Source organism: Chiloscyllium punctatum, chromosome 37 (genome assembly GCF_047496795.1).
Source record: "Chiloscyllium punctatum isolate Juve2018m chromosome 37, sChiPun1.3, whole genome shotgun sequence".
NCBI lineage: Eukaryota > Metazoa > Chordata > Chondrichthyes > Orectolobiformes > Hemiscylliidae > Chiloscyllium > Chiloscyllium punctatum.
Genome location: NC_092775.1, coordinates 36655125 through 36900032, shown reverse-complemented (window position 1 = coordinate 36900032; position 244908 = coordinate 36655125). Strand labels below are relative to the sequence as shown.

Below are 244908 nucleotides of genomic sequence, written 5' to 3'. Positions count from 1 at the left end.
TTTTGAACGCCCCTGGTGCTCACCTTCCACCCTACAAACCTTCGCATAAACCAAATCATCCGCCGACATTTCCGCCACCTCTAAAAAGACCCCACCCCTTTCCGCCTTCCGCAAAGACCGTTCCCTCCGTGACTACCTGGTCAGGTCCACACCCCGCTACGACCCACCCTCCCATTCTGGCACTTTCCCCTGCCACCGCAGGAACTATAAAACCTGTGCCCACACCTCCTCCCTCACCTCTATCCAAGGCCCTAAAGGAGCCTTCCACATCCATCAAAGTTTCACCTGCACATCCACTAATATCATTTATTGTATCCGTTGCTCCCGATGTGGCCTCCTCTACATTGGGGAGACTGGGCGCCTCCTAGCAGAGCGCTTTAGGAAACATCTCCGAGACACCCGCACCAATCAACCAAACCGCCCCGTGGCCCAACATTTCAACTCCCCCTCCCACTCTGCCGAGGACATGGAGGTCCTGGGCCTCCTTCACCGCCGCTCCCTCACCACCAGACGCCTGGAGGAAGAACGCCTCATCTTCCGCCTCTGAACACTTCAACCCCAGGGCATCAATGTGGACTTCAACAGCTTCCTCATTTCCCCTTCCCCCACCTCATCCCAGTTTCAAACTTCCAGCTCAGCACTGTCTCCTTGACTTGTCCGGACTTGTCCGACCTGCCTATCTCCTTTTCCACCTATGCACTCCACCCTCTCCTCCTTGACCTATCACCTTCATCTCCTCCCCCACTCACCCATTGTACTCTATGCTACTCTCTCCCCACCCCCACCCTCCTCTAGCTTATCTCTCCACGCTTCAGGCTCACTGCCTTTATTCCTGATGAAGGGCTTTTGCCCGAAACATTGATTTCGCTGCTTGTTGGATACAGAAAGATGCCCATGTTTGTTGGAGGCCAGCCATCTCAGCTCCAGGACATTGCTGCAGGACCTCCTCAGGATGATGTCCTAGGCCGGACCATTTCAGCTGCTTCATCAATGACCTTCCCTCCATCATAAGGTCAGAAGAGTCACACCATTCGCGACTCGTCAGACACTAAAGCAGTCTGTGTCCAAATGCAGCAAGATCTGGACAATATCCAGGCTTGGGCTAACAAGTGGCAAGTATAATTCATGCCACACAAATGCCAGGCAATGCCTATCACCAATGAGAGACAATCTAACCACTGTCCCTTGACATTCAATGGTGTTACCATCACTGAATCCTCCACTATTAACATCCTGGGAGTTGTCATTGATCAAAAACTCAACTGGACTCACCATATAAATACAGTAGCGACAAGAATAGGTCAGAGGCTAGGAATACTGTGGCAAGTAATTCACTTCCTGACTCCCTAAAGCCTGTTCACCATCCATAAGGCACAAGTGAGGAGTGTGATGGAATATTCCGCACTTGCCTGGATGAATGCAGCCCCAGCACAAGAAGCTTGACACCATCCAGGACAATGCAGCCTGCTTGATTGACACTGCATCCACAAGCCTCCATTCCCTCCAGCACCGATGCTCAGTAGTAGCAGTTTGTACTAGCTCAAGATGCACTGCAGAAATTCACCAAAAATCCTCAGACAGCACCATCCAAACCCACATATCGCTTCCACCGAGAAGGACAAGGGCAGCAGAAAAATGAGAACACTACCACCTTCAAGTTCCACTCCAAGCCACTCACCATCCTGACTTGGGAACATATCACTGCTCCTTCACTGTCACTGGGTCAAAATCCTGGAATTCCCTCCCTAATGGTATTGTGGATCAACCCACAGCAGGTGGACTGCAGCAGTCCTAATCAGGGGTGGCATGGTGGCTCAATGATTAGCACTGCTGCTTCACAGCACTAGGGACCTGGGTTCGATTCCCGGCTCAGCCAACTGTCTGTGTGGTTTCCTCCAGGTACTCCGGTTTCCTCCCACAATCCAAAAATGTGCAGGTTAGATGAATTGGCCATGCTAAATTGCCTGTAGTGTTAGGTGAAAGGGTAAACATAGAGAAATGGGTCTGGGTGGGTAGCTGTTCGGAGGGTTGGTGTGGACTTGTTGGGCCGAAGGGCCTGTTTCCACACTGTAAGTAATCTAATCTAATCTACTTCAAGAAGGCAGCTCGTCACCACCTTCTCAAGGGCAACTAGGGACAGGCAATAAATGCTAGCCAGCCAGCGATGCCCACCTCCCACAAAATGGATTCATGTTAAAAAACCTGCATTCCCCGCCCTTCGCTGTGTTGTCACACATTTCAACCCAAACATATCTAAAAATTATATAGAAGAAAATTTGTGTGGGGGATATGATGAATAAGTCTGCGGTTGACACAAAGATTGGCCAGGTGATAAGCAGTAGGGAAGAAAGTCTTTGGTTACAGGAGGATATAGATGGATTGGTCACATGGACAGATCAATCACAAATGGAACTTAAACCTGAAATGTGCCCAGTTATGCACTTTGGAAGAAGTAACAAGATTAGACAGAACTCAATAAATGGCAGGACATTTGGAAGCTCAGAGGAAAGAGGGACCTTGGACTGTTTGTTGACAAATCCCTGAAGGCAGCAAGACAGGTTAATAGGGTAGTTAAGAAGGCATATGGAACAACTGCTTCTATCAGTTCATGGCATAAATTTTAAGATGAGAAGGTTATGTTGGAGTTGCATAGGACTTTGATTTGGTCATAGCTGGAGTACTGTGGACAGTTCTGGTCACCCACATCATAGAAAGGATGTGATTGCACAGGAGAGGGTTCAGAGAAGGTTCACCAGTGCTAACTTGCATGTAGCAGTTTAGCAATGAAGAGAAGCTGGATAGGCTCAGGCTGTTTTCTTTCGAGCAAAGAAGGCTGAGGAGGTTCCTGATAGAAGTGTCTAAGATTATAAGGGGCATGGACAGAAGGCTCAATAACAAGGAAGCATAATTTTAAGGTGAAAGGCAAGAGGTTTAGAGGGGATTTGAAGAAAAATGTTTTCACCCAGAAGCTGACATCTGGAATGCACTGCCTGGGAGGATTGTTGAGGCAGGAAACCTCACATCCTCTAAAAGGTATGTGGATGATTACTTGAAATGTCACACAGATCAAGGCTATGGGCTGAGTGCTGGAAAGTGTGACTTGTGTAGACGGAGAATAGATTTTGTTGGTACAGAGTCAATGGCAGAAGGGCCTCTTCTATAATGTATGATTCTATGACTATCCATCTAAGTTATCTATTTCATTTTACAAGAGTGGTCAGCAAGAGGACAGAGGACACCATACCTAATCAGTTCCCCTCCTGCCCTCAGCTTCAAAGAAGTCTGTTTACCAACTGCAATAGCATTGGCAAAATTTTGTTTGTAACATTTGTTGTTAATTTTGTTTATGAGTTATGCATGTTTCATTGGAGGAAGTTGTTTTACTAGCAAACAAACAAATAAGATATCAACATAAGGCAAAAAATAATCTAATCTAGGTGTTAAAATGGCAAAACTATATGCTCATGCACAATTACAGCAGATAAAAGCCATTCAGGCCTCGTAAATTATGTTAGTACTTCTGCTGTATTTAGGCAGGACCCACTTTTTTTATTTTCTCATGCCATTAGTGTATTGCTGTATTTCTTTCCCACCCTCACATGCAGCTAATTTCCTTTTAAATGCATTTATGTTATTTATTTCAACCACTCAATGTGGTAGCTGGCCCCAAATTTTCTCTACTTTGAATGCAAGTGCTTCCCTAAATTTCTGAATTGCTTGATTAACAACTTCCTTATATTTTTAGCCCGTAGTTGTCATCTCTTCTACAAGTGAGACATTTTTGTCACAAGCTCACAGAGCAAACTGTCTGGCTTCTACTGTGTTTTCACTGAACAGCCTGTAGGATGGATGCCAGCAGTAACTGTGCCTCCTTGTCTAGGTCACTTGATTACAGCAAGCCAAAGACACATCAGTATGGTATTGTGTTTCTATGTCAAATATATCCCTTCTCATACAAAAAAAGCAAATAATTCTTTGCATTTTCATTTCTACTGAGTCACCCACATTGCCACCATACACACAATTAACCTCATGCATTGGCAGTTTGTTTTTGTCATCAGTCATTACATATGCATTGCACTCATATGGCTGAATTTTACAAGAAACCAACTATGTGTCAATTTCTGGAAGTTACGTGGAGGACTTCTCTCATCGCGCTCCAGTGAGTTTCTCACAGCTTCATTCATTGACTATACATCATGTCTCTGTTACATCCCACTCGTACTCTCTTATATTTACCGGTGGCAGAATCACTCATCACTGCCAGGACCTCCTGGGATTCCCAATGCCAGCACCATATTTAAAATGCAATTGTGCACCAAGTCAAGTGCTGTCAATCTGGAGTTGCCCTTCATGGCTCCTGTGTGTGAAGAATTGCCCCAGAGGTGGCTGAGACTGAGACAGAGATGTTATCTCCCCACTTTGCTAGAGTAACCGAAGAGGTCCTGGTGGATGGAGTGGTGTAGACAAGGGCCATTCTCTTTCACAGGATTGACAGAGAAGACCACAAACCAGATCCTGGCAGCCTGGTCTGAATTTGCCATCCAGGCCAGTGCAGTATCCACAGTCTGGAGAAACACTCTGAAATGCTGCAAGATTTGTGACCTAAGACCACAAGACGTAGGAGCAGAAACCTGGTCATTCAGCCATCGAGTCTGCTCCACCACTCAATCATGGCTGGTAAGTTTCTCAACCTATTAGCCTGCTTTCTACCTATAACCCTTGATCCTCTTGATACTCAAGAACTTTTTTTTTTATCTCAGTCTTGAATATACTCAATGACCTGGCCTCCACAGACTTCTGTGGCAATGAATTCCATAGATTCACCATTCTCTGGATGAAGAAGTTTTTTCTAATCTCCTTTCTAAAAGATCTTCCCCTTACTCTAAGGCTGTGCCCTCGGGTCCCAGACTCTCGTACCAATGGAAATGTCTTCCCAACAGCTACTCTGTCCAGGTCATTCAGTATCCTGTAGGTTTCAATTAGACCCCCCCCCCATTATTCTAAACTCCATCGAGTATAGGCCCAGAGTCCTCAAATGTTCGTCATTTGTTAAGCTTTTCATTCCTGGGACCATTCTCGTGAACCTCTTCTGAACATGCTCTAGGGCCAGTAATATCCTTCTAGAGATATGGGGCCCAAAACTGCACACTATACTCAAATGTGGTCGAACCAGCGCCTTATAAAGCCTCAATGTACATCTCTGCTTTTATATTCAAGTCCTCTCAAAATAAATGCCATCATTGCATTTGCCTCCCTAGCTACAGACTCAACCTGCAAGTTTACCTTGAGAGAATCCTGAACTAGAACTCACAAGTCTCTTTGCATTTCAGACTTCTGAATTTTCTCCCCATTTAGAAAACAGTCTATGCCTCTATTGTTCCTATCAAAGTGCATGACCTCTTACTTTCCCACGTTGTACTCCATCTGCCACTTCTGTGCCCACTCTGTTAACTGTCCAAATCCTTCTGCAGTTCCCAGTTTCCTTAATGCTACCTGTCCCTCTACCTATCTTTGTATTTGTCTGCAAATGTAACCAGAATGCCCTCAGTTCCTTCATCTAGATCGTTAACGTAAAGTGAAAAGTTGTTGTTCCAACACTGAGCCTTGTGGAACACTACTTGTCACCACCTGCCTTTCTGAGAAAGACCCATTTATCCCCACTCTCTGCTTTCTGCCAGCCAGCCAAGCTTCTATCCATGCTAGCACATTGCCACTTACACCATGGGCCCTTCCCTTACTCAGTAATCGCCTGTGTGGCACCTTGTTAAAGGCCTTCTTGAAGTCCAGGTAGATAACAGCCATTGGCTCCACTTGATCTAACCTGACCATCACTTCCTCAAAAACCTGTTCACTCCACAAGGGTAAGTGACACTACATTCCCTCTGCTACCTTGCACTCATGTAATCACTGCTACTACACCGACCTCTCACCAAGGCTCCTGATCTACCACTTTCAAAACTGCATGTAACATCTTTCCAACTCATTCTCACCCACCCCAAAACATCCACACTACCAAGCCTACATGCCCTCTGCACTTCCCAGGTGCCACTCAGGACACCTTTCTCCACCTGAACCTACACTAAAAGGTGTGTCTCCCACTTATCTAACTCAATCCTTCCCTTTGTTTCATTTTGGAGGTAGTGGCCTAGTGTAGAGCATAGTGTGCCAAGCGGTGCAGTGCCTGGTGTCTTTCTCCTTGGTCCCTACAAAGGGAGAATCCATGCTTTAGCAGGAGAAGACAGAGACTGGTCATGAGATGATACCAAAAAACCCCATGGCCCAGCGAATAAGAATCATTATGCATTGCTGTGCTGCTCTCCTACTACCGCCACTGTAAGTGTACTCTTAACATGTTTAAATCTCTATTCCTATTTCACAACTCATTCTCTATTTAGTCTCCTATCGCTACCAGTGGCATCTGCCCAGGCTCCACCCTTAAGAGAGTGACCCCCATAAGACATCATTCTCTCCTCTACTTCTGACAAAGAAGCCACAGATCCCTCAATGAAGGCACCGACAAAGTTGCTTTCTACATCCTCCAACAGCTCAGATACTGACACCTTGATGGGTATGTTAGCTAGACTAGAGTAAGGAGTACCTGTTGGTGAGCACATTATTGCCATATCTCCTCAACTGGTCCAGGAAGAAACATCCCAAGTCGATGTCACTCAAAGTACAGCTGGAGACCAGGCAGCTGCTCAGACCTGGGTCAGAGATGACCCCATGATGTTATCATTAAGAACTTCATACAAATGCAAAGGCACACAAAAGCAGCAAATAGGTTTGCCAGAGGTACTGAGCAATGTATTCAAAGTTTGGAGAATTGTACCAATGCTCTGCCATGTTGCATCTGACATATGAGCATTGTCTGCTCCATGTACAGATTGTTGGCTGCCATGGACATCCAAGTTCAACATTCTCCGCACTGGGCTGGATCTGTGCACAGGAATGCAGTGAACAAGAGATCTTGACCTCACCAGTAGGGCCAAACCAAAACATAAGATTAAAAAAATTAGGTGACTGAAAACTAATGATATCTGTGACAAAGTAACAAAAATGACTTTGAAGATTTCCTTTTTGATAGTTAACAAAAGAGCAGGGATGGATGCTGAAACACATCGATTCAAAAAATGTTTCTCAGTTTCCTCCAAGTTTATTATATGGATGATTTAGACAGCAACAGTTCCAATTTGAGTTATTCCTCATGTTCCACTTACAGTGTTCAGCAAATTGGCTCATATGGGAGGTGAGGACCTCAATTCAATTGTTATCACTGAAGGGATAGTGTTGAGCAAACTTGAGGGTCTAAAGATAGATAAGTCCCCTGGCCATGATGGAATACATCCCAGGTAGCTGAAAGAAATAGCTGAAGTTATGGTAGATACGTTCGTGGTAATTTACCAAAATTCACTGGACTCTGGGCAAAGCGTGGTGTACTGCAGGACAGCAAATGTCACGCTGCTGTTTAAAAAAGGCAGGTAACTATAGGCCAGTTAGCTTACATCTGTAATCGGGGAAATGCCAGAGGTTATCATTAAAGAAGATATAGACACCTGGATGAAAAGGGCTCCATCAGGCAGACATAGCATGGATTCAGGAAGGGAAGATAATGTTTGAAAAACTTACTGGAGTTCTTTGAGGATGTAACAAGCATGGTGGATGGTGGGGAAAAGGTGGATGTTGTATATTTGGATTTCCAGAAGGCATTTGATAAGGTGTCGCATAAAAGACTCATCCATAAGAATGGATTAAGTTGCGGGGAATGTATTAGCATTGATAGAGGACTAGTTAACCAATAGAAAGCAGAGAGTTGGGATGAATGGGAGTTTCTCTGGTTGGAGATCAGTGGTGAGCAGGGTGCTGCAGGAATCATTGTTGGGCCCACAACAGTTCATGATATATGTAGATAATTTGGAAGAGGAGACTGTGTGTAACGTATCCAAGTTTACTGATGACACTTAATTGAGTGGAAAGACAAACTGTACAGGGGATGTGGAGGGTCTGCAGAGACATTTAGTTAGGTTAGGTGAGTGGGCAAGGGTCTGGCAAATGGAGTATACAATGTTGGTAAATGTGAAGTTATCCATTTTAGAAGTAAAAATAGTCAGTCAGAGTATTATTTAAATGGTGAAAAATTGCAGCATGCTCTTGTGCAGAGGGACTAGGGAATGCCTGTGCATGAATAGCGAAAAGCCGATTTGCAGGTGCAACAGGTAATAGGGAAGGCAAAACGGAATATTGGCTTTCAATACTAGAGGGATTGAATTGAAGAGCAGGGAAGTTCTGCTGAAATTGTACAAGGTGCTGGTGAGGCCACCCCTGGAGTATTGTGCACAGTTCGGGTCTCCTTACTTGAGGAAGGATATAGTGGCTTTAATGGCGGTGCAGAGGGGGTTCTCCAGATTGATTCTGGAAGTGAGGGGGAGAGGGGGTTACCCTTTGAGAGGTTGAACCGCCTGGGACTGTACTCACTAGGATTTAGAAGAATGAGAGGGGATCTTATAGAAATATGTAAAATGATTAAAGTAATAGATAAGATAGAGGCAGGCAAGTTGTTTCTACTGGTGGGTGAGACTAGGATAAGGTGACATGGCCTCAAGATTAGGGGGAGTAAATTAAGGACAGAGATGATGAGGAACTGCTTTACCCAGAGAGTAGTAAATCTATGGAATTCTCTGCCCAAGGAAGCAGTAGAGGCAGCTTCATTAAATATATTCAAGACAAACTTGGATGGGTTTTTGCATGGTAGGGGAATTAAGGGTTATGGGGATAATACAGGTAGGAAGAGCTGAGATGGTGAATAGATCAGCCATGATCTTAATGAATGGTGGAGCAGGCTCATTGGGCCAAATAGCCTACTCCTGCTTCTATTACTATGAAACTATAATTCCTTGGGCCAATCCTCAAGTGGCTCAAAGTTGTCTAAGTTTTTTAAAGTTTGAAACTTGGACCTTCACAACTTGGATCCATAACAAATGTTGCATTTTTACAATTTTTAATCAATTAAAAAATGTGCCCGTTGTCAGTTTTTGGGTGCAGAGTGTGTTCCAGTGATGGCTATTTTCAGAAAAATACAGTCAGTTCTTCTCTAATGCGATGGTTGTGTTCTTGTGCAACCCCGCATTATTGAATAATCGCACTTTAGAAATAGCTCTTAAAGTGCTAGCGCTGTAATCACATTACAGCCAACACATGCTTTAAACGTTTGCACTGTAGGAACAGTATCCCTAATTTGTCAATCGTGTTAAAGCAAATTTGCATTGATGAAATGCACGTTGTAACAGAATGACCTAAATGTGGCATTATTTCTGTATGAGGCACTCAATTGATTTAGGAATAAATGTCAAAGGAAAAGGGACACATCATGAAAGCTGCTACTGTGAAAACGCATTTTTGAGTCAAGATTGTGAGTTCAAGTATTCTGGCTAAAAACTATCTCTAAACCAATATCAATTGAAAGCAAATTTTCTTCACTGGTTGCACAATATTGTTATGCACATATTTCATGCTATGCTCCCACACTGCAACAATAACTTGACTTAAAATATTTTATTTAGAAGCAAGAACAGAAATTGCAAGGAAAACACAAGAAGTCTGGCAGAATCTGTGGAGAGAAAGCAGAGTTAACTTTTCGGGTCCAGGGACACTGCTCAAGTGCAAAGTGTGCCAGTTGTAAGGTTTAAAGAAGAATAAAGAAAGGTGGACTAAATTAAAGACCATCTTTCATCGTTCTTCTTAAAACTAACAACTGGTAACCTTTGCATTTTCAAAGGACTTCACAAACAAAAACGATGTTCCTGACCGTCTGGTCTCTGGATCATTGAACACCAGATATATGATCCAGGGTTCACGTCAAGGACCCTGCAGAAACCCCAATGATGCACGAACTTCACAAGGAAATACAAAGGACAATTGAAATTCCATTGGGCAATTGGCTCACTTCTTAGGAACCTCCAAAAAAGTACACTGATTGGAGCAGGGATGACTACCCACTTTGACCAGACTGGACCACTCTCCAACCACTCAACTAATAATAGAAAAGTACAGCACAGAACAGGCCCTTAGGCCCATGATGTTGTGCCAAGACTTAATCCTAATGTAAAATATAGTAACTTAACCTATGCACCCCTCAACTCACTGCTATCCATGTGCATGTCCAGCAGTCGCTTAAATGTCCCCAATGACTTCACTTCCACCACCTCAACTGGCAATGCATTCCATGCATTCACAACTCTCTGCATAAAGAACCTACCTCTGATGTCTCCGTTATACCTTCCTCCTAATATCTTCAAATTATGACTTTTTGTACCAGTCAATCCTGCCCTGGGAAAAGTCTCTGGCCATTGACTCTTTCTATTCCTCTCATTATTTTGTACACCTCGATCAGGTCTCCTCTCTTCCTCCTTCTCTCCAGAGAGAAAAGTCCGAGCTTATTCAATCTTTCTTCATACGGCAAGGCCTCCAATCCAGGCAGCATCCTGGTAAACCTTCTTTGCACCCTCTCCAAAGCCTCTGTATCTTTCCTATAGTAGGGCGACCAGAACTGGACACAATATTCCAAGTGTGGTCTCACCAGGGACTTGCAGACCTGTAGCAAAACCCTGCGACTCTTAAACTTGATACCCCTGTAAATGAAAGCCAAAACACCATATGCTTTCTTAACAACCCTATCCACTTGGGTGGCAACTTTGAGGGATCTATGTACTTGCACACCCAGATCCCTCTGTTCCTCCACTCTGCCAAGAATCCTGTCTTTAATCCTATATTCAGCATTCGAGTTCAGCCTTCCAAAATGCATCACTTCGCATTTATCCAGGTTGAACTCCATTTGCCATTTCTCAGCCCAGCTCTGCATCCTATGTGGTGTTGCAGCCTGCAATAGCCCTCCATACTATCGACGACACCTCCAACCTTTGTGTCATCTGCAAATTTACTAACCCACCCCTCAACCTCCTCATCCAAGTCATTTATATAAACTACAAAGAGCAGAGGGTCAAGAACAGAGCCCTGCGGAACACCACTCAACACTGACCTCCAGGCAGAATACATTCCATCTACAACCACTCCCTGCCTTCTGTCAGCCAGCCAATTCTGAATCCAGATAGCCAAATCTCCCTGTATCCCATACTTCCTGACTTTATGAATGAGCCTACCATGGGGAACCCTATCAAATGCCTTGCTGGAGTACATATACACCCCATCCACTGCTCTACTGTCATCGACCTGTCTTGACACCTCCTCAAAGAACTCAACAAGATTTGTGAGGCATGACCTGCCCCTCACAAAGCCATACTGACTGCCTTTAATCACACTATGCTTTGCCAAATAGTCATAAATCCTATCCCCCATAGTTCTTTCCACAACTTTGCTGACACAGACATGAGACTGACTGGTCTGTAATTGCCAGGGATTTCCCTATTACCCTTCTTGAAAAGTGGAACAACATTTGCCTCCTTCCAATCCTCCGGTACAACTCCCGTGGAGTGTGAGGAGGCAAATATCCTCACCAGCGGCTCAGCAACCTCCTTTCTCACTTCCCAGGGCAGCCTAGGATAAATCTGGTCTGACCCTGGGGACTTATCAATCTTAATGTTTTCAAAATTTCTAGCGCATCAATTTCATCAATCTTGATCTGGTCATGACTGTATCCCAGCTCCTCTAAGTTTTCATTTACAACAAGTTACCTTTCCTTGGTGAAAGCCGAAGCAAAAAACTCATTTAAGGCTCCCCCTATCTGCTCAGACTCCACGCACAAGTTCCCTCCACTATCCCTGATCGGCCCTACCTTCTCCATGAGCATTCTCTTATTCCTCACATATGAGTAAAATGCCTTTGGGTTCTTCCTAATACATCTTGCCAAGCCTTTTTCGTGCCCCCTCCTGGCTCTCCTCAGTCCATTTATGAGCTCCTTTCTAGCAAGCCTGTAATCCTCTAAAGCTGTGCTAGATCCTTGCTTCCTCCACCTTATGTAAGCTGCCTCCTTCATTTTGACGAGAAGTTCCTCTGTTCTCGTCATCCAAGGTTCCTTAATCTTACCCCTTCTCACCTGTCTCAGAGGAATAAATTTGTGCATCACTTGCAATAACTGCTCCTTAAATAGTCTCCACTAACCCAACTCAATTTCGCTAGCCCCCACTATTTGGCTAACATGACAACCCAACATAGTTAATCCCAACCCGCCAACCACCTCTGACCCAAACCAATTATTTTAAAGCCACCACATCACACATCTGCCACCCTACCCACTTACCATACCCATGTACAAACCTTACCCATTCAGTCATTCATCCAATCATGCATGAACCTTTGCTATGGACTTTTAACCTTACCTTAAAGGTAGCCTGTCTACTCATTACATCGAACACTCCAGCACTGTGATAAAGTTTTTTAGGGATTGTACACTCTGCATTTCGGAAGAAACCAGGATCGGAAGACCTGGCCAGATCTGCAAAGCAGAATCAAGGACTGATAAAAATTTGTGCTGAGTGGCTGTCTGATGAGGATTATTGTTTCATGGATAATCTGAACCATTATGCCATAATCTAGTTGCATGATGCAGCAGATTTACCTATTTCTATCTGAACTAGTATTTCAGGCACCACACATTTCTGGTTGCTCTGCTATAATGATCAGGAAATTTCTCATATATTGTGATTTTTCTCATGAAATACTTGGAGGAAATCTCAATTTCATAAAAAAAGAAAGTTAAAATTTAAAAGCTTGTTCCTGAAGTGGAACATTATTCTTCAGGGACTAATCGGAATAGCAGAGATGCAATGAGCTGACACATCTATTACATAAGTCTAATTTTATTGACACTTGTGAATATTTTCCAAAAATGAATATATTTTTGTGTTCAGGATCAGAAATATGAAGCTTACATACCAGCAGATATTCCTTATTTCTTTAAAAAGAGCAAAGTTTTTGTTTATCCATCTATTTGTTTCAGCTGTTAGAAGCTTTTCATTTGTCATCTGACAATGCTGGAAGATGAAGCTGTAATTTCCATATGGTTCAATTTTCTCACGGAACACAGCCTAATTATCACAGGCACTTACTTCAGTGAAGAATTTTCAGGAGACATCAGGCACTGAGACAGCCTGTCTCCTGCTATGGTAACTGTTCCCCAAGAGAATATCAGAGTGGGCAGAAATGAAACGAGAAAAGAAGATAGGTGAAAAGTGATGAGCAACGGTCCCTGGAGGGCTACTTAATCAATATTTTAATAGGTTTTTCACGTATGGTGACATTAAAATACTACACCCCACAAAATTATTGGAAATGCTTTATAATATGTATTTCTCACAAAAAGTGAATGCTTGAAAAAAATGGAATTACTTATAAATAGAATAATTGCATGACCATCACTCAAAAATAAGTTAATTTGTTATTTTAAAGTACTAAAATAGGGATAACATGATGCAGAAAAATCACAACCAGTAAAAGAAAACAGTAAAAAGATAAACTATTGATTGACAAATGGAACTGTTTATTCAATAGAATGTTTATGCTTTTCAAGATTTATATGTGAGTTATACATGTATCCCCTTTAATAATCACAGGTACCAGTTTTGCTACATACTGAGCACTTGTTCATTCGTCCAAATTGTGAATTAAATACTTTCCTGTTCAATTCATACAACTCAAAGACTTTCCCTGACATTCATCTGGCATAAGAAAATTATAGCTCATCATTATAGGTGATACAGTGGCTCAGTGGTTAGCACTGCTGCCCCACAGCGCCAGGGTTCAATTTCAGCCGTGGGCGACTGTCTGTGTTGAGTTTGCACATTCTCCCATGTCTATGTGAATTTCCTTCTGTTGCTCTGGTTTCCTCCCAAATTCAAAGATGTGCGGGTTAGGTGAATTGGCCATGCTAAAATGCCCATAGTGTTCAGGATGTGTAAGTTAAGTGCATTAGTCAGGCTTAAATGTAGAGTAGTAGGGGAATGGGTCTGGGTGGGTTACTCTTCAGAGGGTCAGTGTGGGCTTGTTGGGCCAAATCGCCTATTTCCATGGTGTAGGGATTCTATAGTTCTATTAAAGGGAGCCCATTAATATCATAGCTTTATTAGTTAGCTTTTAGTGTGATTTTTCATGGTCTTCTTGAGGATTCTATTTTTAACTGGAATTTCTCTTCTTATTGTTGTTATTGTAAATATACTTAGTCTCAAACAAAGTCTACTATGTGTACCAATTTGAATATTATAAAATTGTACAACTATTGATAAACCATTTTAAAATTTGGTAGAATTGCAATATAACAAACTGTGACAATCTGAATTTGACACCTTCTTCTTCCTAAATACAGATCATTTCTAATTTATTTGGCTCCAGATTTCACAGTAATTCGCAATTAAAAATATACAGAGATGAAATTTGAAATTAGAGACTGTAGGATACTGTAGCCTGAGTCCCATAAGGACAATCTCCTGAATTTCAGAACAAAGCAATGGCCTGAATTTCATCACATCAGCTAAGAGTCAATTTCAAGGCATTTCATAGAGGATTTAAACACTATGAAATCTAGCAAATTTTCAGGCAATTCACTGCTGCTCACCTTATTATGCACATTCCACACCCTTACAGCATACATTCACAGTTTTGTTTGCAGAGGAAATTCACACCACTATCAGGATCTTCTGGGACCCATGCAACTAGCACCATATTTAAGTCCCAGCTGTATACCAAGTCAGACACTGCCAGCCAGAGAGAGGCCTTTAAAATACACATGGTAGGAGGGAAACTAAAAATAAAAACCTCCGAGAACACATCAGTGGGAAGACTGACACTGCATTGGAAAAAGAATCTCAAATTGTAAATGTATTGCCCTTTTACATCATCACCTGTCTGACCAATTGGCATTGTAACTGCAACTCCAAGAATGAAGTTACACATCCTCAGCACCATTTCATAATAGGACCTTGACTGAGGGAGTGCGACTCTTTCCCTAACCCTCAGTGTAGCCTAACACCTTGTCATTGTTTAATGTGGGAGCATTACATGTTGGAAAGCCTTCAAATAATTTATAATGTACATTTTCATTGAATAACGGGAAAAATGAATTTAAAAAATGAATAATAAACAGCTACACTGGCTTCTGGGAATATATAGGGCTGCTTGCCTTTGAACAATGACAATTTTATAGTCAATACAAATAACCTCACCCAATTCACATCAATTGGAACCTCATAGTAGAAATGATGGAAAAAGCACAGCAGGTCAGGCAGCATCGAAGGAGCATGAAGGGCCCAGCCCGAAATGTTGACTCTCCTATTTCTTGGATGCTGCCTGACCTGCTGTGCTTTTTCCAGTGCCTTGCTTTTTAACTGTGACTCTCCCACATCTGCAGTCCTCACTGTCTCCTAAGTGGAACCTCATGTCAATTAAATCCCGTCTAGCTCATGGCACTTGATGGTGCACCACTATTATGCTGAAAGTGATATTTGTCTTGTTCAAGGTTCTCATCTTCCTGATGGGAATACTGCTGCCACCCTCCTAGCTCTTCAGTATCCATCACATGATTTGTTGTCTAGAGCACTGAATGCATGCATATTCAGCACACTCTGTTTGGAATGTACAGCAAGGCCCCTCCAGACTGATCCAAGCAACAGAACTTATCTTTAGGAGGCCAATCATCTGCTCTATGACAGTGAAGGAATTGACTGCAATGTATCTATGTCCCACCTCAGTCAAGAGGTTGTGTAATGGAGTCATCAACATGGTTGCCAAGTGTAGCCCTTGTCGCCCGATGGCCACCTTTGTAAAAAATGACCCTTGTGCATTCTCGAGGATGCACAAGGGTCTAAGATATTTGGCACAGACTTCTCAGGTGTGGTACTGAAGGTCACACATTTTTTGTATGTTTACTAAGTGGAAGCCTTTTCCAGTGATAATGTCTGCTGTATGGTGTTGTCAATACAACATGTGTATAGTCTATAGCTTCCTTTGGGAATCCAACTATATTGGCAAAACCTGCTCCCAAGTGGCAGCATTGACGTCAGCAATGGGAAACAATGTGAAGCAATGGAATCAGGCACATAACATCGGTAACAGACTTGATTGATTTGAGAGATCCATACAGGCCACTGATAGATCTTTTGAAGGAGCCATTTCCATAAAAATATAGCACAGGGAGGTTAGGATACTATCAGCTTGGGAGATCACCAGATGAAAGTGGTTTAAAGAACAACTTGCACTCCCAATAATTTGCTGCCATTGTACTTCTAAGTAGTATTGGTTACAGGTTTGAAAATCGTTTATGATGGCTAGAAAGTCATTGGTTTGGATATGAATATGAATATGGTTAGGCCTTGGATACTACCCTGAGAAACCCCTGCAGCCATGTCCTGTCACTAAAATGATTGACTTGCTACAACAACAACCAACTTCGTTTGTATTGGGTATAATTTCAACCAGTAGAGAGATTTCCCTCAGAATCCTATTGACATCCATTTTTCTAGGTCTCCTCAGTGGCACATTGGGTACCCTGATGTCAGGTTACTCTCATTCTACCTCTGATATTCAGCTCTTTTGTCCACACTTTGACCAAGCCAATGATGATGTCAAGAGCTGAAAACTCTTACGACCCCAAAAGTCATCCTTACTGAGGAGATATTATTATTGAGAAAGTACTGCTGGGTATACCTTTCCACAATGTTTGCTGATGGTCAAATTTATACTGATGAAGCTGGAATTGACCGGGTTGGATTTGTCTTCCTTCGTTTGTACAGGACATTCCTGATCAATTTCCCACTTTATCAGGTAAATGCCCATGTTGTAGTTATATCGCTTCAGCTTTTCTACAAGAACAGTGAATTATAGAGCATAAGTCTTCTGAACGATTGCCAGAATGTTGTCAGGATCTGTCATGGTGCTTTTCAAGCTTTTTCTCAATCGGATCCCATTTTGAGACTTTAACATTGTTGTGAATGCTTGGTGAGAACTGTTGTGGGGTGGGGAGGGAATAGCTGTGAGGGTGGCGGCCTGTTGGAAGGAGTACAGCTGTCACAAATCTGTTGGAGCTCCATAGCAACCATTGTTGTCTCAGACCTGGCAAAGCAAATCTTCACGTGTCAACATACCCATTTTGGGAATGTCTTCAACTATTTCTGAATAACCATGAGGAGTGAATCAAATCTGTGAGTAACAAACTACTGTGTTATTCATTAAATGCATGTTGGCATTTATTATATAGGTTGCTCGACTCATCATAATATTGACAGATCTTTAGTTGTGTTATTTTTGGGTGACCATTTTTTTATCTCCCCACCCTCAGACAATTAAAAAAATTGCAAAAGAATCATAGAACTGTAGATGCTAGAAATCAGAAATTTCTTGAAAAAACTCACCAAGTCTGGCAGCATCTGTGGAGAGAGAAAACAGAGTTAATGTTTTAGGTCCAGTGACCCTTTTTCAGGACCCATACTGTCAAGTCAGGTTAATTGCTCTGAAAGTGACCTGGGTGCAAGCATTAAATAGTTAATTAAGTCTTAAACAGCAACACATGATTGAAATCCAAGCACACAATTACAGATTAAAGTTGAGGTAGGTACATTTTTGACAGTCTATCCAGCTGTAAAATTTTGCAGTCTTTGGTTTTTGATGGATAATGCATTTTAAGATATGGCTGGAATGTCACTTCCCCTGCTAGGGTTGTTGCTGTGGAAACTCAGAGGCTTTTTCTGTAGAATGCACTTGCAGGAATGTAAACACAGGACAAGGCTCTGGCCACTCAAACCTCAGCTGTTAAACGGATGTGAGAGAAACAGCTATTTCTCACTTCTGCTATTGCATTTTAATAGAGAGAGCAGCTTCCCCTGATTTTTCTATATTTGATGTCGGGGAGCTATTGTTGGACTGGGGTGGAACAAGTTAAAAATCACACAATACCAGATTATAGTCCAACAGCTTTATTTGAAAGCACTAGCTATTGGAATGCTACCTAATGAAATAGCAGTGCTCCAAAAGCTAGTGCTTCCAAATAAACTTGTTGGACTATAACCTGGTGTTGTATAATTTTAAACTTTTTCCATACTTGATAGTAAAGATAGCTGCTGTCAGGTGGCTGGCTTTCAACCTGTACAGTCATGGTTCAAAATACTGTGTCACGGTCATCAAATAATTGGGTAATCTGCCACCTCATCTGACCTGAAACAATTGGTTCCTTTAGACAGATTTGCATTCTCTTCCAGTAAAGGAGTCAATGGAATTCTGTTTACCATATTAGGCATTGTGTCAATATCAGGAAAGTGTTTCCAGTGTTCTTGGAGTAGTCATTGATACAAGCAATTGTAGAAATCCACAGGATTATCTTGGTATGTCCATTTTGTAATTGAATTTGGAAACGTTCAAGAGACTTGTCCAACTTGAAGCTGCAAGATCTAGCAACTTAAGTATACAATGTCCATTTCAAAATGTTTAATATGTGAAACCAGTCCTTGAACTTAAAGATTAATTTTTATATAGTACATCTTCATAATAATTGAGATTTGCGCTTCTCTGTCCACCTTAAGCTTCATTCCTCTTGGTTTACCAACAGGATTCAATCCAGTTTGTTTGCCCTGCATTCATCACGTGCATTGTCATGTTATGGCATGTTGTGTAAAGCTGACGAGGATGCAACTGACTCCTGTTAATTTTGCACTGTTTCATTTGTTTTATGGACAACAAATGTTCTTTGAGTGAAGAATTAATTTGAATTAGCAGGAATAGATTGGAATTCAAAGATGCAGTTTTATATTATTTTTACTTAATATAAAATAGCACCTTATGTTTGATATTTGGTTGTAATCTGACTTTGTTTTCATTACCTTGCATTTCAGCCAGAGTGCAAGATCCTTTGTACCCATTTCTCTATCCCCTACACGATCATTCCATTTGCATTTGGTCTCAAAATGAAACATTATGAGTAGTAAATACTGTGTATATCTTGAGCGATTATTTCAAATCCTACTATGGCAGTTGAGGAATTTCATTTTTGTTTTGAAATTCCAAATTCTTTAATTAGGTTATCAGTAATGGTGATTATTCAATTGCTGGACTATCATAAAAAAGGAACATTTTCTTTCCCAATGCCATTTCATGAAGGAAAACAATTGTCCTGATCCAGTCCAGCTTGAGTATGGCCCTGGACTCACAGCAATGACCCACAAGGGCTGATTCTTACCTGCCCTCTGAAATGACCTAACAAAATATTCCGTTTAAGATTAGTCAAGAAATATGGCTTTACTTGTGATGCCCACATTCTTCAATTTTTAAAATGTCTACATTGAAAGAAGTATAAGTAATTTGCTGCTATTTGGAAGTAGGGTTTTGAGTTCTGGATGACTGGAAGAAAGAGGAGAAAGGACAGATAAAGACTGTAGGGAAATAGATGGCGGCATCTTGAAAAACCTCCATATTACAGAGGAGGAAGCGCTGGAAAACTTGAAATGCATAAAAGTGGATAAATCAAGTGTACCCCAGAAGTCTGTGGAAAGTTAGGGAAGTGATTGTTGGGGGCACTTACTGAAACGTTTGTATCATCGATAGTCACAGGTGAGGTGCTGGAAGACTGGAGGTTGGGTAATGTGGTGCCACTGTTTAAGAAAGGTGGTAAGGACAAGCCAGGGAACTATAGACCAGTGTGCCAGGCATCAGTGGTGGGCAAATTGTTGGAGGGAATCCTGAGGGACAGGATGTACATGTATTTAGAAAGGGAAGGACTGATTAGTGATAGTCAACATGGCTTTGTGCATGGGAAATCAAGTCTCACAAACTTGATCGAGTTTTTTGAAGAAGCAACAAAGAGGATTGATGAAGGCAGAGTGGTAAATGTGATCTATATGGACTTCAGTAAGGCTTTCGACAAGGTTCCCCATGGGAGGCTAGTTAGCAAGGTTAGATCTCACGGAATACAGGGAGAACTAGCCTTTTGGATACAGAACTGGCTCAAAGGTAGAAGACAGAGGATGGTAGTTGAGGGTTGTTTTTCAGACTGGAGGCCTGTGACCAGTGGAGTGTCACATGGATTGGTGCTGGATTCACTACTTTTCATCTTTTATATAAATTATTTGGATGTGAGCATAACAGGTATAGTTAGTAAGTTTGCAGATGACACCTAAATTAGAGGTGTAGTGGACACCGAAGAAGGTTACCTCAGATTACAACAGGATCTTGATCAAATGGGCTGCAAAGTGGCAGATGGAGTTTAATTTAGATAAATGCGAGATGCTACATTTTGTGAAAGCAAATCCGAACAGGACATATACACTTAACAGTAAGGTCCTAGGGAGTGTTGCTGAACAAAGAGACCTTGGAGTGCAGGTTCATAGCTCCTTCAACGTGGAGTCGCAGGTAGATAGGATAGTGAAGAAGGCGTTTGGTATGCTTTCCTTTATTGGTCAGAGTATTGAGTACAGGAGTTGGGAGGTAATGTTGCAGCTGTACAGGACATTGGTTAGGCCACTGTTGGAATACTGCAAGCAATTCTGGTCTCCTTCTTATTGGAGAGATGTTACGAAACTTGAAAGGGTTCAGAAAAGATTTAAAAGGATTTTGCCAGAGTTGGAGGATTTGAGCTATAGGGAGAGGTTGAATAGGCTAGGGCTGTTTTCCTTGGAGCGTCGGAGGCTGAGGGATGACCTTATTGAAGTTTATAAAATTATGAGGGTCATGGATAGGATAAATAGACAAAGTCTTTTCCCTGAGGTGAGGGAGCCCAGAACTAGAGGGCATAGGTTTAGGGTGAGAAGGGAAAGATATGAAAGAGACCTAAGGGGCAACATTTTCACACAGAGGGTGGTACGCACATGGAATGAGCTGTCAGAGGAAGTGGTGGAGGCTGGTACAATTGCAACATTTAAAAGACATCTGGATGGCTATATGAATAGGAAGGGTTTGGAGAGATATGGGCAGGGTGCTGGCAGTTGGGACTAGATTAGTTTAGGATATCTGGTCGGCATGGACGAGTTGGACCAAAGGGTCATTTTTCGTGCTGTACATCTCTATGTCTCTATTACAGATAATACATCTCCTGCACTTGCACAATAAAGTGCTGCGGAAAGGGGACCAGGTATGAAGGGCGATGGTATTGATTTGAATGGAACAGAACCTTTGAATTGCTGAAAATAGAATGGGAGGGGAGGATGTGTTGGGCTTTACACTGGAGATTGTCAAAGTGATGGAGGATCATCTGTTCAAAGTGAAGGCTGGTGGGAACTAGAATATGAATAAAGTGGACATCATATTCAGATTCTGGGTGGGGTTGGAGGGGATGAGTTGAGGGCAACAATGTGTAAAATGAGACAGACATGATTGAGGGCCCAGTCAACCATAGTACAGAGAATTGTTTTGTCAGACATCTATCCCATTCACAAGCTTGAGCCTGAAATTCTAAAATTTAATTTTAATTTTTGTCCCATCTCATTTTGGCCTTGCAGTCTTAAACCTCTTGCACCATTTCATTGAAGATTAAAAGGCATACCTTTGTTTTTGATTAGGTAGTTTACATTATTCCAGACTCAACAAAGTTCAATAATTTCAGGTCACAACCACTGCTTCCCTGTTAGGGAAGAGCAGGTGCTGGTTCTGCAATTGTCATTTACAGCTCCTCTCAAATTGTCCTTCCTTTCTATGTCCCATTACCACCTCCTTTGTCTAACAGCACAGCAGCAGGCTGCATCAGAAGAGCAGGAGAACCGATGTCTTTGGGGGCATAAGTCCTTCATCAGGAATGTGGGCATCTTCCCTTGGCCATATCAGAGATATCCCTTATCCTTTCCCTGTCTCTCTGCAGTTATCTGCCTCTGCATTGGTGCGATCACTGTTGCTCCTCTCATCTCTTCCAGCAGTTCTGAGGAAATATTGCTGACACGTTTCTGCCTGCACAGATATTGTTTGGCTGCTGAGAGCGAGAGTCTTTGGAATGGAGATTTAATCTGAAATAATATTTAACTTCGAGAAGCATCGGTACTTTCAACTGAGACACACTTACAGAAGTGAGTAAAAGAGATGATATATCAAACCATCCCATATATAAACACTACTCAGACCCCATGTAGATGTATCCATCCCCTTTGGATTTGTCTCCTCGCCTTTGCAAAGAAATCTGTTTGAGCCGAATGGCCAGGTACCAGGACACGCCATTGATTTCCAATTCACCTTTGGTTCAATTCCTCAATAAATTTCTCGTCCATGCGGATACGTTCTCAGTATATACTGGTTCTGTCCCGTCTAATACACCCCTTAAAAAGAAATAGTTTCCAAATCTGGTATGTGAGACACGATAAATGATGTCCCATGAAAGATACTCACTGACCTTTAGAAACCGCCCCGCACCATCTCCCAGAGGAGGGCTAGTCAACCGCGAGTAGTAAAAGTGTCAGAAACGGACAAAGACTCCAATTCCCATAAAGTTCGGCCTCCCTCATCCCTCCATCGACGTTCAGGAAAACGGGGGAATTCCATTTGTGCATGTCACAACGCAACTTCCTTCTTCCCCTTGACACAAACCTGGTGAATGAACGTGCCTGCTTTCAGAGAACTCCTGAGCATGACTCACACACCGTCATCAACTTATTTAAAAGGACAAGCCGGACCAGAAGGAATCCCAGAAGTGAATCAATTTGAATTAGCAGGAATAGATTGGAATTCAAAGATGCAGTTTTATATTATTTTTACTTAATATAAAATAGCACCTTATGTTTGATATTTGGTTGTAATCTGACTTTGTTTTCATTACCTTGCATTTCAGCCAGAGTGCAAGATCCTTTGTACCCATTTCTCTATCCCCTACACGATCATTCCATTTGCATTTGGTCTCAAAATGAAACACTATGAGTAGTGAATACTGTGTATATCTTGAGCGATTATTTCAAATCCTACTATGGCAGTTGAGGAATTTCATTTTTGTTTTGAAATTCCAAATTCTTTAATTAGGTTATCAGTAATGGTGATTATTCAATTGCTGGACTATCATAAGAAAGGAACATTTTCTTTCCCAATGCCATTTCATGAAGGAAAACAATTGTCCTGATCCAGTCCAGCTTGAATATGGCTCTGGAATCACAGCAATGACCCACAAGGGCTGATTCTTACCTGCCCTCTGAAATGACCTAACAAAATATTCCGTTTAAGATTAGTCAAGAAATATGGCTTTACTTGTGATGCCCACATTCTTCAATTTTTAAAATGTCTACCTTGAAAGAAGTATAAGTAATTTGCTGCTATTTGGAAGTAGTGTTTTGAGTTCTGGATAACTGGAAGAAAGAGGAGAAAGGACAGATAAAGACTGAAGGGAAATAGATGGCGGCATCTTGAAAAACGCCCATATTACAGAGGAGGAAGCGCTGGATATCTTGAAATGCATAAAAGTGGATAAATCCCCAGGACCTGATCAGGTGTACCCCAGAAGTCTGTGGAAGGTTAGGGAAGTGATTGTTGGGGGCACTTACTGAAACGTTTGTATCATCGATAGTCACAGGTGAGGTGCTGGAAGACTGGAGGTTGGGTAATGTGGTGCCACTGTTTAAGAAAGGTGGTAAGGACAAGCCAGGGAACTATAGACCAGTGTGCCAGGCATCAGTGGTGGGCAAATTGTTGGAGGGAATCCTGAGGGACAGGATGTACATGTATTTAGAAAGGGAAGGACTGATTAGTGATAGTCAACATGGCTTTGTGCATGGGAAATCAAGTCTCACAAACTTGATTGAGTTTTTTGAAGAAGCAACAAAGAGGATTGATGAGGGCAGAGTGGTAAATGAGATCTATATGGACTTCAGTAAGGCTTTCGACAAGGTTCCCCATGGGAGACTGGTTAGCAAGGTTAGGTCTCACGGAATACAGGGAGAACTAGCCATTTGGATACAGAACTGGCTCAAAGGTAGAAGACAGAGGGTGGTAGTGGAGGGCTGTTTTTCAGACTGGAGGCCTGTGACTAGTGGAGTGCCACATGAATTGGTGCTGGATCCACTACTTTTCATCTTTTATATAAATTATTTGGATGTGAGCATAACAGGTATAGTTAATAAGTTTGCAGATGACACCTAAATTAGAGGTGTAGTGGACACCGAAGAAGGTTACCTCAGATTACAACAGGATCATGATCAAATGGGCTACAGAGTGGCAGATGGAGTTTAATTTAGATAAATGCGAGATGCTACATTTTGGGAAAGCAAATCCTAACAGGACATATACACTTAACAGTAAGGTCCTAGGGAGTGTTGCTGAACAAAGAGACCTTGGAGTGCAGGTTCATAGCTCCTTCAAAGTGGAGTGAAGGCGGCGTTTGGTATGCTTTCCTTTATTGGTCAGAGTATTGAGTACAGGAGTTGGGAGGTAATGTTGCAGCTGTACAGGACATTGGTTAGGCCACTGTTGGAATACTGCAAGCAATTCTGGTCTCCTTCTTATTGGAGAGATGTTACGAAACTTGAAAGGGTTCAGAAAAGATTTAAAAGGATTTTGCCAGATTTGGAGGATTTGAGCTATAGGGAGAGGTTGAATAGGCTAGGGCTGTTTTCCTTGGAGCGTCGGAGGCTGAGGGATGACCTTATTGAAGTTTATAAAATCATGAGGGTCATGGATAGGATAAATAGACAAAGTCTTTTCCCTGAGGTGAGGGAGCCCAGAACTAGAGGGCATAGGTTTAGGGTGAGAAGGGAAAGATTGAAAGAGACCTAAGGGGCAACGTTTTCACACAGAGGGTGGTACGTACATGGAATGAGCTGTCAGAGGAAGTGGTGGAGGCTGGTACAATTGCAACATTTAAAAGACATCTGGATGGCTATATGAATAGGAAGGGTTTGGAGAGATATGGGCCGGGTGCTGGCAGTTGGGACTAGATTAGTTTAGGATATCTGGTCGGCATGGTCGAGTTGGACCAAAGGGTCAGTTTCTGTGCTGTACATCTCTATGTCTCTATTACAGATAATACATCTCCTGCACTTGCACAATAAAGTGCTGTGGAAAGGGGACCAGGTATGAAGGGCGATGGTATTGATTTGAGTGGAACAAAACCTTTGAATTGCTGAGAATAGAATGGGAGGGGAGGATGTGTTGGGCTTTACACTGGAGATTGTCAAAGTGAGGGAGGATCATCTGTTCAAAGTGAAGGCTGGTGGGAACTAGAATATGGATAAAGTGGACATCATATTCAGATTCTGGGTGGGGTTGGAGGGGATGAGTTGAGGACAACAATGTGTAAAATGAGACAGACATGATTGAGGGCCCAGTCAACCATAGTACAGAGAATTGTTTTGTCAGACGTCTATCCCATTCACAAGCTTGAGCCTGAAATTCTAAAATTTAATTTTAATTTTTGTCCCATCTCATTTTGGCCTCGCAGTCTTAAACCTCTTGCACCATTTCATTGAAGATTAAAAGGCATACCTTTGTTTTTGATTAGGTAGTTTACATTATTCCAGACTCAACAAAGTTCAATAATTTCAGGTCACAACCACTGCTTCCCTGTTGGGGAAGAGCAGGTGCTGGTTCTGCAATTGCCATTTACAGCTCCTCTCAAATTGTCCTTCCTTTCTATGTCCTATTACCACCTCCTTTGTCTAACAGCACAGCAGCAAGCTGCATCAGAAGAGCAGGAGAACCGATGTCTTTGGGGCATAAGTCCTTCATCAGGAATGTGGGCATCTTCCCTTGGCCATATCAGAGATATCCCTTATCCTTTCCCTGTCTCTCTGCAGTTATCTGCCTCTGCATTGGTGCGATCACTGTTGCTCCTCTCATCTCTTCCAGCAGTTCTGAGGAAATATTGCTGACACGTTTCTGCCTGCACAGATATTGTTTGGCTGCTGAGAGCGAGAAACATTGGAATGGAGATTTAATCTGAAATAATATTTAACTTCGAGAAGCATCGGTACTTTCAACTGAGACACACTTACAGAAGTGAGTAAAAGAGATGATATATCAAACCATCCCATATATAAACACTACTCAGACCCCATGTAGATGTATCCCTCCCCTTTGGATTTGTCTCCTCGCCTTTACAAAGAAATCTGTTTGAGCCGAATGGCCAGGTACCAGGACACGCCATTGATTTCCAATTCACCTTTGGTTCAATTCCTCAATAAATTTCTCGCCCATGCGGATACGTTCTCAGTATATACTGGTTCTGTCCCGTCTAATACACCCCTTAAAAAGAAATAGTTTCCAAATCTGGTATGTGAGACACGATAAATGATGTCCCATGAAAGATACTCACTGACCTTTAGAAACCGCCCCGCACCATCTCCCAGAGGAGGGCTAGTCAACCGCGAGTAGTAAAAGTGTTAGAAACGGTCAAAGACTCCAATTCCCATAAAATTAGCCCCCCCCCCAATCGACGTTCAGGAAAACGGGGGAATTCCATTTGTGCATGTCACAACGCAACTTCCTTCTTCCAGGTGACACAAACCTGGTGAATGAACGTGCCTGCTTTCAGAGAACTCCTGAGCATGACTCACACACCGCCTCTCCCGTCATCAACTTATTTAAAAGGACAAGCCGGACCAGAAGGAATCCCAGAAGATGAGAGGAGTCCCGAAGCTGTTCAACATGCTTTTCAAGCGAATAAACTGAATGAGTAGGCTTCGTCATGCAAGCCTTTGGAGAACTTATTTGCAAAAGTTCATCCCATCATCAAGATTTTGCATTTTGTCCTCTCACTTTCCTTCTCGATCCTGGGAGTCCAGATGCTCCCCAACATGCTTTTCAAGGTAAGTGGATAAACTGGATGAATGGTCTCCATTGTGCTGGAACCTATATTGTGTTGTCAGTACAAAGACAAAATATTGCCAATGCTGGAAATCTCTGTTTAAAAGCATGGAAATTGACAAAGACACACAAGTCTGGCAACATCTGGGGAGAGAGATGCAGAGTTAAAGGTTCAGGTCTGTGATATTTCCTGACTGGATATGTATTACGTTGACATTGGGAGTAGTGGAGTGGGATCCTGTGTTGCTCCCAGGAGTGAGAAGGAAGATGAGAGGACAAAATTCAAAATCACTTATTTCAATTAAACTCCATTTGCCATTTCTCAGCCCACTTCCCCAGCTGATCAAGGTCCTGTTACAATTTCTGACAACCTTCCTCACTGCCCCCGATACCACCTATTTTAGTGTAATCTGCAAACTTACTAATCATACCGTGTACATTCACACCCAAAACGTTGATATAGATAACAAATAGCAATGGGTCCAGTAATAACACCTTAGGCACTCCACTAGTCACAGGCCTCCAGTCTGACAAGCATCCTGCCACCATTACCTTTTGCTTCTTACCATCAAGCCAATTGTAGATCCAATTTGCTAGCTCGGCCTCGATTCAATGTGATCTAACCTTCCAGAGCAGCCTACCATGTGGAACCTTATCGAAGGCCTTACTGAAATCCATATAGACTATGTCTATCACCCTGCCCTCATCAACCTTCCTGGTCACTTCATCAAAGAACTCTTAACAAATTTGTGAGGCATGATCTCCCATTCACAAAGCCATGCTGACTATTCCTAATCAAACCCTGTCTTTCCAAATGCATGTATATCTTATCTCAGAATCTTCTTAAGTAACTTACTTATCATAGATGTTCAGCTTACTGGTCCATAGTTCCTAGGATTTTCTTTGCAGTCCTTCTTAAATAAGGGCACAACATTCGCTACCATTCGGTCTTCTGGGACCTCATCCGTGGTGAATGGTGCAAATGTATTAGCCAGGGCTCCCGCAATTTCTTCTCTCGCCCCTTGCAGTGTTCTTCCCCAAGTTCCCAAGTCTTCATGTCTTTCTTCACGGTAACCACAGAGGAGAAATATTCATTGAGAACCTCGCCAATCTCCTGTGGTTCTACTCATACATGTCCACTTGGGTCTTTGAGAAGCTCTATTCTCTCCCTAGCTATTTGTTTTCCTTTAATATACTTAAAGAACCTCTTTGGATTCATGCTGATCTCCTCAGCCAAGGCTATCTCTTATGTCATTTTGCCTTCCTGATTTCCTTCTCCAGTCACTCCTGTATCTTCTATGTATTCCCTTGATCCTAGCTGACTGTACCTGAGTCATACCTGCTTTTTTTCTTGTCAAAGCCTGAATATCTGTTGTCATCCATGGTTCCCTATTCCGATCAACCTTGCCTTTCACTCTCACAGGACCATATATACCTTGAACTCTAGCTATCTCACTTTTAAAGGCCTTCCACTTGCCAGAGGTCTCTTTGCCTGCAAACAAACTACTCCAAAGGTGGCTAGCCTTTTGTTTGTTTATCATTGTACAAATAAATTGGTATTTCACACTCTTTTCTATCCACTCCACAAGTACAACATAAGTACATTATTACTTTAAGACAAGGTGTATTTCATTTTGTGATGTACAAAATGCCAACCATCTTGTTACAAGATATTTTGGGCAAGGTAATCTAAGGTGGAGGACAGGAAAAACTTGTGGCTGTAAGAGCTGCTCCCTTTTTGAAGTATTTTGTGTTAGAGGTGATTTCCTTGAATTCCAGGAGCAGTAATACTGTTTTATAAGCTGTTGCATTGTTTTGGAACTTTGGTGGAGAAAAGATCAAAAAAACAGCACTTTTAAAAGGAGTAAGAGTGAAAGGCAGAGACCACATGGTCAGAGAAAGAAACCTATACTGCTATCTGACACAGCAGTGAATCTGCACAACTACTGCCTTTGCTGTTTGAGTTCAAATATGTATGGACATCATAGTGCATCAAAGAAAAATTAACGAACAGCTGACCTTGGAGGAACCTGTGTGGGAGAGCTCACAGCAGAAGCTAAGCGCATAGTTTTATAAGTGTAACATTACTGTAAATCTACAGTAGTGAGTAGAGTGGGTTCTTTTTTGATTATATGTTTTATTGAGATCTGTCACTTGATTAAATTTTTAATAAAGACAGGTACCAAGTTAGCCTGAAGCAGTGTTTTTTTTAGAGCAGTAAGACCGTGCTATTTTCTGGGGTCTGTAGATTGTGAAGGAGCAAAAATGGCCTTCAGTAGAGTGGTGTGCCTTTTCTGTCGAATGTGTGAAATTAGGGGAGTTTCCATGTTACTGATAATCATGTCTGCAGGAAGTGTCTTTGGTTGTGAATCCTATCATATTTTATGGATTGATTGGAGTGGCAGTTAGAGGCAATGAGGAATTTACAGGAGCTAGTGGGTGTGATGGATGGCAGTTATAGGAAGGGAGAAAAAACACAGATACAGTCAGGCAGATGGGTTACCTCCAGGAAAGATAGGAGAGGGGGGCAGGTAGTGCAGGAGTCTCCAGTGGCTATCCCAACTTGAATGAGTATGCTGTTTTGGAAGATGTACAGGGTGATGTACTCGCAGGGGAATGTAGCACAAACAGCCAAGTTTCTGGTACCAAAAATGGCTCTAATGTAATGAAGGGTATGCCAGGTTCCAAGTGATCGATTGTGATAGGGGACTCTCTAGTCAGAAAGATGTTTCTGCGGCTGGCAGCAAGAAATCAGAATGGTGTGTTGCCTCCTTGGAGGCAGGATCAAAGAAATCTCTGAGATGGTGCAGATGGTCCTTGAGGGTAGTAATATCTGGACTATTCCTGGTGTTATGAACTAGTGAGGGTAGGAATAGAAGGATAGAGAAGACTGAGGAGCTGGTGTACAGGACAAGAGTTAACATTTTTGGATCATTGGACTATCTTCTTGTGTAGAAGTGATCCGTATAAGAAGGATGGATTGCACCGGAATTGGAAGGGCACTAATATACTGGCAGGGAAATTTGCTAGAGCTGCTTGGGAGGATTTAATTATTGGGGGTAGGGGGGTGTTGGTGGGGGGCAGAAGGGGGACTCTGAGATGGTGAGGAAAGAGATCAGTCTGAGACTGGTACAGTTGGGAAAAGGAGCAAGTCAAACAGTCAGGGCAGGCAGGAACAAAGCAGAGAACAAGGTAGGACTGATAAATTAAACTGCATTTATGTCAATGTAAGAGGCCTAACAGGGAAGGCAGATGAACTCAGGGCATGGTTAGGAACATGTGAATGGGATATCATGGGAATTACAGAGGTGTGGCTCAGGAATGGATGATCTGGCAGCTTAATGTTCCAGGTTACAAATGTTATAGGAAGGTTAGAAAGCAGGGGCAAGAGAGGAGGCAGAGTGGCATTTTTGATGAGGGATAACATTACAGCTGTACTTAGGGAAGATATTTATGGGAATACGTCCAGGGAAGTTGTTTGGGTGGAACTGATAAATAGGAAAGGGATGATCACCTTATTGGGATTGTATTATAGACCTGGAGAAAATGAGATCTGCAGATGCTGGCGATTAGAGTCAAGAGTGTAGTGCTAGAAAAGCACAGCAGGTCAGGCAGCATCTGAGGAGCAGAAAAGTCAATGTTTTGGGCATGAGAGATTCCTGATGAAGGGCTAATGTCTGAAATGTTGATCTCCTGTTCCTCGGAAGCTGCCTGACATGCTGTGCTTTCCCAGCACCACACTCTTGTACAATAGACCCCCCCCCCCCCCAAAGTCAGCTGGAAATTGAGAAACAAATTTGATCTCAGTTATCTGTAAGAATAATACGGTGTTTATGACTGGGGATTTTAATTTTCCAAACATAGACTGGGACTGCCATAGTGTTAAGGGTTTAGATGGAGAGGAATTTGTTGGGTGTGTACAAGAAAATTGTTTGATTCAGTATGTGGATGTACCTACTAGAAAAATTGCAAAACTTGACCTACTCTTAGGAAATAAGACAGGGCAGGTGACTGAGGTGTCAGTGGGGAGTACTTTGAGGCCAGCGATCATAATGCTAAGAGTGATGGAAAAGGATAGACCAGATCTAAAAGTTGAAGTTCTAAATTGGAGGAAGGCTAATTTTTATGGTATTTGGCAAGAAATTTCAAAAGTTGATTGGGGGCAGATGTTCGCAGGTAAAGGGACAGCTGGAAAATGGGAAGCCTTCAAAAATGAGATAACTAGAATCGAGAGACTGTATGTTCCTATTAGGGTGAAAGCAAGGCTGGTAGGTGTAGGGAATGCTGGATGACTAGAGAAATTGAGGGTTTGGTCAGGGGAAAAAAAAGGAAGGAAACATATGTCAGGTATAGACAGCAGATATTGAGTGAATCCGTGGAAGATATAAAAGCAGTGGGAGTATACTTGAGAGAAACCAGGAAAGCAAAAAGGGGACATGACAGAGCTTTGGTCAATAAGATTAAGGAGAATCCAAAGGGATTCTATAAATACTTAAAAAACAAAAGGGTAACAAGCAAAGAATAGAGCCCCTCAACTATCAGCAAGGCAGCCTATGTGTAGAACTGCAGGAGATGGGCGAGATACTAAATGAGTATTTTGTATCAGTGTTTACTGTGAAGAAGGACATGGAAGATATAGCGTGTGAGGAAATAAATTGTGACATCTTGAAAAATGTCCATATTGCAGAAGAGGAGATGATGGATGCCTTAAAATGCATAAAGGTGGATAACTCCCCAGGACCTGACAACGTGTACCCTAGAACTCTGTGGGAAACTGGTGATTACTGGGCCCCTTGCGGAGATATTTGTATCATCAATAGTCCCAGGTGAGGTGCCTAACTAGAGGTTGGCTAACGTGGTGCCACTGTTTAAGAAAGGTGGTAAGGAAAAGTCAGGGAACTATAGACCAATGAGCTTGACATGATTGGTGGGTAAATTGTTGAAGGGAATCCTGAGGGACAGGATTTACATGTATTTGGGAAGGTAAGGATGGATTAGGGATAGTGCACATGGCTTTGTGCATGGGAAATCATATCTCACTAACTTGATTGAGTTTTTTGAAGAAGTAATAATGAGAATTGATGAGGGCAGAGCAGCGGATGTGATCTATATGGATTTCAGTAAGGCGTTCAACAAGAATCCTCATGTTAAACGGGTTAGCAAGATTAGATCACATGGAATACAGGGAGAACGAGCCATTTGGATGCAGAACTGGTTCAAAATTAGAAGACAAAAGATGGTGGTGGAGGGTTGCCTTTCAAACTGGAGGCTGTGACCAGTGATATGCCACAGGATAGGTGTTGGGTGCACTGCTTTTTACCATTTATATAAATGAGTTGGATGTGAATATAAGAGTAACTTTACAGATGACTCCAGAATTGGAGGTGTAGTGGACAGCAAAGGTTACGTCAGAGTACTACAGGATCTTGATCAGATGGGCCAATGGGCCGAGGAGTGGCAGATGGAGTTTAATTTAGATAAATGTTAGGTGCTGCATTTTGGAAAGGCAAATCAGGGCAGGATTTATACATTTAATGGTAAGGTCCTGGGGTGACCTTGGAGTGCAGGTCCTCAGTTCCTTGAAAGTGGAGTTGCAGGTAGATAGGACAGTGAAGGAAGTGTTTGGTATGCTTTCTTTATTGGTCAGATCATCAAGTATAAGAGTTGGAAGGTCATGTTGCAGCTGTAGTTGTGAAGCCACTATTGGAATATTGTGTGCAGTTCTGGTCTGCCTGCCATAGGAAGGAGGTTGTGAAACTTGAAAGGGCTCAGAAAAGATTTACAAGGATGTTGCCAACATTGGAGGATATGGGCTGGGTGCTGGCAGGTGGGACTAGATTGGATTGGGATATCTGGTCGGCATGGACAAGTTGGACCAAAGAGTCTGTTTCCGTGCTGTACATATCTATGACTTTGTGACTCATTAGACCCAACATGTTGGGATTATTGTTTGTATTTCCTTCAAATTCTGTCTAACATTATCAGAATAGTCCTCTATACTTTTCCCTCTAAATTACTAATCTAGTCTCGTCTTAACCACATTCATTCTGTTCACCTCAATCATTCTTTCTGGATAAAGTTAAAAATCACAGGTTAAAGTCCAACACCAGGTTCAAGTCCAACAAGTTTATTTGGAGACACTAGTTTTCGGAACGCTGCCCTGATGAAGGAGCAACATTCTGAAAATTAGTGCCTCAAAATAAACCTGTTGGACTATAACCTGGTGTTGTGTGATTCTTAACTTTGTCCATCCCAGTCCAACCCTGGCTTCTCCAAATCATTCTTTCTGGAGTAAGTTTTACATTGTAAGTACTCTTTGGATATCAAAGAAGTTCCACTGGAATTCTTTACAGAATTTGAGTGACCATTTTATCTTTGTCCCCTTTTGTTTTGGTCTGCCCCACAAATGTAAGCATGTGTATACCAACTCTAACAGCCTCTTTCATAACTTTAAAGATCTCTTTTAGGCAACCACTCTGTTCTAAAGAAAAGAACTAAGTCTGTTCACTGTAAATATGGGTTGCAGTTTCCCAGTGTGCAAATTACAATTTATCATAATTTGAACAATAGATTTGAGGAGAATTCCAGTTTATCTGTAGGAGGTTTGCTTAATTATGAATTTTGCAAAATTTTAAGTTGAATTTTTAATACAAGCAAAAATTGGGAGATACACTTTCCTTGAGTCTTACTGCAGCCTCCGCCTATCAAGAGACACAGTGGATGTGATTTTCAGTGTGACACATCCAAGGAAAGTATAGGGAAAAGCACCAACCTCTGTACATGGCCTTCTTCAATCACAAAGTCCTTCAACTCTGTCAGAAATATCCCCCTCAAAGTTGGTTGTCTGCAGAAAGTTGTCACCATTTTCTTCCTGCTTCACAATGGAATGCAAGGTGCGATCCTCACTAACAGATTCCCCACAGACTCAGTACAAATGTTGACTAGGGTGAAGCAGGACTGCAACAGCACACTGTCTTCCTTGTTGCAACATTCCATCCCATCTCCATGAAGCTCCCTGCCAGAGTGGAGTTAATCTACAGGATGAGCGGAAAACTGCTCAACCTTAGATGCCTGCAGGCCAGAACAGCGATCACGCCAACCTCTGACATTGTACTGTAGCTCAATGTCCCTGTGTGGGCAAACTCTGAAGACAACCTACAAATTATTGTCAACACATTCATTGGAGAGAATGGCCTTAGACCAAACATCCGTAAAGCAAAGGTTCTCTACCAGACTGGTCCTGCCACACAACACTGCCCTCCAATAATCAAAATTCACAGTAAGCCCTTGGTGAATGTGGATCATTCGGTTCGAGGAGTCATTGAGGATGAAATCTGGCATCAACTGCATTGCACAGTGCTGCCTTCGGATACCTGAGGAACACAGCGTTCAAAGTCCAAGACCTCAAACCCAGCATCAAACCCGTCTACAGCAGCTGTGGTCCCCACTCTCCTATATTCAGCAGAAACATGCCTCATGTACTGCAGATAACTCAACTCCTTGGAGATTTATTATCAGTGCTGCCTTTACAAAATGCTGCAATTCTACTAGCAGGATAGGCATACTAACATGAGCAACCTCTTCCAGGCCATTATCTCCAGTATCAAGGCATTGGTCACACATGATCAGCTGCAGTGGGCAGGCAACATTGTCTGTATACCAGACACAAGACTTATAAATAAGTGCTCTACTCTGAGCTACACAATGGTAAGCGTTCATCAGGAAGGTCGAGCAAACGCTACAAGGATACCCTGAAAGCCTCCCGAAACAAACTTAACATCTCGTCCGACATGTGGGAATTGCTTGCTATAAACTGTACAAACTGGAGAAGCATCTATGAAAACACCAACCACTTTGAGCATCACTGAGTGGAATATGTGGATGCCTAAAGCAAGCATTGGAAAAAGCATGAGGGATGCAAAGTGTTCTCCCATTTGCCTCCTCAAATACTAGGTAAAAACAAGGACTGCAGATGCTGGAAACTAGTCTACATTAGAGTGGTGCTGGAAAAGCACAGCAGGTCAGGCAGCATCCGAGGAGCGGGAAAATCGATGTTTCGGGCAAAAGTCCTTCATAAGGAATAGATTCTATTCCTCATGAAGGGCTTTTGCCCAAAACGTTGATTTTCCTGCCCCTCTGATGCTGCCTGACCCTCTCCTCAAATACTACCTGCCCCATTGGTGGCAAAGTTTGCAGCTCTAGGACTGGATATTCAGCCACTGCAGAATCCATTCCCTTCCTCCCTCTGTTATCCTTCCTGGGGTGGAAACTAGAGAGAAGAAGAAAGAGCCACGTTTCTCACCACAGCCCATGTTGTTTCGGCCACTATAAAATTCTTCCTTTAGGTTTTTTAAGTACAAAGTGATTTTTGCCTCATATCCAACATGAAAGGTTCAGAACGTTTGAACAAAGTATCTTTACATACACAGCTGTACTTGATATTCATTTAAACTGATTTTGAAGGGTTTGGATATCATGAGGTCTTATATCTTATGTTTATTGTAGGCAATAGTGTATATAAAGGAAAATTGTTTGTAATTGATCTTTTCTAAAGCACAAAAGATAGAAGCAGAAACTAAAATTATTGGATTTATCACCCAAACTGTACACGAGTAAATTCAGTTCCATAAGGCCACCTGAGATGTCTTGGATTAATGGAACCATAGAAGATTGGGATTGCTGATTTGACTGACAGTTGAGGGTTAACAATTATAGGTTTCAGACATCATATACATCATTGACTTCATCTCTTATACTAGATATGATGCGGGACTGCACAAATGAAAATCTAAAATTTCATTTTACTCTATTTACAAAAACCAAATTCCTGAAGTCAACTTGCAATATTAAGTAATCAAATTATTTATAACAGCAGTTGAAACTCAAGATTAAGTGTCATCTCACAAAGAAGCAGTGGTGGAAGATGAGAGGTAATTGTTTGCTCAGGGATGCAGACATAGTTCAGGCGTCATTTTAAAGTCACATATCTGCTCTCATCTTTGTGCAATGTATAATAAATTACATTGTGCACATTTTAATTGGAAATTGCCTTTGTAAATGTATCACTGTAATTACACCCTCACACCATACTGCAAAGGCTGCATGTGGCGGGATTGTAATTACAGTGTGACAAGTTTACATAAGTAGTTTCCATCATAAATGTGAACGTAGTGATTTATAATGCAAAATATTGCACAATGGTCTCCATGGTCAAAGTTTGTCCTATGGCTCCAAATCATTTCATGTTCTAAAGTCTTGTGCACATTGCTTATTACGATTTGACCATCATGCTCTCGAGATTTCTCTGTTTTGCAACTGGCCAGTCACTGACCTGCTTATGTCTGGACTGCTGTCCTTCACTGCAGTCATACAGCATGTAAATAGACCCTTCAGTCCCACTAATCCATGCCGACCAGTTTCCCAAACTAAACTAGTCCCATTTGCCTGTATTTGTACCTTATCGCTGAAAACATTTCCCATTATTTCACCTGTCCAAATGTCTTTTAAAAGTTGTAACTGTACCTGCATCTACAACTTCCTCTGGCAATCCATTCCATATATGCACCACTGTGTGAAGAAGTGCTCTCGGGAGCCTTTTACATCTTTCCCCTCTCACCTTGAAATTATGCCCTCTGGTGTTAAATTCCCCTAATCTAGGGAAAAGACCATTGTTAGTCACCTTATCTATGTCTGTCATGATTTTATAAATCTCTACAAGATCAACCCTTAACCTCTGATGCTGTGGGAAAGAAAAATCCCAGCCTATTCAGCCTATCCTTACAAATCAAACCCTCCAGTCCCACTAACATCTACTTAAATCTTTTCTGCACCATTTTCAATTTAATAAATGTCATTAGGTTGTGATAAAAGAAGGGATAGATTTATATAGACTGTAACTATGTAAGCATCGAAGGCACAGAAGGGGCAGGATATCAGTACACTACTGGGCAACTATGGAAGTGGGCAGATGTGAAAATCACACCAACTGGCATATCTGTTTGCTGGCTCCATCTTGCCATGAGTCATTTTCATGGATATTAGAGTGGTGGCTGAAGGGTTACCTGCCGGTACAGCATTGAAAATAGTTAATAATCTCTTCAGGTTTTTTATCAAAGGCTAACTGGAATTTTCACTTCTAGGAGGGGATTAGAGTGGTGCTGGAAAAGCACAGCAGGTCAGGCAGTATCTGAGGAGCAGGAAAATCGACGTTTTGGGCAAAAGCCCTTCATCAGGAATAGAAGCAGGGTGCCTGCAGATTGGAGAGATAAATGAGAGGGGGGTGGGGGAAGGTAGCAAAGAGTACAATAGGTGGGGATGAAGGTGATAGGTCAGAGAGGAGGGTGGAGTGGATAGGTGGAAAGGAAGATGGGCAGTTGGATAGGTCATGAGGGCAGTGCTGAGCTGGAAGGTTTGAGCTGGGGTGAGGTGGGAGAAGGGGAAATGAGGAAACTGGTGAAATCCACATTGATGCCATGGGGTTGAAGTGTTCCGAGACGGAAGATGTGTTCTTCCTCCAGGTGTCTGGTGGTGAAGGAGTGGTGGTGGAGGAGGCCCAGGAGCTGCATGTCCTCGGCAGAGTGGGAGTGGAAGTTGAAATGTTGGACCACAGGATGGTGTGGTTGATTGGTGCCGGTGTCCTGGAGATGTTCCCTAAAGTGCTCTGCAAGGAGGCATCCAGTCTCCCCAATGTAGAGGAGACCGCATCGGGAGCAACGGATACAATAAATGATAATGGTGGATGTGCAGGTAAAACTTTGATGGATGTGGAAGGCTCCTTTGGGGCCTTGGATGGAGCTAAGGGAGGAGGTGTGGGCGCAAGTTTTGCAATTCCTGCGATGGTAGGGAAGGGTGCCAGGAAGAGAGGGTGGTTTGTTGGGGGGGCGTGGACCTGACCAGGTAGTCACAGAGGGAACAGACTTTGCGGAAAGCGAAAATGGGTGGTGAGGGAAATATATTCCTGGTGGTGGGGTCCATTTGGAGGTGGTGTAAATGTCGTTGGATGATGTAGTTTATGCGAAGGTTGGTAGGGTGGAAGGTGAGCACCAGTGGGGTTCTGTCCTTGTTATGATTGGAGGGTGGGGTTTGAGGGCAGAGGGGCGGGATGTGGATGAGATGCGTTGGGAAGGGAAATTGTGGTCTCTAAAGAAGGAGGCCATCTGGTGTGTTCTGTGGTGGAACTGGTTCTCCTGGGAGCAGATACGGCAGAGACGGAGGAATTGGGAACACTGGATGGCATTTTTGCAGGAGGTAGGGTGGGAAGAGGTGTAACCCAGGTAGCTTTGGGAGTCAGTGGGTTTGTAAAAAATGTCAGAAGTGCTTTCACTTCTAGTCCCAGCTCAGCCACTTTGTGGAGGGGTTTTGCAAGATTAGTTTAAAGATTTAAAAAGTTGGGGACAGGGCACCTCAAACTGGAAGCATTCTCACTGTCCTTTATGTGAATCACAAGTTTTATCTCTTTCCTACCTGGAGTATGATATTTTGACATTTTAACTTAGCCCACTAACTGTCCTGAATTCAGTATCTTCTGGCTACTAATTGGTCAACACAGCAGAAATCACAACCAGGTGATCGGTACTTACCCTGTGCTGGTTATGACCACAATTTGACCTCAACACAAAAGGCAAAATCCTGCCCAAGTTTGCACAGTTTTTGATTTTTAGGTTTAAAATGTTCTCTTTCAATAAAAAACTCTTGATAAATAATTTGAGTTATTTTATGATGAATTGAGAATTATGTTGAATTTCAGCCAGAAGATGATATGTTTTATCCTTGCTTTCTGAATTAACAATTTTTGTTAGCCATAGAATGGTTACAGGACGAAAAGGGGCCATTCAATTCACAAGTTCTGTGCAAGAGTCATGGTGAAACAATTACACTTTTGGATGGATAGGAAAATCTGGTCAATGCTCCTGCTGAAATTGTATAAACTGGACCATAGTTTTCAAGTGATTCTTTTCCTCTTCTTCAAGAACATGACGTGAATCAGCTCAGACATGTTGAAATCAAACAGTTGAGTTACCAAATTGCTGAGGCCTTTGGAATTGTACACCATCAAGAAGGCAAAGTGCATTCAAAGTCCAGTCATGAGCTCCTCTTTTCAAGGAGATATATCTAGCAAGAGTACAAAGTCAACAGCTGAATACTAGAGTGCTGGAAGTCTGAAACAATGATGGTCAACTGTACTTGGTCAAGTGTATGGGGGATCTGCAAAACAAAATGTGGCATAAAAAAATTAGTAGTCACCAAGCACCGCTACCTCTTTGATCTTAGTGTGTGTGAGGGTTGTCTGAGGTTGTAGTACAATTTTTGTATGTATGTATGTATGCATGTAGGGTAAACTGAGCTGAGATTAAAAAGTATGTATATGGGGTGGTCTGAGTTTATATTAGAATGTATATGTGTGTGTGTGGTGATCTTGTATTAGATTGTGTGTGAAGTATGGTGTTTGAACTTGTATTAGAATGCGTGCAAGGTATGGTGGTCTGCACTTTTATTAAAATGTGTGTGGGTTGTGGTTTGAGCTTGCACTAATGTGTTTAAGGTGTGGTGTCTGAGGTTGTTGGGTGTGGGGAATGCTAGTGTGTGGTGGATAGTCTGAGTGTATTAGAATGTGTATGGAGGGTGGTTTGAACTGTTTGTTTGTGTGCATGTATGTGTGTGTGTAGTGCTATGGGCTTGTACTAAAATGTGTGTGTACAAGGTGTGGTGGTCTGATCTTGCATTAGAGAGAAAGTGTTTGTGTGTGTGTGTAAGAGAGAGGTGTGGTGATCTGATCTTGTATTAGAGTGTGTGTGCATGTAAGGTGTGGTGGTCTCCTCTTGTACTAGTGTATGTGGGGGTTGATCTGATCTTGCATGAGGGGGGGGGGGGGGGGTTAGTCTGATCTTGTATTAGTGTGCCTGTGTGTGAGGTGTGGTGGTCTGATCTTGTATTTGTGTGTGTGGTGGTCTGATTTTGTTTTATAGTGTGTGTGTGTGTGTGTGAGAGAGAGAGGGGTATGGTTGCCTGATCTTGCATTCCTGTGTGAGGTATGGTGGTCTGATCGTGTATTACAGAATGTGTGTGCATATGAGGTATGGTGGTCTGATTTTGTATTACAGAGTGTGTGGAGATATGAGAGAGGTGTGGTCTGATCTTACTTTATAGTGTTGAGGGGTTGGCCTGATCTCGCATTAGAGTGTGTGTCTGGAAATGTTCTGATCTTGTATGTGTGTGAGTTGGGGGTGTGTGGTGTGTATGTGAGGTGTGGTGGTCTCACCTTGTATTAGTGTGGGTGTGGGGGTTGGTCTGACCTTGTATTCCTATGTGTGTGAAGGGTGTGTAGGTAAGGTGTGGTGGTCTGAGCTGTCATCCCAGACACTGGGCTCAGCTGTCACCATGACTCCCTCTGCAGCTTCGATTCCCACCCGTGACGCACTGACGTCTATGTACGTCGCACTCCGGCGTGCGTCACGAGCTTGACGTGCCCTGCGCACCGCCCGCGCGCGCGCGCGCGTTCCAGAAACAGTTACGTCGTCGCCAGTGACCCGGTCGATGTTCGGTTTGGGTTTAATAAGAGGCTTTCCGGCGCCCCGCCACGCACAAGGTAATAAGTGACCGTTCCGGTGCGTTTCCATTGAAGATCGGGTCGTGTCGTCGCCGCGGAGAGTGCCGTCCGCTGGTGTCTGCGGGACGTCAGGACGCAGACGGGCTGGACGGCGTCGAGTGTTACGGACGGCGGCGTCAGCTGCGTCGCTGCAGATCGCGGGGCTGACCACCCCAACGCCTTTTGTTGCTTCAACCCAACTCGCTGGCGGATAATCCCCGCCCATAGTCACCACCGATAGGCCTTGTGGGCACACGGTGTTGGCACTTCTGCTTCTGATTGGTTTTGACGGTCGCCCATCAGCGTGTAGTCACACCGTCAAGTTTGGTTGCGGCGCCGCTGCTTGCATTTTTCGGCGGTCGATTGCGGCGGTTGTAAATAGAGTAGAATAAACCCTGAGAGCGGCTTTTCCTTCTGTTGATGCCGTAGGATTACACTGTCAGCGCAAAGGCATTAAAATACAGCACACGTGGTTTGGTGCGCTTTTTGAAACATGACGTGAACATGCTCATATTAAAAAAATAAGATGGCGCAGGCATGCCATGGAGCTGAAGGAGACAATTAACTACAAAGGAATGAAATCCTCCTGAAAAGATTATCTTAAATCCATTTAATGCTAGCATGCAATTATTCCCTCTGTCGCTGTTGGGTAATCTAATAAAGATTAGGAGCACAGAAGCTGAGATGGTGTTGATTTACCATATCTTTATATTCTTAGTAATGGCTGATAATTTTAAATTCCATTAATTTTGGAACTTTGTCTGTATGATATATATTTCCGTCCTCCCCAGTGAGTGGAAAATATTGAACCGATTTATTGAGGTTAAATGGAAAAGCTTTAATTAGCCTTTTCTATTAAAATGTGTAAATGATTAAGTATATACACCATGTCCCCAGTACGTTTTTGTATTCACATTGAAACATTTGGGACTAATCATTTGGAGAGGAAGGAAGGGACAGCTTGAATGAAATTTGGATTGACAGCTGTCTGGTTTGAGCTTCATGATTTGGAGATGCTGGTATTGGACTGCGGTGTACAAAGTTAAAAATCACTCAACACCAGGTTATAGTCCAACAGGTTTATTTGGAAGCATTAGCTTTTTGAGCGCTGCTCCTTCATCAGGTGGTTGTGGAGTATAAGATCATAAGACAGAATTTTATAGCAAAACCTTTGCTATAAATTGTGTCATGATCTTATACTCCACAACTAACTGATGAAAGAGCAGTGTTCCAAAAGCTCGTGCTTTCAAATAAACCTCTTGGACTATAACCTGGTGTTGTGTGATTCCTACCTTGGTTTGAGATCAGTGTCTTTTTTTAAGTATACGATCCATTATTTAAAAAAAAAATCCTCAACTTTTCTTTATTAATTCGACTTAATGTTTAACACATTACCTGATGAAGTGAAAGCCTTAACTTCCTCACGAAACTTTAATTATAAAAATAATTCCAAAGTTTGAACTCTGCTCTCATTTGATAGAACAACCTTATGCTAGTTGGATTTGAGTTTGGCAGAGTGTTTTTAGGTGGCACTTCTAAGTGGGAATTCTGTCAAACAGTCAATTAATAATAAAGTTGGTCAGGTAATTTGTTTCTTTAGAGGTTGGAAGGAGGCGTGCCAATTCTTGTTTAGAATGCAAGATTTTGAGTTTGGGAATACAATTTTTCAAAATTAAAGTGATGAACATTTAACAGTTAAAATGTTTTTGCATTGTTAAGTAGATACCATTTCTGCTGTAACAGTAATGATGTAATACAGTACATTAAAAAAAGTCCATATTCAGGCCAGCTTATGCATATTGTGGTTGCGATAACTGGCTGATGAAAATTTTACACATTGCTCCAGTCATGTAGAAAAACATTGCAACTAATTAGCATTAAAAAATCTAGGTGCTTAGATCTTTGCTTCAGTAGTTAATGAGTACTTGAATGTAAGCGTGTTCATTGGCTGCATGCCAATGAGTCAGTGATTCAGTGAGTCGAAGAATATTATGTTAATTTTACAATGCTACCAATTTCTCTATGCCATTATTATTTCAAAAACTTTTTTCAAATGTCTTTGTTCCCAGAGCCTTCTTTCTGATTTGTTAATCTAATACGCAACTGCCAAGCAAATGCTGGCTCGATCCATTGCTGATTTACTTGGGGAAGCCTGTTGAATTATGTATTCCATACTTTACCCAAACACCACAAAACTACCTAAGGATATTTCATTCCAGTGTGTTCAGAATGCTTTTGTTCATTTTCAGCAGCAATCTATCAGTAAGCATAAAATCTTTGGGACATATTACATTTCGCTGCTAGAAAGTCAAACTTTAATAGTGGATAGTTTATAATGGATAACTTCAACAAATATGCCCTTTTTCACAGCTGTAAATAGTTAATTCCATATTTATTTCCACAGCAAATTTAGAGAATAACGCAAATTTAAGTTGGGAAGCTTTCAATTCCCGCTGGAGAACATGACTTTGTGAGATAGCAGTCAAAAGATGAGTACATTTGCAAAATGTAAATTGCACAATTGTATTTAGGTTACACTGCTAATCTTACAAAGGAGGATAGTCTGCTCATAATGTAAAATGTTAGCATAACCAGTCAAATGCAACTGAAACTTGCACCAGAAGAATCACTGACAACATGAACATATATCCAGGTTCCATAGGCACATGATTGACCTTCTATGCTCAAACATTATCAAACCTCTTATATGCTGGAGGAAACTGAGCTTGATGTTAAGAGTCAAGGTGCTCTGGTTGTTATTGGGCATTTAATCTAGCAAGACCTAATTGCATGAAAAATTATGGATGTTGCTGTGTTGTCACTTTAGGTTTATAAAAAGAGGTTATTCAATTGTACAATATTCCAGCTACCAATTCTTTATTGCTGCTCATATAATTTAAAGAGTAAATACTCCATCTGATATGATAGTCAGCTGAACAGATCACATGTTTGCAAGTTCAGGTCCTGGTTGTGATGAGATGTCTGTCACCTACATGTCAGTAATATCCAATATTTATGGTGGACGAATGTCAGAGCCACTCGGAAATATAACAGTGCTGACAAACAGAATTTAATGTCAGTACCTTTATTTAAATTGTTGTTTCATTTCTCAGACATTCTGAGGCTGTTCAGGGGAAGCTGTATGGTACAAGTTGTGGGCATAGAGTCAAAGGAGGGAGAGATCGCAAGGGTTGGAGAAATAGAGACCGTGTGGAGGGCTGTGAAAGACATTGTGTGGGAGACGAGGCTGAAGATTGTGGGTCCTTGGGAATATCAGAATTGGGGTAATAGATAGCTTTGTTAAAGAATTGTGGTGATTTCTGATTAGCTTTTGGGTCTGGGTCTGCTGATGAACCAGGCGAAGAATTATAGCACCTTTTTACTCTTTCAGCACTATTTGTGAGTCGTTACTCTGGTGTTCTTGCTACCCTTCAGCTGCTGGTTTTCTTGAACATCTGTCATTAGGCGGACACGTTATATTTGTTCTTTTGATCTCCCATGTGATTTGTAAGTTGGGTTTCATATGGTGTCAATGAGTCGTTCAAGCTTCAAAACCACAGCAATCCACTGTCTATGATACCTGATTTGATATAATAAATTATACACTTGAATGTGAGGGTTATATGTTGAGCTTGTACTTTGCATTTGGTGGTATGCCACTTCTTCAATATGAAATTTTGGGACAGGTGGCTATCAAGATGTGTGAAGTGAGACCTTTTTCCAGTGCTTCATCAGGAATCTCAGTTGAAGGCATTGGATTTGTTACATTTCAGAGTGAGTTGTTGAAGGACTTTGATCTTCCAGGTATTTAGGGCAAATATCATGCTTTATTAGGTTTCAGAGAATACATGAATCTTCTGTTGTATTTGTTGTACATTGTCATCATGTTGCAGTTCTTTCAAGATGTAGTTATTGTCAGAGTTATGGCCTTTAGCTGATCTTGAATTTGAAGTGTTTAACACATACCACATAATATTGCATGGAGGGCGATGCAGCCAGTACTAAGATGCAAGAAATATTGAAAATAGTGTTAGTGCAATGACGCACCTATGTTCTTTGCTAATATTAGTTAGTGGTAGAAAATTTGCAGAGAATTGTTAGTTGTACGACATCATTTTGGAAACATAATATTTATGAACCTGGCTAGACATCGATATCGCCCTAATACCAATGATGGGGCTGTTCATTCCCCGAGTTGAAGGCTTTTGTGAGATGAAAAAAAAACCACGTACAAAGCAATGAGCTGCTATCTGCACTTATCTTTAGAGTGCTATGAAGTCTATGTTGTTCCTCCGATAGGTCTAAAACCATACTGGCACTGTGGAAAGACCTCCTGTACAATTGAGAGGTACTTGTGAAGTAACCTAGCCAGGACTTTGCCAACAGTTGATAACAATGCCATGCCCCTGAAATTACTATAGCTCATTTTATCTGCTTTCTTGAAGATTGTGTTCATCATACCACAAGGTCATGTGGAAATTCCATATTCTGCCAGACCTTCAGAAATCGGGTACATATGGCTGAGAGGTCAGTATGTCTCTGTCTCTCAATACTTTTCTCTTTATCAGGACTGGAAGCTTTGTTGTATTACATCCAGTGGACAGCTGTTATCACTTTTGTGAACTGGTTCATTGTGTAGTTCACTTTTGAATGTATGTTGTTAGAAGTTCACCAGTGGGTGCATGTCCACCATGGAGTTCTAATTGAGTAGATCTGTAAAGTGCTCTTTCCAGGAGGTGTTAATACTACCTGTGACTTTGAGGAGAGTCTCATTAAGAGACTGCATGATTCTCAGTTCAGATTCATGAGCAGGTCATGATACTTAACCTTATGTTCAAGGGCAGTCTGCCATCCACATCACTTCTGCACCTGCTTTGGACTCTCAAGGACAGTGAAACAAACCTTCCATTGCAGCTGAAATACATCTCTGCACAGCTATCATCATGGTCAAAGATCAGTACTTCACAGTGAATACAATGCTTGTGGCCAAGCAGAATTGGAAAGCTTGAACTTGGAAAGTCCAAGTCAAATGATGTACACCTCTTTACCAAGTATATTGAACACAATCTTGTAGATCAGGATATTTTGGTACAGTTTTCCAGAGCCAACAGGGAAGGTAGAAAAAGCTCTGTGTGGCCATTTAAGAGCCACCATGTTAATTGGTTGGAGAGTGAGATTTCCTCTCTTCACTTGGACATCATACCTGTTCCAATGAGCCGGTAGCCAATCCATGGGATGGGAAGTGAAGCTTGTGGATAGGTGTACCTAACTGGTTGTCAAAGTGTGGCTGTTGATGGAGAGGGTTGAATGGAGCATCCATAAGGCACAGGTCTTGTGGTAGGGCACTTAATGTTGGAAGGAGGCAGTTGCTGGTGATTTTCCTCATGATCCCTCTGCTTCTCTTCATCTCCATCCTGTCTTTGCAGGTTGTATTCTGGGTTTCTTGCGGATCCTGTTGGTCTGAAAATTGAGGCCAGAACTAACGTGGTTCTTAAGTAGTCAATTGTCCATTTAAAAGTCCCAGTTGGAGGGAGGCAAGTTGGCCAATATCAGCCAAGCCCCTCGTGTTATGAAATTCTACTCAGATTGTAACAGACCAGAGGGTGGTGGGAAGCACATATTAGAATTTTTTAGGTTACTGCATGTACACATCAGCTGCCACGATTGTAAAATTCATGCTATGATCTGTAACATCACATTTTTGACATAAAATGTTTGCAGCATCTAAGACTAAAGCACTGCCTCTTAATGGACTGTCTGATTATCAGGAGTAGGAACCCATTGACTTGTTCGTTCAGTATTGATACTCAAGAAGACAGCCAAAAACAATTAGCAGCCATGACAGGCACAGAAAAATTGAGGTTTTTGTCCTGTTCTGTCAAATAACATGATGATCCAAATTTCAGACAAATGATTGAAAAGGACAGTTATGGTCCTTGAGCAATGTCCACGAGGTCTGGTCGCATCTGTAAGGAGAGAAAAGAGCTGACATTTCGAGTCTAACTGACCCTTTGTCAAAGCTTTGAGTATTGTCAGAATATTGAGTACAGGAGTTGGGAGGCCATGTTGTGGCTGTACAGGGCATTGGTTAGACCACTGTTGGAATATTGCGTGCAATTCTGGTCTCCTTCCTATCAGAAAGATGTTGTAAAACTTGAAAGGGTTTAGAAAAGATTTGCGAGGATGTTGCCAGGGTTGGAGGATTTGAGCTATTGGGAGAGGCTGAACAGGCTGGGACTGTTTTCCCTGGAACGTCTGAGGTTGAGGGGTGACCTCATAGAGGTTTATGAGGGTCATGGATAGGATAAATAGACAAAGTCATTTTCCCGGAGCGGACGGGGGTGGGGGATCCAGATCTAGGGGGCATAGGTTTAGGGTGAGAGGAGAAAGATCTAAAAGAGACATAAGGGGCAACTTTTTCATGCAGAGGGTGGTTCGTATATAAAATGAGCTGCCAGAGGAAGTGATGGAGTACAATTGCAACATTTAAAAGGCATCTGAATGGGTATATGAATAGGAAGGTTTTGGAAGGATATGGGCAAGTGCTGGCAGGTGGGACTAGATTGGGTTGGGATATCTGGTCGGCATGGATGAGTTGGACCAAAGGGTCTGTTTCCATGCTGTACATCTATCTGATTTGGATGAGAATATAGGGGCATGGTTAGTAAGTTTTCAAGGGATCTTGATCAAATGGATCATTGGGCTGAAAATTGGCAGATGAGAGTTCAGTCTGGGTAAGTGAAAGGTATTGTATGCCTTAGTTTTTGTACCAATAGTAGGGCTTTGGATAGTATTGTACAACAGAGGGACCTAGGGATGCAGATGCATAATTCTTTGAAGTTTGCATCGCATTTGGACAGGGTGGCTAATAAGGCATTTAGCACACTTGCCTTTATTGTTCAGTCCTTTGAGTATAGGAGTTGGGAAGGCATGTTGAGGTTGTACAGGACATTAGTAGGCCTCTTTTGGAATACTGTGTCCAGTTCTAGTCATCTGGTTATAAGAAGGATATCATTAAGCTGGAGAGGGCTCCGAAGAGATTAACCAGGATGTTGCCCGGTATGGAAGGTTTGAGTTATAAAGAAAAGCTGGATAGATTGAGACTTCTTTCTCTGGAGGGTAGGAGGTTGAGAAGTGACCTGACAAAAGTTTATGAAATAATGAGAGATATAGATAGAGTTAATAATCATTGCCTTTTCCCTAGAATGAGGGAATTCAGACTCGGGGGCATATTTTTAAGGCGAGAGGATGGAGATTTAAAAAAAGATGGAGGGGCAAATTTTTTACATGTTTTGCATGTGGAATTAACTTTGAGGAATAATTTGGAGGTGCCGGTGTTGGTCTGGGATGGACAAAGTTAAAAATGACACAACACCAGGGTTATAGTCCACCAGGTTTATTTGAAAGTACAAGCTTTTGAGCGCTGTTCTTCTGTCAGGTGACAATGGGGCAGGATCATGGGTCACAACTATCACGTGCAAGTGTATGCATGCACACAGTCTTGCTCTCTCGCTGTGTGTGTGCCTCTTTCCTCCCCACACCCCCCCCCCCCCCCCCAAACGCACACACCTACACACAAACACTCATAAGTGTATGGGGTGAATTTCTATTTGCAGCTACATTCTATTTTTTTCAAAAAGCACACTACTTGTCAGCAATCAGTCCGTGTAATATTTTATAAATTCCTACTTTGGAAATAGAGCCAGTCTGATTCAAGGTTGGGGCAGACTCTAACCTTGCACCTTTAATGCATTGTCTGGACTGAGATGCCAGCTTTTTTTAAATCAATCCCTAAGTTATCTCTGGCCTGTGACTTAAAAGAAGTTCTGTGATTTACTTTTAATCACTCGAAACCCGCATCTCCATTCTAAGTGATTCTAAGCAATCTAGGTTCGTTCAATACGTTGCATCAGTTGTATGACACTTTGATCTTTTACTATAAATTCTGTGTCCTATGATCCTGCCCCATTATCTACCTGATAAAGGTGCAGCACTCTGAAAGTTTGTACTTTCAAATAAACCTGTTGGATTATAACCTGTGTTGTGTGATTTTTTAACTTCCCGAGGAAGTGGTGGATGTGGGTACAATAACAACATTTTAAAAGGCATTGGATAAGTTCATGAATATGAGAAGTTTGGAGGGATATGGGCCAGGAGCAGGCAGGGCTAGTTTAGTTTGGGATTATATTCAGCATGGACTGGTTGGACCGAAGGCTCTGTTTCTGTGCTGCGTGACCCTATGACCAAGGCAAAGCAGCTCACCCACTCAACATCAAAAGCTGAAAAAGGAATCTGCGACATGAAGAACAAACGTTGGACAGAGAAGGCCAAGGAAGTTGAACTTTTTGTTGATATTCATGACGTCAATATTTTTAAGGCAACCAAAGAGACCTTGGGGACCCTTAGTGCATTGATATTTGCTGGTGTCAAAACTCTGACACTTATGTCTGGGTTCCACCTTCACTTCCTGACCCACAGACCACAATCAGTGAAGATAGACAGCTGTGCCTCCTCCGTGATAACCCTCAACACTGGAGTTCTCAGCCCCCTGCTGTGCTCCCTGTACACCCACACTGTATAGCCAAATTCTAAGTGAGTGCCATCGGCAAGTTTACTGAAGACACCATGGTGGCAGGACAGATATCAAACAAATATTAGAATACCAAAAGGAGATAGAGGGCTTGAAGTCATGGTGCAATGATAACAACCTCTCAATGTCAGCAGAATGAAAGAACTGATCATTTCTTTCAAGAGAAAAGAGGAGAACATGACCCATCCACATCAATGGAGCGGAGGTTGAGAGCATCAAGTTCCTCGGACTGATGAACCACCAATCTGTCCTGGACGTCCCACGTGGATGTGATGGTCAAGAAGGCACAACAAAGCCTCTCCATTCTCAGGCAGTTTATGAAATTCAGCATGTCCATAAGGACCCTCACCGATTTTTATTGATGCACTATAGAAAGCATATTATCTGGATGCATAAAGGCCCGGTACGGTAACTGCTCTGCCCAGCATTGTAAGAAGCTACAGAAGGTGGTGTCCACAACTCAGACATCATGGAAGCCACCCTCTCCTCCACAGACTCCATTTACACTTCTCGTTGCAGTGGAAAGGCTGCCTACATCATCAAAGACCCCACCCACCCTGGTAATGCTCTCCTACACCCTCATCCGTCAGGAAGAAGATACAAAAACTTGAACACATGCACCAACACGTTCAAGAACAACTTCTTCCCTGCCATTATTAGACAGATGAGTAGACTGTCTAACTTCAAATAATGTTGATTTTGTTAATGTTGATCTTGCTTCATGCACCTCCTCTGCTGTGTAACCTGTATACCTTCCTTGTCTAAGCATCCTATGATCTGTATATCCTTGCTATGATCTGCCTGTACTGCTCACAAGCAAAGCTTTCCATTGTATTTATGTACACCTATCTATAATAACTTAAGTCAAATTAAAAAGTTATCCGAAGTCCATTGCCTTTTGTGGGGAACAGGCAGATATTTTCTAATCATCCTGTTCAGAGATGTTATTACTCACCTCTGGAGCAGATGGGACTTGAATCCCGGCCTCCTGGGAAAAGATACTTTTTTTTAAAAAATGAGAAGCCTTGAACCATATTTGTGCCCGCGGTTGTATGGCTATGGCACACCTACACTTTTGCTCTATTCGTTAATGTAGCTTCAAATTTTCCTCTAAGAGGACGTTTTCATTAAACCAATCTCAAAAATGTGTAGGGCAGCATTGTGGACTGAATTGTATTTGGTTTATACTCCTGTTACACATTCACAACTGTGAATTTGCACATCTGCAGATTTGGCATTAGTAAACTTAGCACAGACATGTGGCAACCGTAGTGTTGCATTTGGGAAAATACACTTTTCAGTTACTGTATTTGCAGTGGTTTCTGAATCTGAAGGCACATATGTGTGTTGGAATGCTTGCCAATATCATATTGCCAAAAGTAAGTCAATATTGAGGAGCTGTCAAAGTAAATAGAATTGCTTTTACATATAATAAATGAAACACTGAAAAATAGAATACACTTTTTCCACTGATGATTATAAATGTAGCCCAATCTCAGTAATAATTCCACAGAGTGAGCTCTGTGGAGTTGGGTGTGAACTGAAAAAATTAAAACTTAGTATAACACAATTATGTTTGATACTTTAAAAAAAAGGTTTCTTATTTCCAACATTGTGCATAGGGTGGCTGAAGTTATTTCTCAAATTTACTGGTTCAACTCAAATTCAAAATATAAATGCAGGAGTAGCTTTTCACAACTAGTTATGTTAGGAAGTTCCACAATGGATTATTTTCACTTCTGGGTGTGTAATTCAGGATTCCTATTTGTTAGCAAATTGATCTCTGGGCAGATTTTCTCTGTTTCAGAAAAAAAAATCACCAGTTGTTTCAGGAGATAAACCAATAAAAATAACTAATTTCTAAACTATATATATGGAACAATTTTTGTTTATACTATGCAGCTGCGCTGAGGATAGTAGCTATAGAGTTTGTACTGCAATTGGTAAATCTCATGCTAACCTACTTGGCTGTGGGCTGAATACTGAATTTGTCATGGTAGGGTTCTCTGGAGCATTCCAAACTGGATCATCTACTTAGTTCTTTTGACTGAAGGTCATTGTAAATCTGCAACCGAGTAGTTGGCATGCTGTGCTGGGCTGCCTGGGCTTTGAGGATAGATTGTTTGTTTGTTTGTGGAGCTACCTCTGCTGGTTTATTGCTCACCACTATTCGTGACTGGTTGTGGCAGGACTGCAGAGCTTAGGTTTGATCCATTGATTTTGTGATTGCTTAGTGTGAACTATTGCATGCTACATCTATTTGGTATGCAATCCTATATTGTAGTGTATTTGACATCTCAGTTTTAGATAAGTCTGGTGCAGACTCTGACATGCCTTCCTGCATTACTCCTAGAACCAGGGTTGAGCCCCTGGCTTGATAGTAATGGTTGAGTTAAGTTGTCATGGACTACAGGTGATTGATTGTAGTGAAGCAGTTTCACTGTTCATGTTCATGCAATCTCATGGATGTCCAGTTTTAAGCTGCTCAATTAATTCTGTATGATATTCTGTATAATTCTGTCACTTAGCGTGGTGGTACTGCCATCCAGCAAATGGACAATATCTCTGAAGACAGGACTGTATCTCCACAGAACTATTTGGTTGGTGTTCAGTTCTACTGATACTATTGTGTTTGGATGCATCTATGACATGCTGATGAGTAAGTGCAAGGTAATGTAGGTTCTTCCGTCAACCAGATATAGGCTTAGTCTTGTAATTATTCCTTTTCAGTTTTTGTCAGGTTTGTCAGCAGTAGTGCTACAAACCATTGATGATGTGAGATTGAAATCCCACAGCTATAGTATATTCTGTACCTCTTGTCACCTTCAGCACCTCTTCCAATTGACATTCAACATGGCGAAATACTGATTTATCAACTGAGGGAGGACAGTAGGCAATAATCATCGGAAGGTGTTTCCTTGTCAATTTTTAGCCTGATGCTATGAGATTGCTGAGTCTAGGATCAATGTTGAGAGCTCTTAGGTAATCATCTCCCTGCATCTGATATGGTACTGTAATGGTCTGTTCATTTTGTAGAAAAGACATACTCCAGAATCGTGAAGAACATAGCTGTGAGCATGATTCTGGCAGGCTACCGCGTGACTAGTCTATGGAACAGTTGTCTCAATTTTGTTACAAATCTCAGGACATGAGCAAAATGAGTTTGCAGGGTTGACAGGGTACAGCTCGTTGGTTCTGATACCTGAATTGATGCCCGTTCATTTGGTTTTATTACTTTTCTGCAGTTATTTAGTACAGCAAAGTGGTTGAAGGGTAGGCTAGAGTCACAGGCTAGAAGGCAACACCTTCAGATTTAATCATTTTTAAAATCATTTAAGGTTGTGGCTAGACCAAGATATATTGACCATCCCTCCTTGCATTTGAGAAGATTTCTGCATTCTTGAACCATTGCAGTTTATTTGTTGAAGATACGCCCACAATGCTGGTGGAGGGTGGGGAACTTCTAGGTTTTTGACTCGGTGATAGAGAAGGAATACAACATTGTTCCAAATCAGGATGATGATTGGTTTGCTGGGAAACTTGAGGTGAAGATGTTCTTCTACAATTTCAGCTCTTGACCTTCTAGGTTACAGTGATTGTGGGTTTGAAATATGCTTTCTGAGGAGCCTTGATGAATTTCTGTAGTGCATCTTTTAGATGGTCCACAATACTGTGAATGTACGGTAGTGATGGGAGGGAGTAAATATTTATGAACGGCATACTAAATGATTAGGCTGATATCTTCTGAATGGTTTCCGTCTGCTTGAGTGCAGTTGAATCTGCACTCATCCCTGGCAACTGGAGAGTATTCCTTCACACTCCTGACTTGTGACTTGCAAATGATGCAAAGCATTTGGGGAGTAAGGGGGTGAGTTACTCACCACAGACTTCCTAGCCTCTGATCTCTCTTGCAGCTGCAGTATTTAGATGACTGGACCAGTTCTGGTCAATGGTAACTTACAAAATATTGACAGGAGGAGATTTCAGTGGTGATATCATTAAATGTCAAGGACCAGTGGTTCAATTCTGTCTTGCTGGGGATTGATCTTGTGTGGTAGGAATGTTTACTGCTGTTTTTCTGTCCAAGCCTAGATATTGACAATTCCTTAATATAGTTGAACAGGGAATGCATCAGCATTTTGGGAGTTGCAACTAGGGCTGAACACTGTGCAATCATCAGTGAATATCCCCACTGCTGACCTTATGATTGTTATCCATGTTAGAAATAAAAGTCCCTTTCAAGTCAAGCAGATAGCTCCGGAGTTGACTCAGAGCAGTTTCTATAGAACTGTGGATACTGCAGGCGCTTGGGTGCATTATTTCCCTACCAACTGCATTTTAATTTCACCCCTCCTTTGTTTTCTACTTTATTTTTATTTTTAATAGCTGTTACTCTATACTTATGTGAAGAACAAGAGGATGCCCAGAGTGAGAGTACAGCCGCTCAGGGATAGTGATGGGAACTTGTGCCTGGAGTTGGAGGAGGTTCAGGAGGTCCTTTAATGAATACTTTGCTTCAGTGGTCACGTTTCTAAGGACAGTGTGAAACAGATTGAAGTGCCAGAACAGGTTGATGTTAGGAAGGAGGATGTGCTGAAAAATTTGAAAAACGTAAGGATAGACCAATCCCCTGGGCCAGGTGGGATATACCCTAAGTAACTACAGGAAGTGAGGGAAGAGATTGCTGAGCCTTTGGGTATGATCTTTGAATCCTCCACTGTCCAATGATTGGAGGGGGGCAAATAGTATTCCCCTGTTCAAGAAAGGGAATAGGGATAATCCTGGGAATTACAGATCAGTCAGTCTTGTGCCTGGAGAAGGCAAAATATTGGGGAGGATTCTGAGAGACGGGATTTATGATTACTTGGAAAACCATAGTTTGATTGGAGATAGTTAGTATGACTTTGTGAGGTGCAGATCACGTCTCACAAATGTTGTCCTTTGAGGATGTGACAAAACATGTTGATGAAGGTAGAGCAGTGGATGTAGGGTACATGGATTTCACCAAGGCATTTGACAAGGTTCCCCATGGTAGGCTCATTCAGTAAGTAAGGAGGCATGGGATACAGGGAAATCTGGCTGTCTGGATACAGAATTGGCTGGTCTATAGAAGACAGAGGGTGGTGGTAGATGGAATGTATTCATCTTGGAGCTCGGTGACCAGTGGTGTTCTGCAGGAATCGGTTCTGAGACCTTTGCTCTTTGTGATTTTTATAAATTACTTGGATAAGGAAGTGGAAGATTGGTTACTAAGTTTGCTGATGACACATAGGTTGGTAGATAGTGTGGAGGGCCGTTGTAGGTTGCAATGGGAGATTGATAGGATGCAGAACTGGGCTGAGAAGTGGCAGAGAGAGTTCAACCTGGAAAAGTGTGAAGTTATTCACTTTGGAAGGTCGAATTTGAATGCAGAATACGGTTTTAAAGGCAGGATTCTTGGCAGTGTAGAGGAACAGAGGGATCTTGAGGTCCATGAACACAGGTCCCTCAAAGTTGCCACCCAAGTTGTTAGGATTGTTAAGAAGGCGTATAGTGTGTTGGCTTTCATTTGCAGGGGTATTGATTTTAAGAGCTGCAAGGTTATGCTACAGCTGTATACAGCGCTGGTTGGACCATACTTGGAATATTGTGTTCGATTCTGGTCACTTCATTATAGGAAAGATGTAGAAGCTTTGGATAGGGTGCAGAGGAGATTTGCCAGGATGCTGCCTGGACTGGAGGGCATGTCTTATGAAAAAAGGTTGAGGACTTGAGACCTTTTGGGGTGTAGAGGTGTACAAGATGTTGAGAGGCATAGATAGAGTGGATACCCAGATACTTTTTCCCATTACGGAAATGTCCATCAAGAGGGGGCATAATTTTAAGGGGGTTGGAGGAAGGTTTTGGGGAGATGTCATCGGCAGGTTCTTTACAGTGTTGGGTGCGTGGAATGCACTGCTGACAGTGGTAGTGCAGTCAAATACATTTGGGGCATGGAAGATAATACAATGAAGGGTATGTAAGATGGTCTGACTTTAGAGTAGGGTAAAAGGTTGGCACAACATTGAGGGCCAAAGGTCCTATTCTGTGCTGTACTGTTCTATGTTCAATTTTATACTGTTGAGGATTTGTGAATTGGGTGTTTCATTTAATTGGTGGTGTTTAATTAAAATAAAAAAAAAGCTGAGTTCTTCTCAGTGTAGCCCTGAAGCAAACAATGGGTCATAGCCAAAGTCATAGTTCCCAACTATCTGCTTCACTTCCTTGCTGTGTTCCAACTGGGTGTCCTTGGAGAAGGAGCAACTTGTGTTCACTGATAGACTTCAAGCTTTTCAGGCTAGGTGGCATCATGGAGGCAGGGTTGCATATGTTTCTGTTGCCACAACATTTTGTAATTTCCCTGAATTTCATTCTTTTTGGCTTTGGTTAAGTGTTACAACACTTTGTGGGAAGGTTTTGATTTTAATTTAGCTTATTTTAACAGAAAAGGAGCTGGGTGTTTGGCCAGTGGTTAAAAATTTTAAAAATGAACTAGCTTCTTACCCAATTAGCGATCTCTGCTTTCAGGTCCTGCAGTGATACCTTTTACATTGAGCCTGCTCCCAGATCATGGAATCAAAGAATCCCTGCAGTGTGGAAAGAGGCCATTCAGCCCATAGAGTCTGCACTGACCCTGCAAGGAGCATCCCACCTATACCCACAACCTCACGCTATTCCTGTAACCCTGCATTTACTATGGTCATACACCCAATCTGCACAACCCTGGCTGCTACAGGGCACTTTACCCAAGCCAATCTATCTAATCACATCTTTGGATAGATGGTATGCTCTGATTACATTTTTCATTCACTATGTGCATGACCTGAATTATGACATGTGGTTTCTGTTTCTAGCTTGGGAAATTCTACAGGGCTTCCAAAAGGCACTGCCTGTCATTTATCAAGTTGTGATCAATGTCTGGAACATGCATTGTAGATTTCTCCCATCAGGAATAGTGACCGTCATTAGAAAGTTACTCCTCAGCAATCTACACCCCAACTATCATGATCTGACTGGCTGGCAGATGGAGTGCTATGGCTGCCTGGGTTATGTACTGGGGGTAGAGGAGTGGGCTGAAGTTTACTGTAGCAACCGGTATATCCAGCTCACGACAAAAGTATCCAAAGCTTAAAACTAATGGTGCTTAGCCCCTGCAGCACTCATGGGTTGGAGGAGGTTCAGGTTTGTACTGGACTCCTGTCTGAGTGTACCTTGCTCGGATGGAATTCTACACTGGCCTGTGTTCCAGAACCTCCCTCAGGGATTTATGCCTCACCGTTAACCATCTGATGAAAATTCCCACTGTGCCTTTCCATTGGCATGGAGGGGATTCCTGTACACAATTCACTTCACCTTCATCTTCTACCATGCCTTGGTGTTCTTCTGCCAGGCAGTGATGGATCCCATTCGAGGGATCACTGAATAGAAGTCCTCCTGCTTTCCATTAAGGATCTGCAAGCAATGATGCTATGTAATTGTAGCTCAAGGTGGTACACTACTTTCAGGTCTGCCGTCTTTTCTGTGATGCTGTGGAGTCTATGGACCACGTGTATATAGATTGTGGGAAGATGCAACCCCTTTTCAGTTATTTCAGTAGTCTTCTGTTGTCTTTTTGGTTACATTTTAGCTTTGCGCTGCTGATCTTTGGGCATCCATTGCAGAGAAGGCTGGGGCAAATCAGAGGACCTCTTTGTTGGTCTGCTGTTGGCCTGGCCATGATGCATATTAATAGATCGAGGCAGCAGGGTTGTGGAGGGGTTGAGATGAGATGACTAGTCTCAAATTAATTCAACCATATTCATTTATACTAGGTTTGGACACCAACCAGGAGAGAGCTTTCCTGTAATTCTCATTGGCTTTAGATGTGCTTGATTTCCTTAATGCCACACTCAATCAAGTGTGGCCTTGCTGTCTATGGGAAGTTACCTAGATTTATAAAGTCATATAGATGTACAGCACGGAAACAGACCCTTCGGTCTAACTTGTCCATGCCGACCAGACATCCCAACCCAATGTAGTCCCATCTATCAGCACCCGGCCCATATCCCTCCAAACCCTTCCTATTCATATACCCATCCAGATGCTTTTTAAATGTTGCAAATGTACTAGCCTCCACCATTTCCTCTGGCAGCCTGTTCCAAGTACGTACCACTCTCTGCGTGAAAGAGTTGGCCCTTGGGTCTCTTTTTATATCTTTCCCCTCTCACCCTAACCTATGCCTTCTCACCACCCCAGGGGAAAGATTTTGTCTATTTATCCTATCCATGCCCCTCATGATTTTATAAACCTCAGCCTCCGACACTCCAGGGAAAACAGCCCGAGTGTATTCAACCTCTCTCTATAACTCAAATCCTCCAACCCTGGCAACATCCTTGTAAATCTTTTCTGAACCCTTTCAAGTCTCACAACATCTTTCCAACAGGAAGGAAACCAGAATTGCACGCAATATTCCAACAGTGGCCTAACCAATGTCCTGTACAGCCACAACATGACTTCCCAACTCTTGTATTCAATACTCTGACCAATAAAGGAAAGCATACCAAACACCTCCTTAATTATCCTCCTTCACTATCCTATCTCCCTGTGACTCCACTTTCAAGGAGCTATGAACCTGCACTCCAAGGTCTCTTTGTTCAGCAACACTCCCTAGGACCTTACCATCAAGTGTATAAGTCCTGCTAAGATTTGCTGTCCCAAAATGCAGCACTTCACATTTATCTAAATAAAACTCCATCTGCCATTTCTCAGCCCATTGGTCCATCTGATCAAGATCCTGTTGTAATCTGCGGTAACCTTCTTTGCTGTCCACTACATCTCCAATTTTGGTGTCATCAGCAAACTATGCTAACTATACCTCTTATACTCCCATTCAAATCATTTATATAAATGATGAAAAGTAGTGGACCCAGCACCGATCCATGTGGCACTCCACTGGTCACAGGCCTCCAGTCTGAAAAACAACCTTCCACCACCACCTTCTACCTTTTTGAGCCAGTTCTGAATCCAAATAGCTAGCTCCCTCTGTATTCCATGAGATCTAACCTTGCTAACCAGTCTCCCATGGGGAACCTTGTCGACTGCCTTACTGAAGTCCATATAGATCACTTCTACCGCTCTGCCCTCATCAATCCTCTTTGTTCCTTCTTCAAAGAACACAATCAAGTTTCTGAGACATGATTTCCCATGAACAAAGCCATTTTGACTATCCCTGATCAGTCCTTGCCTTTCCATGTACATGTACATGTACATCCTGTCCCTCAGGATTCCTTCCAACAACTTGCCCATCACTGATGTCAGGTACACGGGTCTATAGTTCCCTGGCTTGCCCTTGCATTTCTTAAACAGTGGCACCACGTTAGCCACCTTCCCGTCTTTTCTGTTGTTATAGTATTTTGTCCTTGTTTTAACCGAGGCTGTAATAACGTCAGGAGTTAAGTGTCCCTGCTAGAACCCAAATAGTGTGTTAGTGAGCAATTTATTGCCAGCAAGTCTGGCTTGATAGTATTATTGACATCTTTCCATCATTTTACAAGCAATCAGATGTAGGCTGATAGAATAGTAATTGGCTGGATTGGATTTGTCCTGATTTCAGTGTACTGGACATAGCTGGGCAATATTCCAGGTAGTTAGGAAGATGCCAATGTTGCAGCTGTACTGAAATTGCTTGGCTAGTTTGGAAATTGTGTCAAGTTTGGAATAATGGATCTTCAAATACTATTGAAAAAATATTGTAAGGTCCATAACTTTTGTGGTATCCTGTAGAATGAATCAATTGAGTTGAAGATTAGCACCTTTGGAGCTATGGACCTCTGGAGTGGCTGAGACAGATCATCCACCTGGCACTTCTGACTGAAGACTGTTGTGTTTACTTCAGCTGTATGTTTGTACTGATGTGTTAGACTCAGTCATTATTGAGGTTAGGGATATTTGTGGAGCCTCTTACTCATAGAGTCAGAGAGATATACATCACAGAAACAGACCTTTTTGGTCCTACATGTCCATGCCGACCAGATATTTGAAATAAATCTAGTCCCGTTTGGCAGCATTTGTCCCATATCTCTCTAAAACCTTCCTGTTTTAAATGTTGTAATTTAAATGTTATGACTTTTAAATGTTGTAATTGTACCAGCCTCCACCACTTTCTCTGACAGTTCATTCCAAACATTAACCACCATCCTGAATGAAAATGTTGCCCTTGGGTCCCTTTTTATATTTTTCCCTTCTTACCTTAAACCTGTGCCCTCTAGTTTTGGATTATCCCACTTTGGGGAAACAACCTTGTCTATTAACACTACTCATTCCCCTTATGATTTATAAACTTCGATAAGGTTACCCCTAAGCCTCTAACACTCCAGGGAAAATAGTCCCAGTCTATTCAGCCTCTCCCTTTCGCTCTAACCCTCCAAACCTGGCAATATCCTTATAAATCTTTTCTGAACCCTTGCAAGTTTCACAACTTCCTTTCCATGGCAGGGAGAGCAGAACTGCATGCAGTATTCCAACAGTCACCTAACCAATGTCCTATACAACCTCAACATGACCTCCCAACTGCTGTACATATTGCAGCGACTAATAAAGGTAAGCATACCAAATGCCTTTTTCACCATCCTTTCTACCTGTGACTCAATTTTCAAGGACTATGAACCAACACTCCCTTGTTGGTTCTGTCACCATCTTCCACACATTCCTCTAACAGCCATGTCCTTTCATCCAAGTGATGCTCAAAGTGGTGGAGAGCTGATACATCAGATGACGAATGGTTAACAGCATAAAGTTTCCTTGCCCCTGTTTGATCTGATACCCTTGTGATGACCTGACGTCATGGGGTTTGAACACAATGTTGAGGCTGCTGAGGGCAACTTGCTATTTACTCTGTACCACTGTGCTGGCCTCCGGTTGCTCTGTCCTGTTGGTGAGACAGGACATAGCCAGGAATCATGATAGTGGTATCAGAAATATTGTGTGTAAGGTGTGATTTTGAATATGACTTTACTCACTCGTTTAACCGAGCGCATCACTGTTTAACCGGTGTTTATTGCCTATCCCTAGTTGTCCTTGAGAAGATGGTGGTGGGTTACAGTATTGAACTACTGCAGCCCATGTGCTCTATCCACAATGCCATTAGGGAGGGAATTCCAGGATTTTGATCCAGTGAAAGTGAAAAAATGGCGATGTGTTTCCAAGTCAGAATTGTGAGCGGTTTGGAAGAGAAGTTGCAAGTGATGGTGTTCCTATGTACCTGCTGCTCTTGTTCTTCCAGATAGAAATGATTATGGGTGTGGAAGGTGCTGTCGAAGAATCTTTGGAGAATTTCTGCAGTGCATCTTGTAGTATACATAGCTGCTACTGAGTGTTGGTGGTGGAGGGAATGCATGCTTCTGGATGTGATGCCACTTAAACGGGTTGCTTTGTTTTGGATGGCATCAAGCTTCTTGAGTGTTACTGGAGTTGCATCCACTCAGTCAAGTGGGAATACTCCATCACACTCCAGACTTGTGCCTTGCAGGTGGAGTACCAGCTTTGGAGACTCAGGAGGTGAGTTGCCTGCCATAGTATTCCTAGCCTCTGACCAGGTTTTGTGGCCACTGTATTTATAAGGCAAGTCCAGATGAGTTTCTAGTCAATGGTTTCTGATCAGCCTGTTGCTTGACTAGGTTGTTTGATAGTATTCTAAATTTCAGGAAAAACCCCAAGACTAGTGAGACATTGGTCGTCGAATGACAGAAGTGTCATGAATTGAATGGTATCTGAGGTTTATTATGTCTTGGTATACACATGTAATTTAAAGATATATTCACTGACCTTGGCCATTCTTCATTTTGTTAAACTTCTTATGGTACTGCATACAGCTTCTCAGGCTTTGCGTCTGGCATTGAACTCCATGCCGATCTGCTCTCTCTGGGTCAAAATATTTTTTGTTTCAACAACTCCTTTTGAGATTTCTAAAGGGCTGTATTTTTGATTTTATGGGCTATGTTTTATTTTAAGGGGCTATCTTTTTATTCTTACTAACACTTTTATTGGATGAGATGCAGTTACGTAGTAACATTGCTCTCAATGTTTGTGTTGATATATGGGGTATTTGAACTCGTAGAACTAGAATTGATCAATGTTCTCCACAATTATCAGTCCACCATGATCCTTACAACTACAGTGCACAAGGAAAACGTAACATTCCTGGACACTACAGAATTTAAATTTGCAGAAGACACTGACCATAAGTTATCAACAAATACATGACATATACTTTGTAAAAAGCATGTTAATTTGGAAGGAACACACTACATGTAACTTAAAAGTTTTTGCCATTCCCAGTTAACTAGGTTCCATTAGTAACAGGCTTCCCTTGGCAGCCTCTCTCCCCTTCCCCTTTGCAGTCATTGGCTTCTTCCCCTTCCTATAGGCAAACTGTCTATTAAAATATTAATATTAATAAATCTAAGGTACTGTATATGTTGTGAACTGTGATCTCAACCTAGCCCACCATTTTAAATAAGTTATGCACATATTCATCCAAGTCCCTGTACTCCTGCATGCCTTTCAGATTGTACCCTTTACTTACTATTTTCTGTTCATCATCTTCCTGCCAAAATGCATAACCTTTATACTGCTCCATATTGAACTTTGACTGCCACCGATTCACCAACTCCAGTTTAGGTCTTCCTCAAATTCTGCACTGTTCCAACAGTTACAATGTTTCTTCCTTGGTAAATCTCAAGGATTTGGAAATATGCACAAGGATGATTGAAGGCAGTATGAATGAACAATGATAAAATGTGAACTGGTCTCATGGAACAGGAAGTGAGGGCAGCAGAGAATAAAACCGAGTGAAGAATGATTGTACGTAGTGTGGCCAACCCTCAGTATGAGGATGGATGAAAGACGAGGCAAACGTCTGTGGACCTATCATCAAATTTTCCCACCTACGATTTCTCTGTCAGCCCTGCTCTCCTAAAGTAGAAACATCAGAGAATCAGCAGCATTGACGCATGTTGAAAATCTTCAAGTTATCAATTGTCTGCTGCTGCTTAGATCTATGCAAGTTTATAGTTTGTGCCCCATCACATGGCTACCGATTAACTAGTTAAAATAACTAAATTATGGCTCATGAGTATCTTGCAAAGCCTGAGGCTGAAGAATCATTTGACAATGAAACATAAACATTAGTCTGTTCTTTGATTAGTTACTTCAAATTATGTTCGTAATGTAGTTTTTCATAAACTTAGTAATTTGTTGAACTTATGCTTTCTTTTTAGCTGGACAAACTTCTGTGATCAACTTTCTTAGAGTTTACTGCAGCTATGGCTACTCCTGATGTCAGTGTTCATGTGGAGGAGGTGGTTGTCGTGACAACACCTGACACCCCATCAGATGGAAATGCAGTTGAAGATGTTAAGACCGTTTTAGTAGACTTCAAATCAACCCAGCCGAGGTAGGGAAACATACCATACATTAAAGTGTTTAATTAATGAAATCATAGATCTTAACATGTTTCCAGATTCTCCAAACAATAATGGCTTAATGCAGTTTTACATTTGGGTAACAATTGACATTATTGCAACCCAATTATATCAGTTACTTTTCTTTAAAAGGAAGATGTTAATTTTTGTCAGAACTGTGAGGACAGTACTCAGCTTAAGGCTGGGTTTTCTTTAAAAGGAATTGATAAATTCAGCTGTACAACTGCGAATCCTTTGTCTTTATGGATGTTGATTGTGTCATACATATGGGAAACCAGATAGGATTGATAGGAGATTTATAAACACATTACTTTTCTGAATGGAAATTTACTTTTCAATTGATCAAAATGAATCCTAGAGATCATACTAACAATGACAATAATGTCATGGTTGTGGGTATGTTCGCCGAGCTGGGAAGTTGATTTGCAGATGTTTCCTCCCCTGTCTAGGTGACATCTTCAGTGCTTTGGAGCCTCCTGTGAAGCGCTGCTGTACTGTGTCTTCTGGAATTTATTTGGTTCCATTCCTACTGCTTCCAGTTGCCGGTTCTTGTTGTTCATTGTAGTGGCCGGTATTTTGGGTCGAGGTCAATGTGCTCGTTGATAGAGTCCATGAATGAGCGCCATGCTTCTAGGATTTCTTTGGCTGTCCCATATTTAGCTTGTCCTATGATCGTTGTGTTCTCCCAGCCGAATTTGTGGTCTCTGTCATCTGTGTGTATGGCTACTAGGGACAGCTGGTCATGGTATTTAGTGGCTGGTTGGTGTTCATTTCTACATAATCAGAGTACCAACGGACAAGGGTAGAATGACTGTTATCGTGGACAAGAGTGAATATATTCAGAAAGCAGAGAAACTACTTGCAGATACTGACACTTACCTACAGAGGGAGTTTGATGCCATGACACAGCAAACCAGTAGAATAAATAACACACTATGTAACCTTCAAAAAAAGGGACTAATAACCAGGATTGACCTGTAAAGGATGAAGCCAGAAAGCAATAACACATCAAGATTTTATGGATTACCCAAAGTACACAAACCAGACATACCACTTTACCACTTTGCCACATTTGTGACACTGCCGGAACGCCATCACATAAACTGGCAAAAGAACTCCCAACAAAAACGAAAACATCTTATCAGCAGATCAGAAAACTCTCTACAATCGTCACAGGAATTCTTAGACAACATCAAAAACATCAACATAAACAAGCCTGAAGCAATGGTCTCATTTAATGTAATGGCACTGTTGACCTCAATTGGCAAAACTCTAGCCAGAGAGACAATAGCCAACCTCCTGGACAGGCAGAACAGAGAACACAACGGGGAAACCTATCAATGAGGACAGCCTGCTCAAACTACTAGACCCCTGTGCCTGATGACACACTTCTCATTCAGTAACCAAATATATGACCAGATCAGTGGAACACCTATGGACTCGCCATCCCTGGGCTCACAGGACAAGCAGTGATGTAAAGATTGGAAATAACAGCCTTACCCCAAATCTAGCCCAAACTCTGGTTCAGATACATGGATGACACTTCTGTTCTCATTAAGATAACAAATATCAAAAACCCATCGGATCATCAACACCATGCTCTCGGGGATCAGATTTACAAGAGAGGAGGAAACCGACAGTCAACTCTCATTCCTGGATGTGATGGTACAAAGAACACACAACAATGATTGCACCACAGAAGTGTCCAGGCAAGCCACACACACTGACCAGGTCCTGAATTACAACAGCAACCACCCAAACACATACAAAAGAAGCTGCCTTAGGACCCAGTTCAAAAGGGCTACAACACCCTGCAGCACTCCTGATCTACGAAGGAAAGAAGAAGAACACCTGTTCAGGGTCTTTGCCATGTATGGATATCCTCACAATTGCATCCTCCTATCCCTAACAGTCAAACAACTTGACGAGGACATGCCATGACCTAACTCACTAGCCACGCTATCTTACATTAAAGACCTTCTCAGAACTGACGGCCAGACTTCTGCGACCACTGGGATTCATGAGAGTGCAAGAATAAATAGCCACATTCAGACAATGACTGTCAAGGACAAAAGACCCTATACCCATCATGTGCAAGACTGATGTAACTTCCAAGATTCCATGTAAAGACTACATGAAACACTATACAGGGCAAACATGCAGACAACTAGCAATCCACATTTGCGAACACCAACTAGCCACTAAAGGTCACAACTAACTATCCCTAGTAGCCATACACACAGATGACAGGGATCACAGATTCAACTGGGACAACACAATGATCATAGGATAGTCAGGGAATTCCTAGAAGCACCCATGCACTCTATAAGCAAGCACTTTTTAAGGGGAAATTGTTAGATGGCTGAGTGGAAGTTTGCTAGGTGTAAAAAGGTGGAAAAGTTTATTACAATGCCACATTGAAGATATGTGGATTGTTCCATTTAATTTGAAAGAGTTGTAACTCAGCTGCAGGTGGAATGAATTGCTCCATAAAAGTGAGGTGAAAACGAATATGGCCTCATTCAGTGTGGTCACCTGGTCCTTTTAATCTTGACTGCAGTAAGACACAAGTTTGCTGGTATATTGAGGAAGTGAATGGTAAGTATGCTGCTAATGTTGCACACATTTCTTATGAAGCATACCATCAAGCATACCAGAAATCCAGGTTGGGAATTTCTAAACCCTCTACGAAGTACAATTTCACACGACTGTTTTCTTTTTGAAATTATCTTTCTTTATGCCTGGTGGTGCAACTTTCTTGCATGTATTGATGGTAGATGTGGAAAAGCAAACAGATGCTGTGACTGAGAACTAAAATTACATCTTTCCCATTAGAGCATTCATTTAGGGATCAGCAGCTGTAGATGCAGAGTGAAGCCCTTTTCTCTAAAATAGCAGTCACTATAGATTGCTATTAACTGATGACATTATGTCTGCCTTTGCAGAAACAACTAGTGCATGAAGAACAATACAGTAATATTCTGTAAAAATGTAACAACAATACTACCAACATTTAGATATGAAATTCTCTCAAGGTATTTCACAGGAGAGTTTGGAAACAAAATTTCACAAGGTTTGGTAAGGTTCTCTGGAGTGTTGCTGAACAAAGACCTTGGAGTGCAGGTTCCTAGCTCCTTGAAAGTGGAGTCGCAGGTAGATAGGATAGTGAAGAAGGCGTTTGGTATGCTTTCCTTTATTGGTCAGAGTATTGAGTAGAGGAGTTGGGAGGTCATGTTGGGCAGTACAGGATATTGGTGAGGCCACTGTTGGAATATTGTGTGCAATTCTGGTCTCCTTCCTATAGGAAAGATGTTGTGAAACTTGAAAGAGTTCAGGAAAGATCTACAAAGATGTTGCCAGGGTTGGAGGATTTGAGCAATAGGGAGAGGCTGAACAGGCTGGGGCTGTTTTCCCTGGCGCATTGGAGGCTGAGGGGTGACCTTATAGAGGCTTACAAAATTGAGGGACATGGATAGGATAAGTAGACAAAGTCTTTTACCTGGGGTCGGGAGTCCAGAATGAGAGGGCATAGATTTAGGGTGAGGGGGGAAAGATATAAAAGAGACATAAGGGGCAACTTTTTCATGCAGAGGGTGGTACGTGTATGGAATGAGCTGCTGGAGGAAGAGGTGGAGGCTGGTACAGTTGCAACATTTAAGAGGCATTTGGATGGGTATATGAATAGGAAGGGTTTGGAGGGATATGGGCCTGGTGCTGGCAGGTGGGACTAGATTGGGTTAGGATATCTGGTCGGCATGGATGGGTTGGACCAAAGGGTCTGTTACCATGCTGTACATCTCTATGACTCTAAGTTATATAATGACATATTAGGACAATTTGTTAAAAGCTTGGTCAAAGTGATTAATTTTAAGACCATGAGAAATAGGAACAGGAATAGGCCATTTGGTCCCTCTAGTTCCGACATTCCTCGTTTCCACTTTCCTATCTTTTCCCCATTTGCCTCGTTCGTTGTCCATCTTAATCCGAATGCTTCATAAATAAAATATAAAGTCCTTAAGTTTGTACTGTTATGAAATTTCCCTTTGGCTTTTATGTGTCCTTGGTGCAATATAACATTCACAGATTCTGTTCTTTTTTTATTTACTGGTAACAATCAGCTCCATCACTAACTTGCATTCCTAACAAGGATTTCAGTGAGTCCCTCTCTCACTGCACACCCCAGGTCATCTCCTCTGCACAGAAGCTCTTCACCCACGTTCTCAAACAGACTCGCTACCACAGCCACATCTCCTTCCTCAGCACCTGCCTACAGAATCGACTGATCCCGCACGGACTCCAGACTACGTTCCGACCAACAAAATTTGGACCCAACCAGGACAACCACTACCTACAACAAATCTGAAGCCTCCAGCAACAGACCTTCCTCCAGATCCTCCGTTCCATGCTTGCAGCCATGCGCCGCTACCTACATTCCCTGCAATTAGACCTACCCCAGCTCAGGACAACACTCGCACAGACCTGTAAAGGACCTCTACTGTTCTTAGTCCACAGAAGAATCCATACACTAAACAAACAGTTCTTCGTAGCCATATCGGAAATTAAAGACAGTAAGTACCAAAAACTTTCGTGTACTTACCCCCACACTCTGGGTTCCTCAACTGTTCCAGAATCTTCCATCGGCCTCCGATTCCTGTCCGGTGCCATTAACCACGCGGCCGCTGCAGTGCCCGCGGCAGCAACCGCCGCCGAGGACAATGATGTTACTTCCGCCCCCACCGACCTCGCAGCCTCCGCGAACGCTGCCCAGACAACCGCTTCCACGATCGCCGCCCAGACAACTGCCTCCACGATCGCCAGGAAGACCATTGCCAACAGATTTGCGGCCTCCGCGGCTATCGAGAATAACACAGTCTCTGTCGTCGCCACAGCCACTCCCGCCCCCTGGGTTGCCGCAGCCACTTCAGCCCCCAGTGACATCACTAACCTGCACGACCACAGCGCCGCATGTGTCTCCGCCCCCACGCTGATCTGCGACACCACGCTTAACTCCACCCCCACGCCGATCTCTCTCACCATGCCTAACCCCGCCCCATGCCGATCTCCGTCACCACGTCTAACCCCGCCCCCACGTCGATCTCCGTCACGTCTAACCCTGCCCCCATGCCGATCTCCGTCACCACGTCTAACCCCGCCCCCACGTCGATCTCCGTCACGTCTAACCCTGCCCCCACGCCGATCTCTGTCACCACGCCCAACTCCGCCCCCACGCCCAACTCCGCCCCCACGCCAATCTCCGTCCCCAACTCCGCCCCCACTCCCAGCTCCAGCCCCACACCAGGTCCTAACTCCCAGCCCTGCCGTGTTTTCACCATCCCTCCAGATCTACCCCTCTCTGAGGATGAAAGATCAGTCCTCAGCAGAGGCCTCACCTTCATTCCCCTACGCTCTTGGATTAACGAGTTCAACATGCGGTGTGACATCGAACAATTCTTCCGCCGCCTTCGCCTCTGTGCCTTCTTCTCCAACCAACATTCTCACCCACCCTCTGACGACCCTTTCTCCCGCCTCCAACACACCCCATCTACCTGGACACCCCGTGCTGGCCTCTTACCCGCCCTCGATCTCTTCATAGCCAACTGCCACCACGACATTAACCGCCTCAACTTCTCCACCCCTCTCACCCACTCCAACCTCTCACCCTTGGAACGTGCAGCCCTCCACTCCCTCCGTTCCAACACCAACCTCACCATCAAACCAGCAGACAAGGGAGGCACTGTAGTAGTTTGGCACACTGACCTTTACACCGCTGAGGCTAAACGCCAGCTCGCAGACACCTCCTCCTACTCCCCCTTGACCATGACCCCACCTCCCACCACCAAACCATCATCTCCCAGACCATCCATAACCTCATCACCTCAGGGGATCTCCCATCCACCACCTCCAACCTCATAGTCCCACAACCCCGCACCGCCTGTTTCTACCTCCTGCCCAAAATCCACAAATCTGACTGCCCCGGCCGACCCATTGTGTCAGCCTGCTCCTGCCCCACCGCACCCATCTCTGCATACCTCGACACGGTCCTGTCCCCCTTAGTTCAAGAACTCCCCACCTACGTTCGGGACACCACCCACGCCCTCCACCACCTCCATGATTTTTGCTTCCCTGGTCCCCAACGCCTTATCTTCACCATGGACATCCAGTCCCTGTACACCTCCATCCCCCATCACGAAGGACTCAAAGCCCTCCGCTTCTTCCTTTCCCGCCGTACCAACCAGTACCCTTCCACCGACACCCTCCTTCGACTGACTGAACTGGTCCTCACCCTGAACAACTTCTCTTTCCAATCCTCCCACTTCCCCCAAACCAAAGGAGTAGCCATGGGCACCCGCATGGGCCCCAGCTATGCCTGCCTCTTCGTAGGATATGTGGAACAGTCCATCTTCCGCAGCTACACTGGCACCACCCCCCACCTTTTCCTCCGCTACATCGATGACTGTAACGGCGCTGCCTCGTGCTCCCACGAGGAGGTTGAACAGTCCATACACTTTACTAACACTTTCCACCACGACCTCAAATTCACCTGGACCATTTCAGACTCCTCCCTCCCCTTCCTAGACCTTTCCATTTCCATCTCGGGTGACCGAATCGACACAGACACTTACTATAAACCAACCGACTCCCACAGCTACCTAGACTACATCTCCTCCCACCCTGCCCCCTGTAAAAACGCCATCCCATATTCCCAATTCCTTCGTCTCCGCCACATCTGCTCCCAGGAGGACCAGTTTCAAAACCATACCACCCAGATGGCCTCCTTCAAGGACCGCAATTTCCCCCAGACGTAGTCGATGATGCCCTCCACTGCATCTCTTCCACTTCCCGCTCCTCCGCCCTTGAGCCCCGCCCCTCCAACCGCCACCAGGACAGAACCCCACTGGTCCTCACCTACCACCCCACCAACCTCCATGTCCAGTGTATCATCTGCCGTCATTTCCGCCACCTCCAAACAGACTCCACCATCAGGGACATATTTTCTTCTCCTCCCCTATCAGCATTCCAAAAAGACCACTCCCTCCGTGACTCCCTCGTCAGGTCCACACCCCCCACCAACCCAACCTCCACTCCCAGCACCTTTTCCCTGCAACCGCAAGAAATGCAAAACTTGCGCCCACACTCTTTCCCCCCCCCCCCCCCCCCCCCTCCCACCCACCCAACCTTACCTCCCTCCAAGGCCCCAAGGGACACTTCCATATCCGCCACAAATTCACCTGCACCTCCACACACATCATCTATTGCATCCGCTGCACCCTATGTGCCCTCCTCTATATTGGGGTGACAGGCAGCCTACTTGCGGAACATTTCAGAGAACACCTCTGGGACACCCGGACCAACCAACCCAACCACCCCGTAGCCCAACACTTCAACTCCTCCTCCCACTCCACCAAGGACATGCAGGTCCTTGGACTCCTCCATCGCCAGACCATGGCAACATAACGGTTGGAGGAAGAGCGCCTCATCTTCCGCCTGGGAACCCTCCAACCACAAGGGATGACCTCAGATTTCTCCAGTTTCCTCATTTCCCCTCCCCCCACCTTGTCTCAGTCAAATCCCTTGAACTCAGCATCTTCTTCCTGACCTCTCCGCCCCCACCCCACTCCGGCCTATCACCCTCACCTTGACCTGCCTCCCACCTATCACATTCCCAACGTCCCTCCCCCAAGTCCCTCCTCCCTACCTTTTATCTTAGCCTGCTGGACACACTTTCCTCATTCCTGAAGAAGGGCTGATGCCCGAAACGTTGATTCTCCTGTTCCTTGGATGCTGCCTGACCTGCAGCGCTTTTCCAGCAACACATTTTCAGCGCTGCATTCCTAACTTCTCCATTACCTTTGATTTTCTAATTTTTCATGCAACTGAACCCATCCCTTCTATTTAGTTAGAAACCTCTGTGCTTTAAGGAACAATGTAAAGGAAGTAGAAATTTGTTCAGGCAGCAGGGTGCAGAAAATGAATTCCTGTCCTTGGGGACTATTAATCTGATAATTTGGTTATTAATTGTGGATGTTATGACCAGGTGAGGAAGGTCATGGCTTTTTTTCTGAATTTTCCTTTTTTGTTAGCATGGAACAATTTATTTTTGATCTGGTAAATTTAGTTTAGTTGGAGCAGAATTAATTCGAAGTTTTTTTGGCTAAAAGAGAATGGAGTTTTGTTATCAGAAGAAATAAACTACGATAACAAACACTCATTCAAAACACAGGTTGCCCCTCCTCTTGCTGCCTTCTTTGTACCTAGTACAGAGAGGGAGATGAAGACAGGTGCGCCTCATTTTTTTTAAATCTAGTTGAGTTACAAGAATCTAAGTCCCAACTGTTTAGCTGCTATTTAGGTTCCTTAGAAGTGGTGAAGTTTGCAGATACTCTTGATTTCTCAGTCATTTGAGGTTTTTCCAAGATTTGTTTTCCCACCAGCACTTGTTTGCTTAGGTTCAGGGAGAGGGAACTTCCCTCATTCTATTGTTTTCAGACTATATTTTTTTCTCTGACCTTTGTTGCTCAAAGAAAACTACTGAATTATGGTGTGTTTGTATGTATGCTGTCTAACTCCATATGTTTTTTTCAAACTCCGCAGGTAACTTTTCATGAGCAATATATACATTAGTTATACTAGTGTGAGTCCGAGATATGAATTTCTTGACAATTTTGAGTCTCAATGCCTGTTTTTAAAAATGGTAATATTGAGAGATAACAGTTTTTTTTGCTATTCCATGTAAGTTGCCTGGGCTTGTCAGTTGATAAAAGAAGCCATTTTCAGTCATCAGTATTCTTTTTAAAAAAAAGCTTTAATCCATTAAAGTCTTTGGTGTTAAGGTCAAATGAGGGAAGGCCAAAATTGGATAGCACAGATTTTTTTTAATCTCCGAGGGCTGAACTGAAGGGGATTCAAAGAATGGTTTCTTACCGTCAGAATGTTCACCTGCCATAGGACTCTGGAATACTGATGCATCAATGGAAAATAAGACAGGAGCACACTGTCCCTCCACTCGCAATTAGAAATTCCTTTGAAAACGTATCATTTGCATAAACATGGCTTTTAACAAAAGTAAACTTGTACTATTTTATGTACATGAAAATGTGTAGTAACAAGCTCAGTTTCCTGATTCCTGTCTATTTCCTATAACATCAGCGTTCATCATATTGGGGTTTAGGAATCATTTAATATTTGTTATTGAAAGCAATGCAGTCTTGCTGTATGGATTACTTTAGTCATTTGTGTTTAGGTAGCAATAATGCTTCCAACAAATACATACTATCAGCCATAGTATACTCGGAGAAGCTGGGAACTGTAGAGTAACTTGGACTGTGTTCTCAAAGAATGTACATTGTTCACGCCTCAGAGTGAAATAAGTTTGGAAAATGATAAAAGATGTTTTTCCTTGCTATAAGGGAAGGCATTACTATGCGGTAGCTGGGCTATAGTGCATATATTACAAATCCTTTATATCTGTTTTGTTTTCTGTAACTTCCAACTGGAAATGTTTGCCCTTGAAATACATACCTGGTGTGGAATGTATTCTGAAAATATTAAGACTGTTAGTCAAATTGAATGGAGCATGCTGTCTTGGAAATGTTAAAGTTTCTTCGAAATGCAGTAATATTCAAGCCAAAATGTTTTCCTAGTGTTTTGTGTACAAATGTTATGAATAAAGTACATGATTGGGAAAAAAATACTCAATAAAGCAACATCTTATTGTTTATTTCAAATAATATAGATTTAGTGCCACATTTAATATTGTTTATTGTTCATAATTGGCTCAATTGCTTTTTTGAGACGATTCTGTTAAGTACAAATGATTAAGACCTTGACACAAACGATGAAAATATCTTTGATTATTAGATGGTTGGTGATGGTTGTAAAATTTGACTTTTAATTTCACATAGTAGTCATGTTTAAAATATTTTCCGAGATACAATAAGTCCAAATTTTGTATCATTTGAGATAAGCTTGTGTAAAGTGGTAATGATTAAACAAATTTTGTAGTACTGTTTTTGGGTCAACTTGTTAAAGACTTCTGCTCTGGGAAAATTTTGCCAATGTTGACAATCCTTATCAAATTGAGGCATTTGCAGTTGTGATATAGCTCAGCTCGCTAAGTAGTAATGCCTTTCACTATAGCATAGAGAAAAAGTCTTTAATGTACTGAGTTTGAGGACAGACCTCTGACCTGAAGACACTGCAATACCCAGGCCTCCTGTGACATAATTTAGTGATAAAAACATAACACTAAAAAATTAGCCATATTGTATACCATTTATTTAAAATGATTATTCATTCATCTTTAACTTTTAAAAGAACAGATGAATTAAATGGGGAACATCTGTCATTGGAATTCTGTATAGCACATTAAGTACAGATTATCACATAGTTATATAAATAACATTTTTATTCATGCTATTAATGTTAGTTGGTTGTAATACTCCTGATACTAACAACATTCTTTGTTTCTGATTGAGCAGTGGAGGATTAAGTGACGACAGTATGGACTCTGTCAACACCCCTGGAGCCTATTCATCTTCCTCCACATTAATCCAGAAAGGTGATGTTATTGGTAAGTGGAAAGACTGCATTCAGTGAGTAATGGATAATAATACGTTGTGGCAATAATTGTGATTTAGACTTAAAACCTATTTTGTCTATTCTTGCTTTTAAGAATTAGAAGTAAATGTAAATCTGAACAATGATAGTGAAAGAGTGGCTAAATTAGCATTGCATCTTTTATGGTAAGGAGTAAACTTGCATCCCTCTGAAAGTAACTTAAAAACTCAATGTGGAACACCAATTGCATCTGAGGGACATTGCAATGTATAGAACAATATTTTTAAATATTTCTTCTGGATTTTAGCTTTGCAGTTCTTCAAAATTGATGTTTCACTTGTTAAACCCCAATTTACTTGTGTGTCATCTAGAAGAACTTCAATTCCTGATGTGCCCAGGAACAGCTGTTACATTTGTGGCACGGGATAGGCACATACTCTTCTAAGCATTCTGGTTGCTTTGGTGGCCTTTGCAGGGACAGTAGTTTATGTGCGTATGATGCCACATGACCTCTTGGAATAAGGGAAAAGAGGCTCTAGACGACAGAGGTTGTTAGCAAATTTCAGGCACTCAGGGTTGTGGAGAGGTCCTGAGGAGCTGAGAACGTGGTGTAAAGAGAAGGGAACAGGCGAAGACCTCATTTTGCAAAAATGCAGTAATTGGTTCTGAGGAGTCATTCAAGTTCTAGGAACTACTTGATAGCTGAGAGTGGAGGTAAAAGAAACCCAAAAGCAGTATTTGTTTGATAGAGCTGAGAAATATTAGAGCACAGAGAACCCTGGGTAATGCCAAAGAGCTGGAATTGTGCCAGTGAGGAGGTTATGGACTATCGACTCAGGACTCCCATGGAGTACAGGTTCCTAGCTCCTTGAAAGTGGAATCGCAGGTAGATAGGATAGTGAAGAAGGCGTTTGGTATGCTTTCCTTTATTGGTCAGAGTATTTAGTACAAGAGTTGGGAGGTCATGTTGCAGCTGTACAGGACATTGGTTAGGCCACTGTTGGGATATTGCGTGCGATTAGATTAGATTAGTGTGGAAACAGGCCCTTCTGCCCAACAAGTCCACACCAACCCGCCGAAGCGGGACCCACCCATACCCCTACATTTACCCCTTACCAGATAATTAGCATGGCCAATTCACCTGGCCTGCACATCTTTGGACTGTGGGAGAAAACCGGAGCACCCGGAGGAAACCCACGCAGACACTGGGAGAACGTGCAAACTCCACACAGTCAGTCACCTGAGGCAGGAATTGAACCCGGGTCTCTGGCGCTGTGAGGCAGCAGTGCTAACCACCGTGCCGCCCTTGGTCTCTTTCCTATCAGAAAGATGTTGTGAAACTTGAAAGGGTTCAGAAAAGATTTACAAGAATGTTGTCAGGGTTGGAGGATCTGAGCTATAGGGAGAGGCTGAACAGGCTGGGGCTGTTTTCCCTGGAGCATTGGAGGCTGAGGGGTGATCTTATAGAGGCTTACAAAATTAAGGGGCGTAAATAAGCAAAGTCTTTTACCTGGGGTCGGGGAGTCCAGAACTAGAGGGCATAGGTTTAGGGTGAGAGGGGAAAGATATAAAAGAGAACTAAGGGGCAACTTTTTCATGCAGAGGGTTCGATGTGTATGGAATGAGCTGCCAGAGGAAGTGGTGGAGGCTGATACAATTGCATCATTTAAGAGGCATTTGGATGGGTAAATGAATAGGAAGGGTTTGGAGGGATATGGGCCAGGTGCTGGCAGGTGGGACTAGATTGGGTTGGGATGTCTGGTCGGCATGGACGGGTTGGACCGAAGGGTCTGTTTCCGTGCTGTACATCTCTATGACTCTATGACCTGATCAATCCTTGAGGCAGTCCATGGTGGAATAACGTTTGAGGCTGTTCTGAAGTTATGCCGTTGAAAATGAATAGTTAGAATCTCTTCGAGGGAGATAAAGTTGAAATGAGATTTGGTGTCCCATTGTAGTATTACCATCTGGGTGCGTGCTGAGTAAACTAAGGAATCTCTCTTGGCTACATCTGCTATTTAGTGTACTCTGAGGGGTGTTTGTGTCAAACCATTTTATCTCGTTAGTTGTAGATTTCAGCTTAAAAAGTGTTTATATATTGTAGATTATTTTAATAGGGAGTTGGTTAGCTCAGTTGGTTGAATGGCTTGCAGTGCAAAGAGATGCCACGCATAGTTTTAATTTCCCACACCAGCTGAGGTTACCATGAAGGACTCTCCTTCTCAACCTCTCTTCTTGCTAGAGACATGGTAACCCTCAGATTAAACCAACACCAGTCATATCTGTCTCACAAGAGACCAGGCTGTGGGCTGGTAAGACTATGGCGAATTTACTGATACATTTAGATTATTAGACCTTTCTAACTTGACAATCCTGAAATATTGTAGTTGCTGGCCCATTGCCAGTTCATAACAAAATTTGCGGTCTCATTCAGGTTATAACAACTGTAATTGAATTATTTACATATTGAGTCAAGTGTTTGCAGTCTGTGTAAAAGAAACTGACAACTGTTTTAATTCCTCAGATAAAGTAATTCAACATAACTTATTTCTCAACAGAATATTTATTGTAGTTGCATTATTGATCACTCAGGGAACTGAAATGGGGAAAATGCAGACTTACACTCTGGGTTGTAATGAGTCTTTGGTCATTCAGTGAAAATTGCAACATTGTAACATTCACGGGTATAGAGAATTCCAAAGTTGCTAGGTGGCTACATTCTGTTTTGCCCTGTGTCAGCAGTGGGCTTTTTGTAACATTTTTATGATCACTCAGAATATTTCTGGGGTCGCAGACAGTTGAAGTAGACTCCCTGTTAGGAGGACTCATTTTAGTTGTCCTGAATGGAAGAAGTCTAGAGCAATTGGATGGATCTGTGCTGTTGGAACAAACTCAGGGAAAATTCTACGAATTAATAAGCAGCTAAGAATTGAGTCAGGGCTCTAATATCCTGGGGAGTTGTGAAAGTGAAAGGGTCACTGGTTGTCGTTCTGGGGAAGTCATGAGGGTTTTGGAAGAAGTCTACAAGCATTAATACTTCAGTGCAGCTGAGAGTGAGAATGTTGAAAAGTCTGTAAACAACATTTGTTTTGATGCATTATGATCGACCATATGACCTCTGTTTACTCCCATGATACTTCTGTGATTTTGTTAATGTAAATGATGAAGATGAGAGTTCAGGGAAAACCCATGGATAATCTTTAGGCTGGTGAAGCCTGCTGTGAGCAAAAAACCATCAAGAATGGGAGTAAAGGCTGGCATTTGGCCCATTGAGCCTGCTCACCATTCAATATAAAATGAATGATTCTGTATTTTACAACTACACTCTCTCATCACACCTTGAAGCCCTGAGAAGCTGGAGATAAATCAAATGTTTCAGTAGTGGATTGCAGTTATGGAGTCAAGGTGAGTGAATCCAGGACAGGAAGGTGATGCAGTCCATGACGGAATTGCTCTTAAAAGGAGTGACCAGCAAAAGTGAAGAATTGTAGTCCCTTGTAAAGTTCAATGAGATTTGATGACACGTTGTGTCATCAATGGTTGGGTAGGAGTTACTGAGAAATCTTTGGGATCTGTCCTGATCATATTTGCTATGATATCTGCTGTGGGGTGTAAAAATATTACCCATGTTAATCACATCAAATTTTAATTTCTTAGTGTTAGAAATATGGATTACATATATTTTAGATTGTATTAAAGTATTGTTGCTTGTTCAAAACCATGGAATGTTGTAGCTTTACTCTCTTAGTAAATCCCCTCGATAAAACCTTTTGCCATGATTTAAAAAAAATAGCATTATTGATCCCTAACTAGATTGTAACATGTTTTGGTCAATAGTGCCTGGAAATGTAGCATTAAGGCGGTGGTCTGTTCTGGAATCCTAACAGGTGAAATTTACTGATTTTTAAATGATGGGGTATCAAAGGGAATTTACGTACATATTTTGTGATTTTGAAATCTTAATAGCAGTAGTAGATGTACTTTATACTGCAGTGCTCTTGCATAAGAGAAAATTAGGTTACCAGATGACATGGCTGTCATCATGGGCAGTCAGTTAATCTGAACTTCAAGCTACCATCACTAAGTGACTTGATTTCATCATATACTTTGGCAAAGGAAGACCACTGATTAATCAAACAATCTTTCAACATAATTATATTCCTACAGCTTTTATAATGAAAATAGATTTAATCACATAGTGCTGGAATTAATAATGGCACTAGCAAAACTGCTAGTAAAATTTGGGCATTTCATTCACCATAAATGCTTCCTGAAGAAATTTTTTTCAAGCAAATTTTAGTTTTAGTAAGGTTTCCAAATAATACTAGTGTCATTATGTTTTTGGAACACATGTTTTCCCTGGATAATAAAACCACATCATGCTGTGGAAACATTTATTTGCCCTGCTATGTTATTTTACAGTGAACTACAAAGGGGGTATTTGCTTGTTGGTATCCTTTCTGTTTTGATGCATGGAATGGTGCATGGTGAACTCACCAGTGCTTGGCTAAAATGAATGGTCTTTAGAGATTTAAAAAAAAACTAAAATATGTCAGGAGCAAGGAGGAAGAAAGCAAATAAACAGTTTGAGTTTAATAGCAAATCAATAAATAATATATATAAAAATAGTTCGAGTTGGAAAAACAAAATTATTCACGGAGACGGCGAAACAAAGCAAGTGCAACAGTGTTGATAAGAAAGCTTATCTTTTTCTAGCACAGACACCCATGCAATAGAGAGATTCCAGTTTTTGTTGCTGTCTTAATAAGTGTTTTATTAGTGTCACAGTGAATAAACAGAAAACATCCAAGACAATTACCCCATTATAATAACTGGTGATGGTAGGGTTAAAATACCATGCATATTTCTGTGATGAAAACATTTGCCTCATATAATTAAGATTATATGTAAATTGCTAATAAGGACTGAAAAGTGGAGCTTCTCTTTGAATTTTGAAATGCTGTCATTTTCTCTGAATAGATATCCTAGAGAGTTGTGTGTACCAAGCCTACCTTCGTAGTCATGTTTAACTAACTTGTGTATTACATACAATATCCTGTGAGGGAGTTCGTTTAATCACACTTGAACATTATTGTGTGATTAAATAATTTTTTTATGGCTTATAGATTCCAAGTTCATATTTAAAAAGGAATATATAGATATATAAATGTTTGTAGATGTCTATAATTAACTTTTCCCTTGTATAATTTGTGTGGTGTTATATCTCTTTCCTTCAGTAATCGGTTTAGAAGCAGTACTCAGAATTATCGTGAACTGCAACTCTCCTTGGGAGACAGTAATTCTTTGACAATTGGAGCATAGTAAGTCTAGAATGACTTCAAACTCTTCATAAGCAATATGAAAACTAAAACCGTTCCAACCGTAACCAGATTATTTTCCATTTCAGTGTGAAGTCATGTTATTGAGGAGTCATTTTATTTATTAAGCTAAGAGTACTTTTTCTCAAACTTGGGAGAAATAGTTATTCTTAAAATGGAAGTAATAAGCTCCACCTTTTGGTGGATCATGTGTCTGAACAGTCAGGGTTCATTATTTGTTCTCTTTTTCTTACATTTACCTGTAATACTGGATGCAACCTGAAGGATGTGGTAGCATCCTTTTATTTAAAAAGTGTGGTCTCTTGATCTCAACCTTAACTGCCATGTTAGGATTTTGCTATTAAAGACTTTAAATCAAAACATCAATATTTTATAGTTTAAACCAGTATGTCTACATTTTTATAATGGGAGAAACCTATTTACTGACTGTAATAGATCCCATCAGTGGTGACATTGTGGCACATGTTGTCCTAGATTCATTTATCATTTTTTTATATTCAAAATTTGGATTTTTTCCCACTAAATTTAGCAGTGCTTCAGGTTATCATCTGCTGAATACTGATCTCATTGCCTGGTTCTTTAACTGCCCAGCTTTGGATCTCAAATTATAACTTATCCACACGACTTCCCAGTCTATATTTCAAAGTCACTCATTGATTTGTACATCAAATTTTAGTATTCAACTCAATACCTGCCCCCACCTATCACCAATCACTGACCGTCAGGCACCATGAAAATTCTCCTTCTCCTGTCATTTTCCTTCCCATATTATCATCACTGATTTCTAAATTTATGTTGTGACCTCTGATTTTTAAACACACATCCTCCTTAGCATTTCTATTTGGGGAGGCTAAACATTCCCAAACTTCTAAAGTATAGAAATTCTTTATAAACCATTAAACAGATAACAGTTATTACTAAACAAGTATGCTACACTACATTCTAAGTAATGTTATAAAGCAGAGTCCTTTTAGTCTCAAATATTGAACAGGCTTTCATTTTATTTTAATTTCCTTTTGTATTGATGGACAAATCTGGCATTAGGGCACCATACACCTAAAAATAAATCTGCATTTCATTAGCTTTACAGCTGTTAATGAAAACTAAGAGGTGATTTTCTGACTTAAAAGTATTAACAAGGCTTTTTGTATTTTAACTCGCCCTTTACATGTCTACAGGCAGCACATTGAAATCCTCAACAGGTTTTAAAAAATAGTCAGTCACACAGATGATAAAACAATATTGAACCATGTTACACAATAGCTAGAAATATATTAAAATCTTGAACTACTTGAATAATTCATGTAATCTAGATCTCACTTGCAGTGCCTTGTGCAGTATTATCAGACAGGCATCACCAATTATGTGGATTTCATACAGGCTGCACTACAAATCTACACACTTGCCTGGAACTTTAGTCAGGAATTTAGATGTGATCATTGCATTCAATAGCCCACATACTCAAAATATACATGGAAGGTGAGAGTGGATCTATCCCTAAAATCCCCAGACTGCCTTCGAAAATCCATTCACTGGGCTAACAAATCAGGCTCATGTTGCCACCCATTCATAGTACAGAAGGGAGGGTGTGTAGATGTTCCTGCAACTGCAGACTGGTTCTCTCCCGTGCAGGCTGCTGATGGGTTCATAGTGAACCTATTGGCTTGGGAGAGAAGCAGTCTGTAATTTGGGAATTTGTAGTGAGTGGTAGCAGTCTGTCAGGCTGGAGGAAGCAGAGTTGGGAATGGATAGTAAGGCTGGTGAACAAGTCCAGGAAGAGTAAGGAGGAGGGGTTTGGCTGGGGGCTAGATGGGTGGTTGCAGTGAGGATGCAAAATCGGGAGTAAGAAGCTGCAAAAGGAAATAAGACCCTGCAATAAGGAAGAAGTGTCTGCAGAAGGTGGAAAGAATCTGAAAGAGAGAGATGGCCTACAAAGGGTGGAAAGAATCTAGAAGTGGGCAGCAAGAGGGTAAAACAAAACTTTTCAATAAAGAATGCTCACTTAACTAGGAACAGAGAATCTGAAGTAATGGATTCCTTGCAAATTAGCACGGCGTCTTTAGATAAAAGCTGCAGGAGATCAAGAGATCTATATATGCAGTGTGGGTATAATTACATAAATTATTATTGAATTGTTTATTCCATTAAAAGTTGGGTTTATGTATTGTCACATTTAAAAATATCTTGTAGACTATGAAATACTGAAGATGCAGTGGCTGTGTTAGAGACAAAAATGCAATGGTTTAACTGTGATCTCACCAGTCTGTTGAAAGCATGTTTGGGACGGCTTTTTGTGTTTGAAAGTGTTTTTATTTGAAAAAAAAATTGTTGCTGTTGTATTTAGCCAATTTAAATACAGTAGTGTCTAGGAATTTAATATTCTCTTTGTGAATTGTTGCTTCAAGTTGAAAGGAACAGTGATTATTGGAAATATTTGTGCTTCCTCTAGTTTCTGCTTCTGTGTGCATCAAATCTCCCACATATTAACATAAATACAAAAGTTCACTAAGTGACCAATTGCTTGTACGAAGGAATTAGCATGACTGAGAAAGGAGCCACTAAAATCCAAAAAGTTGTCCCTGAAAATATAAAGTAAACCTTTTGAGGAATCTCAAAAGGAACTGTTGGGGTACTTTGAAAGGCTGGGTAAAATGAATAGGTTCAGTCCTGTACTGACTGGTGCAGGCTGAGTGAGAGCTGAATCAAATCTTTTATCTGAAATGATCTCTATTTTCCTCTCTACGAGGGCAACATTGTTCATGGTTTAATAAATTTGAAATATTTATTTGTTTGCTCTTTGTAGAGGTAAAAATTGCTGGAGAGGGAGATAATATAGAGCCAGAAATAATTTACCCTATAACCTGTGGAGAAAGTAAAGCGAACCTCATTTGGAAAAAGTTTGTTTGTCCTGGTATCAACATAAAATGTGTTCAGGTGAGTGTTCTGTTCTTGCTCTTTGATTAGAACCTTTTGTAGTAAAGTGCTAGAAAGGGAAAATTACACTTCTTTTGCTGGAACAGGCAAACACTTAACTTTAGAATAAGTGATAATGGTAGTTTTGAAGCACCAGTTGGCAGTCTTTAGAATTACCTCAAAGGTGCTTTCCACAATTCCTACCTGTCTTATTTTGTGTTTCCAGCAATTTGGTGCCTTTTCACAGATGGAGTAATAACCTAATGAAAATATATCACTGTACCATTAGTGCATGCTTTCTTCCATTTGGGTATTTGTATGATCATCTTTCTACTCTTCTGATTAGATCTCAGCAGCTTATGTATCATCATCTTACACAAACAGATCATACCTAATGGGAGGGAAAATAGAGGGAATATGACACAAGAAAAGGAAGTAAATTATTTTGGGGAGAATCATTCTACAGTATGTTAGTGAAATTGTTATAGCAGCAAAACCTAATATTTAACTTCCTACAGCTATTAAGTTGCAGTGTCTTATTTTTCTTTCCAGTTTGACAATCAACTTATAAGTCCCAAAGAATTTGTGAATCTAGCTGGAAAATCTACATTGAAAGACTGGAAGAGAGCTATCCGTTTGAATGGTGTGATGCTGAGGTTTGAGATACACTACTACTATTTAATAAAAAGTTTGATTTGTTCTATCAGTGTAATTTCAAAATTTAAACAAGAATAAACATGTTTTAATGATCAATCTTAAAATGGAGTTGCGTTGCCCAGGGAATATGATGATACCAAAATCTAGGACTAAATGTGGCATTTTTCCAATTGCAAAGTCTTGATGAGGAAAAGATCAGTCTCAGTAACACTTGAACTTTGGGGTCTATAGTGACCCTTAGTTCGTGAAATGTGTACAGTCATGCTGGTTTTCATATTAGTAAACTGGTTAGTACACACTCTGAAAGAATGCAGAGCATGCAGATCATGGCATGTGACATCAGCATAGGCATTTTGGAATTCACTTTTCAATCCAGCACCGTCTTAACCTCACAAATTTATCTTGGACTAAAAGAATACAAAGGACCCCTCGCAAGCACTTTCTAAAGGGATAATCATTATCTTACAGGTTTGCTTTGTAGTTGATTTATTCTGGTTCATATCACAATTGTACATGTTTTTACTGCTTTCTGCAATTTGAAATCTTTAAAGGTTTACAGAGAATGGTGTGAGAGGTATTGAAGTCCTTTTTACGACTTAAAGCTTCTATACAATCTGGCATTTTACATTTGCAGCCTTTTCTTTTGAAATACAGGATTTCTGAAAGAAGGAAAAGAAGCTGCTCAGAGTAAAGCATGTTGCTAAGAAAGGGAGAGGAGATGGGGAAGTGCTTTCAACAAGAGGTCACATCTGCCTAGGAAGCTTGGGGTGGGGTGGGGAAGTTTAATCTCACACCTGAAAATCAACGACAGCCAATGTCTGAGATTCCTGTGCATCTCGTTTCACACTTTTGCAACAATTGATGGTAGTCATTACAGTCACTATTACTGAAACTGTGATTACGTTCCAGATTTTATTAATTAAACCTGCCATGGTGAGATTTGAACCTGTGTCCCCAGGTTCTGGGCTTCTGGATTACTAGTCGAGTGATGTTACCATTACAACAACTTTTTGCTTTCTTTTCATTCATTCAAGGAAGGTGAGCATCAGTGCTCAATCAACATTATTACCTATCTCAAGTTGACTTTGAGATGGTGGTAGTGAGCATCCTCTCGAATTGCTATAGTCCATTTGGTGTAGATACCCACACAATGCTGTTAGGGTAGGAGTTCTGGGATTTTTACTTAGTGAAATTGAAGAAACATTGATATATTCCCAAGTCAAGATGCTAAGTGGCGTAGGGGTGAGTTTTCAGGTGGAACTGCTCCTGTGTATTTGCTGCCCTTGCCATCTAGATTGCAGTGGCCATGGTTTGAAAGGCGCTTGATGAATTTTTGCCCTGAATCTTGTAGATAGTACACGCTGTTGCTTCTGAGTGTTGGTGGGTGAGGGAGTGAATATTTGTGCTCGTGTAACCAATCAAGAGAACTGCTTTAGCTTGGATGATGTCAGCTCTCTTGAGTGTGTTTGGAACTGCACTTCTGTAAGGAAGTGGGAAGTATTGCAGCAGACTTTGCCTTGTAGCCTGTGAAGAGACTTTGGGGAATCAAGAGGTGAGTTACTTAACACCGGATACCTAACATCTGACTTATGCTTGTAACCACAGTTTTTGTATAGCTAGTCCAGTTCAGTTTCTGCTCAGTGGGAACCCCAGGGTGAAGTTAGTGGGAAATTTTAACGATGGCAATGCCATTGGAAAGGGTCAGTTGTTGGGTTCTTTCGTGTTGAAGGTGGTCATTGCCTGGCATGTGTGTGGCATGAATGTTGATTGCCACATGTCAGTCCAAACCTAGATATTGTCCAGTTTGTGCTGCATTTGGACATAGACTGCTTCAGTAACCAAGATCATTGTTGAAGTATGTGAAAATGATTGAACCTAAGACACTATCCTGACGAACATCTGCATAACTGTCCTGCGGCTGAGATGACTAACCTCCAACAATTGCAACTATCCTCCTTTGTGTTAGATATTACTGCAACCAGTGGAGAATTTCCTGATTCAGATTGATTATAATTTTTCTCTGATTTCTTGATACTACAATTGGTCAAATACAGCCTTAATGTCAAGGGCAGTCACTTTCATTGCTCCTCTGAAATCCAGCTGTTTGGCTCATTATGAACCAAGGCTGTAATTAAGTTGGGCCCTGATTCAACCCAAACTGAGTGCCAGAGAGTAGTTTATTACTCACAAGTGATTCTTGATAGGACTGCTGATGACCCCTTCCTTCACTTTACTGATGATTGAGAGTAAATTGATGGGGCAGTAATTGACCAGGTTAGATTTATTCTGTATTATGTGCACAGGGCATAACTGGGCCGACAACCTCTCCAGTTTTAGCAGCACTAACTTATGAAAAGTCATTCAAACTGACATTTAATGCCAGTGATGTTAGTTGGTGTGGGTACAATTTCACTACAAGATGAAATGGGCATTGAACAACCTGTGAGTTTTTTTTTGGTGACAATTTATCAGTTGTGGAGAAAGAGACGTTGACTTTTGTGTTGACACCTCATTACATTGAAATTTGCTAACAACGCTAAACAAATGTCAGTTTCTTTGAGCCCAATCCCTTGATTTGTTTGTTTTCAAGAAATTTCAGGTTTCTCTGGAGTTTAATACTCTAGCTGTGCAATTTAAAATTCATTCGTGTTGCACTTGAAAAATAACATTGGGATGGTGGACCGTTAGTCAAGAACACATGTGAAGGAAACCAACTGATGTGATCCAATTGGACTTGTATAAAGTTTGTTATCATGACACTCATTGTTTATTTAATGTCGATATGTTATTATTAATGTAATATAGAAATAGTGTTAAAGAACTTCTTGATGGGAAATAAAAATGCCTCTTAAAGGAGTGTTCTGAGATTCTTTCTGCTTGAAAGAAGCTATTTGTTTTTGTTTCACAGGCACTCCTGAAGTAACCTAAATTGATTATGAAGAGAAAAAGATTAGTGAAGACTAATGTAGGAACTTTAGTTAAAAACAGAGGAAGATATAATGGAGAACTAAGAGATAGCAGATGAATTAAATACATATTTTGTGCCTGACTTCACAAAGGAGGACATAGATAACATGTCAAAATGTTGGGGACCAAAGCGTTGAATGAGAGGGAAGAACTGAAAGAAACAGTACTCTTATTGTACTGTATACAGTACATAAATGGTGTTGGGGAAATTGATGGGTTCTTAAGGAAATGATCCTTGAAATAGTGGCTGCTTTGGTGGTCATCTTTCAAGAATCCTATAGACTCTGGAACAGTTCCTATGGATTGGAGGATAGTTAACGTAACGCCACTGTTTAAAAGAGGAGGTAGAGTGAAAGAGAATTATAGACCCGTTGGCCTGACATCAGTTTTGGGGAAAGTGCTGGGGTTCAGTATAAAAGATTTAACAGAAGAGTGCTTGGAAAACAGTGGCAGGATCAGAAGCTGTCTGAATGGATTTGCAAAAGGACAGATTTACTGGAATCCTTTGAAGTTGTAACTAGTGGAGTTGATTTTGGGGGGGGGGGGGGGGGGACGCAGTGCATGTGGCTTACTTGGACTTTCAGAAGGCTTTTGGTAAGGCCCCACACAAAAGAAAAGCTTATAAAATTAAATTGTATGAGACTGGGGGGAAGTATACTGAAATGGATAGAGTCAAAAAATGTGGTGCTGGAAAAGCACAGCAGGTCACGCAGCATCTGAGGAGCAGATGAGTTGACGTTTCAAGCATAAGCTCTTCAGAACTCCTCTATGGTGGCAGGGAGTGGGAAAGATGTGAAATGTGTATAATTTATATATGCTAATATTCTTTGAGTTTGGATTTCAACATTGTGGCAAATGAGTGTTGGCTACTTTTGTGAATGGTTTTCTTTTTGTTCTTCCGAAACAGTGTGTGTCAGAGCAGGTGACTGCAAACCTGGAGTGATATGTTTGCAACAGATAGAGTAAACTAGAATTTTCAGCTAAGAATAATTAACATTCATTTTAGTTTAGGAAATATTAGAATTTGAAAGTTTTTAGGGTAGTTTGGAAGGAATCTGATGGGGAAGAAACAATAATAATTTCTGTCCTAGAAACAAGCTTTACAGAGCAGTCCAGGCATAGGTCACCTCAGCAGAAGTTTAGTTTATGCAGCTTCAAGACCAAAAACATTTGGGTGAGAAATCTTGTTTATTAGAAACTGGGAAAGTTCAAGCAGTCAATTTTGTGGCTATTTGTGTAAGAACGTTCCACAATTCACAGGAAAGAAAAGTCTGGGTAAATCCATTAAGAAGAACTTAGTTAACACTGGAGAGTTAATTTCTTCCAATGGATGATGTTGAAAAATAGGTTCAAAACACTTTTGTTTATTTTAAATTTTTTCTGAATTGTCTTCTATATTGGATAGCATGGCTTTTATTTATTTCTTCTTGTGTAATGCAATGCTGCTGTGGTTAAAGGAACTCTGCAGCCTTGTGTGACTGTATTTCAATGACAGATCTGTTTTTAAATTTTTTAATATGGTCAGGCAAGCCATATTTCATTCTATGATCCTAATTGTCCATCAGCTGGAATAATGGTGCATTTACATAACAACAATTGGAACAAATTCATTGAAAATAAATATTTGTCCTTTTTACCCCAGCAGTAGAATCCCGAAGGTGCAGATTTAGGCCACTCGGCCCATCAAGTCATCATCAATCTTCCAAAGAGTGTCCCCACCCAGACCCATCTCCCTACCATATCTCTCTTTTACTATGGATAATCTAGCTACCTGCACATCCCTGGACATTATGGGGTAATTTGACATGGCCAATCTACCAATACTGCACATCTTTGGACTGCAGGACCACCAGCAGAAACCCATGCAGACACAGGGAGAACATGCAAATTACAGACAGGCAATCACCTCAGGCTAGAATTGAACTTGGGTCCCTGGTGCTGTGAGGCAGCAGTGCTAACAACTGTGCCTCCATGCTACCCACTCAATCTTATGCTAAAGCCTCAATGAGGAGTCATCCATATTTCCATGCTACAGCTTTTTGCTCACCTGACAGCACTGTAATTTGTTTCCTTTTCAACAGATTTCTGTGCACTCACTAGGTTCTGTTCATTTTTTCAGTTAATGTGGGACATTTAAACAGACTGTTAACTCAGTCCACTTTTAATAACTGAACATGAACTCCTTAAATTCATGTCTTTCATGGAATATCTTTTTCTAGCCTTCTGCTTCTGGAATATTCTTCTGATCAACGTGAGACTCTTTCCCAATCCTAGCCTGATTTTTGTATGTGTGTGTGTTTTTTTTTATTTTTGGAGACAAATACTACCAGACCCTTTGCTATTTTGGACTTCTGATTTATCTGGTTTCTGGCTCTCCTGTCTCTGTAATGTAAATGTTAAGTCAGCAAAAGCCTTGGAATGTATCCCCCAGTGGCTTGCTAGTCATGTAGATTGTTGGATGTGAGTAGGATTAGATTTGAGAATATCATTATCTTCTAAGCATTCAGCCTTACAGCTGATCACCATGTTGGCATTGACTCTTTGCATAATGGGAAGCTCTGTTTCATTCATGAATGTCAAACCATGCAAGTATACCATTCCCTTCCAGTTTTTTTTTATTTCTTCTGTTGTGCAATACCTTCCCCAATAAGGGAAAAATGGGTGTTTGTCAGTGACATGTGCAATATGCTAGGTTTATTTGGTTGTCATGGTGGAACAGATGAAAGTGTGTATGAGGTGTGAGATATGATTCTAAGCCCTGCAATGTGCTCAATACATGAAGGAAGCTGAAGGACATGAATGAACCTAATAGTTCCGATTGTAAGAAACAGTTTCTAATATTGGGTAGGAAGATATGAGCAGTGACTGCCGTTAATGATAGAATACAATAGATTGAAGATGCTTTCAGTTTCCTTGCCCACTCATGTGAGTCTTTTAACTTTTTACAGCATACAGGTTTTTGGGGCTATACTCTAAATATTAACATCTATCATTCTCTGTTTCCACTGTCTTTTCATTAAATGTATGGAGAGCCTCATTGGTCATTGTGGGTAAAGGACATCTTTTCCTATTTCCATCTTTCAGAATCAGCACAGAAGAGATGAAAGCATTAGTAGTAAACTTGCATAAACACCCACATACACAATCAGTCTCCTCCCTTTTATTCCATGAGCAGTCATTGCTGCTTGTTGCATCATAAACTGTTTCCAGTCACTTTCAGCAATCACAGTGCACCTTCCCTTTCAGAACTGTAGGTGAGTTATAACTGATGTCAGCAAATCATAACTTTGGGCCTGTGCTGAGGCTGGAAAACAGCTGGCTGCATGTAGCAGTCTAGCAGTCACAATGCACTTTCCTTTTTAGAGCTGTAGGTAAGCTGTAATAATAAGCAGCAAGTCATAACTGTAGGCATGATGCTGGAAACAGTGCTGGTTGTACATAGCATTGTCTACTCTTTGGATTGACTGCTAAGCTGTATGCTGCTGGCAATATAGTTTGTCAATATGCATTAGTCTGTTTGAGTAAGGGGCAGATTAAAAAAAAGTAACTATCATGCTGTCTCGGACTTAGAAGGTTGGGGAAGATCAATTGTCAGTTAGCTTCACCTCAGTTCCCATGTTGTCTGTAACAGTAGTAATAGACTGAAGTCGATATTAATAAGAGGATGTTGTCACTTTAGATGTTTCTGGTTGATAATGCATATGTATAAGTTTCACATGCAACTCATTAACTAAATTTGTTTTACTTTTACTTCACTGAAGAAAAATCATGGATTCTGGAGAATTGGATTTCTACCAACATAGTAAAGTGTGTTCCAATACATGTCGTAGTACAAAAATTGATCTTTCCAGTGCCAGGTCATCTTTGAGCAGTCAGCAATCAACAGAGTACATCTCAGTGACTCCTGCTTTAACTGATGGTAACACATTTTCTTTATTAATATCTATGCAATTTTTGTATACCGACAGTCAAATTGAATGGGAGATTCTTTCTGCTTGAAAGAAGCTATTTGTTTTTGTTTCACAGGCACTCCTGAAGTAACCTAAATTGATTATGAAGAGAAAAAGATTAGTGAAGACTAATGTAGGAACTTTAGTTAAAAACAGAGGAAGATATAATGGAGAACTAAGAGATAGCAGATGAATTAAATACATATTTTGTGCCTGACTTCACAAAGGAGGACATAGATAACATGTCAAAATGTTGGGGACCAAAGCGTTGAATGAGAGGGAAGAACTGAAAGAAACAGTACTCTTATTGTACTGTATACAGTACATAAATGGTGTTGGGGAAATTGATGGGTTCTTAAGGAAATGACCCTTGAAATAGTGGATGCTTTGGTGGTCATCTTTCAAGAATCCTATAGACTCTGGAACAGTTCCTATGGATTGAAGGATAGTTAACGTAACACCACTGTTTAAAAGAGGAGGTAGAGTGAAAGAGAATTATAGACCCGTTGGCCTGACATCAGTTTTGGGGAAAGTGCTGGGGTTCAGTATAAAAGATTTAACAGAAGAGTGCTTGGAAAACAGTGGCAGGATCAGAAGCTGTCTGAATGGATTTGCAAAAGGACAGATTTACTGGAATCCTTTGAAGTTGTAACTAGTGGAGTTGATTTTGGGGGGGGGGGGGGGGGGGGACGCAGTGCATGTGGCTTACTTGGACTTTCAGAAGGCTTTTGGTAAGGCCCCACACAAAAGAAAAGCTTATAAAATTAAATTGTATGAGACTGGGGGGAAGTATACTGAAATGGATAGAGTCAAAAAATGTGGTGCTGGAAAAGCACAGCAGGTCACGCAGCATCTGAGGAGCAGATGAGTTGACGTTTCAAGCATAAGCTCTTCAGAACACTCCTGATGAAGAGCTTATGCTCAAAATGTTGACTCTCCTGCTCCTTCGATGGTGCCTGACAGGTTGTGCTTTTCCAGCACCACACTTTTTGACTCTGACTCTGATCTGCAGCCTTTGTAGTTCTCACTTTCCCCTGAAATGGATAGAGAACTGGATGGCAAACAGAAACAGACAGTAGGAATAAATAGCTAATTCTACTAAGTGGCAGGCAGTGACTAGTGGGTATTGCAGCAATCAGTGCTTGGACTCCAGCTATTCACAATATATATTATTGATTTGGACGAAGGAACTAAATGTAATATCTCCAAGTTTGCAAATGAGACAAAGTTGGTGGGAGGATGAACTATAGAGAGGATGCAGAGATGCCTCAGTTTAATTTGGACATTGAGTAATTTGAATTTGAGTAGCCAAATGCATGGCAGATAAGGTATAATGTGGATAAATATGAGGTTATCCATTTTGGGAGCAAAAATGGGAAGGCAGATTACTACCTGATTGCCCCTCTACCTTTCCCAATTTATTGACAATAGGAGCTGGGTGTCCTTGGACTCTGGTCACTGAAAGACTAAACATAGGTGCAGCAGTTGGTCAAGAAGGCAAATGACACTTTGGCCGTCTTTGCAACAGAATTTGCGTACAGAAGCAAGAATGTCTTGCTTTAAATATACAGGGCCTTGCTGAGAAAACTTGGAGTATTATGTGCAGTTTTGGTCTCCTTTACTGGGAAATGATATACTAACCTTGGAGCGAGAGCAGTGAAGGTTTATCAGACTGATTTTAGGAAGGCAGGACTGAAATATGAAGAGAGTTTGGATCTGTCGGAACTATATTCATTGAATTTAGAAGAATGGAGTGGAGGTAGTGTGGGGTGTTGAGGATCTCCTAGAAACCTATTAAATTCAAAGGGGAAAAGACAGGTTTACCCCAGGAAGAATGTTCCCAATAATCAAAGTCCAGAACCAGCAGTCACCACTTAAAGATACAGGTTAGACTAGTTGGCACTGGAATGAGGAGAAATCTCATGTGGTGAGTCTGTGGAATTCTGACAGATATAGTTGTGAGGGATCAAAGGGTATGGGAGAAAGTGGGAACAAGGTACTGAGCTGAATGATTAGCCATGATCATATTGAATAGTGGAGCAGACCTGGAGAGCCAAATGGTCTATTGCTGCTATTTTCTATGATACATACTGGAGATGTGCTGTCTTTTTCTTTTTGAGATATTCAGTTAAGATGCTTCATGATTATTAAACTGGACATATGTCATCTAGTGTAGACAAGCAGGAGGCTGGAAGAACACAGCAAGCTAGGCAGCATCAGGAGGTGGAGAAGTCAACTTTTTGGGTGTAATCCTTCTTCAGGACTGGGGGTAGGTGCAAATAGAGCTGCAGCTAAAGGGGATGGGGGCAGTGCAGGGTGATGAGGTGCGGATAAGTGAAGACAGATAGAGGATATGACCTGGTTGGTCAATGGGAGGAGTGAATCCGGTTGGTGGCTGGAAAGAAGGCTTGATGAGAGGAATGAAAGGGAGGGGGAGAGGGTGATGGGAAAGGAGATTAAGTCCTCCAGGCTGTAGGCTGGCCAGATGGAAGATAAGGTGTTCCTCCAAGTTGTGGTCTGATTCATTGTGTAATCTAGTGACATATTTGAAGCAGGAAAAGGTGTCTTTACAGTATTTTGGTTAAGCTGAGTCACACTATGCAGAAAAGAAGACCATTGTATTGTGGAAATGGTTCATATGCAACAATCTTGGACAGCATCCAAGATGGTACTGATAAGTGGCAAGTAACGTTTGCACATCGCAATGACTCTTTCAAGCAAGCAAAACCTCGTCATCTCCTCTGACATCAAATTTGACATTGCCAAATTTGAAGTGCTCACTGACAACAATTACCATTGAGCAGAAAACAAAGTGAACCAGCCATACAAATACTGTGGCTACAATAGCAGGTCAGAGGCTAGAAATTCCAAGGCAAGTAACTTATCTCCATGTTTCTCCAATGCTTGTCCACCACCTGTGTCACAAGGCACCAATCATGAATGTGATGGCATACTTGCCTGGATTGGTGCAGCTCTAATAGCAATCAGGAAGCGTGACATCATCCAGGACAAAGCAAAAGTAGTTAATAAGGTGGAAAATATTTTGAGGATGTTGTAAGGTGATAGATAAATCCATGAATGGGTGAATATTATTTCCATAACAATTTTTAACCTTCCATAGGAGAGAACATGGAATCAAAAAGTTGATGGCCCAATATGAATAGCAGAAGTATTTCTTTCTCGTTATATTCAGCAGGCCTGGCAGAATCTTACCAGAATTTTCTGTTGTGAACTCAGAATTCTGAAAACTGCAGTATTTTGCTTTTACTGGTGTAGTACTGTGAGTCTTGTGCTGAATTTAAGTAATTATTGTTAGTGACCTCAAAGATAACAGGCCAGAAAGATCTAGCAATACGTGGCATGGATTTTTCTTTGTCAGTGGCCGTTTAAATCTGACACCAAATCTCATGAATATTCAGGATCCAACCGAGTGATGAAGCCAAGCAGGGTAAACAGCAAATCACGTTAAAGTATTCTCATGCACCCCAAATCAAGAATTTAAGACTATCATTAATTTGAAATTCAATTTTTAGATGTAAAATAAATAATTTTGATTCAATTAATATAGAATCCAAAACATTAAAAAAAACTTCAAATCATTTTAAAAATGACAAAAATGTTTATTATGGAAAAAAATTGACATTTTGTATGTTTTACATTAGTTTTTCAGTGCAAACAAGGTTATTTACCAGTAAGTATAAAATTTGGGCAGCACTTAAAAACCCAGTCACATTCTTCAATCAAGTGTAACTTAATTACACATTTGTATAACAAGACCAATGGCATTAAAATGGAAGTTTTTGTCCTTTACACTGCTTAGGGATTGCACTCTGGGTGATGGGAGTGGTCCTCAATAGTTGACCTTTTGATAAAGTATAGAATCACTTGACAGCAACTGCAAATTTGTATTTTATGCTGCCCAAATCTGGATTCTCGAAATTGCTGTTTGTGTAATCATGGTAAACAGATCTGACACATTTGTTGTCATTATCACCACAAAATCTGGGCTTTTTACTTTCTGGTAAAGTTCTGATTAAAATAATGATAGGAATGTGTCTGTGTTCAGAAAAAAAACCAAAAATGTTCGCAATGATAAACCTTATAAATGTGGTATATCGACAATTATGTGTTTGTATTGTTTTCAGATTATAATGCTGTTGCTTGTAAATTTTTCAGTTTAATTTCAAATTAAAAACAAACATTTTTTTCTTATTGGCACATACATTTTGCTTCTTTCAAAACCATCAAAAGCTATTTGAACAGTTATCCATTTAAGTGACAACCTGCACCATTAGAACATAATTTGGTTCTAGTTCCACAGCTGTAAACTGTGGTTCTGATGCAATTCTTCTTAATAGCTTCACTTAAAACTAAAGTATCAGATTATGTGTGGGAAGTGATGGATTGTCTTGATGATGGTTAACATTAACTAGACGTGCATGAAAGCTGTCATAGCCAATACAAAAGTCTGAAATTGAATTATATAAATATAAATTTACAATACCATAAAATTGAAACACTGATTCTCTGATAGAGCTGCCACTGTTCTTAGTGTGATTTTGAAAAATAAACAGTAGTGTTTACATACATCACAAAGTCACAGGAAGGCCATTCTAGTTGATATTCATCCTTGTTGTTATTTCTAGCTGGAATTTGCAACGCCACCTAATGCTAGAACAAAAAATTAGCAGTTTTAATTTTTAAAAAGTACACAATTATAACCAGTAGTAATGATTAAGGGCCAATTTACCATTTGTATTCAAAACTCATAATTTATTCATTTTATACAGTAATTATGTTAGCCCAGCATATCCAGTATGTTATGGTGCAAATGTTTCTTTAAGAAAAATCATGTTTTTATTTTACAAATAATATGCTGTTGTAAGAGCTCAGAGGAAGGACTATATTAATATGACTTGGATTAATAAGTGATGATCCATTCATTATTTATCTGTACAAATTATACACCTAAAATGAGCTTCTTAGCAATGAATCGGGAAAATATTTAGCTTTGAAAAAGCGAAGACATGTTTTATGTGCAGTTATATTAATGAGTTTCATGAGCTCACTATCTGCTTCTCCATAATTTTCTAAGCCTTTTTAATTTCTAATAACGTTCTGTATAATAAAGTATCATGCCCCCTGCCCAGTATACGGTACATGAGAATTGAAGTTAACCATCACCCGCCCACAGCCTGGGCCTCCAGTGACTTCTCGGCTTTCTTTCATCCAATAGCTTCCACAATTCAAGGAGAACATCCATTCATTGAAGAGGAACACCGAAAGAGAAGACATTAGTAATTATTGGGAGGCTTAGGAGAATTCCTCTGATTCAGTGACTAATAACTACTTTGTTTTTCAAAGCAATACCTCAGTACCTAATTCCTGAATTTTTCATAACTTTTTCAGTTAATGGCTCACCTGCCTCATCTAGAGTTGAGAGCTGTGAAGACAATTCTGAATGGATTTCAACAATACCAGGTACTGAGATTTAATAATTCTTCAAAACATGCACGTAAAGATTGTCAGTCTACATATTATTGGTGTTCATATAATGGCCATTGACATGTAGTAAGTAGGAAAATTTAAGCCTAAGTGTAACCTATATTTGATTCTTAAACAGGCTAAGCCTACTTTCAAAGATTGTGAATTACATGGTCAAGGCAGTTCCAAATAGTGTGCTGTTGTATCATGGGATGAATTCTTCAAATGTTCTATAGCAAATTTTCTATTAACCAGCAAGGTACTGACTGATCAAAACTTCTGATTGATTAAGAGATCATCATAATCAATATAAGAGCACGCACTAAGCAAAAGAAACATAATGTAGAGGTTATACACGTCAAATTTATACTTTATTTATAGCATAAACCACTTAAATAATAACTTAAAAATTATTGGCAGACAGCCTTCCCACTTTGGACGTTACTCTCGATGTGGTCTCCTCATGGCAGGGAGTTTCAGGAAACATCTCTGGGAGACACACACCCAACAACCCCACCTTCCTGTGCCGATCGCTTCAACTTCCCCCTCCCACTTCACCAAGGATGTGCTAGTCCTGGGCCACTTCCACTGCCAAATCCAAGCGACCTGATGACTGGAGGAAGAATGCCTCATCTTCCGCCTTTGGACCTTTCAACCACATGGCTTCAATGTCGACTTCACTAGTTTCCAAATCTCCCCTCCATGAACCTCCTCCCAGATCCAACCCTCCAATCTGGCACTATCTCCCTGACCTGTCCCACCTGTCGATCTTCCATCCCATCTATCCGCTCCATCCTCCCCATCAAACCAACACAATCAGCCCCCACCTGCCTCTACCTATCAACTTCCCAGCTATCGTTCCCCCAGCCCAACCCCCACACCTCTATTTATCTCGACTCTCCTGCTCCTCAGATGCTGCCTGACCTGCTGTGCTTTCCAGTGCCACGATTTTTGATTCCCATCCCAACTTCAACTTACGATTCGGACATTGCGGAGGTCGCAACATTCAGTATACTTTTTGTATTTACGATGTATAATTGTCACCAGTTTATCGATAGTGCCAATTCATCAGATGCCAATTAAAACAAAGATTGCTGTATTTTAACCAGCTTTTTATGCCAGCATTTTAAAAGCAGAGTCCTTTGCAGAGAAACAGCTAACCGCTTGGAATGAAATTGGCTGATATAAGGGTATGGTATCAGGTTCAGTGTAACATTGCCATAGTGATCAAGTAGCTGGCTTCTGCTACCAAATTCCTGCACATATTTATTCATTGGTTATTGATTTTTTTTCTTGTCAAACCAAAGATGATACTTTCACATTTTGGCGTGGATTAAGAGAAGCAGGCTTACTGGAAGAAGTCATACAGGAGCTTCAGCAAGAGATGCAAAATACTCTGAAAGGTCTTCAACAAAGAGTGCATCAGCCTCCTCTTCAAGTTGTTGGTGAGTGCGCCATTTTTATACTTTGCTCATAAGCCTCATTACTTCTGTTAAGCAAAGTTTCGATGGAATGCAACTATGGCATTATAGGAGAATTACCTAGATATTGTTTGGAGTTTATATTTCAAAATTGAAGTAAATGGATGTTGGTTACTTCTGCAAAGGTCTTTTTTTTTTAAAAAAAGATCAACAAGTCTTTCCAGAACAGTTGCCTGAATACAACATTTGTCAAAAAACAGGTGACTTAGATTTCTGTAATGTTAATGGCAAGATGTTTATGCTGTTGGGTTTATGATAGGTAGAGTAAACTTTAAGGCCATCAGTTTTACTTTCAGTTTAAAGAAATCTATGATTGAGCAATATTTTTAAAAATCAGTTCAGAAAACATTAGAGTTCAGAAGCAAGTTTGATTTCACTGCTAGAAGGAGCTCAGGGCATTTCAAGGAATGAACCAGCTAAACCGAGTTTAGTTTGTGAAATTTCCACACCAAGAAAACTTAGAAATCTACAAGAGATAGACAAAGATGGGGAGTTATAGACCAGTTAGATTAATTTCTGTCTTGGGAAAATACTTGAGTCTATTATCAAGGAAGAAATAGGAAGACATATGGTTAGGAGTTGTTCCATAGGGCATGTGCAGCATGGGTTCATGAAGGGCAGAAAATGCTTAACTAATCTACTGGAATTCTATGAAGATATTGCGAGCATAATGGACAATGAGGACCTAGTAGATGTGGTGTGTCTAGATTTCCAGAAAGCATTTGAAAAGGTGCCGTACAGAAGGTTACTGCATTAGATAAAGATGCATGGCATTACAGGAAGTGTATTAGCCTGGATAGAGGGTTGGTTCATGAGCAGGAAGCAAGAGTGGGGATAAATGAGTGTTTTTTTTCTGGTTGGCACTCAGTTACTAGTGGTATGCCTTAGGGTCAGTGTTTGGACCGTAGTTGTTCACAATTTAAGTAGATTATTTGGAGTTGGGGACCTTGTGTAGTGTGTTAAAGTTTGCAGATGACACTGAGGTGAGTGGCAGAGCAAAGTGTACAGGGGACTGTGAAACCTTGCAAAGGGACACATATTTAAGTGAGTGGGCAAAGGTCTGGCACATTGTACTCTATGTTAATAAATGTGAAGTTGTCCATTTTGGTAGGAATGACCGTAAAAAGGACTACTGCTTGAATGGTAAAATGTTGCAGCTTGCTGCTGTGTAGAGAGACCTGGGAGTCCTTGTACATGAATTGCAGAAGATTGGTCTGCCGATGCAACAGATAATTAAGAAGGCAAATGGAGTTTTATCTTCATTGCTAAAGGGGTTGAGTTTAAAAGCAGTCAAGCTATGCTGCGGCTGTATAGGGTGCTGGTGAGGTCACACCTGGAGTATTGTGTGCAGTTTTGGTTTCCTTACTTGAGATAGGATGTACTGAGAAGAGACTGAGTAGACTGGGATTATATTTGAATTTAGAAGAATGAAGGGGGGGATCTTATAGAAAATTTTGAAGGCAATAGATAAGATAGAAGTAGAGAGGATGTTTCCACTGGCGGGTGAAACTAGGACAAGAGGGCGTAGCCTTAAAATTGGGGAGCAGATTTCTGATTGAATTGAGAAAAACCTTCTTCACCCAGAGGATTGTCAATCTATGGAATTCCATGCCCAGTGAAGTAGTTGAGGCTTCCTCATTGAATGCTTTTAAAGCTAAGATAATTTTTTTGAACAGTAAGTGAATTAAGGATTATAGTGAGAGGGTGGGTACGTGGAGCTGAGGCTTCAAAAGGGTCAGCCATGATCTTATTGAATAGTGAAGCAGACTTGAAGGGTCACATGACTACTCCTGCATCTAAGTCTTATGTTCTTATTGGAACTGAGAAAGTTAAGGCCCTCAGATTTGTGACAAGTTTTCTATCAGATTTAGAAAGCTCTCATAGAATTATCTCCACAGTTCACAGGAAAGAAACTATAAGCTGTCAGTTAAGTAGAAACTTGAAGCATTGAGATAGGGGTGCGATGTCTTTGGACTTATGTTTCTAACTGTTCATATCTTTGAAACAGGTTGAAACTTTGTTTTGCTAGATGATTTAAGATCATTCTGTCTTTTACATTTTGATAGTTTGATTTGTTCTTTTTTTTTGTGTAATAAACATGCTGTTTAAGAAAACCTGCAGTATCATGTGAATATGTTTCAGTGGCTAACTAACTGATTAAAAAAAAATCTGATCTGTTCATCCAGGTTTCATTCTGGGATCTGCCATGTTCAGTATCATCAACTGGGATCATGACACTTTTCTGAAATAGACTTTAGCTTATCTCAGTATGCTTACAATTGTTTCTCCTGACTGAAGTAGATTGAAAATTAGCCATTAGATGGGTAGAGATATTTACACAACAGATATTCTAAGAAGGGCTATCTTCTGGCAATTACTGGAAACTACAAAAGGGATCAAGTCTACAATACAATGTATGTACATGAATGACAGAAGCATGATACTAAAAAGGGAGGTTTTAGTAGTAGGCAGCCGTGATATGGTAGGAATATCGAAAATATGACTGACCTTAGAGAATTGCAATCAAAACATTGAAACATAAAAGATGGAACAGGAATAGACTATTCACCTCATCGAGCCTGCTCCGCTATTCATTATGATCATAGCTGATCATGGAGCTCAATACTCTAACCTTGCCCTCCTCCCCATATCCGTTGATCCTTTTAGCCATAAGAGCTACATCTGCATCTATCTTGAAAATGCATATGTTTTGGCCTCAACCAGTTTCTGTGGCAGTGAATTTTACAAGCTCACCATTCTGGATGAAGAAATTTCTCTTCACCTCTGTCCTAAAAGATTTGTTTCTTATCCTTAAGCCATGACTCCTGGTTCTGTACTCCCCTGCATCAGGAACATTCTTCCTGCATCTAACCTGTTTAGTTCTGTTAGAATTTTATAGATTTCTGTGAGATCCCCCTCATTCTTCATAAGTCCCTTGAATACAATACTAACTGACACTCACTCTCTCCTCGTAAATTACACCTGTCATTCCTCCCAGAAATCAGTTTGGTAAACCTTTGCTGCACTCCCTCTATAGCTGTAACATCTTTCCTCGGATAAGGAGACAGGGGCTGTGCACAAAATTCCTGTGTGGCTGCTCTACCTTGCAAAATTGCAGCAAGACATCCTTGTTCCTATTCTTGAAGCAACGGGTTATTGAGAGGGGAAATAAAACATATACAGGAGTGGAAGAAGGTTAACCAAGGATATCTGAGAAATTAGTTCTGTAAGAGGTGCTAAGTTGCTTTATTCTGTAACAGGATGAGGGCTAGGCAGAATTTATTGCCCATCCCTAATTGCTCAGAGGCCAGTTGAGATTCAATTAGTTTGTTGTGGGTCTGGAGTCACATGTAGGTCAGATCAGGTAAGGATGTCAGTTAAAGAACGTTAGTGAACCAGATGGGTTTTTCTAACAATTGGTAATGGCTTTATAGTAGTCATTAGATTCTTAATTCCAGATATTTATTGAATTCAAATTCCACCTTCTGCTGTGATGGGGTTCAAACCCGGGTCCCCGGAACATTACCTGGTCTCTGGATTAACAATCCAGTGGTAATACCACTAGGCCATCACCTCCCTGACCAATAAACCAATCAGACTTTGAGGTAAAAAACAGTTTGATTTCCATGAAGTGGTAAAATGAGTTTGAAAAAGGTGAAGTCAGTCAGTCAGCAATAAATTAGGAATACATAAGTAGCTTTGATTTGATAAACATAACACATGGCTGTTTTGTGACCGATGGCAACAGGGAAGCAACAAGAGCCAGTGTAAATCTTAATATGGTGATAGCATCTGACCATGAAAACATATAGAAAGTAGAAATCTTGGAGCTCTTGGTTCAAAGTGACTTCAGAGACATTGAAATTTGATATGATTTGAAACTCAAATGCTGTGAAGCAGGGGGTTGCCATGTAATTTTAGCAAGGTTAACTCAAAACAAATCTGGTCACTGCTTAAACAAATTAATTTAATGGTTTTGTTCTATAGCAATTCAGTAAAGGACAAATGATGCATCTGGAGTATTGATACTAGCTCTTGTATTGCACTGGAAGCCAACAAAGTAGTTATTCCATCACCTCTTCGTGCGGTATTGTTGCCATGGTGAAATCCACTACTTTCACAGTGGAAAGGAAGAGCTTCATGTTCTGTTTGAAGCTTTGTGGCAGGTAGAGCTGGAGACTGGAGGATATCTGACAGGTGTCAGTACATATCATCACAACTGTTTAATACAAGCCCACTCCTTTAAGATCGCGATAGGTGGAAGGGGGTTAAGGTGAGGGTGATAGGCCGGAGAGGGGGTGGGGGCGGAGAGGTCGGGAAGAAGATTGCAGATCAAGAAGGCGGTGCTGAGTCCGAGGGTTGGGACTGAGATAAGATGGGGGGAGGGGAAATGAGGAAGCTGGAGAAATCTACATTCATCCCTTGTGGTTGGAGGGTTCCTAGGCGGAAGATGAGGTGCTCTTCCTCCAGGCATCGTGTTGCCATGGTCTGGCGATGGAGGAGGCCAAGGACCTGCATGTCCTTGGCGGAGTGGGAGGGGGAGTTAGTGTTCAGCCATGGGGCGGTTGGGTTGGTTGGTGTAGGTGTCCCAGAGGTGTTCTCTGAAACGTTCTGCAAGTAGGCGGCCTGTCTCCCCAATGTAGAGGAGGCCACATCGGATGCAGCAGATGCAGTAAATGATGTGTGTGGAGGTGCAGGTGAATTTCTAACGGATATGGAAGGATCCCTTGGGGCCTTGGAGGGAAGTGGGGGGGAGGTGTGGGTGCAAGTTTTGCATTTCTTGCGGTTGCAGGGGAAGGTGCCGGGAGTGGAGGTTGGGTTGGTGGGGGGTGTGGACCTGACGAGGGGGTCGCGGAGGGAGTGGTCTTTCAGGAACACTGATAGGGGAGGGGAGGGAAATATATCCTTGGTGGTGGGTCTGTTTTGGAGGTGGCGGAAATGATGAAGGATGATACGATCTATCTGGAGGTTGGTGGGGTGGTAGGTGAGGACCAGTGGGGTTCTGTCCTGGTGGCGATTGGAGGGGCGGGTTTCAAGGACGGAGGAGCAGGAAGTGGAGGAGATGCGGTGGAGAGCATCGTCAACCACGTCTGAGGAGAAATTGCGGTCTTTAAAGAAGGAGGCCATCTGGGTTGTTCGGTATTGGAATTGGTCCTCCTGGGAGCAGATGCAGCGGAGGCCAAGGAATTGGGAATATGGGATGGCGTTTTTACAGGGGACAGGGTGGGAGGAGGTGTAATGTAGGTAGCTGTGGGAGTCGGTCGGTTTATAGTAAATGTCCGTGTTGAGTCAGAGGTAAAGTTGAGGTTGGGGTGGAAGGTGTTAGTAAAGTGGATGAACCGTTCAACCTCCTCGTGGACCATCTCAGACTCCTCCCTCCGCTTCCTAGACCTCTCCATTTCTATCTGGCCGACAGACTCAACACGGACATTTACTATAAACCGACCGACCTCTCCAGCTGCCTCATTTCCCCTCCGCCTCCCCCCTTCTCCCCACCACCCCCCCCCTCCCCCCCCCCCCCAACCTTATCTCAGTCCCAACCCTTGGACTCAGCACTGCCTTCTTGACCTGCAGTCTTCTTCCCAACCTCTCCGCCTCCACCCCCTCTCCGGCCTTTTACCCTCACCTTAACCTCCTTCCACCTATCGCATTCCCAACGCCCCTCCCCCAAGTCCCTCCTCCCTACCTTTTATCTTAGCCTGCTTGGCACACCTTCCTCATTCCTGAAGAAGGGCTTGTGCCCGAAACATTGATTCTCCTGCTCCTTGGATGCTGCCTGACCTGCTGCGCTTTTCCAGCAACACATTTTTCAGCTCTGATCTCCAGCATCTGCAGTCCTCACTTTCTCCACTCCTTTAAGATCCTCATTTGAGTTCCCTGAATCTGTGACCTTAAAGGGAGTTGGGCTTGCGCTAATGTGAAATTTTAGCATTTGCCAAACTTGCTGAATATTTCCAGTATTTTCTTTAACCATTTTGCTGTCTATTATTTGAGAATTAGGATATTAGGAGTTCTGAGTATTAAGGTCTGCTGTAAGGCAAGTGAGACTATGGTGGCTGAGAGTTGTCATGCAGATGCATTCACTCACTTTGACCACACAGATGAGGTAATTAAACATTTTTTACCTCTTCTGACGAGTTCTGGGAGCCACACTCCATGCATTGACCACCCTTGACTTTTGCTCCCATTTCTGTTGGAGGCTCAGTCTTGAGGTCTTCCTGCTCCTACTGGAAATATGTCCTTCCTGACCTCTGTATCTCTACCTTATGCACTTGGGATGGCATCACTATAGTGGGAATCCCGCTTCTTACCTGGGTATGCCATCCTACTCCTCCCTCAGTGGCAAAAGAATTGTATTCACCACCCAGCAGTACATTATTGCAATTTTCTTTCGAGAGGGACTGTGCGTACAAAATTAAAAGGTTTCCTGGAGTGTGTTTCTTTTACAATGTCATTCAGTTGTCTGCAGTGTGCACAGGACAATGCAGAATAAAGCCTGGGACTGAATAGGGTTGTTTGTAGCCATGTTACTATTAGAGAAATCAGGTAGGAGTGTACAAATTTTGTATCTTAATCACCTCGTTTCTAATGGAAATAAGAGGGTTGGCTGCGAAGTCTAAACCTGTGTCCAGAAACCAGAGCAAATGTTTTTCAACAACAAAAACAGAAGTTACTGGAAAAGCTGAGTAGGTCTGGCAGCATCTGTGAAGAGTTATCAAAGTTAATGTTTCAGGTCCAGTGACCCTTTTCGTTACAGATGCTGCCAGACCTGCTGAACCTTCCCAGCAACTTCTGTTTTTGTTTGTGATTTCCAGAATCCGCAACTCTTTTCTGTTTTTATTTCAAATGCTTTTCAAGTTCTGTAAGTTTGGATTGTAAGAATAACTGAACTCTTCAAAATAAAAGCAAATGTACTACCAACGTACAAAATTTTCAACTAAACTTACTTGTGGAAATTACATGCTGTGCTTGTATTTTGAAAATTAAGTACCAAGCAACTACCTTTTAAAAATGGTTCCGTTTATTTGCTGTTACAATTTCTTATTGTTTGTTAAGCAGTTCTAAAACTTTGGCTGAATGTAATCATTTACTAACTTTGTATTGATTAATATTTTCAGATGCAGTCATTCTTAACAATATTGTGCAAAGTTTTGGTCTTCTAGACCTTGTTAAAAAGGTTTTGACAAGTCACAAGAGCCAAATGGATCGTTCCAGAGAGCAGTACACGCGAGATTTAGCGAGTAAGTATATATGCAGTTATTTTCTGTAGCTGAAAGTTGATACTGTTTTTAGTTAACTATCATAAAAAACAGAAGATCTTCTTTTCTGTTAAACATTGCAATATTTTTGTAATACCTTTACATAAAGTCTCTTTTTAATGGTGAAATATAGAGGGTTTTTTTGTGTGCCATCGTCAATTGTATTGTGCAACTGACTTGTTGAAAGTGTAACAAAGGACAGCTTGAGATGACACCTGACACTGTGAATGGTAGAATCTTCATTACATCAATCTGACATGCAAAGTCTTTGTGTTTCACCATGTTGCATCCACTAAATGATTTAGTTTTGATGAAATCGTAATCAATCTAATTTTACTGTGCCACCTTCTGAGAATGACTGTCTGTACACATTCTCAGTTGGTGTATCGTAGTGTAAGAGAAGGTAATATTGGTGGGTTGATATGCATAAAGAACAAAATAAACCCCTTGAACTGAATGACCTATGTTGAGCTCTACATTTTATGTCATTTTATATAGAGCACTGTAGTGCAAGGCAGATTACACTCTTGTGACAAAGTTGATATTTAAAAAGTTAACAAAAGCCAGGGAACTAAAGACCAGTGAGCCTGACGTCAGTGATGGGCAAGTTGTTGGAGGGAATCCTGAGGGACAGGATGTACATGTATTTGGAAAGGCAAGGACTGATTAGGGATAGTCAACATGGCTTTGTGCTTGGGAAATCATGTCTCTCAAACTTGAGGGCAGAGCAATAGATGTGATCTATATAGATTTCAGTAAGGCGTTTGACAAGGTTCCCCATGGGGAGACTGATTAGCAAGGTTAGATCTCATGGAATACAGGGAGAACTAGCCATTTGGATACAGAACTGGCTCAAAAGTGGTGGTGGAGGGGGTTGGTGACAGAGGGTGGTGGTGGAGGATTGGTTTTCAGACTGGAGGCCTGTGACCAGTGGACTGCCACAAGGATCGGTGCTGGGTCCTCTTTGTCATTTACATAAATGATTTGGATGGGAGCAGAAGGCTCATAGTTAGTAAGTTTGCAGACGACACCAAAATTGGAGGTGTAGTGGACAGCGAATAGGGTTACCTCAGATTACAACAGGATCTGGACCAGATGGGCCAATGGGCTGAGAAGTGGCAGATGGAGTTTAATTCAGATAAATGCAAGGTGCTGCATTTTGGGAAAGCAAATCTTAGCAGGACTTACACACTTAATGGTAAGGTTTGAAGGAGTGTTGCTGAACAAAGAGACCTTGGAGTGCAGGTTCATAATTCCTTGAAAGTGGAGTCGCAGAGAGATAGGATAGTGAAGAAGGTATGCTTTCCTTTATTTGGTCAGAGTATTAAGTGCAGGAGTTGGGAGGTCATGTTGTGGCTGTGCAGGTCATTGGTTAGGCCACTGTTGGAATATTGCATGCAATTCTGGTCTCCTTTCTATCGGAAAGATGTTGTGAAACTTGAAAGGGTTCAGAAAAGATTTACAAGGATGCTGCCAGGGTTGGAGGATTTGAGCTATAGGGAGGGGCTGTTTTCCCTGGAGCGTTGGAGGCTGAGGGGTGACTTTATAGAGGTTTACAAAATTATGAATGGCATGAATAGGGTAAATAGGCAAAGTCTTTTCCCTGGGGTCGGGGAGTCCAGAACTAGAGGGCATAGGTTTAGGGTGAGAGGGGAAAGATATAAAAGAGACATAAGGGGCAACTTTTTCAAGCAGAGGGTTGTACATGTATGGAATGAGCTGCCAGAGGATGTGGTGGAGGCTAGTACAATTGCAACATTTAAGAGACATTTGGATGGGTATATGAATAGGAAGGGTTTGGAGGAATATGGACCGGGTGCTAGCAGGTGGTTCTAGATTGGGTTGGGATATCTAGCTGGCATGGATGGGTTGGACCGAAGGGTCTGTTACATCTCTCTGACTCTATAAGTATCTTTGTATTGGATTGAAAAGTTTCAAACTCTCCTCTAGATGTGATGTGTTGTGTTTTGTTTTGTTTTAGCTTTGGAACAACAATGTGATGAGCATCGTAAGCGAGCTAAGGAATTAAAGAACAAATCCCAGCATCTAAACAATGTTCTCATGACCTTGACTCCAATTGCAGCAGCACCGCCTTCCAAGAGGCCTCGCCTTACTAGAGCAACATCAGGACCAGCAACAGTAGCAGCTCAAATGGTCACAACATCACAGTCAGGCCAGCTTACGTTGGCTTCTGGAGTGCCTCTGTCTCAACTTACAAATATAGGAAAAATGGCAACATTATCCACTATTCCAGTCACTGCAGTTGGCAAGGTTTCACCGCACACAGCAACTTTTACTGCGACAGCTTCACCACTGATTGGAGGGTACAACGTTCTGGCATCTTCAAGCTCTGGGATACCCAATACTGTTGAGATCCACCCAGAGACATCGAATCTAGCAGTCCTGAGCACAGCTGCCATCCAAGATGGTAACACTGTGTTGAAAGTTGTCAGCCCAATCCAGCTGTTCACTACTGTCCCTGGTCTCAATGCTGCACTCCATAACAATACCCAGATGGCATCTGTTGGAAGCACACTTATGGCTGTGCCATCTGCTGAAACCAACACAACAGGAGAAGGACACACCACTATACAGGTGACATCAATAAGTGAAGAACATGAACAGAAACCATAGCCTTGAACTAATGCTTCACATTATTAGAATGTTTTGTTTCAAAGCCCTGTTGCTACTGAATGTAACTTTTGAGAACTGTACCAGAATGGTTTCTGCTACACAATGATTAAACCTACATAGTGCCACCAAGTGATGATAAAACATTAGAGTGGAAGCAGCAAAATCAGAGTAGGAGCAAATGTCTCAACTCTTTTTTTTCAGACTTTGGCTTAAGTACAAAAATACAGACATTTATCAGACATGCTTGATAGAATTGTTTATAATGTATTTTACAGAGCTTTTCTGCACTGTATTTTGTGTGCTTTAATACCTAATTACACTCAAAATGTCTTGAGATTGCTTTACAAAATCCATAATTGAGTTAGTGGCAGTTTCATTTTACAATAGGTGCTTTCATTGTTTTCTAATAATTATTTTATTGTGTTGTGCTGTTTGGTTAATCATATGGTTAATATAGAGAATTTGTAAATATTCAGCCAATGTAATTTGTTTACAACCCGATATTGTACAATTGACATTGTACTTAGAATAATGTTGGTACATAATTTACGATTTTTGTCATATATGAAAAGCTAACCAGGCAAATTCAAGCAAATGGGTACGCTATGAGTAAGCTGAGTTTTTAAAAATGGATTTAAATAGCATCTGTAAAAGAATTATCGCATTTGCGCTTTAGTGTCGGCCACAATATAAGGTACCATTTTTATTCATGGTGAAAATGTGCTTATTTGAACGTATGAGTTATACAAAACAAAACTGATTTAGTGTCTCTATAACAAGTTATGCTTTACACAACATACTTTTTTATACTGCTGTACGTTTATTAAAATTATCAGATCAATACTTATAAGCTAAACCGATGGAAAGAAATGGAACATAAATAGTTTTAAAGTCACTGTTTTCTCCCTGTCTCCACAGTAAACTGAAACCATATATTTATGATCAATATATTTGAACTTCTTAGTTTTTCAAGGAATTATTCCCTTTGTTACATGTGTGATCTTATTAAAATCTATAAATCCCACAGTTTAGGCAGTTATGAACAATGTCTGAATAGTTAAAGTTTAGTTTTTTAATATTCTCTTTTTGCCAAAATTCAAACTTCTTTCTGACATTTTCCATACATGGATGTCCACAGATACTTACGAGATTACTGAGAATTTATGATTGGATAACAAAGTGGTTTATCAAATTTGGCTGACGATAGATCGTCTGTACACTGAGTGAAAGCTTCTTCTAAAACATTTTTCTGAAGTGTTCCCTCGCATTATTTTGAAGTCTTCCTGGATCATGCTGAAGTTAAAATAGTTCATGATCTGGCTCTTAAACTGCCCGATTTGAGATATCTGCCACATTAATAAATTGCCCTCAGATTTTTTTTCCCTTTTTTTTGAGGAATAAATTGGCTCATACACACCCCCTCTTTATAGTTAGAGGCAGAGATTAGTAGCACACAGCAGGAAGATTTGCTGGCATAAACACATATTCTGCCACAATGCATTGAATAATAGATAAACTGGGAATGAGTGATAAGATAATCTGGGTATATTTTATCATATAAACTGCAATGAAATGCCAGTCAATAACTAATTTCCTGCTCCCTTTTGTTTTATATGTATTGTCAATATATGAAGTTTCCGGGTAATAAATGTTAACAGTTTGGTGAGGTTTTTAATTGGGGTTTGGTTGCAACTTTTTGTGAAGAGTACCAATGCTTCTGGCTGTTTTTCAGGAGTGTTCCATGTTCTTGCAATGTCAAGTGAATTTTCAAAAAAGGATATTTAATTCCTCCATGGAAATTATTTGTAATAAATGACAGGGAAATTCTGTGTAATCTATCAATATTTATCTATTTCTCTGTTAGATTTTTTTTCCTTTTTCTTAAAAAAAATGAATACTTAAGTGAAGAGTGAATCTGGTTAGCTTGGCTGCTGCAATTTGAATAGAACTTTCATTTCTTACAGATTTAAAAATACATTTTAAGACACAAAAAAAGGGATCTTGAGTTGCATTTATGTAACGCCTTATCATGTTGAACTGTCTCAGCACAATGTAGTTCGTTCATTCATTTGAAGACAGTGGCTGGTAAATCAAGAGGGCTGCCCACTTGAAGAATTTTTTTCCTGATAAAATGCGAAAGGAAATTTTGTTGCTCAATGTGACTGACTGAAGATGTTGGAAAATCTGAGACTGATGATAAAGAAGATGGCAGTCAGTTATTATTGATTGTGATGTAATTGTACAAAACGTGAAAGCTCTGGAATAACTGTATCTGAAATAAGAATGTGATCAAACTTACTTGAGGGAGTCCATTAAAGTTTTGTAAATAAAATAAAGATTATGTAACATTGCGATGTTTTGCAAAATATCCATTGCATAGTGGTTCTCATTCTATTTTGTGCCTGTTGGTTGACTTCTATGCTGTTACTGTATTGTACTATTTTGGCTGTGGCCAAAAAAAAAGGCCATTTTCCATTTTGTACAAACTTTTATTGGCATAAATTGGATGTCTCAAAGTGTTAACATAATAAAAACTGTCTTGCTTTGAAAATAACAGACTTTTTTGGGAGCAAGACTGAGTGAATACTAACGTAGGTATGTTATTGTCCATTTTAAAAAAAGATGAAGAATAATGTTTATTTTTAATTATATGCCATTTAACGTACATATTTGAACTAGTGACTTTCTACAACTCGACAACATATTCATATTTATTATAAACTTTGCTGACCGGTGCCTTGGAAATTGACTTGTGATGCTGTCCACTCTCCAATGAAAACAGTAAATGAATGAGTGTTACTTTTATCTTTTTAACATTATTTAATTAATTATGCTTTACTATTTTTTAAAATGAGGATGAGTTCAGATATAATGTAAAACATATCAATTGGAGAAAGATACCCACACTCCAATTGTGTTGCACCACTTTTCACAACAGTGGAAAACAAATTATACATGGTGATGGTCTGTGCATGTCATTTGCATGCTCTTTGGAGTAGTGATTAAAGTAAACAGGACCAACCTACCAGGATGCGAAAAAATTAAGTATAGCATTTATAATGTCTGTTCGATCTTAAAATTGTACCAATAGGCTGAGGCACTACAGCTATGTGAGAGTAATACTTGTTCACTGATGACTGCATTTCTCTTTTGTTTTGCTACTTTTCATGAGTGCCTAGCACAGGTGCAACTGGTCGAGGACACCAAATAAAGAGCCCCTTGAACAGAAGCATCAAATATGCCAGATTTTCCCTGGTCTGATATGCAAAACATCTTGCATGAAATATAGGCAAGAAAATAGAGTCTGCTAGGCATCTAGCAGGTAAAAATACAAATTTTGAGATGTGAAGGGAAGTAGTGCAGGCATTCAACATTGATCCTTTTAACTTCAGGACTATGACCAGTATAGTAAAAGATCTATTGATCTATCCAGGACATACAAGGCAACACTTTAAGGTAGGAGCAAATTACTGCAGATGCTGGAGTCTGAACCTGAAACACAAAAATGCTGTAGATTACATTGGGTCAAAGCAGCATACATGGAAAGAAAGCAAGCTTACGGTAGAGTCATCTAGACTCAAAACGTTAGCTAGTTTTCTCTCCATGGTTCTGCCTGACCCACTGTGATCTCTAGCATTTTTTGTTTTCAATTCAACAGTTTAAGTAAAGGGTTTTTAACTATTGGCTACCAATGCAATTTCAAACTCCAAAAATAATGTTTGTGCAAATAACCCTTCACAATGCAGTGTGGTTAACTTTAACTCAAGATCTCACTGCATAGTCACAATTTTTCCCTCAGTGTTTACTTGCAAGTACAACCTTAAAGCCATTTACTTTAATAGAGTAATGTCATCGCATCATTTCATCACTTACATGCCCTGACCCATATTCCTCAATTGTTATCCTTCACCTAATTGCTTTGTCTTTTATTGGGAGAAAATACCATGTAATGCCTCAAAGGTTCATCTAAAACACCTCCTGGTTAATGAGAATTTGTCCATTGAGTTCATAGGAAGATCTTCCATTGTGGGAGATGGTAGAGCTAGCAGCATGATAAATATTTTGTCTTTAGTCTCTGGAAAATAGATATATGTTCTGTTCAACAAATAAATATTACTTAAAATTAGACCCGTTGTGTTGATTTGTGTAAGATACACTATTTGGTGAGGGTTTAATAGGTTAAAATCTTTTAATTTACTTTTAATTTAAATCCGGCATCAGTCAGATAATTTCGCATCTATGAAGTAAATTGAGTCATGTAGTAAATAGTTTCTGTGAATGGCCACTCTTGCTATCAATCAATTATTCCCAGCTATTGCATCAGAAAACCTTTTTAGCTTGGGGTAAGAGTGCTTTTGGATTAAGCTACTGTTGGCTACAGGTGCTAACTTTGGTTAGCTGCAGTTATGGAGTGAAAAACCAAATTAACATTTCAGATTAATGATCTTTTTTCAGAACATGGCAGACATTGGCTTGTATTTTGCAGTCAGGTGAGTTACAAAGCTGGTGTTAGCTGCTGATTTTAAAGGAGGCTGTTCACAAAAATCTAGTGATCTTTGGCAAGGATTTTCTGTTTTTGGACAACAGCTTAATTCCGGTGGCAAGGCAAGAGAATGACTTGGTGTTCTGTTGCAGTGATGTTAGTAGACAGGCTGAGATGCCAGCACACTAACCCCCTCACCTCCATCCACGGCCCCAAATAGTCCTTCCAGGTGAGACAGAAGTTCACCTACCTCTCCTTAAACTTAAGTTTACTGTATCCAATGCTCCCAATGTGGTCTTCTGTACAGCGGAAGACCAAATGTGAACTCGGCACGTTTCGCTGAGCATCTCAGCTGGGTCCGCAGAGACTGACCTTACCTCCCAGTCACAGCCCATTTTAATTCCCCTTCCCACTCCCTTTCTGACATGACCATCCTGGGCCTCCTCCATTGCCAACGCAAATCAGACCACAAATTGGAGGAACAGCACCTTATCTTGCGTCTGGGCAGCCTACAGCCCGGGCGAGTCAACATTGAGTTCTCCAATTTCAAATAACCCCCCTTCCCATTCCTAGACTCCCTTCCATGTCTCTCCCCCCTCCCTTGCATTCCTGTGATCGACCCTGCCTTTCAGTTACCAACTGGATTAATTCCTCCCATCTACCTATGTTCACCTATCTCTACCTCACCAGCTGCAGCCCCCCCCCCCCTTCCCTCACCCTAATCCTTTTAACTGCAGCTCCCCTTACACCAACCCTCAGTCCTGAAGAAGGGTTGTACCCGAAGTGTTGAATTCTCCACCTCCTGATCCTGCCTGGGTTGCTGTATTCTTCTAGCCTCCTGCTTGTCTACCATTGACATGAAACAAAACCAAGAAATATTCTAATTAAACTTTACAATTCAGACTTCAGCATTTGTAAATCGTTACAATTACTTAAGATGTGGACCATCTCATTTCAAAGAAAGATTGCAGCACCACGCCAGTCTGCAGTGGCACAAATACAGTATCTGGTAGCCTCACCAACTCTTGATGTTGAGTAGCTGTTAAGAAAATCCATAGCTACAATCTTGTAAATGGACTCAGCAAGCATGTCAGAACTGATTGGCTATTCACGCTATTATGCCATGCATTAAATCTGGAAGATTCTAGCACCTAATTTGATAATGATGGGAAATTATAGACTCTTGGTTTGCAGTTAAATACAATAGTTACTCCAAGTGCTCCTGCAAAGTTTGATAAGTTTTTTTGGTAATTTTGATTTAGACTGAAATGAGAAAACTGTTTTAAAAGCCAAAGATGGTTAAAGGACTGTTTAACTGTTTTATGTAAGAAGGTTACCTGTCATTCATTTTAAGTGTTTACACAGCTGTTGGCTCAAACACTGAAGAAAGTCTAGTTGCACATGAAGTGGAGCCAGAAGGTTGTATACAAATAGAGATTCGCTTACCATAAAGTTGCTGATTGATTTCTGAAATGATGACAATGACCTCTTGACACCAGAAACTGAAAGATTCTAGGTAGCTGGACAGGATTTCAGGTGAGAAGGTGTCAGATATCTGGAAGGAATGGAGCTGTTTTCATTTTGAAGGCAAAAGCATCTCGAGCCTGAGGATAGCCATTTATTCCTCCTCCTCTGTTGCTGATCAGCAAAAGTTTCTCTGTGAATTGGGATGAGTGAATTGCCTTCCCACCACTCATAACACCATGTTCTTCTAAATTCTGCATTTAAATGCAAACCAAGAGTCTATAATTTAACATCATCGTTAGCTTTGCTAGGTGTGAATTTATGTGAAGGGGAGGAGCTTTATAAGCAGGTTAGAATCGTAACTAGTGAAAGTTGTAGGTTTAACTGTTTAAAATTGTTTATCTGTAGTTAGAATTATTTTAAAATAAATAATAATTCTTAAGCACAAAAACCTGATCTGTGCTTTCTGCCATCCTGTGTGTGAAAGACAGGTCAATTGGAGAATTCTGCATATTTTTAAGAAGCTTTACTTTGGTGATGACTCTGAGAACAGTGAAACTTCATTTCCAACACACCACCCTAGTGAAGGGTAACAAAGGAGAGCAATGTAATCACATGAGCTTCAAATTTCTCTTCACTTACTTTTTTTTTTACAGGATGAACAAATATATGCTATGTAAAAACATGAAAAATGCTGTTTTGTGGAAAAATGGTTAAAAGACCAAGAATAAGGCCTATACAGGGGCAAGTTGCTGGAGGATGGAAAGGTGGCATGGAAGGTTTAGTGAGCAGATAAAAAGAATGGTTTGGGAGATCATACCTCAACATTTATCTGTTTGGCTTGGGTAAAGTTGTGTCCAAGCTCCTATATAATCATATTATTCACAAGCCTGATGAATTTCCTATGAGTCAGCATCATCAACTAGCATAACTGCTATGTGCTTGGTACAAAATCTCAAGGTATTCAGGTTGTGTAATATAAAAATATGTGGAAATAATTCTTCCTCTGAGGGTGAAAACTATATGATAAATTGTGTTTATTTCCTTGTCTCAGTAATGTGCATGTGATTAATGTAGTGTAATTAATTTTCCTGAATTTCTTACTGCTTTATTAGTGACTCCAATCAGTTGGCAATCTTAATCTGGGTGCAAATCAGGACGCTGTCCCACAACAAAATATTTCTCCTCAAAAAATTAGCTCAATTCTACATTCTTGTAAACTGCCGCCACATCGCCACTTTCTCTTAAAGTTCTCAAACTGTTCTAAACTTCCTGATTGGTACCAATTTTCTTAAATACTCTATCTTGAATCCCACCAATCAGTTTTCTGCTCAACCACATTAAGACAGCTCTTATGATATAAATTGTGACTATCCTATGTGACTGAAACAAAGGTAAATGGTCCCTTCTCAGCTTTCTCAAATTGACTGCAGTCTTTGGTGTCGATAACGCCATCCACCTCCAACACTGTCCAGCTGCATGGGTTTTCCCTCAGTGTTCACATTTCTATTTTTCAATCATACCCAGAGAATCAATCGCTTGCAGTGGTTTCACTTTCTGCTCCTGTACCCTGATCTATAGAGGCAGTCAAGACCTCTTTGACTTCACATCGGCATGTGTAGTCTTTCGTAACATCATTCAAAGTACAGCATTAGTTTTCATATGTAAGTTGATGATATCCAGCTCTACCAGATCTTTCTCAGCTCCTCCACTGTTGCTTCTCCAACATAAACTAGTGGCTGAGCAGAAATTTGGATGAATTGAACACTGGGAATATGGAAGTAGTTGTTTCTAGGCCCCATGACAAACCAGTTACCAATTCAATGTTTCTTCCTGACAACCGTATGAAGATCAAGCAAGTCTAAGTTACTATAGTTGGCCCTGAATGAGTCACCAAGTTCATATTTTTTCCCATTGCTAAGACTTGTTTCCCAACTCTAACATCTTATGAGTGTGTCCTGTCTCAGTTCATCAGTTTCTGAAACTCACATTCATACCCTTGTTACCCTTGGTTTGACTACTCTAATGCAACCATTACAAGTATCTCACATTACACCCTTTGTAAACTTGTGGTCTTTAACTCTGCTACGTGTGTTCAGCAGCCTTGATTTAAAATTCACTAATTTTCAAATCCTTCCATGGTCTCATCCCTCCCTACTTCCATAATCTCCTCCAACCCCACAACCTTCTAAGATGTCTGTACTCATTTTAGCCTGTTCTATAGCCTCTTTCAAGAAAGTAGAACTCTGAAATACCCTTTTACATATCTGCTACATCTATATACCCAATTACTTTTCTATGCTTCTGAAAAGCCATTTCGTTGACCAAGCTTTTGTCATCTAATCTACTATCTGCGTTTGGTCGTTAAATGTTATTTCTGGTACGCCCGTGAATATTTTTATTACTGAAAAGGCACGCTATATAAATAGTAATTCGCCTAGGAAAGAGATCTGCGTACTTATATCTGAAAATTACATTTCTAGAAACTGTCCCCTGTGAAGAAAGAATTATACATGCCTTTGGATTCAATTTTGTATCCTTCCTTGTCACAGTGAGGCAGTGTCATTATTTCTTTGACACAGAAGCCAAATATTGAGCTTTGCCCCACATAAAGATGGCGTCATTCAGAACCGGCTCGATTATTAAATATTTAATATTGCAGCTTTATTAATCATCATCCTTTTTTTTATTCCAGTCAAGCCCAAATCAAAACATAATCACACCCTAAATGTTAGCACGCACAGCATCAATCATGACACTGGGCTCAGTCAAGGATTACGCCTGGATCTTGTTTTCCTCTTGTTATTTACATGAAACAGTGAGGTAACTTCCGAGCACTGATAGCTAGACTCAGGAATCGAAACTTGTAAACCCGATTCCTGTGTCTTCGCCTCTCAGTGCAGCTGGAACTAGCGCTGAAGGAGCCAACTAGTTCAAATTGCAGATCCATCTGTAGAAGATGTATTGTTTTGTCTTTAAAGAGGTTGGTTCACCGTCTGGTTGCTCATGAAGTTTCACGAATCGACCGCGGTAAGGGATCGAACGCTGCCGCTTGTGTTTGAGCAAGCCTTTCTTTATGATGAGAATAACAGGAAGTTTATACAGTTATTGTGCTTTATCCATCAGGTTAAGAATAGTCTTATGTCTTTGAGTTTAAATTATTCTTAAATTATTTAAACCTTAAATATAAACATTTTAAACGTAAATGATTGTGATTGGCATTGTATCATAGACAATGGATGTTTTGAATGTTGTGAGCTGTTAGAAAGTTGTTGTTGACACGTTTGTGTATTGAAAGGTTTGAAAAAGATCACATGAAACCTAATTGTCCTTTTGTTGTGCAGGCTACACTGAAAGAAACTTGATCAGAATGATTTGATCAGGTTTCCCTTTGTTTAAATAAGTTATTTCCTATCAACTATTGCAACTCACATGTAATAACATTTAACGTGAGTAATGTTAATCTCATTTTTGACTGAAGCTCATGTGATAGAAAAATTAAATCCACGTAGGCGATCCTTTCTTATCATAAGGATGATCGGTTTTCGGTATAAATTACTGAGCAAGGACTGAAGGTATCAAGTGATGATTCATCTTACCAAAACTGTTGGAACTCGAAAATAACTTTACCAATGAGTAAAAATAATGATTCGTAGCGGGTTGTTACACATGGGGGAAGAATGTTCAGCTTGTTATGGGGGTGTACACGTCAACTTAGTTATCGAGCCTCCTGGCGTAGCAACTTCGCTTAAGGAAGTGTTTTCTTTCCCTTACTGGAAAGCCCTCTAGAATTCTAAATTTGAATAACAAGTATAAATATTAGTATAAATATTAGAATATTAGTATAAACCTGGGTAGGTCCTTCAGCCATTAAACTTGTTCTGCCATTAATTTCAACGGCATTTATCAGCCTTTGCATCCTTTAATATTTTACTTAAGGTAAAAATCACACAACGCCAGGTTATAGTCCAACAGGTTTCCACCTGATGATGGAGCAGCACTCCGAAAGCTGCTGCTCCGAAAGCTTCCAATTAAACCTGTTGGACTATAACTTGGTGTTGTGTGATTTTTAATTTGTACACCCCAGTCCAACACCGGCATCTCCAAATCATGTTAACTAAGGTAAAAATATAAATCTCATTCTAAATTTCAATGCATCTGATTTTTTTTTTGTTTTTGGTGGGTTGGGGGTTCTATACTTTCACACCCTGTGAATGAGCAAGATGCTTCCTGATTCCTGGTTCAAATTTTGATTGATCGGGACTTCAAAGCTATCTTCTGCTTCTATTAAGAACTTTAATTTGTGCACCCATCAACTTTCTTAACTGATATGTACAAACCAAATTTATCCAACTTATCCCTATAATTTAACTTTTTAAACTGTAATGTAATTCTAGTGAACTTGTACAGTATTCTTTCTTAGACTATTATATGTTTGAACCTGGAGCTCAAAACCAAGTAGCATTCTCCAGTGGTGTCTGATGAAGGCGATATGTATCTGAAGCATTATCTCTTCTGAAATGTAATTCTTTTGAGATAAAGACCAATATTTCATTACATTTTCTATATTTTGTACATTTCCATTTGCTTTTAATGATGTCTACATGGACCACTAAGTGAATTTGTTTCTCCACAGTCTCGCCATTGAGAAATTATTCTTGTTTGTCTTTCTCACAAAGTTTTCATAGTACTCTATTCTAGAATCCATTGGCCATAGGTTTGCCTACCCACTTTGCTTTTGTGTTGCAATGTAACTTTCAGCCCAATTCTACTAATTTATCACATTTCTTAATTTATTCTAGTTTACAACTTTGATGTACAACTCTATTTCTTCATCCAATTATCATTAAATGTGATGGAAAGTTAAAGCTCTAGTACTGATCTTTGGAAGATTTGATAAGTGGTATTTTTCTAATTAGAGGCAAACACAAAATTAATTCTCTCTATTTTCTACTTCCAAAAACAATTACTCATCCATGCTAGATGATTGCCTCCAAGTTCATGCACACTGATTGCAGCAGTTAGGAACAGTTTTTCCTTACTTACTGTACCTAAACGCTTCATGATTTTGCAGACATCTCTATCAAATTTCCTTTAACCTACCCTCTGCAAAGCTTTTACACGCTTCCTAGCTGTTTTGTGATTTTTAACTTCCTGGCTTTTGTACAGTGTGTATTTAGACACTTCTGGATAACCACTCTACTCCAGTTCCTCGGATTCTGCCTGAACTGCTTGTGCTTTTCCAGCACCACTCTACTCCACTTCTGGATCTCTTGTTTTCTTAACTAACACAATAGCCTGTCCTTCCACATTTATAAATTAGTGCATGGATACTCTCAGGTTTCTCTGTTCCAGCATTCCTTTAAAAATTGTAGAATTTTGTTTGCACATTCACCGTTCATCGCTGCTATGAAAATGTGTCACATCACACTTTTTCCCAATTTTGTGTTGTGTCTGAGGAATATTCTGCACTAGATAAAACACTGACTGTTGTCACTTGAGATAAGACTATTGGGAACAATTTAATTTGGTGAAGGGAATATTATGTCAGAGATGGAGATCGGTATACATCCAGATTTGTTCACTCAGGCAAAATGACAGCAAGTTTGCAGCTTGCTTTCCATTGCTCACAAACAGTTGATGGGAGCATAAAGTAGCTGAAATGCAAAAAAAAATGCTGATTTATCTCTGATTTGTACTGTTGCATAAAGTCAAGATATACTATAATTGACTTTTCCTAAATACTCACTCAGAGTACGACTGTCTATCTATGAAATTCCATGGCACTGGTCATGGATTCTGTAAAACTCATTTTCCTATATTTCAGGCTAAGTATAGTCTCCGTGCCTCCACATTTACTGTTTACAGACACATTCACATAGAAAAAGTGGCTGCTTCCATGGCATTGCTGTCCCTTGGCAGTTCTATGCAATATTTGAGATTCACCAGTGCAGAAAGGCTCATGTGAATTATCACAGGTTCCTCTGTTCAGATAACATGAAGGATTTAGATAGAGTAAATAAGGAGAAACTGTTCCTAACTGCTGCACTCAGTGTGTGTGAATAAGTGTGCATGAAATTGGAAGTTTTCTTATTTTTACCTGTAACAACTTGAAATCTGTGGATGAATTTCGAGTGGGTCACTGCCTTTAAATTGTTTTATCAACACATCAAATAAATTTATTTTCAGTGACTGCATTTTGTATTTCATTGGCTGCTGAGTGTTTATTTTATCGTCTGAGAACGTGTTGTACAAATGTGTTTCATTGGATTCTTAGAGCAAGGTTTCCCCAGCTGTGGGTTGTGACTCCCAATGGGATCATGAGAAATAGATGAGGTGTTAACCTCTGCAATTTTTATTGGTAGTGGGCATGGCTTACTGGACAGATCTTTAAGGACTTATTGCTGCTGCAGATATACAGATATGTATTTTTTTTTAAATTGTAGCCTAAACATTTCCAACCAGACTTAATCTAATTTCTCCTTCCTTCTCGTACTCCCACCCCTTCCACTCAGCAGATGAAATCAAGCTGACCTTTTCCTCCCCTCCCCCATTCAAGAACCATCAAACTTTGATTTCAGGGTCACACAAAATCTCAGGCATTATACTGGCAAAATATTTGGATAATACCATCCTATACAGTGTTAGAAGTAAAATACAGCAACTTTTTGTAATCAAATGATTCAACTTGTGTTCTGTGAGAGTCATATCAACTAGCTGAATGCATGATATTCATATCCACATTTGAAACTACTCTGTTCATTCTATTGTTATCACATATTATTTTGAACATTGTTCATTTATTTTGTCAATTGTTTTAACAAAATCATCATTCACCAATGTGGTTTTAAATTATGGTTTATCCAGAAGTCTCCCTCACTGACTACTACACATCTGCATTCAAATATTTTGTAGCATTATGTAGAATTGCAGTGGCAGTGTAGTCATGAACTTGACGAGATATTTCAGTTTCATTTTTGTAGGAATGGTGGAGCTGTGTGTGCCCACGTACAGTTATGAAAGTAGGGTCAGTAAAGCCTAACCTAATGGTACCTAACCTGTGGAACATAAGGCTAGTTCCTTGTGACACATTTGTTATCCAGTTGCGCACAATGAAATCACTTCTGACTAAGATATAATTAAAATGATTAACCTTTTGTCCAACATCCAAACTATTTTGAATCCAAATCCATGGATCAGTTGGACATAACGGGTCTATTCCCATCCCTGTGACTGTGACTCTATAAATTATTTACATTCCTTTTGAATTCTAATCTCCCTCCTTTACTTCCACCTCTTCCACTGTTATCTCTGTTTCTTCACTTCTCTCACACTTGTTTCTTTAATTTGTAACAATCTCTTTCCTCATTTCTGTCTCTTTCTCCTTCTTCAGTGATGCCCCCTCATCCTTCATTCCCACCACCTCTTTCCTCCTCATTCACTTTGTTTTTGTTTCTTAAATTTTTAGATGTTCACATTTCATTTGTGTTTAAAAGTTTTTCTAATTTCTATCTCTAACCTGTAAATAGGAGTGAGGTGGCAGCTTGGATGATTGTGAGAGTCTTGGCTGGGTGAAGCTTTAGCAATGATCACTGTTCTAGACAGGCTGAAAAGTTCTCCTTGCATGCCTAGCTGCAGCAGTAGCTACTGGCTGTTTGTATAGATGTTTCACATGCGCTCTTCCTCCACAGTGATACCCCACTAACTGCACAGGACTGTTGTAGAGAAGTAATGTCCATTTTGAAACACCCTCACAGCTGTTTTCAAGCTGTGAAGCATTTTCTGGGTCCTGCTGTGAAAGCTCATTTAGCATCTTTAATTGAAAGGTGAACTCACCCTCCAGTTATTCGGTTGCTCTGGGGGAAATCACAATGAGCAATTTTTATCTTTGTTTTTCATCCCCCACCCCCACCCCCACCCACCACTGCAGTACGGATGTCTGACCCCCCCTCATTTAGGCCTGATGGTGGACACAGAAGCCTGAAGGGGAAATTCTGCCCCATCTCTGGTGGTTGAAAAAGAGAAACAGACGACAAAGGGAAGAGCAGGAAGAAAGGAAAGAAAAACTTGTCAGCCCATTTACATATCTTAAAGGCAGTTCAGTCATACTCAATGTTAAGATGTTTATGGTTACCGTATTGACAATCAGAGTAGAATATGCCCCCAGAATCCTGCCTCATTTACCAACTCCCCAAACCAGATAAACCAGATATTTACCATTCTGGTAAATTTGCCTCTTAGCTTGTTAACACAGAATGCATGACTAAAAGCAAATAAACTTTTAAAAAAATATTGAAGCACTTTCAGATGCAGTAAACCAGATTTTGTGGTTTTGTAAGACCTCTTGATCTATGAGAGGTCATATAATGTATAAAGAAGTTTGCAAATCAACTGTCAATCAACACTAGTTTATGTTTGATAAAAAAACACTCATGATTTGACCAGATGTCTGATTCTTAGGAGATTGCCTCTTGATTTATGCCCTGATGGATTTGGTGTGTCTGTGGGCAGCATTTTACAGGGCACCAGATAAAGATCAAGAAACAGATTGACAAATTATCCAATCAGTTAACGCTGCAACAATTTAGATGTCAGTGCTCAAGAATCAATCCACAGTGTTGTTTGGTTGCTGCAAGCGCTGCATGATGCATCTCCACATGCCATTGGAGGATCTTAAACTTGTGCAACAGTGTGGTTTGCAATAGGAACAGGCTTTTTTTTCTGAAAAACCGCAATATATGTTAGTTGAACAAAAAATATCCAGAACTTTCATGTCAGTTCATCAGTAAAACATTATTTACATGAGTCACCTATCAGCTGAATCTTTCGACCACTGCATTGCCAGGAAGGAAGATGTATGTGTGTGAAGTTTCTTGCTGTTGGTTTACTCAGTATGCTTTTGGCGCCCTGCTCATTCTGGGCTAGTTTCCTGTTTGCAGGTTCAACTTGGAAGGGTGCAGAATAGATGCAGATGATCAATTTTCCCAATTAAAAGTTTGTTGTGATGAAAGGCCTACACATATATAAATAAGTATCAGTTTTGGAATTCAAATGGAAATCATCAGCAATCGTCATAGTTAATCTTCTTGTTTTTAGGTCATTGAAAAGTAAGGTCAACGTATGCGTGTGAGAGAGATAGTTATCATTTTTATCTGCTAATTTTCTGTGCCTTTATGTCTGGGTTACATTTGTGCCATTTAGCTTCAGATTTACCTCCGCATCTGTTACAAGGACACTTGTGGTGGGTCATCTCCAAAACTCAGTCTCCCTTGTATTGTATGCTATCTGTTCCAAGGAATAAATAAAATCTGTGAATGAGTGTAGCTCTGGTCCTCACTCAATAGATATTGTGCAAATGGTGGGTATGAATATGGGACACATCACATCACACAAGACTTTGGACTCCTGTCAATGGAAAATAGATAAATGACAGATGACAAAGTGCAGTGTAAGTGAAAGCTGGATCCTGCTCAAGGTTGAGTATGTGTGAGGCCTAATTGAATATGAGTGTGACAACATACAGATTAGGAGCAGAAGTAGGCCATTTGGCTCATCATTAGTTCAATAAGCTTGCTATGCCATTTGATAGGATAATGGCTAAACCAATTGTGATCTCCACTCCATTTTCTGTCTATACTCTTTGACCTCCTTGTCAATTAAGAATCTATCTAACTCAGCCTCAAAAGTATTCAATGATGCTTCCTGAAGAAGAGAATTCCATAGACTAATAACCATCTGAAAGGTGAATAAAAAAGTCTTCTCATCTCTGTCTAAGTAGAAGATCCCTTATTTTTAATCTGTGTTCCGTGGTTTATTCTTCCCCACAAGGGGAAACATTCTAACGGAGAATTCTTGCATGAAGTAGGGTGAGAATTCAAATTAATGGACGTAGGTGAATCAGGATGTCAATAGTCAATCCGGAATAGTGAACAGTGTAAGCCATTTCCTGTAAAGCTAAGCGATAATATTCTTGCTGATCACTTCTTCATGTACCTCTAGCCACACATTCTTGATGAGGTTGTAAATTTCATCCTCCAGCTTCTGAGGAAATGTCTGGATTAGTGGTGCTGGAAGAGCACAGCAATTCAGGCAGCATCCTAGGAGCAGTAAAATTGACGTTTCGGGCAAAAGCCCTTTAGCTTTTGCCTGAACCGTCGATTTTACTGTTCCTCGGATGCTGCCTGAACTGCTGTGCTCTTCCAGCACCACTCATCTAGAATCTGGTTTCCAGCATCTGCAGTCATTGTTTTTACCCTCTGAGGAAATGTCTGTCTATCTTGCTCTTGATTACAGCCAAAGGTAATTCTAGTGATGCTTCACTGAATCCAGGAACTGTCTTAGCTCTTGTGTGAAGCATTCTTTATGATGACTTCCAGTTCACGTTTTTCTCAGTTTCTCTTTTAATGTCATGTGGGTGCACAGCAATCTGACTGTATAGTTGGAGCCAATACACCAAATGAATTTTCTAATTTGTTGAGTTGCAATTGCAAAACCTGATCTACTGAGATCGTTTTTAGATTTCTCACCTGCTATTTCATCATCTCATATGGAAGCTGTCTTCAGATTAACATGGGGATCATGCAAGGATGTGTTATCAGGCCAGATTACCATGTGGGTTCAGGAAAATTTGAGCTGTGCATATCTCCTTCTCCAAAAATTCACATTTGATCCATATGTGACTTTGCCTGGGTTTTTGATTTGTTTTACGCAGGTTGGATTTGCATGGCGTGAGGAGTGTGGGAGTGTTTGTACACATAAAAGCTAGTTAAAAGCAGCCTAGCTCCCAACCTCATTTAGTCCTTATCCCATTACACCTCTAATTATGCATTCCATCTCCTTGCCTCCATCTATCCTCCTATCACCATATGTCCTGTAAGGTCTCTATTTCACCTCCAAGTGCACTCACCCATTTATGGACACTCATGCATATCCTCTATGTACAGTTTTCAGGAGTTCAGCATAGAAAATTGTTGCAAAGTAATTTGGAGGAAAAGAATAATAATCTAACAACTTTATAAACACAAATTCCAAGGTGCTATCGTTGAAATTTGAAGAAAACCTACCAAACAAGCATAATCTTTTAAATGTATATAGGATCTGTAAACAAAAAGAGGCCATATCAAAGGCATATCTGTTGTTACACCATCTTAAACATTGCAATTGTTTTTCAATCAATAGTTCACCTGCAGCAATGAAGTGTTTTACAAGCTTATAGCTGTCGTAATTAAATTTTCCAGCTGCACTACCTGAAACTGGCAGAATGGAATCACGTTTCATTTTTATATTAAGTCAGAGTGTGTGTCAACCAATGGAAGGAACAGGTGCAGAAATATTTTTCAATTTTTGAAAGGGCTTTTTTGTTAAGAACTAATGCTGTCTGTCAATTTAAAACAGAGTTAAAAATCACACAACACCAGGTCCAACAGGTTTATTTGGAAGCCCTAGCTTTTGGAGTGCTGCTCCTTCATCAGGTGGTTGTGGAGTATAAGATCGTAGGACACAGAATTTATAGCAAATGTTTACAGTGCAGTGTAACTGAAATTATATATTGAAAAAGACCTGGATTGTTTGTTAAGTCTCCTATCTTTTAGAGTGGGCATGTTGGTTTCAATTCTTTCATATGTAAATTCCAGGACTTCCTTAAAATTACATTTAAAACAGAGCAGAATTTGGGACAGCTGAGAGTATAAGGCCCTCCTTATTATGTGTATAATGCATTATAGCACTTTCTCCCATGGAGGTGGTTGATGTAGTGATCTATTTAACTTTGCAAACCAGAGCCCTATGATGAATCATTGTATTCATCAACATTGCAATACAGCATCCAGCCGTAACATTTGAAGGTGTCAAAACATTTTACATTCATGTTGCAGAATGTTCTCAACTTTTCAGCAGCCTCCACCTGGTCAGGAACTCTTTAAGGAGTTGTGCATTTTTTTGGGATTCCAAAAATGACATGAGCACATAAAAATCGTGTGCGAGAAGAAATGCAATTTTCTTGTGATCGTTACAATGGGGACACTGACCTCAGATGTGGTGTGTGTTCATATTGTACCTAAATCCTTCCTGATCCAACAGTTACATAAATTTTAGTTGGATTAGGAAGACAGAGTAAAACTTTTCAACAAAAGAAACTATTTTCAGCATATCTCAACCTGTATTTCCATTGAGAGATAAAAATCTGGTCTGGGACCTTTATGTCTGTGATTCAGATGTTAATTTGTTCTTATTAATCTTTCCATGCTCCAAGTGAAGTTATTAATCTAAGATGAGATTTTTTAATTGAAATGGCAAAGAAGTGCTGACAGTTTTATTAAATCATCCATTATGAAACTTAATTGTTGCCATACTCCACTGGCTACATTGCTTGGCCATTAGAACGAATGAACAATTATTTATTATGAGATCCAATATCCCCTGTAGTAAGAAATTGTGTCATATTAACTACACTGCATGCAGTGAAGAAAAATTTATTTCTCATGATTCCAGTTGAAATGAAACATTGTCTTTTGGAAATTGGGGTTCAAGTTGTATGTTTTGGGGCCAATGCAGGAAACAAACTGATAATTCCACAGATTGAGGCTTGCCAGCTGTAAGACCTGCATCAGTCTCTCAAAACCAGTAGGAGTTGATGGCTAGCTGGATTGGAAACAGGATATTGGGCATGCAAAATATTGTTGGTGGAATCCAGAATGAATTGTCTCCATTGCTTGGGTAAGTGGTTGGGAAGGGATTTAGGAGGGCATCATGGTCCAAGAGGAGGGTGGGAATACTGGGAATGACAGGTAGAAGGTTTCCTTGTGAAGTCCAAAGGGACTGCAGGTGCTCCTACCCCAAATTGGAGCTCTCAAAAAACACTTTGCTTTTTACAGGTAGACTTCTACTCTGTTAGGCTCCACATCCTCTTGCTACCAAATAGCCTGGTGAAGAATCCACAAAGGCTTTCCATGCAGAAGGACCCTAATGATTTCCAGTGGTTGTTTTTTAAGATGCTCAGAAGAGCAAGTTAAGATTGCTACTCATTGGAAAGCATTTCAATTAGTTCCCATACGCCAATGTAAATGATGCCAATGCCATACAAGTCTCCATACTGACAAGTGGGCACCATTAGACTGGATTAGATTAGTTTCCCTACACATTAATGGCACTTAATCAATAATGCCTTTAGGAAATCAGACCGAGAATAATGGCCCAACACAGTTGTAAAATTCTATAGCTCTTGTTAAAACTAAACTTGTAGTTTTAATGAAATTGGGGTCAGGGCCCCATCTCTAATCAAGAATCTGTTTCCAGTTAAGTTTTTCACAAAACCTACAATTTATTTTTGGCATGCATACAAAATCAAACAGGCTGCAATTTGAACTGGGATAGTGAGATCTGGTATCCACGACCTGTAAGTACAGTCCACGACACACGTCCTGCCTAATGGCCAGAAATTTTCACTTCAGAACATTAAACAAGATTAGCACTCTGCTCAGACAGAAGATAATGATATCACCTGTGTATTTTATTTAACCATAGAATGTAACTTACACACTTGAAAATATTGAAAAATATTTTTTATTTATTAACCACAATACAAAACTAAAAACTATCTTGAGAGCTACAAAAAATAAGGGACTCCCAGGTTATGTACCTCTCAGATATAGGGCAGTGTGCCTTTACTTCCATAGAAATGTCATGGTTTCCAGTAAGGTGGTTGCATTACAGGGATTTAGTGTTTATTGAGTTTTGTCCACTTTGTTGTCATTGATGGATTGAAGCAGGTAATTTTGTGTTATATTATCAAGTATTAACCCTGAGTTTGCATGCAGATTTAGGAATTTCAGGTTTTTAAATGAAAAGCTTTTCAAAGCGATATCCACCTTCTATTGTTCATTTTTCTTCTGTTTTATGATTAGATTACCTACAATGTGGAATCAGGCTATTTGGCCAACAAGTCCACACCAAACCTCCAAACAGTAACCCATCTAGACCTGTTCCGCTACCCTATATTTAGCTGACTCATGCACCTAACACGATGGGCAATTTAGATGGCCAATTCACCTGGACTGCGGGAGGAAACCAGAGCACCTGGAGGAAACCCACACAGACAGTCGCCAGAGGCTGGAATCAAACCTGGAACCCTGGCACTGTGAGGCAGCAGTGCTAACCACTGAGCTACCACACTGCCCTAGATATTCTCTAGTTGTAATGAAATACCATGAAACAATATGCTTGAAATTAGTTTTGTACTTCAGAAATAGAGTCCTTAGTAATCTCTGAAAGATCTGAAAGAGGAACCCTTTTCTAGGCCTGCTTTCCTTGTTTTAGTAGCCATCTATAATGGAACTTGGTAAGTTGAGGAACTGTTAGAATATATGAGTTTAAAATAATTTTATTGTCCCTCTTTTACTTCATTGATTCTTATTACAAATACCAACAAGTATAGCAGAGATATTCAAATACTATGCTTTTACTGTCACTGTCTAGTTATTAATGTGTAACAATTTTTTTGTGAAATTCAATTTAATTGATTTACTAACAATTTGAAAAGAAAATAATTTGTTAGATCTTTGCAAAAGCAAAATACTGCAGATGCTGGGAATCTGAAATAAAAACAGAGATTGCTGGAATTGCTCAGGTGAGCATGGCGCATCTTTGAACTGAGAGATAGAGTTGATGTTTCAGGTTGATGATCTTTAGTCAGAAATTATCTTGCAATTGTTGTAGTGTGGGTCAATTTTATAAGAAGAAAACAAGACAGAGTGCTGTGAAAAATTTGAATGTTTCAGTGTAGAGTTCACCAGTGATTGAGTAAATTTAAACTGTTATCTTAATGTACTGAACAGGTCACAGATTATGGAGCTGCAGTTGTTGCCAGGTCAGTAGATAAGGAATTGTGAAATACACCAATACATTACATCAGCAATTAAGAAATAAAAATCCCAAAGTGTATGCATGCATAGACCAATTCGGAAATAATATGTATTTAATGTGTGTATCTATAGCACTATTGTGTTAGTTTATGATTGTCAAGTGGACTTTGATTTGTATAGGTTTTGCCATGGAGAATACACTCATCAATACTGTTGCACACAAGATTATCCGACAAAAGTTATTCAATTGCAGAATCACATCTAATGTTCGACACTGTATTGCAAGTCCACAGTGTCCCTGTCATTACAAATCAAGAGTACACTTGTGAAACTAAGCAGTATTGTCCTCTCATTCAATATAAATTTTAATTTTCCCATTAAATTGGTATTCTTACAAATTGTCCTGATGACTGCAAGATTGAAAGCTTGGACAACATGTCTTTTTTCTGCAATTGTTTTTATTATTAACTAATGGGGGGTGGCAATCATTGTCCTGGATGAGGTAGTGATGAGATACTTTCCTGAACTGTTGCCATTGTTGGTGTAAGGTAAGAGTGTTGTTAGGGAGGGATTTCCAGAGTTTTGACACAGTGACAGTGAAGCAACAACAATATAGTTCCAATTCAGAAGTAAATATTCTTTTTCTGTCAGGAAGTCTTGAGTCTTTGGCATGCTTTTCCTCAATAAGCTGTGGGAGGCAGAGGTAGATGGATTTATGAAAAGCACAGGATTGAAAGGTTTTAGAGGTGGACAAGAACATAGTGTATTCAAATTGGCCATGATGTGATTGAATGGTAGAGTAGTCTTGAATGACTAGATGGTCTACTCCTGCTCCTAACTCATATATCTGTATGCATCATGAGGGGAGGAAGAGAATTTGTGTGTACTTGTGCCATCTGCAACTTGTAAATCAGAAAAAAATGGTGGGATGATGATTTAAAGAGGGTCAGGTATGAGACATTTTGCAAGGGGGAGGGCAGTGTGTCAACAAGGGTGGTGCAGTGTGTTTGATATAGCTATTGAATAGTGGCAGTGAGTGCAAGCTGTGAAGTGTAAGTTTGCAGCAGTGCTACATGTCCGAGGTTGAGTGGAACTATATGAATGTTATAACTGAGCCCTGACTGACAATGACTGTTGGTATGAAAATGTGAAAGTTGTTGAGCAGTATCCGAGGCGCCTGGTGTATTTGGTCAAATATGGAATTCAAAAAGACTTCCATTGACTTTGACTGTTTATGTGAGAATTTTGACTCTGCATCTAGAACTTCAGGGCTTGATTCCTGGTGCTGACCTTCATGAATATCCAATCGCATCTCTTTCTGAGAATCTGTTTGGAGGGTTTTCTGGATCCCTGTGGGTGTATCATGTTTCCCTCCTCGATCAACCTCCAGAGTGGCATTGGAGAATCTTGAACCATCATTTCTTCTGCGCTATAGTTGATAGTTTCCCAGGGCAGAATCAGTTGCAGAATAAATTTTAGATTCTGCTGTAGGAACAATAATATTGCCCTTTTAACAGATGCAGGCTATTTCAAGCAATACCAACAAGCTTTATGTAATGTAAGCCTCTTATGAGGTTGGGCCACTTGCTGAGCCATTATGCCTCTCAACAGCATGCATGTTAACCAGTAGGCAACACAAAATTGATGTATTGTTTGTATTGAAAGCAATAGCAGGATTAATCTTGCATGTGACCAGTTTTAAGGGGTTGTTGTATGGAAAATAAGTCAGATTAATTTATGAAAGGGGGAAAACGTGGAAGGAAAGTATTGTGGGATGCTGAAAATCTAAACTTAAAGAAAAAGATAATGCTGGAAGCACTGCATTTGTTGAGAGAAAAACAGCGTTGATGTTCTGAGTTGAATATGACTCTTCAGAACTGGTCAGAACTGAGTAAAGATTAAACTATGGACAGAACAGCTTTGAATCAGTCAGTTCTGTTGGAGAGAGACTTCATGTGTGTGCATGTGGTAGATCAGGACACTGAGCATGGATATCAGGATTTGATCTGGAAAGCTATCCAAGGGACATTGTATCTCTGAGAGATACCTGTAATCCTGAGTAGATTCGACATGAGAAATGGAACTTCAGTTGGAATACAAGCAGTATATTTTGGATCTGCTAGTCACTGAGGAAGGAGATATGCAAATAATATGTTGCTTAATCTAGGTATCTCTGATCTATTGAATAAAATACAGGATCCACTGCGCTCTGCATTTTATATTCAAGGCAGAGGGTTGTATGTTTTTGGGTTGCCCTGCTGCGCAAAATGTGAGCCGTTTGCTCTGACCATGTCCAGAGTTTTATACTAAAAAAAAGTATTTTGCCACTCCAGCTCCAAATAAAATCAGGAGAAGCAAAAATTAGTATTGGAATGTGACAAATAAGTTAATGAGTGAGTTTAGCTGATCAGTTCACATGCACTGGTAGTGAGTCTAATAGTTTAATATATACAGTTTGTCCTGGTATTACGCGAATTGGCTATAACGCGATTGATAAACTGTGAACATAATTTGGATAATGCGAATTTTCTACTGGCTGGGTTGTCTACAGCGATTGTCTACAGTGTGATTTTCTACAGCGGTTTCTCATAGCATGAATTTCTATAGCATGAGGTTGCAGAAGAATGCCACTATCGTCTTATAGCAGAATGACCTGTAACCTTTTCTACCCGTGGCTGGTGTGCAATAAGCCACACTATCAGGAAGGTTTTGGCTTCTCCCCTAAGTTGAATTAGTTAGTCGTCATTGAGTTGCTATGGTTAATGGCAATGACCTTGGGCTGTGGGGCATCACTGGTGCTTTCATTATTGGACAGGAGAAAATTGGACATTGGAAGTATGTCACATGTCAGGCTGGATTTTAGTTAAGGTGAACGTGTAGCAATGGAATCAGATTTCTGTTCATTCTCATGTAATACTGACTGGCAGAGCTATTCCCTGATCCAGGGTCATTTCTCAAACAAAGCACAGTCTCTGGTATTCCAGGCCAAGAAGAAGCTCACCATTTGTCCCATAAGAAATGCCATTAGACTACTGCAGAATGAGAGTGCAGTCTTATACACTGTGATTGCATTAGAAGCCAACAAAATTGTCAGAAGGCAAGTTTGGGGAAAGAGAAGACTGCTGTAGATGTTAGATGTTCTTCCATCATTGAGTGACCTTAGGGTCATTTTGTTGCTTTCTCTCAAGTTCCGTTAACTTCCCTACATTAGTCCATAAAAGTGATCTGAGCATATCTTGGTGGTTGTGGTTTTGTTTGGCGAACAGAACCACAACAACGAGCACCTGAGCTACAAATCTTCTCACAAACTTTGAATACATTGGTGGGTTTGGATGTGGAAATCCATACAAAATAGAAATTTGGAGCAGATTTGAGACCACGAGCCTGCTCTGCCATTTGATGAGATCATGGCTGATTTGATCATGCCACAACTGCACTTTCCTGTGCAACACCTAATTCATTTGACCTTTTTTAAGTCAAGAAGTTATTTAATTCAACCTTTAAATTATTGAGTGACCCTGCTGTCTGGTTAAGAAAATGCCACAGACTTTAACCCTTCTGAGAAACACTTCTCCCCATCAAGGATATTTCCAGGATTGGAGGATTTGAGCTATAGAGAGAGGCTGAATAGGCTGGGGTTGTTTTCCCTGGAGCTTCGGAGGCTGAGGGGTGACTTTATAGAGGTTTATAAAATCATGAGGGGCATGGATAGGATAAATTGACAAAGTTTCTTCCCTGGGGTGGAGGGAGTCCAGAACTAGAGGGCATAGGTTTAGGGTGAGAGAGGAAAGATAGAAAAAAGACCTAAGGGGCAACTTTTTCATGCAGGGAGTGGTTCGTGTGTGGAATAAGCTGCCAGAGGAAGTGGTGGAAGCTAGTATGATTACAACATTTAAAAGGCATCTGGATAGGTATATGAATAGGAAGGGTTTGGAGGGATATGGGCTGGGTGCTGGCAGGTGGGGCTAGGTTGGGTTGGGATATCTGGTCAGCATGGACGGGTTGGACCGAAAGGACTGTTTCCATGCTGTAAGTCTCTATGACTCTATAACTGGGAGATTCCTTATTTTTTAACTGACCCCCTAATTCTAGTCTTTCTGACAAGGGGAAACATCCTCTCAACATTTATCCTGTCTGTTCTCCTCAGAATCTTATATGTTACAATAAGATCACCTTTGATTCTTTTAAACTGCAATGGATACAGACACAACCTTTCCTCATAAGATAACTCTTTCATCTCAGGAATGAGTCAATTGAACATTCTCTGAACTGCTTCTAATGCTGTTATATCCTTTCGCAAGTAAAGAGACCTATTTGTGCACTACACTTATCAACTTCCTGTAGAATTGTCGCAAAATGTTTTGCAAAGTTAGCAACTTACCCTTGCAATAAATGACAGCCTTCCATTTGCCTTCCCATTTACTTGCTGTATCTGTATACCAGTAGCTTCATCACCTTCAGTCAGTTGTAATTGTGAATCAGGTCAGACTCTGTAACATAGTGCAGTTCTTCTTGTAGCATGTTCTCTCTCTAACATTTAGTGTGCTTTCAATCAATGTTTCATAACTTCATGCCATTGTAAAATCATACAAATACGATTTTAATTTTTTTTCTAATATTTATTTACACTATTATGAATTTTAAAAAAGCTTCTCTTGTCCTTTTATTGTTGTTGCAGGACTTATACATACCTCATTTAGAACTCAGGGACAGACATTTGACCACTCAGCAGACCATTGGGAATAAGCAGCACGTAGCCTTCCTAAGGGAGAATGAAAGGAGGGGAAGATCTATTCAAAGTGCTTGATTTGCAGCTACTTTGTTCTCAATGTTTCGAGAAGACGAATGAAAGTACCATTGTCCTTAAAAATGTGAACCACAAATGCCAACAACTCCAGCTTGTTGCCAGGAAACAACAGAACAGAAATGGCAGCTGGAGACTAATTCGCAGACGACCAGCTTTCATTAATCCTGCACGCTATCAAGTGTGTTTCTTCTACAGGGAAGGCTCAGGTTGCAAGAGGATGAAGAATCGCTGCACCTTTGCCTGGAGTGAAGAAGAAGCCTTTGTGTGGAACTATGAAAGAAAAAACCAAATTGAACGACACCAGCTAAAGAAATTGGTAGCGGAAAGAACAAACAATGGGAGTCCATGTTCAGGCACAGCAAATAAACAACAAACTGTTGAGGAAGAAATTGTTAATGAATTTGAAGGACAATTTACTGAGTTGTGTGCAATATGCTTTTACAGTGTCCCTCAGCAGCTTTCCTACCAAAATATTCACAGACTTTGTTCATTCTCCTCTCAGCATGGATGGAGTCCATTATTAGTGCATGTCCTTGAAGATAACAATGATATGAAACAATGCGATGAAATTAGACCAGTCTCATCTCCAAACAACCTACAATACTGCAAACATGTTCTGCAGGGAGTATCATGTCATAATTTAAAGAATTGCAGTTTTGCTCATAGTGAAGTTGAACTGATGGTCTGGAAATCAGAGATACACCGAGGTTTGAAACGTTTAACCTTGCTTCAATTATCTCAGCAACAAAACTGGAATGGAAAACCAGGAGCAGAGAGGGTGGCAGAAAACAATGTTCAGTTTTATTGTAGCGTCTGCCTGGTAATCTTTTCTTCTCAGGATAAGTTTGAGAATCATTGTACATCCATAGAACATGCTCAGATGGTCTTGACAGACACCACAGTTGTGTGGAACCACCGGAAACCACCTCTTAAAGCCAGCAAATATCAGTTATGTTCAAGGTGAATAAAATTTTGGTTATTTATCAAATTAACCCAGCGGAGAATAAATATTAATTACTTGGAATAATATTCATTCTTTCTCGAATGTTGTTAGTGAGCAATCCTCTTCAGAAAGAGTCGTGTAACATTGCAGGCTGTCCTGGAATGGGAAATGATAAAATTAAACTTGAAAATCCAAAGGATTTCTCAACAGTGACCCACTGAAATTCCAACAGTAGATCAGCAGAATCCCTTAAAACGATAGAGACCTGGCAAAGAATCAATTGTGCCATTTACCGATTTATCTGCTCCTTATTAAAAAAAATGTATTTAGAGGGTTGGAGCCAAGGGCAGAGTCTAAGTTACCACTTGGTTGGCTCAATTTGAACCCATAACCCTGTGGAAGCTGGTAAATGGAATGAGCAAAGGTTGCGCAACCTCTGTCAAAATGGGCCATATCCACAGCATTGAGACAAACCTCTGAAAAAAAAAGGTGCATTTATCTCTTAGCTGGGGTGGTGAGACTAAATGATCCTTCCCTCATTGACTGGTAAAGTGTCAAATATTCTTGGCCAACGTACTTCCTGTTGACCTTGTAAAGTCTGGTAAGATTAGTAAGATTTGGATGTGACTGCATGTTTTGAAGAATTTTAGGGCTACGTGTCACAATGTTAGTAACCAGAACTTAATTTTGAACTGATTTTTAAAAAAATACATGCTCATTCCTGGCACATTAATATCTAACACAACTTAGAATTATCTCATAGCTTTAAAGTATAGTTCCTTTATAGATTCTTGACATGATTCCTTTTTTGCTTATGATGAATTTTTGCTTATTACCATCAGTTCAGATGTTGAAAAAGCATTGTGCACAGACATCTCCCTGACCATAACTTTGTTTGTTTCTCTTTCCTGAGGTTGATTACTCAATTTCCTTTAGTTGATTTAGTTTTTGAGCATATTAAGCAATAATATTTCACACAGTTGTTAATGCCAGTAACTTTAAGATTGCCCCTCTCACCTTTACCCAGCATTCCATGATCAACAGGGTGAACAAGTGACCTATTGTGAGCTGTGGGCAGAAGATTTGAGCTGGGGTAAAACATGATCAAAAAGAGACCATGTTCTCATTTCCCTTCCTGCATGGAAATTCACCTGTTCTCAGAATTTCAAGTTGACATCTTCCCTTGAAATCAAAACCTGCAACTGGATCAAGGCATTGCTAGATCTGTATGTTTAATTCGTAGGCAGACAAAGTATCGTTGCTAATAAAACCTGTTATTGTGTGAGGAAAAGAAATACCCAGTGATTTAAATATGAAGCCAGTTCTGATGTTGCTGGTTATCAGTGCAAATTAGCTGCCAGTGGAGGCTGGGATAATTACAACATTTAAAGGGCATTTGGATGGGTGTATGAAAAGGAAGGGTTTAGAGGGATATGGGCCAAGTGCTAGCAAGTGGGACTAGATTAGGTCGGATGGACAAGTTGGACCAAAGGGTCTGTTTCTACATCTCTATGACTCTGTGACTTCTTGGGAATTTTCTCTGCCTTTTCATGACTTATAGAGTAATCTTACTACTTTATTTTAAAGGTTAGACATCTGTGAATTTGGTGAGAACTGTATCCACGCTCACTCTCACAAAGAACTTGAAGAGTGGCTGATGCGGTCAGAGGTTGCTCAGAAGCGGAAGCAATCAGCAAAACATCAGGGGCTGTTACCCTATCAGGACAGAATACTGGAGGAATACAGGAACTGTAGAAATGAAATACTGATTGTAAGATGTTTTCTTTCATCAATGGCCACATGTTTTTTTGTCAATGATATTCACTTTTCTATCATGCATTCAACTTTGTTGAATAAATGCCTGTCATTGCAAATGTTTTAATATTGCTAATTGATTTACAGATGTCAGAAGAAGTTGATGATGTTATGATTTCATGTGATTGTGCACTAAGAATACCTTATTACAAGAGAAGATCTAGACTGAAGTGGAATTTTCACATAAAATCACAGGTAGATATTTGCTTCTCTTCAAGTATTGTCACATGTATATGAGATTAAAGAATGCCACACAGACTGGCCCAACTAGACAATTTAAGATACAACACTTTTATAGGATACATATTACAATGTATTACTATAACTGAGTTTCTTTTTAACCATTTGCAATTAATAATAGAATATACTCCTAAGTGAGTGGAATGTCATCTACATCTCCTGTTAAATAAACATGCGTAATTTGTTTACAAAAATAACTACAATAGTTCTTTATAATTAACCACAGTGCAAACTTAAATATTTACTTTTACCAGCATTCACATGATTTAAATTTAAAACAATGCAATGAATATGATTGCACTGGTTTGAACTTTTCCACACCTATTCTGTCCTGTCCAGGAAAGAGTTGATGCCAGTTTATAACAAACAATACAATACATGCCCATATGTGCGGACATATACAAATTCTGTCCTAAACCTTCATTGAGAAGTAGCAAAGGGCTTAATGATTGATCTTCGTTTAATGTGTGCGTGGAATCCAACAATGTTGGGAATGAGAAATGTAGCAAACAGGAGTAAACGTACCAGTAAATTACATGATTTATATGAACTAGAAGAGAAAGTTTGATAGTGTGAAAATCATGAGGCAGATTTTCACTGCAGTTTTATGGCCACTGTTGTCTGGCTCAAATGGGAATCAGAGGCTTTACAACAGGAAACAGTCACTTATCTCTACATTTCTCCATATTAGAGAGTTAGAGGTCAGAGGACAGGCTCACTGCCCAAAAGATGGCATGTAGGTTCTCAGTTTTCTTCTATTCATTCACAGGATGTAAGTGTTACTGGCTGTGATAGCATTATTGCCTAGCGGGCAGGAGAAGTCAGAGAGTGGTGGTGGAGAATTGGTTTTCAGACTGGAGGCCTGTGCCCAGTGAAGTGCCACAAGGATCAGTGCTGGGTGCCCTACTTTTTGTCATTTACATAAATGATTTGGATGCGAGTATAAGAGGTACAGTTAGTAAGTTTGCAGATGACACCAAAATTGGAGGTGTAGTGGACAGCGAAGAGGGTTACCTCAGATTACAACAGGATCTGGACCAGATGGGCCAATGGGCTGGGAAGTAGCAGACGGAGTTTAATTCAGATAAATGTGAGGTGCTGCATTTTGGGAAAGCAAATCTTAGCAGGACTTATACACTTATGGGAGGTCATGTTGTTGCTGTACAGGACATTGGTTAGGCCACTGTTGGAATATTGTGTGCAATTCTGGTCTCCTTCCTATCTGAAAGATGTTGTGAAACTTGAAAGGGTTCAGAAAAGATTAACAAGGATGTTGCAAGGATTTGAGCTATAGGGAGAGGCTGGGGCTGTTTTCCCTGGAGCGTCGGAGGCTGAGGGGTGACCTTATAGAGGTTTACAAAATTAAGAAAGGGTAAATAGGCAAAGTCTTTTCTCTGGGGTTGGGGAGTCCAGAACTAAAGGGCATAGGTTTAGGGTGAGAGGGGAAAGATATAATAGAGACCTAAGGGGCAACTTTTTCACGCAGAGGGTGGTAAGTGTATGGAATGAGCTTCCAGAGGATGTGGTGGAGGCTGGTACAATTGCAACATTTAAGAGGCATTTGGATGGGTATATGAATGGGAAGGGTTTGAAGGGATATGGGCCAAGTGCTGGCAGGTGGGACTAGATTGGGTTGGGATATTTGGTCGGCATGGATGGGTTGGACTGAAGGGTCTGTTTCCATGCTGTACATCTCTATGACTCTATCCACATAGCTGAGGAGCTGGAGTCACATGAAGGCCAGACCAAGTGGGAATGGAACATTTCCTTCCCTAAAGGGCATTAGTGAACTAGATAGGTTTTAAACAGTAATCAGTGGTGGGAAATTAAGATGACTTTTTATTACAGTTTTTAACTGAAATGCAAATTGCACCATTTTTTTTTAGATTAGATTAGATTACTTACAGAGTGGAAACAGGCCCTTCGGCCCAACAAGTCCACACCGACCCGCCGAAGCGCAACCCACCCATTCCCCTACATTTACCCCTTTACCTAACACTACGGGCAATTTAGCATGGCCAATTCACCTGACCTGCACATCTTTGGACTGTGGGAGGAAACCGGAGCACCCGGAGGAAACCCACGCAGACACGGGGAGAACGTGCAAACTCCACACAGTCAGTCACCTGAGTCGGGAATTGAACCCGGGTCCCTGGCGCTGTGAGGCAGCAGTGCTAACCACTGTGCCACCGTGCCGCCCCTATGATGGGATTTGAATCCTTGTCTCCAGACGCTTGATAGTGTGAAAATCATGAGGCAGATTTTCACTGCAGTTTTGTGGCCACTGTTGTCTGGCTCAAATGGGAATCAGAGGCTTTACAACAGGAAACAGTCACTTATCTCTACATTTCTCCATATTAGACAGTTAGAGGTCAGAGGATAGGCTCACTTTAGGCTGGAAGTGTTGATTACAAATACAGTGATATTACCGCAATACCATTACCTGGAAGTCTTTTCTTAATGTAAGTAGCTGAGAGTACACCTCTTTCCCACTCACAGTTAGTTACTTTTTACTGCACCCTGGTGGTCCTTTGAAACTGGTAGGTCTCTGATTGGCCTTGCAGAGTTAGGAGCCTGGCCACTGTCCTTAATTGAATGTGCACATGCCAATCAAGGAGGTGCCCTTGTCAAACCTCTACAAGTGGGCCTCTGAGATATTCATTTCTTACTCAGTTGAGGTTTCCTCATCACCATGGTTGACAATGCCTTCAGCTATGGCTGACCCATCTCCTGCACTTCTGCCTTCACCCCCTCTCATACACCCCACAACAGCAGCAGGTTCCCCATTGTCCTCACCTTATATCACACCAGCATCCACATCCAGAGGATCATCAGCCACCATTTTGGCTACCTCCAGCATGATGCTACCACTAGATACATATTCCCCTCCCCACCTTTTGTCAGCCTTCTGCAGGAACTATTCTCCTCTGGGACACCCTGGCCCACTCCCCCTTCAATTCCCACAGTTCCACAGCAACTTCCCATGCAATTACAGAAGGTGTAACACATATCCATTTGTTTCTTCCTGCCCCAGTATCCAAGGCCCCAAACACACCTTCCAGGTGAAATAGTGATTTGCCTGCATCTTACTCAATCTAGTCGACTGTATTAATTGTTCACAATGTGATCTCCTCTACAATGGGGAGGTGAAACACAGAATGGGTGATGACTTTGCTGAAAGCCTATGTTCAGACTGCAAAATCGACGCTGAGCTTCTGGTTCCCTGGCCAACATCTCTGTCTCAGGCTTGCTGCAGTGCTCCAGAAACCTCAGTGCAAACGACAAGAACAGTATCTCATTTTCTGCTTTGGAACCCTGCAACCTTCTGGACTCAATATTGAATTCAATATTTTTAGGGTCTGAGCACCTTCTGCTAGGTCCTTACCCCAACCTCACATACCAGGTCTTGTCATCACATGGGCTGCTACGACAAATAATCTATTATCAGCCACTAATATTCCCCATTAGAAGCTATTTATTCTCCTCAGCTGACTTTGGCACATTCCTGTTTTTCTCTTTCTCTGGGCTCCATCTCCACCTATCATATACTCCCCCCACCGACCCCCATCTTCAGCATATATACCTGTTGAGATTTTCCAGCAATTTCTGACTATATTTTGCAACAAAAGGTGCCATTTACTCGATTTTATCCTGTTCATCTGCTTAGTTCTGCACGAATCTGCACATCACTTGGGTGCTATATTAGGATAATGAATTTCACAATGTTTCAGACTTTGACCTATGCCTTCACCCATGTTTGCAATACAAATAGAAATGTCAGTGTTTGTGACAGTCCAAAGTGTAGAGTGACCTGGAAAGAATCTATGATAAATTTCCCAGCTTGGATCCAATCCAATATCTTTTGGATATTATTTTTCATTAGTTGTGTCATATTTTATCAGTCAAGGAGTCCAAGTTTGGTTTTGATTAATAGAATCTAATGCTTCTTATAGTTCGTTTAAAAACAAATCTGTCTGTAACCAGTTGCTGAGTACAATGTAATGTAGAGTGCAAGTGCTGCTGAAAAGGAGACACAATGTTGAAACTGTTCATCTGCATTCATCAAGACAATTGTAAGGACAAATTTCAAAGGAAGCACAATTCATACTGTATTAGTAAAATATGCTGATTGGCTTGCAAGTTGACTCTACTATAGACAATAGACAATAGGTGCAGGAATAGGCCATTCTGCCCTTCGAGCCTGCACCACCATTCAATATGATCATCCTTAATCAGTATCCTGTTCCTGCCTTATCTCCATAACCCTTGATTCCACAATCCTTGAGAGCTCTATCCAACTCTTTCTTAAATGAATCCAGAGATTGGGCCTCCACTGCCCTCTGGGGCAGAGCATTCCTGTTACTCTAGATAACAGGCTCTTAATATTACACCGACGAGCAATTTAATATTATCAAAAGGGCTTGCAGGGTGGCTAACTTATGCTTCCTGGAAGCAACATATACGGCTGAAGGGAAAAGTAACATTTCAGGCACTGTGCCCTTTTTGAATTGAACAATAGAATGGTGCACAATTGTTCCCCAGTCAATTCTCCATGGCAGCACCGCGAATGATCAAGGTTAACTTGCCAACCAATCAGCACTCTTTCTCATGCAATACAATTTATCGTCCTCTTTGAAATCGGGACATCAGGACAAATGCGACAGAGACGGACGACTGGGAGAATGAGATAGAGTCTTTACATGAAGCAGGCTGTAAGGGTATATAGTGAAGGTAACTGCGGGAGTACTGGAGATTGGTGGCTAGCCAACCCCAGAAATGGAAATAGAGATGTTGAGGAAGGAAAGGGAGGAGTCAGAGATTACTCAGGTGAAGGTGTGAGTAGGTGGAAATTGGGTGCGAAATTGATAAATATTTCCAATTCTGGACTAGAGAGGGAAGCAGTACCGATGATGTGATCAATGTATGAGAGAAAGATTTGTGAGTAAGGACCCAAGTAGGACTGAAACAAGGAATATTCCACATACTCCACAAACAAACAAGCATAACTGGGGTCTGTGTGGGTACCTGTGGCCACCCTTTCGACCTGAAGAAAGTGGAAGAAGTTAAAGGGGAAGTTGTTCAAAATGAAGACGAGCATGACTAGGCGGAGGAGAGTGGGAATGTTTCTGGCTTTTTTCCAGAAAGAAGAAGCGGACAGCCCTGATAAAATCCTGATGCGGGATGGATGTGTAAAGGGATTGCATGTTCATGGTGACAGGGAGCAGCTGGAACCTATGAAATTTTGAAAGTGTAAATAGTCAAATAAATTGCAGATATAAGTTGGAAGGGAAGCGACAAGGAGAGAAAAAAATACTTTTGTGCTCACTCTAATTGCAACATTCTAGATCGTGAAATTGTTTTCACTTCAATCAGTATATTTAGGTTTAATCAGTGATCCAAGTGAAAATTGTTCTTGAAATGATGCTAGCTTTGAGAGTGGAGCTCTTGTGATGCAGTGGTAATGATCCTGCTCCAGAACCAGGAGGTACATGGTCAAGTCCCACTTGCTCCAGAGGTGTATTGTAGCATGTCTGAACAGGCTGATTAAAAATCATTTGAAAATTGTGTTGTTCTTGTGGTGCAGTGGCAGAGTCTCTCTCAGATCCACTTGGGGCAGAGATGAGGAGGAATTTCTTCTCTCAGAAGGTAGAAAATTTATGGAAATCCTCACCATCGAGGTTGGGTAGTTCGGTATATTCACGGCCTGGATTCAAGTCGAAAGTGTGTAATAACATCTCTGAGCAGGTTGATTAGGAAAGTATGTTACTCTGAGAGTCTTCTATGTTTTTGGATCCCTGTTCCAACATTATTGCATGTTCGTGAATGCAAATTTAGCCATGAACCTAAGCAACAGCACAAGGAATACAACTGAAAATTTGGTTATAACTAATTTGTATTAAAAGAATGAAATCTAAATTAATGTAGCTGAAAATGAGTTTGTAACAAAATGCATTTTTCCACATCTGGAACTAAAAATGACTAAACTTAACTTGCAAAAATATACAGTTCCATTTTCTACTTGTTTTGGGAAACAGTCGTCAGTTTCTTAGTCATGTATTTTTTTTAAATCACATGCAACCTCTTTTGGAGCATCCTATTAGTTTCCTAGCAGCCAAAATCCACAGCTTAATTTTTGGAGCATCTTCAATTTTCATTTATATTTTGGGAGCATTTTCAAAGATATGCAGGCAAATACAATGAGAATTCCCAGTGATGACTAAGAGTGTGCCATTTTTTATTTTCAAAATTCATTCATAGAATGTGGGTGGTGTTGTATTCAAATATTGTTTTGGAAAGTTAGCATCACCCAGGGATAGTAAATGACGTTGATTGACTATACTTGACAAATTAAGATAGGTTTGGTTTACAGACAGGTTGGTTTCAGAGATGTAAGGAACAGAGAAACAGACACCCTTACACTTGAATGTTGAAACTTGAAAACCTCTTATGGTTGTTGATCATGTTCTCTCCCTTGTCTCTGGTTCATTATCACACCCATGCTTTAAAGTGATGTCACAAGAAGTGTCACTAGCCTGGAAAATATTGTGGAAGATGGAAATCTGAGATAAAAGCAGAAAATTCTGGACAGACTCAGCAGGTCTGACAGCATCTATGTTGACAGATAGAGTTAATGTTATGAGTCTGAAGAAGAGTCATGTCAGACCTCAAAATGATCTGATAATCTCCAACTCTACATTCCTGGCTTTCCCAGTAACCCTTGATTCTCATAATGATTAAAAATCTATCTACCTCAGCCTTGAATATACAGAATGACCCAATCCCTGCAGCCCTCTGTGGTAAAGAATTATATAGATACACTACCCAATGAGGAAAAACAAATCCTCCTCATCTCTGTCCCAACTGGATCGCTGCTTACTCTAAGGTTTGTCTTTTGGTTCTAGACTCTCATTCAAGGGGAAACAACCTCTCTGCATCTACCCTGTCAAGATTGTAAAAATCCTATCTGTTTCAATAAGGTTGCCTCTTCAAACTCCAATGAGTACAGGCCAAACCTACTTAACTTCTCCTCATGAGAAAGTCCCTCCATTTCTGGGATCAACCCAGTGAACGTTCACTGCATTGCCTCCAATGGCAATATATTTCTTCTTAGATAAAGGATCAAAACTGTTCTCAGTAATCAGGCTGTGGCCTAACTGGTGCCTGTGTAATTTTAGCAAGACTTCCCTATCATTATACAGCATTCCCTTTGAACTAAGGGCCAAAATTCTACTTCCCTTCTCCATTACCTGTTGAACATTGGTGCCAATTTTTCATGATTTACAAATTTCTGCATTATTTCTCCACTTAAAAAGTATTCAGCTCCTTTATTCTTCCTGCTGAAGTGGAAAACCTCACATTTTCCTACATTATATTTCATCTGTCAATGTTTTGCTTACTCACTAAACCTGCAAATACCCCTCTGCAGATTCTTTATATTACATTTTGCCTTCCCACTTATTTTTGTGTCACCCACGAACATGACGATATCAGGATATTTCAACATGGGTATGACTTTGCTTTCTACTTTGCTCAGAAATAAGTCTTTGACTGGCAGTATATGTTTGGTAAATGGGCCTGGTTTCTAATTCTGGAATTTCTCCTCCTAGATTTCTTGCATCTCAAACTCTCTTACCTCCTTCAAAGTTGTCTATAAAACCTGTGGATATAATAATCCACTCCCAGAAGTGACAGGAATAATGGTGGGCCCGATGACTTAAATGAGTGGGGATCCTAAAATCAGGTTCTCACCATTGAGTTAAACATTAACAATTAAGTCCTTCCTCCTCAGATCCTGCAATTATGTTTATGCTCCCAATTAACATCTGCCCAATCAAGATACTCACTTTAGAAATTCAACTGTATGCAACTAGTGTGTACCTTTTGTCTTGGTTTTCTACATCTAGTCTGTGTGGGTAGAGAGCTTTGATGCCCCAAGCTAAACCTTCACAATATTCAATGTCTTCATTTTGTTAGCTTTACAACTGCAGTCAGCATGCCTCGGCACATGACAGAATCCAACTGGAAAACAGCAATATGCCAGCTTCTCCCTCACTGCAGCACTTCAGTTCAGAAGGTCAAGCAGGAGCTTTTGTCTCAGAGTGGCAACTCAGTACTCTTGGGAAAGAAACAGCTTGTGCCTGGGTGGGGGGGGGGGGGGGGCACCAGAGTGCAGGAGTGAAGCATTTGCCTGTAAGGAGCAGTATTATGACAATGGGAAAGGTTGGGGGCAGAGGGGGTACATATTGGTAAAGGTCATGGTGCTATATCAATGCCAGAGACAGTACATATGCCTACAGCTAACGTGACAAAACACACTGCAAGCACATGAAGAGTATGGCAATGTGTAAAAGGAAAGGAGAAGCATACTTAGTTGGCTGAGGGTGGAGAGAGGGTAAAAAAGGGTGGATTCTGATAAGTCAGGGAAGAGGAGTCAGAGGTCTTGAAGAAGGCGTCAAGGCAATTCATAATCACTGTGGCCTTGATCTGGGAAGAGTACAGGGCTTATAAAGGCAGTGACATCCTGCTAGTGTGAGGCCTTAGTGGGTAAAATGAAGTTGTTAATCATAACATAGAGGAGCTCAAACAAAAAGGATGAAGATAAAGGGTCATTGGGGAAAAAGGGATTGCAACACAGTGGGGCATCTGAAAAATGGAGGCATTATCATGGAGCACAGGTGGAAGCCACAACTCATGAAAGTATAAAGCTCACTATTTCAATCCTAAAGCTGTCCATATCCAGATGTAGCAAGACCTGGTTTAGCCTGATAACTGGCAAGTAACATTCATGCCACACAAGTACCAGGTAATGACCACCTTCAACAAGAAAGATTCTAACCTTCATCTCTTGATATTCTTTCCACTTACTTGGAGTCAGAATGGGATCATTCCAAACCTCTAACTGACTGAGATGGGACTTCCATCCCTTTCCAAGAGGAAGTCCTGCCTCAGAGAATTGCTGGCCAATCAAATTACCAGAAGCTGTCTTGTCTGAGCAGTGCCACCAGGAAGTGCAGTAGTATCTGAGGGTGACATTTGGCAGTGGAGTACAGCCTGAAAGTCTCCTGGTTAAAGAGAATGGGGGCAAGTGTGACAGGTCAGGGAGGGGGACAATCTGGGGAGGTATTCACAACTTGCAGGGGGAGTCATTGATGAGGTACACCTCCTCCCAGCCTGTCACCAGACTGACTGCTCTTGCTTGGGTCATGGCGAGACCTAGAAAAAGGCTCCACTGCCACAAGTAAAGATCCAGTGACAGCAGCAGGAGGCCTTAAAAGGCTAGTTATTGTTCCCTTTAAGACCTCAATTGTCCAGTGGGCATATGTGGAGCTTGATGCCCCTCCCCCCCGTCATGGGAAAATACTGATGGAAGCAGGATGTGGGAGTAGGAGGACAGGCAACATTAGCATGCTTGCCATCCCATTAGCAAGGTAAGCATAAAATTCAAGTCATTTTTTAATGATCCTATCCTTCCTTTTTTTTGGAGTTCCTTTTCCGTTTGATTATTTGTTCTTTTTTTGTTGTAATGAGATGGAAGAATGTCAATGCTGTTAAATAGAAACCTTTGCCACTGTTCGTCATTCATTATTATTGTTGAACAGTCCCAAAGCAGATTGAGATAAATGGAGCAGTAAAATTTCCTTTCTTTCATCCAGCAACGTGACTCATTCCTAAGGTCAAAGAGACTTATGTATAAGTAGAAGGTACTACATTTCAAAACCTGATCCTATCTATGAGCTCTCTGAGTGAGGCTAATAATTTTTGTTGAACAGTACCCTTGTCTCAATGATCTGAAATGGTGTCTGATAGACTATCCTTATTTTGATCCTTGTTCTCTGGTTTGTCCTTATACGTTGGAAAAAATGTTGATACTGTCATGTCTGAATTGGATGAAAAATATTGCTAATTTTTTTTGTTGTTGTGTGCAGAAACCATTGTTGTATGTTGCACTGCTGAAGAGAGATCCAGGTGCAGTGTTCTGGTTGGAAGGAAAAGATATACCAAAGAATTGTGCTATTTCTGAAGGCATCAAATTCCGAATATCAGAAACTTCCTATCATGTTGGTGTCTTATTTGAAGCTGGGACCTTAGGAATTTATGACCAGTGGGTTGTTTTTGATTTTGGAAGCCGACCTCTCCTTGTCAGGAAGATTAATGTCTGTAAAACAAATGCTTTCCAACCACCAGAAAACCCAAACACCGATGCCCAATTTGCCGATCTGGAGAGGTGGCACAGTGGCAATCGGAGGATTGTACCTTGCGTGGAGAAAACTGAGAATGAACTTCTGGTGTTGCAGGAGTACAAGTCACCTGCTTTATCATTGGAATATAAAGTGAAAGACAAGGCAAACATTCCGATAACACGTGTGAATTACAGAGAGAGAATGCACAATTTCCTGTATCGAGAGGAACAAGCTGAAGAAGTTGTAGTTTCACGGTAAAGTATCTGATGAGAAAGCTGTCCAGACAGTATCTACAACAAAATGTCATGCTCAAGCCCAAACTCAGTAGAGAGAGAATAAGCCAATTTGGATCTAAATGGAAAACAGTAAACTCCTGGTGTTCTCTATGATGGTGATGGCATCCATTTTATTAGCCTTTGCAAGACCTGTTAGATTAATTGAATTTATGCAACTGCAGCTCCAATGTTTCCATTTTTTTCCATTTAGTCCATCTCTGACCATCAGATTTACATATATTATTGGCCGGCCCACCTTAAGGTTTGTTCTAATTGGTACAGGTATTTGTTACATCTCCCCTATATTGTTAAATACTCTCCCTTCATTCTATTTACTCTGTCAGCAAACATCTTTACTTTGCATTTGTAAAGATGGAGCTCATCTGTTCAGTATGTTTCTGTTTCCTGTTCCGAAAGCTGTCTCATTATTTGAGGAAGTGAAACCCTGACTCAAAAATGCAATTTGCTGAAGAAGCTCAGCAGTTCTGCAGCTTCTGTGGAGAGAGAGTGGAGTTGACATTTCGGGTTCAGTGGCTCTTCTTCAGATTTTTGTTTCCAATTTTCAGCATCTGCAGTTCTTTGTTTTATAAAACCCTGATTCCTTAGATCACAGGTAGTCTACTGATATTCTGTGTGCCTGTCTTCAGTAGGGCACAACATGAGCACTTTTTGAGAAAGATGGAGTGCTAACCTTGCCAGACATGAGAAACTGTGGGTTTTGAAGTTTCTCAGGAGTTTCACTGATGTCCCCCTTTGCCTGACAGCTGACTATGGAACTGGCCCAAAAACTAATGAACTAATGGTTCCATTATTCTAATGGTTTCAGGATTTTCTGATCTAGCATGTAAAGGGCAGAATTTTGCCTGCCCTCAAAAAGGGAAATCTCCTTATGGAATCAGACAAGGGACAGACATTCCCTGAACTAGGAGATCACTCTGCTGGTGTGATTCAGGACCCAGTGCAGCAAGACAAGTCAAATTAAGCTTTGGTCGGATATTATTGAATCCCAAAAGAAATTCAAAGAAGCAGCCTGGACCCTTTAGAAATCAACATGTCATTTTACAAAACAAATTCAGTGGGACTAGGGCAGAAGACGATGGGAAGGAGGGTCCTGACATCACCCCAAACCAAAGCCAGTGCAGTAACTTCCAGTTGAGCCAAAATTTCACCAATCATGCCTTTACTGATCAGTACACCCTCCCCCCACTACCAGTTACTACCCCTTCCCTCTACTGATCTCTAACTCCTTCCATTACCATTCATTGCTTCTCCCAGGACCTACCTGTGGCCACTTCTGACAACTAAGTGCCAAAAATTGATATCCTCTTCTCTGGCCAGCTGCCTGCAGATTCTAGGCAGTTATCTGCAGCTCATCAGTTCAGTTTAAAAAATTCCTGAGGGCCATTATTGTTTTCTACATCCAGTTTGCGTTGGTCTGTGGAATAAAGCAAGTTCCGCTATGTACATTTGTGCTCAATTGCATAGGTACTTATAGTTCTAAAAACATCAGCAAACTGTAAAGTCTACTATGTTAACCATGTTAAACCTAATTCTCAAATGTCTCCCTGTTAGGCTGAGTCTAATGACGACCATTTTTATCACTGACATGTTGGAAGATGTGTTTGAAGGGTTAATGATTGCACAAAAAGGAGAATTATTTGCCGTTTTTCCACCCCCTTCTGCTTTGACTGATTCAAATGAAGGCTTCCTGTTCAAGAGAGCAGTTAATACCGTGCTGTTAGCACCAAGTCCATCATTGCACAATGTTGTTTATGAGGCTGCCATCTTTCGTGAAGCTACCACTGAAAAGCGCCTTGCTCTGAAGCTGTCTCTGCGATGCCACACTGAGCTTGCATTCCACAAAGGAAGCTATCACAACGTAGAGATTCAGTTCCAATTAGACCGGCTTCCTTTTTGCTTCAGGCACCAAGCTGTGGATAAACTTCCAAATGAGCAAATCATTTTTCCAGATATTGTCAACTGTTCCATTCCTCAGTTTACTGATCCTATTCTGGTTGGAAACCAGAAGCAACAAGCTGCTGTTGCCTTCATAGCTGGAAATACAACTGGGAAAAAATCAGCCCCCCCTCTTCTAATTTACGGGCCATTTGGAACTGGAAAGACCTTTACCTTGGCAACAGCTGCTTTGGAAATATTGAAGAAACCAAATACTAGATTACTGTTATGTACTGACACTAACAGGTGAGTAGCATGTTATTCTCTGTTTACAATAGGGCAATATGGGAATTCCTTCATTCGGGAAACATTTAACAACAGCAAATAACATTCCTGAATTAACGTCAAACTCATCATTCTTGGTGGTTTCAAAGTTTCAGTAAGTGACATTTCATTCTGTAAAAATAAAAGGCAATGTCACCAAAGGCTGTCCTTAGAGAGAGAGATGACTGGTGGTGTGTTTAACCTGAGGGTCACCATGCCTCAGGTGAGGGGTGAGGTTGAGAAGACAGGAGCTTCACGGTGACCTTAGCCAATGTGGGTATTGAATCCGCACTGTTGGCTTTGCAAACCAGCTAACCAGCTAAATGGGTTAGCAATACAGAGTATTTTTGAAAATGGATCGTAAATATTGGAAAGAAGGTCAGTAAACTGAAGGAGTCCATTTTAGGCCTACCATCATGCTAGTGGGCAGAGAGGTTATTGGGAATCTGGCACAGGTCTGAGATACTTAGCAGAGCTTCATTTGGAAGAGATTGGTCAATTAATGCTTACTGTTGAATCATTTGCTGTGCAGGAGTTGGTACCATATTTACAGGCAGCCAGCCCTATGTTAAGTTGGACATTGTCTTGCAGGCTTTTTAAAGAAGCTGGGCAGTTTAGATTTCTAACGTCTGAATTTGTGTTGCTCAAGTACAAAAATTATGCTTCAGTGACTAAGCAGTATATTGCTCTACTGTTAAGCAAGATTATTTAGTGGCATCGTTATGTCAACTGAGTTCTGAGAATCACAATTCAACTAATATATCATCTCAGTGAATTCAGTGAAGGCTACACCCCGTCCACTTGCTTTTGTACTGACTCCTTTTTCTGATCATGTGTGGCATGATATTCAGCAGGTTGGAGCATCTCCTCCAGCATGACAATTAAGAAGAATAGGGTGGGTGATCCCCATTTTGCTGCTGCCTTTCGCTTTCTTGAAGGCAGTCTCCAAAATGTTTCCCTTTTTCGTGACTTCAATTTGTGATACACTTTAGTTGTGCAGAGCCTCTTTACATTTTGGACCTAATACTTCTGAATTTTCTGGCTGAGGCTCAACCCCTCAGAGTATCTGCTAAGGAATTTGTTACATGGAGAAAATATCAGTTAGATCATTGTAGTGCCCTGTGACTGAGTTACCTAGAAGTCCAAAGGACCCATATAATGAGTTCAGGAAGCCACGCATATGTTGCCAGATTTCACTGGAAAACACAAGGAGGCATGTTGTATTTCACTGAAATGAGGGGCAGAATTATATCATGTTAAATTGCAGGAATATTATATGCAGATATGCAAATCATCATATCAACTACCTTCCTGCCATGAATGGGCAAGATACCCATTTTGTTATCCTTCCCTTCATGACTTCATTAATTATGGAGTTTTCCTGGCACTGTCTCCTGTGCAATTCTCAGTCCCTGCATGCCATCTTGCCCATTCCAACAAACTCTACAAATTCCAGCCTGATATTTCAATTTCACAATGTCATTACTTGATATATTATTGAGTCCCTGTTCCTAATAGTAAAAATGAGAACTCATATGGAGTTAAAGCACTTACTTGTACATTCAGTTGCCAGACAAGTCATTCAATCTCACATTACAAAGAGTTGAGAACTTGTAGTTATTGCAAAATTATATATTTAATGTTGAACATAGAGATTATATAAGGCTGAAATTGATAATCTGTTTAATAATCTCCAGTAATGTTCAACTTCTGTCCACAACTAATGATTAAATAGAATGATATGTAAAATTCTCGACTTTAAAACTAGATTGCTTCAATTGTCCTTTAGACGCTTGTGCCAACGCAAAACAGCATAATATTTGTCTCTGTGTTAACATTAATATGTCCCATCAGCAAATGAATGTGTAAATTTAAAAACATTTAAAATCCTAAATAAATTGCTTCAGTTTAATTAATTGTTTGCCTTGTCATTTCAGTGCCGCAGACTTATATGTCAAGGATTATTTTCATTTCGATGTGAATGCTGGGAATCTTCACGGAAGACCACTGCGAATGAAATATGTGAAGCAAAACCCCATTCACACTGATCCCATCACAAAACAATATTGCTTATTTTCAAACAGTTCATTTGTTTTGCCTGACAGAAGTACTTTAGAATCATACCGTATAGTCATCACCACTTGCATGGAGGCAAAATTGTTTTCTGAACTCAAATTGCCCCTTGGCTTTTTCACACACATCCTGATTGATGAAGCAGCTCAGATGTTGGAATGTGATGCACTGATTCCACTTGCCCTAGCGAGCAATAAAACACGAATCGTTCTTGCAGGAGATCACATGCAAATGACACCCAAACTTTTCTCCATCGAAAGTAGTGAGATGGCAGACTACACCTTGCTCAACCGTCTGTTCCAATTTTATCAGAAGGAAAAACATGACAAAGCAACCAAAAGTCGCATAATCTTCAGGGAAAATTATAGATCAGTGAAGGAGATCGTTCACTTTGTGTCAATGCACTTTTATATGCTAAAGGCTGATGTCATTCAAGCAAGTGGAGACATTCAGCCTCATCCTCAGTTCTACCCTTTAATGTTTTGCTATGTTCATGGTATCAGCAGTTTCAACTCTTCCAAGTTATCCTGGTGTAATGAGGCTGAAGTTCTTCAAGTTGTTGAAAAAGTAGAGTCAGTTCTGAATAGCTGGCCCGTGGAGTGGGGACAACTGGATCCAAGCTCAGTGTGCGTAGTGTCTTCTGAAGGATTTCAGGTAATGCACTTTAGAATATATACTGAAACCATTTAACAATTTGAAATGACTAAATTTGCTTTGAAAGAAGGGATTTAGGAATCAATTATAGCCCCTTAAACAGCTCGGAATAAACAATGACAATAATTATATCTTTATATAACAATAATTTTGAACAGGACCAATTTCCTTGTATGTAACCGTTAGAAAGGAGTACAGCACAAAATCCAGACCAATGTTTCTGGCCAGGGAAATATTGTACAAGATTCTGCAGAACGATTTCAAGCAAGTGCACTTAATTAGTAACAGTGAAAATCTTTCTCCACCCAGCATTATTTTTGCTGGATTTGTGAACACATCATGGAAAGAGAGACACTGGAGTTGACCTTGTCTTCATCTTTGGTTCAGCAATGTTAAATACTCTTGAACCAAGTAGAGCAAAAGTCAGAAACAGACTGAAACAATTAATATTTACCCCAAGTATTTCTGAACCTTATAATCTGAGAAGGTTTCATCTTCTATCTTTTTGTGAGCCTTCCTGCAAAGGTGTCCATGGCCTGTTTTCAAACCTTTTGCAAATTAGTGCCACATGGTCCTACTTTTATGCCTGAAAGGGGAATCCACTCATTTTGAATTAGCAGAATAGAGATTCCAACCCAGCTGAGCTGAATCCAGACCTGAGACACAGCAATGTAAAATCAGTGTGTAAATTCACTGTGCCCTTCAGTCTCAATGGCAATAATAATTTCAAAAAGCGATCCAACACACCAGCATAACTCTCTCGGATTATATTATAGTTGTCTTGCAAGACCTGCGGCCCTTAAAAGCTCAAGAGAAATGGGCTGTTTTTTCTGTTTTTAATTTAGATACTTGATAAATATGCAAGTAATCAATCTGTCATAGTTTTGCTGACAACATAACTTAGAGATGATCCATTGTACAGGGTAGAAGTGCAGCCTACAGCAAGATCTTTTATCAGTTGTGTTCATTTCTTTCTTTCTCTCTATTACAACAATTTCAGGCTCCAAGTCTAACTATGCCAAGTTCAGTTAAACACTTCCAACTTTGCCTGTTTATTTTATTAAAATCTCAGCAATCAACTTGTTTTGTCCTTAAGTTCACTTCTAGTTTTGGTTTACAATTGTAAAACTTTTCCCTTATTTGTAACCACTGTGAGCGACATAAGATTATCCTGCGGTATGAACAAGTCTTTTAACACAGTTATTATTCAGTTGTTCATTATTAAATAATTAAGTAGTGATTTTGTTTTTATTTTCTATCCATGAAAGTAATGAATGTATTTGAGGGAAGGCTAACTCTTGTCTTTTGGTGCTTGATATTCAAAGGGATTGTTAGTTGGCTGCTGTGAGATTAGCACCCACCTGACCATTATTTTGCTGCTTCCATAGCTACTGAATTATAGTGAACTGGAATTTGAAAACTCTCCAACTGGAAAGAGAAAATCCACACAGGCTAGAATTCACAGAATTGGGGAGACCCTAGAAAGCTTTAAAAATGATGGGTGGGACCTGGATGCAGAACTGCCTACTCTCTTCGCGATTGATTCACTTTTTTGCGAGTAAAGAAATGCAATGTGAATCTGAAACACAAATCCATCTACCTCTGCTTTTTTTTCAATTGAATCATACACGTGTGGAATCTCCCATGCAATTGAAGTGAATGATTACATAGGCCATGGGATAATAAGGAGCACCACAGAGTTACAATTAATTGAGAGACTAAACATTACAGAGTCAAAGAGATGTACAGCATGGAAACAGACCCTTCGATCCAACTCATCCATGCTGACCAGATATCCTAAATTAATCTAATCCCATTTGCCACCACTTGGCCCATATCCTTCCTATTCATGTACCCATCCAAATGCCTCTTAAATGTTGCAATTGTACCAGCCTCCACCACATCCTCTGGCAGCTCATTCCATACACGTACCACCCTCTGCGTGAAAAAGTTGTCTCTTAGATCTCTTTTATATCTTTCCCCTCTCACCCTAAACCTATGCCATCTCGTTCTGGACTCCCTGACCCCAGAGAAAAGACTTTGCCTATTTACCCTATCCATGCCCCTCATAATTTTGTAAACCTCTATAAGGTCACCCCTCAGTCTCCGAGGCTCCAGAGAAAACTGCCCCAGCCTGTTCAGCCTTTCCCTTAGCTCAGATCCTCCAACCCTGGCAACATACCTGTAAAGCTTTTCTGAACCCTTTCAAGTTTCGCAACATCTTTCTGATTCGAAGGAGACCAGAATTGCACGGAATATTCCAACGGTGGCCTAACCAACGTCCTGTACAGTCGCAACATGAACTCCCAGCTCCTGTACTCAATACTCTTATCAATAAAGGAAAGCATACCAAATGCCTCTTCACTATCTTATCTACCTGCGACTCCACTTTCAAGGAGCTATGAACCTGCACTCCAAGGTCTCTTTGTTCAGTAACACTCCCTCAAACCTTAGCATCAAGCATATAAGTCCTGCTAAGATTTGCTTCCCCAAAATGCAGCACCTCGCATTTATCTGAATTAAACTCCATCTGCCACATTGGCCCATCTGGTCCAGATCCTGTTGTAATCTGAGGTAACCCTCTTCGCTGTCCACTACACCTCCAATTTTGGTGTCATCTGCAAACTTACTAACTGTACCTCTTATGCTCGCATCCAAATCATTTATGTAAATGACAAAAAGTAGAGGGCCCAATGTTAATGAGGAAGGTGAGGGATGCACTTCTTGCTTTGCAAACTCAAATTTTCAGTTTACTTAGAAAGACTTACTTTATTTCAGTCAAGAAACAAAAAAAACATTAATTGCACATCTAGTAATCATTTTTGTTTAATTTAGGTTCAGTGCTTGAGGCACGGACTCAGGCAATGTGGATATTCAACAGTAACTGTCGAGAATGTTTTCAATATTCAAGGTAGGCATATTTATAACTGGTTGAACTATTAGAAAGTTTTTAACATGGCTTTCAAGTTGATATTGCGTTTTCTGTCTCCTGTTGAGAAACCATTCCCATTTATAATGAGTTCAAAATAACCCTGGTTTGGTTCTAAAAGGTTATAAAAATTTGTGAAAACGCATAGACAGCATGTTATCCCTTTTTAAATTCATTTTCAGTTGAGGTCTGCGTATATAAGTAAAAAAGTTCACGTTTAAGAAATTGCTTTTGAAGATACTTGAAAGGTAAAACAAAACACAATGCAATGTTCTTAGTCACTGGATGTTTAAAAGTGTGCATGTCAAATTCTGTCCCAATGAGAGTTCAAATTTTGAAAAATGAACTTTCCAACATTTATTAATTGGGAGAGAATGTCAGCTGTAAGAATCTGTGACAGAACCTTATGGATACTTCCCTTCAAAATGGCAGTAAGCCATTTTTCTGTAGGACCTTAGCCGACATATACAATGAATCCACAGCAGCAAATGCAATGGCTCAGATTTTGTTCTCAGCCATAAAAGAATGACCTTCCCTCTTTCCCTTATTTACAGTTCCTGAAAGACTTTTTCTGTGTGCTTGTCAGCAGAGATCTCTAGCTGTCTTGCACTTATTTCTATGAAGTGGAGAAGTTAATGATTAGATTCCCGACCAGTCCACAACGACCCTCCAAAGAGCAACCCACCCAGATCCATTTCCCTCTGAATGATGCACCTAACACTATGAATAATTTACCATGGCCAATTCACCTAACCTGCACATCTTTGTAAGAAAAAAAAAGGAGTCAACCCTTCTTGACTCCTGAAGAAGGTTTACATCCGAAATGTTGACTTCTCCACCTCCTGATACTACCTGGCTTGCTGTGTTCTTCTAGCCTCCTGATTGTCTACCTTGGTTTCCAGCATCTGCAGCTTTTCTGCCTCTCAGCTGTTTCTGTGAAGCACCCTGCATTAGAAATCTAAGGTACCTGAGGCAATTGACAATGGGCAATTGACAGCAAGGGTTTTCAATGAATTAGATTAAAGCATCATTACAGAACTGTGCCACCTAATCAAGGAAGTAAATGCAGGGCACCAATCTTCAGCCAATGCAATTCGCGCCACATGATAACAAGAAATGTTGGAGGCACTCAATACCGTAAAGGCTGTGGGCCCTGACAACATTTCAGCAATAGTACTGAAAGCTTCTGCTCTAGGACTTGCAGCTCCCTTTTCCAAGCTCTTCCAGTATACTGACTGACAATGTGAAAAATTACCTAAGTACGCCCCGTACACAAAAGGCAGGACGTTTGTGATTGTAGGAGCTCAGTCATCTAAGCTCCAGGACATTGCTGCCTAAGTACGTCCTGTGCACAAAAGACAGAGTGATTGTGATTGTAGGAGGTGAGTCATCTCAGCTTCAGCACGTTGCTTCTGAAGTTCCCCAGGATAGTGTCCAAAGCCCAACCATCTTCAGCTCCTTCATCAATGTCCTTCCCTCCATTGTAATGTCAGAAGTGAGGAAATTTGCCAATGATTGCATAATGTTCAGCACCGTTTGCGAATCCTCAGACACTGAAGCAGTCCATGTTCAATTGCAACAACATCTGGACAATATCCAGGCTTGGACAAGTAATGTTTGTGCCACACAAATGCCAGGATATGACCATCACCAAAAATCTTACCATTACCCTTTGACATTCAATGGTGTTACCATCACTGAATCCTCCAGTGTCAACATCCTGAGGGTTCCCATTGATCAGAAACTCAATTGGACTTGCCCCATAAACATAGAGGCTACAAGAGCAGGTCAGAGACTAGGAATACTGTGGAGCATTACTCAACTCCTTACTCTCAAAGCCTGTCCACCATCTACAAGGCACAAGTGCACAGTATGATGGAATACACTTGCTAGAATTGGTGCAGCTTCAATAACACTCGAGAAGCTTGACACCATTCAGGATAAAGCAGCCCACTCGTTTGGCACCATATCCGCAAGCATCCACTCCCTCCTCTACTGATGCTCTGTAGTAACTATGTGCACTATTTACAAGATGCATTGCAGAAATTCACGAAAGATTCTTAGACACCATCTTCCAAACCAATGACCATTTCCATTTAGAAGGATCAGAGCAGCAGATAGATAGGAACATCACCAACTGCAAGTTTCCCTTCAAGCCACTTATCCTGACTTGAAAACGTATCGCCTTTCTTTCACTGTTGCTGCAATTCCCTCCATAAAGGCATATGGACTGCAGTGGTTCAAGAAGGTAGATTATCACCACCAAAGGCAATTAGGAATTGGAATAAATGCAGTCCAACCAGCGATGCCCATGTTCCAAGTGTGTTGATATGGCTTTAAGAAGTATATTTTGTCCTAATTTTTACTGTGAAGAAGGATTGAGAGGGAAATGCTGAGCAATTTACTCAGAGCTAATAAAGTAAACAATTTGTGAGGCCTTAGGGTTTTTATTAAAGTTGGAATGATAGAAGCAGCCTGAATGAGTGGAGTCAAGCTCTTACAGAGCCAGGAGTTTTAGTTTTTCAGTAACAGTTGCCAAGCTGAATGTGGAAGCTATGTTTCCTTTCTCTGTTACAGTTAAAAGCTGGGGTTTTCTTCCTGCTGCTAGAATTGAATGTGAGACTATCTATTTTACTGAATTTGCCTTTGCCAAGGGTGTGTTTATGGGATGTTATTATATTGGAAAAGTTCCTGTTTAGTGGTTGATCCATAATTCTGTTCAGTTTCCGGTAGAGTTAAATGATTCCGATTTCTTATTTCTTTTGTTGCTCTTTAATTAAAGTGTTTGAACAAAGTGTGTTTAGCTTCAAGCCTGATAGTTTGGCCAATTGATTTGCACCAGAATGCAATGCCTGGCACTTGCCTTTAAAATAAGAGAAAGTTAGGGTCATGGCAAGCTTCTTAATATTTTGAGGGGTTTTAGTCTGGTTCATAACACTTAGGTGAATAATTAAAATAATCAGATTATTCACGTACGTGAAGCAAAGTAAAAGTTTGTAAAATACAGATGGAACTAAGGGGAATATATAAAAGAGTCAGACAGAGAAAGTAAAAAGAAACAGAATTATTTTTCTCCCAAGAGAATTCATGGAATCTCACAGAGGCAACAGAAGAGGGGCGTGAGGGATTGTACCGGGAGGAGCTCAGCTACCTACTGGAGACTTGGAGAGACCTACATTTCACCTTTTTCAAGAAGGCTTGTGCATCCTGACTTTTAATAGAGACATTTGTGGGAACTTTCTGACATCTTACCTGAATTCTTTATTTGCACGAGCTGGTGTTGGACTGGGGTGTATAAAGTTAAAAATAACACAACACCAAGTTTTAGTCTAACAGGTTTATTTGGAAGCACTAGCTTTCAGAGCGCTGCTCCTTCATCACGTGGTTGTCACAAATGTTGTGTGATTTTTAACTTTGTACCTGAATTCTACGACACATCTTACTAATAGATTATGTCAACGCACGACCTAAAGAGAGAAGCATTTGAATACTTTGCCAAGAAATGCTGGCCGAGCCAGAAATGCCCTCATCCTGTGAATAAATAAGAGAAATACTTGATACATATTTGCAACAATTGTAGCTTCACATGGGCTAATTTTTGTTTGTTCTTTCTTTTAACTAGGAAAACAGTTCAGAGTGATGATCATCTCTACGGTACACACTTGTGAAAGCAGCACTTCTTCAAAGAGTGCTAATTTGGAGTTTTTCAATCAGTCTAGGGTTTTGAACACGGCGATGACACGAGCCCAGTCTCTTGTGATCGTTGTGGGTGACGCTGTGGCTCTTTGCTCTGTTGGAAACTGCAGCAAAATTTGGAAAAATTATATTCAGGAGTGTATTGACAATCGAGGCATTTACCCAGAGGACCTCACAATGGAGCAGATTAAACAGGCCATTATTGACACTGAGAACTGGGCTTGTAAGGCAGAAGATGAAAATGACAATGATTCTTGTTCCTCAGATAAAGATGTCGATCCAATACTGCAAGAACTTTTAGATGAGAGCAAGAATGTGACTTTAACAGTGACAGAAGAAGGATTGATGGATATTGTTGTGGCAGATGAAATAGAACCAGAGGAGAACATCAATAATCAAATTCCAGCAGGAGCCATTCAGTCCTTACGGAAGAGGAAAAATGCACAGTACACAGATTATCCTTTACATGTGCTGCAGACACTGCTATTAACTCAGCCTTCAAAGTATAAGCGATGTGAGATAATCATGGAAAAATTTTACAAAGGCTATGCTGTCACCCTTGATGATCCTCAGTCTATACACATTACGATAAAAGGTCGACTTAACTGTGGACATTCATTTCCTGGTGATCAAGTTTTAGTTGAAATTCTGGATCATGATTCAGGCCAAGTTGATAATACCAATCTAAGCGGAAAAGTGGTTGGAGTATTGAAAGCAGGCGATTTACCAAGAATCTTCATCTGCACAGTTGATGAATATGATTCGCATGTAATGATCCCTATCAATAAATGTGTTACAAAACTCTACACACCACCAGTGGATAAAAAGTCTCGTAACAAAATCCCTATTCGCAAACACAAAAAAGACAAAATTGTGACAACGCAAATTATATGTCTTACTGAAGAAATAAGGAGGAATTATTTCTTTGTAGTTGAACTGCTATGCTGGCGAAGCTGCTTTTACTTGCCACTGGGAATTGTAACTAAAATGCTTCCTGCAGCGGTAACAATGGAAACAGGAATGGAAATACTGAACTTGGAATATCAAATTCATGACAGCTATCCAAAAGAAATTCTGAAAGAGATAGCAAAATATAGCCAGACTGAGAATATTTTGGAGGGAAATCGAAAGGACTGCCGGAAGTATTTAACGTTCACTGTGGATCATATGAGTTCCACGGATCTTGATGATGCAATTAGTGTGAGAGAGTTAGGTGACAATTATGAAATTGGGATTCACATTGCAGATGTAGCAAGCATTGTGCCAAGAGGTAGTTGCTTAGACCGTGAGGCGCTCAAGCGTGGAGTTACTCATTATCCACCTGGCAGAGATCCAATTCATATGCTCCCACCAAAGCTCAGTGAAGAAGCCTGCAGCCTGCTACCAGAAAAACCACGCAAGGTCATCTCTCTGTTTGTTGTTGTGCAAAAGGGTACCGACAAAGTTGTTAAAGCAAACTTTTCACTTTCTGTCATTCAATCAGATAGGAAACTTTCCTACGATGAAGTGGAGGATATCCTCAACTGCTTTAGTGGAAGTCAATTGAGATTTGAGACTTTGGAAGATTCAGTTGCAACAGCTTTTCACTTCTCCAGAGTTCACAGAAAATGTCGACTTCAGGACGATTGCTATTATGATCAGGCAGATGAAGAGAGACGCCTAGGAAATAGAAAATCCCAGCAGATGATTGAAGAATTAATGATAATGATGAATAGCTTTGTTGCTGAATTCTTGACCAACAAAACAAAAACAGTGAGTGTGACACCATTGAGATGCCAGGGTTCTCCTGCATCTCAGCAGCTGGCCAAGCTTGAAAATAAGCACAAAAACCTGATTTCCCTTTCTATTCATCTCTCCCATCACTTGGGCATCACACCAAATGTTCAATCTCCACCTTGTGAGAAATTCCAGATCCTGTCCTCTTTGTGGAGTAGCCTGATAAAAGCAGCTAAGGATAATGACATTCACAGGTTGGCAGATTTCATTGCAACAGATGATATCCACCCAAATCTTGCACCAGTAACAATGGAACTGAGAAAACTTATGCACAAATCCTTCTTTGTCCGTTCCAGCTCAACAGCTCTGTCAAGGCAAGGACATTACTCTCTGCAACTTGAATCCTATACCTGGGCCACTTCACCCATTCGCCGATATCTGGACATTATTATCCAACGTCTCCTTACCATGGTCCTATGCGGAGAAGCAGATCTTCCATACAGCAAACAGGAAATTGACAACCTATGTATGGATTTCAACAGAAAGAATAGAACGGCTTCAAATTATGAAAAAAAGGCTCAATGCCTCCAATTTGCAACACAGCTTAGAAATCAAGTGGTACAAAAGCTGGTATTCGCTGTTGAAGTTGAATCGTTAACCAGATGTTTCAAGGTCATATTCCCTTTGAAGTATAATGCCCTATCAGAGCTCCTTGATATAAATTACAGAACTCTGCAACTGGTGGATCAACCTGCCTATGATGAGAGCACAAAATCAATGAAGTTAACATGGAGGAAACGAATCTACTGCTTAGAAACAACAAGAAATTCTATTCTTCCGCCTGCACCATTTTGCAACCCACATGTCTGCACTATTAATGCTAACACTTGGCAGCAAGTTGTGCAAGCAGTCAGGTTGGAAAGATTTTCTGAAGTGGCTGCCCTTCTCTTGGAGAACAGTGAAGGTGTCAAGTCTAATGGCAAGCAAGGGCACTTTGGCAAGATAGATGTAAGCAAGTGTCAAATTTCTTCGGTTTCACATTATGTACACATTTCCCTGGAGGTGAAAAATGGTGATGCATTGCAGTTGCAACTGAGCACAGATATAAAGAATGGTTTTTTGGTGCCAGCTGTGCAATTGTTGAGTATAACTCCAGCCTTTGAGATTTGCATTGAACATGCAGAAAATCCCATTATATGCTTCTCAGAATATGCCTCCAAGTCGCCTCAAAAGACCTATAATAGTGCAAAGGAATACCAAAGAATCTGGGGACCATTGTGCGCAATGGAATCTGCATCAAGTTCTGTTTGCGAGAATGAAGTTATAGTCATCTATGATGTTAAAATAACATGGAAGAGGGAGAATACACATGCTGGGAAGCTTCAGGGCACATTCTGTATTCCTAAAGAGTTTTGTAAAAACTGGCACGTTGGAAGTGCCCTGACTAATTGCTATCTGTGTATCCGGTGTAGAGGCTTGAAAAAGAAACCAGAAGGGAATCTGACTGGAAATGATGAGGCTCTTCATCTAAGTTTTAAAGCCCTTCACATATCAGAAAACTCCTCAGAGTTGAACATTGACCCTGACACTTACATTTGGGTAGCACATGCTGTGACTGAAGAGTTTCAAAATGATGGTCCCAAACCTGACAGAGAGACCTACAATAAGACAAACTTTTCTGTGAACAAAACCACCATGGATATGATCCCAAATGAAATATTCCAGAAGGAGACAAAGTTTGTGGTGGAGATTATTCCCAAACTACTTCCTGATCTGTAAGTACTATAGCTGTCGACCATGATTAAATGATTTTTTTTGGCCAGTGTTGTGAAAGTTTGTAGGACTAGAACATTTGGTGTGGGGGAGGGGGTGGTGGTAGATGTCAGCTCGCTCAATTGGCTGGACAACTGGTTTGCAATACAGAGTAAAGTTTGTATATACATTCTCTACTGAGCTAAATCCATTGGTTGTGTTTGGAATTTCGTCAAGCATACATAATCAGGTTATATTGCAGGACTGTATCAACAATGCATTCAGAGCAAAATATATAAAAGCCGTTGGCCATCTGTTCAAGCATAAAGCAGGTAACAGATATCTTTAAGTTGCCAATCAATAAAAAAGATTAAATCACACGGAATAATCGCCAGTCAAATATATATATGACAGTTCAATGCAGAGAACATTTTATCTATTAAATAATGTATAGAATCCAGACAATATGGAAGCAGCCATTCGGTCCAATAAATCCACACCAACCCTCTGAAGAGCGACCCAATTCCCCCACCCTAACCCTCTATCCCTACAGTTCCCATGGCTAATCCACTTAGCAAGGATATCCAAAGATGTGCAGGTCAGATGAACTGGCCATGCTAAATTGCCCATAGTGTTAGGTGCATTAGTCAAGGGTAAATGTAAGGTAGGGGAATGGGTCTGGGTGAGTTATTTTTCGGAGGATCGGCATGGACTTGTTGGGCCGAAGGGCCTGTTTCCATTCTGAAGGGAATCTAACCTAATCCCTGGACAATAAGGGGCAATCCACCTAACCTGCACACCTTTGGACTGTGGCGGAAAACAGAGCATCTGGAGGAGACGGGGAGAATGTGCAAACTCTACATAGACAGTTTCCTGAGGCTGCAATCGAACTCACATCTCTGGTGTTGTGAGGCAGCAATTCAAACCACAAAGCCACCGCATGCTCAGCTCTAAGGAAGTATTCTAATATATTTGACCCCTCTTCCACTTTAGAAATGCCTGACAAATTAATGGTCTCTTTTCTATTTAGAGTAACATCCTAGCATCACACCTTGCATTAAAATGTGTTTAGCTTATTATGCAGAATTATATATTGGCATTTGAATTAATCAATCAAAAGGTTCCACGTTCCAAAACCAGAGTGTCCCAGGTACTTTCCACCTCAGTGCTGGTATGGACCTCATCAACTTCATCAACCACCTGACTCCATCAAAATTGTGAAAGGTTTAACATATCCACATCCACAATCATGTCAGCAAGATTGGGAATACTGCATGTGTGCAGCATTCTAACTTACCCTTTTTTTCTGTGCCTGCCATAAGTAGCTGGAGATGGGACTAGGGTCGATTTCCACACGTAGGACCAGTTGGTTTTCCCCATGTCAGACTGAGAAAATCCAACATATCACAGAATCACCTTGTAACTTAATACTGGGCGAAAGCTGTACATTTGCTGTGTGAAAATCTGACCTGTAAATATTTCCAGACACTTGCAATGTTTGTATTGCAGCCCCGTTTTTTTTTTCTATCTTAAGTTTTCAGAGATAGAGATGATTTAATTGAGTGAACTTGGTTACGGTTTACAATTGTACCTCATGAGACATCGTTATCAACTCCGAACCCAGCATAATTACAGTGAAGCACACTAACCTCAGGAGTATTTCTGCACTTCCTGTTTTCATTTCACTGTGGGCTTTCAGCTTCCTAGCTCTAACTGCTTTCATGGGCACTTATAGCATTTGATGTTTGAACTGCTCAGGACTGTTAGAAAAAGTAGATATAGTGAGTTAGCAGAATTAGTTCTGTGTGTTGTTTGCTGTCAATTAACTCAAAGGATCAAGGGATTACAATGGAATTGCTTGATTATGAGCAACAAGCGACTGAGAGTGAGGAGGAGAGCAAAGCAGAGGAGGTCAGGTACACCTGGACAAACAATGCAGAAAGAGAAATTGATTTATCAGATTCACATTGATGAATTATTCCAAAAATAGACACATAATGATCATGTGCCAGTAGTCAGAGAGCTCTTGCTCTTGTAACACTTCCAAATTCTGTCTCTTTATTAGTTCCTTTCAAGATTGACTGCAGTTTATTTTTTGCAATCTTTTTGGGATTCCAGTGGAACATTTTTTGATTATACCATTGAATCTAGGGGTTGTAGATCCATAAAGAAAAATGCCTGAGGCTAGATTTTATACAAACACTTCCATATTTCCCATAGTATCATGTTCCACCCAGGAAAGGGTATAGCTTTATATTGCATAAATTTTGGCATATGATCCTGAACTCCTGATTCATACTCCTGCTGGAAAAGCCCTCAAAACGATCTTGGACTTGTGTTTCTGCAGTGCCCTAAATATTAGAAAACATCTGCAAGTGTTTCACAGGAGAGTGTTTTAACAGTATTCACATTCGGCCACATGAGTGTGATGACAGTTGATTAAAAGTTTGACCAGAGTGGTTTAAGGAGCATCTTGTGGACGGAAAGGTGAGGCGAGGTTTCGAGAAAGAGTGTTAGAGCTAGGAAACTGAAAGCTTGCTTTGAAATAAAAACAGGAAGCGCAGAAATACACCAGAGGTTAGCTTGCATCTGTGAACAGACAATGCCGAGGTTACCTCATTATCTTCTTTAGGGAGGAGAGTACTGGAAAAACATAGCAGGTCAGGCAGCATCCGAGGAGCAGGAGAATCGACGTTTCGGGCATAAGCTCTTCTTTGGGAAAGAGGCTTGTGGACCAGGGGGCTGAAAGATAAATGGGAGGGGAGTGGGGCTGGGGGTAAGGTAGCTGAGAATGCAATATGTAGGTGAAGGTGGGGGAGAAGATGATTGGTCAGAGAGGAGGGTGGAGAGGATAGATGGGAAAGGTGATGGACAGGTCAAGAGGGCGATGCTAAGTTGGAGACTTCAAACGAGGATAATATGGGGGGAGGGAAAATGTGGAAACTAGTGAAAGCCACATTGATCCAATGTGGTTGCTGTGTCTCAGGGCGGAATATGAGATGTTCTTCCTCCAGACATCAGGTGGTAAGGGCTTGGTGATGGAAGAGGCCCAGGACCTGCATGTTTATGGCAGAGGTGGATGGGGAGTTGAAGTGTTCAGCCATGGGGTGGTGGGGTTGGTTGATGTGGCTGTCCCAGAGATATTCTCTGAAACAATCTGAAAGTTGGCGTCCTATCTTCCCGATTTAGAGGAGACCACATCGGGTGCTATGGATACAGTAGATGACATTTTTGGAGGTGCAGGTAAATTCTGTCACATGTAGAAGGATCCTTGGGGCCTTGGATGGATGTGAGGGGGGGGGGGGGGGTACTGTGGGCGCAGGTTCACCCTGGACACCTCCCTCCCTTCCTGAACCTCTCCATCTCAATTTCCGGCAACTGACTAACCACAGACATCTACTACAAGCCCACTGACTCCCACAGCTACCTGGACTACACCTCCTCCCACACTACCTCCTGTAAAAACACCAGCTCTTATTCTCAATTCCTCTGCCTCTGTCACATCTATTCCCAGGATAACCAATTCCACCATAGAACATGTGGGCGGCACGGTGGCACAGTGGTTAGCACTGCTGCCTCACAGCGCCTGAGACCCGGGTTCAATTCCCGCCTCAGGCGACTGACTGTGTGGAGTTTGCACGTTCTCCCCGTGTCTGCGTGGGTTTCCTCCGGGTGCTCCGGTTTCCTCCCACAGTCCAAAGATGTGCAGGCCAGGTGAATTGGCCATGCTAAATTGCCCATAGTGTTAGGTAAGGGGTAAATGTAGATGTAGGGGTATGGGTGGGTTACGCTTCGGCGGGGCGGTGTGGACTTGTTGGGCCGAAGGGCCTGTTTCCACACTGTAAGTAATCTAATCTAAAAAAACATCCCAGATGACCTCCTTCTTCAAAAAACGCAATTTCTCCTCCCAACATGCCCTCCACCACATCTCCTCCACTTCCCGCACCTCCGCCCTTGAACTCCACCCATCCCAACACAAAAGGAAAGAACCCCCCCAGTCCTCACCTTCCACCCCACCGACCTCCATAAACATTGCATCATCCTTCACCACTTCTGCCATCTACAAACAGACCCCACCACAAGATAAATTTCCCTCCCCACCCCCATCAGCATTCCAGAGAGACCATTCCCTCCGCAACTCCCTTCTCAGACCTACAACCCCCACCAGCCCAAACCCCACTCCCGGCACCTTCTCCCACCACTGCAGAAAATGTAAAATGTGCGCCCACACCTCCCCTCTCACCTACATCCAAAGCCTCCAAGGATCCTTCCACATCTGACAAAATTCTACCTGTACTTCCACCAGTGTCATCTATTGTATCCTGTGGTACCTGATGTGATCTCCTCTACATTGGGGAGACTGGATGCCTACTTGCAGATCGTTTCAGAGAACATCTCTGGGACAGCTGCACCAACCAATCCCACTGCCCCGTGGCTGAACACTTCAACTCTCCTCCCACTCTGTCAGGGACATGCAGGTACTGGGCCTCCTCCATTTGCAAACCCTTACCACCTGATACCTGGGGGAATACCTCATATTCCACCTTGGGACCCTGGAACCAATGGGACCAAGGTGGATTTCACCAGTTTCCTTATTCCCTCCCCCCCACATTATCCCCGTCTCAAGCCTCCAACTTGGCACCACCTGCTTGACCATTCCCATCTATCCGCTCCACCCTCCACTCCGGCCTATCACCTTCTCCCCCACCTTCATCTACCTATCGCATTCTCAGCTACCTTACAGGCCCCCCCCCCCCCACCTCCTATTTATTTATTTCTCAGCCCTCTGGCTCACAAACCCATTCCTAATGAAGGGCTTATGCCCGAAACGTCGATTATCCTGCTCCTTGATGCTGCCTGACCTGCTGCGCTTTTCCATCACCACACTCTTGACTCATTCTCTACTCCAGACTTGTTGTGATTGCTAGACTCACAATCCTTATAACTTCTGTTTGAAATTTTCAGACGGAAAGAGCGTGCTATTCAGAATCTTCCGAATTCTTCACAGCTTGCACAGAATATAGCATTGGGTCGACACATACCTCTCACAAGTAAGAGAAACATCAAATATCATTGTACATTTATTCCAAATATAAGCCTTGATTATGTTCATTGGTAATATGAGAAATTTGAAGAGGTGTTTCTACTAACTTGTTCACATCTGTTCTGATATTTCTGCAATCAATTAACCATTCATTTGTAAACAGTATATGATAATACATTACAAATATGCAAGACCAGAAAAATGCTGCATTTTTCTTGTGAGAGTCATTGAATGCTGAACTGTCTTTTGTACTCTTATCCTTCAGTGTAACTTGAGATTATATGGTCAATGAAAAACTGTTCATGTCAGATATACTTGGGATAATATCCTTGTGGTTAGCTGAGATCATGCTAAAATCGACCATGCTAAGGTTACAATGTCAGTGAGAGGACACTTTTTCTCCCCCTGGTGCTTGAGGTGTATTAGAGAGAAAAAAAATTGTATCTTTCTTTGGTATCCTGGGCACTTACATGGAGGCTCAGTGGAATTTACTTCCACCCACTTGAGGGCCAAGCTGTTTCATCTCACTGAGTATACCAGGCTACAATTGTACACTGACGTAGGGACCTTCTGTTCAGACCTGGCCCTGGAGGATCTGCATCCCAGGAAGCAAGTGGGTCTTTCTTATTTCTTGGTCGTTTTTGCTGGTCTCCTGTTATAGTGTTAGAACTCCACTAAGGTTTTGCAGCTGTTATATTGAATAGTCTTCATCTATTTAGAGCAACGCAACACTTTGGATCATTTATAAACACTTGGTGGAATGCTATACTTATTATGCATTCTCATGGTCTTGCAGTCTGTTGGAGCTGTGGTTTTTTGCATATACTACACTTTCATTACTTATGTTATATTTTTAATTCGTTTGTGATTTTCTCATACCACATTCTGATTCATTTAGTCACTGTGGCACCAAAAGCTATAAGTGTTGTGAACACCTACTTGAAAGCCTACCAAAGTATCTAGGATCGAAGGAAAGTTACACTGGCGCACCATGAGCGCACCATCAGAATTTTGGGAGGCCTTTGGAGAATACAGATTGGGCAGTTACTGGGGAGGCACCAGCACAGAAGAATACTTTAGCAAGGGGTGGATAATGAGGAGCCATTAAAGGTTTTTGCTTCAGGTCCATGCTAGGATCCAGATCTGGCCTCCTAGCTGTGTCCCACAATTTCCAGGCTGAGTATCACTTTGTCTGATTCAACCTGGTGAATTGGTTGTTGGGTTAATGGAATTAAGGAATTTGCGGTTTGAGACTTCCTCTCGCCATCACACCCTTTCAGCTGGAATGGGTCATAATTAGAGTGGATGAACAAAGAAACGGGGAAAAATTGGTGCAGGAACCAGAACCGACCAAAATTGTAGCCCCTGCATTATGTCCCTGAATACATTAACACACTGAAACTGTTCTACTAATGATTTGATTTAAATTCTTTAATGTATCAATCAGTTGGCAAATATTGGTTGATTTAAGTCAGCCAGTGCTTCAAGATTGTACTGTACAAATTCATAAATTAATGTTATGTGTTGTTTGAATTTACAGACAGGTCATTTTCTGATCAACATTAAACATGTGCAATATTTGAAGTACCCACTTTCAGGGCGTGTGTTGAATTGGGTGAGATTTCACTGGTCAGAGAACTAGTAGGAAATCCCCGTTAATTACACTGGGGAGGCTTGATGCAATCAAGTGTCCTTCAGGCACCGAGTTGGACATTATTGGACCTTTCCCATTATTAAGTGTCCCAGTGATAAAAGTCCTGCTGGCCAATCAGAGGCTTCCAACTGCTTGCTGCTGATGGCACCAGCAGAATCTGTTACTTCTAGTTTCACTGCAGGCATCAGGAACCCAGGAATGCCAAGGGGCCCAGACTAAAGATGTGGTGAGTATTATATAGAACTGGATAAAGTTACAGAAGGCAAGAGCAGGGTGTTGACTTTGCATGTTTGATCTCCCTCTGATCAACTTTACTTTCTAAATCTGACTGAATGATATGCTTGTTTCTTCAATGACTATGAAGAGATTTTTGAAATGAATCTCCTGCTTCATGCCAATGCCATACTAGTCCCACTCAAAAGAAGAAAGAGTTTATTTAAGACAGGTGTCAGGAAAATAATACAATTGAGAACCAAAAGATATGCGTAAAGATCAGAAAAGATGTTAAAAAAATAACAAGTAAGGAAGGCAGAGAGAAAAGGTGAGAAAGGACCAGTAGCCAACATAAAAATGGGTGTCCCAAAGTCTTCAATATGCATATGAATAGTAAAACAGTGGTCAGGGGAAGAATATCTCCAATCAGAGACCTAAAAGTGGATTTACATGTGGAGGCAGCTGGCATGGCTACCGTGTTAAATAAATACTTTGCATCTGTCTTTATGAAAGGTGGAGATGCTACTCAGGCCATGGTGACAGAGGACAAAACTCTGTCATTAGATGAGTTGTAAATTGATGAGTAAAAAGTGTTGGATAGACTGTTGGCATTTAAAGTTGACAAGGCCCAGGGACTGAGATGTAACCAGGAATGTTGGAGAAAATGAGAGTGGAAATCACGGGGGCATTGGCCAAAATCTTTCAGTCTTCCCTAGACCTTCAAGAGGGCATTGGGTGATTATTTAGCTAGAAATAATGTGCAAGGATATGGAGAAAAAGCAGGAGCTTGGCATTAGGTAATGCAGGGGCCAAAGGACCTACTCCTGCTTCTGTGATTCTGTGATGAGGAGAAATATCGACAATATGTGGAGGACTATTTGTAATGAATAATATTCTCTTTTGAGTGCATTCCTAGACATTTATTTTTACTTTTATTAAATTTCTTCCATCAGCATTCATTAATCCATGACACACTTTTAAACAGATAACTCTGAATTACCATCAAATATATTGAAACAGACCAACTATTCCCTTCCTGAATTCAAAGACCTCAATAGAAGCCAAGTACAAGCAGTTCAACGAGCTCTTAGGAGCCCTTTTGCTCTCATTCAAGGACCACCAGGTAAGAGGAGACCAAGAAGATGAATAAAAAATATGAATATACAAATATTTTGGATGAGAAACAAAAGCTATGAATAGATCGCACTTGTAACCGCAGAGACTACATAAAATCACTTGGAAATTGTAAAAATTGCTAGGTTGGTCCAATCATATTTTTAAATGTGTTTATCCTTAACACAAATTATAATCCTCAATTCATGTACCTGCCCTGTTAGGTTGCACAGTTATTAATTGTATGGACAGTTTTCTAAAGTCAAAGTAATTATACACTTAACATTCAAGAACAAAAAGTTTGTGTGATGTAGCAGAAATCCACTACCGTCTGTGGATTATAGTGTGGAGGAAAAAAGGAGGGAAAATTGGAAAATAAAATAATATAGAAATACCTACCTGTGGCATAGAGAGGAGGAATCAATACTACTGATGCCTTAATGGGTGAGTGGAGATTTACTTATCAGTGGTATATACCATTGTTATCCACTGTATAAACAAGAATTTTCGTATTATTATGGGACACTTTTATTTTAAAGGAAGTACATCTTCTCCTTAACAATAAAGATTTTGCCTTATTATAAGTAAGAACTAAATGCAGTATCAAGAAGAAAATGACAAGTGTTCAGTGCTAAATACACATCCTTGATTTTATTCTGTTGATTTTATTCTGTTGTGTTATGTGTTGAACAGTAAATGATGGATCCATTATTTATTCACACTAGTAACCTTAAATTGTAGGAACAGGAAAAACGGTGGTTGGAGTTCACCTCGTCTATTGGTTCCACAGAATAAATTACGATTATAACAACCAAAACTATCCATTGGACAAGGAAGACAAAGATAAAAGATGTATACTTTACTGTGGACCTTCAAACAAGTCTGTCAATGTTGTTGCTGGTAATGTTTCAATCAAACTCAGATCTCTTGAATTGACTCATGTTTATACTCTCATTCAGTGGGGTGAAGTTTACAGGGATGGCAGAAGTCCCCCCACCAAATCTTAAAGTGAGAAGCAACCATTGTGTGAGTAGTGCTGGAACTTAGGGAGGCCTTCTTGTGGTGCTTATTTCGTGGCCGCCAGGACCATCATCTGGTTAAGATTGGTAGTCTGTTTGGAATAACTATTGGCCCAACTAGAGGAACAGTATCTCAGCAGCTTCAGGCAAGTCACCACTAGTGATGGTTAGAGCTATAGCTGTGATAGAAGGGAAAAGGTGTTTGGAAGATAGGCAAAGTTAGGGTCACCGGGGCAATGTAGACAGGTTTTATCAATTGAAATTTTAGTGAGAGGATTGAATGACTGGGCGCATTCACAGTGCTCAGGTCTTTGTTGCCAAGGGGTGGCTGTAGCTGCTGTCCTCCTGAACTTTTATGCGTAGGATGTTGACAAAATGTCTGCAGAGGTAGTTTGGTCTAATCACGGCCACTTGAGTGCTGCAATTAGATATGGTCAAGCTGCCAAATGTATAGAATGTGAAGACACTGAACAAACTCTCTGAGGTGTTCCCATGACATTTTGAGGCTCAGCCTGTCAGCCATTAACTTGCACATATGATCATTCATCATTTCATTGAGACTAACTCAGACATTTAATCATAACTTACAGACATTCTGAAAATGTTACTGTCTAAACCATGTATGCTTTTGCAGGTTAATTCACACAGACATAAACAACTAGATCAGCCCCAATATTTTGAGCAGTCTCTGTCAGAAACTACTAAAATTATATTAAAATGAATTCCTCTCAAGTAGTTTTTAGAGTATGCATGTATACATACATGTGTATGTGCATGTGCACAAAGTCTAATATAGTGCTGCAGATAACAATTAGTTGCAGAATTCAGCAACTGTAAGAAGAGGTATCAGAATTTATTTTATTCCACAGCCAGCTGTATTTGCTATTGTTGAAATAACCTTGTTCATTGCTTTTATGAGCATTTGAGGTTTTTTGTACTTCTGAGGATGAAGAATATCAATAACATTTTTAAAATATGTTTTTCATACCGTGTTACTGTGTCCAAGGATTCCACATATGTATTCCACATAAGATCTTCTTATCAGACTCCAGATATGTTCCAGAAATGCACTGCTTAAAATATTAGAACAATGTTTTCATTTCCTGTAACTTGTATTGTTAGAACATGTTTTAGTAAGATTGTCGATGTAAAGAAAGATTTACATTTCACCATATCATATCGTCAAGTTGCCTAAAAGCACTGTACTAAACAACGGGTTACTTTAATGTAACAGTCTGGTTGTGAAAAAACTGGATCCCATCATAACAAAGTGAATAAGTTCTAATATTCCATTGGTTTACAAAGATGTGTTGGCTAGAATACAGGTTGTTCTGTTATAATGGCGTTTCATCAATACGAATTCGCTGTAACGTGATTGATGATCTGGGGACAGTGTTTCTAAACTTTTAAAACGCGTCTTCAGAAACATTTTAACCACTGTTGCTAAAGCACGATTTTTCTAGAATGCAGGGATGCACAAGAATTCAACCATCATGTTATGTAAGAACTAACTATACTAGGAAAAATTTCATCAGTTCTTTGAGAGTGTCATGCAATCTTATACATTCGCCTGAGCTGCCAGATGGAGCCTTTATAACCAGTTAATCTGAAAGCCACCAGTTCCAGCAGTATAGCTCCCCCTCCATACCACACTCAAGCAACAGCCTTGATTAAGTTCCAAATCTGTAGTATGGTGTAAACCCCCTAACTTCTATTTCAGAGAGAAAACTATGAGAAACTTCTTTCTGCTTTTTGGATGAGCTTTGAAGAAGAGCAGGAGAGTCATCCTTCATATCTTGACAAATATCTAACCCTCAATCAAGATGACAAATCAGATTATCTGTTCATTGTTTACTACTACTTTCATAATGAAAAAAGAAGTTGGCAGAATATGGATGTCAGTCTGTGATGCAGAGACAACCAAAGCAGAAGCTGACAGTTTATACGACTTAATGGTAATTGTGATGACAACATTCCCCAGTAGGGTCAGAGCTGAGATTACACTTAGTTATTTCATAATGATAAGATACAGGCTTTAAACAGAGAGGATACGTATCAGTGTGAACAGTGTCTTGAATATGCTTGTAAAACACTACTTTTCTATACCTATATCTGCTTTGTAGAATACCTGTTGAACCTGCAGAAGTATCTGAAACCACTCCGTGTTTACAGTGATCAGATGGAAATGGTGGACTTTCCATATCCTGGGAGCCAACTGATGATCTCGAAGAAGTCAGTTCGGGAAGGAAAACCGAAACCTAACCTGAGGTGGCTATTTCTTTTGCAAATGTAGTATAAGTTAATTAGAAGTTGTTTTCTGGGCTTTTTTTTAACACAATAGCACAACATGAAATTATATATTGACCCAGATCTGTGGGCTCCAGATCATCGGAGATCAGACATAACACCCAAGATGTGCATGTGGACCCTGAGGAAGTCCTGATGCACCAACATTGGTGGAAATTGCCTTGGACGTACCAGAGACTTCAGGCACTTTCAACTTACTGACCTGAAGTTACACCGGAAATGTTAGACACAAAATCCTACATATGTGGGTAACAATACAACAATGCAACAATATTCTGTCATATTGACTTGAAATCACTTCACTTGCCTTACCTCCATGACCCTCCCCTCCTGATTACTGTTCCCGACCATACTAACCCCCAACTTCCTGACTATCTGTTTGATCAGATTTGACTGCTCCCAAACCTGACCACTTCCCCAAAACAACCTGACTAATCTCTGAGGAAGCTGCATATTCACCCATCTGTCACCTAACCATTGTGCCCATATATCACCTTACCCACTTGCCACCCTACCCACCTTCTATCCTTCCAACTTACTTAGCTGCCACCCTAAAACCTACCCACCTACCATCATACTGATTGAAATCCAACCCATGTACCTCACCATCTACTCATCGAATCCATTCACTTTTTCATCTACTCACCCATTCACTAACTCTCAAACTGCACATTTAAACTTACCTCATTGTGGCTACTGCTATAAACAGTATCCAGTCTTCCTTTCAACAGTCCAGCACTGTGATGAATTTCTTTGACTGGAGGTTCACTCTGCTTTTCACTCTGCCAGTGTCCATGCAGTGAAAGAGGGACAATCTGGTGATGATTGCTGTCGAGGATCTTCTTCAGATTTCTCAAGGGCTTCATTTTCATTTTCAGAGTGGTGGCAGGGAGTGCTACTTTATCATTTTCGCTATCATCTTCATTCATTGAGATGCAGCCACACAAGTAACATTACTGTCTGTATTTGGATTCACAGACAGAGTGGAAAGAATGAATTAATATCATCAATATTTATTAACTCTCCATTAAACATAAACCACAACACACAAGCAAAGTTCAAATTTTCCGAGACACACTATTTAAATTGGCACAATACAGCAGCCGAAAGTTAGCAACAGAAGTTTTCTATTAATAACTGACACATACTTCATTTTAAAAAACATGTACATTTGCAAAGACATTCTGTATCTGTGATTTCAAGTTTTGTTGGGTCCCAGTTTTTGTTGATAGATTTGTCCCTCATCCCTTTACAGTCACACAATGCATCCCCTGTTTTCTCCTTTGCAGCCATTGGCTTCTTCCTGTTATGCTTTCTAGACACCCAGTTTACCATACCCTCTGAGCTGTCTGCTCCCCATCCCATGGCCTCAACCTGCAGACTCTATCTCTTCAACTCTGTCCCTTTTTTTGCAGCACGGTGGCTCAGTTGTCTGCACTGCTGCCTCACAGCGCCAGGGACCTGGGTTCGATTCCAGCCCTGGACAATGATCTGTGTGGTGTTTGCACATTCTCCCTGTGTCTGTGTGGTTTCCACTCCCGGGTGCTCCGGTTTCCTCCCACAATCCAAAGATGTGTAGGTTAGGTGAATTGGGCAAGCTAAGTTGCCCATAGTGTTCAGGGATGTGTAGGTTAGCTGCATTCGTCAGGGGTAAACATAGGGTAGGGGAATTGGCCTAGGTGGGTTGCTCTTTGGAGGGTTGCTCTTCAGAGGGTCGCTCTTCAGAGTGTCGCTCTTCAGAGGGTCAGTGTGGACTTGTTGGACCGAAGGGCCTCTTTCCACACTGTAGGGATTCTAATTCTAAATTCTAATTCTAAACCCCTGATCACTCAGCAGAACTGCATTTCCCCCAATCCTGCCCTGCAGGTCTGCACCAACCCCACCTTCCTGGCCTTGCCTGAAGACTCAATCTTCCCCAAATACTCCCCATGAACACCACCCTCACCTGGAAAACTCCCTGTACTTCACCAGGCAAACTTGCTCCACCCCACTCCTTGGCCTAACCAGGCAGATTTGCTTATTCCTGGCCTAGTCCTGCAAATGCCTGCATGCATCCCTCCCACTGTTTTGCCCCACCGATCAGATTCCCTCCCCAGCCCCCATCTCTCCATTCCTATACACTCACGCCATCTTCCTCCTGCCCTTGCTCTTCTGGTGTTCACTGGTCAGCCTATCAGAAGCAGATGGGGTGAGGAGGGGCCTGTGATTGGAGGGGCAGCTCCTTTAAAAAGTTTTGAGTTCCACGTGTGGCAACAACTTCTTTTTCTTATTGGTTGCTTTTCAATTTTCCCATGAGATTTTTTTTGGCCATTTTTGGGATCAATGCCACCTGTTTAGCGATATATTTTGAACCCTGCAGAAGATCTAGGTCATCGTGGTGTGACATATATGTCATGATTCAAACTTCCATGGGCATCACTAAATTGCTAAGGGAGCACATTGAGTAGCCATTGGCTCTTCCCACCAATCCATTTTGAGGCTCCTAATACAACAGGAGGCCCATTTGTCATTAAAAGTCACTTGCAGCTTGGAAGATTGAAATTAAGTGACTCTTACTGTCCCTAGCTGAATTTCTGCAGCTGCTAAGTAGGTTATCATTGAACCTGCTGGTTTAATTTATAGAAATATGCTCAAATGTGCAAACGTGTCAGGGAGCCAGCTGTTACACATCTTTCCATATCTCCCTACACCCTTGCCTCCATGGCGATCTTGGTAATCCTAACAAAATTCAGTTCTAAGAGTCTCATGCTAGATCAACTATCAAAATGCCAAGATTATGCTGCATTTTTGTTTTACATGCGTGCTGCAATTATGACCACTGATCGATAATGGTAAATCATGTATTTTTCTTTTATCAATCACGGACACTTAATTTGTACATGTTGGTTGTTTCAGTCTTATACCTGACTATATTAAAATAGCATTGACAGAAATTTAAGGGAAGATTATTTCCATTTACGCCAAGGTTTGTTGGTTGGTGCATAGCGAATATATTTAGTGGTATTTCACATCTTTATCTACAAGTATCACAAAATGTAAGTAGAAAAATCTATGAATGGATTTTCCTGCAATTATTGAGAAATTACTGAGAGGGATCTTCTGCGTGCCCTACAATTCCCTCCAGCACCCAGCTGCCCATGTGATACCACTGGCACCCACTGGTATTTTCCTTGGAGCCAACCTCATTGAGTATGCAAGGAGAAGTGAGAGTGATGATTCCCCTCGTGTCTGGGATGACACAAATGGGAGGGAAGGAAACTGAGATGAAGTGTGCCAGTTAAATTGCAGTTGATCAGGAGCAGAAGAAGTAAGTAAGAGAAGAAAAAATAACAAAGGTAGAGAAAGAGATCTGCAGCTATAGCTCTGATGATGAAGCAATGAACTTCATCATCATTGCTCCAAAAACAATGATGATGATAGGAAGAGAACCATTTCTACTGTGTGGAATGACCATGGGCCCACTATATTCAGATATTCCTGCAGAAGCGTTGTTAGCAGAGAAAGGCATCTTGGGAATCTACCTGAGAGAAAAGATGTGCAGGCACTCAGGATAGAAGTGGCACTGGAAGTCAGTTGGTTAGTTAGTTGATCAGTGATGCAATCTCACTAGGTTGACCAAGTTCTCCTGAATTGCCCTGGAGAAGGTGTTGTGGTGCAGATTTGTTGAACAATTGCCATGCACTGTGCTGCTGGAGAGGGAATTCCAGAATTTTGTCCCACAGCAGTGATGGAGTGGCAATATAGTCCCAAGCTGGGATCATGTATGACTTTGTGGGAGCTTGCATACGATTGTGCTCTCACATATCTGATTCGCTTGTCCTTTGAGATGACAGACATTGTAGGTTTGGAAGATGCTGTCTAAGGAATCTGTGTGAGCTCCTGCTGTGCATCCTGTGCCTGGCACACACTGCTGCCATTGTGCTTTGGTAGTGAATGGACTCAAAATTGAACATGCTGGATGGACACAATCGAATGGGCTACTTTGTCCTGAATGGTGTCAATCTTCTTGTGTGTTGTTGGACATGCACCCAACCAAACAGAGAATACTCCATGACACTCCTGACTTGTATCTTGTAGATGGATGCAGCCTTTCAGAAGTCAGGTGAGTCAATTTCCACAAAGTTCCTAGTTTCTGCGGCTACAGTATTTGTGTGGCTGATGCAGTTCAGTTTTTAATCAATGGTAATATCTCGGCTGTTGATACTGAAGAATTCAACAATGGTAAAATTGTCAGATTTCTCTCTGGTTGGAGATGTCGTTGCCTGGCACTTGTGTGGTGCAGCTGTAACTAATCAGCCCAAGGTCTTGCTAGAATTTTGTTTAACCTTCTTATCATTCAGGCCTAAATTGTGAGAACACTAGGCTTAAAGTTCCAAGTCTCCACAATTATTCATTCCACTTCCAAGTGCTGAACAATCCAACTCAAAAACCTTAAATGTATCCAACACTTGAATATAACATTTAAACTTAGCTTGATTATTAACAAATTTCTCCTGTCTGATTTATGGCATCTTCAATCCCATGATTTTCAGCTTTCATCTTCACTTTAGTTAATACTTGTGTGCAGGTTTTTCAATTAAAAGAACTATTTTGTTTGCTTGAGGTTGGTGTCGGTGTTAAACAGAAATAACAATTGTGAATCTAATACATTATATGCATGGGAACAGCCTTTGGCTGAAGTTAAAATGAATAATTAACTGCACCACATTTTTTTTGTTGCAGGCCAATAACACTTCATTACAAAATACGCGAACCATCTAATCCTTTTGCGTCTAAAATAAAAGCATATGATGAAATGATTCAAAGTGGAACAATCGTGACAGAAGAAGAAATAGAGGAGTAAGTCAGAAAAATCTGCCTGTGTATTTTTCTCACTTTTAACTTACTGTATAATTTGTACAGCTAGCATGTGCTTGCTTTAAACAATGATATTCTGTGGACACATTTCAATCAGCAGCTGAGGGTATGCATTATCGAGAGCTGACAAGGTGCCTGTCACTGGATGACCAGTACCCCTCAGCTCTCTGCCTATAATTAAGTTATTTACTGTTTTCTTTCCAATTAGTTTAGAAAACAGAAAGATGTGAGCCTTCATTATGTTTTTTGAGAATGGGAGAGAAGGATAATATTTGTGGAGGGTGACTGAAACATGGGCAATGGATTGAGGGTGAGTGTGAGCATTGACTATTCAAGTGAGGGGATGAGGGACATGAGGAGGGGGAATGATTGGAGCTGCAAGATGTAATCTGAGGAGTGCTGTACAGTAGAATGTTGGAAGGTCAGAATGGGCTTGCTACCTGAAGGTCTTACCTCCGCACATCTGTCATACCACACGAGGTCCTCAATCCTTGGTGCACTGTTTCCAAATTGAAGGGAACACACTCCTGCTCCTCACAGCTCACAAACACATCTGTTTGATTGGATGTGTTGTTTTATTTCCCCTCCCCTCATCAGGGAAGCTCACCTCGTTGCAGTCCCTCCAATCCAAAGGCAGAATTGTCAGTTTATGAGTGAGAGACACAGTAAGCTGCTTTCCTGGGTCTCCTGTCCAATCCGTAGTTGCTGTCACTTAAAAAAGAAATCCGTGTGTTGGTGAGGTATTGTAACTCATGGTCCGTTTAATTAGAAATCCTTTCTTTGATGGAATGGTTGTGTCATCTTTCTCCCCAGTGAACTGTTTGGGCAACTTTGAATGCTGTGGCTGGCTTAGAAACGAGGGTTAAGTCGCATCCATTAGCCAACTGGATTTCTGACCTGAAAATGCTCTGATAGGCTACGCGCAGATGATTCTGACCTTAAAGAAGAAAACATGTCCACAGAGTGGAGATACTACTCAAGTAAAAGTTCAAATACATGTAGCATAAAAAAAATCAAATGAGCACAACACACGAATTCACCTCAAGGATTAGTATGCATTTCAGAGACCTGGCTACAAGCTGGGTATGGTTGCCAGTGAAACATTCTGGACTATAATACTTCCAGACAAAAGACAGCAACATTGTAAAGGAAGTGGACAACATTTATATTTACAAAATGCATTTACAAAATCAAGTGATTTCAGTAGAGGCAATCAGACTTTTGAAAAATAGGGGTTAAAATTTTGAGCAGGATGAGAGAGTGCAGGATGGTGAGGTGGTATTGTAGAACTACAGAGAACTTGGAACCATCTGGCAAAAAATCATAATGTTAGCAGAAGAGATTTTATTGTCCACACTGGTTAGGATAAGCAGAGCTGTTTTTATGAATGTACTTAAGACAATTCCAGAATTGTTTGTTATACACTGAGTCTCATGTTAGATGTAATGATGTGTGCCATACCAGAATTTGATAGCAATCTGACAGTGAGGGAACAGGCAGACTAAGTAACTGGGCAAAGTTATGGCAATTGAAGTGCAATGAAAAATGCAGAAATGTATTTTAACTAATTGGAATAGTTTGTTGAGAGATTAGAAATCGTGGAGGAATGATAGGAAATTAATTTTTAAAAAATCAGCAAAAGGTGGTATACAATTACAAGAAGTAATTAAAATGGCAAATAGAGAATTAGATTTTATCTCAAGGAGCTTGAAAGTCAGGAAGTGATGTTTCAGTTTTACAGACCACTGGTCAGACTCTTTCTGGACCATTGAATTTGCGAGGTGACATCCTCATGGTATTATTATTCGACTGTTAATCCAGAAGTTCAGATATTATTCTGGAGACTTGGTTTTAAATCCTGCAGAATTCATTTTCAATAAAAATTTGGAATTAAGAATCTGAAGATGACCATGAATCAATTGTCAATTGTCAGGAAACCCCTAATGTCCTTTAGAGAGGGAAACTACCATCCTGACCTGATCTGCTGTACATATGACTCTGAACCCACAACAATGTGGTTGACTATTAACTGCTCTCTGGCCAATTCGGGATAGGTAGTAAATGTTGATCTACACAGATCAACCGATTCCCCACCCTCTTCCTGTAAACGAATAAAGAAACAAATTACTTGTAAGTGGTATTCATCAGAAGAGATATGTTCGCAATGAAAGGGGAGTATAGTTCATATTCACCAGAATGACACCAGGGATTAAAGGGCATGCATGAACTTGGTTTATGAGCTTAGAAAGATGATTCAACCAAGTTCATTAGATTAGATTACTTACAGTGTGGAAACAGGCCCTTCGGCCCAACAAGTCCACACCGACCCTCCGAAGAGCAACTCTACATTTACCCCTTCACCTAACACTACGGGCAATTTAGCATGGCCAATTCACCTGACCTGCATATCTTTGGACTGTGGGAGGAAACCGGAGCACCCGGAGGAAACCCACGCAGACACAGGGAGAATGTGCAAACTCCACACAGACAGTTGCCTGAGTTGGGAATTGAACCCAGTTCCCTGGCGCTGTGAGGCAGCAATGCTAACCACTGTGCCACCGTGCTGCCTTTTTTTTGCATTTCATCCTTAAACGGAAATGCTCCGCCCCACCCCCTTCACACTGTGTTGTCTTTCACCAAAACCAAGTTATTGAGGGTGGAGAAAGATAACTTACTATCTCTGGCGAAAACATCCAGAACCAATGTGTACAATCTTAAAATTAGAACTAAAACCCTCAAGACAAAAATTCGGAAGCACATTTTCGAAGACAGCATTGTGAACATCTGCAACACTCTTGCCAACATCTGAGGAGATTGAGTCAATAAAAATTATTAAATCCGAGATTCACGAGTATTTGTTAGCTAAAGGACTCATAGAGTATATGGGTGTGAGGCAAATAGATTTAAGGTGGAAATCAATTATGATCTATTTAAATGAGAGAGAACGCTATATTAGCTGTGTGGGCCGACTGTTGGCATTTCCATCTCAGGGCAGCTGTTCTGCCTATAGCAAGGATTCCCCTTTATTCCAGTGATTTCTAGCCACAACCTTATTTGCATGCTGAAGATGGGACTCCTGTGCTAAATGCGCAGGGGTAGACTCTCTCAGCTGGCAGAAGAATCAAACTCTGTTAGACTGTTGCTGAGACCTCTGTGTGATTGTCTGCACTCTGACAGAAATCGAGTAGCTTACTTAATAACTAAATCCTGAGAATTCTCTCCACCATCTGCCAGAATGTAACAGGAAATATCGTACCCAGTCTTCAATCAGAGCAATAGAGTGATATATATTGTAGATGAAATATTTTCCTGAGAACATTTCTGGGCTTCTTGTCCAGATCAAGTAGAAAATTGGCAGGACTGGACTTGAAGCCTAGGTTTATTTTCAATAAAGAAAAGTGAGCCTTGTTGTGTTTAATTTTTACTGTATGATTTATTTTGCTGCAGTACCTCTCATTATTTTCCTTTTGGCATGCACATGATGCGTGCCAGGAATATCAACCAAGGGGCTGTTAGTGATGGTTCGCCATCGCTCTATGTCCCACCTTTGTTTACTTTTACAGCAGATTGTGGACCTTACAGACTTTCAGATCTGAAACAGTAAACCAAGTTTTAAACCACATTTTAGATTGATTTACAATAAAGCTACTGCTATTGAAAATGCTTAAATGCTGAAATTTAATTACATTTGACCTAGGGAGCTGCAAGTTACTTGTCCTGCTCAATCAATAGAATAAGATTTGGAGAATTCAAGACCCGGGATGACATATGGGTTTTGAGTTGGATGGTGCTGTTTCTTCCTTACCTCTTCAATAAACTTCAGGTTTAATTTGTCTTTTCTGTTTGCTGAAACTTGCTGCATCATTAGACTGCTAAACCAATCATCAATATTGGCACATTGATATATTTTAACCAATGCATGCCATTTTGTTCATGTTCGGCCAAAAAAAGCATGTGGTGAGAATTAATATGATGAATGATTAAAAAAAACTTATTCCTGTCCTAATCTAAACCCTTCTTTTCATCTACACTGTGTGTAACTTAGTCTGTGCTTCTACTGAGCATCTCACAAAGCATGTGCCTGACTGGTGATAAAGAGCAGAATCTCACTGATGAAACATTGTTAATATATTGGGGTATGATTTTTTTTTGTTAATTTCCAGCTAGGAATGTTCTTTCCAATGCTATTAAGTGCCATCTTGCAGAATGTATGGCGCTGGCACTGGACATTTGCTCTGTAGTGCCTTAAAGATGGTACAACCATAATCAAAAGCTTCATATTATTGCAAAAGTGATTGAGACGTTTTGGTTGAGAATTTTTAGTTAAGAATTTGGATCAATTGGTGCGCTGTTTTACAGGGAACATCTCAACAGTGAACAGTGATGTTTGTATTTGAATTCTTTGGCAGAAGTGCTCACTCTTTGGCTATTCTTTGGCTATCCAACCATTTGTTAAAATTCTAAATTGCTGACAGAGAAATTTATATTGTTGCTGCCAAATATATTGGTGACAACACATAGGACTGAATTTGCAAAGGATCTCCCACTCTTCTGCCACTTCTGAAGTATGCCTTCTGCTGAGATTATGCCAAATGTTTAGGAGAGTTCCATAATACTATGTTGTAAATTTTACCTTTTGGTCATTGGAATCATTTCCTAGATACAAGAGATTGCTCAGCAAAGCACGGAAGCATGAACTAAGACGTCATGATGTCATCCTTTGCACATGTGCCACTTCTTCCAGTAAGGTTCTACAAGAATTGGGTGTGCGGCAAATATTGGTGGATGAGAGTGCCATGTGTACTGAACCAGAATTGTTAATCCCTATTGTTGCACATAAACAAGCAAACCAGGTAAATTATTATCCTCTAGAAGTGGATTTCTGACTATAATATTAATTTCTCGCACCTAACTTCTTCTTGAAGTAAAGAGAATGAAATGCTGTGCTCTCTCATATTGGTGAATTGTGTTCCTCAGTGAACCATAACTGATTTTTTTCCAGATAATCTCTCCCTGAGGGAGTGTTTTGAAGAAATAACTAAAGTGGTAGAAAAGGAGCTGTCAAAGATCTAGATACTTCCTCAAAGAAAGCTATAGGTTGGATATGACATACCCATTCATCCACTTGCCCTTTATTCTTTTCTTCCCCAATCTCGATACGGGTAATTGAAGTCTCATATGTTCCTTTTCACAGTTGGGTGCACTGCTTTTTGCCATTTATACAAATGATTTGGATGTAAACATAGGAGGTATGGTTAGTAAATTTGCAGATGACACCAAAGTTGGAGGTGTAGTGGACATCGAAGAAGGTTACCTCAGAGTATAATGGGACTTTGATCAGATTGACCAATGGGCTGAGAGTTGGCAGATGGAGTTTAATTTAGATAAGTGTGAGGTGCTGCATTTTGGAAAGGCAAATCAGGGCCGGACTGATGCAGTCAATGATAAGATCATGGGGAGTGTTGCTGAACAAAGGGATCTTGGAGTGCAGGTTCATACTTCCTTGAAGGTGGAATTGCAACTTGACAAAATAGCGAAGAAGGCATTTGGTATGCTTACATTTATTGGTCAGTGCATTGAGTATAAGAGTTGGTAGGTAATTTTGCAGCAATACAAGACATTGGTTTGGCCACTTTTGGAATATTGCATTCAGTTCTGGTCTTCCTGCTTTAGGTAGGATGTTTTGAAACTTAAAAGGGTTCAGAAAAGATTTACAAGGATGTTGCCAGGATTGGACAGTTTAAGGTACAGGGAGGGGCTGAATAGGCTGGAGGTATTTTTCCCAGAGTGCCAGAGGCTGAGGGGTGACCTTGTTAATGTTTATTAAATCATGACGGGCATGGATAGGGCGAATAGAAAAGGTCTTTTCCTGAGTGTAGGGGAGTCTAAAATTAGAGGGCATAGGTGTAAGGTGAGAGGGGAAAAATTTAACAAGGAAGAGGGGGAGGCTGGTACAATTGCAACATTTAAAAGGCATCTGGATGGGTATATGAATACAAAGAGTTTAGAGAGTTATGGGCCAAGTGCTGGCAAATGGGACTAGATTAATTTAGGATATCTGGTCGGCATGGATGAGTTGGACTGAAGGGTCTGTTTCTGTATTGTATATCACTATGGCTCAATAAGTACCAAACTTACTATGACCCCTGCCTTTTTTTCTTGTTCTGCCTGACGGTCATTTGTGTCCTCACTTTTTAAGCTCTCTGCAGCTGCATCATGACTTCTTCCTCTGTGGTTATCCACAAACCCCTCAGTGTTGTTTTGACATTAATCACCCATCAAGCTCAGAAACATTTTGCGGGATTTAATTGCCCATTGTTTGGAGGACTGTCAGGAAAGCCTGAACAAGTTCCGGAGGAAGGGCCCTTGGTTTTGAGTGCACTTCCTGCACTCACGTGGCTACCAGCAAGTCTTCCCTGAGATTTAGGAACCTAGTGACGGATGAACTGCCAGCCAAATCAGAGGCTGTCCGTGTCTCATTGCCAATCACACAAACAGCACCAGTGGCAGCTGCAGGGCCATGCAACGGAACACAGACATGAAGAAGAGTAAGATGGCGGCTGAGTGTTGTGGTGGGGAAGAAGCTAGGTTGGAGGCAGAAGCAATGTCATGTTTTACTACAGCCCCCCAATGCTTGGTCCCTTGATTGAGCCTAGCGTGTCTGATGATGAATGACTCTTCCTATGGCCTTCAGAAGGTGTGGAAAAACTGTGTTGTTTCCATTTAATCTTTGAGCCGCCACTAAGTTGTTTTTTTGTTATAAACCCCCACACTACCGCCTAACAGTGATAATGCTTATTTATTCATCAGCACCCATGTTGTGTGTGTGCAGGTGTAGGACACAGTGAAGAAAAAATGCATAAATCTTTATTCATATTCTACCACCAGGAAGATAAAAAGCACCCGAGTGGCCAGTGACAAGCAGTGCTCTTCTCAATAAAGAACAATGCTGACCACTAATTTTTTTTTCTTTACTTTGCCCCCACACTACCACCTAACAGCAGTAGTGCTTATATTTTCCCCAGCACCCATGAGGTTTGTTGTAGGTGTGAGCCACAGTGAAAGACAACAGGTATACAAATCTTTATTCATTTCCCACCACCAGGAAGAAAGGAAACACCAGATGAGAGTGGCCAGGGACCAGCTGTGCCCTTCTCATCAAAGGGCAATGCTGAATGATTAAAAAAGTGAAGGGGAGAGCAGGGACTAAATCAAGTTAGAGTTGGAGGGGGAAATAAAATACTCCACTCCCTGTGGTGCCCACCTCTCCCTGAAAACCACTAAGTTGTTGGTGTGCTCAGGATCAATGAGTGTTAGATAGCTTATTAATGAACCTAACTATCAACTTGCTGGCTACTTCAGGAATCCTATACTTTTGTTCATATTCCTATGGTCCTACATATTATCTTCTTTACTATGATGTTTGGCACAAAGAAATTCAACAAGTCTTTCATTCCTTTTGCAATATTGCTTTGAACAACGTGCATGCATTATACTTGTCTGCTCTTTCTTTCAGCCAATAAAATAGTTAAAAATAAGATTACAGAAAATAACTGTCAATATTTTGTGTCAGCCTTAGTATCCCTCACAAATTTATTGACAGGGGCCGAGTGAAGTATATTGGTTTTCAATGTACTGTTAAACCTTGTTTCTTAAGGAAATATTCAATTAATGTGGTTCCAATTCTATATCTTATTTTAATGTCTTTATTGTGGGCAGAAGTTCTACTTTGTGATTGGTTGAGGCTTTGGGAGAGTTGATCGTGCAGAGTATATTCTGATGTGTGGAATAGATTTCTCTGTCCTTGAGCTTGGGTGTATTGGAACACTAGGTTGCAGCAAATAAAAGAAGATTAGAAAGATTTCAGTAATGTAGATAGACTCTGTAATGTCTGTGCAATGAACTGTTTTGACTATGGAAGAAGTAACAGTCTGCTTGAATTTTAATTTTTGTTTAATTTCATGTTATTTGTTTCTAAAATTATGTTTTTACCTTCAGATTGTTCTTTTGGGTGACCATATGCAACTACGGCCTATTATAAGCAATGAGTTCTGTCGGCGTCTTGGCATGGAGACATCACTATTTGAGCGCTATGATAAACAAGCATTGATGCTTAATGTGCAATATCGGATGGTAAGTGTTATTTGCCCATTTAATATTGAGTATAATTTGTTATTGTCTCATGGAGACTACTAATCTAAAAGAACCAAACGTAACACTAACCATGATAAACTGATGGACAAGATTTCATTACTTAAAACTTTTTACTGAGAATCAAACCTAAATCAACATAAATTAAAGGCAAATTATATTTTGTAGGAATTATAAATTTCATTTGAAACAGGCCATCCAACAATGAAAGCTATTTCAGTTTTCTCTCGTAGTTCCTTCAGAATGCATAGTATCAGTTTCAGCTTTGGTATCCCACAAAGCTCTGTTCCTCTCAAGTAGACTTTCAGCTTTTTCATTCATGGAGGAATTCGGCCCAAAGTCCCATCCAACCACCAAGGCTTACCGTCCCTGAGTACAAGATTCACCAAATGTTACACTGTTTTAGTTATTTTAAAACAATCCTTTTTGAGGGTGGTAACTATAGATTTTATTCCAGCGTGGGCTGGGGATGGATAGCCTTCACCTGGTTGCCCAGGATAGACTCGCCACAAATACAAAAGTTTCACCATAGTGTATAATTCTCAATGTAATACATGACCCCTTTATCTCAACGGAGCCCCACCCCTCCAACCGCCACCAGGACAGAACCCCACTGGTCCTCACCTACCACCCCACCAACCTCCAGATACATCGTATAATCTGTTGCCATTTCCGCCACCTCAAAACGGACCCCACCACCAGGGATATATTTCCTTCCCCTCCCCTATCAGCGTTCCGAAAAGACCACTCCCTCCGTGACTCCCTCATCAGGTCCACATCCCCCACCAACCCAACCTCCACTCCTGGCACCTTCCCCTGCAACCGCAAGAAATGCAAAACTTGCGCCCACACCTCCCCCCTCACTTCCCTCCAAGGCCCCAAGGGATCCTTCCATATCCGCCATAAATTCACCTGCACCTCCACACACATCATCTATTGCATCTGTTGCACCCTATGTGCCCTCCTCTATATTGGGGAGACAGGCTGCCTACTTGCGGAACGTTTCAGAGAACACCTCTGGGACACCCGGACCAACCAACCCAACCACCCCGTGGCTCAACACTTCAACTCCCCCTCCCACTCCGCCAAGGACATGCAGGTCCTTGGACTCCTCCATCACCAGACCATAGCAACACGACAGCTGGAGGAAAAGCGCCTCATCTTCCGCCTAGGAACCCTCCAACCACAAGGGATGAACTCAGATTTCTCCAGTTTCCTCATTTCCCCTCCCCCCACCTTGTCTCAGTCCGGACCCTCTAACTCAGCACCATCTTCCTAACCTGCAATCTTCTTCCTGACCTCTCCGCCCCACCCCCACTCCGGCCTATCACTCTCACCTTAACCTCCTTCCATCTGTCGCATTTCCAACACCCCTCCCCCAAGTCCCTCCTCCCTACCTTTTATCTTAGCCTGCTTGGCACACTTTCCTCATTCCTGAAGAAGGGCTCATGCCTGAAACGTCAATTCTCCTGCTCCTTGGATGCTGCCTGACCTGCTGTGCTTTTCCAGCAACACATTTTCACCCCTTATCTCAACCTCAGCCTTGGCACTGCTGGTTTCTACAGCAACTCAACCTTCAGTTTCCCCTTAACTTTGTGATCTGTGTTTCAATTCATTAGCAGTAAATTGTTACAATGTACATTCTTAGCTTGATTCCCACAGGAATGAAATCATATCCCATCATTCCTACGTGTTGACCACATTTCCTATCATACTTTGAGAAGAATGGGTGGCACGGTGGCACAGTGGTTAGCACTGCTGCCTCACAGCGCCAGAGACCCGGGTTCAGAGGGGCTGCTCAAAGGGGCTGCTCTCTTATTATGGAGAGAAGTGATTAGTGGTGACTAATCTGAGGGCCACTTGACATCAGGAGAAGGAAGATGTTGAGAAGGAGAGTCCTTTATGGTAACCCCAAACCGGTGATGGGTATTGAACCCACACTGTTGGTCTCACACCGTTCTGCCAACCAACAATCCTGCCAACTGAGCTAAACTGATTCCCACTCTGTTAGAGGTGATACCTCATTATCAAACAATTTGTCACTTGTATCTTCGTGGCATGTGTTTCTGTGGTTTAAGTTAATCAATTCCTTGCAACTATTCTGAACCCAGATTTCTAGGCTCAAAGCAAAAGGTTGGTAGGGTGTCTCACAGGGTTTGTCTTTGTAATTTAAAAGATCTTTAATTAGTCAAAGAATAAAGTGAACTGTTATGGACTAGGCCAGACCCCCTCAAAACATTTTTAAGCATGTAGTTCTTTGAGGAAGTGAGCAAGTTGATAGATGAAGGAAGGGCTGTTGATGTCATATACATGGACTTTAGTAAGGCATTTGATAAGGTTCCCCATGGTAAACTAATAGAGAAAGTGAAGTCATATGGTGTGCAGGGGGTTCTAGCTAGGTGGATAAAGAACCGATTGAGCAACAGGAGACAGTAGTAGTTGAAAGTGGTTTCTCAAAATGGAGAAAGGTGACTAGTGGTGATATACATAAATGATCTGGAAGAGGGCACTGTTGCTATGATCAGCAAATTTGCAGATGACAAGAAGATTGGTGGAGTAACAGAAAGCATAAGGAACTGCCAAAGAATACAGGACAATATAGATACATTGGAGAGTTGGGCGGAGAAGTGGCAGATGGAGTTCAATCGAGGCAAATGTGAGGTGGTGCATCTTGGCAAGTCTAATTCTAGAGTGAATTATACAGTGAACAGAAGAGCCTTGGAAAAAGTTGATGAGCAGAGAGATCTGGGAGTGCAGGTCCATTGTACCCTGAAGGTTGCTGCACAGGTGGATAGAGTGGTCAAGAAGGCATATGGTATGGTTGCCTTCATCGGATGCTTAGGAATTGGGCGACAGGTTTAGACAGTAGATTTGGATCGGCTCAGGCTTGGAGGGCCGAAGGGCCTGTTCCTGAGCTGTAAATTTTCTTTGTTCTTTGTTCTTTGTAGCCCAAATTTGCTATTTGTTTAGCTAGGTGTATAATGGATATTCCCGGAGTAAATTAGCTGCATTGACTGTCAAGTTTTAAGCAAACAAAATTTATTTACAAAATTATGGAATGAAACGCAAAGAACTGAGAACAGAATACTGGATAACCTATCCAAACTCGACTTAATGATGCTGTTCTGGATATACTTGCAACAGTTCCAGTACTCACATCCCTTAGCACACACAGTAAACAATGGCACACGCAACTTACAGTTCAAAATCATATGGACAGAAGGACAGAGAGAAAAGTTTCAGATTCCCCTGTGACTCTTACTCAACTCATACTGAACTGAATTGAACTGCTCACCTAGAGAGCTGACCATGCCCCCTTGACTATACCAGTTTTTCAAAAGACCTTTCAAGCTTTTGGCCTGAAGAACTATCTATTTGGGTAAACAACAAGGCCCCAATGAGCCACTCAAACTTCAGACACAGTGGAGCCTGGTCAATTACTCCCTTGCTGAAAACAAACGCAAAGGCAAAGTAACCTTGTACCAGACCAGCAAAACAAAGAACAGTACAGCACAAGAACAGGCCGTTTGGCTCACCAAGACTGCGCCAAAACACGATGCGTTTCTAAACTAAAAATATTTTGCCTCTACACGGTCTGTATCCCCCACTATTCCTTGCCTATGCACATAAATGTTAAGGTTTCTCCAGAACTTTACTATTCTATTCACCTGCACCTGCTCCTCTGCAATGCATTCCAGGCACTTATCACCCTCTGTGTAAAAAATGTGCCTCTCACATCTCATTGAAACTTGCCCCCTTTTAGCTTCAGCCTATGTCCCCTAATAGTTGACAGTCTAAGTCTGGAAAAATAGTTACATAAGCAGTTCATGCTGGTTCATAGCTGGCATCAATTCATTGGTATAATTGGTATAAGTTGACATAATTGGCCTTGGCTTTAGTTGCATTGACCAAATGTGGTCTCAGGGTCACGTTATGCCTGGAGGGTAAACCATAGCAGGTGCTGCAGTGTACCAATTTAATTCCCACTGATCTATGTCATTTTGCGACTACATGTTGTGGTATGTCATTGTATGCAACATAATCAGATCCTTTAATCATTCTGACATGATCAACTGAGTTAACAGTAGGGGGATAGGTCCATGGTATTAAAGCACCATTGGTGCTGTGGTAGCACTAATCTCATCAAGACCCAGGAAGCAACTTTGCAATTTATTTGGATGGAATATATCTACACCGTTCCCTGAATTGGGTGAGTCACCAGTAGTTTCTGACTTTCTGGTTCTGGATTAATCAAACTCAGGCCAGTAACCTGAGCACATTTGGGGTAGCATAGTGGCTCAGTGGTTAGCACTGCTACCTCACAGCGCAGGGGGCCGGATTTGATTCTACCCTCAGATGACTGTCTGTGTGGAGTTTGCACGTTCTTCCATGTCTGTGTGGGCTTCCTTCGGGTGGTCTAGTTTCCTCCCAAAGGCGTGCAGGTTAGGTGGATTGGCATACTAATTTTCCCATAGTGTCCAGGGATGTGTAGGTTAGGTAGATTAGCCATGGGGAATATAGGGGTAGGAGATGGATAGGGGTGGTTTGTTCTTCAGAGGGTGAGTGTGGACTTGATGGGCCCAAATGGCTAGCTTCCACACTGCAGAAATTTGATAATTCTATGAAATATTTTCAATATCCAGTGGTGCGTTATCAATTCTTAAGTTAGGCTTCTTGCAAATTGATCGTTATGAGTGCATATTTGATCCTTTAGTGCTTCTGACAGCAACTATGGAGTATTATAATTTATACTTGAGATTTGCCATGATTTTAGGTCTAAATTAATGTGACCAAAACATATTTGGTTTCTTTCTCATCTTAGGCTCCTTATCCAAGAGCTATACAATTCTTCTAATCAGCTGTTCATTATTAGGTTTGTGGCCTGCCTAGCCAGTTGACTCAAGGTGTATGTTACAGATAGTCTTTAACTATTCAAATTATTGGTCACACCTAATGTATTCAAAGTAATGCCACCTTTGGTTTACCTATTGTCATGATGCTGACCTTGGAAGGTAACATAAGGTACCACATTAACGTCTACTAATTGCATGTAGTGACAGTGAAGCATTATACATCACAACATGCTAATCAATTAATATCAATACTTACAATAATATCAATTATTTACAATATTGTCCTTCAAGTTTTACTTGCCACGTGAAAGGAAGTAAATGAGTCTATTGTGGTGAAATCTTAGCCAAGTCTATAACATGCTATGTACTACTCAGGGCCTTTGGCAGTTGTCTCCTTTGTCTATTTTAGTGTTGTTGCATGTACTATCCAGGTAGCAGGCAGGTTTTCTTACTGATATACGCAGTGGACACCTCTCAAACAGCTACACTTACCAGGAGGCTACTCTCCATTTCTGTTACCCAACTACTGCCATTATTCTTGTGTTTCACCTGAAACAAAACAAGAGATCTACTGCTGGGGCACTCCTCATAGAGTCACAGAGATGTACAATAGGCAAAAAGACCCTTTGGTCCAGCTCATTCATATCCTCAATTAATCTAGTCCCATTTGCCAGCATTTGGCCCAAATCCCTTTCTATTCATATACCATCCAGATGCATTTTAAATGCTATAATTTTATCAGCTTCCACCACATCCCCTAGCAGCTCATTCCATACACACGCCACCCTCTGTGTGAAAAAGTTGACCCTTAAGTCCCTTTAAATTTTTCCCCTCTCACCTTAAACCCGTACTGTCTATTTTGAACTCCCCCACCGTAGGGTAAAAGCTGAGACTATTTATCCTATCCATGCCCCTCATGATTGTATAACTCTCTAAAAGTTCACCCCTCAGCCTCCAACGTTCCAGGGAAAGCCTATTCAGCCTTTCCCTATAGCTCAAACCCTCCACTCCTGTTGGCAGAATCAGAATGTAAGTCATTTAGTATGAGTTGAGACAATTGGGAGTGGTGTCACCACATGTAAAGTAAAGGGAAGTACCAATCTCATTGCTTTAAGATTTCTTGATTTACAGGATATTCTTGTACCAAACCCTGAACTGACACAAATTGTCTGACTTAAATACATTTTCAATCAAAATTTTAAAATGTTGTTTTTGTGCGTAGTGTAAGCAGATGTTATTAATACATGAAGGTGCATCCTCTTCATGAAGGGCACTTTATATTACCCTCTATGCAATTAGGATTAGGGGCTTCGTAGACTGTGACACCCGAATGGCTGAATACCTGATCTTTGTCCTTGCACTTACCAATACTCTTTGCTTTGGGAATCAATTCCAGCCACATGTTTTATCTCCTTTTCTACTTGACACGCTTGTTTGTTCTTTATCTTGGGTGATATCTTCTTGTTTCTTTTTCCTCATTATTAACACCTTTCCCATTTCAAAATCATCCAACATTTAAGTAACAGTGTCATTGGTTGTCATGTTGTCATCAATGTGTATTTCTCTTTAAAACAAACTTTTTCCATAAACATTGAAACTGAATATATAAATACATTGAAATTCACTGAATTTCACTTGTTCACTGTGTGTCTATGTTTTGCTTTGTTTCAGAAAACCACATTAAAATGAAATGAACTTAAATAAGTTTATTAGTTCCAGTTTCTTCCAAAGGTTGGATCAAATTCTTGAAGTTGCTGGGAATGTTTAACACCCAAAAGCAAAAGACATAAAAGATCCATTCCAGTCAAAGCAGAACATGTTAATCCAGTGACATGAAATCTTAAACTGCTAGCAGAAAGATTAAACTTTTCTTTGTTTGTTTCTCCAAACAAGCAGGGCAAAGCAATTTTTTAACCTACCCACTTGCAACAGTCTACATATCTAAAACATAAGTTTCTGAATAAGGAGTAAACTTTCTTTTTTGTTTTCAGCAATTTTAGATTAACGCCAGTTTTCTCTAAGGTGTTTTCTTTTAGCTTCTCTCTCAAGCTGATTGTGGTCAAACTTCCTAATTTTAAAATTTTGATTTAAAATGTATTTAAGTCAGACAATTTGCTTTCAATTTCCAATTAATAGTGTTCAATTTTAAAATTAACTTTCCCTTTGATAATTGTATCAGTGACAAAAGATTTAACTTTACAAGGTTTCTAAATCAAGATCAATACAATTCAGGATTAATCATAATTACTCCAAACATCTGGATTACACAATTACATATTAAAGAAAAATCATTCTCACCATGTGTGAAATTTGTATGTAGATCAAAAATCCCCTGTTTGTAAGAATATTCTGAAATCAAATCTCTGGCCAGTTACCATGGTTCCAGGACTCATTATTTAAAAGATTTACATCATTATTACTCTTCCCTCAAATTACATTACTTGTTAATATTTTTAAACAAATCTCTGAAATGCAATAAGGTTAATTCCCAAGAAGAACCTTAATCTATTTCGCCCAAACCAAAGGAGGCCTGTATGCTTCCACATGCAGTGCAATAGATCTATAGCTTAATTTTCCAGAACATCAAATTGAGACAGGCACACTCAATCACAACCCATGTATTAGTATTGGAAGCCTCCTTAGTCTTACATACAATCTCTGCAACATTCAATTTCGCACCATTTTGGCTTCTATGAAAGTTTTCCAAACTACTAACTCCTACTCCCAAAAGGGCGGGAAGGGATCTCCAAATTTTCATTGACGGGCCTCACATTCTCCTTACCAATTGAATGTCAGACCTTATTAATACCCCCATCCTAGAAGTTCTATTCACCTCAAACAAAACGGTTGCTTTTGAAAAGATGAATCATGCATTTTATCATTATCTCTTTTTTGATCAATGTAATTATGATTATGTCCTGAGGCACATCGCATGCATTAAACACCAACAGCTTTAAAATGTACAAGAACAGATCACAAAGGGTTACTGAGTATCTCCTGGCAGTCCAACAGGCAGAAAGGACCAGATCAAAGTCATTAACTACACACAGAGATAAGGCGCACAACTTTTTATTTCAACAGTAATCGAGGTTACCGTGGTCGTTTCAGTTTGAAAAGAATTCACAGAGAATAGAAGTTTACTTCAAATTCTCTTTAATCTCTCAACTTTAATTGTGGAGTCAAACTAACAAATTGTTTTCTTTGTTGCCAAACATAAGCAGCTGACCTGTTATCTGCTGAGTGAGCTCGTATCCTCCAGAATTCAGCAGTTACCAGAAGCTGTTGTCTGTCCAATTTCTCTTTAAATTCCAATATCCTCAGCTCATACAGTGATCTCCTTCCTTGTGTCAGCCTCTCGATTGTCTGCTCTTGTTTGCCATGCACGACGTTATATTTATAGTCTGCCACTATCTCTTTAGGAAACAGTCTGTTCCTTTTTCGAATCATGGGATCCCTGCTATGCGGAAATACACCATTTGGCCCATTGAATTTGCACTGACCCTCCAAAGACACCCCACCCAGACCCATACCCTATGCCTGTAAACCCACATTTACCAAAACTAATTCTTGCAGTCTACATTGCACTGAACACTACATACAATTTAACATGGCCAATCCAACTAATCTGCACATCTTTGGACTTTGGGGGGAAACCAGAAAACCCCGAGGCAACCAGGCATCAAAGCTTCCTTGCCTTGCATTTCCTTTTTGAGCCTTTCCCCCTCAGACTGAGATATGAGCCTCACATTATTGCTCTTTTGCCTTGCCATTTAACTCAGACAGAAAACTATGAAGTTTCTCTGTCGAGTCAATTGGTTAGCTTTCGCTCAGGGGGTCATGCCACAGTAAGTAAAGAGCAGCTTCCAGTATCAGTCCAGAAACTTAGAAATGGTCAGTGAGTCACTCAGGATGCTCAGAGCCAGGATTCTCTCTTCATAAGGCAAAACCGTGTCTTGTCTCTTTCTGTCCTATTGGTTTCCTGCTGGATTGAAAGACAGGGAGGTATTACAGGAGGTAAAAGTGGGTGGCACAGCTATTATTGTAGGTGTACGAGGGGAGGTGTTCTGAGTGAGTGAGTCGGCAGTGCAGACGGTATGCAGCATTACTGCTAGCAGGAAGTTGGGTGGGTGAGAGTAATTGAGGGATAATGTTGCAGGCAATAATGAGAGTGACAAAGCATGAACATTCATAGGAGATGGATACAATTGCAGAGATAGAATGAGGTAGCAAAAAGAAAATAGTGACACCTATGCTGATGGAGTGGAGAAGGTCATTGACCTTTTACAATTCGAGGCATTCCTCCAAATGACTACAACTGCTTAAATCTTGGTAGCAACCTCGAGCCAGGCTAACATGGTCGTGTTTTATGGCTTTCTGCACTGGTTATGGGCAGAGGGAGTTCTACATCCATACCACCCATTCAGCAGGATCTCCAGGTCTCTGTTGCAGAATTGGTGCAAGTTCCCCTCAACTGCCCTGTCTTGGACAAATGTCAAGAAACATATGGCAACTGTCAAATTACAATGTTTGTCCAAATGCACAATGGCCTATTAAGGATGGCACAGGCGCCAGTTTCCTTCTCAGATGTTTTATAACGGGAAGCTAGAAACTGATCCTAAACTTGAGCGTCGTCCCCAAAGCGTCTTCTTGATATTTGTCCAAGACAGGGCAATTGAGGGGAACTTGCACCTATTCTGCAACAGAGGCATGATGGGGAAATATGAGATATCTGATGAGTGGTGAATTACTCTGGGAACGGCATTCTGTGGAAATTGAACTTGAGTGATACATAGGGGTGAGCTAGGTTACTAATGAGATGAGTTTGGTGAGAGAGGGCGAGAGAATGCACTAGGCCTCATGATGACAAACCCTCTAAAAATCTTGATGCAAGTTGGACTTAGCCAACAAACAAGATGTAGGTCACAGACTTTAGAACCAAGGGAAGTGTAAACAATAGGTTGCAAACTTAAATGACAAAAGGATGATGGTGAAAGGCAAGTTGATCAACCAAAATAAATGAAAGATGGATCTTGTGTATAAATTACAGCAGTAGAACGATCAAAAGCACTGGCTGTCTGTAAAAAAAAAAGAAGCTGTAGTTATGATTACATGGAGCAGAAGCTGCTTTTTGGGAAAATGATGTAATACAATAATTTTCCATATTGAGAAATACCTGCGACAACATTGCCTATAGCTACAGGTACACCTGGAGTTCTACAACCACTCCGTATTGTAGTATATAATAGATCTTGGCAGTTTAGAGAAAATTTTGACCTTGAAAGTTTGTGCATGGCTATTTTCCTTAAAGGTAAATTCTCTTCTATTAAAAATAGAGTGAAAGATTTGGATTAAGTACAAAACAGCTAACTATCTCGAGCAGGAGTTGTTTTATAAAGAACAGACTGTATGTGATGTGATGGAAAATACAGGCTGAACATCCTTTTAGATTCTATGTTTTCTTAGTTAATGTGAATTTGTTTTCTAAATGTTCATACTTCATTACTTGTTAAAAAAAACTCCAGTGAGTGTTTTCATTTAATTTTTCAGCATAAAGAAATTTGCCAGTTTCCATCTCAGATGTTTTATAAAGGGAAGCTAGAAACTGATCCTAAACTTGAGTGTCGTCCCCAAAGTGTCTTCTATCATCGTGGAAAGATGACCTGCCCAATAATCTTTGGGCATGTCCTGGGAGATGAAATTAGTTTGATGGTCTCAACTGAGGAGGGAAATGAGAATTCCAGAGCAAATAAATTGGAGGCTGAGAAAGCTGTGAGTACTTTTCATTTTCTTTACTCTTTCATGGCATGCGGGCATCCCAGACAATGCCAACATTTGTTGCCCATCCCTAAATGACCTTGAATGGGGATGCTTGCACAGCCATTGTAGAGGGAAGTGTCAACCACATTGCTGTTGGTCTGGAGTCATCTGCATTCCAAACTAAGTATAGGTGGCAGAATGTGTAACCTCAAGATCTTCAGTGAACTTGATGTCTTCTTACAATGACTTCATTGTCACTAGTTTTCAATTCGAGATTTGTAAATTGAATTAAATCCCATCAAATGCCAAGGTTGGATTTGAGCTCATTTTCCAAAGCATTTACTGGTTGAATTATTAGTCCAGTGATATTATCACTAAGCCACAGTCTTCTCAAAGAGAAACAAATCAAAGACATGAAGTATATGAAATTTAGTGGCTTAACCAGCCAATCCATAAGAAATTTTATTTGTATTTGTCCATTGAATAAATATTTCTCATAATTTCATTTGTCCCTTTGAAAGTTTGTTTTTACAACAGCTATAAATCCAATTTTTATTTTAAATAAAATATTATAAATGAAATCTGAAGATTCTTTCATATTCATCTTTAAAATACATAAGGCTATTTCTTACCAAGGATAAGTTCTCTTCACAAATTCTTAACCTTTGGCAAAGAAAGCACTGGATTTTTTTTCTGGAATTATTATACTACCTAGTGACCATTGGTGAAACAAGAAAATTTGCTACTTATGGGTCTTCCAAACTTTGATCCAATAATTTATCAATTGTTGAACAGTTTATTGTTCTTGAAAAATTGTAGCTGAGAAACGTCAGGATTTCAGATGTGATTGCTTTTACAAGGGAACCAGATGTTTTACTGATGTTCAAAAATGTGTACAATATCTGTACACTGCCTCATTTTAGTCAAAGTGTGTTTTCTGTGGCTCAATTATCAGCAATCTCACCCCTAAATCATGAATTTTCTGATTCAAGTCCCACTCCACAACTTACACCCAAAAGCCACAATTGACACACAGTTCGAAAGGAATAATAGATTAGATTAGATTAAATTCCCTACAGCATGGGAACAGGCCCTTCAGCCCAGCAAGTCCACACCGACCCTCCGAAGAATAATTCACCCAGACCCATTTCCCTCTGACTAATGCACCTAAGACTATGGGCAGTTTAGCATGGCAAATTCACCTGACTTGCACATCTTTGGATTGTGGGAGGAAACCAGAGCACCCAGAGGAAACCCACACAGACACAGGGAGAATGTGCAAACTCCACACAGACAGTTGCCCGAGGCAAGGATCGAACCTGGGTCCCTGGCGCTGTGAGGCTGCAGTGCTAACTACTGAGACACCGTGCTGTGATAACTTCTCTTCACAAATTCTTAACCTTTGGTAAAGAAAGCACTGGATTTTTTTCTGGAATTGGTATACTACTTAGTGACCAAATTGGTGAAACAAGAAAATTAGCTACTTATGGATCTTCCAAACTTGTGCTTCCGAATATTGTACTTTAAAGTGAGCCATCTTCCATGTGACATGTAAATGAGGTCCCTTCTGCATGCTCAGGTGGATATAAAAGATCCCATGGCACTATTTTGAAGAAGAGTCAGAGGTTATAGTTATTGTAATCAACCTGTTCTGACATTTTACGACACCACCCAGGACAGATGGGACCTGAAACCATAGTTTTTGGACTAGAGGGAAGGACAACAGCACTACTCCACAAGACCCTTAGCTGTGGATAGATCCTGGTGTCCTGGTCAATATTTGTCATCAATCAATGTCCCAAACACATTTTATCTGATAAGTCATTGATTATCAATTGCTGTTTGTGTCTGTTTACTGAGCAGAAATCAGCTGCGGTGTTTCCTACATTACAACAGTGATTATACTTCAAAACAATTAAATTATCTGTAATGTATGTCCTGACAACATTCCAGCAGTGGCCCTGAAGACTTGTGCCTCAGAACTTACTAAATACTTTGCCAAGTTATTTTAGTACAGCTATAACATTGGCAACTGCTAAGCAAATGTGGATAATTGCCCAGTGCACAATAAGCAGGCAAATGCAACCTGACCAATTAGTGGTCTTTCAGTCTACTCTCAATCATCTGGAAGTGATAAGACACGCCATCGGCAGTGCTTTCAGAGTACATTTAAAAGGGGTTACCTGCTTATAGCTGAGCAATTTGCATTCAGCCAGGGTTACTGAGCTCCCTGATCTCATTCCAGCCTTGGTCTAAACATGGTCAAAAGAGCTAAACTGGATTGTGAGGTGAAACTAATTGTGCTTGATGTCAAGGCAGCATTTGACTGATTATGGCATCAAGGAACCCAAGAAAATCTGGAGTCAATGGGAATAAAAGGGAAAATTCTTTGTTGGTGGAGAGAAAGGAAGATGGTTGTGGTTGTTGGAAATCAATCATCTTATCTCTCAAAATCACATCATGATTTCCTCAGGATAGTTTCTTAGGCCAAACCATCTTTGGCTGCTTCACCCTTGACCTTCCCTTGGGATGTTTGCCGACAATTGTACAATGTTCAGCACCATACACGACCTCGGATAACACAGCAAGACCTTGACAACATCCCAGCTTGAGCTGATAAGTAGCATGTAATATTAATGCCACGCATTGCCAGCTCCAACAAGACAGAATCTGACCAGGCTTAATGCTTTATTATCAACATCCTGGGGGTTACTACTAACCAGAACCTGAACTGGACAAGTCTTGTAAACTGGCTACAAGAACTGATAAGAGGTTAGGAATTTTGCAGCAGGGAACTGACCTCCTTTCCCCCAAATGCTTATCTACCATCGACAAGGCAGAGGTCAGGAGTGTGATGGAATCCTCTCCACTGGCCTGAATGGCAGCCTGCATTTTTGACACCTCATCCACTACCTTCAATATTTACTACCTTCACTTGTGATGCACAGTGGTAGCAGTGCGTACCATCAACAAGACACATTGCAATAAGTCATCAAGGCTGATTTGGCACCCCCTTCCAGATCTAGGATCTCTGCCACCCGGAAGGACAAGGGCAAGAAACTTTATGAAACACACCAACAAAAGCTCCCCTCCAAGCCACACACCATCCCAACTTGGGAACATATGGGTTTCTTCACTGTCACTGGGTCAAAATCCTGAAACTTCCTTCCAAGCCTGGGGTGTAGCAGGGACTTCAAGATGGCAGCTCACTGCTACCACCTTCAGGGCAGTTAGAGATCAGCAATAAATGCTGGCCTAGCCAACATCACATGAACAAATAATAAGAAAGTGGTGTAAGTGAGGCATCTGGTTGTTATGAACAACCCAATATAATTGTAAATATGTACTTTTATAGTTCTTTTCTGTTCAGAGGTCCTGCAGCAGCAAGTTTCGGATTACAGGGTTCACCCCAGCCTTTTCCCCTTCTCACCATCCCACAGCCCACACGTGCCCCTCAAAAGAGTCAGCTGAGAACACAGCTTGGTCAATTTCGCAGCCACTTGATGCTCCATGCAGTGTTAATTGGCCCGAGGTGGAATTTCTGCCCCTCACTCAATAGGAAGTCCTGACTCAGAGACCACATGACCGGTCTGTTTATGGTCCCACCAGTGAGAGGGGAAAAAAAACCCAACTTACAGTCTGGAGTGCACTTCCTGGAAGTGTGGTGAATGCAGAATTATTGAGACATTCAAGAAGACTGTGGACAAATACCTGAATAGAAATAGGTATGGGGAGAAAGCAGAAGATAGGAAGTAGGTAATGATGCTCATTTGAAGAGCCATTGCAGAAGCAATGGGCTGAGTGGTCTACTTCTGCTATGTAACATTTCTGTGATTCTGAGTGCCAGCATCTCATGGCTAGGAGTACAAGATTCTAAATGCTAACATTCAAGATCAGGTAAATAGGGATGTGTGTGCAAGATTGAACCCAGAGAGTCCATAAACGTATGCAGGATTGCAGATCACAACTATGTGCTGAAATGGGCTCATGGAGAACTGAAAAAAATATGTTAGGTGTTGACAAAAATACAAATCACACTCATAATATTCGAACATTTGAGAACAAATCAGTGAAAACTAAATGTGAACATTATTTATCAACCAATCTATCTTTGGTAAAGGACATTAGATTAGATTCCCCTACAGTGTGGAAACAGGCCCTTCAGCCCACCAAGTCCACACCGACCCTTCGAAGAGTAACCCACCCAGACTCATTTCCCTCTGACTAATGCATATAACGCTATGGGCAATTTAGCATGGCCAGTTCACCTAATCTGCACAACTTTGGGCTGTGGGAGGAAACCCATGCAGACACAGGGAGAACGTGCAAACTCCACACAGACAGTCACCCAAGGCTGGAATCAAACCTGGGTCCCTGGTGCTGTGAGGCAACAGTGCTAACCACTGAGCCACCGTGTGGAATGAAGTCTTTTTCTGTCAGGATGAGTAGTACATCCCTTGGTTAAAGGTGCATACTTTATTACAAGAGCTGGATCAGGTGAAGAAAGAATAACCTGTGAGTTTAAAGTTACACCTTCATGTATTCACTGTCTCTATTTTTCCAATTGATGTACAGGTGTTCATTGTGAAGCAGTTAACCTTTGCCAAAATCAAACCAAAGGATATTGCAGTTTTGACACCCTACAATGCCCAGGTATTGGAGATAAACAAGCTGCTCAGTGCAAAAGGAATTACAGGAATAACTGTGTGCACCATCATAAAAAGTCAAGGTACTTGTACACGTAAAGTTCACTTCCTTTGTAAATGTTGATGGCAACTACGTTGCTTATTTCACAATGTCGCTGTGGGATGTTTTAACCTGCCAGAGTATGAACATAGGAACAGGAGTGGACCATTCAGTGAGATCATGGTTGATCTGTGGTTTAATTCAATGCAACTGTCTTTGGCCCATATCCTTAATATCTTTGCTTAACAAAAGTCTACCTACCTCAGATTTAAAATCAACAACTAGCATCAACTGTCATTTATGAAAGCGAGTTTCAAACATTTCCCAACCTTTCCATGTAGAAGTGATTCCAAACATCTCTTCTGAATGGTCTAGCCCTAACTTTTGGGCTATGTCATCTCGTTGCAGCATAAAATTGGACAGAGGACAATGGTAAACAAACCATGCAGCTGCTCCAGCCTGAGCTGCCATTCAGTTAGGTTCTGGCTGTTGTGTAATGACCATGATCCTATTGAATTACTGGGCAGGCTTGAAGAATCAAATGGCCTTATCCTGCTTGAGTCCTGTGTTCCTATGTTCCTACCAAATTTACCCTCTTTTAAATCATGTCCTTTGATGCCAGAATTTCAGTTGGAAAACCTTCCAATTAACCCAGCATCTTATCCTTTTCAGTTTCAAAGTTCATAGTCGCTGTTATTTAATCCAAACCAAGAACAAAAGAGTCCTGATAGGAATCTCTTTCTACCCCCACTTCTGAGTAGGCTGGGCCTTTCTTTCCCTGGAACTTTAGAGGCAGAGGGGTGACCTCATAGATGCTTATAAAATCATGCGGGGCATCGCTAGCGTTAATAGCCAAGGTCCTTTTCCTAAAGTGGAGGAGTCCAAAACTAGATGGCATAGGTTTAAGGTGAGAGGGAAAAGATTGAAAAGGAACCTGAGGGGCAACATTTTCATGCAAAGTATGGTGCGTGTATGGAATTAACTGCCAGAGGAGGTGGTGGAGGCTGGTATAATTACAACATTTAAAAGGCATCTGGATGGGTGGATGAATAGGAAGGGTTTAGAGGGATATGGGCTAAATGCTAGTACATAGGACTAGATCAGTTTAGGATATTTGGTTGGCACAGACAAGTTGGACCAAAGGGTCTGTTTCTGTGCTGTACACCTCTGTGACTCTATGACTGAGCATTCTTAGCAAATTTACTTCAGAACAATTTAACAAACCATGCCTTGAGTTACTTGGTGTTGGTGTAGACTTTATACTGCACCTAAAAGCAATTATTTACAGATTTTGGACAATAAATTGTCTATTAATTAATCAATAAGCAATGTTTCAATTGACAGTGCTGCCTACAACTATCAAAGTCACCATGTCCCTTATTTTTTATGCAGTGTAGGCTGCAGCCAGTGGCAGAGGTGATCACTGTTTGCTGTGGCAGCAAGGTAAATGAGGCTAAAAGGTAAAAACAATAACTGCAGATGCTGGAAACCAAATACTGGATTAGTGGTGCTGGAAGAGCACAGCAGTTCAGGCAGCATCCAAGGAGCAGCGAAATTGACGTTTCGGGCAAAAGCCCTTCATCAGGAATAAAGGCTGTGAGCCTGAAGCATGGAGAGATAAGCTAGAGGAGGGTGGGGGTGGGGAGAGAGTAGCATAGAGTACAATGGGTGAGTGGGGGAGGAGATGAAGGTGATAGGTCAAGGAGGAGAGGGTGGAGTGGATAGGTGGAAAAGGAGCTCGGCAGGTCAGACAAGTCTGGACAAGTCAAGGAAACAGTGCTGAGCTGGAAGTTTGAAACTAGGATGAGATAGGGGAAGGGGAAATGAGGAAGCTGTTGAAGTCCACATTGATGCCCTGGGGTTGAAGTGTTCCGAGGCGGAAGATGAGGCGTTCTTCATCCAGGCGTCTGGTGGTGAGGGAGCGGCGGTGAAGGAGGCCCAGGACCTCCATGTCCTCGGCAGAGTGGGAAGGGGAATTTAAATGTTGGGCCACGGGGTGGTGTAGTTGATTGGTGCGGGTGTCTCGGAGATGTTCCCTAAAGCGCTCTGCTAGGAGGCGCCCAGTCTCCCCAATGTAGAGGAGACCACATTGGGAGCAACGGATACAATAAATGATATTAGTGGATGTGCAGGTAAAACTTTGATGGATGTGGAAGGCTCCTTTAGGGCCTTGGATAGAGGTGAGGGAGGAGGTGTGGGCACAGGTTTTACAGTTCCTGCGGTGGCAGGGGAAAGTGCCAGAATGGGAGGGTGGGTCGTAGGGGGGTGTGGACCTGACCAGGTAGTCACGGAGGGAACGGTCTTTGCGGAAGGCGGAAAGGGGTGGGGAGGGAAATATATCCCTGGTGGTGGGGTCTTTTTGGAGGTGGCGGAAATGTCGGCAGATAATTTGGTTTATGCGAAGGTTTGTAGGGTGGAAGGTGAGCACCAAGGGCGTTCTGTCCTTGTTACGGTTGGAGGGGTGGGGTATGAGGGCGGAGGTGCGGGATGTGGATGAGATGCGTTGGAGGGCTTCTTTAATCACATGGGAAGGGAAATTGCGGTCTCTAAAGAAGGAGGCCATCTGGTGTGTTCTGTGGTGGAACTGGTCCTCCTGGGAGCAGATACGGTGGAGGCGGAGGAATTGGGAATACGGGATGGCATTTTTGCAAGAGGTAGGGTGGGAAGAGGTGTAATCCAGGTAGCTGTGGGAGTCGGTGGGTTTGTAAAAAATGTCAGTGTCAAGTCGGTCGTCACTAATGGAGATGGAGAGGTCCAGGAAGGGGAGCGAGGTGTCAGAGATGGTCCAGGTAAATTTAAGGTCAGGGTGGAATGTGTTGGTGAAGTTGATGAATTGCTCAACCTCCTCGCGGGAGCACGAGGTGGCGCCAATGCAGTCATCAATGTAGCGGAGGAAGAGGTGGGGAGTGGTGCCGGTGTAATTACAGAAGATCAACTGTTCTACATAGCCACCAAAGAGACAGGCATAGCTGGGGCCCATACGTGTGCCCATGGCTACGCCTTTGGTCTGGAGGAAGTGGGAGGATTCAAAGGAGAAATTGTTAAGGGTGAGGACCAGTTCGGCCAAACGAATGAGAGTGTCGATGGAAGGGTACTGTTGGGAACGTCTGGAGAGGAAAAAACGGAGGGATTGGAGGCCCTGGTCATGGCGGATGGAGGTGTAGAGGGATTGGATATCCATGGTGAAGATGAGGCGTTGGGGGCCGGGGAAACGGAAGTCTTGGAGGAGGTGGAGGGCGTGGGTGGTGTCTCGAACGTATGTGGGGAGTTTCTGGACTAGAGGGGATAGGACAGTGTCGAGGTAGGTAGAGATGAGTTCAGTGGGGCAGGAGCATGCTGAGACAATGGGTCAGCCAGGGTGGTCAGGCTTGTGGATCTTGGGAAGGAGGTAGAACTGGGCAGTGCGGGGTTCCCGGACTATGAGGTTGGAAGCTGTGGGTGGGAGGTCTCCTGAGGTGATGAGGTTCTGTATGGTCTGGGAGATGATGGTTTGGTGATGGGGGGTGGGGTCATGGTCGAGGGGGCAGTAGGAAGAGGTGTCCTCGAGTTGGCGTTTGGCTTCAGCTGTGTAGAGGTCAGTGCGCCAGACTACCACTGCGCCCCCTTTATCTGCTGGCTTATTGGTGAGGTTGGGATTAGAGCAGAGGGATTGGAGGGCTGCGCGTTGTGAGGGTGAGAGGTTGGAGTGGGGAAGGGGGTCGACAGGTTGAGGCGGTTAATGTCCCGGCGGCAGTTGGAAATGAAGAGGTCGAGGGCAGGTAATAGGCCAGCGCGGGGTGTCCAGGTGGATGCAGTGTGTTGGAGGTGGGCGAAGGGGTCCACGGAAGGTGGGCGGGAGTCCTGATTGTGAAAGTAAGCTCGGAGGCGGAGGCGACAGAAGAATTGTTCGATGTCACGGCGTGTATGAAATTCATTGATGCGTGGACGGAGGGGGATGAAGGTGAGAAATGAGGCTGTCTATGCCAGGAGAACATGCACCAGATTCCAATAGACCAAATCAGGAGGAGAGGACATAGATTTTGACTACATTGTTGACTTTGGTCTGAGGTACCAGAGTCTGCACTGTATTTCCTGAATGTTTCCTTGATTGGAATCCTTTTCAACATCAATGAAAATCGTGGCCTCTTTAGGCAGCTTGGTTGCAAACACTAATGGTGCACCATGTAAATCTGTAACTAATTTTCAGACATTCATCAGGCCTCTATGTCATCATTATACCAACTAGGTGGTGAGGTCACTGGCTGGATACATGTTGCCAAGTAAAAATGCCTTTATACGAGCGTTTGGTTTCTCTCAAGAACAAGGTTGCAAGCCCAATGTGTGTGTCCACTGACAGCCATTCCATGCCAGATATATAATTGAGCAGAATGCTAGTTTACTATCTGTGGCCATGTACTGCAGGCTGCAGAATTCCTTAATACTGAAGGAACAGCCCTTGATGACTGTCAGCATGAAGTGGAGGAGAAGAAGCAGGTGATGTGAATACCTTGTGACAAGGTATAAGGAGTGGAGTCCAGGCCATAAAAGTAGTGTCAGGAAGAGCAAAATGTCATCGGTGCTGGGGCCATAAAGCAGTGGGAATAAGAGCGAGAGATCGAATAAGTTAGAACAGAATGTAAGTCCCAGCAGGAAGCCTGCCAGTATTCGAAAAGGCTCCTTCTGGAGAGAGAGAGAGAGAGAGAGCAAGGATAGTTTAGCAGACTGATTCCTGGATGGTAGGAATGATAATTGAAGAGAGTCGAGATTGGTTAGGATAATGTTGCTGATGAATTTGGGGCGATCTCATAGAAAATTATAAAATTCTAATAGGAATAAATAGGGTAAATGCAGGAAGGGTGTCCTCAGAGAACCAGGGATCACAATCTAAGAATACACTTAGGACTGAAATGAAAGGAAATTTCTTCACCCAAAGAACAACGAGCCTGTAAAATTCACAGAAAGCAGTTGAGGCCAAAACATTAAATAGTTTCAGGAAGGATACAAAAATAATTGTTAGAGCTAAAGGAATCAAAGAGTATGAAGTGAAAGTAAGAACAGGGTACTGAGTTTGATGATCAGCCATGATCATACTGAATGGTAGAACAGGCTCGAAGGGTCTAATGACCTTTTCCTACTCCTACTTTTTATGTTTCTATGTTTAAAAGTGGTGTCAGTTGAAAGGAGTGAATTTGTTGGTGGGTAAGTTGTTTTTCTTCACCTTAAAGCTGCATTGAGAAAATACAGGATTTCTGGCTTTCTTTAAATATTATACTTGGCTTAAAGTTAGGCTATGGAGGTTCAGTGTGAGTCTAGATTAGAGTGGTGCTGGAAAAGCACAGCAGGTCAGGCAGCATCCGAGGAGCAGGAAAATCGACGTTTCAGGCAAAAGCCCTTCATCAGGAAGATGAAGACGAATCTTCATCACAAAGATTCCTGATGAAGGGCTTTTGCCTGAAACATCGATTTTCCTGCTCCTCGGATGCTGCCTGACCTGCTGTGCTTTTCCAGCACCAATCTAAGTTAGACTCTGACCTCCAGCATCTGCAGTCCTCACTTTTGCCTCAATGTGAGCATGTTTATACAAGAGTTTGATAGGTTTCTGATTATCAGTGGTGTACAGGGCTTTTGTGGGCAAAAGGCAATGAAGTGTTCAAGCAGCCACGATCACTTTGAATGCTGGGACAGGTTGTACACACAGAATGGCGTTCTTCCTTTCCTATGTCCCTATGTCCCTAACTAATGGCAGGGGAGCTCAGGCCCGTGTGTTGCAAAACCTGCAGTATGTGGGAAATCTTAGGTGCCTACATATACAGAAGCGTCACGGGGTTGACCAGCTTAAACACCAGGTTTCAGAACCTGAGTGTTGGCTGGAAGCATTGCAATGCATCCTTGAGTCTGAGAGTTCCGTAGATAGCATGTTCTAGATGTGGTCATCCCCCTAGCTTACGGAAGAGCAGTCAGGGAAGGAATGGGTGACCACCAGTTAGAGAAAGGTAGATAGACAGGTAAGGCTGAGAGCGCACCTGTATTTTCTGTTTTGGAAAATTATGAGAGTTACAGTTTCTCTGGGGACTGCAGTGAGAGCCCAGCTGCACAAGTGGGAGGAGAAAGAGAGAAAAAGCAATACTGGTAGGACACTTAAGATTGAAGACTACAAACAGGCGTTTCTGCAGCCACAGACATGACTGATGCCTGCCTGTGACCGAGGTCAAGGATGTCATTGAACCACTGCAGAGCATACTGAAGGGACGCGGCAAACAGTCAGTAAGTGGTTTACAGTGAGACGAACAACAAAAAGATGAGTTCTTGCAATAAGAATTCAGGCAACGAGGTATCAGATTTAAAAGCAGCACCTTGAAGATTGTAATCTCTAGATTACTCCCAGTGTCATGGGTTAGTGTAGGAATAGGTGAATACACAGATGAATGCGTGGCTGAAGAGGTGATGCAAGAGATTGGGTTTTAGATTCCAGGATCACTAGATCCATTTCTGGGGAAGGTGAAGCCTATACAAATGTGTTGGGCTGCACCTGATATAGACAGGACTAATATCCTTGCAAGTGTGATATGGTGGCGAAAGGGTTGTTGGTATGATGGGAGGGGTATTAAACTATTTTGCCAAGGGGGTGGGATACAGAGTAGAGGTATAATAGACCTGGGGTGTGGATTAACACATGGGGATGTGATAACATTACTAACACAGAGATATGATTGAGAGAGGGTCAGAACAGACAGATCAATATGCCAGGGTGTATAATCTTCAAATGGGTTGACAGTAGGGTACAAAAGAGGAGGTGTTGTCATAAAATTGATCAAGGAATCAAATACTGCAATAAAGTGGGGATGATCTCATTGAAGGTTCCTCAAATGAGGCCATGTTGGGTAGAAGTTAAAGACACAAACAGATAATCGCATTTCTGGGAGTGTATTATAGAATCCCAAACAGTCAAGGTGAGATAGAAAGATAGGTATGTAGGCAAATCAAATGAAGTGTAAAAGTAATAGGGTAATACTAGTAGATAATTTCAACTTCCTAAATATTAACTGGGACAGATGAGGAATGAAAGGCTTAGAGAGGCAGAATTCTTCAAAAGTATTTTGGAACGCCTTTGAAGTAACACATTAGATAGGGGCAGTGCTGCACCTAATATTAGGGAATGAAGCCAGGTAAGGCATAGAAGTGTAGGTTTGGGAACATTTTGGTGATGTTCCATAAATGAGCAAGACTATAACCAGATAGTGTAGGGCCTAAAGTGGCAATTTGAGGGTGGAGCCAGAAGATATAGGTCAGGTTTTAAAGTAGTTCTTTGCCTGCAATGGTAAATGATGTAGGTTTGGAATTGGGGAGTGCGGCTGTCACATAATTGAACAAGCTAGTATTGAGAGGGAGGAGATTTTGCCAGGCTTAAAAATCCCCAGGATTTATTGAAATGGATCCTAGACTCCATGGGAATCAAATGCAGAGGAGCTGACATTAATTTTAAAATCCCCACTAACCACAGATGGGGTGTCAGAAGAATGCAAGACAGCTAATATGGTACCATTGTTCAAGAGAGTATTCAAAATAAACCAGGAACCTACAGGCTAGTGAGTCTAGCACCAGTCATGGGAAATCTATTTGAGCAATAGAATTAATCTCCATTTGGAGAAACAAGGATTAATCAAGCATGACTTTTTCAGGAGACATCATATCTAAAAAACATGATTGAATTATTCAAGGAGCTGACTAGGTGTGTATATGTGGGTGGTACAGTTCAGCATCATAGGTCTGGGTGACACCTCCCCACAAATCTTCTTTCAAAGCCTCATGTCAGGCTTGAATAACAATTAATTGACATATTTGAAAATCAGGGTCAAGATTAGAGTGGTGCTGGAAAAGCACAGCAGGTCAGGCAGCATTTGAGGAGCAGGAAAAATCAACATTTCGGGCAAAAGCTCTTCATCAGGAATGAGCTTTTTCCAGCATCACTCTAATATTGACTCTAATCTCCAGCATCTGCAGTATCCACTTCTGCCAGGTTTGATAATCACTCATGTGTCAGCCTTGAGGATCTGTCTTGTTAGTTCCTTCACAATTTATCCCCAGTGGCTGCACCTGGAAGTTGCGTTAAACTTCATTAAGGATACTTCAGATGACATTGGTAGGAGACTTTCAACAGCTGTATACTTTGAGGCCACAGCTGAAGACTGCAGCACCTCAACATATTAGTTTATCTCAACTAACTTAACACTAACAGGAGAACAGACAGAGTATGTAGTGAGGGGTAGGCATGCTGACATCATGGAAGGATAAGAGGTAACCTATCATGGCACCAAGACCAACTTTCTTAGCTGGGCTTTAGCATTTCTTACAGCTTTACAATGCATGAGTATTGTAACACCATGGAAGCTTTGCCTTGTGTGCCTTAAGTATTGTGGAAACCTTTAAGACCATATGAACATAGGAAATCAGAATTGGGCAAGGCTGTTCAGCCCCTCAAGCCTGCACCGCCATTCAGTCGGATCATGGCTGATCTGACATTCCTTGCATTTCCTGCCCTTTCCTTGTACTCCTTGATTCTCCTACAGATCAAGAATCTATCTATCCAAGCCTTACCTATACACAAGGACTCTGCTTCATAGAGCTATAGGGAAGATGTTATGAAACTTGAAAGGGTTCAGAAAAGATTTACAATGATGTTGCCAGGTTGGAGGGTTTGAGCTGTAGGAAAGACTGAATATTCTAGGGCTATTTTCTCTGCAACATTGGAGGCTGAGGGGTGACCTTACTGGGGTTTATAAATTCATGAGAGGCATGGTTAGGGTGAACAGACAAGGTCTTTGCCTCAGGGTGGGAGTGTCCAAGACTAGAGGGCATAGGTTTAGGGTGAGATGAGAAAGATATGAAAGAGACCTAAGGGGCAACTTTTTCACGCAGAGGGTGGTGTGTGTATGGAATGAACTGCCAGAGGAAGTGGTGGAGGCTGGTACAATTACAACATTTAAAAGGCATTTGGATGGGTATATGAATAGGAAGGGTATAGAGGGATATAGACCAAATGCTGGCAAATAAGATTAGATTAATTTAGGATATCTGGTCGGCATGGACACGTTGGACTGAAGTGTCTGTTTCAGTGCTGTACATCCCTGCCTCTAAGACTCCATCTCTGTGGCAAGGAGTTTCAAAGATTCTCAACCTTCTGACAGAAGGAATTCTCCTCATCTCAATCTTAAATTGGCAGATTAGATCTTTTGTTCTTGAATTGAAAATAAAGGACAACAATGAATGTTTAGCATGAAGGGAGAATAAAGATTCATGTGCAACTATTGCAGTTTGTAAAGCAGAGTAGGTAGGAGAAGGTAGAAGTGAGAAGGGAAAGAATAATGTGGTATGATGAGAGCGTGTACACCTCCACAGTCCCATGGTCGTCATTTCTAGGTTTAAATCTGCCAGCCTACCTGCAGACATAGTGTGTCTCTGCTTTAGGTGATTTTGATTGCCTTTAAGTTTTGGAAGAGCTCAATTTCCTGCTTCTCCAACACCTTCAGAGTAATTGAGGAGCACTGGTTGCACAAATTTCACATGGTCCCTGTGTCGTCCAGGATTAGGAACATGCACACAGGGTGCCCATTTTCAAGTGCAATTAAATGGCTTGGCTGTGATTTTCAGAGAAACCACAGAAACCAAGAAAAATTATGAAGTATTACAGCTTTCTTAGAAGGTTAAAATAGTTTTAAAAAACAGTCAAACCTGAACTTGTTCAAGAATATTATTCAGCTGTAGTCCAGCATTACTGGATTTCAAATGAAATTACAAGGATGGAAATAGTCAAATAAATAATAACTGCCCTTGGACACAGTTGTTTTTAGGCTATTATTTCAGATTAAGCTAAAGCAAGGTAAGATTTTAGCTGTGTGGTTTCAGAAATGCAAGATTTTGAACAATAGTACTTGAAATGCAGGGATCAGGAAATAGCAGAAATGCAAAGGTGTGGGAGGTTGAACAGAAAACCTGAAGCTCACTGACAATTCTAGCACCGAAGTTAAATGATTCTTTAATAACTAACATAATTTGTGCAGTTTGATTAGGCTTCAACCATTTCTGATGGTGCGCAGAACTTTTGATTCAGTATGTTGGCAGTAAAGCAATTCAGGCAAAGCATATATACAATCCATGCATCAAAATATACATATGAAAAGTTCATTGATTTTTTTTTCCCATGTTATTTTAGGAAGTGAATGGCGTTATGTCATTCTTTCTGCGGTTCGTTCACTTCCACAACGAGAAATTGATATGCAACCTTCCAAGTCCTGGTTGAAGAAATACTTAGGTTTCATCACTGATCCAAACCAAGTGAATGTTGCACTTACAAGAGCAAAAGAAGGCCTTTGTATTTTGGGTGAGCAAAATCTCCTATCTCAAAGATTGTCTTTGCAGAAGTGTTTGGCAAAGTGTTATTAGAGCTTTCCATCTCAAAGAAAATGCTTTGAAAGTGATGACTCAGTCACAAGCAAATTGCAAGCAAATGACAGGATTGCATTTTGGCTCAGAGCTTTAGTTACCACAAACAGATAGCAGAGGTTTGTCACGTAGAGTGAAGCTGCTAAAAGCTGTTGTTAGGGATAGATTGACTGAATAAACACATGGACAAATATGAGAGAGACATAGAACATGGTTTCACTAAAGTAAAACCTCTTCTGACTAATCTAATGACATGTTTTCAGATGTAACAACAGGACCTACTTACTATCAGGACTAGATATCATATTCTCCGATTGTGTCATCATATGGCATTTTCAGTTTCCAAAGTGAAGGCTGATTAACAATTTAACAAGATAAAGCCAAAAATGAGTTGTTAAACTGCCAGCTAACAAGAATTATAGCAACCTTATTACCAATTAATTCAACGTTCCTTCATACACAGTAAAAAGCCAGCGCCTTGTTGGTTTCTTCTCTTAAGGAGATACTGTTCTAGTTTATCCCTAACCTGCCACAACCTCCACTGTTTCTCAGTTGTTTTACCTATAGCTTCTCAGTTTTATTGGGGTCTGATTGTTGGTGATAATCTCTGTCTCATCCCATTAAACTCTGCCTTACCTCTATCCAAAGTTCTAGTCTCCAATCTTTGCTTATCTCTCACAAATGCGGCATGAAACTCGGTCACATTGTGATCACTATTTGACAAATTCTCATGAGCAACTCAGTCTCTAATCAAATCAGACTCATTGTTCATTACTAGATCCAACGTTGCTTGTTCCCTTGTCACATAAAAGACATTTTGTCATAGGAAACTATCCAGTCAAACATGTGCTCTAGCCAATCTGTGTGCTCTGAAAGGAGCTGTAGATGGGCACACTTCTTACAGATGTAGTTGTCAGGGACATTCAAACTATTCCTGATTTCCCACGTCTCACAGATGAAGCATTACACCCCATGAATGACCATTTCTAACCCTTTAGTGATGACTGGATTAAAAATAATTAACTAAATGAATAAATCTTGCCTAGTTACTTAAATTACAGTTATCACTTACCAACCAAGAGACTTACTAAATACATCAGCCTCCAAACAACAGTTCAAATACTCTACCCTGCACTGCAGTCAAATTCCTACTGCTCTAAAACTGTAAGGCTATGAAGGTGTTAAAAAAGATTGAACGTAAAGGCTATGAAGGTGTTAAAAAGATTGAACGTAGTGGGAGAAAGAAGTCCTGAAAATAACAAATGTTGGAGATCACAGCAGGTCAGACAGCATCCACTAAGAGACAACAAACTAATGTTTTGAGTCTAGGTGACCATTCATCAGAGCTCACCTGATTAATACTAACCAATTTTGAGCCCTCCTGTCCAGCACATCACTTTTGAACTTGTGACATCTCTAGGGCCTCCTCTGAACCTTCCTTCAGGATCCCTTCTCAGTTGTGGTGAGAGAGCTGGCTGCTCCCAGAATCCTCCTCAGTTGCTTCTCACTTCCAGATACCAGATTGCCATTTTCCAGATTCTTGTATATGATACCATTTGGAAGTGGTTAGAATAAGACAAAGAACCTTTTTCATCAAAGCAAGTTAAAATGCCTTGAATTCCCTACTTAACCATGTTGTGGAAATCCGAAAACAAAAAGGACAGCAGTAATTCAAGGTCAAGACTCACACCATTTTCTTGGGCAATTTTCACAGCCTCGCCAGTAAAATCAATTCCCTCCACTACACAAATTACCATTACAATATTTACATAGTGAATTTCAGGCTTGGCTGTCTTAAATACCCCCTAAGAGGGGCAGCACCATGGCTCAGTGGTTAGCACTGCTGCCTCACAGTGCCAGGGACGCGGGTTCGATTCTCACCTTGGGTGACTGTCTGTGTGAAGTTTGCACATTCTCTCCGTGTCTGTGTGGGTTTACTCCGGTTTCCTCCCACAGTCCAAAGATGTGCAGGTTAGGTGAATTGGGCATTCTAAATTGCCCATAATGTTCGGTACCTTGGTCAGAGGTAAATGGGTCTGGGTGGGTTGCGCTTTGGAGGGTCGGTGTGGATTTGTTGGGCCATAGAGAATCTTAAAAAAAATTAAGAGAAAAACATTGTAAAGGAACAGTAAAACACCTCAGCCTTTAATCAGGTATTATTCTTCACGCTTTGTATATAATGCAATGAAAATTCCACATTTCTCAGGAAGGATTTTGTTTGAAGGGAAGTTGACCCCTTAATTCTAAAGAACTAAAAATACTAGTCCGTTCACTCTCTTCTCATCCTTCATGATGCTCTGCAAAGGAATGCATTCTAAAAAAATTGAGCAGGTCAAAAATAGAAGCCCAGATTTCCATTTTGCCAAATGAATACTTCCTTGAATACAATGCAAACATATTTATGACGCAAGGAAATAAAATTCAGCCAGTCATCAGATTTCAGAAACCCAACACATTTGATCAGAAGGCAAATACTGCCATCTAAAGGCAGAACCAGATTCTGCACAATTAATATGAAGCTGCCCTGATATCTGTGTTAGATGTCGCAAGGCTGATGATTCAGTCTAAGTCTGAGCTATGCTACTCCTGGAGCAGTGCCCCAAGATGAATTCTGACTTTATACCTTAATGCAGATACACCTTTCTGCCATTATTCTTTAATTTTCCTCCTCTTCCAGCAGGTAGCATGCAAGTAATATCCTTCTGAGATTTAATTTTGAGGGTCATTGTTGTAATAAGTCTTGGAGTCGAAGAACCAATTTTAGAATTCTTGGAAATACCACTAGAGATAGACACAAAGGTGGGAAAGTACCCTTGATTGTTGTGCTGCTATGTATGCTTATATGGGTGAGACAGTAACAAGATGAAGAATGAGAAATAAAGAATAATACTAGTCCGATGTTTGAGAGATTTCTAACTTCCTGTTCTCTCCAGATTCTACCTCGCAACAATGACTAAAATGTCCAATGCTTGTAAAGTGTTAAGAATTAAGGTTTAGTTTCTTCTTCTCACATGTATCTGTGAGTACTCCTGGTTTTTTGACCATTAGAGACAAATAGGGACTGTCTCCCTTGTCAGCTCCACGGGGAAAGTCTGCCATTGTATGAAGTTAAGCAGCCATCACCCAGCCTTCCCCAAGACCTAAAACGTGTTGGCAAGTGAAGCTGTGCAAGCTGAAAGAAGCCAGCCAATCATAAAATGGCAGGTCCTGATTGCCATTCGCAATGTAAGTGATGGCAGTTGCTGGAAGTGCACCCAGCATAGACCCAGGATAAGTGAGGGTAAAGGTGAGGGAGGATGGCATGAGTAATATAGGGTGAATGTCACAGGAATGAGTGTATGAGGGTAAGGAAAAGAGGTTGCTTTCAACCGCCTACCCCCTCAATTCCTGAAGTTGGGTCACCTGATTAGATATCAAATGTACTACTGGTACAAAGACCCAGGAAGTGTGTAATTAGAGTCATAGAGTCATAGAGATGTACAGCATGGAAACAGACCCTTCAGTCTAACCCGTCCATGCCAACCAGATATCCCAACTCAATCTAGTCCCACCTGCCAGCACCCGGCCCATATCCCTCCAAACCCTTCCTATTCATATACCCATCCAAATGCCTCTTAAAAGTTGCAATTGTACCAGCCTCCACCACATCCTCTGGCAGCTCATTCCATACACGTACCACCCTCTGCGTGAAAACGTTGCCCCTTAGGTCTCTATTATATTTTTCCCCTCTCACCCTAAACCTATGCCCTCTAGTTCTGGACTCCCCCACACCAGGGAAAAAGATCTTGTCTATTTATCCTATCTATGCCCCTCATAATTTTGTAAACCTCTATAAGGTCACCCCTCAGCCTCCAACGCTCCAGGGAAAACAGCCCTAGCCAGTTCAGCCTCACCCTGTAGCTCAGATTCTCCAACCCTGGCAACATCCTTGTAAATCTTTTCTGAACCCTTTCAAGTTTCACAACATCTTTCCGATAGGAAGGAGATCAGAATTGCATGCAATATTCCAACAGTGGCCTAATCACTGTCCTGTACAGCCACAACATGACCTCCTGCATTCAATACGCTGACCAATAAAGGAAAGCATACCAAATGCCTTCTTCACTATCCTGTCTACCTGCAACTCCACTTTCAAGAAGCTATGAACCTGCACTCCAAGGTCTCTTTGTTCAGCTACACTCCCTAGGACCTTACCATTAAGTGTATAAGTCCTGCTAAGATTTGCTTTCCCAAAATGCAGCACCTCGCATTTATCTGAATTAAACTCCATCTGCCACTTCTCAGCCCATTGGCCCATCTGGTCCAGATCCTGTTGTAATCTGAGGTAACCCTCTTCGCTCTCCACTACACCTCCAATTTTGGTGTCATCTGCAAACTTACTAACTGTACCTCTTATGCTCGCATCCAAATCATTTATGTAAATGACAAAAAGTAGAGGACCCAGCACCGATCCTTGTGGCACTCCACTAGTCACAGGCCTCCAGTCTGAAAAACAACCCTCCACCACCACCCTCTGTCTTCTACCTTTGAGCCAGTTCTGTATCCAAATGGCTAGTTCTCCCTGTATTCCATGAGATCTAACCTTGCTAATCAGTCTCCCATGGTTGATACTGTGCATTGATCTTATCTTGCCAAAATCAGCATTAGCAGAGCAATAATGGCTTAAAAATAGATTGTAGATAACTCCCCAGAAAACCAGTGCTCAGGTGAGAACACATTTTAATCACATAAAGTAAGATCTTCCGAAGTGAGGTCCTGGTTGCTGCTTTTGGATATAATTGGTTTAACTGTAGACTGTGTACTCACTGAGCAATTTTATTTGCAATAGGGCCAGGGCAGCTAAAATGATTTTGGCAATCTTTCATTTCCATAAAAATTAATCTGGATGGAGCCAGCTGCCTCCTGTCTTCCCTTATTTCTAACCAGGCAATTTCTGGGCAGCCCAAAACTACTGTCTTGAATTCATTGAGCTGCATCAGAATGTTTTTTTCTTTAAAACATGGTCTCAGATTTTGCTGTCAGAACAGGCAGGTTGCTGCCTCACTCCACCAGCTGCCCAAGTGTTAGAACAGCCACTTCTGGAAAGGACAAGCTGCTTGATGCGTGTTGCTTGCAGGGTTTCATGGTCCATAGGGCAAATATATCATAACAGCCTCAACACAAAGTGTGTTGGTAAAACCTAGGCATGCAAGCACATTTAGAAAGTAGACTAACTCTTGCTAGAGTACTGAATATGTCTCCACTTTGTTCCTCCACCACCTTCCTGCCATTTAAGTTGCACAAAAAGTGGACACATTTAGCTCTGTTACTTATTTTGTCATCTGCTTGAACTCCTTCCCTCACTCTAGCAAGATGGTCTCCAACATGTAGATTGCAATGAACTGCCTGATCGCAGAACCTCTGACAGCCAACTAATAAATAAAGTGCTGCAACTCTTTCTGAGTTTGAAGAAAATGGGAGAAAAATAAACCATAGACAAAGTGAAATGGTTCCATCGACAAATTGAGGAAGTTAGCAAAGGAATTCAACAGGTTATTTCATGAATTCGGTGTAAATTAAATTTGTTTTGGAAATGCCAGATATCTGGAAGTTTTCTCGACAGAACTGACTTCAGAAGCTCGAACAAATTAGGATGACATGAACGCAGAAAAGTTCATTGGTATTTAACAATTCTTCTTACTGCTTTTTAATGGTTTATCATGGTTGTTATGTTTCAGGTAAATATTTATATTTGTAGTATTTTACAATTCATATACTGAAAGTTAGATATTCTAACATCATTGCAAAATCAACAAAATTTTGAAGTGCAGAACCTGGACCCAAATATTCTAGATTTGGGAGGTTACAATGTACTGTATAATACTTAACAATTGAAAGCAATGTCTATTTTCTGTTTTCCAGGAAATGAGTGTTTACTGCGCTGTAGTAATCCCTGGAAGGATCTGCTGGCACATTATAGAAAGAAGAATGCTTTGGTGAATGCTGATGATATTACTGTAAGAAAATAGTTGGGACATAGCTGCCCAACACAAAAGAGGGAACTCAGGTTTTCTAGATTTGGAGTTTTGTTTTAAAATGCTTGAAAGACATTCAAATTGGCTTTAGATTCCAAAGTCAAGACTTCTATGTGCATCGTTTTCACTCTATCTGATTCCCATACCAGTTTTGAAAATGATTCTTTGTTGAAACAATTAGCTAATTATTTAGTGCATGACTGTCTTAATGCAAATATTATTGAGTCAAAAAAGACTTAATGGGGATTTTAACATTTGATAATGTATTGCACTTTTCTCTTAAACTGTGTAAGATATATTCTCTAAATTCAAAATCTAAGAATTTTATAATTTAGGTGCTAGTTTATATATAAAACAAAGGAATACAGTATAGAATTGTAATAAAACATCAATTGTGGGTCTGAGCATTTTCTTCTTAGATTTTATATAATAACTAATGTTTGAACTAATTGGCTAATCTGCTAGTTTTATGAAGTATTTGGGATTGTCTACATTTGCCACTAGATAATTGGAAAGGAAATATATTTTAATTGTCTATTTTGAAAGTGAAATTTATGTTTCATTTTAACTCAGTAAATGATATTATATTCTCCCAACTTCAAGACCCTTTATATCATAAAATGAAGACCTGCAAATGCCGAAGATTTGAAGCAAACATTCAGCAGGTCTAACAGCATCTGTGAAGAAACAGAGTTAACCTTTTGACTCCAGTGACCATTCATCAGAAATTCTGATGAAGGGTCAGTGGACTGAAATGTTTTCTCCATTTTTCCCTCCCTAAGCCATTAACAACTTTTTGTGTGGCAGCTTGTCAAATTGCTTTTGCAAATCCATATATACGGCATGCATTGGTTCCTATTTCTCTGCATCAAGACACGCTCATCTTAGTAAATTTGTCAAACACAATTTCTCTTTCTGTTGACTCTGCCTAATCATTTTATGATCCTGCCTAAGTAGAACATAGAAAACTGGCTACTTGATCTGTAAGTAGAATGTTGCCATATAAACAGGAGTTTTATAATTAGCTATAAATTTAAGATGCATACATTATTCATAAAGGTCTTCTGACTATTGTGTCTGGGAGCAGGAATCAGTCTCTTAAGGTGCAATTTCTATTTTTAAGAAATGAAAATCATCTTCTACTTAATGCAGTGACTTTTTCAAAAGAATTTAAAACTTTCGGATATTTGCTGTTAGAAAAGCTTGTGGCATTGTAGTTTAAATTGCTCAAATTCTTTATCCAATTTCTTTAAATTGCTTTATTTTCAATTGAAGGCTTTCCATTCCTCTTAGGTAATTCATCCTCACTGTTGCAAGTTGCAGGGTAGGTTGATTGAAACAATCAGACTTTCTGTGGAAAGCACAAAATGTCTTTCTAAAAATAGACCATAAACTACCTATGGGGAGGCACATTGCCTCATGACCATAAAGTGAAGATTCCCAACAGACAATGGACCAAGCAAGAGACTCAATGTTAGAACCTTCAAATTGGAATCAGTTATCTCCACTACTGGAGCTGGTGGGCAACTTAAATTTGATATATTTTCTGATGTGCAGGCTATGGTAATTGCCAATAAGTATAATAAACCGATAAATAATTTCCAAAACTAATAAACAAAAATTTAATGTATTTAAATGACTTTCCTCTGAGCATCCATATGAAGAGACATAAATGTTCTTATTTTTCAGGTGAGGTCTGTGGAATAATGAGGTTTTTTATTATTATTATTACTTGTGTTTTACTGACTTTGAATTTTGAATTCCTACTACTGAATCCAGGTTGGTGAAGGCGTAGATTCTAAGCAGCATAATTAATGTTACTGTGTCAATCTTGTACCACGAAGATTGTCTTGCTGACTAGATAATAGAGTATTGGCTGTTATAGTGTAAAAATTAAGGAATGTGAAATGGTCATCTAACCTTCAAGGACCCACCACCCACCCACACACCTACCCCACCCTCAGCAGTGTCCATTTTCACATCCAGGTTCTCATTTTGTGGCCAGTTTGGGCTCAGTTTGAACACATTCAAAACCCATTCATGCAGGCCGCATTAAAATCTTCCATATCCATCAAATCACGTATTTGCCAATCCATGCCAAAAAATAAGTAGCAACAGAAATCAACATCTGTGGGCACTTTTAGCCTATTATTAACAAGCAAATTTCATCATTCGTGGGGATTCTCAGGAACAGAACTCTTGTGGAAATGGAAGAATGACTGTCGGTCTAATATTCCTTTGCTTATTCAGCATTTCATATAATCTTTTTAAACTGTCAGCTGAACCAGTGCCCATGAACTAGGGTGGTGTGAACTTGATGGCAGTCCTCAATTTTAAGTTAATCTTTTTTTAAAAAAAATGTTTTTTGTGTCTTTTCTTGGTTTAGTATACAACACCTCTCTATAACCATACTAATTCAGTTAGTTGTGTAAAAACATGGATCATTGTATCACATCTCTTGTTGAATCGCTTTATAATGGAGCAGACCTGAGATCAATGTATCAGCTTATTAAGGATAATTTTTCTGGTACAGAATAGCTTCTGCAGTCTTTTCACATTTTGAAGGTATTAAATGAGTAGCTGCCTCTGCATGACATCATTCAATTTCCGGAGTACTGAAATACAATAAAAACTTTTTGTTAAAAAAATGCATATTTAGTCATCTAAAAGCACAACAACTAAGTGCTATTATAATAACCTGTGACCAAAAAGTGATGTTAGGTAGTTCTTTATTTCTGTGATAATGCAATTGTTTTTTAAAAAAAGAGATGTCTGTTTTGTGATTTATGAATTAATGTTATTTTAGAACTGGTATCTTTATATTTTTCTCAGTGAATTTGTTAAGTATTAGTAATAAATTTCCACCATTGAATTTGCGTTGTTCTATGTTTTGTGTGCGGACAGAAAAGCTGTGCATTGGGTATACTGCATGACTACTCTGTGAGACCTCAGTCACCTTGTGCAGATTACAATGTTTTGAATGTATCACTGTTTTATAGGGCTCTCCTCTGTCATATTGAAGTTTCAATAGTAATGGAATGAAAACTTGTTTTTTTAAACAAAGCTTCATCCATAGCACATTCTTGTTATGAAAAATGTTAACTTTAAGGATTTTAATTTTTTTTTTACATTTAATAAAGAATAAGTGAAAAGTGTATTCCAATGCATTTTTTTCAGACTTTGCATCACCAACCTTACATGTAATAAGACTCTGCATTCACATTTTTTCTGTCTAATCTGGAACATTGACGTTTGCCATAATTGGCTCCATAGAAACATAGAAGATAGGAGCAGGAGTGGGTCACTTGACCCCTTGAGCCTGCTCCACTATTCAAAATGATCTTGGTTGATCATCAACCTCAATGCACTAATCCCGTTCTTTTTGCATTTTCCTTTAGCCGCAAGAGCTTTATCTACCATAAAGCTTGTGGGCGGCACGGTGGCACGTGGGCGGCACGGTGGCACAGTGGTTAGCACTGCTGCCTCACAGCGCCAGAGATCCGGGTTCAATTCCCGCCTCAGGCGACTAACTGTGTGGAGTTTGCACGTTCTCCCTGTGTCTGCGTGGGTTTCCTCCGGGTGCTCCGGTTTCCTCCCACAGTCCAAAGATGTGCAGGTCAGGTAAATTGGCCATGCTAAATTGTCCGTAGTGTTCGGTAAGGGGTAAATGTAGGGGTATGGGTGGGTTGTGCTTCGGCGGGTCGGTGTGGACTTGTTGGGCCGAAGGGCCTGTTTCCACACTGTAAAGTAATGTAATGTAAAATGTACCATCTTCTTGAAAGGAAGAAGGCTTCAAATTGGTTCACAGCAGGAGAATAAAAAAACAAGTACCTTACAAATAAAAACACAAGTATGGGCGGCACGATGGCACTGTGGTTAGCACTGCTGCCTCACAGCGCCTGAGACCCAGGTTCAATTCCCGCCTCAGGCGACTGACTGTGTGGAGTTTGTACGTTCTCCCCATATCTGCGTGGGTTTCCTCCGGGTGCTCCGGTTTCCTCCCACAGTCCAAAAATGTGCAGGTCAGGTGAATTGGCCATGCTAAATTGCCCGTAGTGTTAGGTTAGGGGTATGGGTGGGTTGTGGGTCGGTGTGGACTTGTTGGGCCGAAGGGCCTGTTTCCACACTGTAATGTAATCTAATCTAATCTACTGTATAAAGATAATTGGCTGGTACCCAGTTCAGTTCTATCTGGTCACAAAAATCATTTTATCCTGTACATGGCATCTTAAACAGAGAACTCCTTTTGATACTCTCCATGAAGTGTTCCCTACCTTGGATTGCTTCCAGTATTTGCCTCCTGCTGTATGTCACAAAGGGTTAGGGAGTAAACTGCTCAGGACAGTTGTAGTTGGGATTTCTCCTGTACTTACACAAGTGTAACATTGGTGAGGAACAAATATTCAACTAAGAAATTGGGGAAACAAAAGAAAAATTTGTCCACGATTTGCTGTCAGGGATGTCCTTCTGATTTGTGTAAACTTTTCTTAAATTTGAAGTAATTCAAACAGTTTGATAATCCCACCCCAACGTTTGAAATATCTGTGGTTAGTTTTGGCACATTGATGAAGTTGTCCATTCATGCATTTTAAATAGAAGGAAAATAGTACTGCCCAAACATTTAATCTTCACACAAGTCTACATTTACCTTTGTTGAAAATGCAAAGAAGTCGTAGAGTTATAGAGACGTACAGCATAGAAACAGACACTTCGGTCCAACTCATCCAAAACGACCAGATACCCCAACCTAACCTAGTCCCACCTGCCAGCGCTCAGTCCATATCCCTCCAAACCCTTCCTATTCGTATACCCATCCAGATGCTTCCACCACTTCCTCTGTAAGCTCATTCTATACACCCTCTGCTTGAAAAAGTTGCCCCTTAAGTCTCTTTTATATCTTTCCCCTCTCACCCTAAATCTATGCCCTCTAGTTCTGGACTCCCCCACACCAGGGAAAAAGATCTTGTCTATTTATCCTATCCATGCCCCTCATAATTTTATAAACCTTTATAAGGTCACCCCTCAGCCTCTGATGTTCTAGGGAAAACAGCCCCAGCCTGTTCACAGCCTCTCCCTATTGCTCAAATCCTCCAACTCTGGCAACATGCTTGTAAATCTTTTCTGAACCCTTTCAAATTTCACAACATCCTTCCAATAGGAAAGGACCAGAATTGCATGCAATATTCTATAAGTGGCCTAACCCAAAGTCATGTACAGCCACAACGTGACCTCCCAACCTCTATACTCAATACGCTGACCAATAAAGGAAAGCATACCAAATGCCTTCTTCACTATCCTGTCTACCTGCAACTCCACTTTCAAGAAGTTGAGGGCACAGCACAAACCACTATTGGACCAATTCATCACATCCTGTCAATCTGAGAAAGACCCATTTACGATTACAGCCCGGCAACCAATTTTCTATCCATGCTGGTACATTACCATCTACACCATGAGTTCCTACTTTGTGCAATAACCTTTTATGTGGAATCTTGTTGAATACCTTCTGGAAATAAAAGCACAGTACTTAACAAGGCTCCCCTTTATCCACAGTACATGTTACTCTTTCAGAGAATCCCAATAAATTGGTTAAATATGATTGCCCTTTCACAAAACCATGCTGTCTCTTCCCACTTACCTTGAGTTATTCCAATTGTCCAGTTATAACCTCCTCAGTGATTGATTGTAAAACCTTTCAAAACAGACATCAATTTCACTAGGCTATAGTTTCCTATTTTCAGCCTTCCTCTCTTCTTGAATGGATATGTTATATTTGTTACTTTATAATCTCATATAAACTTTACAGAATCTAATGAATTTTGGAAAATTAACATCAACACATCTACTACCTCATTAGCCACCTCTTTTAAGACCTTAATTGAAATTCAATGGGACCTGGAGACTTAGCAAACTACAGTTCTATCACTCCAGCTTTCCTCACCAAAGTCTGCTCTTCCTTTAACCTACTGATTTACAGGCTTTCCTGTCTTTATGTGTATCATCTATAGTAAAGACTGAAACAAAATATTTATTCATTACATCTGCTATTTCATTGTTAACTCCCATTAAATTCCCATTCTTACCCTTCATGAAATTAACACTTTACCTACTCTTTTCCTTTCTAGTTACCTAGAAACTCTTGCTGTCTGTTTTTATATTTCTATTTAGTTTCCTCTCATGCTCTTCTCTTACTTGATTTGATTATCCTTTCAGTCATTCTCTACCTGCAAATCACCTTTGTGCATTTCGATCAGTTCCTGGTTATTCTACTGTTACAGTGGTAGTGTCAGTCCTGTAGCACAGATGGCAATACCTTGCTGACAGTCCAATATAAACTGGAAATCATTCTAACCTGAGTTAGGACATTGGTGGTGGTGGTGGTGGTGGGGTTGGGGGGATGGTTAATGCAGGTCAGGATTCAAATTGGTTTCAAGGAAATGGTCTCATACCAACTAACAGAATTCCATGACTGAAAGAAAATCCAACCTTAATTTCTTCAATTATTAGAAGTTTATTATAGGTTTCAAGTAGTATACTCAAATTGTTTGAATATGACTGAGAGAAAATTTCTGTACTATTGTTACACTGCTTATGGACATATTTACAAGATAGGTTTTGTGTGATCATGAACACAGGTTTTTCCATATCAAAGAAGCTGCACCTATTTCAGACCTCCAGCCAGCAATTACTTCTATTCTTCATCATAAATAAAATTACATTTGTACTTGAAGCTTCTGAAATAAAGTCATAGGGCACAATATTTTCCGAGGAGGTGTTGAGAAGGAGTTGGACCTAGACAAATACTCATCTCCTTTTCACAACCTCTCTTGACTCACCAACAATGAAGGGCCGTAAGTTGTTAATTAATAAGACCATAAGACATAGGAGTGGAAGTAACGCCATTCAGCTCATTGAGTCCACTCCACCATTCAATCATGGCTGATGGGCAATTCAATGCCACTTACCCACACTCTCCCTGTAGCCCTTAATTCCTTGTGAATTCAAAAATTTATCAATCTCTACCTTGAAGACATTTAATGTCCCAGCCTCCACTGTGCTCCGTGGAAATGAGTTCCACAGGCCCACCACTCTCTGGCTGAAGATATGTCTCCTCATTTCTGTTCTAAATTGACCGCCTCATTCTAAGGCTGTGCCCACAGGTCCTAGTATCCCCGCCTAATGAAAGCAAATTCCTAGCATCTACCCTTTCTAAGCCATGCATTATCTTATAAGTTTTTATTAGATCTCCCCTAAACATTCTAAACTCGAATGAATGCAATCCCAGGATCCTCAGCCATTCAACATATGTTAGGCCTCCCATTCCAGGGATCAACTATGTGAATCTCTGCTGGATACGCTCCAGTGCCAGTATGTCTTTCCTGAGACCCAAATTTGGACATGGTATTCTAAATGGGGCCTAACTATAGCTTTATAAAGTCTTAGTAGCACATCACTGCTTTTATATTCCAACCCTCTTGAGATAAATGACAACATTACATTTGCTTTCTTAACCACTGATGCAATTTGCAAGTCAACATTTAGAGAATCCTGGACTAGCACTCCCAGATCCCTTTGTACTTTGGCTTTATGAATTTTCTCACTGATTAGAAAATAGTTCATGCCTGTATTTTTTCCAAAGTGCAAGCCCTTGCATTTGCTCACGTTGAATTTCATCAGCCATTTCTTGGACCACTCTTCTAAACTGTCTAAATCTTTCTGCAGCCTCCCCACCTCCTCAGAACTACCTGCCTGTCCATCTAACTTCGTATCATCGGCGAACTGCGCCAGAATGCCCCCAGTCCCTTCATCCAGATCATTAATTTATAAAGTGAACAGCTGCGGCCCCAACACTGAACCCTGTGGGACACCACTTGTCACTAGCTGCCGTTCTGATAAAGAACATTTTATCCCAACTCTCTGCCTTCTGCCAGACAGCCAAACGCCAGTCCAAGCTAGTAGCTCACCTCGAACACCATGGGCCTTCACCTTACTCAGTAGCCTCCCTTGAGACACTTTATCAAGGCCTTTTGGAAGTCTAGTTAGATAACATCCACTGGGTTTCCCTGGTCTAATCTACATGTTACCTATTCAAAGATTTTTACCAGGTTTGTCAGACACGACCTTCCCATATCAAATCCATGCTAACATGTTCTAATCTGACCCTGCACTTCCAAGAATTTAGAAATCTCATCCTTAACAATGGATTCTAGAATTTTCCCTACAACTGAGGTTCAGCTAATCAGCCTATAATTTTCCATCTTTTGTCTTGATCCTTTCTTGAACAAGGGGGTTACAACAACGATTTTCCAATCATCTGGGACTTTCCCTGACTCCAGTGATTTTTGAAAGATTACAACCAATGCCTCTGCTATTTCTTCAGTCACCTCCCTCAGAACTCTAGGCTGTAGCCCATCCATGCCAGGTGATTTATCAATTTTTAGACCTTTTAGCTTTTCTAGCACTTCCTTTTTTGCAATGGCTACCATACTCAACTCTGCCCCTTGACTCACCTTAATTGTTGGGATATTACTCATGTCTTCCACTGTGAAGACTAATACAAAGTATTTATTAAGTTCTTCAACTATTTCCTTATCTCCCATCACTAGGTCTTCCTGCATCAATTTGGAGCTGCCCAATTTTTACTTTTGCCTCCATTCGTTTCTTATGTATTGAAAGAAACTTTTACTATCATTTCTAATATTACTGGCTAGCTTACCTTCATATTTGATCCTCTCCTTCCTTATTTCTCTCTTCCCAATCTTCTGATTTCCCAGTGCTCTTGGCCACTTTATAGGCTCTTTTTCTTTGATACATTTGCTGACTTCCTTTGTCAGCCTTGGCTGTCCAATCCCAACCCCCCCCCCTCACCACCACCACCACCACCCTGGATAATTTTCTTTGCGACGAACGTACGTACTGAGTCCTCAATTGCACCTAGAAACTCCTGCCATTGTTGCTCTACTGTCTTCCCCACTAGGTTCTGCTTCCAGTCAATTTTTGTCAGCTCCTCTCTCATGCCCCTGTAATTACCTTTATTTCACTAACACCGTTACGTCCGATTTTGCCTTCTCTCTTTCAAACCGCAGACTGAACTCTACCACTGCTTCCTAAGTGTTCCTATCTTTAAGGTCTTTATAAAGTCTGGCTCATTACATAGCACTAAGACCAGAATAGCCTGCTCCCTTGTGGGCTCCATCACAAGCTGTTCCAAAGAGCCATCCTGTAAGCTTTTCATGAATTCCCTTTCTTTGGATCCACCTGCAACATAATTCACCCAGTCCATTTACATATTGAAGTCCCCCATGATCACTGTGACCTGCCTTTCTGACATATCCTATCTATTTCCTGGTACACCTTGCACCCCTGGTCCTGACCAGTGCTGGGAGGTCTGTACTTAACTCCCATTATAGTTTTTTTTTGCCTTTGTGGTTCCTCAACTCCACCCACACAGACTCCACATCATCTGACCCTATGTCATTCAGTGCCATAGATTTAATTTCATTTTTAACTAACAAGGCATTCCCGCCCCCTCTACCAACCTCCCTGTCTTTTCGAAAAGTTGTAAATCCTTGGATGTTTAACTGCCAGCCCTGAACCCCCTGCAACCATGTCTCTGTGATGCCTACTACATCATCATCATTCACCATGATTTGTGTTGTTAATTCATCTATTTTGTTATGAATACTATGAGCATTCAGGTAAAGCACCTTAATGTTAATTTTCTTATCATCAAGATTTCCATCATCTCTAGTACTATGTCCTAAGTTATCCTTCCTTTTTGCTTCATTCTTAGTCTGCCTTGAACTGAAACCTTGCACACATGCTAACCTGCTGTTTATCTTTCTACTTGACTCCATACTCCCTGTTGCTTCCCCTTTCCCTTCCCCCGACTCACGAGTTTAAAGTCCTTGTGACCACCTTATTTATCCTTTTCACCAGAACACTGTTTCCAGATCGGTTCAAGTGGAGACTGTCCCATCGGTACAGATCCCCCGATTCCAAAACTGATTCCAATACCCCATGAAATGGAATCCTTCTACCCCACACCAATCTCTTAGCCACATGTTTACTGCCCTAATTTTCTTATCCCTATACCAATTAGCATGTGGCTCAGGCAGTAATCCAGAGATTATGACCCTGAAGGCCCTGTTCTTCAGTTTCCTTTCTAGTGCTTAATACTCCCCAAACAGGTCCTCCTACCTCGTCTTGACGGGTTGGTGACAATTCACCACAGCACATTCGCCGCCGCCAATTAGCCACTGTCAGTTCACCACCAGCGTTTCTCCACTTGGGTTATTTGACCTCTGGAGACTCTTTGCCACCGGAAAACATATATATGTACTGATTGTTTTCCCTCCTGCCTGTTCTTTCATACTTCTCAGTCCCCTTTATTTGTACAACAACATAGTACATATTAATAAAAAAAGAGGTGAAATAAATATCATGTTATTGGTTTATACATAAAAATGAGTTACAAACACTTACGGTGGTAAATCGTCCTCAGCGGCCAATGGCAGTGGCAAAGCGTCCTCGGCGGTGAAAGGGCAGTGGCGGCGAATCAGCGGCGGCGAATGGTCCCATCCTGGTCTTGACTATGTTGTTAGTTCTAACGTGGACCACAACAGCTGGATCCTCTCCCTCTGCTCCAATATCCTTTCAAGCCGGTCTGAGATGTTCTGCACTCTGGCACTGAGCAGGCAACACACCATGCGGGACTCCTAAATGGTTCACAAAGAATACTATCTGTCCCCCTAATTGTAGAATCCCCTATAATAATGACTTGTCTTTTTGCTCCCCCCACTTGAATGGCCTTCTGCATCATGGTGCCGTTGTCAGCTGGCTTATCCTGTCCACAGCCCTTTTCCTCATCCGTACAGGGGGCAAGAATCTCAGACCTGTTGGACAAGGTCAAGGGCTGAGGTTCCTGCACCCCTGCCTCACTTACAGTCACACCCTGTTGTTACTGATCACTAACTGAATTTGAATTACTTAATCTACCAAGTGTGACTGCATCCTTAAACAAAGCATCCAGATAACTCTCCCCCTCCCGGCTGTGCCGCAGTGTTTGAAGCTCAGATTCCAGATCATCAATTCTGATCTGGAGTTCTTCCAGCAACCAACACTTGCTGCAGATGTGGTCACTGCCGTTCATAATGGGATCAACCAACTCCCACATCATACAGCTACAGCACATCACCTGTCCAGCCACCTCTACTTATTTAATTTATTTATACAAATTTATGAGGTAAATAATTTCTAGTACTTCTCTGTGGTCTTATTCAATTAACCAATTAATAGTAAACTTTCAATCAATCACACAATACACAAGAAATATCAATTGAAATGCTTTATCTTAGCAACACACGAGAGTCCTTTTGTTTGGTTAAAGGAGGAGGGCAGGTGGGAGACACCACATGTGTAATGCCTCAGGATTCAGCCGCTGGCAAAATGTGTACCTGAAACTCCCGAGGTAGGCTTTTATATTTTAAAATTGCCTTTCCGTCAGTAACTGGTCCTCACTGTTGCTCCTCCCACTCCAAGTGCTGCCAAAAAATTACCTCAACTCACCACCTACCAAACATCTGCATTTCCCTGTGTCTTGATAATTGACTGGGTAAACATGGCAATGATTTGCTGGGGTAGCTGCCATTTTCCCAATTTTAGGTCAAATTGAAAGTGTGGAGGGTGCCTTCAAACACGCACTGACCGTGACTCCCACTCCATGAGAAGTGAAAGAGAAAGATCATTTTACAGATGCGAGCCCAATTCTCTTACACACTGTAGGCAGAAATATTTGCCACTGGGCAACCTGTTATCCCTGGCCCAATGCCCTATATGAAAGGCAATCATGCATGCAGTGAAATACTGACTGGAGTACCCTGCTCAGTTTAAGGTATTTGCTCCAAGCATGGAAGGGGCAATTGGTGCCCACTTTGTGGATAAGGGCCTGGAGTTCCTGGTGGATGGTGCGGTGTACTGGAGAACTGACTTATTTCCTCAGCTCCTGCAAAGGAGACTCTTCCAGCCTAGTCTGTATTTACTACCCAAATCAGTGCAGTGTCTGTCCAGAGGAATGCCCAACAGTGCCACAAGAAAATCAGGACATTTTCTGCTTTGCCACCATAAGTGCCACCATCTTCTGTCAAGTACCCCATGCTCACTCTGACTCTACTACTGGGCCTGCCCCCCACATGGACCTTGCCACTCTCATTGTTGCATGCAGTATCTTCCCTCAACCACTTGTGCCCAGCTCCCCCCTCCCAACCATTACTGCACTGCTAATCCTACACCGTTGCTATGCTGCTAGTCATTCACTTGAAACACCTCACCAACTTGCCCCCACCATAACAATATCAACAACTATGTGCATTACTTCTACCTTACACAATTGCTCCCTTTGTCTCATTCTGTGAGAAGACAGCTCAAAATAGGGCCAAAGGAACTAGGATTGTGGTAGGGTGCCTGATTTTTGGTTCCTCAGCCCCTATTAGGAGGGTAATTACTGGTGAGGACCACGGTGACACAAAAACATATTTTGTGTGTTACTTTTGCTGTGTTACTCTCCCATTACCTCCACTGTAAATGTATTTTCGACATACCACAACTTCTACCCTTGTCCGCAATGCATTCTCTGTTTTGACTATATGCAGATACCAGTCACATTACCACAGTCTGCACTGTCAAGTGAGTGGTGCCACAAGACATTCCCACCACTATCTCTGAGGAAGAGTGCACAGACGGCTCAGAGGCTACACCCCCGATCAGTTCAGATCTGACACCTCAATGGGTATTTAATCTAAACTAGAGATGGGACAACCAACTGAACACTTCACTGCCATGTCCCCACACTGGCCAAGGTAGAAAAACCCAGGTCGCTGGCATTCAGAGGACTGCAGGACACTGAGCTCCTGCTCAGGCCCACACAGGAGAGAACCCCAGGTTGTTGGAAATTTGTGACTTCACTGAACTGCCCAAACAGACACAAAAGCTGCAGGCAGTTTTGCCAAAGGCACTGGGCAGTATGACACAAAAGCTGCAGGACTGCACCAATGCACTGGAATCCTGCTGTCCCAGGCATTTGAAAGCTGGCTACCTCCATGGAGCAGATTGGCAGCTGCCACAGCGAGCTAGGTCCAGCAGCCTCAATGTCTGCTGGATATGTAGACAGATGTGCACGCCATCACTGTAGCCATTGGCGTTCAGACATGACTTCACTCCAGGTGTCCCTTCCTCACAAGTTGATGGTGTGGTGCCAGTAGGCACCCAGCTGGAGAAGAAACTCCAGACAACACCCACAGATGTTTCTGTTGAGAAAATTCCAGAGGTGATTGGGTCTTCCACTTCCACCCTTCCACCTTCAGCCCAGTGGAAGGTCAAGCTGAGGAGAATGTGCTTGCCTTCGGTCAGGGTGCGCTCAGCATGTTGAGGCCTCGAGGCAGAAATGCCACTGGGGTCACCCAACCGAAACTCCCAAGCTAATGGGTTTGAGGTTAGAGCTAGCCCTCTCCAGCCTAACTGCAGAGCTGAGGACTGCATCAAAACATTGTGGGAGGGGAAGAAAGAAGGTGACAACTTTCTGAGAGCACATTGGTGGCACAGGTGACACTGTTTTCTTTCAGGAAGGAAGCAAAGGCTACTCTTTAAGAATTGAGACTCAGCCTCTTAACATTGGTGAATCCCAAATATACTTTTTCGCTTCTTGGTCGGAGTACTCCCTCAAGTCTTCATCTAACTAATCTACCTCAGTCTTCATCAGTACAATTTGCCCCTTGCCCACCCCAGGCATATCGAGTGTATATGGCAGATCTAGGACCACACTGCAACACCATTGAAGCTAGTATGCTTCTGATTGTTGATGACACTCCTTTCCATTCAATAGCTCATCATCTTCCCTCCTTGATATATAGAGTTACCCCTTTCTCATTTGCAATCCTCACTGCATCCCAGCAATCCTCTAATGATGTACACCAGCTTCCCTTTTATAGCAGTGATCCTGATAACCCTCCCTTTACTGTAAGTGGACGGGCTGCCAGACTGACCATGGCCTACCCCCTTGAGTGACCTAGACAGATAGCCCCATGATAAATGACCAGATCCTTGAATGATATCTGTTCAGCTCCCAACTGTTTTCTCTCCAGTCCCTAGACTGATTGCGCTGGATGCAAAGAACTGACCATGACCCACTCCCTGAACTGTAGTGATGTGGACCATTTAAATGTGTCCACCCCTCCAAAAGCAGTTGATTGGCCATTCTAATCCCCTGGACTGATATCTGAGGCTGCCCTTGACTTACTGCATTAGGAACACCTCCCTGAAAGGTGTATCCCTGGAACCAAATGGTAACTACTTTCCTAGTCTTTGAGACATGGCTGTTTGTTTAAAGCACATTCAGTATGTTTGCTCCATGAGCTGCTGGCACACGATGCAGAAGTAACACAGAAAGAGCACAATGTTGTAAAACAACACGTTCAACACATTGACTGGTGACTGCCAAAAACCATAACAATTTGTGTGGGTTTATATCTGCACTAGGCAAGTTAAGATAGAAGTATTATGAGTCTTAAGCTCGACCTGAGGAGGCAAAGTGTCAAAAAGCAAGACAGGGCATGGCATGCTGTGAACATTGAAATAGACACAGAGTGAATGAGCTCTAAGAGAGTGAATGAGGATCCCTTCGATGCTCCCTAATCCAAACCATGAGCTGGGTCCTTGTGAGTAAAATGTCTTGCTGCAGTATTGCAATCTAAGGTTTTGGTTTCCTCCAACATGCAGCATTGAAGTGCAGACGTATACTGTAAGTAAATAGGAGTGTGCAATGATGATGCGATCGGGCCAGTACATATTGCTTGTCAATGTCAGTGGCTGGGGTTGAAGGTAGCCATCATCGAGTGTGCCCTGAGATGTTAGTGTCAGATGTCCAAGATAGAGGTGCCAAGATGTAAACAGGGAAATGCCATTGGCAGGTAACTGTTCGATTTTTCATGTTGGTGTTTCTTAGCACCTGGTTTCTATCGACAGATGGTAGAACAGGAAACTACATATTAATGAAGTAAAATTAAATAATACTGAGGATAGCAATGTGTGATAATCCATGTTAATAGGCCTCTTGCTGTTCATTAACAAGAATCTCATGGTGACATCCAGCACATGTTTGGAAAATAGGGCTTTTGATCTGAGTGCAGAGAAGGGTTTCACTGTACTTCTCTCCCAATTTTCCCAAGTTTTTCATCATGACTGGCATCATTCAGGGTCTGTGAAGATTCCGTTGTAGACAGGCAGGAGGCTGGAAGAACACAGCAAGCCAGGCAGCATCAGGAGGTGGAGAAGTCGACGTTTCGGGTGTAACCCTTCATCAGGACTGGGGGTGGGTGTGGGAGGAGCTGCAGATCAAGGAGGTGGTGGGTGCATGGTGATAAAGTGGGGATAGGTGAAAGCAGGTGGAGGGTATGACCTGGTTTGTCAATGGGAGGAATGGATCCGGTTGGTGTCAGGGAGGAGGGGAAGGGAGGGGGAGTGGCTGGGAAGGGAGTTGGGGATTGGTAAGGGAGGTTATTTGAAATTAAAGAATTCAATGTTGAGTCCTCAGGGTTGTAGGCAGAAGCTGCCAATCTTAAAACCCTAACAGTGAAATTAGCTAATCTGTACTATTCCCTTGTTTGGGGTGAGAATAGCTTAAATTTATTGAGTTTAAATTGTTTAAAAATATAGCATCAGAACCAAAGAAAAAGAGTGAGTACTTGTTCATATAGCATTTAATTCAGTGCAAAAGTACATCGTGTGCAGAAAGAAATTGACGTCAACATTGTCATGGCAGCCTTCTTTGAAACAATCAAAAAAAATCAATTAATCTCATTGACTGAAGCCGTTTCAAGGCACTTTCTTCCTTCAGATCTTTAGAAAATCTTTCAGCCATCTTGGAAAATAACATTTTCATTCTCCAGATGACAGCTTGAGAAAGGAAATCTGAACTGTATATTGAAAGCAATGTTTGGAACAGCAGAAATGTTAACACCTTTCAGTTTTAGTGCTATGAAAATAATCTTTACATCAACAAAGATTCAACTATTTTAATCAACAAGGAATGCAACAAGTCGGTGTGTGGTACAAAGAGATCCTCACAATCATCATCAAATTCAAGAAAATGATCAACAACTTTAAGTGTTTATCAGCCAATGCAATAACATTGACTGGTATCAATCCTTCCATTAATAGATTTGCAAATTGGCAAATATGAAAGCAGACCTAAAATTTCAGCCATTTCCAGTATTAGACATCAAATCTATTGTGGAATAGATTAGTACACTTCTTTATTACACAGGAAGAACATAAGAACATGTCATACATCGGCAACAGGTTAATGATAAACAAATGATGCTTGACAAGGTCATAGGAACTTTAAATTAATATTTCACTTGAAGAACAAAAGAAGACACTGGTGAGATCATTGTTTCAAAAGCAGATACCAATATTCAGAAGAGTCTGCAGATAACTTTAATAATGACCTATGTGTACCACTTGAATCATGAAACTCTGGAAACTAGCAAGAAGAATGCAGTTGCAGTAGAATTATCTTTGGTCTCCTAGGTAAATCTGTGAATTGCAAGAGAATTTATATCTTGAATGAGCAGTCAAAATTGCAGCAAACACAATGCTTAGAAGGTTGTTCAAGAAACCTTATACAGTAGAAGCTCAATTTAAAACAGAACAAGCTAGAGAGAGTATTATCGACTTAAAGCATAACAGAATGTTCAATCAGAGGAGACTTCTCATTTGAAAACTATAGCGTGTGTTACAATTTCAATGTGAAATCCTAAATAATTTAATTCTATTTTGTCACAAGTGTGATTCCAACATCAGCAAAGACGAAATTTATTCCAATAATGAGTTAATTGTAGGAAATGAGATCACTTCCATAGATGTGCTACAGTCTCAAGAACACACCAAACTGTTCTGAAAAAGGATCACTGGACCTGAAATAAATTCTGCTTTCTCTCCACAGACCTCTGAGCTTTTCCAGCAATTTTTCTGTTTTTGTTTTTGACTTCCAGCTTCCATAGCTTTTTTTAAACTGTAAACCAAATTGTTTCTAAGTCAACATGTTATGTTTGTGCTTTGGAACACAGTATTGAACAGGTTAGGATTGCAATTGAATACGTTTCCTTACATGAGCAACAACTACCTATGGAAAACCAGTATTACTCTCCCTTAGGAGAAATTAAACGGACACTTGATATAGATTTGACAGAATTCAACTAAATGAATTGTTATCCAATCAAATTTAAGTTGAATACTGGTGTCAGGATTACAGTTATCTCGGATGATAAAGCCGAATACATCACCACTGGATTTAAAGTTGTCTTCAATCAGAGTTGGCATATCTGCAGCGTGGTGGCTCTGTGGTTAGCACTGCTGCCTCACAGCACCAGGGACTTGGGTTCAATTCCATCCTTGGGCAATTGTCTGTGTGGAGTTTGCATATTCTCCCTCTGTCTGTGTGACTTTCCTTCCACAATCCAAAGATGTGCAAATTCGGTAAATTGACCACGCTAAATTGCCCATAGTGTTCAGGGATGTGTAGGTTAGGTACATTAATCAGGGATTCTGGATTAGTGGTGCTGGAAGAGCACAGCAGTTCAGGCAGCATCCAAGTAGCTTCGAAATCGATGTTTCGGGCAAAAGCCCTTCATCAGGAATAAAGGCAGTGAGCCTGAAGCGTGGAGAGATAAGCTAGAGGAGGGTGGGGGTGGGGAGAAAGTAGCATAGAGTACAATGGGTGAGTGGGGGAGGGGATGAAGGTGATAGGTCAAGGAGGAGAGGGTGGAGTGGATAGGTGGAAAAGAAGATAGGCAGGTAGGACAAGTCCGGACAAGTTATGGGGACAGTTACTGAGCTGGAAGTTTAGAACTAGGGTGAGGTGGGGGAACTGTCCTATCCCCCCTAGTCCAGGAACTCCCCACATACGTTTGAGACACCACCCACGCCCTCCACCTCCTCCAAGACTTCCGTTTCCATGGCCCCCAATGCCTCATCTTCACCATGGATATCCAATCCCTCTACACCTCCATCCGCTATGACCAGGGCCTCCAACCCCTCCGGTTTTCCTCTCCAGACATCCCCAACAGTACCCTTCCACCAACACTCTCATTCGTTGGCCGAACTGGTCCTCACCCTTAACAATTTCTCCTTTGAATCCTCCCACTTCCTCCAGACCAAAGGGGTAGCCATGGGCACACGTATGGGCCCCAGCTATGCCTTTCTCTTTGGTGGCTATGTAGAACAGTTGATCTTCTGTAATTACACCAGCATCACTCCCCACCTCTTCCTCCGCTACATTGATGACTGCATTGGCGCCACCTCGTGCTCCCGTGAGGAGGTTGAGCAATTCATCAACTTCACCAACACATTCCACCCTGACCTTAAATTTACCTGAACCATCTCTGACACCTCCCTCCCCTTCCTGGACCTCTCCATCTCCATTAATGACGACCGACTTGACACTGACATTTTTACAAACCCACCGACTCCCTCAGCTACCTGGATTACACCTCTTCCCACCCTACCTCTTGCAAAAACGCCATCCCGTATTCCCAATTCCTCCGCCTCCGCCGTATCTGCTCCCAGGAGGACCAGTTCCACCATAGGACACACCAGATGGCCTTCTTCTTCAGAGACCGCAATTTCCCTTCCCACGTGGTTGAAGATGCCCTCCAATGCATTTCATCCACATCTCGCACCTCTGCCCTCAGACCCCACCACTCCAACCGTAACAAGGACAGAACGCCCCTGGTGCTCACCTTCCACCCTACCAACCTTCGCATAAACCAAATCATCCGCCGACATTTCCGCCACCTCCAAACAGACCCCACTACCAGGGATATATTTCCCTCCTCACCCCTTTCCGCCTTCCGCAAAGACCATTCCCTCCGCGACTACCTGGTCAGGTCCACGCCCCCAAACAACCCACCCTCCAATCCTGGCACTTTCCCCTGCCACCGCAGGAACTGTAAAACCTGTGCCCACACCTCCTCCCTCACCTCTATCCAAGGCCCTAAAGGAGCCTTCCACATCCATCAAAGTTTTACTTGCACATCCACTAATATCATTTATTGTATCCGTTGCTCCCGATGCGGTCTCCTCTACATTGGGGAGACTGGGTGCCTCCTAGCAGAGCGCTTTAGGGAACATCTCCGGGACACCCGCACCAATCAACCAAACCCCCCCCCGTGGCCCAACATTTCAAATCCCCCTCCCAGTCTGCCGAGGACATGGAGGTCCTGGGCCTCCTTCACCGCCGCTCCCTCACCACCAGACACCTGGAGGAAGAATGCCTCATCTTCCGCCTCGGAACACTTCAACCTCAGGGCATCAATGTGGACTTCAACAGTTTCCTCATTTCCCCTTCCCCCACCTCACCCTAGTTCTAAACTTCCAGCTCAGTAACTGTCCCCATAACTTGTCCGGACTTGTCCTACCTGCCTATCTTCTTTTCCACCTATCCACTCCACCCTCTCCTCCTTGACCTATCACCTTCATCCCCTCCCCGACTCACCCATTGTACTCTATGCTACTTTCTCCCCACCCCCACCCTCCTCTAGCTTATCTCTCCACGCTTCAGGCTCACTGCCTTTATTCCTGATGAAGGGCTTTTGCCCGAAACATCGATTTCGAAGCTACTTGGATGCTGCCTGAACTGCTGTGCTCTTCCAGCACCACTAATCCAGAATCTGGTTTCCAGCATCTGCAGTCATTGTTTTTACCATATTAATCAGGGATAAATTTAGAGGAATGAGTTTGGGTGGGATACTTTTTGGAGGGTCAGTGTGGACTTGTTGGCCGAAGGGCCTGTTTCCACGCTGTAAGGATTCTATGATTACAGTTAAAGGGATGTTGCATGTCATGCTGACATTTAAAGATCATACATATGAGGAGAACTTTGTATCATCAGCACCCATCAATGTTCCCTAATGAGTAAGAAAGCATGTCTTGCCCTAATCTCTGCATGGAGTATAGGAAATTGCAAATTCTGGGAAAAGCTCTTTGAGTGCCAGTGTCCTGACTTGTTCATATGATTAGGAAAACTTGAAATACCGAACAAATTTGTTTCGAATGCTGATACTAAGCCATTTGTTCGTTTATACATATGGAAATTCCTCATCCATAAGACCATAAGACCATAAGACCATAAGACATAGGAGTGGAAGTAAGGCCATTCGGCCCATCGAGTCCACTCCGCCATTCAATCATCCGCCATGCTGATCCACCATCAGCAAGCATGGTCAATATGGAAATTATCTCACCAGTGACTGAACCTACAGAATGGAGGTCAGGCATGGTGCCAGTTCCCCAGGTCAGTGGATCAATACAAATTTATTGTGGATCTCACTTACTCAGTATAACAGATGTGAGAAAAATTAATCCTCTGGCAACAGTTGATGAAAGTTTGGCTAAGTTTTCCACCAGCAGAATACTTATAAATCTGAAAGCCAGTAGAGCATTTTGTAGTTCTCTCTGGATGAGATATCTTGGCTCCTTACCACATCTACTATCCTTTTCAGTCAATATTATTTCAATCAACTAACTCTAGTATTGCTTCTGTCCTGGAATTTTCCAGTACTGTTCAATATTCTACAGGGACAAGGTGGCACCATATAGAATAATGGGTTAATCCTGATGGGTTAATTGTAGAAAATGAGATCACTTCTATAGATGTGCTACAGTCTCAAGAACACACCAAACTGTCCTGAAAAAGGATCACTGGACCTGAAATATAATTCTGCTTTCTCGCCTCAAATGCTTCCAGACCTGCTGAGCTTTATCAGCAATTTTTTCTGTTTTTGTTTTTTGACTTCCAGTATCCATAATTCTTTTTTTAAAGCTGCAAACCAAGTTGTTTCTGTACCCTGGTGATAGCTCCGTGAGATAACATGATGTCTTGAAATCTTCCCAAGCAACAGATCTTACACTGAATGACAGTATTCTTACAGATTCCATTTTTTGCTCTGTTATGTGGTCAGCAAGGATATTGGAGTACAGGTTTTGGGGGGTTTCTTTCTCTGGAACAGCCTGAAGGATGTTAAAAACCTGTATTGTGCTTCAAGCACATTATTGGATTCAGAATCCAAGAATGCCACCATTGAGAAAAAAGCTTTTGTGGTTACTCAAGTCTATGAAAAATATTCTGATGACATTTTGGACTGAAAGTCAGAACTAAAACGGATCCTAAACTTTCGGTCTCTTTATTAGATGAAAGCGTTTGTAAAATTGACTGTTCATATACAACAATGTTGCCTCAGACATATGAGATTCTTGACTGAGATGTAGTACGTCTGAAACAAATATCAAAGGCAAGCAGATGCTCTTTCCAGAGCCACAGTTGATAGACTTGTATCTGATGATTATGATTTTGGGGCTGAAGTACGCCCAGGCGACAGCACTATTTTGGCCAGCCTTACCAAATAGTCTTAATCTCACCACAGAAGAAGGATCCTAGCTGTGTTATTGTTCACAAGTATAGCATTCAAGAATGACCTGGCAATCAGTTTGCACACTGTGCTATGACGACTATTTTGAACACATGCAGCACTTCTCTATCATCAAAGATTTCCCTTTTTCTGGTGATTGGCTGGCATTTCCCTGTTCATTATGGAATGACATTCTTCAGAGGATTCACCCAAGACCCTCAGATATCTCCAAGTGCAGAGGAAGAGCTTATGCGACGTTTCATGGCCAGGGATATCCAGTTAGAGTGCCTTACAGTTACTTGTAATACACATTTCATACGCAGTATTGAATGATAGGTCACTCTCATTCCTATTGAATTTCCTGACAGAGCTTGGGTTTGTGTGGGCAAAAACCTGTTTGCGTGTGAGTTAATTCTTACTTGATTATGGTTGCTTACACTTTAACATAGTTTGAGGTTAATTAACTGGCATCAATGACCACTGAAACCTATTTGGATTAGATTACTTACAGAGTGGCAACAGGCCCTTCAGCCCAACAAGCCACATCAACCCTCCGAAGAGCAACCCACCCAGACCCATTCCCCTATATTTACCCCTTCACCCAACATTATGGGCAATTTAGCATGGCCAATTCACCGAACCTGCACATCTTTGGACTGTGGGAGGAAACCGGAGCACGCGGAGGAGACCCACGCAGACATGGGGAGAATGTGCAAACTCCACATAGACAGTCGCCTGAGGCAGGAATTGAATCCGGGTCTCTGGCACTGTGAGGCAGTAGCGCTAACCACTGCACCACTGTGCCGCCCACTTTGGAGAGTGCTATGTGAGATGTTCACCATTCATAGTATCCCAGATATTACTACATTCAAACATTTGCTGTTAAAATGTACAAAACATTTGCAAAGACCTTTTACTTCCAAGACATCATATATTTGGTCACATATTCTTAGTCCAAAGAAGGGACAGAAATGAATACTTCAGACAGTCAACAACAATCCAGCTTTCTTTACTGCCCAGCTCATTTACTGCTCCCACCCACTCTGCTTTAACCACTGTTGGGGTGCAGATAACAAATCAGCTTCCTATGTTTTCCAGTAACTTGCTTCCATTGAGCAATAGTGGAGTTGTTCAGACTGTTTCCCAAAAGAGCTGCTAACTCCAAAGTAAGAAGGCACAAAGTATAATAAACTTCACTTAAATTTCTAGTTTAGAAACTGGTCAACTGCTCTGGATAAGGAAGTCACAGAAAGGGTATTTTTGGACTGAGTGCACCTTTCAGGTAGGACTTAAAATTACATCTTCCAAAGGATTGTTAATCTCATCTCATTATTCTGACCTATCCACTTATCTTCCTTACCATTGGAACCACCTGCCTCACTGGAATAGAATCAGGCATCACTGAGGGGGTGTCATGAATTACCATTGCTTTAACTTGATCCTTTGGTTCATACTACCCATTCAGAGAGTATGATCAAGCAAATCTTTGATCGATGGAAACCAGTAGAGTTCACCATTTTACCTCGTTTCTATATCCTCCCATAGTTCTTTTTTAACCCACATATCACCATAGATGAATCAAGTCAGATAGGAAGATTTTTAACCAGTTAGGAAACAAGAGTTATGGGGAAAAGGCAGGAAGTGGAGGTAATGACTAACAGATCAGCCACAGAGGAATGGTGGAGCAGACTCAATGGGCTGAATGGCCAACTTCTGCTCCTATACCTTACGGGTCTTATAAGTTAAGGACTTGAGGCGAGGGTAAGAGAGATGATAACAAAGTATGGAGTAATTACTGTAACAAGGAGTAACTTAAGTAACACAGTTGAGAATATGTAAAGATGATAATCAATGTTTTTAATGTGGGAACAAAGTGTGGGGAGTGGTATTGCGTAAAGTCTTTAGGACCCTGGAGCAACCTTCTGATGGTGTCAGCAAGTTGCTTCCCACAGGACAAAAGTAGCATGGTGGAGGCAGAGCGAAGTTAAAGTGAAGAGGGAAGAACATGCAGATAACAATCTCTCAATAACTTATCAATAAGCTCTGAATGTGGTAGATCTCAGATTACCATGTAAAGTTGAAGAGTGTTATAATGAATAAGGTTTATTGTCACATCTACTTACATGAGTGCAGTGAAATGTTTACAAAGCCACCAGTTAGGATACCATCTTAGATACAATAAACAGTTCTACAAAACTTGAACTTGCAGACAATTTTTGTCAGTCTCTTTACCAGCATATCTTGGATAAAAATGCCAGCTGTGGCTCGAAAACCATGGAGGAAAAGTTGTAATAATTTCAATCCTGGTATTAACTTAAGGGGTCTTTGCTAATTATTTTGAAATGTCTGCTTTCTCTCACTACACTTAAAAATCTGGGACTTTTTGACAATTCAAAAAGGCATCATTAAAGTACAAGGTATTACATGAAAAAAAAATTGAGGCCAATTAACCCAAGTGAATTGCTTTCCTTTGATGCCTTCACTTAGTACCAGCAATTGAAGCTTACAGTGTAAATTTATCATATGGACATTTCTGATATTGACTTCCTTCTAAACCATGTTGTTTGGCCTGCTCACACATTCCCTGCAATGATTAACACACTGTATTGGATACCTGATGACATCATGTTACTGCTCAAAAGCCTACAAAAGGTTTGTGGCCAGTTATCAGCATAGTTATTGTGCTGCCCTCAAAATTCAAGCTGCAGTTTCCTGTCCCCAAATCTCCTAACCAGCAACAGTGATAAGATTGAGATAGAGGAGGAGGAGATTTGTATAATCAAATTTAGAAACGTATGCAAGAAAAAGTTTGGCAAGAATGCCATGGACAACTGATTACATTGAATGGCTATTTTAAAAAAAAGTAGCCAAATCTTCCAACAAGAAAACTGCCCCCAAACAGTTTTGTTCTTAAAAGGGAAACCTAAATGTTAACTATGAAAGCTTCTACATACAAATTTCATTAAAAAGAGACAGACAGTCATCTGAAATACTATTACTTGCATGTAATTAGTGAGTCATGTGGAACACTTATTTGTCATGTCTTCAATTATAGTGTTGTATTACTTGCAGACAGTTTATAATGCATATGATATAAAATGCATTCATATTTCATTTCTTGCTTACCTCTTAAAATGTGTTGCAAAAAATAAAATCATTGCAGCCTTTCTAATGTAGCAAATTAGATGAACTTAGCCCGACAACATTTCACCACATTGTTTAAGTTACTGGAATACCTATTCCAAATTTGGTAATCATACCATAATGTTAGCTGGATTTAAATGTGCCATTGAAATAAACTGTGTAAGGTGATGACATTTCTAACTATTTATGTCCAGTTTAAAAAAAAAGGCAAAAAAAACTAAACATGCCAGCTTTAGTTTGCATGTTAGCCACAGACATTGCTTGCTTTATTGTAAACTAAACATGAAAAATTAACTGTAATATTGAGGTGCCATTACAGGACATAAACAAAAACAAAGTTGCTATTCACTGTCTGGAGAACATTTTTTATTGGATTCACAAACTATGCCAACAAAGTACATATTCAACTGACTTAACTGCTGTTTAAACAGCCTATTGTAAACTTAATAGCAAAAATATCTGTGCATTCAAAAACAATACAGTTATAGTTTCAATACTGCATCTATCTTGGCAGTGTGCTTTCTCACATCGAGATGTACATCACTTTGGTTCTTTTAGAAGTCTGAATTCTCTTCAGAGTAATCGTTTGCATCACCATCATCTGACCTCACTGAAACCCGGAAATGGCGCCTCAGGAAGCCACCATATCTTTTTTGATTATCCCATTTATATCTTGGTCTACCAATTCTCCTCATGAAACCCCCATATCTCTTTTGCAGCTCCATATTTTGATCTTCTTCATCACCAAGTTCTGCATTTCTCTTGAAACCAAAGCCTTTCATGAATCCTCCATAACGCTTTTCCTCTTGGGTGTTGGGGCTGACACTACTTTTTTCCAGTAGATTCTCCACTGCAGCTGCAAGTTCCTGAGTATTCTTCCCTAATTCAGTGGCATCCCTGTCACCAAACTTTGGCAGAATCCCTCCATACTTCAGATTTTGTCGATTGTAACCATTTTGTTGGGCTAATTGTTTGGCATAAATTCTGCTCTTGTCGATTTTCAAGAAGCCCCCATCATGATTACCAAGATGATTGCGCGGTTTTCCAAACTGTGTCTCTGCACTCTCATCTTCCTTTTCATCAGTGCCTAGGTCAAGAAGGGCTTCATCCACAATGCCAAAATGGTCAGGCTTGTATGAGTGAAATGCTTTGTCACATTTTTCCCACTCATTGGTAGAAAGCACTACCCCTTCACACTCTAAAGTGCAGGTCTGGAAAATAACAATCAGAAGACAGCACTTTTCACAGCTACATTAACATTCACAAGTCCTTAATCCACACAAATTGAGAGAACAATTTTATTAGACTCAGAGGCCATCATTTGTAACAAATAGGTTAACAACTAGCCATTATATTTCACTATTTTTCAAGAAAGCACATGGAACAATGAATGTCAATTCCAGATGGTGTGGCCCAGGCTCAAATACCTAATTTGAGAGTAGTGAAGGACACTTATTTGACCCCATAACATGTAATGGGCAGCTAATGTGTAAAAAGTAGGTAAAGATAAAGAAACCCGAGATAATCTTCTGCTCCAGAGCTCAGTAGGTTGCAGTATTCACTGATGTACTTGGTACTGACTTTTATTTGTTATAAACCTACCAAATACGGTCATTTTCCAACTTCCTTGCACTGAAAAGCAGTTGAAAAAGTTAGAATTTGTGCGTGCAAGGATTATTTAAATTTTAAACAGTAAAATGAGAAAATTACTGGCGAACAATCTCTCAGATCCTGAAAAATAAAACAATTTTGTGCGTCTCTCAGAGCAAGGTTTACTTTTATCTCACCTGGTGATGTCGGACATCCGAGTGTTGCGGACAGTTTCCGCCTCTATTTAAGAATTGCAACATTTCGGCTAAGATCTTTCTGTAGTTATACCAGAAGAACTGCTTTACAAATGAACTTTCTTTTCAAAGACTAAACAAGAGGATCTATCCCTACATTCCTTTTAAAAAGGACAGTCCCGTGCTTAACACGTTCAGCAGGTAAGAGGGGTTTAGTTCCGTACACCTCAAACCTGGCAATATATTTACCAACCCGGAGGGCAACCAGAGCAACGGACTAACAGAACAAATAGAAGGATTGAAAAATTGTCAATCTTGAGCTTTAGTTATGGTCGTTCAATCAGGAACCAAAGCTTTAAAGATGTTAGTGAACACCCCTCGGTTGACCACTTGCTGTCGGTTTTGGCAGCTAGCGTTTGAATGTCCTCAATATGTCGTAGAAAACGATTACCCGCGTGACCCGTTTAATCTGTATTGGCTGCATTTAACGTTTTGTTGACAAAAAGTACCTGTAGCTATTTAACCACATTTAATTGTCAACACTATTCCATCTAGATACGTTCTGCTTCATCAGTTTCCGTCTGTTCTGCAATTGCTCGTAGTTATTAGGGGCTCCACGGGATACCGCTCTTGTTGCTGCCCGTATATCACTTACGGTTTCTAGTCGCCTGGGTCCATTATATTCGGCTACATTCTACTGTATACTTCTGACCTGGAATTGAACACATTTCCATTTAACAGAAATTATTGGAGAAACTCAGCAAGTCCGGCAGCATCCGTAGAGAGAAACATTCCAGTTTCATCGAGCCCGGAATGACCCCTGTTGAGAATTCAGTCAGATCGGAGTCGTTAACTCGGTTTCCCTCTCCACAGAGAGGCTGCCAGACCTGCTGAGTTTCCCGAGCCCTCTGTTTACTCAGATGTCCAGCATCCGCAGTGTGTATTTCCAGATCTTTTGTCACGCATCGCGGCACAAAGCTAACAGTAAACATACTATCGTGGAGATTGGAATTCTATGTAATCTGCTGTTTAGGGCATTGGTATCGGTATATATGGTTTCATCACCATTCCTAACATGTTGATTTGAATGCAGATAGAGAAACGTACAACTTAACTGGACCAACTGTCGCACATAAATGACGGATTTCTTTTCTTCAGTAGAATTAGTTAATGGAGTTTAATTAGGATGAATATCTGGCTGACTAGTATTGGTGTCCCTTAAGCTGCAGTGTCTTGTGTCCCTTAAGCTTAGTGACTTGAAACGAATGAGTGAGACTTCTGAATATGTGGAGTAGGATGAGACACTGGTTTGTCACCAGTTGACTAATGTAGAAAACTACAGCTTGTACTGAGGTAGAGAGGAGCTTTATTCACGTCTGTTGGCTGTGTTTGCCGGACGGTATGGTCGGGTATCGTTATCTTACCAATGGTTTGATAGAGCTGTCCAGGACTGAATTACATGTCGAACACCAGTTGGCACAATCCGCGTGAACCGTGTGCAGTGGACTAAAGGACAACACCAGGACAAACACACTCCACTCCATCGCCAGCTTCTGAAACATCAAGTGTAATATTCTCTAGAACGTTGTATCCAATTCAACATTCGGTTGCAAAAAAGAAACATATCGAGGTTTCAGATCTAAACTTTTAGACAAGGATTTGGATGGATTCGAAAACAGTGTTACCTGGAAGGCGCTTATCCCGATCCCGAAGAAGCGATTACATTTTCTATTTTCATCGTCAACTTCCATCAAGCTGACCTTAGTCTCTACAACTTGGATGGTTTTCAACAATGGATTTACAGAAATACCCCAAGATTATGGAACCGACTTTGAAGTATTACGTTGTTACTTTATTTTGTCGTTAGCACCACTTGCAGAATTTTGGTTGGCTCAAGAGGTTTCTAAAATTTAAATATTCAAATCGATACCTATGACAGATTCCATCCCTGTCGTGCTTACACCTTCACGAACATGCATTTCAACACTTCAAATAAAACGCATCAGCTATTCAAAAAGTAAAATTATGTGGCTCAGTTCTTTACATCGGAAGATCTTGCCCAAAGACCCAGTGTATATGATTGTCCAGCTAAGACTAAATGCTAATAAAACCTAAGTAAACTAGATTTGAACAACAAGTGCACAAACATAATTCACAGTTTATGGGGGGGGGGGGGGGGGTCACCTGTAATATCTAAAACAAAATGTTACAATTCAATGAAGATATGCGGGAATCTCTTGTCCCACAGATGTATTGGGTGAACTTCTGCCAATGAGAAATTTCTTGGCGAGGCAACCAGTTTAGATCTTTGTAGTGCAATTGCAAGGAATTGGAATTCTGAGCAAATCATTGTTAGCCAAAGCAAATAGTGCACAGCCTTCACCATCCCCCTCAGAGTTAATCGGTCGAGAACCGATCTTTGAGAATACGCTCAGATGGTGTTCAGAGATGAGCAGCTGTTAGGCACATTGCTGTATAGTAGAATTATTCATTTCAGGTGGAAACGGACTTTTAAATGGTCACCGAGAAAGGTTAGCTATCACAAATATGAACCCCAGGGTAGTTTCACGTTACAAATCGGTCATTTAATCTGCATCCTTCCAGTCAAATGTACGATTCCCATCAATACCAACTGACACTTGATGAGTACTTACTTTCAAATTACCTGGATATTCCTTGAGAACAAAAACGTCGGGATCGTTGCAGTTTTACGAATAAAGTGTTGACTCCCTTTGTGA

At 41.2% G+C, this 244908-nt stretch overlaps 3 protein-coding genes and 1 long non-coding RNA gene across 6 annotated transcripts in view; 2 read left to right on the top strand and 2 right to left on the bottom strand.

Moving 5' to 3' along the window:
* Positions 1-35159: 35159 nt before the first annotated feature.
* On the bottom strand, positions 35160-40104 carry LOC140462996 (uncharacterized). The gene is made up of 2 exons (XR_011954569.1): positions 39953-40104; positions 35160-38898 (listed from the first exon to the last, which is right to left on the bottom strand). It is a non-coding gene; the product is annotated as an uncharacterized lncRNA (long non-coding RNA).
* Positions 40105-40148: 44 nt separating this feature from the next.
* On the top strand, positions 40149-107956 carry gmeb2 (glucocorticoid modulatory element binding protein 2). Its single transcript, XM_072556580.1, has 10 exons — positions 40149-40279; positions 62144-62319; positions 72826-72917; positions 81047-81177; positions 81709-81812; positions 88542-88699; positions 94140-94211; positions 95522-95659; positions 102814-102936; positions 104936-107956. Exons 2-10 carry the CDS (start codon positions 62189-62191, stop codon positions 105586-105588), a joined length of 1602 nt encoding a protein of 533 aa, XP_072412681.1. The 5' UTR covers positions 40149-40279; positions 62144-62188; the 3' UTR covers positions 105589-107956.
* Positions 107957-114379: 6423 nt separating this feature from the next.
* helz2a (helicase with zinc finger 2a) lies at positions 114380-218920 on the top strand. Of its 2 annotated transcripts, none has more exons than XM_072556579.1 (20): positions 114380-114518; positions 131072-132160; positions 133731-133914; positions 134046-134153; positions 144125-144633; positions 146227-146856; positions 148812-149601; positions 152437-152512; positions 156153-159717; positions 164660-164745; positions 167591-167728; positions 168460-168618; positions 170861-171005; positions 175767-175883; positions 180562-180754; positions 183900-184034; positions 194453-194674; positions 199238-199391; positions 209538-209705; positions 215669-218920. In XM_072556579.1, exons 2-20 carry the CDS (start codon positions 131166-131168, stop codon positions 215773-215775), a joined length of 8481 nt encoding a protein of 2826 aa, XP_072412680.1. In that variant the 5' UTR covers positions 114380-114518; positions 131072-131165; the 3' UTR covers positions 215776-218920. The 2 variants fall into 2 exon arrangements, with proteins under 2 accessions (XP_072412680.1, XP_072412679.1); XM_072556578.1 differs by having other exon boundaries at positions 114393-114565.
* Positions 218921-240730: 21810 nt separating this feature from the next.
* The window catches only part of pdyn (prodynorphin), a 4275-nt gene continuing 97 nt past the window's right edge, over positions 240731-244908 (bottom strand). Inside the window, exons 1-3 of one of the 2 annotated variants that reach the window (XM_072556577.1) lie at positions 244836-244908; positions 243595-243723; positions 240731-241597 (exon numbers count right to left, since the gene is read on the bottom strand). The exon at positions 244836-244908 is cut by the window's right edge and continues 97 nt beyond it. In XM_072556577.1, the coding sequence (XP_072412678.1) occupies positions 240941-241597; positions 243595-243714 (777 nt within the window). In that variant the 5' untranslated portion in view covers positions 243715-243723; positions 244836-244908 and the 3' untranslated portion in view covers positions 240731-240940. Of the gene's footprint in view, positions 241598-243594; positions 243724-244824 lie in introns of both variants that reach the window. The other variant, XM_072556576.1, reaches the window with a different exon arrangement.

Bases quoted from the DNA above. Each gene is read 5' to 3' on its own strand.
- gmeb2 (XM_072556580.1), top strand. From the start codon at position 62,189: ATGGCTACTCCTGATGTCAGTGTTCATGTGGAGGAGGTGGTTGTCGTG. The intron at 81,178-81,708 runs GTGAGTGTTCTG...TTTTCTTTCCAG, and splicing joins TCAACATAAAATGTGTTCAG to TTTGACAATCAACTTATAAG. The intron at 102,937-104,935 runs GTAAGTATATAT...GTTTTGTTTTAG, and splicing joins GTACACGCGAGATTTAGCGA to CTTTGGAACAACAATGTGAT.
- helz2a (XM_072556579.1), top strand. From the start codon at position 131,166: ATGAAAGGAGGGGAAGATCTATTCAAAGTGCTTGATTTGCAGCTACTT. The intron at 133,915-134,045 runs GTAAGATGTTTT...ATTGATTTACAG, and splicing joins GTAGAAATGAAATACTGATT to ATGTCAGAAGAAGTTGATGA. The intron at 175,884-180,561 runs GTAAGTCAGAAA...ATCATTTCCTAG, and splicing joins ACAGAAGAAGAAATAGAGGA to ATACAAGAGATTGCTCAGCA.